Source organism: Oreochromis niloticus, linkage group LG19, assembly GCF_001858045.2.
Source record: "Oreochromis niloticus isolate F11D_XX linkage group LG19, O_niloticus_UMD_NMBU, whole genome shotgun sequence".
Lineage (NCBI taxonomy): Eukaryota > Metazoa > Chordata > Actinopteri > Cichliformes > Cichlidae > Oreochromis > Oreochromis niloticus.
Genome location: NC_031983.2, coordinates 16,733,889 through 16,977,681, shown reverse-complemented (window position 1 = coordinate 16,977,681; position 243,793 = coordinate 16,733,889). Strand labels below are relative to the sequence as shown.

Here is a 243,793-nt window from a genome sequence, read left to right as displayed (position 1 = left end):
ACTTATTCGAGAAGGACGCAGTGTCCTTGTGCCTTCCAGCAGCCGAATTGAAGGCTGTGAAAAGTACATGGCAGAGCTCTATCTGCTCTTCTCATTACTTCGCCGCAGCTGCTTGATGTGGCTGGCAAGCCTCATTGTAATAACCATTAGGAATTAGGTTAACAGCCTTCGAACTTGAGGTAGTGACGTCGCTTCACTCTTATATTCCTTGTGAGCCCCCCACTGTAAAATACACACATGCTTTCAGTTTCGTGTCACTTTGTACCCTTGATATGTGACATCAAATATTTTTTTTACTGAATTTAGAAAACAGAGAAAACAGCTAATTATGCACACGCCCAAAGTCACTGGGAGCAAGTGAAAGCTGAATCGCTCCTTGTTTTAAGATCGCACAGATTTTATGGCTGTTTTTCATGTAGTTTAGTGACAGCAGTCATTTAAGGAGTCATTTGAGGTACTTCTTGAGTATTTGCTTTTTTGGTACTTCACTATCCAATAATTATTGCAGCATTTATTTCACTATATTTATCTCACAACTCTTGTTAGTAACTTTGCAGTTTCAGATTATTAATGCAGTCATATGTCAATGCTTTTTTATTGCATAACACAGGGATTCATATACTTTTTTATTGCTGCTAGTGTCCAATCAGAAACTCTTATTTTGGAGCATAACTCATTGCAGATTCTTCATATGCCCCACAAAACAAACACGGGCTGAAATAAGGATAAAAAACAAGCATGGGAAGCCGTGACAGGGCAAAGTTTCTTGCCTGACCCTTCTGCAGAGGACATGAGCTGGCATTTTGAGGCCCTGCATGTTCTTCAGGTCTTCATCCGTATCTAACAACAGCCTGTGGATTTCACTAAAATCCCCAGAGAGTAGCTGGACAGCATTACTGGCAATGCTGGTGATGTTTGTGCCTGTACTCTGCAATGATAACAGTATTTGAGGGAAAGCTTTTCGCATTTTGTCTGTTTCTGTGCGCTCCACTGCCTAGGAATCGATGTTTTTGGTTTCTTCGAGATTCTGGCCGAGGCTCAACCCACACGCAGCAGAGGGACATAATTGGCGGTTGATGTAAGGGGGCCCGGGCTGAGCACGTGAGTTAAAGGCTAAAGATACACCATCACTGCTGGGATACAAATTTAATGTTTCAATAAACTCCACGGACCACTAAAAACTACTTTAAACTTTATGAATGGCAGCCTTGACAGGGGCCTATGTGAGTGATTGGTGGGGAAATTATAGGGTCCTGAAAACAAACAGGGACCCAAATGGTGCCGGATGCGTAAAAGTAACTGAAAAATGGCAGCGGTAGCTTTGGGGCGAGGGCTGGTGTCTGGGAGGTCACCAGTTTGAAATTCAGAAAGGCAGAAAAACTGGGGGGATGGATGAGAAAGCGCCAGTTGGGTGTTCCTCGATAGATCCCAGGTGTAAATGCATGTAGCTGCGTGTTAACATGAAAGCTTTCCCCAGCCAGACACCACATGGTAATCTAACGTAAATTTCTTTGACTTTAGGGTGTTTTACCCCCGTAAACACACTACATTTGCTGTGTAATTAAGCCGATAAGTTGGAAATAGTTTGAAATTTGTGCTCACTCCCTGCTTGTGAAGTTATCGCCGTTCTGGCTGTTGAAGCTGGTGCTAGACGCACTTCTGAAAATGAGGACTTGCTTGTTGCCAGTGAAGCGAGTCGAATGCCACTTGATTTGATTGCTTCTGTTTCCATAGTTCAGTATGCTGTATGTTTATTTATGGAAAGGTCTGACTCAGCTGTCATTTTCGGGCAGCTTTCTTTAGTTTAGCAGAGGAAATCAGGCCTTCAGAAGTGCAGCAGCCAGAAACTAATTGAATGAGAAGTACTCAGCCAGACAGTTTATGGGGTGCTACAGAGCACCCAATTTACTTCAAAGGTAAAAAGGTCATAAGAACATACAGATATTTTTCGCATGCTTGTTGTGTCCTCAAGCGAGGAAGCGATTTTTGCTCGTTATCGTTTTTATCATGAGGTTGGTTTTTTTGGGATCGAAACAAACAAACGGTGAAACAGAGGACAGACTGCTCAGAGTATCTGTTTACTGTGGGATCATTTAAAGATATCAAAGCGAAATAAAATGACCTTAATGGGATTTTCAGCGCTTAAGCATAGGTGGCAGAGTCCTGTATTTAAGGATAATGACTAATCTGCTACATTGTGCCTGTGAAAATTTAGGGTTTCACCGTCTATATCAGCGAATGCCAGAGAATCTGTTAGTGTGTGTGTGTGTGTGTGTGTGTGTGTGTGTGTGTGTGTGTGTAGGAAAGTGCTTGTGAAAGGCAGGAGGAGCAGAGGTGGATTTATATTTGTCTTGTCTTCTCATAATCACATCTGACTGGAGTCAGACGTGTGGTGGGGGAATGACACTTTGTGTGCCTCAAATCCAGAGTGACAACCAAGAACCATGTTTACACAACACAATGTCACCTCACTTGCTGGAGCAGATTGTTAGCACTGCACCATAATGACCGCTGGAGAGACAAGACAAGTGTTGTTTCTGTACACTATATTTGGGAAGAGCCATGTCTGTCTCAAAATAAGTGTTGGGGCTAACCTGTGAGTTAGCACCCACACAATTCACAAACCTTATATAAAGACAAGGCCACAGGAAGTTAGCTAGAGTTTAATGCACAGCGTGTCCAGAACAATGCTGGGGCCATGGCTCGATCGCTGTGGTTTTGAGGTTTGTTTTGCTGGCTGATGAACCCTGTGTGGGTTGATACTTTGACTGGGCCCAAAACAGTAACCCTAACTGTGTCTAAATGGGAATGAGTCCACATTATAAAACCCTAACAAACAATAGCATGCTGTCTACTTTCTATAAAATATCGTTGCAGTAAAAATTACAGTGCACACAGAGTTTTCTCCTTATAAGGTTTAAGTTTGTTATTTGGTTTGGTTGATTCGTGATGAAGTGTCGACCTGACACAGTGTCTGCTGGGATCGGTTTCAGCCTCATGGCGAACCTGAGTGATGTATGGATGGATTCCACTGTTCCCTTTAGAGGTCGCCACAGCAGATCATCTGCTTCCATCTCACCCTATCCCAGCATCCTCCTCTAAGCTTCTCCTGCTCTGTCAGGATCCTTCACTACATCCTTGAATGTTCTCTGTTCTTCCTCTTTTCCTTCTGCCTGGCAGCTCTATAGTCCCAACATTTAAAGTTTCTATTTTCACTAACATACTCCTACCTTTCCTTCCCTCATGCTGCCTTACAACATGCCTTCCCTTCTTCTCCTCCTCTGTATTCGGCCAACAGTAGCATAGTTTCCACCATCGCTGTCTTGGCCAGCAGCACCAGACGCAGCCTTTGGTAACCCGGGCCCTGACTGATCCAGTATGGAAATCAAATTTTTGATGATATGCCTGTTTGATTTGGCAAAGATTGTATTCCAGACTCCCTTCCTGACACGCCCTCCCCATTTATCCTTGCTTGAGACCAGGACTAGGGGCCCACTGGATTGTGGTTCCCCCCCATCGCTGGGTTGTGTTTTCTATATTCTTAAAGTTGGCATTTCCATTTTCCTCATGTTCTGCCACCTGTTGTTGGCATGGTCATTCATGTACATCTTTGTATGAAATAGCAACCCACATGAACCTGCTTGCCCCTTTAAAAAAGAGAAGAAAAAACATGGTGTTACTAGTGGTCATAAACCACAGAACTTAAGTCTGTTGTAAAGAAGTTTGCAAATGAGTTTTATATTGTCTTGTACTGTAGGCTCAAAATTGGTATTAAACTGGTTATTCCAGTTTTTTTATACACAGTCTTTTGTAACAGCTTCACCCCCTTAGTTGCCCTGAGTCAGTGCAACATTGGATCCGAGTTTCGTCGTTGTGCTTTGTTGAGTTTTATTGTTTGTAATTGGAAAAGAAAAAAATAAAGTCCAATCACCAAACGGAAACTGACACATCAGAAAAACCAGTAATGAAAGACACATACTAACCTCTGCAAAATATTATAAAAACGACAAATATGCAGCTGGTTTGTAAACTGAACTCAGATGTGACCAAAAAGTCTGAAGTGTTGCCATAAAAAACCAATGTGAAAGTATTCAGTTGGCTGGCTATTTGAAAAACAGTTATTCAGACGAATGGCTCGCTGCAGATGTTTTTTGGAGTTTGTTGTTGGTAATCCACAAACACAAGAACATCCCAGAATAAGTCAGGAGGAGAACACACAATCTGAAGTTTCATTACATATGGTGCGCATGCTGGCAGTTGGCGTCTCATTGTGTTTGTTTAAGGGGTTTTTGGGACCAGACTTCATATTTGCTGAATATTTTGAAGAGACGGGCCAAAGGTGGATCCAAAAACATTTGTGTTGAGTGAGTTTGTCCAGAGCTTTACATGGGCTGGGACTGTGGAAATGGAAAGCTGTCTGACACAGCATGGGTCCGAGGTATTTCTTGCCTTCAGTGCATCGTTTGATCGCCTACTATAAAGGAAAATATAGTGCATTAAACCTGCCTAACCACAGGTCATGTGAGACCGTCCCTGACATTTAGACAAAACAAATCTGTAGTGAAACTGTAAGAGAACTTGTAGCCTAAAATAGACAATTCTGACTAAATGTCCACATTTAGTTGGAATTGTATGATGTAGTGCCCGTGTTTGCAGTTCTGCATGATGCTGTGAAATTACAAGCAATTTAAACTTTTTTTCCTGACAAAAAACATGGTTTAGCACATCTTTAAAGGAGCTATTAGACCCGAATTTACATGAAATGAGCTGTTGAAACACCAAATGCTTTGCAGGTAACTTGGAGTTCAAGATGCTGTACAAGGATTGTGCACGCTTAGAACCTAGAGGCATATAACATTTTTTTGTGCACTTGTACATAAAATTCTTACTTGTTGCGTGACTAAAGCTTAGGTGTCTGCTGGGAGGACTTGTAGCCGAGCTTCTGTGACATCCAGTGGATTGAAGCTAAGGAAACAGGATTTTATAATCTTCTTGGAGGGTCTAGATGATTTATTTTTCCTACAGCCAGTAATACATCCAGCACTGCAAAGCAGAACAAGGAGTTTGTCATTTTGTTGAACCATCAGTTTCGCTTTGGAGAGCCGGGTTCACTGTGAGGGCTTGTCCCCTCGCGAGCAGAGCCAAGTGGTCTTAAACACAGAAAGAGTGTGAGTCATTGTGCTCTGTAATTTAGGCACACTGCAGCTGTCTTAAGTGACCACGACTGGAGACCTGTTAACCGGCCCGATCCACATGTAAAACTTTCCTTTCCTGTTAACGTAATAATTATAATGTCACTTCCCAGAGCTCTCTCCCTCAATTGCAGCATGTATAGCTTTAACTGCAATGACAGCTTGCTGCAGGATCTTTCTAGGACAGGCCTGATGACTATTTTGGGTCTCTGACCTTCTTTCCCGACAAAGAGCCTCTGTTAATCTCTTCTATAATTCCTGCACTGATTTTTTTTTTTCTGGATAATGCAGCTACTGTAAATACTATTTTCCAAGGTTATGGGCTTTTCTTTTAAACCCTGTAAATATATGTCTTCCTCTATGGCAGTGAGTTGGAGCTGGACAGTCGAGTGGCACAAGGTGAACTGCTAACTCGGCTGAATGGGACACATAAGACTTAAAAGACTTTCCAATTTGTCTTTTTCTCAGCTATTTACGGTTCTGTATTTCAAACAAACTCTCCAAATGTGGAAGTCTGAGGTCCTGTGGTAAAGGAAGAGAGAATTACAGTCCTAATACTGCTGCACTTTTTCTGCTACAGTGTTTACATTGGTCTAGTCACTTTCTGGTCAGATTGCAACAGCATGTGGTTGAGTAAAACTGTGGTTGTCGCTGCTGCTGCTGTTTGAAACCCATCTTATTCCAGACAGACAGGTGGACTCTGTCTGGAAACTCTTGCAGTCGCATTTAGATGGCAACAGCTTTCTCAAGTGGCTTTCTAATAAAGGGATAGAACATTTGATCAGACGTTTTCCCGTAAAAGGAAAACCTCCTCACTAGCAGATTGTGCTGCCGCATGCATGTCATTCAGTGTGCCAAAACTAGCCATTTTTAGGTGGTAAGTACTCTGGTCCTGGCAGTGAATATTTATTTTATTTTTAGCCATCTGACTGGTTTTTATAAGGTCAATTTGTGCATTTATATAAACACAGATTACTTTCTAATAACTTTGGAGTATATTGGTATATACTGTACTTAATTTCACCGTCGCAGGATCAACAAAGAAAGCTATTTGCAGTGTGCATCTGTGCTGTGCTCAAGCACAGACTTTAAACATATCCTAAATAAATTAATGCCAGTAATCATTTGTAAACGTTTGCATTTTTGCATAATATACAGTCTAATATTAGCATTTTATGCAGTGCAGTGTTTCTGGCCTTACTGCTAACTCCTGAAAAAAAATAACAGTATTTCTGCTCAATACTTCCCTGTGCTCAGGAGTTATTAGATGTCTTTCTCTGTCTGATGCAGAACAACAGTGTGCACAGGGGCAGGGATAGCTCAGTAGGTAGAGTGTCTGCCCCATGATCGGAAGGTCGAGGGTTCGACCCCACTGAACGGCTACCCTGAGGTACCCCTGATCAAGGTACCGCCCCTACACACTGCTCCCCGGGCGCTGCACTGGTGGCTGCCCACTGCTTCACTGGGTGAATGGGTTAAATGCAGAGGAGTAATTTCCCTTCGGGGACTAACACAACACACTTTACTTTACTTTTACAGAGTTTTTTCCAAGTTTTTTCAGCGTTTGTTGAAGCTGGAAACAAGTCGATAAGAGTGATGTCATCATAAAAGATGAACAAAGGCATCATGAGATCATCTGTTTGTTGGGGTTGTCGTTTTGAAGCCTTTAATTTGGCATTTTGGCCTTCACCGTTTTGATGTTTTACAACTTGATGCGATGAGTGGGTGGTGGGTTTGACTGACAACCTGAGGCCACTGCACGCTCATTTGGTAGTGATTTGTCAGTCATCGAGTAGCCACACCATAAAGCCTGTGCTGCTTTATTGTGTGCTTTGCTCTTAGTGGCACAATAATTTCTGTATGATGCTGTGTTGAAGGAGTCTTAAAACTAACAGCAGTGACTTTCTGTAGAGTTCTATACAATCAGAATTCTTTTTGACAACTGAGGTCAATCCCTGCTGGCCATTCGGGTCATGATGATAGTATCACACTGTTGTTGCAGATTTGTCAGCTACTCAAACATAATGAGAATGTCCCGTTCTACCACATCCCAAAGGTGCTCTATTGGACTGAGAACTTGTGACTGTGGAGGCCATTTAAACACACTGAGCTCATTGTTAAATTCAAGAACCCAGTCTGAGATGATTTGAGCTTTGTGACAGGTTCCAGGAGCCATCAGAAGATGCTACACTGGTCACAAAGGGATGGGCATGGTCAGCAGCAATGCTCAGGTAGACCATGGTGTTTAAATGCTTAGTTGGAACTAAGAAGTTACTGCCATCCTCCTTTCATCTCTCCCATCAACAAGGGATTTTTTGCCCAGAGAACTGCAGCTCACTGGATATTTTCCTTTCTGTGGACCATTCTCTGTAAACCCTTAAGATGGTTGCGTGGTCAAATCCCAGTAGATAAGTAGTTGCTAAAATATTCAGACTAGCCTGTCTGGCACCACCAACCATGCAGCATTCAAAGTCACTTAAATCACCTTTCCTCCCCGTCCTGATGCTCAGTTTGAACTTCAGTATGCCTAAATGCATTATATGTTTGACATAAAGGTGAGGGGTGATTTATGAGTGACTGAAAAATGTCTGTTATCGGTGATTACATTGCATTTCTCATGACTGGATTGGCCTCTTTTGTCGCCTTGTCACGCAAAAGTTGCATACATTTGCTCTTTTCCTTGCTGAAATGACAGATTAAAAGCCTAAATGAGATAAGTTTCATGTTTGTGTTCTTATTTCAAAGCTTCACTTTCACTTTATCACAGTGCGAAGCCCCTCTGTTGAGTTTGATCCCTTCTGTAACCTCACAGACAAGAGGTTTGCTTCATTGAAATTAGACTAATTATATTCCACACCTCTACACACGCATTTACTCTAAGCTGTACTTTTACTAGCCATTATCTCTTTAGTGTTTCATGACTGTGAAACACCCTCTTCCAAATTAAAGGTCGGAAATGTGCCAGAACCTTACATTATAAGCAGTTTTTTTGGGGGGGAATTAAAAGCTGCCCAGTCGCTCCAGTCTGTCAGTCTGCACCAGTTTGACATCAGCCGCCAACTGAGAGCTTAGCTTAAGCTGCAGACTATGAAAATCTGTCTTTTCCCTTCAGCCTGTGCAGAGAGAGCGGGAGAGCTGAAATGTGCTTCCACAGACATTTTGGGATTTCTGCCCTGTGATGAAATGCAGTGATAGACTGTAAATGTCAGTAATCACCTGGGGATAAAGAAAAGAGACTGTTATGTGTAGTCATACAGAGGTGCACAGACTTTTTGTCAAAAATATTTTCAAATCAGGTCCTAGCTGGAAGGTGTGCTCAGCTTTTTCAAATCACAGCCATTACAGAAAACTCAGTTTGTTCATCATTCACACAAAGTATTCTCTTTAAAAGTTGGCGGTTTCTGTTTTTATTCATGATTTGAGATTTAAAAAAACATGTATCTATTACTTTGTAATAATGTAAGCAGTGTCTTTAATTCATAATTCAACTATTAATCAGAGTTGGCACTCTGTGCATGTGCTCTATGTAATATAAGCCATAAGAAGGAAGCTTAGATGATACAACACAGACCAGTTTGTCTTTTTTCTCGTCTGATCTAACATTCACTAAAGTTTCAAGACAAAGGGTTGAAAATATATAAAGCAGTTTTTGCCACAGGTTTTAAACACAGCGTGCAAATGCACTACCCTAGATTTTATGGGCTTTAACAACAAGCCCGCTCTGGTTTACTCATACATATAATAGTGGCTGTTGTCATGGTTTTGTTGCTTCGTTAAGCAACATGTTAAGCATACACAATGTTATGTTATAGAGCTGAAAGTTGGTTTTGGTGTTTAGACAAAGGAAAGCTAGAGAGCTTTATTTAGGATGCTGTGATTCACTGTGCTTTTCCCGCAATGACGGCCGCTCTTTGATTTACATCTGGACCCACGGAGTTTGAGCAGATGCTGAAAGCTATAGTGGATACATCATTCACCAAATAATCCATCACTGACAGAGTTCATCGATGACCAGATGATAGACCAGAAAAAGCTGAAGGAAGTAATTAAGTAGTGTTATACTTAAGTAACTAAATGCTACAAACCTTTTAAAAAGTTCACCTAAAAATGTAGCGATGAAATAAGGCATCAGTTAAGGTATATTAGCTTCTGACCTTTGCTTCTTTGAGAAAATCAAATCCCTGATCTAAAAAAATGAGGGATAAATACATTTCTGGTATTCAAATTAATAGTTTTCCAGTTAGTTTTTGCATTTTGTGAAGTAATAGATAAAATCATGATGGAAAAAAAAAAAGGTTTTACTTGTCAGTACATAATTTTTTAAAAATCACCTGGTCTTTACTAAGTCCTAAAATTGGGCAAATAAGTTCATCTCAATTTCAGATCGTGTAAGGTGAAGTTATTATTTAGAAAAGTTGGCACTTCTGTAATATTTTTTTAAATTATCAGGCTGAAATATCTTTATTTAACACATTGGCTTTAGACTGAAATAAAACTGCTCAAGTGAAATTTGAAATTTATCTGATTTATACCACATTTTAAAAAACATATTGCTTTCCAAGACCAATAAGCAGACTTTCATAACACAATACAAGCTACTGTTCACAGAAAACGTCAAGTTAACAACTAAATGAAAAGGAAAATTGGACACTACAACCCAAATTAATGATTTAAAAAACACTTTTTACGTGTGCGTTTTGTGTTTTTTTTGTCTGAGTACATGTTGTACTCTTTGGGAATTCTTTGCGTTTTTTTAGATGCAAAGTGATGCTTGGTCACTCTTGAAATACTCTCAAGTATGGGTATGTGTTGGTGCATGCGACCACAAACTGCAGAGATTTTGTGCTGTTTCACATCAGCAGAGAATCGGGTCGTGAAAGACTTAATGAAAGCCTTGAAATAACCTTCTCTCGATGCCTGCGGAGATGTTCGATCTGTAGAAATAGAATTGTAATTCTATGCTTAAGTACAATATACCCCTAATTTGTCAGTGCTCTGATTGGAGCTTTGATTGCTAAATATAAGTTTATGATAGGTCACTGGATTTTCTTTCTGCTGTAGCGCTGTGGAGACTTCTCAGTAGATTAAATGAGGTCTTTTGGGGTGAGTATTGTATTTCATGCTCCCCTTGGGATTTTATTGTGTGGGTTACAGTAAGTTCAGTCCTTGATAGCACAGGCAGAGTGTTTCAGACTCCAAGAGACGATATTGGGGCTGTTGGGACAATTTTAACTCCTTGGCCTATCTGTTGTGGTGAAGGGAGTGTTTATATGTGGGGAAGATTGGTGCTAACTGTCTAATTATGTATGACCTTACGTTTCAGCGTTCCCAGGGTACAGTAACAGTAACTTGATGTAGCACATGCTCTGTAATCAGTTATGTCAAAGACCACATAAAGCACACTCTCACAGATAAATCTTCAATGTGGTGCAAAATGCACGTCCCCTCTTTTGTTGGAGCTTTAATTATGTTTCTTTCACACAGAAAAGGCCATTTTTGTGGGACTAAATTGATCACCTCCAGCTTGTTCAGCTTATTTGTGATAAAGTTTATTTATATGAATCAGGTTTTAACAATAAAGCAGTTTGCCCAAACTGCAGTTTCTCGCCAGCTTTTAGAGTACTCAGCAGATCCTTTTGCCTCTGTTCCCAGAGAGCCAAATGGGCCACACATGAAAGTTGATAGACCTGGATGTGAGACACAAGCTTCTAAATTCCACAAACCAGGTGGAAGGCCACAGCTCGACCCCATGAGCTGAGTACTTAACTCTCCACCTGAAGTTCTCTCATTAGAAAAGAGCAGTGTAAACACATGCAGCTGCCAAACAGCTTACACTTTCCAAAACCCAACTCTCATTCTTCATCCAAAATTGAGCCATTAGGCTCGCAAAGTACACATCATTAAGTTAATGCCAATTAAGTTGTTTCGGAATTTATCTATTTATGGCTGACTTCAGGTTACTGAAAGAAGTGGTTGAAAAGGGTTTCTGTTTATTTGAAAGTGGGGTGGGAAGGTGGATTGAAAGATATCTTTATGTTTTTATCTTGTCTTTGTTGATTTAGATTTATGTTATAGGGGCAAAGCAGTTTAAAGCAGACCATGAAACTGATTTGCTGAAGCGTTTTATTAAATGTTTTATTTATTTTATTTTTGTTTATTTATTTATTTATATATACAACCAAGGCTTCAAAGTATTATCAATAGTTTTGATGCATGTAGTGACAGTTTGCACCATGAGAGCCAGACGATTCCCTCAGCAGCTGGTGGAGACCAAATGAGAGCTTAAAGAAATTCTGGAGAATTATTTACTCTCCAAGCTCTTCTTTTGATCGTATCCGTTTTCTGTCAGGATAATCCCACAGTGCTCCCATATTATTGAGGTCCAGGCTTTGGGGAGGCCAGTCCTGATAATGTTCCACTGTGTGCTTTCTGTCCAAGTATGTTTTTACTGCATTGGCAGTGTGTTTGGGAGCATTGTCATGTGGAAAGTAGAAGCTGTTGCCAATCAGACGTTTTCCATACAGTATTACATGGTGGATGAAAACCTGATGCTCCTTTTCTGCATTAATTTTCCCATCGATTTTGTCGATGACAGAGTCATTAAACCATGACAGAGTCTCCACTGTGTTTTACAGATGGCTGTGACGCTCACCATTGCGGACCTCATCCATAGATATTGATGACAATTTGAAACAAAAATGTCAAATTTCAATTAGTAAGACCTGTTTCGCCCTGATCTTCAGTCCAGTTCTTATTTAATTTGTAATACCTCGGCCTTTTCACCCTCTTTCCATTCGTTAAAAATGGCTTCTTGACAGCCACTGTCCAGACCATTTCTGATGAAGCTTCAGCAGACAGTAGGTGGATCAATTGAAAAGCCAGATGTATCTCTCAGATCCCGTGTCAAGAAAAAGCCTATTTCTTAAGGAGATGAATTTCAGACACTGTTCATCTTCTTCTTTTGTCCTCCACTTGTCCAGTGTCCTGAGATTTTTTAAGGTCACACTGCATGCAATGCTGAGATAGGTTTTGGCTGATAGCTCTTTTGGAATCACCTTGTTGCTGCAAAAACAGTTTTATGTCTATCAAACTATATTATCATTGGGATTTTTCAGACTCAACTAAAGAAATGGGAGCAAATGTGTTCTTAAGAAACAAAAGCAAAAGAAACAAATAAAAAAAATAAAAACATTCATCTGAAAATGGTCAAGGGTCCAAGGGTTGGACTGAAAATGAGGCTTTGACAAACTTTGCTCATTGGAAACAAAATAAGAAGAAATGAGGGGTGGCTCAAGACATAGTACTGTATATTTGCTCTGTATCACCTGATTGTATAAAGAACTAAATATTTGTTTACATTATATATGGTGGTTTACTTTAGTTAATGGTGGGAGTATAAAAGTGAGTGAGCTTAAATTGCTTATGGACTCAAAAGTATGCATGCAGAGCGCAGGTTTTTGATATATAAAACACATTAAGTTCTTCCTCATTTCCCCTAAAATAATAATCATAATGATGACAATAAACTCACTGTTCCCTCTCAATTTTTGTACCCCTGCAAAATATTGGTGCGGTCCCTTTACCAGTTTCTTATATTTTTATTTACTTCTTAGGTAAACTAATTATCTTGAGTTTAGCAGCAAACATGATTATTATGAAAGTTATTAACAAAATTGAGATACATCATAGCTCCCTTATAAAAATACTTAAATGCTGAGTGAGGTAAAGAGAAACAGCATGGGCCTTGTAGACTCTCTATATGACACAGTATGATGCATATAACCCATGCCTTGGAGCAGCAGGGCAGGGTGGGTGCTTGTGGTCACTGTCTCTGCACTCAGTGTCTCCAGTGGGCCCCCCTGCACATTTAACCCAGTGGCTTTCTGCCAAACCCCAAGGTAGCAAGCAATGAAAATGAGAGTGTTGCCTTAGGAGTTAAAAAAAGTTATGCTTTGATCATCCTCTTTGGCTGTTTATTCCCATGCTTGTTCAGCTATATCTACAGAATTAGTATTGCTGGGTAAAATGGGATTTTAAGTGCAATCGTTTAGGTTTTCTGCTACCTTACCATTATTGCTACCAAAAAGGTTGCAAATTGAGATTCTCTTGTCTCTTGTCAACCACCAAGCCTGAAAAATGCGTCATAAGGGACATGATACAGTAATTTGTGGTTTTGGCTATAAATATGATGCATGATACATAGAGAAACACAGTATATTCATTTTCCCCAGAGGCTTTGTTAAGTGAGGTACCTGCTGCAATTTTCACAACTTTAAATATATAATGTTCCACAGAGTCTTTTTTTTAGAGGTGTTGCCAAAATGAGGAGTACACAGAGATATCGTCATAACTTTTAAGGTAATTAACAACTAATTTTCTTAAATACTGAAGTAATTAAGAAAATAGATAGATAGACAATTCACTTCACTTCAACTTTATTTATATAGCATGAAATTACAACAACAGTTGTTTCCATCAATCAATCTATTTTATTCCGCTTATCCTTATCATGTGGGGATTAACCTGTCCCAGCTGCCATTTCATCCATATATATTTAGTTGTGTTATTTCTTGTATTATTTAATTTAGTTTAGTTACTGTTCTTACTGTCTTGGAGCAACAGTGACCACATAATTTCCTCAGGGATTAATAAAGTATTCAGATTTTGATTCACAGGGTGCGATTCAGGGTGCACCCTAGAGAGGAGGCCAATCTGATGAAGGGCTCAGTTGCTTCAATGCGCTTTATAGTGTAAGGTAAATACCCTACAATAATACAGAGAAATCCCCAACAATCAGATGAACCCCCTATGAGCAAGCACTGGGCAACAGTGGGAAGGAAAAAACCCTTAAAAGGAAGAGACCCCCAGCAGAGCCAGGCTCAGAGTGGGAAAGCCAGCTGCCATAACTGGTTCGGGGTGAGGGCAGGACAAGTAACTAATTTAGTATTAAGACAACAGCTTAAACTTTTATTGTCATTTATTTAAGTCCCCACCGTGATCACTCAAAGAAATTATTACTCCTAGGAAGCAAATACAGAATTTATCAAATATATAGATCAGGATTTATCAAGACATACAGAGATAAATGCAGAAAACAATGCTCCTATGTTCCAATGCCATGCAATGCAGTTCAACATGATAAAAGGCTAAACTCTTTTCTAGTCATGTTAGCAGAGCTTAAAACTGATCATGTGTTTGGCTAGTTGAGTGTCTGGAGCATCAGCCTAGTGGATAATCAAAACGCCCCCCAAAAAGTACTTTATTCTGAAACTCATGGAAGAAATGGCAAAAATTGCCTCAGGACGATGGATTTCATACTCCTACAAGGTTACACAGCAGCAAAGTTTGGCTCCTACCAGAAAAGAACAAAGTGGGAGGCCCCGCTGCACAAATGAGACAGCGGGTAAGTAAATCAGTCTCTAGGTCGAGACAGAGATGCCTCACAGGTCCTTAACTGGCAGTTTCATTAAACGGTACCCATTATGGCACAATTGTGTTGGTGTGCAGAGTGGTTGATATTGTTGTGTGAAAACTTTTGGCAGTTTCCCCTTCTTTTGAGGTACATTGAGACTATGATTAAACTCACACAGGATGGTGCACCAGACGCTCCGCTAGCAGAATTTATTGCGTCTTTAATCAGCAGTTTTCGGCGCGACGACTTCTGAAAATGGGCCTGTGTATGTCTGCGGAAATTCATAAATGGCTTATGAAGAACGATCTCTTTAATTACTGTCAGTTTCAACATTTCTGATCAATATTTATGTCATATGCTACATTTTTTACGTGACCTCAAACTTCTTGTGTGATGACAGACATCTTTTAAAGGTTTTTTTTTGTCACCTTAATATAGGATTCTCATATAGCAAGAGGACAAAACAATGTCAAGTATATTTTTAATATGCTAAAAACAGTGTTGGAGAGAAAAAGTCCAAAACAATGTAAACAGCTACATGCAAAAATCCAGACATCAGACAGTTTTCCTCCTTAAGTTTAGTAAAGCAAAAGCAGAAAATGTTCCTGTTTTCGTCTCTCGTGCTGACTTTGTGGTGACATGGATATTTATAATGGGAGACCAACGTCTGGATACCTACCGCTCTTTCCTCCATAACTGCTGATGTTTGCATCCAATCCATTCCTCTTTTATGTAAAATGATCATCAGTGGCGTCCTGGATGATCCAGGCTTGCACCAAATATTACAATAATTTAACTCATTTTAATGCACAGAATGTTCTTTCTGCAGCCTTAGTTTATGTGGAAGAAGACGTATTCATACTTGTGCCTGCGTATTTTTACCTTGTGGTTACTTATGGCTATTGGTCAACACAATCAAAGTGAGAAAAACATTTTTTGAGGTACAGCATCACCACAAGTGCTCAAAACAGCATTAATGGTCCCTGAGGATATCCGTGAGAAGGAAAGAAGTGGACGTAATCACGGGCCCAGGTCCACCCAGTGGTTACTGGTCATCAGCACAACCCAAAGATCAGCCAATGACATGGAAGCAGCCCTCCCTGTCTGTCTATATAAGCTGAGAGGAACAAGTAAGAATCAAGGGGGGGGGGGCACTCATATCTTTCAGCTGTCCATCCAAGATTGCTTAAGATATAAAACTAAATGCCTAGATTGTTAAAATTATAAGGAACCGATATGAAGGAGGAGATGTGGCAATTTTCCTGCATCCACATGAAAGCAAGAAGTTAAAAATACAGTTTTTTGGGTCTTGTGAGTCACGTCATTTTTATAAGAGCCTGAAGTTAAATATATCCACCCAGGGTGACAATTTTCAAGTTAAAGCTTAAGTCAAGTGTATTATTCGTGTAGCCCTTAATCCTAGCTACGCTCTCAAAACGCTTCTTAAGACCAACATTGTGGAACATCAAATGAACTTTAAGACCTGCAGTGAGAACAACGAACCCCCCCAACTCCCCCTATTTATCTGCACTACAATTAGTCACTCAGCTCCAGCTGAAACCTTACGCAGTCCAACCACATGCCCGAGTTAACATTACTGCTGCTTTAGGCGTCTCCTGAGCTCTTATCTCAAAATGCATCAGAATAAAGAAATTGCTATGGTTAGCCTTAATGACAAAATTACAGCACAAACAGACAAATACCTTATGACTCTAATGATATATGTTTAAGTGTTCAGATGATTTTCATGGTGTACATGTGGACGCGCTGGAGTTTGTGTGTTAGTTTTTGGAAGCTCTGTAATGATACAGGAATGATGCTGGGGAAAAAATATTCTATAGATGGTGCAGACATGTCATTTGCTTGCTCGTAAAATTAGTTTATTAAATTAAAGTGACTCAAAACTTTGACCACAGTGTTTACGTTCCAGTTTTAAACCTGCAATTGTGATTTCTATTTCAGGGTGTAATAAACGTATATTAATGCTTGTGCTGAATAAAAAAAGTCTCTCACGTGCAGCCTCTCGGTTGTTGACTGTCTATTTCCAGCTCTGTGTAGACAAATATACACAGTGGAAACCATGATGGCAGGGATGTATATATACAGCAGTGGAGGACCGCCATATTCCTTTTGGTCATCAGGGTGACCACAGGTGGTTTCCATGTAAAATACCACTGTCTGATCAGTGAATATACACCCCTGAGGGTTTTTCTCAATTGACTTTATTGCTCTTGCTGTCTACAATCTGTCTAAAAATGGTTGCCTGCAAAAAAGTGCAGCGCTTGTTCTTTTCCAGTTTGAATCCCTTTATTTAAACATTTTTTAAAAATCTTAGTAGCAAAGTTGTCCATGACTCTGATTCTGGTAGAGTCTGGCTCTATGATCAGATCAATCATCGGGTTGGAAGCAGAAATGTAAAAAATGAATGAGATTCTTAAAAGTGCAGTAAGAAAAAAAAAAAAAGTCTGAGTCTGTTGTTATAATGCAGAGTAGCCCATGCAGCTTACGTGCACCACCTCACCTCGCAGGTTACGGGCAAAGTGTGGGTCTGTAAGGTCTCCCTGGCAAACTCTACATTTCTGCTCCTTGTCCACTCTGAACTTTGTTTTTGAGGCCTGCATCTGCAGACGAGAGAGTAAAAGTGCAACAGGGCTCATAAAGAAAAAGGAGAAATTCAGTGTTCACTGCAGTAAAAATGTGAACTGTATCATTAAACTCACCCAAGTGACCTTGTGCCTCAGGAGCTCCGCCTGGGCCAAAGCCTGTTGCAGTCTCACCATCTGCCTCTGGTGGAAGGTTTCCCTGAGGGATACGACTAAAAACTGAGAGACCAGTTGAACAGACCAGGACTCAGGAAGGAGCTGGAGTACCTTCTCCAGTGCAAAAACCTGAGGTTGGCTGTGAAGTAGATCCACAGCTGCACCTGTGAGATCCTTGGAGCTCAGGTAGATTTGGAGAAGAGTGAGCAGGAGGACCTGCCTGAATTGTGAGTCCTGGTCCTGGGCAGCCTTGCAGCAGTAGGCCTCTGCAGCCTGGAGATCTTTCTCCTCGTGTACAAGCATCTGCAGTGCTTGGTAGTGTTCACCAGACCTACCAAGGAGAATGGCCTTCTCTGGGTGTAGGGTTGTTGACTTTAATCTATCTGCAATGAGTTAAAAATCATGACGTTTACTTTAATTTGCTGCTAATTCTACAATGATTTATTTTAATACGCACTAATTCACACACCATACACTGTGGAGATGTTATAGAATTTGGACTCCCATAGCAGCTGCTGCAGCTTCCCTCTGGTCACCCTCACTCTTTCATCTTCCTTTTGCAGCATCTGAGTAACATATGCCAGGGCCAGACGGTTGTGATGGCTCTCTTCCTGGGGGCAGATTACATCAATCATGTCTGCGCATTTAATTTAGGTTATTAGATTAAGGAGCTGTTGGTGTACCCACCTCGCTATTTAAATCATGGATTAAGTACTCAAGATAGAAAATCAACGCCAGTGGAAATGTCTCCAAGAATGTGAGGACATCTTGTGTTTCAAATTGACCATCTGGTGGGCGCTTGATGAAAATCTGCACACCTGTCTTTATCAAATAAAGTAAAATGTATTTAATCACTACAAATTGGTTTATAAGGCAATTTCTACAAAAAAGGTGGTGCCATTTAGAGCTGTTGACGTACACAGTCGCAGATACATTTATATTCCAATCATCTTATGGGATTTATCGGCATTTAAAACAAGAATTTAAACATAAAAAAAAACTTCTGGCTCTGCTACTGACTTTATGTTTGACAAATTGCTGCCATATGAGCACACAGTGGCCCTTGGTTTTTCAGTCATATCTACCACACCCTCATCAACTTCAGTTTCATTAAAACAAGACGATGACAGCCAAAATTATCAGCTCAAGGCTTCAAAACAGGAATACTTAAATCAGATGAGGGTATCAACGTCCTGGAAGAAGCCATTCCACCAATCAGACAAAGCAATTCAGATTTTCCTTTAGTTTGTCACTTTTCTGTATCTGCAATACATAGTTATATTGTACAACTCTGCCCTCTGCAGTTTAGTAGTGAGCGTGAAAAATGAAAAAGGCACCTCTTGGTTTCTTTGTAAAGTCCAATCTGCAAATGCCCACACGGTGTCTTTGTCTCTGAGCTGACTGAGAGTCGCCACTATGTGTCCATATATGTCTGAGCAGGAAGAATCTTTACACAAGCCATCTGTAATCTTCACCCAAGTCTGGAAGAATACAACCAGTTAAAATACACTGCTTTCATACATCAAGTTTGTGTGAACATATGTGATGTTTTTTTTTGGGGGGGGGGTACCTTTACTGCATCAGTGTGCATCCCGTGGCTTTCGTAGAGGGAACCTAAAGCAAAAAATCTGTAAAACAAAGAAGTCAAAATGATTCTCAAAAAGTTAATGATCTGAAACTGTTCTTTTAAAACCAAACACATGCTTGTGTCCTAAGCAAAATATTCTGATTTATAGGTGTGATTTCAGATCATTTGTATAACTAATAATGATTCCTTTTCACCTGTGGTGTTGCTCCAGAACAGGGACACAGAGGTCCAGACTGCACTTATTGGGAAAAGCAACAAGCTGTTGGAGTTTTTCACCATCGTTCATTTCTACATACAGCCTCAGGAGGGTGCTGTCCACTTCCTTACTGCACTTCAGGTCTCGCTCTGTCCCCCTTACTGCTCTGAGAAAATCTCCCAGGAAGGCCAGGTAATGATGAAATTTGTTTCTGTCCTCCTTCTTGAGCACCTGGAGATCTCTGCCCTTGTTTATTTGATCAAGATGAGATTGAAAGTCCTCGCTGAGACACATATCTGGGTACAGGCGGATGATTTCTCTCGGGTCCAGCTCACCTTTACTGTTCAAGTGGGTAATAAGTATACATTTTTTCATATGGAAGAAGCAGAAAGTACACATCTTTAAAGCAGTGTTCTGACATTTCTTTATCATGTATTTTGGAGTGTTTTGTTAGGGGAGAGGGAGTTTTCTCTCACATGAATAGATCTTTGGCTTGGGAAAAACCCTCCTGGTAAAAATGAGCAAATCCAGCCAGGCAAGTGATGGCCTTCTGTAGCTCCTGCGAGGGGAAAATAGTCTTATTTTTAAACCAGGCACATATTGTATGAGCATATTTAACGCACCAATATGTGAACTGAAATAACTGAGGCAGAAGACACTGTGACTCTCTTGAGGCTAAAATGTTACAATTCAAGAAAAACAAGTAGCAGAAAAATGGGAAATGTCTATGATAAATGATTGTGTTAATTTGCCTCTTCATCTTAAACCTGTAAGCTGAGATGTGGCACAGATTACGCTAAAAGTCAAATGCCATCTGCTGTCCTCAGTTGCATTCATCGATATCGAATATACCTGCGTATACTCTCTGTAAGGTAACAAGTCTATGCTTTGACAGTCTGATAAATGGTAAATTCGAACCATATTATGCATTGCCAGTTGGGTTTGTAATGCATGAATCTGAAAGTCAATATGATTCTACAAAGCAGCCGGAGCTACAGCAGCACAAAAGCAGGCAGCAAAAGTAAAAGATTTGGAGGCTACCTGATAACGCCTTGGCTATATTTTTAAATCAGTGTGATGTTTGCATCCTTCAATGTGCCTATAAATTCTGTTTCACCTTGTATGAGTCAAGTGGATGACGGCTTTGAGCCCCTTCCAGCAGCAATAAGGCCTCCTCAACCCTTTGGTGCCTTACAAGTGCCTGGATCTGCTCTTCGAATGGCACCAGGCTCAGGCTGAAAATGTCTCTCTCTGTGAACACTAACACACCATCTGAGGGGACATTTGCTTTTGGTTTTTAGAAACTCGCAGAAGGTGCAAGAATGACTGACTGAATTAGAGCAAACTGAGACAAACATGACTACGTCTTTTAAAAACAAAAGCAGGCTCTCTGTGATTAATCTGACCTGGATCAGATGAGAAACTGATGTCGCCTGATTTACCTGAAATTGAAAGCAGACCCCTTGCTCCAGTGAGACTCACAGTCTGTTTGTGTTGCTGATCCAACATGCTGTAAACAGACAACAGTTCGGGCTGCAGGCTTAGGACGTAAGGGAAACATGCCCCGGCTGCCAGCACCTCCTGAGGCCACTGCAGGGGAGGGCGCTGGCATATCCCCGTCTTCATCACAAACATGCCTGAGGGATGAGAATGGAGAAATGATATCTTGGCAAAATAAATATCCTCTGGCTAGATGGATTAATGACTTATGAGTGATATGAATAATGGCACATGAATGTAAAGCCTGTTGGATATTTTGGCAGCTCTTACCCAAAAATTCGGGCCCATTCAGGAGGAATTCTCCTTCTCCCAGTGAAGTAACGATAACATGCTGCCTGCTGTGCTTATGAGGAAAGAGCTCCTCACAGCTCCCAGTCTGAATGTCACAGAGGAGGTACCTGTCACTGGTGGCAAGACACAGAGTTGCACCATCCACCGCCAAGGCCACAGGGTCTTGGAGCAAAGAGACTTCCTTTACAACCTCCCACCTGTCCACTCCCACCACATGGATCCGGAGCATTTTCCTGCGGCTGGAAGACGTCACCATCTGCACACATGTCCCCTGCGATGCGAGCAATGAGTCGCACACCTCAAACAAAGACACATGCTGGATCTTCTTCAGAGCAGGAACAGGCTCTAAGGAAAACATGTTGAGGGCAGTAACGCTCCGGTCCCACAGGACCAGCAGATGGTTGAAAAGTGGGACTGCCCTCAGTTGATTTACAGAGTTGCTTGAGCCTAGTTTTCTTGCCCTACCTTCTCTGATTTTGGTCGGGCCAGGGCTCTTGTCTCCATTTGTGCTGCTTGTCAGAATGAGGTGTTGGACTGTTGCATCTTTAGTCCCTATGTAAACATTTTGGTCATAGCACTCAAGGCACTGGATGCAGGATTTGTCCTCTTTCGAGACTGCTCGTTTTTCATATATGTGAGCTTGTCTGAAGGCACTAAAAGCCATTGCAAAAAAAGTATTGATGTTGAATAATGGGATGCAGTTCAAGCAGAAGAAAAAGGAGTTCTTTCAAAAGTCACTGATATATGCTTAAATCAAAGCTAAACACAGTAAAATGTTCCTACCTCTCTGTTGTCCAACCTTCCTCTAATTCCGCTACAAGTTTATGAAGTGTAAAAAAGTTACAACTCCCCCCATGTGACTATATCCTGACAGGAAATCTATGTCAGCATTTTGTGCCGCTCATCCTGCCATGTGAGGACACTTACACAACTCATCCAACAGCCTCACCAAGAAAACCAACTTTTACAAGTTCATGGTGAAGACGATGGATATTTCTGAGGTGGCCACAGTTACGGCTTCTTGTGTTCTTGGTATGCGCGCAAGGGCTAAAGCGGTCACTTTGGTCAGTGGATAATGGACAAGCAGAAGCGATCTGCTGATCAAACCGTATGTGGTTTCTTTGAGTTTGTTTACAACGTCCGTGAGATGGGTGTGATGAGGTCAGGAGGCAACAGAAACACAGCAAGGGGGATTGTTTTATAGCAATGATTGCCCCAAGGATGACTGAGAGAAGACACTGTGGTCATAAAAACAGAAAAAAAACCTACCACCGCAGCTATATCTGTTGCAGTGAACTTTGTGCCCTCTGTCCTCACTGTGGAATTTGAGTTAAATATACAAAAGGCCCAGAGCAGATTAAGTTATGATGAGATGAACAAAAGCAGTACTAAAAAAGATCTATATGGCAAGACATATTTCACCTGAGGCAAATCCAAAAATCATGCATCATTTATTGTTTCTTTAGTGGATACATTTTTATCTAGGCACAACAGATGTACAATAAACTGCATCAGACAGCTAATGATTGTTTTGTCATCAAGAAAAACATACATGCCAGAGTAACTTTAAAATCTGTGTGTGGGTGTGTGTGAGTGACATACAAGACATAATGTCTTCTTTTTTTTTTAAATGAAACACACCAAAATAATGACACTTTGGGGTTTTTTTGTGCAAGGCATTCTTGTGGGAGACTTTCATAGATCCACAGTATTTCTATCAGAAAGCAGGCGTTGTTGTCATTTGGGTAGAGCTGTGATCCTGGCGTGTAAAGGTCATTTGTCCCTCCCGCAGTCAGTGCACAAAATGTTGTCACGCTGGGTGAGGAAGCCACGTCCCACCAGTGACACAGAGCACTGCATGCAGGTGAAACACTCACTGTGCCACTGGCGTTCCTCAAAGGAGATGTACTTGGCTCCTGCCAGACCTGCACACATCAGAGAGCCATGCATTTATGTCAATGTGAAATCATTACATTGTGTTGCTAACACTCCCTAGACAACACAAACTTAAAGGCTTAAATGTGAGGAGCAGAGCACTTGCTTGGTATTAGATTAAATGGAAACTCACTAGTAATGGGCTTGGTGCAGCCCACACACTTCTTTGCGTATAGGTTGCTGAAGCACTCCAGGCAGTAGGGGTAATTTTCTCTGGTGGTGAAGCGCTGGCCTGACAGCTGCTTTCTGCATCCAATGCACAGAAAACACTCGCGGTGCCAGGGCTTCTCTTGGTAGGTCACCCCACCTGTTGTGATGGCCTAGAAGAAGCACAAGCAAGAGAAACAGAGCGCTCAACAAAAAGAGACATGCAGTGCTATTCCCATTTCTTCCCTTTACTTTGCTCCCTGCAGTGTGACTAACACAAAAATGCCAGAGTCAGGGGGATTTACTGTAGCACTCAATACACGTAATCCACTCAGCTGTAACCCTACCTTCTTACAAGCGGAGCACTGGTATGCAAACTGCTTCTCGAAGCAGGCCACACAGAAGTAACCGGTGTCTTTAGGGATGAAGGACTTGGTTCCTATTGGCTGCTGGCAGCGGTGACACAGGAAGCAGGTCTCATGCCAGCTGTTCCCCTTGTATTCCATTTTGCGGGAACCTGGCACACGGGACGAGAGCAGCTTAGTCAGCATATGGTCCCTCTATGACAGAAACACACCACGGCCCAAAGCTGGCCTGCTTTGTCTGCAGGGAGGGGATGATGCAACTGAAATAATCTTGGAAAGAATTTTAGGCAAAGGAAGAAATTCTAGTCTTTTGAACAATTTTTTTTTCAATAAGAAATAAATGTGTGTAATAAAAACCATGACTATTTGTTAAATTTACATTTTCCCAGGCGTATCTTTTTGCTCATTGTAGCTTCAAGGTGGATACTGTAAGAGGTTTCACCAAGTCGGTGCTGCCTTATCCTTAAATTTTAGCTATAACCTCTGAATATATATTTAACAGTATATTATGATCTAGCTTTCAGGTGACATTATCCTGTACTATCATCACTGCATGTACCTGGCATGATGGTTTTCTTGCAGGTGGTACACTTGGAGGAGTAATCCTGTGCATGGCACTCAGTGCAGAGCAACAAATCATCCTTGGCTGCAAAGGCCTTTTCCACTAGAGAGCGGCTGCAGTTGCCACACTTGAAGCACTGCTCGTGCCAGTGACGATCCTTATAGGAGAGATCCTGCGAATATTTTGCATGTGATTATTATTGATGTTCTGTAAAGCTAATGGTTCATTTAACAGCTCTAAAACTGAAATACATCCACATTTCTCATCTACAGGCTCAAACCGCTAACCTCACATTCTGATCTCACGCTACACTGTTCTCACTGTCTACACTGTTGCTTCCTTACCTTGCAGTTACAGCCAATTGGTAAGGAGCATGCCTCGCAGTTGTTAGCGAACAAGTTCTCGTAGCACTTAGTGCAGTACTGCGTGTCCTCTTTCATTATGTACTTCTTCCCCAGCAGGGAGTCTTTGCAGTAATGGCAGTCTAAACGCTCGCTGGTGGGCATCTTGTTTGCTTTTCTTAGCTGCAGGTCAAAGAGAGCAGAAGGAGAAAAATTGAACAATAAGGAAGAACAGAAGAGATGGGGAAAAGTAATAATAGTCCAAGCAATTTATCCTCTTTCTCATCAAGCAAGTAAAGAGGACAAGCAATTTCCCCTTCTTTCAAAAATAATTTCAAGAAAAAAACAACAGTGTTGTATAAAGAGTTCTCTACCTCAGTTGATTCAGGGTGAGGATGAGACCGAAGCCAGGGACTGCAGAGGCACAGGGATGGGGCAGGGATGAAAAGGGGTCAGGCAGGATTATGGGGTATCCACTAGGGGGGCTCTTCTATAAATACAGGCCCTCTTATTAGCAGTGATCTCTGGGGAGAATGGACATACTTCACTGCATCGTTCTGCACCTTTTAAGGGAGTTGATGGTGCGCTGATCTCTAAGGCTTTGGACTGATTTAATCTTTGTTGTCTCATCCCCCAAATGCAAAAAAGCAGAGAGATTTGCAACTTTAGCACAAGAAGATTACTGTTGGGAAACATGACTGACCACCATATAAATAATGTAAGGCTTCCAAATCAGTTTCACATGTATACAGACAATACATTAAAAGAGAAGATTTGAGCTTGAAAATGCTAAATCTTTTCGAAGCACTATTAGTGGTACCACAGCAGAGATAGATAGCCATTTGGATGCTGTAACATGTCTGGACACACTTGTGGCCTTTGTCAGTGCCTCCTACACACACAAGCAGTTGCAGATGGCTTATGAGAAGTAGGTGCCAGCAGCTTTGTGACTGCCAGGTACTGAACTATATTGCCAGGACCTCTCAGTGGCTATTGAGAGCACCTTGGCAGCACTTCAGAAGGGCGAAGCTGCGTGCTTGTGGGCCTTCAATCCAACCCCAGCAAAATAAGAGAGGAGGAGCAGTAATGACAGTTTAAATGGTGACCATCCTGCTAATAGCGATACTCTTGTTACTCCTCTCGTTCTTTCTTACCTGTTTAAACATTTAAATTCCCCTCCATCTTTGACTGACGGTCGACTACTTGCATTTGAATCATGGAACATATGCTCCGATCAGTTTTCCAAAGGATCAGGGGAGCAGACATCTTCATAAAAATAGCCTGGGAAGACCACCAGCCTGACCCACTGGTTTAATCCCTCACACATACACACAGAGAGGAAGGTCAGTGACAGTGATGAGGCTGACAGGAATGCAATTTTGTGTAGATGAACTCTATTCCCCTTTGTCTTCTCCCTACATTAACTCCAGTAGCACTCCTTGTGAAGAAATTCAGCTAGAATTACACTCTTGTACTAAATCCATTTTGGGATCAGCAGATGATGCTGGTACATGGTTTTGCAGTGTATGTAGGCGGTATCTACAAACCTCTGAGGGATAATGTAACACCATGCTATTTTTTTACCTACACTATATGTGTTATGTTAGGCTTTAAGCACAAAATAACAATTTCATATCAGTAATTCAAGCAGGTTTTTTGTAATATATGTATATGTCTGATTTCAAGTCATAGCATCCTTCAGGTTCTTCTTAATTCTAAGCAGATACACTGGATTACACCAAGTTATCTGGTGCTCTGGATTAAGTTATCACTATATTGAATCCTTGTCTCCCGCTGCTCTTCATAGCAGTGGCTGCAAATCAAAAAGCCACACAAAATGTAAACAAACCAAGCAACCCAACCGTAGGACCAGTGCGGCCACTGCCTTGCGAAAGCTTCTAATCTTTGTTGCATTGCTTCTCGGTATGTCTGTCGTCATGTGACACGCAGGCAGGGAGGAGGTGACCTATATTCTCCAGCAAACAAAAACTCTTACTCCTCTCCCTGAGTGTGTTGGCATAATATGAAAACCATGAGAAATAAATTGCATGTCAACCGCCAGTGTTATTCACTGGATATTAAAGCGGAGATTATTGTTTATTGCAGCTGTAGCTGATAATCTGTGCAGGCATGGTTGTGATTTTATTATCGTGGCTTTGATTTGTATCTGATGGGAAGCAGGTGCTGGTTGTTGTCTCTGGGATTATTAACTTCTAGAGCAGACAGCGCCAACTCTGCCAAGCAAAAAGCTTGCTGATCTTGCATATTCCTTTTTGCCTGCATAATCCTCTGAAGTCAGCTAGTGGGCAACTGCCAGCAGATTTCTTATGTGGCCTGTCAAGCCCCAATAAATAGGCCTTTATTTGACCTGGACTCAGGTGTCCTCTTATCTTAATGTATTCAGGCTTTACAATAATCAAATGATCGCGGAGAAGAAGAGAAGCATTTGCTTTGGTGGCTCCTTTGAGGTGGTGACTTGTTGTAGACTGAGACAGATCAACACGACACAGTTGCATCTCTCTGAAGCACAAAAGCCTCACTGCACCAAAGCTGACAGCTGGTTGGCATGGCGATGACAGCATAAGTGGGATCCATTAGATTGAGATGAGGAGCTGCCCCAGTAGTTAATAAGTGGACTCACAGAAAGCTGCCCTTTGAGCAGGCCTCTGTGCTTTTCTGCCATGTGGAGAGTCTGCTTTCAACACAATATTTCCAACTGAACAGGATAGCCACACTGGGGGGTCGCCAGGGGGGAGGAAGATACAATCTACTAAGTCTACAATCTCACAAAACATTACACCCCTTCAGGGAGGCCCTGTGAATGCCTGGGTAATGCCTTCACCAACTCTGCTCCTCAGTCCCCACTCTAGTTCTCACCAAAGTGAGTCATGGTATGAGCAAGTGACAAGATGTGTTACAGAGCCAGAAATCTGATCGCATTACTAAAGAGGAGACAGAATTGTCACCTCTTAGGCATGTACAGCCGGAGACTTTGTAGAAGAAGGACTTTGCTACAACCCATTGAAATGTTCTCTGATGGCTTGCCTCATTTTGTGGTATTTGGATCAGCTGTAGATAAAGTTAGTGTTTCACTTCGGATGACAGTGTAGCGCTGAACGTTAGAATTTTTGCATACATTTGGAAGTAAGTATTTAAATTCTAACATGCCTTCTAGAAAGCTTCTCTTCTTTCTTCTGTGTTCAGCAACACCGTCCTGTAATGGTAGCTTCATGCTTACTGAAAGACGAGCAGGGAAGCATAAATAAATTAGTGTAAGGTACACATGCTCCAGATTCTTAGACAAATATAAAAACCCCACACACTCATTAGTGTGGTAGGAATTTAAATGTTTAAAAAAATAGCTGTTGGAAAATTTCGGAACTAATTAGGTTAATTGGCAACACATCAGTGTTGGTATTGGGCATCTTAGAGAGGCAGAGTTTCTCAAAAGTGGGCAGAGGTTCACCAGTCTACAAAAAACTGCATCTACAAATACAAAATAGTTATCGTCTAGACTGCATAATATCATCAAAATATTCTGGGAGAATCTTATGGAGAAATTCTCAGGTTAAACATTTTCCATTTTCTGTGTTTTATACAGTGAAAATGTGGATTTGTGAGATTTCCTAATCACTATATTCTGTTTTTATTTACAGTTTACGCAGCTTCCTTTTTTGGAATTGGGGTTGTTAAAAAAAACTAGGATAGAGGCTAGAAGGAAGATGAAATGCAATGCAAAGTGCAAAGTGAGTGATAATTACCTCCAGGTTCATCGGTACAAGTAATCTCTGATATGACCATTGTGAAATGTTCTGTGTTGTGTGCAACAGAGCAAATGTGAAATCTACAGCTAAGGACAGTGACCCTTGTCTGTGGCACGGTCTTGAGTTCTTCAAACTGGAGTGACAATCTCCCCACCACCGTCTGAACTTTCACATTAATCCCCAATTGACACGAATGGATTATTTCTGCCACTGATCCCAGCAACACACACAAACTTATCCTACATGTTGACCTGTGGCGTTGAGTGGAGGTACTTGACAAAACTGTGTCATCTCTGCGTGGTGTATTGGATGACTGGAAATACCAAAGTGCCAGTGAGGATACGGGGTAACTAACAACAGCCGGAAGATTGATTTGTAACCACCACAACACTCTCTCGTCCCTCTCATCAATCAGTTATCAAGGCTTTTGGGTGGCTATTTATACCGCCGCCTGCATTACATGGCAATGTAGAACAGTGTGGGCATTGAGTGTGGAAATGACATTTGATATAGATGCAAGAGTGCACATTAGGTAGCATCCTGCAAAATATTTCAAGCCAATTCTCATTTTTAACCTGAAAAATGAGAATGTTGACACAATATTTATAAGAGAAATTTAAAGGAATAGTTAGGAAATAAGCTTATTTGCTTTCCTGCCAAGATGCAACTGATACAAATGTCATGTCTGCGTAAACGCTATGACACTATGGCAGCAGCTGTTTAGCCTAGCTTAGCTTAGCTTAGCATAGTTACAGGGGAAACAGCTGTATGGGGATTAAACAGGTATTTGTTTAACCCCATTTAAAATGGCTGTGCTGCTTTTATAGAGCTCAGCTTCGCTACAAGAGTTCTCTTGTTTTCAATTTTTATGCTAAGTTATGCTGGCTAGCCGGGTTTATAATAATAATAGTAATGATAATAATAATAATACTGTATACTTTATTAATCCCTTAGGGAAATTATTCCCCTGCATTTAACCCATTCACTCAGTGAAGCAGTGGGCAGCCACCAATCCAGCGCCCAGGGAGCAGTGTGTAGGGACAGTACCTTGCTCATAAAGAAGTGGATTTTCAAATGTGTAAAAGCAAGCATCATACAAGTTTTTTCCAGATAGTTTTAGCATTATCCAGCCATCCTTTGTCATGTAATACATTATGAGAGGCCATCTCTGGACAAAAGAAGAAAAAATCATTCGTTTGTCCAAATCTTTATTTTCTTTTTGACACTATCAGACATATACAGTAAAACACAGCAGCTGGCAAAATACAACGATGGCGAAAAAAAATGGACTACTAACGGATTATTTCAGTGAACTGGCCTCAAATGGTACCTTCTGGAGAAACAACATCCCACCTAACCCCTAACACTACAGCGTTTTCTTAGGGAAACCAGGTCATATAGCATCTAGAGAATTACTCTCCGGTGCAGCAGCGATCCACAAACAAATTTAAACAGGAGGACAGACAAGCCAAAGCTCCTTTTCTTTGTTTTTGTGGAATAAAAAAAGAAAAAGAAAAGCAAAGAGAGAGAACATGAAGGAGACAGAAGACACCCAAAAAACAGATAAAAAAAAAATTCCTGTTTCAGTTTACTACATTGTTTAAATGCAGGGTCCACTATGACATTTGGAACCGTACTCCATAAGAAAATAACTGGTTTTATCCTATTTTGCATCAGTGGACACATCAAGGATGAGGTGTAGCGCTATATTTAAAAAAATAAAATAAAATCGAGAATCACACTTTCCATATGCGACACTTACTCCCAAACAACACTGTGGTATGATGATTATACAAAAACTTAGATAACCTTGCAGCAAGCATGAAAACAGATCACATCTTTCACTTTTTTCTTCACATGGGAGCCAATTTCATTAGATCTTAGTTAATACTTACTTTACCCATATGTCAAAGTCTGCCCGAAACCATGAAACAATATCAGTCTATATATCTGAAGTCATAAAGTGGGATGAGAGTGCATCACTCAAATAAATAGCCTAATCAAATGGATATACTATGTGCTCATTAAGTGCTCTTTCTGCTTAATGCAGTCAGTCAGAAATGACAGATTTGTGTGGGAGTTTCATATTGCAGTACAATGGCTCTGTGCTGTGCTACCATCATCCACATGGTATCCAAAACACTGGGACAAAAATACAAGAGACGATAAACAATTCACAGCAATATTAATCAGCAACCTCCCTCTAACATAACAGTGACACCTTCTGTCGGATACCACCAGGGTAAAGATCTCCAATTCAAATCTACAAATACATAATGACCATCTGTCTGATGGTGCGTGCCTGGAGAAGTTGGAAATCCGAATTTCAGAGTTCCCAGTCGGAATTTGAATCTGGAGCATCTCTTCAAGTGGCATTTCCCTCTTAGAAAGTTGGAGCAGCCCATATAGACCAAAACTAAGGGTCCATGACGGCGGCATTAAATGTACACAGTAGTAAAATTGTAATCTGTCCTGCTACTATTGTGTATTTATAACTTACTAAATAAGCCATGAATGTGTTTTTAAGCACAAAAAGCAATTATTGTGGTGTATTGCCTGTGATACCTGAGTGACTCTACCTTGCTATGGACATAAACAAATGCTGTTTTTCGTACACACTAACTAGGGAGTGAAGTCACTCCTGATTTCGACATCTGAGTTCCGAGAAATCTGGAATGCAGCATTCTTGTAAGTGTGTGAAGATAAGTAACAGTTTGATTAGCATTGAAAACTACATAATTTCAAAAAGACACAATAAGTACATGACCCTGTTAAACTCCTTTCAGATTGGACTTTTGTAAACAATACATAGGAGAATTCATTACTCGTACACACTAGCACTGCTTTCAACAATATAACAAGAGCCACATAGACCTTCAAATCTCTAGTTGTCCCAGTACCACTTATCAAGGTTATTGAATGCCTTGTATTCCTTGTGCCTTCGCAAGTAATCACAAGCCAGGCATGTGTGCTCTGCCCAAAAATAGGCCTTCTTTACTTTAAAGTGTCGCCGCCACTCAAAGTACCTGAGGTACATTTCCTCATTTTTGTCCAGGAGCAGCAGGTAATCAGCCAATTCCTTGGGCGAGCTGAAGTCGTCAACATGAATGAAGGAGTCTCGTGGGATAAAGTTCTCGTAATTCTGCCTGGGTGGGCCGAGAACCACTGGCACTGTCCACACATTGAGCGGGTTGTACAGTTTCTCAGTAATGTAATCTTTGTGGATGGAGTTCTCAAACGCCAGATAGAACTTGCAGCTGGCGATGGTGGGGAAGTAGTCTTGGTCAGAGATGTATTTCCCGAAGGCCTGTCCATATGCATGAACCTCAATGTGTTTGTAGAGTTCATTGTAATATTTCACGCGCATGTGATCCTGGTTCCAGTTGCTCACCATCCAGCAGAGCAGCTTGTTTTTGCTGGGTGGTACAAAATCCTCTTCCCCTTCTGCTGCTACGATGGACCCATAAGGCACTTCAATGTCAGCATCCTGACGGTAATTGAGAGTCAGATTGAACAGGTTCTCTATCCCAGGCAGCTGGGACGAATGTGACGGCGACTCTAAGTTCATCCATATCCACTTCTGGAACGACGGTCGCTGCAGCGGCGGCAGATTGGACAGGTCAGTGCTGATGTCCTGGTGATGGATGATGACCCCATCAGACTTTATGTAGTGCTTCCTGTCTGCTGTGATGAAGCAGCCATCAATGTTAAAGAGAGAGCTGCAGACGCTTGGGTCGTACGTTTTTCCGAAGGGCCAGAGCCAGATCAGCACAGTGGTCACGTTTTTATCGCTCTTGGTGGAGAAGAGGTTCTTGACCCGGTCTGTGGATACTGTTGACTCTACAGGACCTGATAGCCAGCTTGTAGATGGTTTAAAATACATCAAAAACAGAGTCACAAAGCATCCCAGTATAAAAGTACCAAGCAGAAGGAATTGCAGGACTCTGTAAAAAGTTGCAGATGCCATATTATGTCCTAAAAAGAGCAAACCAAAGAGAAAGAGCTTAATATCATGGACAGCAGGATACAACATCGAGACTAACCATCATATCATATTAAGGTTTTACATATTACCAACATGTAATAATGTCTACTCAACCTCTGACTCTGAACAGAATCGATGGCTTTAAACACTTAGTGGTATGAATATCATAAATAAAAATGTGAAGCATTCTACGCATGATCACAATACAAACCTGGTGAACTGAATGTTGAAATCCAAGCAAGGGTAAAGGTTGTGGGAATGTGGAGTTTGGATCGACCACCTTGGTGATTTAGCCGTCATAGGAAAACAAATTAGAGGTTGGAGTTAGGTTGAATAATAATGATCCTGAGCAAAGTTTGATCTTGAATCTACAGGTCTTCTTAATGATCCCTCCTTTATATGAGCAAAGAAAAAGAATGAGAGAGAATAAGGACACGACACAAAGCGCTTTGATGACTCCTCCCACACTGCGTAATCTCGCTTTACTCAGCTACAGGTATGCTATCAAGCCCGCTTGACAGGTATGCTATCGAACTGGTTTCCCAGTTTCTTGGAGTCCTCCTTTTATTTCCTCTTAGGGTGTATCTAATTTCCACCACGCCCATTTCACTCGATTGTACTGTCTCTAAGAGATCGCGCTTCCTTCACACAAGGTTTGATTTCTCTAGCTTCCAAAAGTTTTGATAGCATTTCATGCTGAAATATTGTCAATAGTGGAAACCTGACTTATGACTTATGTAGTGACCTTCCACCCTGTTTTCACTGCAAATCCAAAACTAGTCCATTCTTTTCATTCATTCATTTCATTCAAATTCTTCAATAATATAGCTGATGGTTGATTCAAACTCAAAATAATTGCAATCACACTTTAACTTTTCCCCACTGAATTAATTATACATGATTTTTCTGATCTTTTTATGATTTCTGAACTGTAAGAATTAGTGTCAAGACAACTACTGTTTGTGATACTTTTTATGAATTGTATGAGTAATGTGTTTATTTATTAATTTATTTATTTTCAATCTTAGGAAAGCCGGGAAGGGCCTCAGCCAGTTGTTGCATTTTAAAATGCAATGTGTTAACTCTGTCTAAACTGTCAGAATGTGCTGTTTTTGCACCTATAAAGATATTTATATAATACATACAGTACATACATATAAACACCTTTATATATGCATAACTACTGTAGTATTAATTTAGTGACTGAAAGATTGGGCACTTTTTGTGGAGCAAATATCTGTTGTTGTATTTGGGGTATACCTTTTAAAGCATATAAGTATTAAAATGTATCACACTAAGGTGATACACTAATTTTAGTAGCAGACAACTGCATCGAATGTCTAAAGCAAGCATGTTGACTGTGACTGATGCTGCTAGGACTTTTAATATATTTGGAAAGCCAGCGTGTAATTGGCATGAGAGGATTGCCTTTAGTTGCAAGTGCAAAGCTCTGGTTCCCTCTACTATAATGCCTCACCTCACCTCGGATTTATTTTTAGACTTTAGAGGTTTTATTTGATTTAGTGCTTAGTTCTGATAAAATAATTATAGTGTGTGATTTTAACATCCGTTTAGATGCTGAAAATGAAAGCCTCAACTCTGCATTTAATCTGTTATTAGATGAATTGGCTTTATCTGATCATTTTTATTAACATTTAAATTTTACAATAATAGATTGCACTAAGGTGAGGAATAAGTTTCATTACAGTAGATGTCGTTCTGAAAGTGCTGTGACTAAGTTGAAGGATATCTTCTTAACTGCCATGTGCCAACACAGTGCAGAGCAGCTACCTAAACTCTCGAAAGTCACTGTACTCCCTGGTTTAACTCTCAAAGGTCCACCTTAAAGTAGATAAGCTGAAGACAAATTGGCATCTCAGTAGTTTAGAAGACCTCCAGCCTGGAAAAGAGCTTTTTGCTCTATTAAAAAAAAAGCCCTAGTTCTTTTCAGCACTGACAAAAAGTCAGAGCTCTATAAATTTATTCACAAATAAAAATTCAACCATTAGAGAAAGATTACTAGTAACCATCTCACAGACTCATCATTACATACAGCTGCTTTAAACACTATTAACATTTCTTGGACTCTTGCGCTCTGATTAATTCTTCTGAGTTAACTTGAATAACTACAAATGCTTTAATCCTAAATGTCATCTATCTCTAATAATAGGCTACATACATTAAGGTGCCAGTAATTAAACCATTACTTAAAAAGCCATCACTTAACCCACCTGCATAGACTGCTCTTTAAACTTCCCTTTTTCTCTAAAATTCCTGAAAGAATGTTGTAAAACAGCTAACTGATCATTTTCAGACACTATATGAACTGAAATCTCATTAAACTTTTAGAACAGACCCCCCTCAATTCAAGTTTAAATTTTGAGTATACTTTTTGTATAGAAACACGTGACAGTGAAGTTAAACAATCGTCTCATGCGTTATGGTTATTGCTGACTATTGTTTCTAGAGTGCAAGCATCACTTTGTGTGTCTGTGAAGGTTCTCAGTCATCCAGGTCCCGGTATGTTTAAAAGCAAGCATCATACAATAATACAATAATACAATACAATAATATAGCTGATGGTTGATTCAAACTCAAAATAATTACAATCACACTTTAACTTTTCCCCACTGAATTAATTATACACGAGTTTTCTGATCTTTTTATGATTTCTGAACTGTAAGAATTAGTGTCAAGACAACTACTGTTTGTGATCCTTTTTATGAATTGTATGAGTAATGTGTTTATTTATGGGGGGGGGGTTTCAGACAGTTTTAGCATAATCCAGCCTATGTCATGTAATACACATCAGGCATCTCTTTAAAAAAACAAACAAACAAAAAAATACTTCACTACACTTTACAAAGGTTTGCTCATTTGTCCATATCTTTATTTTCATTTTGACACTATCAGACATATACAGTAAAACACAACATTTGGCAAAATACAGTGATTTGGCAAAAAAAAAAGTATTGATTGATTGATTGACAGATTATTTCAGTGAACTGGCATCAAATGACATTTTTTAGGGATACCCGGTCATACAGCATCCAGAGAATCACTTCTGGGTGCATCAGTGAACCTCTCACAGATTCAAACTGGACAACAGAGAAGCCGCAGCTCCTTCTCTTTGTTTTTGTGCAAAAAAAAAAAAAAAAAAAAAGATAAAATAAAGAAGACTGATGCTGCCCAAAAAGATAAAATGAAGAAAACAAAACCTTTTTTTCTTAAAGTCACCAACCACATTGGACAAGAAAGCTTTGTTTTCATACATGAGATTGGACTGTACAATATGAAACCATGACTGGCAGTTTCATAGTTATCCTGTGGGACGTGCCAAGGTCTTGGAGGACAGTTTATAAACTCACAATAGCTTCATCTAAGACGACCACTGGCACAGTGAGTCACACTACTCGACATGAATAAAAGTGCTGTATTTCTGCTGCATTTTGGCACAACTTTTTCATTTAGGTCATGCCAACAGGATTGCCACCAAATACAAACAAAGAAAAAGAAAATCACTCCTCAAATGTAAAAGTGCCTCCCTTGATGAAAATGTCCACCTCAAAACCGTTAAAAGCATCATTTCAGATGCTCTTAATTCTTTTTCAAGTGTCTCTCCCTTTAACTTAATTCACAGCCACTCAAAGCACCGGGCATTACTTACAAATGTACAGCGCAGTCACAGTCACTTCCAGACAACAACTGCATGATATAAAGAGATTTACCATGAAAAATATATACAATGCTGCTGGAGTTCCCGCTGTCTGCTAGACATAAAGGAATGATCTGTGTTTTGGGCTGGTTTGATCCAATTCCTGCTTCAATTCACTACAGTGTTTATATACAGAGTCCACTATGGCATTTGGAACCGTAATCCATAAGAAAATAATTGGTTTCATCCTATTTTACATCACTGGTCCCTTTGAAATTGAAGAAATGTTAATCTGACAACCTCACTGTTTCGATACTTTGACACAGAAGCTCATCTTGCATAAAATGTTGACAAGAATTTGTACAGTACTTTCTGTAAAAAACATAAATCTCTGTTAATAGCTGCTGAGTGCTGTTGCAATGCATTGTTCAGTGAATTAGCTGTTGCGACGACATCTGAATGTGATGCAATATCTGCGATATATGCAGATACCGAGCTGTCTTTTTGTAGTGTGGTCTCAAGGGTGTGGTGCAGTGCTAAAAGAATCAGAATCACATGGAAACACTCGCTCCCAGACAGCACTGAGGTATGATGATTCATACAAAAATACGGGTAACCTTGCAGCAACCATGAAGATCACATCTTTCACTGTTTTCTTCACATGGAGCCAATTTCATTTTATCTTGGTTGACATTTTTTTATATATCTTAAGTCATAATGTGTGATGAGAGCACAGCACCTAAGTAAAGAGCTTAAGCAAATGCTTATACTACGTGCTCATTTTGTGCTCTTTCTGCGTAATGCAGTCAGTCAAAAATGACAGACTTTCCAAATTAAAATGCAATGTGAGGAGGTGTGCGTGGGAGTTTCATATTGCAGTACAATGGCTCTGTGCTGTGTTATCATCATCATCCACATGGTATCCAAAACACCGTGACAAAATTACAAAGGACAATGAACAATTCACAGCAATATTACTTAGCAACCTCCCTCTCACATAACAGTGATATCTTCTGTCGGATACCAAGGTAAAGATCGCTAAATCCAATCTACAAATACATATTGACCATCTGCCTTAGTGTAAGTATGTGAAAATAGCTAACAGTTTGATTAGCAGTGCAAATGCAAACTTATAAAAATATGGAAAAAAAATTACAGCTACATAATTCCAAAAATACACAATATGTACATGACCCTATTGAACCATTTTCACATTGGAGTTTAGTAAACAATGCATAGGTGAATTCATCACTAGCACAGATGAGATTGTTTTTTATCATATAATGCCTCATTTGAATAAATATTACATAAATATTTTCACTTTTATGTCAGCCCCTCTTCTCCAGCTAACACTTTCCCCAATGTCAGCTTTTGCCACTTCATGAGCAGGTCATAATAAAAAACAAAAAAAACAAAACTTGCATCATGAATGTTATCAGATGCACAGGAACCTTTATACAATCATGCAATCACACTAAAAAATAGGACAAAATCATTAAAAAAGTAGCAGCAGATGAGGTTATGTTAAGTAAAACATGGTCAGAAATAATTAAAAAAATGTGCATTTGTAAATCATAAAAAATAAATAAAAAATTATAAATTAATAACTCAAAAGGCAAAGTAAGGCTTAACTAAAATTCAAAGGACAAAACAAGAGCAAGCTAGATGTCTCACTGGGCCTCTGAACCAATAGAAAGACACCATTCAGCTGCTCGCGACAGAACAGCAGTGAACCTTTGTGTTAACCGAAGGACAAAAGTCTTAAAGTACTGCCTTCAACAACATAACAAGAATCACAGAGTGTGATGGCATCAGCCACACATGGGTAAATCAGTCCATTTGTTCACTTTATTAGTTTGTTTTGCAGTTTTCTTCATTAATATAATTCACTAATCATTTGGTTAAACCTAACACTGATATTATGAGGCGCACGCATAATAGCATTGTGTGGTTTTTCTAAAAATGTTTTCTGTTATATTAATTATGTTTCTCTTTCTTTGAGTTACCTGGGTTTGGGCGGTGGCTGTGGCTGAGGACTCTGAGAACAAAAGGCCTGCTCAGAATGACCAATCATGTGCTTATCAGGAACAGGAGTGTTTTATGTTTACTTAGGTTATTCTGTGCTTAGTTAATATTAGTGTGTGTTTTTGTTTCCCCCCTATTGTGTGTAAATGGTTTGGCCAAACCACTATAAATCATTCACAATCACGACCTTTGTAATTAGGTCAGTTTGTGAGTTGTGTCCACTTTGTTTGTTTAAGCTTTTGAAAATTACTTTTTGTAGAGTTATATTTAGTTGACCTCCTTTATGGGCCTGCTAGTTATGTTTTTGAATTTTGTCTCTTTTGTTTTTTTTAACTTTTTGAGGGTTAAAATAAAGAAAACCCTTCTTGAAGACATTTTTTTCCTGTGTCCTCTATGCCTTGGCTGCTTAGTCCCTCACACACAGCCCTTCAAATCTCTAACCGCCCCAGTACCACTTATCAAGGTTATTGAATGCCTTGTATTCCTTGTGCCTTCGCAAGTAATCACAAGCCAGGCATGTGTGCTCTGCCCAAAAATAGGCCTTCTTTACTTTAAAGTGTCGCCGCCACTCAAAGTACCTGAGGTACATTTCCTCATTTTTGTCCAGGAGCAGCAGGTAATCAGCCAATTCCTTGGGCGAGCTGAAGTCGTCAACATGAATGAAGGCGTCTCCCTGGATAAAGTTCTCGTAATTCTGCCTGGGTGGGCCGAGAACCACTGGCACTGTCCCCACTGAGAGCGGGTTGTACAGTTTCTCAGTAATGTAATCTTTGTGGATGGAGTTCTCAAACGCCAGATAGAACTTGCAGCTGGCGATGGTGGGGAAGTAGTCTTGGTCAGAGATGTACTCCCCAAAGGCCTGTCCATATGCATGAACCTCAATGTGTTTGTAGAGTTCATTGTAATATTTCACCCGCACGTGATCCTGGTTCCAGTTGCTTACAATCCAGCAGATCAGCTTGTTTTTGCTGGGTGGTACAAAATCCTCTTCCCCTTCTGCTGCTACGATGGACCCATAAGGCACTTCAATGTCAGCATCCTGACGGTAATTGAGAGTCAGATTGAACAGGTTCTCTATCCCAGGCAGCTGGGACGAATGTGACGGCGACTCAAAGTTCATCCATATCCACTTCTGGAACGACGGTCGCTGCAGCGGCGGCAGATTGGACAGGTCAGTGCTGATGTCCCGGTGATGGATGACGACCCCATCAGACTTATTGTAGAAGTTCCTGTCTGCTGTGATGAAGCAGCCATCAATGTTAAAGAGAGAGCTGCAGACGCTCAGGTCGTACGTTTGTCCGAAGGGCCAGAGCCAGATCAGCACAGTGGTCACGTTTTTATCGCTCTTGGTGGAGAAGAGGTTCTTGACCCGGTCTGTGGATACTGTTGACTCTACAGGACCTGATAGCCAGCTTGTAGATGGTTTAAAATACATCAAAAACAGAGTCACAAAGCATCCCAGTATAAAAGTACCAAGCAGAAGGGGTCGCAGAATTCTGTGAAAAGGTGCAGATGGCATACTCTGTCCTAAAAGGGGCAAACCAAAGAGAAAAATACCACATGGTCAGCAGGATACAACATCAGGACTGATCATCTTATCGGGGTAAGGCTTTACATACTACCAACATGTAATAATGTCTACTGGATCATTGACTCTGAACAGAATCTGTGGCTTTAAATACTTAGTGGTATACTGTGTGGTGCTTAAAGCAATAGTTTGCATCGGTGCTCATAAATAAAACTGTGATGCCTCCTACAAAAAATTGCAATACCAACCTGGCGGATTTTACTGAATGCTGAAATCCAAGCAAGAGTAGAGGTTGTGGGAATTTGAGGGAACAGCTCCTACATCGGATCGAAGCTTGGATTAACCTCCTCTGTGATTCGGTGCTCATAGGAAAACAAATTGCAGGTTGGAGCTAGAAGATGCTTCTTTGCTCTTAGGCTGAATAATAACGATCCTTAATGACTGAATGAAGTGTGTTTGATCTTGAATTTACAGGTCTTCTTAATGATGCCTCCTTTACACGAGCAAAGAAAGAGAATGAGAGAGAATCTATTAGGCCAGAAAAAGAGACAAAAACCAAGCACTTTGATGACCCCTCCCATTTTGCCTACTCTCTCCTTACTTGACCACAGGTATGCTATAACCAGTCTTGGCATAACAAATGGACTTTGGGAATCTCTTTTGGACTTTGCCGTATTTTTATCACTAGTGTAAAAAAATCTGTCTCAGAGATGCACACAGGTTTTAAGCTTGGACAGAGAGAGCTTCATCAGCCAATTCTTGTTAGCACATACACTTTGAGTTCATTAGTGCAGTGGTGGTTCTTGAATTCACTTACTAGATTTAAGACACTAGGTTATGTGTAGGGAATCCACTGTGTCAACTGTTACATTATCGTGGGTAGAGATATATGCTTGGGAACACCTCAGTGGTTTTGATGGGATCACTGGTGAGTCACTGAATCAGTGCCCAAAGGCTTTGGTCTTATAAACTGTTGAACACTTTGTTAGTAACTTGTGTGGGACCTTTATATTGCGACAACATATCACATTTGGTTAGGATTTTTTGTTGCTGCTTTTGGTTGTAACTTGGGTTGCGGCTGTTATGCTCTTTTGTATTAGATATCTTACTATCGTCTGTGTCCAGTGTAGAAACTTTATAATCCTTAAGCTGTGTACACACTGGAACTTAGTCTCCTGTTGCGTATCGCTTTAAAGCTGGCAGCTGGTGGCTTGTGGATGTTTCAAACTCTGGTTGCCATATTTACCACCAGGTCATATGTTAATTAGTGATATCCTACATTCTCATGATTAGTCACTTCAATCAGTTGCCAGGGATTTGAAAAAGGTTTACCTCAGGCTCTACTAACTTCATACAGTGATAATTTCACCTATAGTCGCTGAATGTCCTTGACTTTCTGTGGTCGCCATGTTGCACTTCCAGTTTGGAAATAGCTTTTTTCACATGTGGAACCATACGGAGGTTTGGGATATGACTGTCCAGTTAAGCTACCTGGCATGTCACTGTTTGCTTTCTAGTTATTCCTCCTCTCTCTTGGTCTGTTCTGTTCTCTTAAATATGCCCCTAGAAATATCAAGACTGTAGAAAGAATGACTGACAGTACTAGCAGAGTCGAGATAAAAGTTTTTAACAGCCTACAGTATCTGTCACTCTACAATCTTTAACATGATAAGTGCTAGAGCAATGGGTTTTTGTGAAAAGGAAGCATATCTGTCATCACTTGGTTAACTGTCAAATACCTGCATCCACACACTCACCATGACTGAACTAGGCATTGTACATTTCTTTATTCAATTGTGGTTCTTTCAAACTCCATTAGTTTGCGGGTCTCCCTGTGTTCTGTGCCCACTGAGCTACTTCATAGCGCCGCAGAGAAAGCTTAAATTTCCAGCCTGCATGCAGAGATGAGCTTAATCTCTACAAACAAGTGTGTTAGACAAAACAAAAGTTCTTACAAAAATAGTCAGCTAGTCCTAGATAGTCCTAGATATCTTTTAAAAGTTCCCAGTTAGGCATGGATGTAGGTTGTTAGTCTGTGTGTTGTAAGAGAATGCTGCCATCTTAAGGCTGAGAAGAATAGAAGGGCTCTCTGGGGCTCAGCACACCTGCATTTGGCACAAAGGCCACACAAGCCTGACATGCCAAGTGCAGAATCAAAGCTTGAGAGACGATTTTTCTTCCATGCATCCCTGAAACATATCTGAATCAGTAACATCAAAGGAAACGGTAACATGCACTGTATCATCTGTGGCATACAGGGAAGAGCACTGGGCTTTGCCTCCTTCATCCATGCTTCATCCAAGTCTTTGACTTTGGTACACAGATATGCACCCAGAGGACACACGAGCCAGAGATGGATTGAGATAAGAGCCAAATGAGTGTGACTCGTTTTAAAGGCTTATGGTATCAATACATTTTCATGTAGGGAAAATCCTCTTACAGCACTCAACCATACTTCCTGTCAGCTGCAGTGATAAGCTCTGTGGTTAACAGAGGATGCATCCCATGCTTGCCATCATGTGCTGGTGTCATTTATATAAAAACACCCCATAGGACGGAGGTTGACCTGTATTGCAGTGATCAGACCAGGCCTTTTAAGTTCCAGTGTCTCCAATGCGATTATTTAAAGAAGGTGCACAATGTTTTATTTATTTATTTAGATGTCTTTCTATCTCTAAACCACCAAAATGAGACTAAGGGGAGTCTCCTGCAGCTCATTCACATTTTAAAAAAAGCATAGCTGTGATTTTGTTAAATGCATTGTGATGTATTTGGGACACAGAAAGAGCACCGCATGGGTGAGTAGTCTGCAGCGAGGCCACGTTTGAAGTGGCTGGAGAGCAGTAAGGGGAGGGAAAAAAACGCAGTCACACATTTTCTGTGGCAATATCAGTCACAGAAATCCCAAACAGCGTTTTGTAACAGGTATGCAAAGGCTAAAGCTGCACATGTACACCAAAATTGTTGTCTTTAGATTTGCACCACAAATTTCTGGAAGGAGCCCCGCACTGGCTGAAAACGGACACTCCATCTCAGGTGAGAATTAATTTCCAGCCACCGAGCACTGAAGGTCATTTCAAAACGTGACGCTGTAGTGGAGCCACTCTTTAAAATGGTTGTCTTTTGGCGTGACACTGCATTGAAGTTGATGGGAATAATAAAGATACACTGGAATATTTTCCAGTGCTGACTAACAGAACCTAGATAATAGCGCGCGGGGGGTATAATATTTGCAGCTATGAGGGCAAGGTTTGAAATACAAGTCACATTCACGGGAGAAAAACATCCATGTCCCCTGCAGTGTGTGAACTGTCTAGTGCATTAAACATTTAAAAATGCAGTGTACAATCAAACACCCCGGGGAAAACGAGAAGCGGTGGATATTTGTGACATTTGTTTTGCGCATTTTCTTTTTTGCGTTTGCAATTAGCTACATATGATTTGCTTTTAAAATCAGGTAGAAGATCAGACATAGGATGCAAGGATGGGGGGGAGAAAGACACAGCCAAGCATTTTACTCACCATCGCGACAGGCGTGAGTCAAAATAAAGCTTTCTTCTCATTTCCCCCCTCCTCCCTTTCAAAGACACATAGGAACATACGGAAGATGTGGATGCGTTTGGAATAAAAAATCGAGCCCGCACGCTGTGTTTGCAGCAATAGATCCGGGGGAGCCCGCATCCATCGTCTTGATCCCGAAAAAATGATGATACCTACTGTAGCAATGTGCGCTGAATCTTCTCCGCTGCTGCACACCGACGCAGAGAATGATGGCTGCAAGAAAAAACGGGAGGAAGAAAGAAAGAAAGAAAGAAAGAAAGGGGAGGAAATCGCGACTACCTCGTTCGCTTGCACACTAAATTCATATCTCGGTGTGCGAGGGCGCCATGTATGCTCAGGGATGTGATGCGATGTGGAATAATTCCCTGCTGGCTGCCCATGCGCTACCTTGCTCTGTTTACCGTCGATGCAGCTGCAGGCTGTGGCGGAGCGCTAGTGTGAGTGGGATGCTGAGATTCCGCTTTAGTGCCATATTACACTTTAATCGTCTGCTTAAGGTTCTCATTTGAATAAACAGGTCAGTCATGTCTGCTGAGAGGAAGCACGGGATCAAAAGGATTCACTTCATTTGGTCTGTACAAATTAATCGGGATGTATCTTTCAGTGATGTAAAAGCTGAAGTCTGATTGCCAGTTAGTGAGGATAATGCACCACAGCCACCTTCAGAACCTCAAAAATACAATTATGTTAATTTTCAGCGAGTTTATTAAATATTTTTCGCATTCTTAAATCACATGCAAAAACAACTCACTAAATAAGTAGGTTCAATTATCTACACAGAGGCTCACAGATGCGGTTTGCCCCATTAAACCTTGAGCATGCCCCGTGATTTCTTTTAGCCAGTCAATTAATCATTTACTGGGTTGCTCTAGTGGTTTAATGTTGTAATTCAAAACAGTTGGAGGACTCATCACAGGGTTCATTTCAAAATTAATGATTAAATTCAAAAGTGCATCAACACGATTTTGCATGGGTCAAACTCCAAAAAACTTAGGACTTTTCTTACACAGCGTCGGATTAAAGGCAGCCTTGCACAACAGCAAGGCAAGTGGACATGAAGACATGAAATACACCCTACACCCACTAGGAGTACGAGATCTTTGAGTTTGACTTCAGTAGGCAAAGCCACACCTGGACGAGCCAGAGCCAACTGGAAAACAAGTGCTGTGTGCAAGTGAAGCTCATTTGGCTTTTTTGGCCACAATCACCAAAGGTACAGTTAAGAAAAATGAATAAGAAGCATTTAATTGAAAAATAAAGCAAACACACAACTTGCCAACTTTTAAGCATGAAAGCTGTTGCAGTAATATTCTGATTTGGGAGCGTCGGGAAAATTGCCCGGATCGAGGCAAGAATAAATTCCAATAAAAGTCAGCAAATTCTGGATGCAAATGTTCTGCAGCCAGCCAAGGATGTACAACTGAGAAGATGCTGTGTTGTACAATTAGACAGTGATCCATAGCAGTCCTTAAAACTTGCTGTGAACTACTCCAGGAAATCCAAGCTGAAGCTGAATGGCTTTCACAGCCATGCTTGCTTATAAACCTGTGGGTAAACATGCTGTATGGCTGCGGAAGCCGAAACACCACCAACAAAAATTCTCACAAGTTCAAGTGATCTGGAAGAAGGACTGGGCTGAAAATTAAGAGGCAAGAATAGAAAGATCACTGTATGTTTTCAGTGGAGAGATGGCTTCAGTTTAAATAACCCTTTGCTGCGGGGGCAGTTTTAACATAATGCGTGATTTGTGCAGATGCAGCCAAACAGCTGCGGCCACGCAGCTGTATGCACTGATAGCACGTCTAGTAAGAGAAGTATCTGTTAGACTTGTACTGTACCATGGCAACAGCTCATAAATAAGAAGGCAATCTACTGCACAGATAAAAACCAGTCTTGATTTTGCCCTCCATTCCCTCAGCTACAAATCTGTTTCAACAACTGAACTTCTATCCTTCCATCCCGCCGCTGTTTGCATCATTATGACTCATCTCAGATTTTAAACTGACACGTCTTTGAAATGTCAAAATGTATGTTGCGTGGGGTTTTTTCCCCTCTCCTTCTCTTCTTGTACTGTATTTTGGGCTGAAGCCGAGTTGAAAGCAGAATGAGGCAACAGCTTTATTCCACCAGACTGCTTTGTTTACTCGTATCTCTGCCTCGTTGCAGAGTGCACTTTATTTCTGTTCGGGTCTAATATAGTCACAGATCACAGAACTGCAAAACATGCCTATGCTGTTTCGGCTGGTGAAAATCCAGGAATAGCAAAAATGTACAGGGGTGTGCAAACAAGCGTTAATAAGACATCAGTTAAATTCACAATAATTCGTTCAAGTGCAACAAAACGACATACATCAGCGCAGCCAAAATTAAGATAATTAGGTGGTTCACTTGCCTACGGCTTTGCAAATCATTTGGCTTTTCTCATAAAGTTGGTCTTCATTTGCATTTTGCTCTGCGTTCAGCAAGCAGAACTCCATTTAGTTTTCATTTTGTTTATACCCCCATGAATAAACATCTGCTATGGCTCTTAGTCATTTTCATTCCTGCCACTTTCGTCTCTCACCACCAAATATCGCCGCCCATTTGCGAGTTATTTCCAGGTAGATTGATGGTTTGTTGGGCAGATAGTCCAGATACACCGTCTGGCTTGTTTTTGGAATTGCCATTTCAATCTGAGTCCCCTCGTGCCACTCGTTAAAGGATGTTATTGAGATAAAATCAGGCCTGGCTTCCAGTGCTGCACTCAGCGAGGTTTCGTAGTATTTGCCATTGATGCGGTTTCGAGTGTTTTGGAAATTCCAGGGTCGAATGCTCGTGTCGATATATCCCGGGCCTACACTTGGAATGAACATCAGGTTGTTATCTTCACAGAAAGCTTTTATAGAGGCCCAGTTACGCTGCGTGGACCCGTAGGAAAAACCATTAGTGGCAAAGTAGGTGTAAACGCCGTCAAACCCTGCTGTCAGGATATCTCTCTTGTCTTTCTCCTCCACCAGCAGGGCGATGAAGATGGCGTCATACGGGGTATCCCTGATGCTGTTGGTCTCCGTGTGCTTTAGCAGCTTGGCCCACTGCTCCGAGTTCAACAGATATGAGTCATACACATAGAAGAGCGGAAGAAGTTTGCCAGTGTTTGTCAAGTACTTGAAAAAGGCCGGGTGCTCTCCGTATCTGCGGAAGACGAGATCGGAAAAACAACCAGATGTCAAAGGAATAGAAAGATGAATCTAAACATGCAGATAACATTAATGATGACATCTGAATGACTCCATGGGAAAAATCACTACTCACTTCTCAATGATGTATTTAACATTAGTGAACATGTTGACTTCATCCCTTCCTTTGTATGGCTCAATGTGAAAAGCTACCTACAACACACAAATAATGACAAAGATAACACACACATGGGATCACAATATAAAAACCCTTTCATTAGGAAAATAATGAAAGACGTTTCATTCAAGCAACTGCTCCAATCTCCATAAACACACCTTAATGTGGTATTTATGAGCCACCTCAAGCAGCAAAGGCACAATGTCGTCTGTTGAGTCACCGTTGTCGTCCTTCATATTGGGAGGATACCAGGAAACAGCAATGACACCTTAAAATAAACAGTTACAGTATCAATTTGAAATCCAAAAGCTAAAAGAAAAAGACCTAGATGGACGTTCATAAAGATAACTGGATTCATTTAATGTAAATGTGTAATAAATGTGTATTAAATGTGTGCCTGGAGCAATATTATTAGGCTTTCCTTGTATCAGTGTGTCACTATTATCATAGCTGCTGACACAAAATCTTCTGAATTCAATTAGAAGAGTTTTTGTTTGATAGTTGGAAACAATATTTTTATTTTGTGTGAAAAACTAAACACTAACCTATAAATGTTTCTAGCTCACTACATAGATTCAGACTGATCCAAAGAAAAGGCAACATGTCATTCCTGTTTGAGCTTAACTGCATTGATTAATTTGGCCTCCAGGTCTCTGAGGTCATCCTCCATCAACTTATCTCAGCGCCACCTTTTCGCCTAAAAGCCAAAGGCAAACAGGCTTTTCCAGCTGTTACTGCCACCAAGGCAACAACGGCTGGAATTTTCTGTGAATCCACATAAGCACATGTCTAACTGACAATAAACCACTTCTAAAGATAAAGAGCGGTGAAAACGTTTTGCCCCCCACTTACATGCTTCAGAGTTCAAATACATTTCCACACCGGGATAAATGCAAAAATCAGTTTTTAAATGATGTTTTTTGAAATGATTTCATTTATTAAGAGGGTGAAATAAAAAAAGAGCTATCCAAACCTAACTGGCCCTGTGTGAAAAATGTTATTATCTCCTAATTCTAATAACTGGTTGTGCCAACCTTGGCAGCAACAACTGCAATCAAGCTTTTGCAATAACTGGGAATGAGTCTTTCACATCCCTGTGGAGGAATTTGGCCCACTCTTCTTTGCAGATTTTTTAAATTCAGCCATATTAGAGGGGTTTCCAGCATGGACGGCCTGTTTAAGGATTTGACTAGACCACTTCAAAACCTTCATTTTGTTTTTGTTTCATTCAGAGGTGGACTTGCTGATGTGTTTACGATCATTTTCCTGCTGCAAAACCCAAGTTTCTTTGAGCTTCAGGGGAAAAAATGATGGCCGAACATTTTGCTTTGGGGTTTTCTAATAGCGAGCAGAATTCATGGTTCTGACAATTACAGCAAGTCATCCAGCCGCCTGAGACCACCACACTACCACCGCCGTGTTTGACTGTTGGCATGATTTTTTTTAAATAAAATAATGTGTTAGTTTTACGCCAGATGTAACGGGACTCAAACCTTCCAAAAAGTTCAGTCCACAGAATATTTTCCTGAAGGTTTTGGGGATAAAGATGTTTTCTGGCAAATGTGTACAGGCCTTTGTTGTTGTTTTTTTGGTCAGCAGTCATGAAAAAATTAAGACATCAGGAAGGGAGCTATACTTTTTATACAGCACTGTATATTTTTTCATTAGCTTTTAGTCAAGTACATGTTGAAATTTTTCTTACTGCTCTTTTATTTCTAGTGTTATACTTTATTTATGTATTTATGACTCCTTTTTATTCATATTTTGCCATCATTGCATTGCCTGCCTGGAAAGCACTCTGGCTCAGCTCCTGTTGTTTTAAATGTGGTATATAAATAAAAGTGACTTGATGTCTTACCAATGGCTGCTGTACGCAGCTGCTGCATATGAGCCTCTATAACAGAGGGGTCTCTGGAACTGTAAACCCCTAAAGCGGGGTAAAAGTTGGCTCCAATGTCATCAGGTGGGGTGTGTCTCCCTTGTGGATATCCCTGAGCTACCTTAACGTCCCAGTGTGGCAGCTGCGGATGGTCCCAGTGTATGTATTTTCCATCAATCTTTGGGTTTCCATACCACGTGTAGTAGAAGGCATGGAGGTAGTAATTCGGAGGAGGGAACTTCCTCAGTGTCGCTTCCAGTTCTGCATCCTTGTCTGACTGAGCAACGCTGCTCATTTTGATCTCCTCTGGTTTTTTGTTGCGGTCTTCCCGGCTCTCTGGTTCGGGAAACCCCTTTATATGGGCTGGGCTGCTGAATGGAGAGTCCCGTGATGTTAGCTCCTTTAAGAACACAGTTATGGCGAGTATGAGCAACACCAGAGCAATTAATGTGATGCAAGATTTGCGCCTAAATCTTGCCATTCTTCAGTTAGTGCTTGAGGCTTTCCATAGTTCATTGTTGAGACACCGGTGAGTGACTGTGGTTGGATGGGGAGCCAGTAAAGCTCAGCCGGAGAGTGTTTACTCAGCCTATAAATTGAATGATATAAGAGATGTGAGTATGTCTGTTGATCTTCCCAGAAGTGCCCAGTCATTAAATAATAGACAAAACTGCAGCTTTAGTTATGTTTGCAACAATGTAAAGCTAAGTAATTTCCCATCTATTAATTAATAAAGCAAATAAAAAAGTGGAAACACCAAGTTTTATTTACACTATAAATACAATAGCTGGTTACAGTACGTCCATTACTGCAGCTTAGCATCACACAGTTAACAAGCTAGCAGCATTAGCCACATGAACTCTACCTGCACTGAACTTCAGACTTGTCAACACCACACAGGCACCACAGGGCTGACACGACATCCGTTTTATTCGTCTACAGTCTAACAGTTAGCTTCTTCTTGCACTAAAACTATAACATTGTCATATCTCACATGAAACACACCCAGTCCAATGGCTCGACCGAGTCCTCATAAATTATTTTCGCTGCTGGGATGCAGAGGACGAGACACAACCTGCACTTCTGGTTTATTGCCTGTCCTGGAAAACGTCACAGATCTGCAAACACACTGACCTGCGACTGCAACTGCACTGTGACCCATCCATGCGGTATAGGAAGCTGCCTCCTCTTTAGCTAACAACAGTCATAGAGGCGGTTTAACTGAATGACACTGACTAATAGCGCCCCCATCCCCTTGGAGGGTTCATTACAGAAAAGAATAAAATTAATACCACAGGAAGGAATGATGATTCATGATTTCATATTTACTCTACATTATTTATTTGCAAAGGAAACAGTACTGCAGCACAAGTACATAAACTACACATAGATCAAACATTAGCAGAGATAATTGCATGCATTGTCTTTTTTATATTATTATGTCCACTTCTTTTTTTTGTTGTTCTTCTTCTTGATCTTCTTCTTTTAACTGCTGCCTTTAGGGGCTGCTCTACATAACTTCCTTTCCTACATCTGTGCACCTTGTTTGAGGTCTTTCTCTTTTCCTCCTGCCTGGATGCTCCATTTTTTAATGCCCTATCCACTCCAATATCCACTACCCCTCCTCTTCACGTGTCTAAACCATCTCAACCTTTCTCTCTCTCTACTCAACCTGAGCTGTCCCTCTGACATACTTGTTTCTAATCTTGTCCAATCTGGCGACTCCCAATTAAAATCTTTGCGTCTTCAACTCTAACTCATCCAAATCCATCTCCTGTTTTTCTGTCATTGCTGCTGTCTACAAGCCAAACATCACAGCAGGTCTCACTATCATCTTATCTCCATCCACACCGCCCTGCCTGCACTCCCTTCTTTATTCCTCATGTGCACTGTCCATTGCTTTAGATGGTTGACAGGTTTAAACTCATCTCCCTTCACTGACTCCACTCCTTGCATATTCATTGTTAATTATATATCATATTGTAATGATGTGTATATCAAAGCATTTCTGTGAATGCAACATCAGTATTCAAATCAACAAACCTAATTTGAAACAGTGGTTTAACTTCAAAGATCATATTTGTTTCAGTGAACAATCTTAACATTTAATATGTACAATAATTTGTTTGGAGTGATTATTCAATCAGATATTATTCCACAATTATCTGGGTAGTTATATTTTGAATGGAAAAATAGTGACACAACCAAAGGAGAAGCAGAGGACTCCTCCTTATCCAACCTTCTCCCATGTGAAGTCTGTGGAGTGCAATAACCTGTGCTGTGTTTCCACAGGTTATGAAAGAAAAGGGAAATTATTTTGTGCACGTTTACAAAATAAATAAAAACCCCATTGCTATTTCTTTATTGTTTGTCCCTTAATCTCCCCGAGAAATAGAAATTCAGCTCACAGAGGATGATTTATTACAGTCTGCTCTCTCTGAAAGTGGTACTGTGGATCATTGTTGCTTGGCTCCCATCTCATCTCTACTTGGACCCTCCCTGTTTTCTCTGTCACTGACCTCATTGTGTTCAGGCCTTTTTTTTCAAAGGGCTCTGAAATGGGCTTAGAGTTTAGCATTTTTAGCTGCCTAAACTGCCACACTGGGTCACTTCTGCTGCATACAAAAGGATGGAGATGGAAATGTATGAATGAGTGAAGAGGGTGTGTTGAAAATATGAAAGGAGTAGAGCACTTTGAAGAGCTGTTGAAAATCAAATCAAATCAAATCAAATCACCTTTATTGTCACATCACATGTGCAGGTACACTGGTACAGTACATGCGAGTGAAATTCTTGTGTGCAAGCTTCACAAGCAACAGAGTTGTGCAAAATACTGAATGAGGAAAATGAGAGTGAGAGGAGGACAGATTAAGGAAAGTTAGTGCAGAGGATGAGTGAAGAGGAAGTTAGGCCAGCTATGAAGAGGAAGTAGAGTAGGAATGATGGTTGATTCAGATGACATACTTGTGGAGGTATGAAGATGTCTTGGAGAGACTTGGAGAGAAAGAGCACCACAGATGTGATGTTTGCTATGAGAGTGCTGATAGAGAAATACAGAGAAGCTCAGAAGGAGTTGCACTGTGTATTTTTGTAGATCTAGAGAAAGCATTTGATAGGGTGCCAATAGGAAATCGGGAGTGGCAGTGAAGTATCTGAGGGTGGTGGAGAAGATGTATGAGCACAGTGAGACAGGGGTGAGGTGTGTGGAAGGAGTGACCAATGAGTTCAAAGTAGGGTTGGGATGACATCTGGGATTGGCTCTGAAGGTTTTCTGGTTAGCAGCAGTGATGGACAAGCTGAAAGATGAGGTCAGGCAGGAGTGGACAAATATTAATGTTTGCAGACGACATTGTGATCTGTAGTGAGAGGAGAGAGTAGGTCTAAGAGAGACTAGAGAGGTGGAGGTATGCTCTGGAGAAGAGAAATGAAAGTCAGTAGAAACAAAACAGACTACGTGTGTGAATGACAAGGAGGCAGGTGTAACAATATAGATGCAAAGAGTAGAGGTAGTGAAGGTGGACGAGTTTAAATACTTGGGGTCAAATGTCCAAAGCAATAGATATTAGACAAGAGAGGTGAAAAACAGAGTGTGTGGGTAGAGATGAGTGCCAGGAGTGATTGGTGACAGAAGGTTAGCAGCAGGAGTAAGAGGAAAGGTTTGGAAACAGTGCCCTTGACAAAAAAAAATATATACTGCACAAAGGATGTTGAAGAAGGGCACAGACAAGATTCATGGATGTAGTGAAGGAGGGCATGAGAGTGTGACAGAGGATGCTAGATATAGGGTGATGGAGGAGACAAAATGACCACGCAAATGTGGACCTTTGCTTCTTTAAGCCACGAGAATATAAAACTTTAACTATATATTGTGACAAATAAGTGTACAGTGTGTAAAAACTGCCCGCACATTCCAGTCAATAATTTAAAAACAGCGTTTAGGTTCCATCCATTTTATTGAATTTATAGACTTTCAAACAAACTTGTACAAATTGCAAAACAGATTTTGGTAACACCTCATTTTATTCTTATTATCATTATTAGGAAATAAATTAAGTGAAATGAAAGTAAACAATGTGAACAGAGAACATAAAAATACAACAAAGAGCAAAACAAAGTAGAAAGAATGAAAGAAAAGAGGCAACTGTTTTTCACAAAATTTCAACTGCACCTCATGTGCAGCACACTAAAGCTGATTCACCAACCAAGCTTATTGCTGGCCAGTGTCTAAGTACCTTCTTGTAGCAAAGGACACCCCATGTGTGGACTGCTAATATGATGAAGCCCCATCCTGAAGTGCCTAATTTGAAATAATATAATTTTTTTTTTTAACTGTAGTACTGTATTTACACACCAGGTGGCAACACAATCATACAGTGATGCTGAAACTGCCTGCTCCGCCACCCACTCCCAACTCTATCAGTTTATCCTGGACGGCTGGCATTTTCCCACAAAGCTTCTAAAAAGCTTTGTGTTTGTTTTCACTGTCCTACATGCACGTTGAACTAAACACTTGTAATATTGTGGGGCATTTTGTCAAGCTTTTTTTTTTTTTTTAAACAATGTAAGAGCTTACTTAGAATCCTGTGAAATTGCAGCCAGTGGTTTAACATTTCTCATCTTTATTCTCTCCATACAAAGATCCAGCTTTGCAGAGCACAATCTCCTTATATTAGCTGCTCCCATTTAAAACCCACCACTGTCATAAATGCTTCTGCAAGAACTTAACCCACCACAGACGTTTGAACATTCAAAAAAAAGTCTCTCTCGCTCACCTTTCACTATAAATCAAGATTATTTTTTTTAATGAAGGCAAATTATCCTAATGAGAACAAATATTAAATACACCAAGGAAAAGGTTAATGCCAGCTTTCTGTAGAGAGCGGCATGTTTTTGTGTGGGAGTGGAGCTGTGGCGCAGGGAGGCATTAACAGAGTGGAGAAATCGATGCCCAGAGGGCGTTGTTTTCGGGTAGAGCGTGTCACTGCCAGCAGCATCTGATTTAGCCTCTATATTTCATTCAAGTCGGTCTGTTCACATTCTCTGCTACTCACTGGGAGTTGCGCTTTCTCATTGGTTAAATATATAAAATGTGCTTGTGCACAAAAACCACAAAGTGCACATGCTGTAACGAGTTTAAGATGTCAAACTGGATTAAAAGAAATGTTATTTGTGTCAGGGGAACTATCATTGCACAGAAACCGCAGTCTGAACTGAAACACACGGAAAAGATTCTCTCGGCTTTTTGAGAGGTCAAGGCAAAATAACGTTGAACCTTCATTTTGTTTTGAAAAAGATTTATGGTGACTTGGTCATGTTGCCGCTCTAAACAGAGAAGGCATTCCTTTACACAACACAGAAGCCCAGAAAACCAGAAAAAAAAAAGAAAACAAAAGAAAAAGCATTGGAAATAAAACCACCAAAAAAGATTATTTGTTAATAATATCAAAAATACCAACAAACAGGCAAAAAAAGAGAAAAAGATTGGTCACAGCAAATTTATGTACATGTACACATTAAGAAAAGAGCTGTCAGTGGACTTGACGAGGGGTTGGTTGAGTGGGGAAGGAGGAAGGAGGAGAAGAAAGATTCGGGCAATTAGATAAGCCCTGTATCTTCACTATACAGGGGAGTTACAGAGGGGCGCCATGATGGCAGACGGGGGTTGCATGAGGTGAGAAGGAGGAGGGAGAGCCACGGTTGTATGTTCACCTCTTCTTGGGGGCTTGGGTGGTGCGGGGTGGGGTGACGGGCCGGCCAGAATTTACACCACCATACTGATACTTGGCCTTCTTCTCTGAGGGCTTTAGGATCTTTAAAACACAAACACAGAGAAATGTGTCACTGTCAGTTCACACACACACAAACACCCGAAAAAGGCAAATAATACAAATGCACACATGGCCCTATGGTTTTCACACTACCTGGAAGGAGCACATGAGGGATTCATCAACACTCATCATGCCGCCTGCGTTATCGAACTCCCCGCAGTAGTTTGGAGCAGAGAAAAGTGTGACCAGTTGGCGTTTGGCAAAGAACTCGTATCCATCCTCCACAACCTGTTAAAAGAAAGATGACATTATTCCAGCGCCTACAAAAAATCAATACCAAGAAACAGGTCTTCAGCTAGTTTCACAATCCAAGTTTGCTATCAAGGTTGAGTGTATGTAACCACCTACATCTGAAATCAATAAGAAAAACCAAACGCAGAGCTGAAATAACCGTGGGTAACTTAGGAACCAGTCTCCTGATTGTTCAGTTGTATGATCAGTACTTTAAGAAAGTCTTATTTGTAACAATCAACAGGCAAATTAGTCTGATGGCAGTGTCATAAATGGATGACTCTTTATACTACAAGTGTTGCTCGAGTTTACTCTTCTCCATGCACTCCACTCCACTGGTAGGAGATCAAGTTAAGCAAGACACATCTATTCCCTATTCTAATCTATTCTAATTTCCTGGCCATAAATGCATAAAATGCCTTGTCATAGTTTGCGTAATAATATTTGAAACAAGAAAAAATATTATAAACTGAGTGCCTGTATGTACAATACATGGGAGGAATACAGAGAACGAATGGGAGCAGGAAATTAGAGGCTCCAGAGCTTCTATTAATAGATGTTTTCTGCTCTGTTTTCTATGTCCTCTCATCAACAACATTAATTAAAATGGAGAACAGACATAACTGAAGCAAATGGATAAACAATTTTAAATCACTAAAAAAAAAGGCTAATCAATATGCTAGCTTTGTGCCTACAGGGACTTTCATTCCACAATCAGACTCATACCCAATTCCACTCCCAATTACCTGGTGGGCTCTGCAGATGAGGTCCAGGTCATGCCGGTTTAGGAACTTACTGACCACATCTGCTCCGAAGGTGAAGGAGACCCCGCGGTCGTTCTCTCCCCAGCCTTGTACATCCTTGTCTGGATCTGACCACAACAGGTCACACAGCAGACCTGGGATACACACAGGTAGAAGATAGATGGACCCGAGGAACACAAAGCGGGGAAAAAGGGGGAAAGGAGAGAATAAACAGACAAATGGAAAAATCTGCTAAAAACTTGGCTGATGTAACAAAGATGATCTACTGATGAAACAGTCATACACTCAGGAAGAGAGAGGCTGTTTTTTTCCATTTAAAAATAAACTTAAATTCCTGGGAGGAATCCAGAGGAAGTGTACATGTTCAGTGTCAAGTACGAGCATACATCTAAGAACACGCAGGCACACACAGTACCTGTGTCGGGCACGTCTGTGGGCCTCATGATCCTGCGGATTTGCTCCATCGACTGCAAGTCAGGTGATAGCCCTGGAACAAAAAAGGCAAAAAGATTGCTTTTGATTAAAGATACTACAGAGATATTTCAAACACTGGCTAATAAAAAGCTGCAGTTCAAATTCAGGGCAGCGAATGTCGACGTTAGCTCCCTCACCTCCATGGCAGCAGAAGATTTTCTCATCAATAATAGCAGCAATGGGGAGGCAGTTAAAGCAATCAGTGAAAGTCTTCCACAACTTGATGTTGAACCTGCGCTTGCCTGGTGGAAGAAATCAAAGTATATTCTCAGAACTGAACTGTGCCTGTGTAAAGCCTCAGTTTATTTGTACTTACACTCATCGTAGAACCCATAGATGCGGTTGATGGAAGCACACTCATGGTTGCCCCTGAGCAGGAAAAAGTTCTCTGGGTATTTGATCTTGTAGGCAAGCAGAAGGCAAATGGTTTCCAGGGATTGTTTCCCTCTGTCCACATAATCACCCAGGAAAAGGTAATTTGCCTCTGGGGGGAAGCCACCATATTCAAACAGCCTCAATAGGTCTGTGTACTGCCCATGAATATCACCTGAAACAGAGGTAAAAGGGATGAGGGGACAGGCAAGTAAGGGTGTTAATTTGACAGTTTAAAGGCATGATGTTGTAGTCAAACAGAGACAGGCAGGAGGAGAATTCTGCATAGAGGAAAAAAAGTGTAGAAATATTTTTAATGCTTTGTTTTTCTACCTCCTGACTCCTACATGCACAACTCACTGAAGTTGTTTGGATTTTAAGATAAGATCTGCAAGACATGTAGTTTGGTTGGGACATAAGACTGAGCCTATATTAGGACTGCGTGAGCGAGCCAAACGACACACACACACACACAAAAACCATTAAAACTGTCACCAGAGCACGCAAAGTAAGCTACTGAGGCAAAGAATGCTCGCAATCCACATTAATCACAAAAAGGACATCCATCCAAAAATCCACACACACACATATCCACTCAAACTTGCTTTAATTTTAACCACTCTCTGAGGATTAACGCTCAATCTCCTCCCTCTTTGACATTTAGACAGGCAGTGATGAGCGGTAGTCGCTCTCACCAGAGCATAGGGTCTCTGCAGAGGAGACTCACTTCATCACCTAGCCAAGACCTGCTTCCTTTTATATCCTCTTGCACCAGCTAAAGAGATGCTCTAATTTGGGCTAAGTGCTCCAGACACAGATGACTACAGAGAGGCCTACCAGAAAAGCGTTGCAATAATAACAGGCTTTATTATGACCAAAACGGAAAGCCAATCCATGCACCACACTCATTGCAACATGGCACAAATTAAAATGAAATGACAGCCCTTGTTAAGCAGTCCAGCTGTCTGGCCTTAAAATAAAATGACCAATGAAAATGTAAATTTTATATTGAAGTCATATTGAGGTTGGCTGGCATGATTTTTTCCCCTATTTCATGGAGCCCATCAGGCATCCATGCACCAAAACCCAAACCAAGGCTGGCACCAAATCCTATACGGCTACAGGCCTACACTTATTTTTGTCTTAGGACAGCATGCAAAGGCACATTCTTCCATGCAAATAAATAATTTAAGGAATAGCTTTAAGTCTGCCTGTATGTTATTTTCTGTTCTTGGTGTTCTTAGCTGGTTGGCTTGTGTTTCACAGCCTCCTACTTTGTTTATTTATTTAAAGTTTTGCTCCAGACACTCAGCCCACAGGTCAAGATCTAAGTCATTTACACTGTAGTAACAACTTCACAATCCTTCACATTAATATTACAATATTGAAACTTGAGCGAATCACATAGTAATGCAGACATTAATGCACAAAATCCAGGTCACAAGCTGTCAGTATGAAATCAGCAAAGCTTCTTAAAAGTCCAAACTACCACTTTAATTGCTGTTTTTAAAGTGATATTTGGAGTTTAACCTGCTCATCAGAGAGAGATGAGGAGTTGGTGGGGGGGAAACAAGAGAGGGATCTGCTGTTTTTTGGTTTGTTATTTTCCCATTTTGAGTTGTGGAGGGTGACGTGGTTAGCACTGCCTTTCTGGATGGAAATTGCATGTTCTCCCTGTGCCTGCATGGTTTATAACTGAGTTTTCTGAAGTTCCCAAACACATGCATCCTAGGTTAACTGCTGATTCTAAATTGGCCATAGGCATGAACAGCTGTTTGTCTCTGTTGTGTCTGTTTAGTGTGTTACCTCTTTCTTGCCCTATGACAGCTGGGATAGGCTCATGACCTTGGATTGGATAAGAAGAAGAAAAATGGATGGATGTCAACTATAGCTACTATTGTGTTAACTTTAGCTGAGGTGTGATACTATGGCAACTTTTTATTTCTCCCTTCTGCACTGATGATGCCGAATATCCAGATTTTACCTGTACAAGTTTAATATATTTTAAATTACTATTAGTACAAGTCACAGCCAGTATTTGTTTTGCTCACAAAGGTCTGCCAGGTTCATTTTACACTCAGTATGATCAATTCCACACTAAGAGCTACTGTATGACTAACATACTGACATGAATGTGAATTTACAGGATCTTTTTTGGTTTGTCTGTTTTTTTGTTTTTTAAAAAAACAGGGCAGCCTCTGCCTGCCCTCTTACAAGAAACTGTAGGATGTCAGTGAGTGAATTATTTACTTGGCCTGTTTCTGTTCCGTCAAAACAAACAGACAGTAGAAGCACAGAGATTATGGGTTCAAAACCAGTGCAGAAAATGGAAAGCTAAAAACAAAACAAAACACAATGCGGAACCACAAATTAGCAGGATTTATCTTCCAAGAGAGCGCAATATAAAAGTTCATAAAACATTTTTAGAAAAACAACATTGCACAACAGCATGGGCTATGTTGTCCATTTGTGGTAGAAGCATTAGAGTACAGGTGTTTTAGGAATACTGAATAATACCGCTCAGAGCATATTTGTAAACACTAAGCTAACAGGGTTATTGTCCCGAATGATAGTATAGTGTGTTCAGGTGAGAATATCACCTTGGCACACACACGTCAAATTTAAAGAAAAACAACAAATGTAAATAAAACAGGTTCAGTACACAGATCAAGTTTTCTTTAAAAAAATATTACAGTAGCCTAATACAGCAATGTTACTCCTGCTTCTAGAAACATGCTTGCTTTACTGGCTGAGGCCAAACCCTGTCACGTGGTTTTTTTTTCCTTCTTCCTTAAGTTTGTCCTTTACCACTTCCCTTCAACAAAAACCAAATAAACAGCTGTCTGGTTAAAGACTGACCTTGCCGAATTCTGTGATTTAACGATAATGATGGTAAATGCAAGAAAAGAATCTATTTTAGCGTCGCAGACAGACTTGCAATCAACTTACTCCAGGGTCTTTAATCAAGAAAACTAGAGACGTCTTAATTAAAGGAAAAGTTTACAATTGAAACTGATTTGTGGTGCAATCTTGTGTTCTGTTCTAACTAGCTATCAACACACACCCACCTAATGTGCTCCCAACTGGGGACAAACACCACAGTCTCGTTAAGAGCAAAATTGCACCAAATTAAAGTTAAGTTTATATTGCACCTTAGCAGAATTTTTAAAATCTCAGTGATGTTTTGCAGTTCCAATAGCTTTAGGTCCTCTTTATGTTTCCATGGATAGTGTGTGAGTTTATTCTAGCTGCAGCAAAAGGATAATAAACTTACTCTCTAACTAACCTAAACAGGGCCTCAACTATCCTTTATCACACTCATTAAAAACACACACACAGGATAGCTTGTCTTTGGGCAACTATGGAAAAGAGAGATAATTACTGTAAGCAATTTCTGTTTCAAAGTTCATATCATTATAGTTTCATATCATTCTCTTCAATTTGTGAACCGTTTGTGCTGCTTCTCAATCACTCCTGGTAGTCAAGAAGTAATTAAAGGTATCTTATTTGCTAGGGGTATAATAATTCTGAAACTGAGGCTCATACCACGATATAAACCAATGTTTTGGATAATTGTTTCACATTTACGATTTATCTCAGGCCTGCTCATATACAGAGCACACAGCATTGATGTTTGTGGTCTTTCTTCAACTGATTCAACCGATTAACAAATCTAACCCTTTGGTTATTTTGCAGACAACTCTAATTACAAGATGGTGGGGGTTTTTTTAATCACAGATTATTTTTTGTAGCAAAAAAAATTCATAATGATGGTTATTAGAAGTCTGTGTTTAAGTTTACACAGTGGCAAAGCTGCAAGCTTGGGGAAACATTCACTAGTAGAATTACGATTAGCAGATGAGATCGAGTGCAAGTAAGTTCAGAACCTGATCCATGTGACCCAAGTAAATAATTGAAGACATTCACTGTTTGTTCTTTATAGTCAGTGCTTGCCTGCCATCACAGCTGTGGGTTAAAGGCAGCTAATTAGCCTGAGGTTATAGGTTCAAGAACTAAACATATAAAGTTACAATTACACACAGCACCATCTAGAACTCGTCAAAGTTAGACCTGTATGGAGAAAGGCAGACATGGCCTTTGTAAAGCTAGCTGCACTGATCACTGAGATGTTAGACATATAGATACCACCACTGTCAGCATTCAATTAAAATTACTTACTGCTTCATTTACAATATAAATAGTGCCATCTGAGGCTGAGTGTTTAGGTGGTATACAGTATACAGTATTACTTTCAAGGACTGACACATGTAATAGACAGTTCAGAGTTGTTTGAAGGTGCTGCAATACACTGGAGGAATGAGATAAAGCATGTGGGAGTGTGCAGAGATATGCAGGAGACAGACACAGCAGCAGTGATGACTATTTCAAATGCAGAGAAGAAGCTCACTTGTAAAAGTTTATTTCTCTGCTTGTCTGTCATTTATCTATAGTATGTGTGTAAGACATTATTCACAATCTATGCATATGTGTGAGTGTATTCTCTGTTACATACATGGAGCAGCTGAGTCAAGAGAGTAACAGTGACTTAGTATATGACCCAGGATAAGACAGTGTTATCCGGTCTGGTTACATAAGTCTGAGCTGCATCAAAGAAATAGATTGCTGCTGTGGGCTATGCAGAGTTTGTGGTCTGTGCTTTGCAGAGTGGGGGTTTGCCATCAGTGCACCCAACCCTTTGCAGTCAGACTATAGCATCAAAAATTCAGATTATGTTGTTGTTTGACATTTCAAAAGGCCATAGAAAAATAATCAAAACCTATAGAGTGCGTGTTAAACCAATTATTGGACCAAAGGGAAAACAAACAGAGAAAATATCAATGGTTCCCATGTTTTTAGGTTTTTTAACTTTCTGTGTTCGTAAACAATTTAATTGAGAGTTAGGTCGGGGCGGAAAACACTGACCACAGATCTTCAGGGGTGCTTCCAGCTCCAGCAGGATGGGTTGGCTGAGGAAGATCTCCCTGGATTTGATGCAAAGACCCCGCACCTCCGCCTCTGTCATCTGGACTATCTTCCCCGGGCGACATCCCCGCACTAAGGAAGAGACAAACTACACAGTCAGTGCTATTGACAAGTGAGTGAGTTATCAACAATCAGTATGTAAAAAAACCCCCAAAAACAAAACAACACCAGCAACACAAACTTCATCAAAATTAGGCCATGACAGAATAATGCTTCACCTAAGGGAAAAATACTTGTGGCAGTATCACAAAAGCCGATAAACTGAGGGCGTAATGATTTTTGTAGCCTATAGCTGCTTAGTCTCCGCCATACTTTAGAAACACGCTGCTTATTCTGTGAGAGCAGCTTGCATCTGAGCACTGGTGTGGGTTTATTGGCTGTGTAGCTGCAGTAGCTTAAGCCTACTTTCTGGCGTTCCGCCACAGCTCTGGGTGAAGATTTATCTTATAACGATAAAAAAAAGGGGAGTGAGAAATGCAAACGCTGGTTACAGTCAGCAGCTGAAACAGACAAAGATATGAAAAGTGAGATTATAACTTAAGAACGACTTGCTTGTCATGTTATCTGGAGGCTGGAGTAGACAAAAGTTAAGTTTTATATTGTTTGGAATAGTCTGTGCCTGATATATTTGACATTTTCAATTTCAGGTCTGGAAAACTTAGTGTAATATTTCTTAAAGATGGTCTATAAAGAGCACATTATAAGTCACACAGCATTACAGCTATGCAAAATCATACCAGTAATCAGAGTCATCCCTGGCTTAGAATCAGCCTTTGGGAGATGACTACGCACGACAGTAAGCGTGACTAGTCTATGTAAAGTAAAGGCAATGGGACTGTAATGTCCTATTTGACAGAAATCTATGCATTTTCCTATTATTACTGACAATATGATAAAAATGAAACTAAATTTAACAAAAGTAGTTAAAATTATTTAACAGTGGAAGAGAGCATAAGAATGAGTTTGAGGGAGGCAGCTATGGTTAAAATGAGAGTTGATGAAAGTCCGATACAAAGTATTTAAGTGTACGTTCTGCTTGTTAAATGGTAATTTGCTGAACTGCTATACAGCACATGCAAAGAGGGTTTAAACGGCTATTTTTATTCTCAGTTCTTATCATTCTGGCGCTAGTCATGTTCCTTTGGCATTGGCTAAAAACCCTGTAGGCGAGGCAAACATTTCTTTAGGCAGGAAAAACCACTTGTTATGGTAGTAACTGTGAACAAAAGCTGAAATGAATATAAATGGATAAGAGACTCAATAATGATCTCATAATACTCGCTTTTAAGTCTTAGGTTGACATTACAAAAAGCAAATCAAAGCAAGGCATGAAAATATTCTGTGCATGGAAACAAAAGTGATGAACAAATCCACAACTGAGGAATTATGCAATAACTAACCATTTTGTTATTGCCTTTAAGCTAGACGCCCACAAAAGAGCCCAATAAAGGGTTGCTGAGCCTAGTGAAGCGAATGCATGTTAGTCAGAGTGAGTTTCTATGCCCTTTTTCAATGTACCTTTTTCTGTTGTATTTAATGGATACCATTACAGAATGACCACACAAGGGAGCAGTTCAAATGGATGTGTATGTGTGGAATTCCTAAAGCTTAGTGCCTGATGTTTTTGTGCATATATAAACATCTATATGCATTCTGCTTACACAGCGTGTTCAAACTCCCTGACTCTCAGTGTCTCATTAATTAAGAAATCCAATCTGAGTTTAAGTGAGTAAATCACAGGAATATAAACCAGATCCACAGTGTCAAAAACTATTCAAGGGCTCCTCCATTAATATTTCTTATCCTCCATCTACTGAATCAGCACTGCTACATTTCCCTTCTGCTTCTCAGAGTGCGAAGCATGAAATCGCAGAAGTAGGGCTCTTTACTCAACAGCCCAGCCTCATCAGAGCAGAGCAAGTTAAGCTTGGATGTTTAGCCTGCTCAGCTTTAACAGTGAACCTTTTACTGTTCGCACTTGCACTCTGTAGGCTGGCACTTTTAAAAGAGATTATGTAGTTAAGACTACTGAGGGGGCAAAGGCCAAACTGAAGCAATGACAAGGATTTTGCAACAATCATAAACAGAATCATTGTTTGTTTGTCTTGCTAAACTGTGCGAGCGTTCACATGTTTTATAAGAATGAATAAGCAGTCTCACTGACACTTTTTCTCACACAGAAAAACAAACAGTAAGCTACTTTGTTATGCTGGAATGCAGAATGAAGGCATTTCAAAGGGCTTTCTTCAGAAACTTGACACAAGACCATTATGAGTCTCTTGATATATAACTGGGAATCTGTGGTAAACACTGGGAAAACAGAGTTTGTGTTTTGTATTACTCTAGTATTCTAATCAGCTCTGAGGCAAAACCTTTGAATAAAGAAGATGTGTCATGTATTTACTCCTTAATTAATACTCAGTTATAACTATTTATGATGCTCACATCAGTAAGTGAAAGGGTAGCCAAATACTTATCTATGAGACAATAACACAATAATAAAATAAAAAACTTTTGTAGACCGCAAAGATTATTACCAAACTAATCACTTACGAAAGACATCAAATGCCAAGTTCAACTGGCATTAAAAATATGAGCAATGTAATCAACAAGTCACAGTTGGAGCTGAGTGCCAAGGAAAAGTGCGTCAGCGGAGGACTTTTGAGCCGAGATAAATGGTTGGCCAAAAGTCACGCGCACAGCTGTCTCAAAGTTATCTTTCTGTATTCAAAACAACTCTTTAAATCTGAAATAGTAAGAAACCCAGGGAGATGCAGTTACCACCAAGAATTATCCTAGCATCCTTTACCAGAGTCAAAGATAGTAGTGGAAAGTATGCCAAGGACAGCTGAATTCGCTGTAGTGGTCTGCTATGACTCAAAGGATATCTCAGGGGAACAGAAAACTCATGGTCTTCTCTGAAGCAGCTGGTCAGCCATCATCCTTCTTTCTGCTTGGCCTAAATATCCTCATCCTCAGACATCACCAAAATTCCCCAAAGTATAAAAGCAAACAACGTCATTGTGAACACAGCGTGACTTAAACATCTCTGTGGATGAGCCAAAGAAACACATATTTCACTAATATTCTTTTATCACATGTGTTTCTTAATTCTGTTGTACCTTTAGTGCGAACAAAGATATATAAAGGCAATGTGTGAGCATGAGTGTCCTGAATCACAGCAACCTGCCCACTAAAAAAAGACACCTCCAAACCAAGTCACCTCCAAAAAAGATAAATTTACTTAAAAAGACAACCCAACAGTTAACCAGTTATGATTCATTCAGGATATAGTGATAAACGACACCCATTATAGTTATCTATTTTGTGTTTTTTTATTATCATTATTCTTTTCCACTTATTTATAGAGCAGACTTAATAACCAGGTCACTAATACACAAAAATTAGTGGCAGCAGCAAATAAAATAATGACAACCGTCAGCACCGCGGATGTGGGGCAAACGCGTTTAAACCAAAGGGAGCTGCAATACTACTGTGTAACAGTACAACGATTCAACCTACAACAGTAACAATGACTTTATACCAAGCACACAGGACGAGGAGGAAAAAAAACGTCCCCGCCCCTCCTTCTTGACATCAGCCCCACATAATTTGGCAAATGGGGTAAAACGAAAAATGCCGCAAACACAGCAGACTGAAAGTTTAATTACACGCTAAAGTAAAGGCCACGACACGATACATTATCTGCCAAACGTAACCGCAGATTATTGCTGCGCAAACACACGCTAGGCTTTCAGCGTTTGCAGTGTTTATAAACACGGCCAGCTAACGGTAACGTTAGCCGAAGCTAGCCGGGCATAGCGTTAAAATGGACTGACATTAGCCCTACCAGCTAACACTTTCCTGCATTTTGCGAGGCAACCGCGACAGTTACCGGATATTATTTAAACCCCATTTTTTAAACACCGAACCCTTCACCTGTTCCCCACAAAACACACAGTAAATATAACTCAAATTGTTCACCTTCCAAGAGCCGAGAGATGAGGCTATCCACGTTCAATTCACCCTCCGCCATCTTCACACTGCTGTTGTACTGTACAGTGTTGGCCGCTTCAGTTCCCTCAGCCGACACCAGGGGGGGTTGTTGCTCACAAACCGGTTGCCAAAGACCTTGACCAGGGAGCAGATTAGTGAATAATCCACTTTATTTTTATTTTTACCTCCTTTATATACATCCACCATCTACTATAGCTATACAAAAATATTAATGAAATTACAATTGTTTAAATAGGAATTGGGATGAAATCTAAAAACGTACAAAAGGTATGAAAGGTACAGTAGCATGTAAGCAGCCACCCCTGTATAGACCTGCTACATTATTACTGATTCAAAAAACAAACAAAGTGAAGGTTACGTCAGGTTTCATATAGTAAACTGATCTGGTTTGTAATTATGTCTGCAATGTGTCAAAATAAATATGTATGTAAGTGGCGTAAAGTATAGTATTTCAGCTTGAGCTGAATGAAGGGGGAAACCGCAGAAAATGTTTCTCAATGCTTGAGTAAATGTACTTTTCACCCTGTCACAAGTTTGTTACATAATCAACAGAAGCTGTCGGCATATTTCATCACTCTAAAGAGATCATAAACCATTCCTGTGTATATTTTATCAGCAGGCTCGGCCTTTGGAGGTAATAATCAACCTAACCAACGGGAGCATGAGTAGTTTGTGTATTTTGCAGTGCTTTTTCTGCACAAACAGGTGTATTAAGCTGGGTCAGGATTGAGCATTCACACTACAGTACACTGTTTCATGAATTATTGCCAATTAACCCTCCATCTCCCACCACCCACACCATACAATCCCACTTGTATTTGTATCAAAATGAAAACACATTACAAGTATACACAAAATTACCACAGAAACATAATTTAGTGTTTATTTTACTGCATATATTTATATATACATAGATAGATATATGTATTTAAGTTACAATATTAATTTATCAAAGCAAACAGGATCATATATAACACTGTATAGTTTTGAAAAACAGCCTCATTGTCAATGTTTGTGTAGCTGTTTATTTTTCCCCCTAAATAGTCCCATGAAAAAACATAACACATTTAAAATTCTGTGCCCTTCATCTGCCCCGAAGTCATCATCTTCTTCTTGTTCTTCCTGGCTTTGTAGGAGAAGAAGAGCCCGGTGACAGCCGAACCAATCAGAAGGCCAACAACAGCCAGCACAGCAGCGAGCCATGCTTGCACAGTGTTAGGGCACTTTGGATTGCCCGAGGGTTGTGGTGTGATGCCAGTTATGGGTGGTGTGGCTGTGACTGTAGGATCCACGCTGTTTATCTTTGTGAAGATGTAAGGATGTTCCTGGAACACATCAAGAGGATGTCAAAGTTCAATTCCACAAACCTGTAAGACAGCTCCAATAAGAAGTGCTTCTGCAGCTGATTCCTTACCTCAGTAGGACACTTGATTCTATCTCTGCCATTTGAAAAGGCGTTATACGTCTGTTTTTCCCCCACTGGTTCCATCTAGAGATAAAACCACAAATGCATCTCTGTTCAGCATAAATTGCAGGGAGATGTTGTAATTATAAAGGCAAATACAGTTATCCTTTTACTACCCGCATTAAAAGACTCACCATGTTATTCCACAGAGCTACAGCCATGTCAGCATGTCCCCGTTCACTGAAGTGGAAACAGTCCTGGGAGAAGTATGTGACATCAGGTTGGCCTTCCTGCAGGAGGGAAAACACACAATCATCCCTGTTTGTGGGTAAAATGCATCCTGAGGACTGACAGACATGTTACTGTCCGCAAACTAAATGTTTATATATAAATACATGTAGAGCGTAGTGGAGGGTGATGGGCACACGGAAGACTTACAGCACTGAAAGGTAAGATGGTGCTTTTAAAAAAAGGCTGGAGAACCACAGCAAAATCCTCTTTGTTGTCATAGCGACCTCCATGCAACAGTTTTTCGGTTTCAGTCTGGCAGAAACAGATGGCTGATGTTATTAAGGTAATGTAACAATCCTGATACATCAACACTTGTTCAGAATCAAACATTTTACTATCATGGCTCAAGTCTGCTAACCTGGTATTCCCGATTGATTCGTTTTGCTTCTGCCAGCTCTGGTGAATCCTCTCCTGGGTCCAAGAAGCATCGGCAGACAAACCTGGGGATACACAGGGAAAAATCACTGATTTGTTATTTGTTCTGGGATAAGGCAGTTGTTTCATACAATACAAATTATATCTGATATCCAAGTTTTTCTCAATAGACAGTGCAATGAAGAGGAGAGGATCTAGAGGAAAGGGCCTCAGGTCAGAGAACCTCGGCTGTTGTATTTAGCCTTACAGCATATAGTCGCTTGCTCAATCTATCACCTAGACCTGATGTCTTATGACAGATTCCCTAGATATAGACGAGAAGTGATTTAGACTGCCTTGTAATCAATGGTCTTATTCATGAAAAGCTGATTAGATTGATGAACATACTGTTGCACTAAAGTGCACCCTAGGGTGTTCTTATTGATCTTGCGAAGACCTTCAATTTCCAGGATCCCCAGCACGTTCACAATCGTCCTGGGAACCTACAATTAAAAAAAAAAACATAGAAGATTGGAGCTAAAAAACTGGATGAACCCAAATAATTTTTTTGTTCAGAATCTCTTAAAAGTTTTTTCACTTATGATCTTACTATATAATATTAGTCTTTTTACATCAATAAAAATAGTCTCACCTCATTGTATAGCATGTCCAAGCTTGTCATCATATGATAGCTGTAGTTCTTAGGTGAGTATGCGGCCTGTAGTTTGGACAGATACAATCAATAAGGCTACTTATTAACACATGAACTTAGTTCAGCCATGACTTTTTTTTTTTTAACTCTTTTTTGTAGCCAGCAGCATAATTAAGGCAGATACGAGGGGAATATGGCCAAGTTTGAATCCACCAAGAGAGAGCCATGCAACATGTAAGAGTGCACTAGCAACAACTAACCCTAAGCTGTCACTATAGTCTCAGAGCTCATCTTAAATTGATGCTGCACTTTGATATTCTGCTTCAAAGCACAAACATTAAAAGAGAGACTACCCTGACAGCGGAGCGTGAGGGGCGTAATGGGGAAGGGGGTAAATGAGAAAGGGAAAAAGAAAGCAGGAGCGAGCAAGACAGAGACAGGATGAAGACGGTTGACTTCTGTGTTGTTTATGCCTCTTAGAGAACAAGGCCTGTCACTGTGTTCTGTGTGCTTGTTCAATGCAGACATAGGCCGGGGTAGAGGAGGGAGGGGGTGATCTGTGTTGCAGGGCTAAAGTGACAGAATGTGCTTATTGAAAACAAACCATGTCTGCTCTCATCCCTCTCTGACACAATAAAACAATAAAGGGGGGGTTGCTCACAAGGCTTAATTATTCTGCTCCAGTGCTTAGTTCCATTTGGGGAGTAATGATATCTCGAGACAGCGCTCCACGACACCACTGAATGTTTAAGCACTACACTTGCAGAGGGAAATCATTTTTCCCCTTAAAAGTGTCCTTCAAACCAAATTTCTTAAAGCAACTTACCCGATCGTTGCAGTACTGACACAGGTCATTCCCTCCGATGAAGAGGGTCACAAGCTTCCAGTCGTTCTCAAAGTCCACGGCCTATTTTGATTGGTGGTGACAGATTCAGAGAGACAGATTTAATTACATGTGTTTTTCTCGCAGAAAACGTGGCAAGGCTTGAGACAAGGCTACATTAAAAATCACTTGGTAATGCATGTTAAACTCACTGGGTTCTTTTTCATGTCATCAATAAGGCGTCTGACCTGTGCCGGGATTTGTCTGCATGGAATTGCATATAATTAGCCCATGCAATGCTTCCAAGATAGCATAGTGATACACCTGTTTATATATCTGATAACACGTCAACGTCAGAACTCACGCTATTTTAGCGCCTGATACGGCCACATTGAAACCAGCCTCCTGTGTTCCTGTCCCCTTTGACATTCCTTTGACATCAGGATTAAACTTCTTAAGAATATCTAAAGTATAAATAAAAAAATAAAAAAAGTTAGGGTACAGAGTTTACTCAGTTAAAGACAAAATACAGTTTTTTGTCAGACTATTTCTGCCATCTAGTGGTGCTTATGTGCATTACAGTTCAAGGAGGTTTCTGACTTACTGGGTAATGTTGTGACAGTCTCAAGAGTATCATCACCTCCGATGCTATTAAAAAAAATAGGCAAACAAAGAATGTATGTTTACAATGCAACGTTTATAGTTTATAATGTCTTATAAAGTCTTGTTTTGGTCTCTCACCTCCACGACACTCCTCTGTACTCAGTACCTAGCTCCGCCAGACTTTGTGATTTAGCACCAAAGGCGGCCTACATTTGGGAAAAAGTCATTTTACAGCTGAATCATTAACAGACTTCCCCCCGTTTCAACCTCTGTCTCATTAAGTTGATATTACTATCTCTGTTTATACATTAACTGATTTATAGGTACCTAGAAATGGTGTGATGTGTAACACTATTATTACCATTATAAATTATTACTGATTAATCTACCCGCTGTGGGTCTCAGAGACCAAAAAATGTGCCAGTGAGTATTTTTCAGCACTAAAGAACTTGAAAACAAAGAAAATCCCTCCTTAAGACAGTAGCTCTGTCACATTTGTCTATTAGTGATGACATTTATGAAATATTATAGTATTAATGGGTTGTTCTGGTATTCAATTTTTATTGTACAAGCAAGTACATTTGATTTATTTAGAAACTTTGAAATAAATTAGATTTGCAATAACTGAGAACAAACAGATAAGAAAAAACAAGACACATAAACTCAGGCAGATAACTGCATAGCTGCCAAATAGTTGACTAAGGCTGTGAGAGGCAAATGAAGGATTTGGATGAAAAACAGTAAGCGGACAATTTTTGGAGTTATTTAGAGGATTTATTCAGTTATGACAAAATGCCAGTCACGCTCTTGAGCTTACCGTTAAAGAGTCTCCTAGAGCAGCCACTACCTTGATGTCTGCTGGTCGCACCTTGTGAGCTATTAAAAAAAGTCAACATGAGTATATTTGACATGTAATCATTGTATTTCAGAACTGAATTATAACACAGGATGAGCACCTGAAGTGGGCACAGAGTTGGACGGTGCTGTGTTTGAACAGGAGAAGTCACTCCCCCAGTTCTGTAATAAGATAAAGATATATTTCAAAAATAAGACTCAATCATTTTCCATTGTGCATAATGTAAATAATAACTGTTTGCCACAAGTTTTTGGGGAGTATGAAACACCTAAATAATAACCTACTGAGACTGGAGCAGAAGTGGGTGGAGGGCCTGGAAAGGTGTAGTTGCTATTAACAGCCGTCCTAATGAATGGGACTGTCTGTATTTGCAAAGAAAAATGGAAATTAAAAAAAGCTAATGAAAGCATAAAAGTAATAAAATAATAATGCAGAATGTCGAGATTGAGATTCATTTTTACCTCAGAGGGACAAATCAAATCAGCGACATCTGTGAAGTTTTGTGTAGAAGTCTTTTTGCCCACTGGCTCAAGCTAAAAGAGCATGAAAGTCAGTTATTTAGTATCAGAGAAGTTAAATAACAAAACAAAACAAAAAACCCCACATGGGGCAAAATATTGATGTCATAATGGCCGTAGAAAATCCTACCATATTGTTCCACAGACCACGGGCCATGTGTGTGTGAGCTTTCTGGCTGAGATGAAAACAGTCAGGTGCAAAGTAAGAGCGATCCGGCCGGCCGTCCTTTTATAAAGAAGCCAAAGAAAGGAAGGCATTTTTTTTTTTCAAGTTAAACAAATTCCTAAATGAAAACAAAAATATTGTAAAAGTGTGGTGTTTCACATTTGTAAGCCATTACCTCTAACTTGGGAAGAGAAAGCCCTCTAAGGAAGGGCTGCAGTATCACAGTGAAGTTATCATGCGTGTCATACCGCCCAGAGTCAACGAGCTGTTGCATGCCAACCTGAGAGGACAGACAGTCATAACATGACCTCACAAGAATAAAAAGCAAATAAAGTTTTTGACTTTGCAGTGACAATTATATTCAGTAGACAATGACATAATACACATGACTGTACTGCACAGCACAGCTCAAATCACATCATCAAGTTTGCAGATGACACAACAGTGGTGGGGTCTCATCACCAACAACGATGAGTCTGAATACAGAGAGGAAGTACAACACCTGGTGGACTGGTGCCAGAATAACAACCTGTCTCTATATGTTCAGAAGACTAAAGAGGTGGCTGTTAACTTCAGGAAGAGCTCAATGGCCCACACCCCACTGCACATCAACGGATCTGCTGTTGAGATGGTCAACAGTGTGAAGTTCCTGGGTGTGCACATATCAGCTGACCTCTCCTGGAACCTGAACACCACCACCATCATGAAGAAAGCCCAACAACGTTTTCACTTTCTTAGGAAACTGAAGAAGGCCAGTCTCCTCCTATCCTCACATCATTTTACCCGGGAACCATTAAGAGCGTCCTCTGCTGCTACATCACTATCTGGTACGGGAACTGCACCCTCGCTGAAAAGCAGTCTCTGCAGTGAGGACAGCAGAGAGGATCATTGGAGGCCCTCTCGCATCCATCTCCCAACTCTATGACAGACACATCATCCGACGTGCGAACAGCATAGCGAAGGACACTTTCCACCCCTCACATGCACTGTTCTCCCTCCTTCCACCTGGCAGACGGTTTCGCAGTATTAAAACCGTAACGACCAGACACTGCAAGAGCTTTTCCCCCAAGCAGTCAGAGCCCTCAACTCACTACCACAAAACGACTGACATACACATACACCTTTACAAACACCTTACAATACTCATCAAAAGACTCAAAAACAACAAAACTTCCACAAATCCACTACAAACTGGACCTGGGAACAACATGCTTATTTGCACACTCAGTCACATAATTCTGAACACACATCTAAATTATATTATATTTGCACATTTTGCATTTTGCACGTCTTTGTCATGTCTCGACAATAACTTGAAACTAGTATTCAATACCTACTGCACATTCCACTTTGTATTATCTCAGTCCTGTCTTTGTTTATCGTACAGTTAATATTGTATAGTTACCATTATAGTATTGTATAGAATTGTATGGCTAGTAATTAGTACCTTTTTATCCCTTAATTTTACCGAAACTTAGCATGTTATTTATTTGTAATTCCTAGTTTTATATCTCTTGGAGATACATCCTTTATATATTTATAAATGCATCATGGGGGGCTTAGGGTGAAACAGCATTTCGGTACACTGTATACTGTGTATACTACTCTATTGACAATAAAGCTCTTGAATCTTGAATCTGAATAATATCGCCATCTTTAGCCTTTAAAAAGTCCACTTATTTGGTGTAGCAAGCTTTTAAACCTCATGCTGCGTGCAGGATAAATTCATTATGACCTCATGAAATTGTTTAAAATACACAGGTGTCTTTAATCTTTAGTCATAATTATTCAGTTACTATTACAATACAGTTATGAAACCAAAGAAACAAAGAATCTGTTATTATAATTGAAATCTACTTTCATTCCTTAATAGACTGACTGTAGAATCAGTCTATTTATGCCCTTGAAAATGCTGCTGTCAGTTAAGTAAGCTTGAGAATTGTGTAATGCACATAAGAAAGCACAGGTTCATGAGAGAATTGTAATTATTTAGTTTATTTATTTTCTTTCTGTATTCATCTCTTATTTTATTACTTTACTCTTAGAGCCATTATTGTAAGCAGTTGAGGAGTAAATTTTGTTTTTTTTCTTCAATTTTTAAAAATTGTACCATGACAAATAAAGGAACCCTGAACCTTGACATGTGAAAATTATGGAAAATCATTCTTTTTAACTTCTCTCTCTTTCGCACCTGGTAGCCTTTGTTGTAGGTCTCAAGCATCTCGAGTTCAGCTGATCCGTCTTTAGGACTCAGGACACAGGAGCAAAACATACTGGAACATAAATGGACAGGGTGTCAATTAGTGGTTTACGATTTTTGGTCAAACTGTTTGTCCGACGCAACAAAATATTGCTTACTTTGCAAGCCAAGTTGGACACCCCACAGTCGGATCACTGTGCAGATCACGCAGCTGTTTGACGCTAAACAGCTCTACCAGATTGACAACAGCACGAGGCACCTGGAAAGATTTCGACATTGAAAACATGCAGGGATACTGAATGGCTGTGGCAGCAAGGTGCAAGAAGATGAGAACGTACTTCACTGTGGAGTATGTCTAGACCTTCACTGATCCGATGGACCACATTCCTGGGTGAGTAATAATTCTGTAGGGGGGAAACAAAATCTCTATTACAAAAGATCCCAAGCATGAATGTGAAAAACAGATATTTGGTAAATTATTGAATTAGTTATTACACTGAAACTAATTAAACTATCTTGATTATAATTTGAATGTTGAATATTTTCTTCTAGCTTCACAAATGCAGGAATTGGCTATGATTACTTGGCTTTAATGATTATTTTGGACTGTTACTCAAGTAAAGCAAGCAATTTTTGAGGTTTTTGTCTCTGAAAGATTCTTATGATAATGAGGATAATTTTAAGTTGTCATTAAAATAATAAAATATTTTGGATGACCAACATGAAAAATATCTCTAAATTTGATTTCCACCAAAAATGGACAGCTTTTGTTCTTCTAATTCAGCAGTTTATGGCAGTTCAATGGTATGAAACCGCCTGATTATAATGGCAAAGTAAGTAAGTACAATATATAAAACAACAAAGACAATATGTGGAGCGCTTACAGTGTTGGTGCAGTAGTCGCATATGTCATTTCCACCAATGAACATGGTGATAACTTTCCAGTCATTGTTGAAATCGATACGCTGGAGGACATAAGAGGTAAAGTTCTGTGTTTAATTTGTTCATTATTAACATAAGGCTGTGACAAAGTACACATGACACTGTGTCTGAATGTACACCCACCGGCCACTCTATTAGGTACACCTCTTCAACTACTTGTTGCCAGTTAGGCTGGTATGAGTATTTCAGAAGCTGCTGATCTACAGGGATTTTTACACACATCCACTACTAGAGTTAACAAAGAATGGTCCAATGAAGAGAAAATATGCCGTGGTGATGCCAGAGATCAGAGGATAATGGCCGGACTGCTTTGAGATGATAGAAAAGAAAGAGGAGCTATATCCACTTGTTACAACAAAGGTCTGCAGAAGAACATCTCTGAATATACAACAAATCAAATCTTGAAGCAAAAAGTTCTACAGCAACGTCAAAAGATCTCACAAAGTGCCACTCTTGTCAGCTAAGAACAGGAAACGAATGCTAATACTTTATGAAAACATGGATCCATTCTGCCTGGTATCGACAGTCTTGGCTTCTGGTGGTGTAATAGCTTGTGAGACATTTTCTTGGGTCGGTTTGTGCTCCAATCCAATAAACCATCTTTGTGATGTGGTCGAGCAAGAGATCATGGCTCATGGATGTAAACCAGACAACTCATGATGCTGTCAATATGGAGCAAAATCTCTGAGGAATGTTTCCAGCATCTTGTTGAATTTATGCCACAAAGAAATAAGGCAGCTCTGTCGGGAAAAGGAGGTCCAACCCTGTACTAGGAAGGTGTACCTAATAAAGTGTCCGGTATGCATATTTCTCCTGCAGTTATTGCTGACTTACCGAATCGCTTTTCATTATGTCCGCTAGGATGCGCGCCTGTCCTGCCATGTCACTAGAAATAGCAACAAATGTTATCTTTAAAACTTGCTGATTAATTTTTTTCATATAGCATGCTGCAAATCCCGCTAAGGTTAAAAGTAAGTACAAATGTGACTTACTCGCTCTTTGCTCCTGGAACAGCCTGATTGAGAAAGGCTTTAGCATTGTTCACTCCACCTATTCCTGTAGAGAATCCAGTCAGGGAGGGGTTAAACCCCCTCAGGATGTCTGAAAAAAAAATGATTAGAAGTAAAAAAAAACTCAAACTCTTATATTGTAATTTAGTCATTGTGACAGAATTTAGATTTCTTAAGTATACAAAAGTGCCCTTTCATTTTAGCAACCAAACTCATTTTGTTGATTCAGGTCATTAGATTGCATAAAAGATAGGCCTGTTCAAGCCTATATCCTTTAGTGATGGTGATGAGAACCACAATTTAGTTTAATAAATGAAATACAACTACCATTTTTTTAACTTCAAAAACATGCGTGAAAGAGAGAGACATACTGGCCAGAGTTGTCACAGTGGTTATGTTTTCGTCACCACCAATGCTGAAAGTTGCAGAAATTTAGTTAGTTTTATAAAGTAACTCTTCCAAAATGTAAACAAATTTGTATTTTAACTTGTCTTACCACCATGACAGTCCTCTGTACTCATTAAGCAGTGCCAACAAGTTATCTGATTTTGCACCTACACCATTGGCTGCCTGCAGGAAACATCAGATGCAAGACAATAAAAAGCCGAGCTAATAAAACCCAAAGGAATAAATTGGTTGGTCCTGCAAGCTACTATGCCATAGGTGTTAAACATATGGCTCCTGGGCCAGAACTGGCCTGCTTTGCATCCTGTTTCACCCACTAAATGTATAAAGATTGCAGAGAAGTCATTAATAACTGCAAGTTTTCAAGAAAACCCAAGGTGATTACAAAAAATTGTAAAACTATGACAGTAAAAAAGTTCAAAACATAAAATAATAAAATACTTTTATGATTGTTTACTTCTAAAATATTCTTTTTATGAAGGTTTTATGCCTTTGTAGATCTAGTGGGTCTGTATATTGAAGTGCAAATGAGAGATAGAGTTAATTATTTTTCTTAAGAATCGGACTGCTCATCACATACCTTTGAAATTATTTGTTTATTAAATTTCAACATTTTTGAAAATTCTTAGTATTATCATTATTATCGTTACCAGTAGTAGTAGCAGTAGTAGTATTGATTTTACTGTTTGGACCCTCATTAGATGAAATTGAGCTGTAGGAGAAGGGAAACACTCACTGTCAGAGAGTCACCAAGCGCTGCCACCACCTTGATGTCTCCAGGTTTGAGCTCATTAACTGTACAGTGGAAAGAACATTGTGACTGAGCATGGTTGGACTGAGAAACATTTCCCTCAGTGTATTAGTGGAATTTAAAAATCATTTCTCACCTGATGTGGGTACGGTATTAGACGGGCTACGGTCTGTGCAAGGTATCTCGGTACCCATCTCCTAAAAAAAATACACTCAGGTCAGTTTATCTACAGATTTAGATTCTTTTCTTTACTTTCTTTCTTTCTTTCTTTTTTTTTTTTTTTTTTTTACATATCTGACTCTTACTTGAACTGCTGCTTTGTTATAAACTTCCACCACTGTTTCAGGAGGGGAATTAATCTGCGTACGCAGGAAAGGATGCTCCTGGGATGAGAAGAGAAAATTCACAGTTTTAACAGTTTAACATTGAATTTTCTATCTTAAAAAGTCTGCTCTATGAGATGAAAGCATTAACACATTAACACTTCAAAGGCAATTTTTCAATAGACTGTAGTGGCTCACCTCGTTAGGGCAAGGAAAAGTTATGGCATTTCTGTCTGTAACCTTGGGCTCACTTGTCAGTGGCTGAAGCTGGAGAAGAAAAGATCAATGAGTGGTTAAGATTTGGGGTTATATGTGCAGCTATTTTGCATCCAGCAGCCTACAAAGTGCAATCTACTCATCTGTGCATTCAGAGTGAACAACTTTGAGGGGAATCATCCTGTAGATAATCCCATGAAGTAAATCTTTAAATCTCTTGTCAGGCATATTAACACTTTAATCAGTGCTTAATCTGATACCTGTTATTTCTGGCCTCATTTTAAATTGGAGGGATGGTTTTAATGTCAGAATAAAATGAATTTCTAGAAGTCTGCTGCTCTTTCACACTGCCTATTTTATATATATATATATGTACATTTTCCTTTTCGCATCTGTGTGGTTTAAGAACTTACCAGGTTTGTCCAGAGTTGAATAGTCAACTGGTCAAGGCTAGACTGTGTGGAAGCATATTACATATGCAAGGTACACATTAGTCAGCAATATTTCATGAGTTGTTAATAAAGGAAAGATTATGCAACGTAAGTGATAGGAACAATGTTACTTACGGAGTCTGATTGGGGCTCAAGGATAGCTGGGGCTGAATGCAACATAACAGTGAAGTCTGCACCGTTGTTGTTCCACTTTGGATTTTTGAAGACATGGCTCAGAGTATCCTGAAAACAAATCCCAAATAAAATGGTTAATTAGGCAGGAAAATATGTCAGAGAGACAAAAGGATGCACAGAAAAAGCATTTATTTACAAGTAGTTTACCTGCAGTGCTTTCAGGAGAGTTGCTTTATGTAGGCGTTTGGCGTTACACTCACACGTGCTACAAAATGAAAAACAATCCTATAACTGTACATTTATAACATAGAACAAACTTAAAACATGTTTTACATGAGTTTTTAACATGTTGCGTTTGGTAGATTTTTATGGGAAACACTCACTTATCTTGCTGATGATATCCACTCCAGGTGACCACATGAACTAAAGTACGATGCAGCTGTAAGCATACACCCAGAGTGTTATATTTAATTGCCATTCTATACGTTCATGGAAAAACTGAATCCAAAAAAAGGACCATACCCGTTTCTGCAGTATCTGCAGAGCTGCTTCCACTTCCTGCACCGCAGCCTTAATATCTTCTTCAACCTGAAGAACAAAGAAATGGCAACATTTTGTGTTTTTTCCTTTTCATCACATTCAGCACCAAAAATAAAGCCTTAAACAAGAGATCTTACATGTGACGAACAGGCACATATGAAATCTGCGGGCACAAACAGCAGCACAAGCTTCCAGTCTTCCACCTGAAAGGACATGCAGTATAATGTAAGAGTGTCTAAGTTATTTGTTTTTCATGCATACTTTGTTAGATTTGATTTTCTCGGATAACACAGTGTACCTCAGTTGAATGCTTGCGGTTTATGAACTTAACCTGTCATTGTTCACATGTCTACCCAGAGAAAACATAACAGTTTCCATCAATGTCACGTTGACTTTCTGTTTCTGTTTGATGCTTTTGTTCATTCCTCTCTGGTTGTGCTTCATAGGATTTTATATATGTATGATTGACTTTTACTTATGTGTTAAAATGTCTTAAATTAAAGTGGCCTCGTTTATCAATACGTTTTTATGCCTGTGAAGCTCTTTGAACCTCTGTATGTGATATTGGCTATAAAAATAAAATTTAAAATTAATTAACAACTGTGGCATTTCACCACCAGAGACATTCCTGAATAACCTTGACTCGGGTGATTTAAATTAATAAGTGACTATGGAAGTACCCAAGCACACCATGTTTCCTTGTTGAGATATCAATCTGAGATTGAGGTTTTAATGAAAGTATCCTGTCATCTATTTCATATGTATTTATGTGTATGCCATTGCATTTATAGTGGATAAGCTCATTCACTGTAAAGGTCACAGAAACATTCATATGTTTAAAATGCATAAATTAATATGATAGGGGTTAAATCTACCTGATGTGAAAGGGAGAGTGAAAGGTCCTCGGCTTCTTCCAGTAAACTCCTGCAAACACAGAAACTGTCATGTAAAGAACCCTGCAGCAGCCTTCTTAAACAGTATTTATATGTATAATGGACATAATGTGTTTTACCTGGACTGCGATGAGGTCTGAGCTGATTGTTGAGCAATCACCTTGGGGTTAAACATGGACAGCAACTCTATTCAAACCACAAAGACATTACAGTGAAGACTGTGGTAGGCGTTAAGAAACAATAATAATGTACAGACAGTGTGCATTATGACATAGATGATAAATGACGGTAAAAAGAAAGAAAGCTTTCATTTATGTTGCTAGGCCACTTTCATGTGAAATCAGGGTCACTAACCGATGTTTATGGCCCCTATCTTATCCTTACAGATAAAGAAAATGAAAAACAGAAAACTATATGTTTATTAACCCTGACCTTGAACTGAACTATTAACTGTAAATGGTTTTCAATACATAATCACAAAGGCCCTAATGATTTGATAAGCAGTTTTTAAAAAAAGCTTTAATCCACTTGAAGTTGGCAGTGAAAGCTGAAATGATAAAGCAGGTTTATAGTGGTTCACTAAAACAAGATTAATGTTCAAGTTCTATGCCTGATAACATAATAGGAGATTTTAATAATATAATAATAATTAGTTGGAAAATTATTAACTTTGAAAACATGAAACATAAGATCAATCATTAAGTAAAGAAGTATTTTGGGAAAATAGTTTTGTGATTACAAATACTACATGTAAAAGTAATTTCAAAGGTTAACAGTTGATAACCAATGTGATTATTTATATTAGATTGCATTGTACATTTTTAATTTTATGCATCCGTCTCTTAATATTTGAAAATAGTAAAACTGGCTGTAAATGAGACTTACCGGCTAGTCTACTGATAATGCTGGAGGCTTCATCCCTAAAGATGAAGACATACACATTGTATAAGACGGTGGTTGTGTTCAGTTAGGTTTACTTTTAAAGCAGCAGTACATGCTGACCCATTCAGTGTTCATTCTTCAGTATTACTTACATAGATTTGTGCATTGTTTTTTCTTTGTTTGTTTGTTTTGCAATATACCTGTTTGAATCTGGTATTCCCAAGGCATAAACAGTGGCGATATCAGTAGGTGTCAGAGCATGAACTGGTGTTGGAAAAGCAAGGAAATGAAATGTCAGCAATCTCATAATGCAACACTAGAAAATATATTTAAAAGCAGACCTATCATAGAAGGATGAAGGTAGTGACTAAGCGCCTTCAGGCAACTGTTGTTGTGATTTGATGCTATAGAAATAAAATTGAATTTTAACTCTCTGCAGTCACTGATTATGTCTGCAGGGAGCATTACCTGAAGAAGATGGAGACAAGTGCGGTGGTAATGGTGAGCAAAGTATGGACATGTACGTTTCCGTCTGAATCACACAAAAAAGAATATACATTAGTACATTACAAGAGCAATATACAGATGATAGTATAAAATATGAATGTGCAGACAAAAAGGTGTGATAACTGGCAAAAAGTACCTCTTCTGTTTTTACTTTTGTCTGGTCGCCACCTGCAACACCATCTAGATGGGACGTAAGTCAAAATTAACACTTTTGAATTTCTAAAATACAGAAATTAAACCAACCCCATGAAATTAATCAGTAGACGTTAGGCAGTTTATAAAAGTTGTAGGTTAAAATCTTACATTAAAAAGAGCTAATTAGGTTAAAAAATATTAGCAAGTAACAATAAAAAAGTTGCATTTTCCTTATTTTCATTTTGTAAAACTCTTGGAGATTTTTGTGAATAATCAACTGAATTAATGTTTGCGCACTCCAAATGTAAGCCAGGTGGAGAGATGACTGACTGGCAAAAGAAGAAATCATTATATATATATTTTTTTTATTTTATTTTACTGTCTTTAAAACAGAAAGATAAATTATTAGCTTTGCTGGGATATACTCTCTCTGAGTGCCCTCATAGATGCTTCTCAGATTTTAAACCTGCACCATAACAAGACTTCTGTGTAATTTATTACATTTGCATTTTCAGCCCAAAGTTATTTAACATTTATATCTAACATTTTATGCAACGTGTATAAAGGGCACATCAGCAAACATGAGATAATTCTAGTATAAAACACAGCTTAAATACAAGGCACTCTGGAAAAGAAAGAATGCTGTCAAACTGGTCAAATTAGGTAAATCATGCATCAGCCAGCAGTGACCACTCAGTCACAAGATCACTCTGATTTCAGCTCATGCTGTGCCTTCTTGCCCTTAAAATTTGTAATATCGAATAATTGAGTACAATAAACTAGTCCAACCTGTTCAGTATTTACCTGAAAATGTCATGCAGGATCCAACAAGGATAGCCACAATCAGGAGCGCAGATCGAGCCATGATGTGGTTAGAGTGTTTTCCACACTGGGGGGATTTGTGCAGTTCTTCCTCTTTTACCTTTGAGACTCAGAAAACGAAACTCTCACTCGCTGTAAAAGTGTAACATATTAATAAAGAGTCTGGGTAAGAGAGTAAAGTTTTAAAGGGCAAAGAAGGGAGCCAGAGAGGAAACCCTGTCAAACAGAAAAGAAAAGAGTCCTCCCTGCTATTTTTGTCCTTTACACATCTGCTTTTATTCTCTTTTATAACCCCTTCTTATCAGTTTATCAGAATAACAATCGATCATATCCCTTCTCTATCTCTACAGCTATAATTGTGCTGTGTCACCAATTTGGACACATAAATCAAAGGACCATGAAATGAGTATCAGTTTTTGGACTTCTAAGTCAAAGATTAAATACCTTTATGTAACAATGACTGTCATATTAGTCATATTAGTGAATCAAGTGAATGAATAAAATCCATATCTCATGATTTTAGGTAATTTGTGTGTGATTTGCTTATTTTAAACCAAATGGCTATTCTGATGATAAAATATGATCATTATCTTTTCCATTATGTTATGGAAGGGGTTTGTGGACACAATGGCACACCGTGATGATCACATTAGTGATTCACAGTAAAACTCACGTGGGTGTAAAGACACAAACAACTAAGAAAATTATTTGCAGGCTTATAGTTTTCTAGCTTTCAGGGATGATTTCTGTGTATTTTCAATATGCTGCCCTGCAATTTATAGTTGGACTAATGCTTCACTTTGTCGGAAGGCGGTCCTTAACCAATAATGATGAATGGGAGTTCCTGGTGTTGCATGTGTTTCACCCAGGTTATATAATTTTATGCTAACAACCAGCAAGTTCGCTTTTGGAGATGTTTTAGATATGATTAGATTGCTAAATACTTTATGAGTTGTGTCCTTTGAGATGGCTGTGCTGATAGACCCGACCCTTGGAATCAGTGCAGGATAATACATCAAGATATCTTGATGTTTTCGAGTTGTCAGGAGTTTTCCATCAAGCAAAACATTTTAGGTTTATAATGTTATGACATGTCGTATCAAAACAGGCATAAACAGACAGGTGATAAATAAGGACAAACTGAATAACTAAGCAGAAAAAGATAAGAAAACAGCTTCATTAGTGATCTGGACTTTTTTGATCTATGAAAAATGGAGCCAGTCCAGTTAACTGATACCTTACTTACACACACTACATATGTGTTACAACTGCTAATTTAAGGGTGTTGCATTTTGGAGAGCCTGAAGGTGTATTGGGAAGGAGCTGAAAGAGCTAAGGTCTACAACTTCAACACAACTGCCTTCTCTTTTCATGTTCACCCAGTTCCCTCGCTGCTGCAGCTTCTCATATTCCACATCAGTGACTACTATTGTTTGTTCATTGTTTCTTCAGTCAGTAAAACTTTCGTCACCTGTATTGAACATGTTCATGTACATGAAATTCACCATGGATATTTTTGAATGTTAAAAGCCACATCTGCTTTGTTACTAATACCAACAACAATGTTAGTTAAATGTTGCCATAACAGATGCTCTTGACTTTCTTCATTTATATATATATATATATATATATATATATATGTAGTGAAAACAGTCTGTCCATCCTCTCCCTGCTGTCCTGCGCTCTCCTCTCCATCGTTATCACCATCGTTATCAGAAAAAAATCACTCAATAAAGGACAGATGTTACCGATGTATATGCTAGCGGGATTTAGTTCTGGAATAATACAATTTCTACCTTTAGGAGCAGGCACCAATAACCTTCTCACCCCATCTGGTATTGCATCAAAAACTACAGCATATTCTCTTGGAGTGACAGGAAAATCATAAACAGACAAAAATTCCTTATAAGAAAATAATTGACCATTATCATTCAGTAATTGACTCACGAGTAAAATTTTCCTATCCACCCATTTCTGAATATATAATGATTTGTTCTTAAATTTAATATCCTGATTATTCCAAATGAGATATTTATGGGGAGAAAAGTTGTGAGAGTATATCATTAACCAAGATGATAGGAGTTGACTATGAAAGTTGGAGAGTTTAATCGGTAGTTTAGAGATATTGTAATTGCATCTTAGATAGCACTACCATGCTGACACCTGGCGGAAAACCCGTATGTCGCTGCTGCAGAGGGAGCTACGTCACAAACCGGATGTTGATACTAGTTTGGAGCTCAGCGCAGAGGACAGGAACAGCTGAAAAAGAAAAACAAAGCCACGACGACGACGACGGTATAAACAGCAGATGTGCGACTGAAATTTACTTTAAAAAGTCGGTGACACCATCGCTGTGCACGACATTTTGTGTCACTAGACCGAATTTGAAAAGGTAGGCAGCCGTCATTTGGAGTTTAGCAGAATTATCTGTTTTGTTGTCGCTTGTTGACTCTGTTAGCTGAGCGGCTAACCTGGCGTTAGCTTCCATTCACTCGCTGGCTCGGTGAATGTGTACGAAACCAGTCGGTTAAGTTGTCTAAAATCCCAATGAAAATCCTCTGAAGCATTCTCTTTAGGTAGCTGGGAAAATGTCTGCTTCGTTTGTTCCCCATTATTCATAATTGCATCGACATTCATCACCATTCAAAGCCCAGCTGCCATCTACAGTCAGTATTACTCATAACAAGACATCCAGGAACAAGAAGTACTTCTGTGGTTGTAACGACTAAAGTGTTGAAACAGGGAGAAACTGTGCCAAGGCGACTGGAGTGCTCTTTGTTAAGATGTTTTTGCACCTTAGTTTCCACATGTTCCTCTGACAAACAAACAAAAGAAACCAAATTTTATACAAAATAATGGGAATAAAGAAGGCAAATATTTTGACCTCTAAAATGTGTTTTTATTATATTTATAGGAATTTTTAAAAACATATATGGATGTTTGAAGCTTTTGTAGGCAGTTCTATAAAGGACCGTTTTTTTATGATGAATTAGAAAAATGGGCAAAGGCAGCTGTTTGTAATCGAAGTAACAATAAGGAAGTTTTAAAAAGCCATTTGATTCTATTTTTGTCTCTTTGCTCCTTTTTGTTTATCTCACTTATTATTAATTAGGATTATTTTTCTGTTTTAAGGGAAGTGAGAAAATAGTACTTAAGGAAAACATTCATCTTTTTACTGATAGTCTTTCAGTGATTGTGCCATCAGTTTTACCAAAGCATTGTATTATGTATACAATTGAACCATACTTAAGAATCTTAAGCCAGTGCATTCATCTTCCCCAGTTAATTTAGAGAGGACGCGTAATAGATTGAGGAGATAATAACAGAAACTGTTGTTTTTTTGTTTTTGTTTTTTTCTCCCATAATCATGCTTAAATTATGGTTATGCTTTAATATCTCTGAGAAAGATCCCCCTTTTTTATTGAGTACAATTATTTTGGGTATTTCAAGCATCTTTCTTTCTTTGTTAACTTGAGTTATACTGCTGAGTATCAATAGTATCAGTAGAGTATCAGTAGAAGCATAGTGTTAGGCGCAGCAGCTGCAGGTGCTTTCGGTTGCTCTTTTATTCACAAGAGGTCGCTAACGTGGGTAGCTCCACATGTTTGATTTGGCAGATCTGATGCAAGCCCGAAGAGATTTGTGTCTCCTCCAAGGATCAACTTTGACTTCTTTTTTTTTTTTTTTTTTTGCATGAATCTGTTAAACCACTATAATGAGTGAGTGACTGAGCTCAAAAAGTTTTCCACATTAACTTTTTGAGCTCAGTCACATATTAAGTTTCCACATATTAATGTATTTGTATTTGATGAACAGAGATGGAACGACTCCTTTATATATGTGTATTCAACTTGTATTGCTAATGATTGAGTAAAAAACAATTGTGTGTTGTGTATTATTGCTTTGGCCAGCTCTAGGGTATTATTTTATGATGTCTCACTATCTTCATACTGTTTACAATCAGTGCAGTTTTAAACTTTCCAAGAATACATAGCGTACTATTTATTTTTCTCATGTTTTAGGCTTAATTTAGTCAATCCCGGTGATCAGACAATGGGGCGCATCTTCTTGGACCACATCGGCGGAACACGTCTCTTCTCTTGTGCCAACTGTGACACAATCCTGACTAATAGGTCCGAGCTAATCTCTACACGATTCACAGGAGCCACAGGCAGAGCTTTCCTCTTCAATAAGGTACAGTGAAATTAGCCATGAACACACCATCTGTGACATGTTTCCCTTGTTTGTTTGCCAAACGGAATACAGGCATTCATTAGTTATATTTTAACTTAAACTTATAACTCCTTCCTACAGGTGGTGAACCTCCAGTACAGTGAGGTGCAGGACAGAGTGATGCTCACCGGCAGACACATGGTGAGGGATGTCAGCTGTAAGAACTGCAACAGCAAACTGGGCTGGATCTACGAGTTTGCTACTGAGGACAGTCAGCGGTACAAGGAGGGCCGCGTCATCCTGGAGAGGGCACTGGTTAGGGAGAGTGAGGGCTTTGAAGAGCATGTCCCCTCAGATAACTCCTGAGTCCGTGAGGTGGTATTAGGTTGAGTGGGAAGGCTCAGTCCCGTGCCCTCCTTTCCTTCTCCTTTGCCCCCTTTGCCTCTGCGCTGCACACCACCACCTGCAGACTTAGTGGTCAGTGAAGTTCTGGCTTCACCCTCCCACACCCCTTCTCTCTCTGGCCAATGATCTTAGATCTTTGCTGATTAAAAGATTGGTGTGCTGGATCTATTCTTGCTGAATAGACTTCCCCAAAATACTTTTTGATTTATATATCACAGAGCAGTCAATCGAAACAGCTGGAAATGCTGTTGGGGAGTTCGCTAAAGGGTTTAAGCACTGTCTCACACAGTTTTCATCACTGGCATGTGCCACACTTTCATGGTAATTAAAATACATGCATGATAATACGCAGGTCAGTCACATTTTAAAGAATATTTGCTAGCTGTTTTATTTGTCTGTGTAACAGGAGCCAGTGGAGCTTAGTATGATCATTATCCAAGCATGGGCAAAGCGACCAGCCAGTGCTCCGTACCGCTGTTAAATGAGCCAAACATACTGGTTTAGTGGTATTTGTGCTTCCGTATTGTGAATGTTGACCCAATGTATCTGTCACTGGTTGCACTGAATGCACTCAATATCATGATAGTTGATTATGTGTCAGTTACCTTTTCTTCGCTTGCAGTGTAGTGGATGTAATTGTGTTCTCATCCCACTGATACAGTGAGGACTGCACAGATTGATGTCATATTTAAGTATTCATTGTTGTGCCTGAACAGTAGTTTTCTTTAGATTAGGCTCATTATTTTAATGACGTGACGTATTTCAATTGAACAGAGTAGACAACCTGTTTACTTCAGTTCCACCTGTCTTTAGCTTACCATGGATTCTGTGCCTCTGCGTGTGAAGAGCAGCATGCCACTTTAGTGACTTGTCAGGAGCATGTTCCTTTCAGCCGTTCGTCTTCAGTGTGATACAGTGCGTCTGAAAGATGATGGAGACATTCTCTGACTGCGTGGCAGCTTAAAGGACAGGATTTTTAGAGGATGGGTCATATTTGAAATTTGCTCAGTGATTGATTGTGTGGGACAAGTGTATAGGTTTTGAAGGAATAACTAAAAACACAACGCAGTGGGCATTCATCAAACAGTATTTTCTTGAATCTAAAAATATGTTCAGTACTGTATTTGACCATCGTACATGTATTTAAACCCTTAAACACATCACTGCAAATGCTGCTGAGCTACTTTCAGGTTTGTGACACATCCTCTTTATAATCCTAGGCTTGGGGCATGTTTGGTCATAAGATGAATCGCTTCTTAGAACACAAAGCCAGGCAAGCTTTAATGGAGTATTTATCTTCAGAGTCAAGCCCTTGCTGTTGGAGTAGGCCACAGCCTGCGTTTTATATAGTCAAACTGTAAAATAAAAATAGATAATTTACTTGACATTTGAGGTTAATTTGGGACTGGGTTGGGGCACAGCCACACAACCCTGATGTTACCTTATTTATGCTTTGGGCGTTACCAAAATGGTCCAGCCTTCACTAGTGACACTGTTAATGTTTTGCTTGTTTTTTGCAAGGTCATGCTTGACGGTGCAAGTTTTAATTTCCAGAAGACAAAAGTTAAAAAAATCCAGGACACTGAAACCATTTATGTTCCAAAGTCAGTGCAGTGTACAGCTAGTGGCCACATAAGAATATCATCATTTTGTTGTTCACGTTAAGCATTTTATTGATAGCGATTGTTTTACTTTATATTATCTGATTATTGTTTTATTGTTCGTTTATGTTTATGTTTATGTTATGACATATTTTCTTGTTTGGGGGATTAATATGATACCTGTTTTCCTCTATGGCTATGGCAAGATTTTCTCTGATGTGATTTCTAAATAAAGATGTAGTAGCTGGGTTAAAGTCTTATGACAGTATTCACTGAATATTTTAATGTATTATTTTCTCTTAATAGATGGCAGGTATGGTTGTAGTTGCTATCAAGTGGCAAACCTTCTTATTTTAACATGTCTGAATATGTAAGACACATTGGGAATGAAAATACCAGGATTTGGTACATGCAATAATGAGTAAAACCTAAGCATTTGTCCGCTAGGTGGCAGCAGAATACAGAGAACCAGGTTAAAGATGTTTTCCTTGGTAGGGTGATGCTGAATCCCTTGCCTGCCTCTGACGTAAACCTGCTTGGCAAGATCTGTAGAGCTTCACTGCAGTCTGGCAAGACATATTAGAGATGTTATTCCCTGAAGCAGATAAAAACAAATAAGAGAACTCAGAAATGATATATATTTGATTAGATGTCCAACACTTGAAAATATTTAATTAACCGTTAGAGAAAATGTCATTTAAAAGGAAATCCAGAATGGACCACATCGAAACGAGTCCCATTTTAATCCCAGCTATTCACCACTCGGTATGAATCACCCACGATGTAAAATTTGACTGCATTTGCTTTATAAATAGGAAGTGACGACTAACTTCTGATCCACCCACTAATATTGCATCTCCGCTGTAGAGATATTTATAGCTCAGCTCCTGTAGGAGGGCTTCTTTGTTGGTGTGTCTGTAATGGTCTGTGTCACTGTGGTGGAATCAACAACAGGTCTGCTTTTCTGCAGTCACTCCTGCAGGCACAATGCACTAAACTCAGCTCACACAAATATTAATTAAGTTAGCTGAACACTATAAACTCTTCTGGTCACAGCTATTTCCGTACCCATCATTTTTGCTTGTTTTCCATTTTTTGATGGATGTGCGAGGCTTTAGTTTTCACAGCTATTTACACCCATTTAAAAGCTGGATATAACCAGAAGCAAAGAGGAGACTCCTAGCTCCAGAGAACTCACTGTGCTACTTTATAATTCAGTAGTCTCTGACTTCGGCTGTGTCTAACCTCTGGATTGTCTGCTGCAGTCTTTATTGAAAAAGCTATCTGGCTAGATAAGGATAATTACACTGTCTTGATCCTATTAGCCTGCATGCAACTAGATAGACAGTCTAAATGTGACAATCTTTATGTAAGATGGCTGTATTTCTATTTGCACAAGTGCTCTAGGGGAAACATTTGGGATACTGAGTTTCCTGAAAACTTTGACCCCAGGCGCCTCCTACATATCCATCAAAGTACTGTGCTAATAAAAGAGTCCGACTTTTGGAAGCTAATCTAATTGAGAGAAAAAAGGTAGATGATAGCCGATGCGGCTCATCCATCTTCCTTCCACCCACTGTCAAACCCATCGGGGCAATTTTGAAGTTATATTCAGATACAGCGGATGAAGAGGTAGAAGAGGGAGGGGTGAGGGGTGGGGCAAGAGAAAAAGTGGGTGGATAAATGCATCTGTAATTGGCCAATGATTCATCATCCGCAGACAGCTATTTTAGTATGTCCTCACTTTTTGTCTGTAATTCGACTGGATGTGTCCGCCCGCTCTCCCATGCCCACAGGAGAGCAGAGATGTATAATATAGAAATAAACTTTTCTTTCCAGCTCTCTCTTCACACACACACAAAAGGAGTGACATCATTCTGTCACTGGGAGAAAATGGCATGCTTTCCACTGACATCACTCCACATACTGTTGCCAGGAGACAGGGGAGTCAACATTAGTTACTATGGCGACTGCACTTCACCTTCAAAGCTCCTGACCTTTTTGGCTGTCTATGGTAGACTAGAATGTGTGTGTCATGTATGTGTATGTGCGCAAAACGCGCAAGGCAGGACGGTCTTCCATCCTCAGTGTTGTGCAATATGAGCATCCAAGGTCTTGTTGAGTCATCCACTGCAATACAGTAGTTGTTACAGGACATGCAAGATTAAAGGACTGCAGTGGAAAAAAATGCAATGAATGAAACTGCCGATCACATGACACTGGGGCACCAAAAGCTCCATTACTACTTAAGTTGGGAGTCAATATTTCCTAAACTTTAAAAAAAAAAAATGATAGGAGACATCAGTGGGTTGATACAGCATATTTATTTAGATATATATCTCTTCATTTAAAAGACTGACTCATAACAGTGTCCACTGCGTTTACCTGAGGACAGTGATTTTTAAAGAGGTCCAGCATCGACAAGGAAATGTAAAAATGGGCAACACAAAACAGCACAGGTGAAAGAGACAGATTTCCAGCTGGTTTGGGAATTTTAAATGGTTTGGATAGAACAAAAACAAAACACTTAGATAGTACCATGTTTGGTAAACTACTAACATGCTGATGATCGAGTTGTTAAAAAAAAAATATATCACAGTGACTAGAAACAGCCCCTTTTGACATAAACTCGAGGAGCTTTGGATTTGCACAAACCAAACAAAAAAAAAGACCCCATTGTCGACTTTGTTGTGCGCCAGACAGATTAGTACTACAAAAGTGGATTGAAGCCGTCAGCTAGATCACACATTTCACAGTGTTACAGAAACTGCTGTAAACCTTCAAAAATGCTTCGAAATGCTCCTTTACTCACTCAAGTAAAAATGTAATTGGGTTTGAACAGAGAGCAAAGGCAAGGAGAACAAGAGGTGAAACATGCGGCTGAAGAACTGCTTCAATCTTCTTTCAATTTCACTCCTTTTTTGGCACAACTGGAGTCGCTTTCTCAGCTGTCATTTGCTAATTGAGTTTAGCTGGCGCATCAATGCCAGTCCCCTGGAGAGGGATACCAGCAGAGGTGGGCATTACAGGGCTTTTTTGGATTAGGTTGAGTTCAGGGCCAGTTTTCCACTCCAAGTCTGGTTCTCTGTGCCACCCTGCACATTGAGGGGTAACGTTGTCCCAACAGGACATTCTTCCACCCCAGCACCACCCACATCCTGTCTCTACAAGGCGTCTCTTCATCCCCAGAAAGGGCACAAAGCCCATCTGCTTCTACAGTAAGCCAGACTTATCAGTAGGATCTTTAATTTTGATAATAATACAAGTGCTGCCTCAATATAGCTACAGGCAACCCTGCCACTGACATGGGGATCTACTGCTTCCTCACATGACAGACTATTTGCTTTTGATTGCTTTTTTGTTTTTAAAGTTGACGTTTGCTTTTCTCACTGCTGGGTTTACATGGAAAAGCTGCATTGTCATATTGACTTGAGCAATTGAGACATATACAGTGAAACCACCATATAGGCTAAGGATCAAGGGCTAAAAGGGTAATTATACCCACTAAAAGTAAACAGTTTTACTCATATGTGCCTTAATAACTCTCTGGGAATTACATCTGTCCTTTTCTTTCCTTGCTGAACACTTCTAACAGAAGCTGACTGATTTAAATAATCCATCTTATAGTGCTAATATGAATATTAGCAGAAGTCAAGTCATCATACATACACGTTCTGTACTATGGCTCTGCTCCATTCATGATTAAAAAGATTATTACAGCATACAATAAAATAAATTTCAAAAATATGAATATCTAACAAGTATGACAAATACCAACAGCAGTATTTTCTGACACAGGTTCATACCGAAGTCCCAAACAACAAACCATGATAAACACCAACTACATGAAACGGATAAAAACGGACAAACGGCAAGCTAAATAACAGTGACTATACAAGAAAACTCACAGAAAGGGCAAGTGATACATCATGTCTGATGAATTCCCTAAACCCAACACAGTTTAATATGGTTAACATTCCTTTTCCCCCCCAGAAAGCTAAGCTCTTTCCACTGAAGCCATGCATACCATCGTGGGTGCACTTATTTTTGTCTTTCTAAGGCATGGAGCACTAGGTTCCACAATGGGATCCTTTAGCTCACTGGACTGAACAAGTGTAGACAAATGAGTCCTCAGTCTTTGCTGAGTACAGGTGGTAACATGTCATTGTTCATCACAACTGTATTTCCTCACTTCATTTTTCCATCTAGCACTTTATTGTTCTCACTGACGTCAGCAGACATCGACTTCCAGTATCGATGGCAGGCCATCTCCAGCATCTCAAGGCCTCCAAAGCGCTTGTGCTGAGCTATGTACACTCCAACCATGATCAGGAAGTAAAGCCTGAAAGGAGCCCAGAGCCACAGGCCAGTGAAACACAGAGCAATGAAGCTGCTCCAATACAGCAGCGAGGCCGCTTTGATCAGAGTAACTCGCAGCTCTGACTTACAGGGTGGCACACGTGCAACGCCATCCCTGTCAAAGGCGCGGGGCTGCCCTGAGTAAAAGTCCCGCAACCGGACCTCCTTGTCGGCCCAGCGCTCCCGACACCAAGATTCTAAGTCAGAGGAAGAGGTGGGAAGTGCAGATACCGGATAGCGCCGGACATGGAAGTGGATCTCACGCGGGAAATGGCCGGATACGAGGTGGCGTTCTGTCTGTGGGATGTTCTTGGGGTAGGCGACTGTAATGTCATGGACGGCATCCAAATTGTCACCTGGGAAAAAAGTAAAAAATAAGCACAATTTAAAATGATCAATGGGAGAATAACACTACTTACTATTTTAAAAAAAGAAAACAGATGAAAGCAAATTCATTTAAAACCGTGAAAAACTCAACTTCCGATCCAGACCCACAAACGGTAAATCTTTTAGACATGAAGACAAGCCACTGCGGGGAGAATTATTATCTCTCCTACAAAACCACACTAGTTCACTGGCCCCGTTACTCAGTTATCCAATTATCCAGTAACTCGCTGTTTCAAAACTACCATCATCACTGATCTACAGTGCCCTTGTATACACGGGGGGAACGAAATAGATTACCAAAAGCACAGGATGACACCCGCAAGCGCCTGCTCTCACAGTAAAAATAGAGCTTAGAGGGGCACAGTGGATACGAACAGGGAGAACATGATCAGCATGAGTATGTCAGTCAGTGGCATAAAGAAAGGGAGATGAAAATTGGCTTAGTCTGATGATATCACAGTGTTTCACAACACCTGCTTGGAGAGTCTGTGTCACTGCTGAGCATGCAGGGTCAGTGGGGGTGGGGGGGGGTGAGACAGCAGGACCAGAGATGGTATTTAAGACCTCTGGAGGACTGCCAGGATGAGCTCAGACAGAAATATGAGAATATCGGGTAGCTGTAATGACTGGCAGTAGGATGAAGCATATGTCTGAGACTTTGAAGAATAACAGGTATAATCCCTCCTTGTATGAACAGCGTCAGTGGAATAAGTACAGTCATCGTAGCAGCATGTCATTTTCAGTTGGTTTTAGAGATAAAATATTTCCGTCCTCGTGACAGGCTTTGTGTCCTGGTTATTTTCATGTGAACACATTACACTGTCCGACTGCCAACTATCCTAAACGTGTCTATTACAAGTAAATCAGTCACGTGTTTAATGTAGATAATTTCAGAAGCTGTTAATGTCCTTCAAAGCTGACCTTTTCGTAGTCTGTCCACAATGAAGGTGAATCCTGTAGTGCGGGGATGAAGAACATACTCAAGCTTCGGCAGGCTGTTCTGTGCAGCAAACGCGTCGCTCTTTGCCCTTGTATTTTCTGCAGAAGACACACACCGTAAAACTCGAGTAAAAACTCTGTAAAAACATATCATGTTACTCATTCTCTCCAGGATAAATGTTTTTACTGGGATGCAATCAAGACTCTAAGTTTGTATCATATGACTGTTTTAAGAAGAGTGCATAAACCTTTATGTAGGCACAAAAAAAAAAAAAAAGGATCGTTTTAAGATGCTAGGAGTATTAGCTGTCTGTTTGTATTCATTTTGACTTTGTCCTTAAAAACTATTAAACTTAGAGTACCTTTGCAATGAAATTTATACCGTCAGACCAAAATATCATGGACAAGATCAACTGTTGCATATTAGATAGCCTTAATAATAACAACAGCCAAAATCATGGGGATACATAATCAAAAAATTCCAGTGTACTATTATAAAAATAGAAGTAACAATAACAACATGGGTTACGGGATATGATTAGATTCATTAATACACCCACTAAAGATAAACATTTATCCATTTATAAAAATCCATGGGGGGGTGAGGACATAAACACAGGAAAGGTGACTATTTATTAGCCAAACATTCCTCGGGAACTTGTTGCTGGAACATGTAAACTATATCATGACTCATAAGTTATATTATGCAACAAGAAGCAAATTCAGACAGAGTACTCAGACAACAGACAGCTCTGTTGATCACACCTGTTCTCTTAAACAAAGCTGTTTGTCATTCCTACACAGTCTCTTACGCATTTCAGTTTTAAAAGCTTTATTAAAAAGTTTGCTCTGACCTTGATCCTTTGGTCTGTATGCCTCTAGGATAAGCAGTGCAAGACTAATGAACTTCCACGTAAGAAGTCAACATACCGTATATATATCCCCTTGTTTCTTGCGTCAAATCAAACCTTGAAGTCTAAGAGGCTTACGTGCAAACACACTCACAAGGGTGCAAACATAACACCAACTGTAAAGTAATACTTAGACCCTACTGGCTAATTATGATGTAAGTACATTCAGCTCAATGTGACATCATGATATGTAAATGGAGTTAAGCTTCTCCCAGTAAAGCTACTCAGGACTTTGACTGGCTCAAATGGGATCTGAGGGGCCTTTAGGCACAAGTGTCACTCTTGCTTAGACCGAGAGATCAGAGCATTCTTGCAGAAATGACAGTGACAAGAGATTTAGATATGTCTTATCACTCTGAAATTGTGTTTGCATAACAGTGTCGAGTGCAAAGGCGTGCAAAAGGTGTAGCGCTACGCTGAACTCTGGAAGCTGACTGGCGGGTAACACATTTTGAGAGTAATAACTGAAATATAGACAGACCGCCCCATGAATGAATTAAGCGCTGCAAGGTTTACACTTCACCGGTAAGGTCGGTGCCTTCTGGGAAGAGCAGCAACTGCAAGGGCTCTCTGATGTCACAAAAGTAGTCCAGCATGTTCTCCAAATGCTTCTTGTCCTCCTCCCAACGACGCTGAATGAAGACGAAGCAGGCAACCTGCATTGCCCAACCTGCAAAGCAAATATTAAGTCGTCACATGTCTGCTTATCAAGGTAAACTGGCTAACATCTTAAAGTATGATCTGAACTTGTATAACACTTTGGTGCTCTAACTTTACATCATACTGTTCCTCTTATATTTACATTCAGCCAAGTCAGACTTAATGGTTTTATCTCCTCTTTCAGTAAAAGTAAACCTCTTTGCCCTGCAAAGCATATATTACATTATAGTTTGTGTAAGTGTACACGAGTGTCTTTGTGTGTAGGAAAGGGCAGGGCACCCACTGTATACCCACCAAAGCCAGGAACAGCCTTAAGCGCAGCCTTGAGGCAGATCTTTTCCAGACGAAGGTAGCTGTACCTGAGCAGACAACACCAAAGGAACATCCAGTCGAGGCGGGTACGGTGGTTCATGATAATCACACTCCGCTCTCCGGGAATGAAACCATCACCTGTTATCACCACCTTCACTCCAAATACTAGCTCCAGCAAGGACTGTAAAAGAGAGACAAGGATGGAGGGAGCATAAAAGAACCGAAAGGGAAGCGAGGGTGACAGATAAAGAGGAAACGAGAATCATGACAGAAAAATCATAGAAAGTAAGAAGGCGGAACTAGGAAGAGGTAAGGTAGAAAGAAAAGCAGAAAAGAGAGCCAAAAGAATAAGAAGATAATAAGACATGGTTCTGATTGGATATTATTGCCATTGTTCATGATCATATAACCAACCACAGGTGATTTTAGATGGCACCACCTTATGTTTCATCTGATAACGAGCAGGTATGTTCAAAATGTCACATTAATACATAGAAATTAGAGTTCTGCAGTGTGCAAATTGTTGATTCTTTTCTAAGAAAATAAGTACGATCATCAATTGTTGTAGTCATGATACACAAGACCTCTGCCGTGTTCTCAGGCATAATTGGAATAAATGAAGTGTAGTTTTGACAAATTAAGAGATAAGGCACATTTTCATCAGCCTAAGCACAGGTAACTTAAGACCATCTGTCGCACACAGAAGCAGGTTAAGTAAAGGGTAAGCTGGTGTACGCACCACAGGTAGGGTGAGCCAGGTAGCCACAATTCGATCAGTGAGCCAGCGGTACCAAGCAGGAGACAACAACATGAGGGGTAAAACTGGCCCCAGCATGAAGACGCTCCCGAAGAAACTACCCAAAAACAGGGTCACCACAAAGTACAGGCCCCGCACTGACACAGCCATCTGCAAGAGATGAACAAGACAAGATTAGCTGAGTACAAGTCCATCCAGAATAAACATAACAGTTTTAAAGAAACACTGTTTTATTAAGTGGGTGGATGATGACAGTCACTGTATTCCAGACTTGGATCTCTGCTATGGAAAGAAGCTAAGAAGGAGAACATCGATAATATGAAACAAATGTGGTTTTTAGCGGTCTCGCCAAAAGCAAAGATTGCAGTTCTGTTGCTCTTTTAATATATTTGCCCACAAACAGTGGAAAATCCAGGGCAGACATTCCTAGGGTGGAATGTAAATAGGGGAACCTTTTGTTCTGTGGGTGACAGATTGTGGGTGCACAGTCACTAAATCACGTTTTGTTGTGGTTTTGGAATTATTCACTGAATGTACTGGTGGAGAAACCTTTTGTTATTCTTAATAAAATGGCTTTGTTGAATGAAGATCTTAAACTATCACTCAAGTATAATCAGGAACAGAATAAGCTTCATTGCCATTTCCAAAATTAAAATATTGTAACAGGAACTTGGATGTAATCAATATGGCAATATATGGAGTGTTAAGCCACTGAAAGCAAAAAAGCCTGGAAAGTGATACTCTTACATTGAAAGTCTCAACTGATTAGGAATGCTAGGTATGTTTTTACTGCATCGGGTGTGTGCTTAGGCTCACTGTCATGCTTAATAATGAAGCTATTGCTAGTCAGATGTTTTCCAGATGGTGCTGTATAATGGACGATGGAAAACCTGACAGTCCTTTTCAGTGTTCATAATCCCATCAGTTTTGTCAAGATACCCAAACCATGACAGAGCCTCCACCATGTTTAACAGATGGCTGTAGCTGCTTGCTGTTGTACCTCTCTCCTTAACTTCCAAACTGATGACTATTTGAACAAAGGTGCCATAAGATCGATTGCCACTGATTTTTCCAGTGATTGCTAGTGATCTTTGGTTCAGTCCACTGAGACTATTTCTGATGAGGCAAACACTGGATGTTAAATGGACTGGTTCTTATATAGTACTTTTCTGCTCTTTTCTACTCTAGGACTCAAAGCACTTTAGACAACATGCCTTATTCAATTAATATAAGCACTTTTTTTACAGCTATGTGCCCTTCTATTTAACATAACTTGAACCTGGTATTCAATACCTATAGCACTTCGTATTGTCTCCATCCTGTCTTTGTTTATTGTACAGTTAGTATTGTATCAAAATTTAGCAAGTTATTTATTTGTAATTCCTAATTTTATATCTCTTGGAGATATATTTTATAGTCTTATAAATGCACCATGGAGGGCTTGGGGTGAAACAGCATTTCGGTATGCTGTATACTGTGTTGTATTGACAATAAAGTTCTTGAATCTTGAACATTCCTACTCTGATGAACGAATCTGGGGGCAATTTGGGGTTCCGCATCTTGCCCAAGCGTAATTAAGTCCCTTTCACATCTGAGGTCCCCATATGCATGTAAACCTGTGTCATAAAGTTCGTTGAACTTGGATATGCACAGAATGTACTTTTCTTCCATGTTTGAACCACCAATCTTCTGATTAGTAGATGATCTGCTCAATGAAATGAGTGAAAAAGTAGCCAATTTCCAAAGTAAAGAACCTAAAGACTGTTTTCAGAGGTGTGAAGTAATGAGTACAAATACTTCCTTACTTTACTTAGAATTTTTAGGTATCTGTACTTTATTTGAGCAGTTATTTTTCTGACAACTTTTTACTTTTACTCCTATATTTTTAAACAAATATCTTTACTTTCTACTCCCTACATTTCAGGACAGGCTCCTTGTTTTTGGTTTAAAATTTAAGGGGAGTTATTATTTCATGTCATTGCAGGTCTTCAAACAGCAAACTCATTTGAACCTAAACAGTAAAACATGAAAGCCAATCCTATTTGTGTATTAATCACCAGGGGACATTGCATAAAAAGGGATCAAAGAGGCAAAACTGGGTGCTATAGTCAGGGGGTTAAAGTGGGCCCGGAATGAGTGCAGATGTCCATAATTTTTTTTTGCAGTTGTGGTACGTCAGCATTTAGCTAGCCCCAAGAAAGAAGAATGAGTATAAAGGGAGTAACTTTTTTTTTTTTAACGGGGCAGGTAATTTCAGATGCAAAATTTCTATCAGCTTAACAAACATCGGCAAACACACAAACTGTTTCTGTGCAGTTTGTCACAGTATGCCTGCTACCTAAAAGCTACAGCTGCTATATTTCACAGGGGAGAGAATGAGAACTAAAACTACTCAGAGATGGAGAAAGACAGGACAGGAGAGGAAGAAGAGAGATTATATTTAAAGGTAATAACTGCTCATGATAGTTGATCAACTGGAAATTTAAAGCTTACATGCAAGTCCTGATGTTTTTTATGTCAGATGTTATCTGTACATGTGAAACAATGATTTTTCATATTGTGAAGCGTTCTACAAAACAAACTGAGGTATGCTAAGTTTGTGTTATTCAAAAGCTGCATGAAAATATTCTGCAGGTTAGTGCAGGATAAACAATTTAGATTTGCCGTACCGTGATGGATTTAGGCAAAGAACTGTGTGTGACTAGTGCACAGTGGCTGTGGTGCTCAAGTTTAGCACAGATGACCCTGAAGTTAAGATGATGATGCTTAGATTCATTCACTCAATTCCACCTTCATACCAACTTCATACAGTCTAGTATAAAAATAACATGCACAATATACGGTCATCACAGAGGATGCCAAGAGAACTCATGAGATATGTGCTTATATCTTGTTGAATTCAGTTGTGCAAATCCACAAAAAGTAGCAAACCTCAGAGCTGCAGTGGCCCAGATCACCTAATCACAGCCTGTACATTAAGAAAATCTGCTGGAGTTATTACTATTTTCCCCACATTGAGCCACTACAACTGATTTTAGGGTTCCCCCATGTGCCAAATCCCACTTTAACCCCTAACTGTACTCATTTTCCTGTTTAAAGGTAAAGTCACCCTCTAGAATGTAAACAGCAGAAAACAGAGAAATGTATTTATTTTCCTCCAATTGTTTGCTCATATTCTACATAACTGATTCAAACTGAGTGCATTCACTAGAATTAAAATTTAGACTGAAATAAAGTTTCATCTACCAATATTATTTTATTATTGCATTAATATAGCACAAGGTTCAGTTAGCTCTGCACAAAAATAGATGGTAGAATGTCCTCCAGAGAGCTAATTTTTACTTTCTTGCTTTGAGTACATTTCAGAACTTCTACCTTTTCACTTGTTGAATAAGTACTAATAAGTAAGCTTTTACTGGAGAATATTTTTAATACCAATATCTATACTTCCACCTAAGTACAGAATGTCTGTACTTTTGCCACATCTGACTACTTTAGAAATTACAAGGAGGACTGGTTACTTGGAAACAAAATATCAAGAAATGACAAGTGGCTGCAAATTCTCCACAATACTGTACATGTACTGGAAGACAGGGACACTTACTCATTTGTGTGTGTGAGCTGAAAAAAAAAGAAGCAAGACTAAAAACTTCACAATGGAAATTACAAAAACCACTAGCACTTTAAGCTTCGGCTGTTATTGAACCTTTGAGCCGCTGACCCTGCTACTCAGAGGCATTAAAAACGTCACATGGTGATAAACTCATGGAAAAATTGGTTGAACCACACTTAAACTTTATTGTATTGTAAAATTTTTCCTCCGCTTATCAGATTCAGGGTCTCAAGTGAGGGTGGGGTAACTAGGAACCTATCCTAGTTACCATAAGACAAGAGGTGGGGTACACCATAGATGGCTCTCCAGTCTGCTGCATGGCTTACAAAGAAAGACACACAATCATTCACCATTGTCTTTGGATTGTCAGGGGAAGTTGGAGTACCCGGTGAGAACCCATGTAGGCACGAGGAGAACATTTGTAGGCCACTAATGAACCTTTGACCCACTAACCCTGCTACCGGGAAGCATTAAAACATTACATGATAACGAACTAATGGAAAATTTGATAAACCACACTTACATTTTATTGTGTTAGGAAAATTATCCTTGGAAGTCATTATAAGCCCATGTACAAACTGTCATTCACATGGTTGCAAACAAAACTGAAACCTGATGGAGTATGTACTTTGTAATGGTGTCAAATCCCAACAAAACGCTCAAGAACAATCGCATCACTCTAACGAAAGGTAAAAGGGACTTAATTCAGCCCTTGTCTTTTCAGAGATATGAGAGGTATGTCAGCTTCCAATGGTAACTGAAAGTTGAATGTGCTTAGCAAACTTTCACACAGGTGTTTTCACTTAGTTTGCCTGATTACACCCCTTCTCAAGATCAGATGCTTGACTGCCATCTTCCTCCCTCTCCTGTTCATTTTGTTCCACCTGATTTGTTGCACCTTCTTATGCTGCATTAATGGCACATCGGAAGTGGAAATTTAGAAAATGTAATCAGGAATCTTGTTGGATTTACCTGATTTATGTAATTTCTTGGCTGCCTCCTGGTTTGCTTTTTTGCCATTTTATGAATAACAACCCCCATCACTTAACTGAAGAAACAGATGAGCTAATAAGGCTTGTTTGTTTGATTTTTTTCCCTGGGGAGAGATAACAGTGGATTCCCAGTGTCCACTGAATGCAGCATTAGTACCAAGACTGGAGACCTCCATGTATTTCTTAGTATGGTTCCTCCAAAGCCTGGGAAAAGGCTAAATAAGCCTGAAATTTTTTAAACACCTATTATTGCACAAGGCATTCACATAACAATTCAATATTTATTTAGGGGAAAAAAAAAACACCTTTCAAAAAGAAAAGACAAAATGTAGACCAGTGTCTTTTGATCAATCAAATACAAAATAGTTGGTTAATTTAAGATGAACTAAACCTGTCTTACAAAAGCTTCTAGGGTGATCTATTCACAAAGCCAGTGTGATAATGATGAAAGCAAGCATTATACCAGTTTGCTGCTAAAAATAAATGTCATGGCCAAACTGGATTGCTGGTACTATCCCTTCTGATACTACTTCAACTAATCTGAATAGATAAACACAAAACAACAGTTCATTATTGATCTGTCAGGCAGTCATAGTGAAGGAGCAACACTGTGTCATGTCAGTCCTTAAGTATACAGTTTACATATTGTTGTGACTTGTGAGGCTCATTCTCCTTATCTTGCAGCCAGAGATGCAGAGATTACATTTACAAAACAGCTGGCCTGAAAAGAAAATCTACACAGTGATCTGAGGTCTCTGCACATTTTTTTCAGGAGATAAACAACAAGATATCAAGCCTCAAAACAGTGTGCTTTCTATTTTTTTCAGAGTAGCTGGCACTAGCTTTATACCTATTGTTTTGTTGTAAACGGATCAAAAAATGTAAATAAAAAAAAAAGGAAGAACAGCAAAGTAGAAGCTATACAATCTTGTACACAGTCCATGCGTATCTTAACAGTAGGGCTGCGCAATTAATCACATTTTAATCTCAATCATGATGCTGGCTTCTCACAATTAAAGGAACATGATTGAGTGCCACTGAAAATGTGTGTCCCGCCAAAAGAAAGTAAAAGCAAATCAAGTGGTCGCTACATTAACATGCCTGCATGAGCCAATCACAGCTGTTCCCTGCACTGTGTAGCTTCAGGTTTCCTGGACTAGATGGGCTTAGTAAAAGTGCATTAAAAGAGAGATACATAAGAAAATTCAAATGTGTGGCACAGCAGGAGGCAAAGAGCTTTTCCCTCGAATTGAATCGTCATTTGCTGTTCGGAAATTTGCAGATTTAGGGCAAGTGATGTTAACCAGGAACAAATCATATGCAAAGAGTGCTGTAGAGTTGTGTCTGCACCGCAAAACCACACAAGTAACTTATTCACCCACCTGAAAACAAAGCACAAACTGCAGTATAATTAATGCAGGCAGGTCAAGAAAAATACTGCTCAACTCAAACTTCCATAAAAGTGAGCAATGATGCAGTGAAATCACCAACACAGTCGCATTTGGGCAAAGATACAAGGGTCAACCAAACACGGGGCGTAACGATGGCTTCAGGAAAAGGTTTAACATACTGGTCAAAAGATGCGGGCCATCTTTTGATTGAAAGTGCCTCGCGTAGCTGTGGCAAGACCATATTACACTCCATAGGAGGGTGCACATAATTATTTTTCTAAAGTGGAAATACCAGTGCCGTATCTAAAACACTACTGGGGAAATATAGAGGGATCTCACGGCTGTCAAGCACTTTGCTATTAGTTTTATTCAGATCAGGTACAATGAATGAAGGGAAAGACTATTTTATGCACTTCACTTGGTGCAATTTTTAAAAAGATATATTTTTTTCTTCTAACAAATGTGCTGAATTTAGGTATATAAGGAAAAGCTATTTTATTTTACTGAAAAAAGCTTTTGTGCCAATAAATATAAAAATAATTACATTTGTAATATTTATTTTGTAGACGAGAACTATCAGACTGCAAAGAAGATAACATAAACAAGTCTGACTAATTTAGCGAAAAGAGTTAGAAATGTTTTTGTATTGCTGATCAGACGGAGCCTGTCATTTTCCACCACACCCCGAGGTTTTGGTGGAAACCAATACAAGGTACAGTCACATAGATACTGTGAGATTATCTTTACTGATATTTGCATGATTTCAGACTGAGTCAGTGGACAGAAATCTAACCAGAAAACATTCCAAGGGATCGCTTGTGATCATCTCCACGCAAGCCTTGCTCATCTCAAACAAGCCTATTGAAGTTGGGCAAGTTGAGACATTACGCACTTTCCTGTATTAGTAGTTTTTACCTACTAAAACTGCACGTAAGCAAGTAACCTAAGAGTCAAATATTTTTGATGTGCTACACCTTTGCATGCTTGGCAGCAAACCTGATTTGATGCTCGATGAGAAAAAGCCATGCCACATGATTTGCGTATATTACAGAGAAGGGCGTGGAAACCCTTATAATCTGTAATACTTACTAGTTTTAAAGTTAAGCCCTAAAGCTGATCAATTACTATTAAGAAGATGAAGGTTTAAATGGAGAGGCACAGCAAGTCCCTTGCTGACGCTGGCATCTCTGAGCTCGTGCTACTGGGAGCAATTTTCTCCAGCAGGTGTTTTCCTCTCTTATGTGAACTTCAGCTCTCACCTTTACACCTCAATTACTGTTATGACTGTTATGACCGTACAGGCTTCTGGTTCAGACTACCTTCCCCAACACTTTCATCATCCTGCCCTTGTTGACACCTTCTGCGGCATCATGACAGAGCAGGTCTCATGGCATCAAACCAAAGTGGCAGAAGGTGCATTTAAGCAATCCAAGAGTGTTTGTGCATGATTATGTTGGCATTTAGGGTTTAAGGGTTGCTGGTTTTAACAACGGAAAATGTGAAGCATGAGAGGGCTGAGGACAACAAGCTTGCTCAGCACAATTGCCACAATTAGGCTACGTCCCTTTCCACTCACACACACGCACACACAAATAAAACACACACCCTTGGGTGGCTGCTGAAACAACTAGACAAGGCTATTCATACATGCAGTAAAAAGGCCTGACACACCTGGAGCCAGGGATGTGAAAACTGAGTGGAATTATGAAAATTAAATTGTTAAATAAACATGTTTTTCTTCCGCTTGGCCCCATATACACATGGGGCCTGGTAACACTATTTGTGCAAGGCATCCAGGGAAACTTGTTTTCATACTCCAGGGCCAGCAGGGCTAGTGAGTTTGATTTATTCCTGTCTACTTGGTTGGTTTAACATTTATTTAATCACCATAGTAATGATCCTGAAATAATTTCCCAAAACACACACACACAAAGCACAACATACTTTTCAAGTTTGAAATTTCTGGCACTCATTTTACATTCCTAGCATCGAGCTAAGACCAGACATCCCAACAGAGCAAATCACAGTGAACAGGTCAAGCATGTCGAGGCTAAACAATGAGCTTAAGTGGTGTGTGTTTGTGTTAAGAGACAGAGACAGAAAGAGGAGGAATGAAAGGGGTAATGGTAACGATTTAAGTGCAGGTACTGATTTAGAAAACTCAATGAGTAACTTGGCAAGATTAAACATGTCAAGAAGTTAGGAAACTGATTTAATTTCTTTACCTTGCAATTTCAGAAACCGGTTTCTGAACGTTTCACTGACTTCTACTGAAATTCATTTGCATCATTGTGAAATCTGGACCAAAATATTCACTCTAAGGGCAGAAAAAGAAAGTAGCAAGGGGAGATAATAAACATAAAATCAATACACAGGATACATGTGTTGTATCAGAAATGCGACAAAAGCTCCTGGAAAAACAAAATTGACTATAGAAGGCTTAATAGAGGAAGCTGGTGGCTGTTGTCAAAGAGGATGTGATGGAAAATCTGGTTTAAACTTTAGTGACAAAACCATTTTTTTGTCAATCAACTTCCACATTCTTTGCAAGCATACTTCCTGCACACAGGTGAGGAAGACATTAAGTAGTCCTGCTCGCCTCTCTTTTTTTGTGCCCACTTGGCTCCTGTCCTCCCCATCTTTCTTTGGCACCACATGTAAGAGGTGTGGCAAGCAGCTTGCAACATTATGCCACATTGTAAATTAACTGCACTATTTTGTACATGCAAAAAAACAAAACAAAAACAGAAATAAATTTAAAATACAAGGCTACAAAAGTGTTTTCCAAACAGGTAATCAAAGACAACAGAGTTGCTTCCACAAACACTAAACTATTCAGGCCGAAGTATAAATTTATTTAATCACAACTCTGGTCGAGCAGATTTGAGAGAAAGTTAGAAAGGAGAGGCTGAAATGGTTTGGGCTTGTGTAGAGAAGGGATAGTGGATATATTGGACAAAGGATGTTGAATAAGGAGCTGCCAGACAGAAGGAAAAGAGGAGGACCACAGAGAAGAATCTGAGAATATGCAATGAGATGGTTAGGTTGACAGGGAGGCAGATAATGAGGCAGATAATGAAGCAGGTGACCCCTAAAGGGAAGGGATTGACTGAGATGCAAGAACCAAAGGCAAGGAAAGGGAACAGGGATGGACAAAGTGATAATTTACCATTTTACTACTGGGATTCTTTCTCTTGTACTGTAACTAATTTTACTTGGTGATTTCAAATGTGAAAACCTGATGTTCTAAGCATTTAGGAAGTAAGTCTGGTCCTAAGAAGAATGTAGTCAGAATTAAGGAAGGTGTTTTTGTTGCTCCTGAAATTGGTGAAATGATGCTTGACAATGAGTTCAGAAGCCAAATGAATCAGCAGCATGGGAAGCCTTTGTGCTGGTTGTCCATAATTTTCTTGGCAATCACAGAGCAGAGAATTGTGCTCAGCTTATGGATAACATGCTAAAGGCATTTCAGCTAATGACTGCCGAACGTCACTTTAGATGCACTTCTTACGTTCTTATCTTGACTTTTTCCCCCACCAAATCAGCGATGAGCATGGATGAAAGATTTAATCGAGAAATAAACTGATATCAGGGAAAATTCAATCCTAGCATAATGGGCGACTACTGTTGGTTCTTGCTAAGTCAGAAATTTGCTTTAGCGTCTGTCTGGTGTTGTGTTCTGGTTTATTATCAGAGTACGCACATTAAAACTATTTTGTAGGGGAAATGTTTGAAATTTCAGATATTGTGTTGCTATATTGATATTCAAAAGTGTCAAAACATCAGTGATGTGTATCTCAAAAACCTGACGCAAGTTGGTTGTACTTCTGAAATCAGTGTAAAAAACAAGAACAAAAAAACAGATAAAAAGCAGGTGTGAGGTGCCCAATAGCAAACAAAAAAAAGTTTTTGTAGAGCAGTGTTATTAATAACTATAGCAACTATCTCATGTTAAGCAAGTCTTTGTTTTAGATAAGGAGAAAGCTCAATCGCCTCAGATTAAATCTACGTATATGCTGGTTTGTTTTGAAATGATAGAAATGTATTAACCCCTAAGGCTGCCTGAAAAGGAAACTGATATGCAGTTACTTTGGGTACCTGTGTTTCCAAACTACGATATCTCTTAACTAATATCATCCAAGAGCAACTCACAGCAATTCACGTCACCTTTGAAGCAACAATAAAAGTAGCTAATGTACCATCTATCGTACCATACTTTTTCCACTATTCCAGGGTGGGGCGAGTAAGGAAGGAGTAAGTAAGGAAGAAAGAAAGCCCTGATTAGCCTAGATTTAAGTTTCAGCTAAGAATTGTGCCATATTTTATCTGTAAATAATAATGTTGCTACGTAAATATTGACCTAGCAGCAGCCTTTAATGCAAATAATCCACGAGGAGATACTGTAGAATCAAATGGATTGGCTAATGGAGAAGCTAATGTTTACATTCTGACAGTGTGTGCTCTATTACGGTGAACACATTATTAGGTAGGGGTAACCATACAAGCATCATTTGCACCACTTTGCCTTAAGCTGATGTTTTCCACAAACTGCCTTTATAATCTCTTGGCTACAGAACAGCTGATCTCCCAACGTACACGCTAACTGCTACATTTATTAAACGAGAAGCTACCTTGAGGTAAACTACTAGACTTTTAATGTTGATGGCTAATGCATCGAGTTTTGTGAAAAACATACAATTTTAACAAACCCACCTTTCGTGCTTATCCTTCACAATCAACGACCGATGCGGGTGTGCTAGTCACGTTAGCTCCGGTAATTCCAAAGGCTGGGTTGCGACATACTAGCAGCTAGCTAACTAGCAAACATTAGCAAGAGGAGCTCCGCCAGAACACGAGAGCTGGCGCCGGTAAAACACCGACTGAAACTGCCTCGCACACGCTTTGTTTTGTGAAGTATTTGCTGCTCTAACCACGGAACCGAGGCAGCTTCGCTTTACACGAAAGCATTTACTCACTATTAAAACACAAACTTGCAGCATCAGCCTTAACGTTTAGCAAGCTGAAGCCGACCTCTCAACTTGTTACCTCTCACCTGTCTTTACAGACAGGAGTCGACAGGGGGTGCTGTTTGCACAGGATAGCTTCATTGAGAAAATGACGGTCTCAAAACCTCAGACCTGTGCCATGTGGAGCAGGTTTTGCCAAGGAGAGCCCTCATAGAGAACGCAGCGTAGATTTCGCAAGCTGATAGTGACTTTCACTGACACATTTCTTATATTTTTAGCAGCAGTCGAACTAGTTTGCACCTTTGAAGTCGTAGGATGTGCAAAAAGAAAGTAGTTGACAATAGAGAAAAATCCAGCTAACAGGTACTTAAGTACTTTTTGTGCACAGTATGGTTTTATGCATTTTTACGCTTATGCATCATATAATTTCAGCACTATTATGGTTTAATTAATGAAAATGTCTGAAAGGCTTTTTTTTGCTACTTGCATAGGGTGAGCTGCTTCAGCTATTTTATAGAAAAGCATTCAATGCATATTTAAAACATTTTGTTCATTGTCTGTTATACAGGTCCTCATCATAATGCACTGAGAGGTCAGTGCATCATTAACAAAGCAGCAGTCACAGGCAACAAAGGGTAAGAACAGATCATTTGAAAAGTAAACAGTTGGAGCAGAAATAACCAACGGAAAACATAAAAAAACCCCTGTGTTTTGATTTCACTAATCAAAACACAATTCCTTTAAACATTAAAACTGGTTAGCAATAAACAGGGAAAGTACAGAGTACACTCAGAAGTTCAATCATTTCAGGCTCTTGGTTGAAGTTGGACTAGACTTTCTTTCAGGATGTGCAACCTTTGCAGTGGCCTAAATTTCTTTAAATTGAAACAATGTTCGTTGAACAGATATGTTTCCATAGGTAACTGCCTTTGTGCTCATTAAATCTCTCTCTCGTCAGAGCTTAAAATCTTTTTACTCATGTTAAATTGTTCTTCAGCAGGATTCCTGTTAGTCATATATCAGACGTCATTCAGGTATTGATGATATACATCTCAAGTCCTCCAACGCAGCCTTTTAAAGTAGTGTAAATCTTTGCATATGTCATTTGTTTCTTTTACCCACAGTTATGGGCTGTTCTACTAATACAAATTACCTCAGCATTGAGGGATGTGTGTGCACAGAGCGGTCGATGCGTCTTAGTGTGTCAGAGCATGCACACGGCAGCCTACTCTGTGTGCTCGCTCGCGAGTGCACGCATGGGGAGTGAGGTAGAGATGGACTGACAGACAGCGTAAAAGAGAGAGTGCACTTAGTTAAACTCAAGACTTTTCCATGACTTGCTCCCTGTGGCATGCACTCTATCTGAGAGACTAATTGAACTGCATGGCTTTATCAGTATAAACTTTTCAAGGGTCAGCTCCATCACTTCAGAAGACGATGGAAAAACGTTGTGTTTTTTCAGACTGGTGGCAGCTCACCTTCGAATAAAAAGCGGCAGCTCCACAAGATTGATGACGGTTGTTTAAGAAAATTTAGCAAAAGAATTTTGCTCATTTTCTCCCAATCATATTCCCTAAGAGAATTCCTCTTATCGGAGAGCTCGAGTATTTTTAATCCATGGAAAAGTTAAAACACAAACACTTGTTTGCTGATAAAAGACAACTTGGGAGGTAAGTGTAGTTAGTGTAAATCACCTTCTTTTTTTCTTTTTACAGTGAAAGTTATGACCAAACTGACTGATAGCGCTCGACATGAGCAACAACACTGATTTAAGTTAAACATGCCTTTCCCCTTACATAAGTCCATGTGGGAGAGAGAGAGAGAGTGACTTTTTAGGCATAGTACGCTGTGTTTTGGTTTATTTTAAATAGAATCTATTGATAGCCCTTTAATGAGGTTTTACTGGAAAGAAAAAAAACCCCATTTGGTTTGTTTTTTTATATAACATTCTTGCCTCTGATGACCTATTGCGTTTTTTTGTTTTTTCAAAGAGGGGATGGTTAGATCTTCCCTTTCGCTTCTCTTCCTCTACAAACCGACATGTCTCAGCTTTACATCTGTAACAAGGCACACACAACGCTGTCACTCCATTTTTATTTTCTGTCTGTTTAACTCCATGTCCCCGTCTCTCTGTCCTCACTTTTTCCACTCTGATCTCTACGGAATAGCAGCAGCCTGTGGCTTAGCACATTAACGCACAAAACTCCGACACAAAGTGGACGCCAGCGGTCTTGTATTGATCAAAGCTTTAAAAGCTTTAAACTGAGATGCACCTTGCATCACTGTTAAACAGAGAGCTCAGTCCCGGGGTGCTCTGACTCATCAGTCCTCTGGGCTTTTAGCTGTGTATCCAACTGTTGCATTATGTCTTGTCTGATGACTTTCATAGAGCGGATTTGTAGAGTTGCGCATGCTTGAGTCCGGTTATCTTTGCAGGGATGCAGGATTTGTTTCAAATAGCAATTTATGGTGTTTTGTTCCCGATTGGTTTATCACATGTATCAGCGGTGTAGTGTCATTTGGAAAGTACATTGGTTACATTTTATTGGGCAATAATGGCGCTGAACAAAATCACAGGTGTCACTTTTACTATGGTTGCATTTTACCTTATCTCACTGAGCCTTATTTAGATTGGCCACCAAGAGAGATGAAAGGTCTTTGACCTATGATTTAGCAATGTCAAGGCGCAGGTGTCATTATGCTCTCCCTCCTCATCATCCTTCATTTTACCCCCCTGACTCCTTCACCTTTTAATCCCCCCTTCTTGTTCGCATCCCTCTCCATGTATCTTATTCTAACTCTTCCCTTGCTAACAGTGCCAGATATGTGTCTACGCTTGGTAGGCCGACTCCAGACAGGTTATAAATAACTATCTGAGTTTTTGCTTCATGTCCTGAGAGCTCTACTTTCTTCTCACACTTGAGGAACCATGGGAAAAGAATCTTTCCCTTACGCACATGGCGCTCATAATAACAGACACAGTTGTACATAAAACCGTCAAGCCCCTGCACCCCTTTGCAAGCTTAGCACAAACACAGAGGCACAGTTATGCATGAACACAAAGAATAAAACTCAGTGGCTTACAGAGTAAGGTTGCAGCGCTAAAATAGCAAGGGAACTGTTTATAATGAAACAAAACCTGAAGTGTGGGAATGCAGAGAGCATTTCTACTGTTGTGTAAGTATGGGGATGTTGTTGGAACAACAGAATGGAATAAAAGTACGGGATAGCGAAAGAACAAGAAAACAATCAAAGTGGAGCAGAAAGGGAAAAATCTAAAGGGGCGCTAGGGCGTAAAGGGTAAGCATTTTGTTTAATGGTATGTTTTAGGAAATAAAAAGGGGTTCTTGTGAGTTTATGCGCAGAGGAGTGATAGTGAAGCAGTGTTAATGTGGACTATAGCTGGGAGTCGAGGCGAATTCAGGGGTTGGCAGGTCAGACTCTGCTGACACACCGGGATCAGCGATGGGATTGTTTCCATTGGAAAGAATTCCAAGAATGAGCTAGAAGAGCTATCAGTGACTTCACTCGGAGGACTCTGACAGCAGTTTTAATACACAGCCAGGCGCACACGCTCTCACACACTTTTAAAGATACTGCATCTCATGCCAACAATGGTGTGCGAGACACACTCCCTCCCGTGTCACAGAGTTCTCAGTGACTCTGACCGAGCAGTCATCTTACCAGTTGCAAAATGAATGCTGTCACCTCTGACCACAAACACTACAGTTAGCAAAAAAGATTTACAGTGTGAAGAAACTTTGACTGAATATAAGATGAATTTAGTTCAATTCCTACAGGCCACAGTTAAATTTAATAGAAAAGTATGCTTAGAAATGATGCACATTTTGGGAAACATTTCTTTTAATTTACCTAAAAACAACATAACTGAGTAAGTTAGAGCTGAGTTAGCTCACTGTTTTTTCAGGAAGCAAAATGTTGGTGTGCCGTAGAAGTCCTTAGTGATAGGTTTAATTCACAGTGGCTTTGCAACACAACAAAACAATCTGATGCAAATGGTGTTAAGTCCTGTGTTTTCACTTTCTTACCTTTCAGCATTATTGAAAAAAAAAAAAAAACGCGAATGAGGAAACAGCTTGAACTTGTTTCAAGGAACATTTTAAGGTGTTACAAGTAAACATTCCTGCAGTCAGATCTTAACTTGTCCTGATGAGGGTATTATAACTTTATTGTTCTGTCATTTGCTTCTCTCAGATTTGTTAGGTTTGAAGGGGGAAAAACAAATACAGTTTACAGGGTTGCAAAAAGTCTAACTTCAAAGGTTCTTTACTGAGTTAATCAGCTACAAAGTGACTGAAGAAAAAGAGCTGAAAATAAGAACTGCTCAAAATGTCAAAGTTCCATGGAAAGATGCTGGAGGGCCCGCTTTTATATCTCCCTTAACCTCGGAAACACAGGACCTTTCTTTATTAAACCTGAAGTATATTGCTTTCTTCAGCAATATTTGACAGACGCCGTGGAGTTCAGAGGTCTCTGGCTGACGTCATATGATTGCGTAGCTGGATGCAAGTTCAGTCAGCCTCTCAAAGGGCTGTAGTTATCCTTTTCTAACTTCTTGTGATTTCTTCTTTCCATGATCTCATGACTTTTTCCACTGAGATCAAGAAACAGCTATTAAGAATGTCACAAAGGACATTCATTTTCTAGTCTATTCAAAACCAGACGCGGCGGCTTCCTGGGCCAGACACACACATTCTGCAGCCGACCACCATTATCAGCTGGGGGGTATTAATAACTCTTTATGTTCCATTTTTTTCCAGGAAGAAGGAAGCGGGACAGAATGACCTTTCTTTGTTCCATTTCCAGGAAGTGACCCTAAGGCCCCAAGAGTACCACCTTGGCCAGTATATGAGGCCCTTGGCCCCCAAAGGGCCTACTGCAGCAACTCTGATGAACTATTCCCAGTACCAGGCAATCAAAGCTGACCTCGAGGGTCACAAATAGAGCACATGGCAGCAAATCACCTGAGAAGTTTCCATTGTAACAGTGATCAGAAAGCTTTTTGTTTAGTCCCTTAACCCCCCCCCAGTTCCCGGTTACAGCTTTTCCACTCAACCACATTTTATTAGTCTCGTTTCATTGTGGGGAGTGTTTATGAGTAGTGCTTGAGGAGCTGCTTCCTCAGGTTAAGACAGCGTTCTATCCTTAATTTTGCAGAAAATGGTAAAGTCTTTCAAAAAACTGGCAGGGAAACCCATCATTCTTTATACTGCCGGATAACACCACCTTATTCTAAACGTAGCAGTTAAAAAATAAATACATTTTTAAAGAACTTAAAATGAAATCGGTTCAGTGTTCAGGAATGAGGTTTTGCTTTTACTAGGTGTAACACTGTGTGCAAGCTGTAGACAGGAAGTAACATGTGGCCTGCTCTCGCTTCTATATATACACACACATATATTTGATACATGCATCTGTTTTCGTAGAGAGAGAGAAAGATTCTGTATGCGAAAGATGCGAAGCAGGAAGTAATACTGCTTTTCTCTAACCATTGCAGGTGAAGTGAGTGGAGAGAAAGGGGGGTAGGGGTTAAGATAGAGAATGTAAGTAAACACTGAAGTAAAGTCTCTTGGAAGATACTTCAAATGTGCTGGAGGACTACCCCTCTAAAAACAGCCATTTACTTGTACTGTAAACATGGAAGTCAGACTCACACAGCTGGATAGCAAATTCAAATGTTTATTTACAGCCTTTGTAATAGTCACTGAGAAGAGTGGTCTAAATACAAAAATAACAGGAAAAAAAACCAAGAGAAAGATGGCGGCTTATCTCCCTGAGCTTTACAAAAAACAATGTGGGACCTGCAGGTGACAGGAGAGAGAGATGTTCTGTACACAGCCCTAATGCCACAAAAATGAGAAAATACAAAGACAATATCTCAGACATGCTTCTACAACAGTTAGAAACGGACCCCACAAACAGCAAGTCATGATGACCGAGTGGAGAAGAACACAGAAACACTATAGGCAAATAAACGGACACATTACTACCAGAGAACCAGTAACAATATTAACAGCTTTTGGCAAACATCAGGAGTTCCAAGAACGACGTGAACAAAGATTACGTCTGCAAACTGTGTCCCACAGTGTGAATTCTCTACAACCTGTACTTCATGGTGTTGCTTCAAAAGTATGGCTGTTTAAAAAAAACAAAACAAAAGAGGAAGACTGGGAAAGACAATCCAATGTGTACAGCTCAGAGTGAATCTCAGACTTTGTCTTTCTAAAAAGTTACAAAGAAATCAAGAAAAAAGACGATCAGTGCACTACAAGGCCTCGGGGGTTGGCTCACTAGGAACAAGTATTTACATATCCTTCATTGGGTCTGTACATTGCTTTATTAAGTGCTTTTCAAAATTTAACATTTCCCATCCTTATTCAGCTTTTCGCTTTGAACAGCAGCCTGTCTGTGACACTTTTTGTTCTCAGTCATACCGTTTTGCTGCATCATCAAAATACTGTCCATCATAAGGCTTTCAGGAGGCCAGTGTCACGAGGGGGATCATAGCATAACTTGACTTTGGTACATAACGGGTAAAAATGAACTCGTTCCACATATATTTATCATGCATACCATTTTTCACCTCTTTGATTTTCACAACACTTCTATTTTTTTCCCCTTTATTTATTTTTTTAAATGCGAGTGGCTGACAGTGAAGGACAAAAAACCCCTAAAACATTCCCAACAACATTTTGCACAAAACCCATTCAACAGACAAGTCACAAAGTTTCAGCTTCTCCAGAACAGACAAGTCTACAGCAGTGGCAATTACAATAATAACATAGCAAACCAGATTCTGAACACAAACATGGACAGTGTACTGTACAATAATTCCCACGGGTACCACAATAGTTCTGCATACAAGTAGGAAGCCTCTAGGGTCATGACGCCAGCCATTTTGAAGTTAGGTACAGAGCAGTAGTAGCCTCCTGCAGTGCGAGACCTGTCCATGGAGCACTGAGCTGCCGCTGTCCAACAGGACATCCGGTCTGGGCCGAGACACACACGGTGGTAAGAAGTAGGTGAAGGTTAGAGGTGTGCATTGTCTGATCTCTTCCAAGTCTGTTTTCGATGGATTTGCAGTCCAGGAGGATAAGTTACGATGTCATAAAAGTGTGTTTATGTGTGCATATTGCTTCTCTCGTGGAGTGATTTTTTTCTTCTTTTTTGGTGTCATGGGAAACGAGACGGCGTCTGTCAGTTGAGTGAACTGGAGTGCTGATGTGAAGTATAACCAGTGTATGAAACGGGAGAGTCCATCAGAAAGAAGAAAGAGTGTATGGGTGCTAGAACACAGCCTCTAGTGCTGCAAGTTCTGTGCTGGCTGTCCATTTTGAATGTTGCTATTCTGTTCCTCTTCTTCCTCCTCTTCATCCTCCTCCTCCTCCTCACTGACCAAAAACTCCTCTGGAGGCCAGCGGAGCTCCCCGCTCTCGACTTCTCCTTCTGTCGGCTCAACCACAATGGATGGGAGGCGATCTTTGAGCTTACAGCAGCGGTCAAAATCCGAGGGGTCTGGGAATATCTGTAGAGAAAATACACAAATGGTTATTAATCTGTCATTAGCTGAACGGGGATACTACTTGGGCTCTGAAATGTAGAGGAGAGTCAGGTATCCCCCCAAAAAAGTTATTTGCAAGCAAGGCTTTTGGATTCCTACAACTTAACTTGAATCTTGTACAAGTGTTGCAGGCAACATTATAGGGCTGCAACGAAGGAGGAAGTGATGCGAAGACTAAACATCTGTGATAGGAACGGGGTTGATTAAAATCCCAGTGGCATACCTGCGTTTGCCCAACCCACAGTCCTTCAGTTATAGCAGCTTTCTGCATAGATGCTGCACAAGGGTCTGTATGGGTAAATGAGGCATCTCTAGCAGGACTTAGGATAAATGCTGCCTCATGTTTAATCTCAATGTCTTGGAAGGAATTGTGCCAAGCAGCTCATAGCTGCTTATGAACGTCACCCGCAACTCGGAGGATTATACAATAGCATAATCATAACATTTTAAACCAAGAGTTAAAAAAAGTAAAATTTCACTGCAACATGATTTGTGCATAATTAGGAAACCTATCCCTGTAACAGTCAGCTTCTGAATATTGTACACTTCTGTGGATGTCAAGTCAAACATCTCCTCGGAAAGAACACGAAATCTGTTGCGTTATCTGCAAATCCATGTATGCTGATAAATGTGGAGTGCCACACTAAAATATTTGGATCTGAACTGAAGGGCATGAGAGACAGACTGACAACAGAGATTACACGCATTCCCTGTCCTGGCAAGATTTGACATCAACCTCCGACTTTCTCTGTTCTCAGGAACAGGAGGAATGGCCCAGGGGAAAAAAGCCTGCCACTCCTGGTCCAAGAACAGCAGTTTTTTTTCCCCCCTCTTTTTTGCTGTTGTTTGGATAAAGTGGATGAATATTTTTAGACCTGCATATTTCATTCCTAGACATTATGGGGGTGGGGTAAAGGGGGCGATGTCGCTGTCTGGGCATAGAGCCGAGTGGAAAGAAAGCATTAGATGGGGCAGGAGAGAAAGTGAGACAAAAGATAGAGGAGATCCAGCTGTGTCCAAGTCTCCATGAATTCCATAGGAGACAGATGAGAAGGGAGGAAAAAGAGAAAAAAGCAAACAAGGAAAATCTCCCAGGTTATAAAAGGTTGTACGTGTCCATTAGTCCTTTTTTTTTTACATTCTTCAAACCCAGGTGCATAACGGACCGTGCCAAGTAAATGCCATGTAATTATGTGTGCACGCAGATCCGTATTTATGTGTAATGCTTGAGTCGATCTGCATTTCTGGCCAGCATCGCTAATCCTCACTGTGCGTCAGCACCAAGGGGAGTTGGGCAGTGAGTGACCTTGCCTTCGGACCCCTAGCTAACACATGTAATCACTTTTGCTTCCAATGACAGGAAGTGAAGACACATCACCCAGGCACAATGTAGGCTATTTTAAGCTCTTCTAGCGTGGTTAGTTGTGGAGGTGGGGGGGGCACTGTATGCCTGAATCATGACATTGCCTTGTGATAATTCAGAAAGTCAACATCTACTCAGTTTTCACCATCTACTATTATAGCTCGTATTTATTTTAGTAGCTTTTGTAATAGCATCTGGGATTTCATGGCCGTGGTTACTAGAGTCAAAGTCCTAGGAACTTATAATAGAGGAAGCTACTGGTGGAGCATCACCGGTTCATACAGGGCTGCTCTAAGGAGATCCTGGGACATTGGGCAGGATAAGGATAGAAAGAGTGAGGGAGTGACACACTGGCACCCTCCTTTTCTCTTGGCCCCTCTCAGACAGACTCACAGCTGTGGTGTGAATTGAGTGGAAAGGAAGCAGGCCTCTTCCTCTAGGTCAGTCTACATCCTCTCTGAGTCTTAGTCTTCACACACAGCTCTATAAGGTTTATAAATGCACTGACACTATAATGAAGTTGTAAATGGTCAAAATGAGCTTAACAGGAGACGACCTCTTCGATAAGTATTCCATCTTCCTGTTAATTTTCCACTATAGAATGAGTATTGACAGAAAGCCTTTTAATTCTTTGACGGTAAAATAATGAAGCAGCTGCATGTTCAAATAATTTCGTTTCCAAGATGACCCTGCTCAGCTGACAGCAAAACAAAGCCTTTGGCTACAACTTGTCAAGACCACCTGATAACTGCTTTTAAAAGCACTAATCTGTTGAGGGTTTATTTTTGTGACAGACCTCGGAAAATTGTAATTCGCAGACCTCAGATAAGTCCGTCGGATAGACAGACTTTGAAGTTGTAACAACAATAATCTGCAATGTCCTTTCCATAACATTTTAGAATTTAAAAAAAAAAAGAAAGAAAGAAAGAAACAGCACAAGGGCTGTGCAATTTAGCGGTAATGCTTTCTTATCATTGTAATTGTAAATATTTGCTTAGCTCGTAATGGTGGAAGAAAAAAAAAAAATCACTATATCATTAGATGATACTCAGATTCAAGATAATAAATTGACAAAAACGGGTATGAAATGACAATGCCGTGTAAAAATGCACAGGCTGGGAATTTGGAAGGAGGTGCTGTTTATCTGTCATGCATGCACGTGTGTCCTACCTGGAAGGAGAGTCTGTCCTTGCTGGGGCTGAGCCTCATGTCCTCCATGGGGGTGCTGTTGATCATCACCTCAGTCATATCTCGGCTGGGCACAAACACTGGGCTGTAGGGTTGAAAGAAGAAGACAGGCAATGTGATTAGACACAGTGACGATCATAGCACAGTTGCCCGGCATCTGCAGAGAAAATAAAAACACTAAGAAGATTTATAGTGTTGAATTATCCAAATGTTTCTAATCAATAATAATGTAATCCCCATGTATTTAGTATGGCATACTACTGTGCAGACTGTATACAGTGAAGATAAATGGATAAAAGTTCAAAGGCTATAATAACTAACACAAGCATGCCATAGAGAGAGAGAGAGAAACACTTATCAAACCATCTATTTGCAGCCCAGGTCTGAAAGTTATGGTTGATCTATTTCCCTGCTGATGTTTGACAGTTTTGTTTATACTCTGCGCATCTCCACCACAACACAACAAGCATCCAGTCCGTCTGCTTTGCTAATGCACTGCAAAGCTGCAGAGCTCATGATGCGGCTTGCATAAGGTGGCCGTTTCTCAATACAGAGTGATGTGCTCTTGCGCTAGCAACCAGAGAACAGTCATTGTGAGAGTGTGCTGGGGGCGTGCTGTGGTATTTGACTGGGGAGGAACTTGATGCACTCAGTTCCATCAAAGCTTGGCCAAACTTTCCATTTTAGATGAAAGTAGCAAGAGGTTGTTTATCCAAGCTCAGTGCATTCACTATCCAGCATTGTCGCAGTAACGCTTAAAGCAGGTCCCAAGACTCGCATAGATGCCGTCTTGAGACAAGATGCTGAGCGGCCTTCTCACGCTCTCTATTTAAAGCCTGGTGCCTAGTGGTCAGTGGCCACAGGCTTGTGGTTTGTGTGGTCACTGGCTAAAAAGGACAAAGAAAATAGAGCATGCCAAGAAGCTCACTCACATGCTCACATTATCCAGTTTGATGGGCTTGCTTATTTATTTTTTGGGACAAGATGTGTGGGCTTCACTTAACCTACTTTGAATCAGAAATTCAGAAGGAGGGTTTATTTTTAGGTGCATTAGAAGCATGAAAATGATTTTTTTTTTTTTTTAAAAAAAGGTAGGCTTTGGTGAAAATGGTATTATGGTATAATTTTTCTATTTTTTTTAAAGATTGTCAGAGAATTCAGCAGATAGTGCAGAGATATTTCTTTCTTTAATAAAATATGTATCTTGATAAGGGAAAAAAGTCTCTCTGAAAATAAATCTGTCAAACCCTCACTTTCACTTCATCTGCCATTACATGGAATATATTATGTGGAATTTCTGTGTAAAGTACAGTTCTGGCTTATTATCTCCATGCATGACTCATTCAAAGCGCAGCGTCCTGACAATCCCCTCTGCATTGCTTCAACCTCCATGTTTGAATGGAAGATTTTTATTGTTGACATCTGGGTTTTTTTTGGGAAATTGTCAAGATGACACCAACCCACAAAACCTTTATTACACTTTGTACTGAGAACACCTAACATTAACAACGTAAGAGAGCCACAGGCTAGAACAGCCACAGGCTCATTCACTGTTCCCTGGTACAACCCAGGATTTCTAGGTCTCCGCTTTGTGCATCTGAACCTTTAATCAGTACCATCAACTTTTGAATACAACACATGTGCCTATACACACACACTACAGTTTTTATGTAACCTAAATTAAGATGGGGTTATTAACAAGGAGGACTGAATCATGAGATATGAGACACTCAGTCGGAGATCTTTAACCCCTGGGGCATAGAAATAATCAATTTTTCCATCCCTAAATATACACAACTTCTTGTTGTTTCAGAAGGAAAGGCTGCCATCATAGCCGGGTGTACAATGACTCTGAAAATGTTAAAATTAAAAAGCTTCCGTCTGAATCACTGTTAAGTAACCTTTTCTGCGCTAGTCAGACGACTGGCTGAAACAATAGCCGGATATCCAGAAATAAAACCAGGAGGCTTGAGGGATATGCAAGGTTTAGGATGGAAAAAAAAGTCAGCTCAGGTTATTCTTTAACTAATATCATCGCTGAGTGGGGTTCAGAGGAGCGTGAGGCAGACATGCAAAAACAGCAGAGGTGGAGACAGAAGGATGACAGTGAAGACCTGAGCAGGAGGAGGAGAGGGGAAAGGGAGGGAGAGAAGGAAAAGAAAGATAAACACTTAGGACTTGCCAGTCATATTTCTGTTCGGGGATCTATAAACATCCTGCTCAGCTAAGAATAACAGAACATCAGCCTAATAAAACACAAAGGGGCACAATGAGGAGGAAGTAGGGGTGCACGAGTAACAAGTCAACCTGGGGGGAAACAAACATGCGCCAATTGTCCTGGAATTACTGCTTCAAGTGTCAGGGAGGGATCGACGACATGCCCCTCTCAAAGAGGACGCAGGAGTTATCCAAGCAACCAAGTGGTATAGATTAGATGCATTCAGCATGACCGCAACTCGCATGCTTACATGTGAAGATGACCTTAACAGAGTTAAGGAACAGACCGCCTAGTTCTGTAAGCAAGAAACGAATTAAAGATACATGACCTCAATGATTAATCGGTGAGGCTGGTGGTGCAGATGGCAGTTAATCTCCTACCTCTTGACCCAGTCAGCCTAATGCATACCTGGTCCTGCCAGCTTCCGAATGCCTCAGCCAGCCAGGCCACAGATAGCCAGTACCATCACGAGGCCACTACGGTCCAATATGTTCTTGACCATGTGTCCAAAGTTTAGAGCAATTCAGTTAATTAGTTGATTGCTGGGTTCAAGTGTAGCTCTTTAAAGCGCTTGATGTATCAAATCTGCTCTATTTTTATTCCTTACAACGCTGGCCTTACACTGGCGCCTTTCCGATACAATATGCAGCAATGACATACAAACGAACTTCTTTGGGTTTCTAAAGGAAAGCCCTTCCAATTGCTGTCAAAAATCTTCCTTTTCAAAACATGAACAAAAACTGTCTCTTTGTTAAATAAATGTGATGGTAGTTTCATTCACCTGTCCCTGGACTACAAGGAGGCTAGCTCCATGCTAGTTCCTTGCTTCTCTGTGGACGCTGACTGGAGCCCAAATGGTCTTTGCAACAATCTCACGCCACAAGAGGAATCTGAAACTTGCATTATTAACATTGTTTCCCCTCTGAACACCCCCGCTAGTCCTTACTACTACTACTACTACTACTACGACGACGATCATAAATCTAAGGCAATGTGGCAAACACAGGGCGAAGCTGATGACGTTCGGTGCCAAGTGCTGTGCTTTCCACCACCCAAGTCACACAGCTCTGCAGGTATGCGGGGCTCAATGAGTAGGACCCTCAGAAGTGAGCAGGAACAAATGAGTTGAATCCAGATTCCTGTGGGCTGACCATCACTGAAAACACATATACCAGTGTCCTCTGCGATGTATGTGGAAAATTATCTCTTTACACTGTTGCCAAGTGCTTACTCATATTGAATAGTTTGAGAAACTCAACCAGTGGAAGACATTTCTCTTTATATGTGATGAAGTATTTTACACAAGATGATGGCATTTTGGGAGATAAATGTCTTCTTGCTGGCACAGAGAAAGGCAAAGACTTCAGTGCAGCATAACAATCTTGTGTCGCACTCTGAAACAGTTACGCCACTCTGATAAAACTAAAGAAGTGAAGGTTTCTGACAGCAGTAACATACAAACGACAGAAGCGCAAGCCTACTGTAAGTAAGCTCAGGCGAGAAAGCAACGTGTGGTTAAAACAAAGAGGTCGATTTTGAACTTCCTGGTAGAGACAAACAGAGGCCTACTGAGGTTTTAACAGTACTTGCAAAACCATTTTTTCAAAGCAACTTGCATATCCTCTGTACAGAAAGGAAAACATTTGACAGAAGAGAATTAAAAATGCCTGAACAAACAAAGACACACGCCTTATTCTTCTATCAAAGAGTGAATTATTGAGTCATGGTAGGCTACTGATTGCCGGCTATGGAAAATGTAACACTGATAACAGATATTAGTAATAGATAGGGCGCACTTCTCTTTTTGCACGTGCAGTATTTAAGACCAAAGACTGAAAGCAAAGGTCCTATTACATTCACATACAGCAAAGTAAGCCTATATGTTCCGAGCTTCCAAAAATGGCTTGAAAGTGTGAAGAGATCAACTTACATTTATTGTCAAATGGACTGAAATAAGCTGAAAATGATGATAGCACAATGAGACTAATGCACCTTTCTAAACTGGCGCATGGAGCAGTGCCTAAACCCTACCGAATATCCTGGTAACTGTTTGGCTTTTATTTTTTCAAGACAGACCTAGAATATTCTCGTTTTCCAATCTGAGTGCTGTGACATTTCCAATTTCAGGGGCAACACCCCACAGAAAATCTCAAAGGAAACATGAGTGGGTGTAGCAACAAAAAAAAGGGTGGCTGATTTTAAGGGAAATCACCAATCTAAATGAAACAACTAAACCCTTCATTGTTCTTGTCTGTCAGGTGCAATGCCGAGAAATCCAGCGCATGACATATAATTAGTTACGATTTTGAAAATGCATAAACAAAGAGCACACACATAAACAGGTACGAACGGAAAACAGAGTACTCACCAGTATATCTGCGGTGAAAATACAGACATGAATTCACACCTGCTGTCACTTCTGCTGGGAGATCTAATTGCTGCCGCTTACTTCTCTTTACTTTTATTTATTTATGTATTTATTATTTTCTTTCTCTTTGTCTTCACAAAAGCAAAACGGGATGCTCACGCAAAGCGAAAGTCACTGTTCAGCGAAGTCTCGAAAGCCTGCCCTTCAAATTGGTGCGTCTGATCAGATCCACAGCTGTGGCGGAGCATTTATGCGAGAGGCGTGTACTCGAGCAGCCAGAGACACACCTCTCCTCAGCACGAGCCAAAAATCCTCAATGGCAGCTCATTAACGGCAAGAGCCAATCAGAGCACAGGCTGACTGGAGCTCATCCAGCCTCCAGCCCTGATGACGGCAAACGCGGCTGAACCCGCTCATTGGGGACGGGCGAAGAGATGCTGCGCGATGATTTGCAGTCTCTAAGGCAACTAAATGACAGCCTTACCTCCCCTTGAATGACAAAAGCACTCCGATTCGCCCGCTAGTTTATTCGTGACATTTATCCAAATGAGGAGGAAAGAAAGGCTCATTCACAAATATATTCCAAGGGCAAGTCAATGTCTGTAGATTTCGGCAACAACGCAGGATGGTATCTATTTATTTATTTTGCAGCCTTTACTGTGTTATATCATAGAATGCAAGCACAAGATGACCACAGATTGTTATCAAATTATTGTCAGCGGATTTTGTTTTCCATGACCTCACCATGCTTATTCTGTGTTTTTGGTCAATATCACATAGTCGACCTTCACACCTCATAGAATGCCTATTTGCGTTTTCCGAGCACGCTATGTACTGTACATTTATTTCAGAAAGAGCAGGTGCACTCTTCAGGGGCTGATGATATAATGCAGGTAGGACTCCACTGCCCCCTTGTGACCAACTAAAAACAAGTTTGATTTGTTGCCCCACTCATTCAAAACGCTTTGAAATAAACGGCTTTATGATACAGCAATTAGTATCTACAATATTTCTTATATGGTTCTCCCATTTAAAACATCTTCAGTATGCCATTGACACAACATCTTGTTTGAGGCAAATTCATGTCAAACAGGCATGGCTTAGTTACTAGAAAAGAATTTGGATTGCAAAGTATATATGCTATATTTTCCACCTGCCAGCTCATGCTTTTTGAGACCTGGGTAAAAGGGAATGCCTCAGCAACAGACAGAAAGCTGAGCATTACAATATAGCTCCTCTGGGTATGAACTCCTGTGGTGCATGCAGAAAGCTGTTCAACAATATGTCCATATAGTTTTAAGCCCCTGCACTGTGGGCACTGTGTGTGTTGAAAGGGCTGCATATCTCACCGCAGTTATATTTTATTTAAAGCCCCTGCATGGTACTTAAAGCTGGTCTCAACTGTATATGTTAAAATCAAAAAGAATCTATCTATCTATCTATCTATCTATCTATCTATCTATCTATCTAGCTATAGGACTTTAACATTCACAACCTTGAATAAACCGGAGCTAAAGTTAGCAGCATTTGCCACTGATGTCAGTGCAGCATATTGTTATAAATATAAACAGGTATTTTCACTTGGTACTTTGCCATCCTATATTTTTATTCAGTGTCAGTACACCTCATTAGCAGCTACCTTGGGTTTGAGTGACTCACCCAGTTACATCATCACATCACTGTCACATGATGTCATGGGCAGCACTGCAAGAGTTTGGCGTCCCCTAACAAGACATCAAGAAACAACATATGCAAGATTTAAGATTCACTAACGCCAAATGCCCACATGATGTCACCAGTGTCAAAGAAGTTTCCGAGAAGGGACTGAATGAGATGGGTGGCAGCCAACAGGAAATGCTGTTAGCCAGGTTAAACTCATATTTAGTAATTGCATGAACTAATTTAAACTAAAGTGATTTGTTTTACAGCCCTCTCAATAACTGCATGAAACTATAACTGTAAGATGTTACCACATTGACAAGTAAAACTTGATGCTGTGCTGTAAAACAAACAGTCATAATCAGTTTATAATTACTTTTCACTTTTTTAGGATAACACATTTAATTTGAGTTAATAAAATAGAAATATAAAAAATATTATTTATGTTAATTGTCCTCAAAGTTTAGCACACAATATTTCTTTTTTTCCTTTATTACTGTCCTTATGCCTCTGTAAAAAATAAAAATTGATTTCTAAATATAGAAATAAAAAAACCTGACCTATCAAAGTAACTGTAACAAAAAAGGTCAAGGAAAATATTTACGATGCTGCAAATGAATAGTTTAGAAATGATGTGTCTGTGAAGTGAGCGTTGCACTGTTTGTCAGCATAAAGCACAGTGTTTTAATACATGATTTATTTTTGCAACCACACTGCATGAAACAAAAAGACTTGCTTCTGTTTCTGCATAAATGCCTCTCCTAGCCCTGATACTGGTTAATTGTAATTGGCGACTAGTTAATTGTAAATGATTTTAGGATTAATTACATTAACTTATCTCACAACCATGTAAAGTTAAATCTGATAATGTGAACAGTCTAAATACACAGTAGAATGGATAATATGTCTATAGCAATCCGTTCCCTCACTTAAAAAGCATGGAATCAAGAGAATGGCGACCCCCACTGTTCATTTTGCAGATGTGCTCACCAGCTGCTTTTTTTTTCATGGCTTTACAAAAACAGCTGCACATCTGGGCAGGCATGGATGTCTCGGTGGAGCAGAGGGGAGGCCGAGGACCGACTGCACAATGTGTAAATGAACGAGGCCCTGAAGGGGACGGCAGTCAACAAGCACCCGTTGTCTTCCTGGCTGCTTTTCAAAGTAGGCTTAGGTTTCTTCTTGGACTATGATCATACCAAGTAATGCTGCATCTGTCATGGTCTTCTTTTATTTATTTTCGTTCTCTTTTTCATCATCACGGTTCTCTGCTTTTGCTGACATTGAGCACAGCTTTGAACAGAAACCTACTGGAGAAGCGCCGTAAAGACATATTTCTCAGTCTCAAGAATGCGCAGCAATTCTGTGTGTTACAGCCAGGAAACATGTTTTTGCAGAATAAATCTCTCCTCCATACATCAGCCTGAGAGTTTCCATTTTCACATTGCTTTTTTTCCCCTTTCTTTTTTTAAAATATGTGTTTACATCCATTATTGTAAGCATGTGCATTCCTGTAGGTTGTACCCTGTTTGGGAATATGAGTGCTTGTAATTTTTTCTTATTCATTCATGTGTGTTTGTGCATGTGTGTTGCTTAGGGACATCTGATCACCGGGCTTGCCGCACGCCACACCGCTTGCAGGTGGTCTGTCTGCACTTAGGGGCCGAGAACATTTAATATTTCATAGGAGCAGAGTACACCCCTGGACGCCATCATTGAGTCCACATGTCCTGCAAAAAGAAAGCTGGTCTGTGAACACTCGGCTGAAATATGCGGCCTGCCGGCCCCCTCTCCACCATGCTGCTCGCTCACTTGCTGGGCCTCACAATTAAAAGCTAACCACAGCTACAGATGTTGGCAGCTGTCTTTAACCCTTGATGTGCCACTCTGTTATTGCAATCTGCTATTTTATCCTGTGTGAAATGTAGATAAAGGTCAGGTAACTTACCAGAACTTGTGTTGGTTTACAGAAAAGAAGAGGTCGTGCGCTGGAGAAAGAAAAGCAGAAGCCAAGAAAAAGCCAGACAAAGAAAAAAAAGAGAGAGAGAGAAGAGAAAACAGCAAGAGTTTCCCAAAGCATTTCATTTTGAGAGGTTCCAGACTGAGTGTGCGAGCATGCAAGCTAAACCCTCAGCTCCAACAGTTTTAGTGCCCCCTCCAACCTCTATTCACCATATAAACAGGAAACCAAAACCAAAAGTGTTTATAACCACCTTGCAAAATCCAGTGTTAGGAATTTCAAGCTCAGGTCAGAATTTCTTTCACCATTCGTCACATTCCAGCGAGGCCAAACCTTGTTCTGTATTTGCCGTCATGTACGCTGTGGAGTTGGACTTCGGCCAAAGAGAACAGAAGGAACTTCACCGGCACCATTATTCAGCAAGGTCAAACCCGATTTAGGTTTGAAACCAAAGCCAAAACAGGGCATCTTGAAACTGTTAGGAAACTATTCCAGATCTTAAACAGACCAGGGGGACTGTGTACATCTCCCTAATTGCACATGTCAATTTATGTACAAGCACTTGGTTTAGTCAAGCTCCATTACCCCCCCCCACCCTCCATCCCATCCCACCTCACTTCTCTTTTCCATCTTATTCACAAACTGAGCTCCGTGGATTGGATATGAAAATTATAACACATGATTATGTGTGTCGCTCGCACCATTAAGGTGTGTATTCTTTAATGGGGCAAACGGTGAGGTAAAGAAACACACACACACACACACACACACACACACACACACATGTGCGCTCAAAACAAGTCGCTGAGACAAACCATTTCAATTCACAGCTTGACAGCTTGTTAATGTTGTGTGACTTGTCTGGGAACAAAAGATGCATTGCAGAAACTCAAGATTGCATGTAATTAATCCAATCCCAGCAATAACTCTCTCAGATGTTTACTGTATTCCGCTATCAGTGCTTAGGGAGACAAATGAAGACCTCACACATCCATGGGAGTGTGCTGCTTCCAGATAGAGCGGATAGCAGGGCAGGTGAAAGAGCTGTTGCTCGCTTCTTAAGCCGTCGAGGACTATATAATGTTTTAACACACTTATTATAACCCTTTAGGGATCTAACTACCATAACGCTGTCATCACCTGGTCTCAGAGCTGTGGCGCGTTTGTGTGACACAATCGTCCGTGAGAGAGAACCATGGGAGAGCGACCAAAGCAAACACAAAGCAGAGATTATGTAGGCTTTCCCCCATGAGATTTGGTCTTTAATAGATCTTTAATTCACATTGATTGCTGACATAAAGATATATATATTTTACCCGATTTCATCTTTACATGGCAGGGTTGGAGCACATTTTATTTCAGACACTAGTACTAAGCGATACTAAGTAAATACAGGGCCAGTATTCACAATACCAATATCGATGCTGATACTTTTAAGCTTTAAATACAGCTTTTGTAGGGGAGAGCAGTGTGTCATGATTTATGACATCAATTTATGACATCAATTTGCAAATTCTGAATCCAATAACCACTAAATCACTGTGATTTTACTTTCTACAATAATAAGGAAGTTAACACAAGAAAAAACACCTTTCAGCTTGTCATATATTTTGAAACTGTTTTATTTTTAGACCTTAAATGTGCCTGGCTCTAAAGCACTTTGGGTTAACTTCTGTTGTTCAAATGTGCTATATCCCATAAAAATGCATGTGACAGTAAAAACAAAAAGGTTCTGATATTTTTTAACAGTCCTTTAAGATATATTTTTAAGGTCAATTTGATATCAGTCTGATACCAATACCAGCGTTGGTATCAATACTGTCGATATTTAGATAGATCTGCTCACCTCTAGCAATGGTTCATTATATGGTGCCCCTGCAGGTGGTGGATTACTAGTGGGAAAATTGAGGAGCTTTTTTTCAAATACAGTTTACCGATGTGATCATGCAGACCGTTTCTCCAGAAAAGTTCAACCTGGACTCTTTTTAAAAAAATTCCTAATGAATGTAAAGAAAAAAAAATATTAAAATTGTGGCGTATGGCTCGTGAAATTGTTTCTGCTTCCGAGGTGGAGCATGCCAGGAAAAGTTCAAGAACTGCTGCATTTGGGGAACGGGAAAAAAAAAAATCAGTCAATTAAAAAGAAATCTTTTCACAACAACTTGACAGTGTCTGTACCCTGGCTATTTTGGATTTTCGAGTAAATAGCCATGTTTGCAAAGCAATCTTCTGGTGGACACTTTTAAATCTAGATGTAGGATGAAAGTGAGGCAAGGCTCCGGCACGGTGACCTCAAAAACAAAAACAACAAAGCTGTAAAAGTCAAATCATCTTTCTCTGCATCTGGATCTGTAGGACATTAAGACAAAAAAACTAAAGTAAACTTTAAAACTGTAAAAGTTGTATCCTTATTATGCAGGAGAGAACAACCATCCAGAAGCATAGCGTTGTTACAGTCCTATCTGTGATTCAGCTTTGGTCTGGTTCTTGCTTTGTGGCACTACATGATTAATCTTGGTTGGTGTGGAGGACGGTGACTTTCATTACCCTGTTGCGAGCCATAATGACTTCAAACACTAGGGTAGCCTATTCAAACAGGATTAGCTGTTTTCCCACTTCACACAGACAAAATTACCCTACCCCACCAAATATTTCAATAGTGGGTACATTGGGTTGTTAAAATACCTTTAAAAGGTCACCCAAAGCCACCATCAAGGTTTGTTCTCTCACAAGTTCTGAGTTACACTGAGAGGCGGTCAGGATGTCTTCTGGGCTTTGCAAAGAGGGGAGTCACTCTCCCGGTTCACAGGAAAGATGGCCAAACATGTTTGCTCATGCCATGGGACATAGTGTTTTCAGGGGAACAGCAGGAGCAGCACAGGGTGGGGAGGAGTGAAAGAAAGAGCGAAGGAGTCTGGTGGCCACATGTCGCTGGTGCTGCTCAGTGCTTGGATATTGCAGTCTTTCGTGTTAAACATCGACACATAGGCTGAAAATAAACCAAATACAGGGTTAGGGTGGTGGACTGACGTAGACGGGCCTCAGCTAGGATTTCTTCACAGTTCAGGGCTGAAAACCAACCCTGATCTTCAAACTTTCAACTCAGAACACTCTGAATGACTTAAATGCTTCAATATTTCTATTCATCTCCAGATTTCACTATAATACCTATGACTTAGTTCAGGTGATGTTGCAGCCTGATATTTACGAATTCGGATATAAATACTTACATGACAGTAATGCTGCTTCAGATCTAAACATCTAAACTCTCTTAAAGTGCTGCAAAACACAGTTATTGATTCCACTATAGCTGAAAAATTATATGCTGATTCGGTACAATGCCAGCCCTGTTGCCATATTAAGAGCAGACGTGCCTATATTAGTGTCAGCGGCACAGAGAGGTACGTCTCATTACCACACAGTAAAACCGGTAAAAGAAGACTTTAATTGCTTGGTTGCTGTCCTTTGAAAAGCCAAGTTTTCCTTGGAAAAAAAACAGCTTCCAAAAGCAGACAAACAGAGGTTAAAGCAGGAGGAGAGAGCCACATCAAACGAGGGGAGTACATGAATCTGTCAACAATGAAGGGCTATTACTGTAGTAGCAGCACCCAGCCTTTGGGAATATGCTGTCAGCTTTGTCATTAAAGGACTGACCTGCACAGGAGAATCCTCAGGCTACCTCGCATTTTTAAGTACTGCTGCTGATTTGCTGTTACTTAGCAAAATTTTGTGATCGCAGTCATGCGAAGAAGGTTTCAAAATTTTTTTTCAAGGTCTAGAAGAATGTGTGCGTGGTAAAGGGAGAGAGAACAACAGCGCGATTAACAGCATATGTGTGTTTGCATCCTGTCTGTGAAATTAGAAACACAAACACATCTGATCTTAAACAAGCTTACACCATCCAACTTCTGTGAGCAATTACAAAAGTATCGACAACATTACACACCGACTTTGACATGCTAGGCTTAAACCCTTCACCTTTCCCAATGAGTAAACACACAGATCGGTGATAAAGCTAATGGGGCTCCTGCAAACGAGCCACACGAGGAGCAAAGAGAGAGGGAGTGATCCATCTCCATTGTAGGTAACCTTCTCCTCAGTCCAGCCCGGGGACAGGGGAACCACCGCAGAGCTTGTGCGGTAGTTCATGAACCTGTCTGTCTGCTGTCAGACTGCTGTCACACACACATCGGGGCAAGCATCAATACACACTGGCCTTTCCCCTCATTTTTCCAGGTCTATATGTGCGTGTTTTGATTGCTGACGGCCATGTCAGGAGTCAAGTAGAGCCTCTTAAAATGTGGCCTAGGGGCAAGGGTCATCCGCTAATGAGTAAAAGCTTTTTTTCCCCTTTGTTGGCAGGGAGGGAGTAAGGAAATGTGCTCACTAGGTGGTAGCGAGGTGAGGAGGGGGAGAGAGGGGAGGAGAGAATGTGTGAAGAGATGGGTAGTGGCAGGGGAGAGAAAGGGTGAAAGGGCCCAAAGGGGTGGACGGTGGTGGGGGGTGTCAGGAAGTAGAGCGAAATGGGGAGAGAAGAGGTGAGGCCTCAGGTGAGAGGGGGTGATAATGATAAACTGTGCTTTTCTGCCGTGTCTGACAGACAGATGGAAAAAATGGGACCAAAGAATAAGATGATTAGAGTGAGTTTAGGTTTAGAAAGCACTTGATCGAATTACTTTTAAAAGTTCAATTCTGCAGCACAGGCAGCAACCACGTGGCTGTCATGGTTAAAGTGAAAGCTTGAGTCTGTTTGTCTGGTTCTCAATCCCTATGACAAGTCAGGCTTTAAATGACCAAAATAACTACACTTAAATAGCTCACTAGCAGCTCAAGTTTTACTGGATCAATGGGAAATTTTAGCAATAGTCCACAAGATGAGCATTTTTAGAACTTTAAGCCGCAGACATTTACAGAAACTGTTTAAATGTCTAGTGTCACACTGAACATGCTTCCTTTTTACTCATTGTTTGTCTGTTTTTTACATTTTCATCCTCTGTGTTTGGCGAGCTGAAGAAAAATTTCCAGAGTAAACGGACAGTAAACGTATATTGTAATCTACTCCATGCTGTATGTGGATGTGTGATAAACAGCTACTATTATCAGGGATCCACATGCAGCACAACGGTTATTCCTCCCCGCTACACACGAGGTGTCATATAGGAGCTTGTCAGAGGCCAGACAGACTGACCCTGACATACTCATAGTGTTTCACAAGAAGCTCCTCATAGCTCACGGTTTTGTCTGTATCCTATTGGGTCTGAGACCCTGACAGAGAAGCATGTATGAGGATATGTATATGGGACCCTGGTGGAGAAGAAAGCCAGCCCTTGTGCTTGGAGAGTTAACCTAAAGTGCTGCAATATCACAGAGTGCAAAGAGATGCTTTTTGTTCCCTTGGTTCATCTGATATGACCTTTACCTCGGCAGCCAAGAGGTGTATGTGTGTGTAGCTTTGTGAGCGTGTTTGTGTTAGCAGCGGCGGGCCGTTTGAAGACCCCTTGATGGTTCTTTTGGTGCTCTCCAGGAAACGTTTGTCTGTGCATTGGATGAGCTCCTCCAGATGTTCCCATAACTCCCCCGGTTGTGTGTGCGCGCATGGCGCAGCGTACCGGTATATCGGTACCGTTGCGCATGCATTCACTAGATGAGTGAATGCATGCGCACGTGTGCCTGTTCGTGTACATGTCTATGTGTTTAGATAGAAAGAAGAGGAAGGCGGGCCATGTTCCAATTAGAGATGGGTAAATTGTTGATGTAAAAGAAACTAAAGCTAACATTTACAGGCCGTGACTCTGTGATGTCTCCCATTGTGCCTTCGCTCTGCACTGTGGCATTGAGACTAAAGTACTGTTCAGATGAGAGACGGGCCTGAAGGACTGTTTTTAAATTCCACATTATAGTTTCCAAAGTGCACTTCAGTGCTCTAAACACATTTTAACATACAATCACCACAGAAAACACTTAAGAGTACTCTTTTTTTCTTCTCTGAACTTTAAATGCCCTGCTGAAGTGTCAATGAGCAAGACACAAACTCCTATTCAGCTCCAGGCAAGCTGAACTGTGGCTGATCTGGGACTTTGACCCCTCTGTGGACAAGGGAGCAAGTTAATATATGATTTTCCTTTGTGAAAACAGAGAACTACAGAAGAGCCATAAAATCACTCACAACTTAATGGCCAGTAAGAGACAAACCTGAATGCACCAAAGGTGCATATACGCTGCCACAGTGTGACGGTGAGAAAAAAAACACACAGTCTTTTTGGAGCAGTGAAGTAGTTTAACCAGGAAAAGGTGGAAACATTTCTCGCAGATGCCACTTTTGTGCAACACTAAACTATTAACAAAGTAAACATGTTGCCTGTGACCTTGCCAGTTCATTGTAGACCATTAAAACAACAGCAAAACAATCTCCCCTTAAGACCCATTTATCATATGGTCTTCGTCAGCAGTTTGAATTACCTCGTTATTCTGAACATATTTAGGACTTGAGTAGTTCATTTTGGCTTTGGACTTATCAATTAATAATGCAATAATTCATTCTGGAAAGTTCCAAAGCAATTGAGCCACATTCATCTGCTGATCAAAACCATGTGATGCAGCTGAAAGCTTCAGACAAAAACGAAGTCACTTCCCTTTTCTCCCTTTTGCTTGCCCTTCTGTTTTAATCACTTATATTTAGGAGACTACCTATCTTAGCGGGTTCCCCACCAAAACTTCCCGCATTTGAATGCAATTAGAAATCGAGTGGTTAAAATGTTCATTCACTTCACTGTATGCAGTCATGCTCGCTAGCAATGGCCATATGGTGTCACACCACAGACAGTCCTCCATTTTCAAACACGTGAATGACTTATAAAGTCATACAGAAATAAGTTCTCAGTGGCAAAGGATATTTTATAAGCTATTGAATCATGGAATGTACTTAGTTTTTCTTCTTGTACTTGATTACATATAGGAAATGTCTGTTTGCTTCATTTCACTGAAGTACAGCAGTGTGTCTCAGAAATTATGACAGATACAGGATTTCTAAAGACAAATCCTAGCAGAAGCATATAATAAAAATAAAAGAGGGCATTGGACTGAGGCATGGGGTGCACCACTGTAATGACTAATCTTGAGTGTTTACCACATCCTTGAGATTCTTTCAAAAGCAGGCCAAGTGAAATTAAAATGGCGTGGTTTCTGGCACTAAGAAACATCCAAAGCCATTTGGCTTCTTAAGAAAAAACATTTTCTTGACTTTTAAACTGATTTAAACTGGAGATATAACATTAAAAAGAGCTATGATAGTTTTTTTTCCCCCAACACTCATTGTAGTGGTGCAGGAAACATGAAGAAAATACCTGCATGTGATCATCAAAGGTACTGAACAATGACATCGAACAAGCAAAAACACAATGCAATGATTTACGAATCTCATAAACCCATATTTTATTTACAAGACAACTGTCACGGTATGGTACGGCTGTGTGGCAGGCAGGATGTGGGACCCGAACGCAAAACATTCAACGGAGGAATAAACTTAGAGAGGCTGCTCTATTGCAGTAGCATGTTTTACAAAACAAAAACTTGCAAAATCAACACCGAAACTGGAAACTAGGGGGCGCTCTCACAGCAGCACAGAAGGAGAGCAGAGCATGGAGAGGGGACGACACGACAGTGACTGAGAGAAACACAGGGCTAAAATACACGGAGGGATAACGAGGGAATGGGACACAGGAGGTGAGCACACCTGGGAGTAATCAAACACAATAAGAACAGGGGAAGCCAAACTAGACACGCTGACATGAGACACAGACTTACAAAGTAAAACAGGAAACATAACACATAGACGTGGACTTGACAAGGGGATACAGAGCAACCATGGAACGCAGAGACAAAAACCAGAATACTAAGAACGCTAACATTGAAACCAAAAGACTAGAAATGATAAATACTGACAAAATCAAAGTTCAATCAGAATGCGCAACTCAAAACACTCGGTCACCGACCCAGGACCGCGACAAGAACGGTCCTGTTCTTGTCACGTTTAAACATTTGATGTTTAAACGTGACAAGAATGGTCCTGTTCTTGTCACGTTTAAACATCAAATGTTTAAACTCAGAACATGATTGCAGGAACACATCTCTAAAAAGTTGAGACAGGCTCATGTTTACAACTGTGTAGCACTCCATCTTCGTGTCTGCGTGTCTTGTGTTGTCAAGTTCATGTTGTCATATCTGTGTCTCATTATGTTTCCTGTTTTATTTTGAAGAGGTCTTGTGTTCATTGTGTTTAGTTTTACTCTTCCACTGTGACATCGTTATGTTCATTTGTGTCAGCTGTTTCCCCTTGTGTTTCCACTTCCCCTGATCACCTCCTGTGTGCTTTTAGTCTGTGTGTGTTCATTCATTTCTTGTCAGAGCATCTGTTATGCTACCTTGTCTCCATGATTATGAATTTATGCCAGGTGTCCATGTCCATGTCCATGTCCATATTTCAGGGTTCTGTTATGTTTAGTTCACCCAGTTTAGGTTATGATTTATTTTTGCCTTTGCCTTTGTTTTGCATCTCTTAGTCCAGCCTCTAATAAACGGCTCGTTTTCAGTTAATATTAAGTTTTGTCATTTTGCGTGTCTGCACTTGGGTCCACCTTCTTCACTTCTTACAGTCTGCCTCACCCAGACTATGACAAGTAGTTGCAGGAGGTTTTAAAGAATGGGAACGTTGTTCTGTTCTCGGCTGATATAGGTAAAGGTACAGGATATATTGCTAAAATATGCAGGACATTCCATGACTTCACCAATGAAGGTACCTTTCTAAAAAAAAAAAAGCTGCCAATTCCATAGGCACAGATGGACCCCTATACCATCAGCGATGCAGGCTTTTGAACTGAGCCCTGATAACAAGTTGGATAGATCTTCCCCTCTTTAGTTCAGAGGATACAGCATCCATGTTTACCCCAAAGAATTTCAATTCCCTATTTCTCTGACCATAGAAGAGTCTCCACATTTCCTTAGTCCATTATCAACAAGCTTAGGCCAAAGAAGACAGCAGGGTTTCTGGACCATGTTCTTTGCATGACTTTGCCTTTGCATGTCAGTTTTAACCTGCAAAGAACTGGAAGTGTTCCTGAGCCCATGCAGTAAAGTGCATGACAGGATCAGGCCTGTTTTTAAAGCAGCAACACCCATAGTTCTGATGATCACGGGCATCCAATTTTGATTTTAGGGCTTGTCTCTTGTACACAAAAAATGTCTCCAGATTTGAGGAATCTCTTGATGATTGTATGTACTGTAGAAGATGAAATATTCAGTCTTTACAATTTTACATTAATGAACATTATTCTGAAAATGTTCCACAATTTCTAGAGTCATATTTTTGCTAATGCGTGAACCTCTAAAAACCTCTAAAAAACTGTCTAAGATGCTCTTTTGTTGCAATGAACCTAATTAGTTGTAAAATGTTCCTCCAGGTGTTTCCTTTTAGTACTACTTACTTTTTCAGCCTTGTGGGAAGTAAGTAGAACTAAACTGCTTTCAGACGTGTTGCTGCCATCAAATTCAAAATGAGCTAATATTTTTCATAAGTTGTACAATTTCTCTAATGAAACAATGTTTCATGTGATATACTGTAAATAAAATATGTACTTATGAGATTTGCAAATCATTGCTTTTGGTTTTTATTCACAATTTACTCGGCATCCTAACATTTTTGGTATAAATATGAGCGCTAGCCTGTAGCCCAAGCACCACATCACTGACTTATTTAAAGCACATACTGTAAATTGATTCTATGATAAGTTAACTCAGCGTTACATTTTCCTCTATGTTAGGCTGTCTTCTTAACCCACTAAAAACATCTCCTACCTGCCAGCTTTTAGCCAAAAATTTGAATCCTTCCATACTACTGAAAAGCCACATTTGAGTGTGGACCACGAGCATCTGTGGAGTACAAACAATTAATCTATTAGTATTAAGAACTGCTCTTGCTCACCTAAAGTAGCCCTTATCCTTGCCCACACCTTCTGTACTACCTTCCGCTCCCCAGCACACACACACACACACACACACACACACACACACACACACACACACACACACACACACACACACACACACACAAAACACCTCCATCCTCCAGACAATCTTGGGTTTTGCATGCTCCCACATCTGAGGCTGCATGGGAGTATCTTGGTATCTTGGAGGTGTGGTAGTCCTCTGCAGGGGAGGGGGTCATGGGGATCAATGGTCTTCTCCTGCTTGACAAAGCGCAGACAAAAAGGGCCTTCTCTGGCTGAGACAGGCGGGCCAGCCCACACACACCTGGATGGCCAGGAGAATCATAAGAAGGCTCACAGTGCTTCAAAGCCACTCTGCCACCTGGCTGTGTGTGTGTGAGGATATGACACACACCCACACCAAAGAGGTTTAAATGTTAAGTCTCAGCGAGTGAAGGCCTACTTATCTCAAAGTGGTAGATACACACAGCCACCAACACAAGCAGCTATACATCTACATGTACAGACCAAACAAACACTTAACCACCAACGCACACACGCTCAGGCACATAACCATCCGCACACACACACAGATACAAATGCGGCTGGGAACCTGGGTGCAGGGCTGCTGTAGGAGCTGTTTGAAGCCAGCTGTCACAACCTGACAGCCTGTTGTTTTAGAGGCCTTTGGTATGGCCGAGGGGCCGAGGGGAGAAAAACAACACCAGGAATGTGTACAAGTCAGGACCCAACAGTAAATCCTTCGTCCGTTTCCTTTCTCGCAGCGCAGACAGAGGTGAGCAGGGTCGTCCGAGGGAGAGACCAGAGGGACGTGGGAGCACCTCAAGTCTCCCAGATGCGCCACCAAAGTAATTTTCTCACACCTTTTACTCTTTTTTTCTTGTTTTGATTTCTTTTTTGTATCTCATATTTTCCCTCCAGCCTCTTGCTATCTGTGTTATACTTCACATAAAGTATTTGCTTACGTATAGAACTCTTTCATTATGTGACTGTATCCATTTAGACTAGACACACAAGCAAGTGCCTAGAGGGAAAAAGAAACAAAAGTACGGGGGAGATAAGAGACATTCAACACATGCACTTTCTCCGATGATGCAAACGTGCTGCACTAATCCAGCTAACGTAACACAAATGCACAAACAAACATTAATATACACGTTCCTCTGACATGAGCACGTACAAGAGCTCACAGATGTGAACTCTGGCTCTTGTGGGAAAACAGGTCCTGCTGTAACAATATGCAAATAGGTCAAGAATATGCATGGTCACAGAATATGAGAACATGCAGACACAAGACTCTAAACAGGAAGGTGGAGACCACAGTCTCATGAAAGCACCCCGGGAATTGGGTGTGATGTTGCATTGAGTGGTCACTTCAGTGCTGAGGTTTTGTAACATTGTCAAAGAAAATAGACAGATTAAAACAACTAATGTCAATATTTATGTAAATAGAGGGTGGCATAGTGGGACAGTTTGCCTGTTACTGATGCCTCACAGTGAACAGGTCCTGACTTCAAATCCATCAACAGTCTGGGGCCTGTCTGTGTGGAGTTTGCATATTCTGTGCCTGTGTGGGTTTGCTCCACAGTCCGAAGACATGCTTGTTTGGTTAACTGGGGATTCTAAATTGCCAGTAGTTGTGAGTGCGAGCATGAATGACTGTCTGGTTCTCTATGATAGACTGGCACCCCTTCCTGGGTGTACTCTATTCACCCTATGAGAGCCGGGATAGGCTCCAGCACTCTCATGACCCTAAAATGAATAAGCGATTAAGAAAATGGATGGATGGAAGCTTTTGGTTTGCTCACTTACGAAGAAATAAACCATTTCTAATATTTTAGTCAGTTAGTCATTGAGTAAATGAAGTATTTGATCCCCAAGTGATACATGAATTTGTACTTGGTGGAGAAGCTCTTGCTGTGTCTTGCTTGTTACTCCATAGTAAAGCATTCCTGTCCCTCAAGTTACTCATCTCATTGTTTTTCTCTCAGTTTGTTCCAGTTTCCATTTTTTTTTCCAGTACATCACTGTTTCCTTTTAAACCTTATGGGTGTATATTCCAAGTAAAGGAACAAAACAAGCCACAGTGAGTATACATAAAGTATTACATCACATTAAACTACATTTTCCTAAGTGGGGAAACACCACAAGAACACAGGAAATTCAGTTTACTAAATATGAAAACAACAAAACTGCCCCTAGTTCCAGCTCAGCCTGATATATAATGATGTTCAAATGATTTTATACAGTATATGAGATCATCTTTATTTTTTATATGTCTGACAGCATCCTAACATTTAATTCAGAGAATTAAAAAGTCTGATGGCTGCAGGTGTGAATGATTTTCTGTATCTCTGTTTTACAACGAAGAGAGAGGAGTACTGGTGTGTGTTTGGTTCATAAAGATGTTATAAAGTAGTGTCTTCTAACATTGCTAGTATACATCTTTCCATCCACTCCAACCCAATTATATAAAAAAATGCATTTAATGATAGTCTCAGATGTTCATCCAATACAGTTGAACACATTCTGCAACAGGTTCCTGGGTATGTTTAGTGTTTATATAAACAACATAATGTAACTCTCCGCCCTAAATTGGATTCTGTTTAGCTGCCTCTAATCTTCGCTAGATTATAAAATTTCTTGAATGACAATTAAAGTATAAAAATGCCACTGCAATAATGAGCAGGTTGTTATAGAGGCTAATTCATCCTCTACAGTGGATGTTTAAGCCAGAGTATTAATTATTATTGTAAGTGTGTTTGCATGTGTGTGTCATGGGAGAACGTGTATTCACATACACACACACACACACACACAAGTTCACAGGCACAGAAGGGTTACACTAAAGCAATAGGCCTGGTGGTCCACTTTGCAATACATCATTTTCCTCTACACTCCTCAAGCTCCTCTCTGTGCTTTGAACTGAGCACAGTTCACTGAGCAAGCTGCCGCCTCCCTATTGGGATACATAGAAAAAGCCGGAAAAATCACCACAACACTCAGTGGTGAAATTTTATGGGGCTCTCAAAGGAAAGCTGGACAGATGTTTAAGGCAGGCCTTAACTTTCTCTAGTGTATATGCAGCCCCACAGTAAAATATGAAACAGCTTTTACTTCTACAAATTATTGTTGTTGTTGTGACTGGCATTCATCATATAACAAAGGAAATGATTCAAGTTTAGACTCATGAAATGGTAAATCCCATTTCCAAGCTGTGCCTGCTCCACGTCTCTCAATGACTAATTAAGTTCCTTGGTAATTACATCATGGTCATGAGAGAAAGCAGAGAGGAGGTGGCGCGGAAGGTCTGAGAATAATATTGCCGTATGCACAATTACAGTGACAAATCTTGGTTAAGTGTGAGTATGCTGTGCCGTGGCTGCGTGTGTGGTCAGTGAACATTTGTTTCCACCTTACCCTCCACATAAATACAGCGTAAGTGAGAGCTCTGACAATCAAGCACCTGAGCTAACATGACTCCCTTTTCCCTTCATTCGCCGACGGGATGGAATGAGATATTCAGGCAGAGACAGAGGGAGGGTGCAAAGATGGAAAAGGGAACATAAAAACTGATATAGAGAAACAGAGGACGAAGAGGCAGTAGGAGAATTTCTTTTTTCTTACAGAAGGTCCCATATGTGGAAGAAAAATCTGCCAAGAAAAGAGCTTTTAGCCTCCCCTGGTTATAGCAGAATCAATACCATCCACCATAAGTTTTTAAAGACCCTGTTTTTGAACATAAATCCATGACTTTGTCTTCAGGCATCAATTTAAAATGTGGTAGAACGCAAATGTCTGACATAGCTGATTAAACCATTGAGCTCAGACTTATCTCTGTATTGTACAGCTGAGCCTATGGCATGGCTTATTGTCCTGTGACTCTGACTGGAACTGTGTGTCCTACCTCCTGCACAGAATACCCTCACCCCAATTAATTAGATGAGTAGGGTTATTTGGGGGCTTAACAAATAAAATTTGGATAAAAATGTATATATTTGCATTATTTGAGAATCTTAAGCTAGTGGTATGCTAGAGATATATACAAGTACATTGTTTCCATTGCTATATTTAAGTCTAAAATTACCTCGAACACACAAAACACAATATTTCCCATTGTGAAAATGTATCTGAAGCAGAAGCATCTCCTGCTGCGTGCTATTCTGTGTATGTAAGTCTGGACTGCTTCAGCTTGATTCTTCTGACACTGTCTGGAGTTCATTTGTGAAAATATTTTTGACTCTCTTGAAATTTGACTTGGTAAACCATAGGCCAGGAAATAACATCGTAAAATCAATTTACAGCATGCTAGTAGTGTGTATTAATGAAGTCGTTTTTGTTCCAGGGCATAATCACATACCATTGGTTTGGGTGGCATACCAATCATAGGTTCGATCTTTGTCTCCTCCTATCTACATGTCAAAGATATTACACCACAAGCCAATGGTCAATTAACATAACTCTGCTTTATACTACAAATGTTGCTGGAGCTTTTTCACATTCTTGTTCCTCTCTGTGTGCCTTGGAAGTAGGCGAAAATGTGCAAGAAACTTCTCTTCTGTTTTCAAAGATACTAAACCCCAAATTTCCCCAGTGCATCTATCGCGGTATACAAGGTACCCCACAAAAAAAGGAGCTAGATTGACATATAAGCATTTCAATTTCCCTTTAATCCCTTGAAAGTTGGCACTAAACAATGTGCATGCAAAAGTCCACTAAGCTTAGCAAAACACTGAACTTTATGCAAAAGTGTCATGCCAATGCACTTCCTTCATGACAGAATACAGTCACTAATGATAAATCAATAACTGATGATTAATTAAATGACATGATATTGTTGTATAAATTCATTTATGACTGAGCCCTTGAGCAAAATGGAAATAATGGATCCCACAGGAACTAATACAGAGCGCTTACTGGTTAATATTTGTGAATATATGTAATGCAGAGCCTTCCGTTAGAACTCTAATGACCTGTCTACAATCTGACCTACATACAAATATATTTATTTAGAAAGTAACACTAGCCAACTGTTTCACAGCCACATTCTTAATCATGATGTGAAGCCCTCTATAGGGACACTGACAATAAACACGTACCATGAGGATACTGCACATTCTCGCGACAGCTGCTCTCAGTTGTTCGTATGCAGCTTGTACATAAATGCTAACATGGCGGTCTACAGATTTTCCAGTCTCATATCGAAGCCTGACACTAAGACTAAACCTTCTTTCCAGACTGCTGCACTGGTCTCAGTCCTGGGGGATGATTGCTGGCCTCGACTGCTGCGCCGCGGCCCACCCCTCTGCAGGCTCATGTATTGCCTCGAGTAGCCTCAGTCCTTGGGGAGCCATGTTAAGCAACCCCCCTTGTCTGTGGCTCTCTCACCACCAGGAAACAGGGGCCTTCTTGCACACCTCTTGGCTGCAACATTTGACAGCTAATATTTTTCTGCCAAATCTGCGTCTGTAATCCGCACTTCCATGTAGGGATCCCGTTACGACCTGTCTTGAGGAGGCCAGCTGTTCAAACAGGGTGATTAATTAAAGGAATTCTGTTTGTAAAACAATCCCCGACCTCTCTCTCTTGCCATCCCATACTCTCCCTTCCTGCACTCCCTCTCTCTCTTCATCAACACTCATTTTCTCTCTCTCCTCTCTCTTGGTCTCTCCCCTCGGACTCCCTGTCCAGTTCTGGCCAAGCTCGGCGAGTGGTTAGTCTTTATTAAGACCACAGAGCGCAGAGTTTGTGGTCTCCTTGCATTAACTCTGATTCTCCCAGAGGTACTGCACATTAGCAAGACAAACATCTCAAATAAAGCGGGTTGAGCTGGAGTGTGTTTGTCTGTGTGTGTGTGTGTGTGTGTATGAGCATGTGTTTCGTCCATCTGTGCGCATGATAGCGAGGGTGGACCCGAGCTCTCAGGGAGGCAGGAGGGGAGGTTTGCAGGGAGGCTGTTTTTTATTGCTCCATGCCTTATAGCAGGTGAGGTCTCTTGTTGCCAATTTCAGAGCTGAACATTTGCTTTCTTCCCTCCCTTCATCTCCATCTCTCAGTCTTTCTGCTTTCCGTGAGTAGTGCAGGTGCTTGCTATTCATCACTGCAGACAGATGCCTCAATTCCCATCAGCCTGTAGCGCACGGTGACCTTGCTCGTTCACACCGCAATTCTGTGTCAGAGCAAAGGGTCACATGGACGATGAGCAGGACCAGGGCGGCGTGCTCACACGATCACATTTTTTATAAATGTCGCACACTCCATTGCACAGCTGTCTCATCACAGGATCTCTGAAGCGCACAAACCCCTGCCTGAAGTGCTTAGAGAAACTAGACGCTGGAGTGCTCACAGTACATGTACCACTCTGGGGAGAACACAGTACAGATCCAAGATGTAAACAGCTTTGGCCACACCTAACACACACGAGACATGCATACACCCGGTGCTCTCAGCTGTAGTCTGTCCACAAATCGGCACAGATGTTTCATCACAAGACACAAAAGAGGTCATAAAACCAATTGGACCAAAACCCATAGCACACACGACCTTACACATGCCTCGCAGTCGGTTCTCTCCCTAAAAAGCCAACGGGGAGTTTTTGAAACTATTTCTATTAGGAGTCTGGGTTTTGTCTCTGTAACAACATCTGTTGTGAAAACAGACTTGGTGAAAGAATTAAGGCAAGGCCCCGGATGAGGGGCCTCGCTACCAGGGTTACTGAACAATGCTGCTTATGAGCAGCGACTACACCACCTGGTCAGCTCAGGGCTCACACACATCAAACACATCACGTCACCTGGGTTGTGGCTGAGACTGTGCACCTGACCTCGTTCACACCAGTGTAATTAGGGAGATTGTGCCAAGTGCCTGTCATGGAGTTTATTAGAAAAATGCCCAGACTTGTTACAAATAAGAATCGAGCCTTGAGAAAAGCACAAATTTTTTAAAAAAAGAAGCTCGGAAGTCATACGCTTTGTGCTTTTGTTCATTTATAAAAATAGAGAATTTGCTTTATCTTTGTATTCTTGTCAGTGAAATCCACTGTTATTTTCTTCATCTGAGTTAAGCTGCCAAACAGGGAGATGTTGAGCCTGATGCTAAGCCTAGTTTAATGCGGAAAGGAGAAACTTAAAAGTGGAATTATATTGCTGCTTTGTGGCTTACAGCAGTTCGGCTCTTCCACAACTCTGGATTCCTAACCTCTGAGATTCCAGGGAGGTATTAGGTGACTCTAACCGGAAATCCCCTTTCTGTGACCGCTGGCGTTTGTTTTCCTTTGCTGAGCTCCGAGATGGGTGGCATTGTGGGTCTAGGCCTCACTCGTTCTCTCTCTCCCACTTCCAGATGCCTAGGAGGGAATCGTTAGAGCTGCCTTCATGCCCGGTTGGCATCGTGTGGATCAGGTCCAGCTTCTTACATGCTGGGCTGCTTGGTTACATTTTGCACCCCTCCCTCCCTCACTCCCTCCCTTCTTCCTTTTCTCCTTCCCTCCCTTTTCCATCTGGCCTTGTAGCCAAGGCTATACCACCAAAAAGGAGGCTCGCTATTCTCAGTGTCTCAGAAGCTGTAAGACCTTCCTGGATAATTACAAACACGCACATATTCATGATTTTGGCAAATTGGTGATATTACGCCTCTGCTCTGTTGGCTGCCTGACTGTTCCTGAGGAGTTAGCCAAGGGGCACGCACTGATGACTGGTGCAGGAGTTCATTCCTGACCGGACAGGGTAGTTGGAGGGGACAGAATCCTTTTTTAATCAGGGTAAATAAAGGCAAACATTGAGGGTTTAAAACAAACAAACAAACAAACAAACAAAAAAGCAAAAAAAGAAGCAAACCCCCACTATGCTTGGAAAGAGAACAAGATAGAGATATGTATTAGGAGGCAATGGGCCAGTTTGGGCAATCCTTTATTTGTGAAAAGTCACAACAAACATGAATAATAGAAAAAAACCGCAGGATACCAGAAATGAGAAAACAAGAAAGGGAAGGGAAGGAGCTGGTTGAGGAAAAAAGAAAAAGAGGGGGAAAAACATCTTGAGCTGGAAACATTCCTTTATCCTGGCCAATCTCGGCTGCACCTGTGATGACAACCCCTTGTGTGCAGTGCAATGATTGTGTAACCTGGAATAAAAGGAAGGGGGACTGTGGATGGTGTAAGGGGCTACAGAGAAGGAGAAAATGACATAAAGCGTTCCCCTGACTTGTAAATCCGTGACAAGACCCAGACAGTCACCCTGAAACACCCACCCAGTGTCCCCCTGAAGGGCATAGATGGGAGAAAGAAGGGAGGGTGTCCAGGCACACATCCAATGCATTCCTTCTCTATTCTTGTTACCCATATTTCTCCCCTTGCAGACCCTCTCTTACCCGCCAACTCACTCACTCACTCACACACACACACACACACACACACACACACACACACACACACACACACACACACACTCTATGGGGCAGTGCGTTTCTTCCATTCCACACAAGCTGTTGTTTTAAATCATAATAGTAACCAGACTGTAATCACATTATTGCACACATGGTGATTTTGACAAGTGGTGGGAGTCATGTGCTGAGGCTTTGGCAAGGTTAGCACACCATTCTCCCAGCTGTGATCTCAGCCCCAACCCACCCCCCTACACACACACACACACACTACCTCCATCACTCTCCACCCCCCTCCCAGGCAATATGTTGCTCCACTGTGTTCCACTGCAACCTGCATGCATTAGTGCAGCCTAATCTAAATCAGATTTCTGTAAATTGTACTTACACATGTGCCTTGAGACTGTCCTCTCCTGAAAACAAAAGCGTCAGTTGTTTTGCTCAAACACTTAAAGCAAGATGTTTTACGTATTACTGTGACGCGTCCTCTTGTGCTCAGGCAAATAATGATGGAGGAAAGACAGAAATGTTATAACATTTCTACAAAAACACAAAACCTTACAAAAACATCTGATTTATTAGAACTCTGGCTTTTTTTTCATAGCTGATTCCCTTAGCACTTATTGATACATTATATCATGAGAGATTTCATTTACTGGTCACCTTAAAAATCCAATTACAGCTAAACTGTTTAAGCTGTTTTCCCATACAATAGTCTTGTGTTTCTTATTCAATTCAATGTATTTTTAGCAGTGTCATTTGGACTGTCAGCAGTTACTTCTTTGACTACAATATTATCATAACCAATAAGGCTGATGGCCCAAACTATGAAAATTAAACCCCTGCAATAGAGAAATTTTGTGCAAAGTACACAAGTGTTATGCTGGAAGAGTGTCGTTGCATGTGACACACAGATAAGAAGAACTCAGTACATGGGCTGTACGGGCATGTTTAGACATGTTGCAAAGAGTTGCAAAGATTTGTAAAGATGCGACTGGTGCGTAGGCTTGCATAGAAGGTGCTGTGTTTTGACAAGCATGAAGCCAGTGTATTGCCATGTAGAGCACAAAGTATTATTACTGATGATGCCAGAGTGCATCATCTTGTATTAACTGTGAAAGACAGTTAATACTGATGATGCCAGAGTGCATCATCTTGTATTAACTGTGAAAGACAGTGTCTTCTAGTTGTGATTACCATCTTCCTCTAACGTCATCCAAGCAGTTTAATACAATTAATTAAACCTAAAATGCATGAGTCATCTTTCAGACACTGCCAGTGGCACAGAACTCGTCTCCAGTAATGGTGAAACTAAACTGTTTTTTAATGAAGCGGTTGTGTTAGTGACTTTCTTGATTTGTGGGAACGAGTTCAGAGCACTTAAGGTAAATCTTTGGCAGTTCTCTGTTTTCTTCTCTCATTATAGCCTCTTATTTTCATTTACAGAGCTGTTAAAATTAAAATTGTATATAATCAAAGAAAATGCTGAATGAAATCTAGAATGTAATTTATTACTTTGACATGGATAATGTGCTGTTGTAACAATAAGTCAGTTAAACACACTTGTATACCATTTTTTCTGGCATTTGATGAGATGTTTGGTTACTATGGTAATCCAGGTTCTCCGAAAACTGAGCATGTATCTAACTTTGGGGCCCTTTCTAACATAATGAATAATTAAAGTCTACTACCGTCACATCTGCCAATCAGTCCAAGAACATGGGGTTCCCTTAACCCGTTAATAATAGCCGCTGGTCCCATCCCAGGCATCCGTGTATTTTTTCCACATTTACATGCAAGTGGAGCAGTGCAGCGAGACACCAAATTCAGTTTTCAGAGAACTGGAGTTATCCCGGTAACCAAACATCCTCTCTCTCTCTCTCTCTCTCTCTCTCTCTCTCACTCAAATCTCACTTGGTATCTCATTATGGGTGAGACAGCCCACTCCGGCCTTATGCTTCCAGGCCTGTAACACCTTGACACAGGCAGGTCAACGCCTCACAAACAACCCAAAGGTCAGGATACAGCTAAGAGCTCACACTGTGGACTGAGTGTGCCAAATGAAGGCACAGTCACAGGGAGGCACTAAGACCTGGGTGGGGATGCCCAGATAGCAGCTGCACAGATTTCCCCCACCAAAACACCTTTAAAAAGGCCCCTGGGGTTAGCTGTTCCTTTGTTGGAATGTGCACAGGAGGACACACTCCCTGTAACGCTATTACAATAACTTCTGATCGGACATAGGCGTCACTGTATGGGAAAGAGCCCAGGCAGCAGAGAGCAGGTTGCATTTCCTAATCTGCCTTGACTTGTATAAGTAAATGCATAATGCTCAAACAGGGCAAAGTGAAGCCTTTTCTGGCTCTCATCTACAAATTACACAGGGTCAAAAGCTAACAGCTCCCGTACTTGGCAGCTATTTGGGGTTTTGCAGATACATGACCATTAACCATGTGACATTAACTTGTCTTTACTTCAGATGTGACAATCACAGTGACAATGTAGAATCAAGTGAAAAATATTCCAGTCACACAGGCCTATCTGGCAGTCACCAGTCACTAAAAAATTAGTGTTCACTGACTAATTGTAAGCGATTGTCAGATGTTGATGGCAGGCGCTGTGAAAATTATTGCTAATGCCTCAATGTCCTGGTAACCACATGTCGATAGGAAAGCATTTCTATTTCTCAACCAATTGGTAAAAACCTTCTTGTGTTTGTTTTGTATTATTAATAATTAAATTGCTTTAGTCACTAGCCTATGCTATGCTCATAGTTTGAATGGACAGCTGGACAGACTTGTCTGCAAACACCGTCGAGCTACTCTCAAAGCCGTAGTGAAAGTGTAAAAAGTGTGACACAAACAGGAAGCTTGTTTACCTTCAAAGTCAAATTTGCAACTTTTGAAATGTTGTCTGAATCATTGAACTACTTTTGCTTTAAAAGCAAAACTCCAAAACTCCATTTGCACTTTCTCAAGTTTTACTGCTGCAACGATTTTCAGAAGAATGGGAAAAACTGAAAAACTGCAGGCTACTGTCACTATCTGCTAGCAACCAAAGCAATCACCAATAGACTTTTGGTGCATCACCCTCTTTGCAACTGATTACACCCACTGATAGCAGCAACCTCCATGAACTGCTGGCCAGTTGTGGAAAACACATTTTTTCCCTAGCAACCAATTGTTGTGCCTTGTCTAATATGCGAGGCAACTCTTGAGCAATGTGCCCACGATCTCATGTGAGAAAGCTCAATTGCCTAAACTTAGGTATGAAGGCAAAGTTTGGGGGAAAAAAAATCACATTTCCAAAGTTATTTCTTAGCGAATAAAACAGAAGACATTGTGCATTTTTGCACAGTGCAAACAGATCTATTGATGCTCCACCGAATATGTCCCATAAAGTGGACTCCCTCTGGAGAACACAACTGCTTTCATTTTCAACATACCAGGAACTTGCATCACGTGTAATGACAGTGCTTGTTGCACCACATTATCAGACTGTGAGCAAGCATGTGTAACATAAAGAAGCGAGTGCCTCCATGACACTTTATATACTTTTGTTGTACTGTGTCCTGATGAAAACATGACAATTTTTCAGCACAGCAAGAAGTGCCTCAAAGTCAGAAACACTGCCATGAACTCCAAGTAATTTTAATATGTGCTCCAGAGCCTTTGGCGAGGGAAGGTAGATGTGAAAAGTCTCATCGTGTCTTCCTCAGGTCACTAGTCTGCAGCCTCCCCACTCAACCACCTGCCCGTGATAGCTCATATTGAGAATGAATAATGATCTAATTATCTTGGCCAGGACATTTGGAGAGACTGAACCAAATCAATCTTTACCCTGCCATCGCCAGGCCCATGACACAGCCACAGTCATGCACTGCAACCCTAGAGAACCAAAGAATAAGATAGATATCTCCTCTCAAATCATAGCAGGTGGCAAGAGCCAGGTAAACTGGGATTATGTGGTTATGGTAACCAGTGGTAGCCATTAGCTTTGACAGCTAGCAAATAGCTAACCAAACAGAAGCTTAGTTGGTGTGCTAGCTTGATAAGATGCAGCTCTCCAATAATACAACAACAACTTATCAGAAAAATATATTCTTGTAATGAAACTATAATTACAGTGTAATAAAAATTAATCCTGAAACCAGAAAAACCCACATTAAAGAACTACATTAACGGCTGCGTGTCTGTTAACAATTAAACTGATAATTGTGGTCCAGACCTCCTGAGGAGCTTTCATAGGGTAGAAAACGAAAAAGCAAGACTATCTGGTGTCGAGCCAGCGGCTATTATAATAAAGGGGGTCGAGGAAAGCCGTGTCCTTGAACTCACTGTTCTGTCTTGGGCTTCTGTGATTGGTCACATCAGAATCCCAAAATAAGATACGGAGTGAGGTTTGAAAGAGAACAACAATAACACAATACTGTCACCATGAGGTCAAACTGAAAATTAAATTATTGGTTCACATTATTTTCTTTTCCAAAAGATACACTTACTGAGATAACTTGTGTATTTTAGGTTGCAGTAGCCATTCAGTTTGATCACTACCACATGTATTGGTGTACATTTGCGCAGTAAAGAGCTCACAAGAAATACAGAAAATTAGCAGTCATTTTGACTAATGAACACATTCATCTAATGTTGGCCTAAATCTAAATCTCAGTGGATTCATCCAATACCAGAATGAATAACAGGGGGATATTCTGAGCACAACAATCCAACTGAGAAACAACCGCACAGTCTCAGTTCACACATCGGGATAGTCTGAGAACGCCAAGGGCTCGAACCCGCCGCACCGCTTTCTCTCTGCCCCATCTTTTCTCTTATTTCTTCAGTGGTGTGGTTGTGCTCACCACTGCACCGCTAAAAAATCAGACTGTGGAGTTGGCCTCATCCAGCTGGCTCTTTATATGTGTGTGTTTGGAACAGACTTGGATATTGAAAATAGTTGTAAGAGAAATTATACTGAAAACAGCTTTGTGCTAGCGAGACAAAGAGGGGGGAAGAGAATAACTACCAAAACAATGGCTTACCAGATCTTTCCACAAGCTTAATGCCAATCAGACAGTGGGCATACAGTTCAAAGTCAGAAAGGAAGAATGACGGAGGGCAAATTGATGATATCCGCCACAATTTCCCTAAAACATTTAGTTAACAAGGAGAATGAATTTAATCATCTAAACTAACAAAGGCATGCCAGTCCACTTCACCCCACTGCAGTGTTTACTTCCTGAAACAAGCATGCCAAATGTTTTGAAAATGAAGATATTTTAAATGATGGATAGACGAGGCCGACAGACAGACAAGGAGTCAGCGCAAACAAATGTATGAAAGCATAAACAGACTTTGCTTTTGCGAGTGAGATGTACAACAGAGCTGTGCTGTCCCTGACTTTTATTCACTGCGCCATTGTGGTCTCTGATTTATAGCGGAAGAAAGAGATGAGAGAGAACATTTCCGTCTAAACAAAGAAAGCAGATGTACTTTATAAACTCACCGCACTAAAAAACATACAGTCCCCCTGGTTGTTAAAGGTTTGCGCTTGACACGTCAAAAACATTTTGTGCAACTCCAAATGCTTAGATGTTCATCTTTAAAAGGTTGCCTCCTTTTTTGCACTCTTGCTCCAAACAGCAGATAATACTCAGAGCCCAGGAATCCTTGGAATGGTTTTGTTAAACTTTGTCTGCAGGGAGAAATATATTGTGACGATCCCTGGAAATATGATGCCTATATTTGCCTTCTATCTGAGAAGATTCAAAGTGAGACCATCAGTCTATCAGATTTGAAGAACCGTAACGAGATAGTAACGGTTTTTAGCACGCTAAGAGTGTAGTTGTTAACATTTTGAACCCTCACAGGCTGTTATCTGGTCTCCAGCATGCAGGATTGGCACTGTGCATGCCACTAATCTCAAGCAGTAAAGCAAAGGGAAAAAAGGTGTCAAGATAACTCAACACATGTGGGTATCCTAGCATTAATCGAGAGAAACATTAATGTGTAGCAATGAAATGTCTGGAAAAATTTTTGCCACAGATTGTGTTTGCTACTATCACACCAAGAAATCACCTGAAATAAAATAAAATAAAAAGGCCCATATCCTTTTGAAATGAAAGGAAAAACAATGTCTTTGGGCTGCAAGAAAAAAAAACAACAAAAAAAACCATGTGTTTCACTGGTTTTGTATTTGCCTGTTTTATATTTGTGGGTGTATTTATTTCAGATGAAGGAAAGCCAAGGAGAAAGCCAAGGAGAGTATGCCAGGCCCCAGTTAGTATGCAGGCTATAATTTCTGTTTCCTTTGAAGTCTCTGTATGTGTGTGTTGAGCGTGTATGTGTGCCAGTCCATTGTGGTGTTGGGTTATGTGGTGTGGTTTTTCTGAAATACACTTTCCTTACATTAGAGTAAAGGTATTCGGTGAGGATATCCTTAAGATCGCTCGTGTGTAGGAAACTGTGTGCACTTAAGTTGTAGCAAGAGCCGATCGAGTAAAGCGCACATACGATACAGTGCTTTACGACATAATAAGTGAATTACAAAAGTTTCCATGGAGACAGAATATCAACATTATAACCTTTACAAAGAGGGCTGTAGCGGAGTCTTTTATAAGATTGCACAGGTGGTTATGATTTTGTGTACACCTTGTACATGCATATTGTGTATTTTATCGTGTCGAAGCAAACACTGGACAGAACTGAACTGAAACCTAGTCTGTTGTTAATGTTAAATAAGAAAAACAACAAGAAAAAAACAGTTAGCAGCAACAGCGCAACTACTTCAGCAGATGGGCCGATTCTTCCTGTCTGCAGCCACTCAGCCTGTGATGATAGAGCCAGAATCTCTCCTCTCAGCACCCCAGAGATAGAGGTGCATAAAGGGGGTGAAGTGTGCGAGGGTGCAAATATGGGTGACTTGGGTCATGTCCTTGGAAAGCTGACTAAATTTATAACTCATGTTTTCCTCTCTGTTTTGGCTTTCCATCCACATTGGGCAACCATTATTCACACCCAATAAATTGGTTAGTAGATGTTTATATGGATGCAGTCGGATCGAATTACTGTTGTGTACTCATTTAGGTTAAAAAAAAGGTTTTTGGAAACAGGCACATACCAAGAAGAGATAATCAGATGGTTTGCATGATCACACTTGAGTCTGCATAGAAAATGATATTTTACATAAGCTAATGGTTGTCTCAGCAGCCTTAATTGTTTCTGGTATAAAGATGAGAGCAACAGCAGTTTGAGATATATTCTGTAAATGCGTCCAGCTGTTTGTCTTATGAGTTGAAAATGGCTGAACTCTTTTCAGTTTGCAGCTTAGACTCACCATGTGACAACGGCAGCTGCAGAAACATCAAGGAGCCTGATCAAAGTCAGATACACGGAAACATTTCAATCAAATAAATATCTGAGCAGTTTACAAGACAGAAGTTTAGTTCAGCAGGTGAAGTAGTGTCCTATCTATTCCACATCATAAATATAGTAATGATAGTAAGATAATGATATTTGGTGTATTAACCATTCTTTATGATTTATGCAAAACAATGTTTTTTTCATGTATACATGTGCTTTAAGGTTCACAGTGACTTGAGGCATATTTTTTTTTCCTTTGGTAACATTTAACCACACTGTGTTCATTAATGAGAAGATATAGAGGTCACCAAAGTGCAATCTTAGACTAGCACTGCCATTTGGCTCTTGTTTCAGCTTTTAAATTTGGGTAGAAAACTCAGAAAACAACTTGAAATTCTGTTTCCATTAAAAGCAATATTCTCTGACAAATAAGGTTTCCAGATGTATCCACCTTAGTGTGGATGTGGCTTCAGTGACTGTTTACTTAGTCACTTGGCTTACTAACTTACAATAACCCATGGAGTATTCATCTAATTAATGTTGCAGTTTTGTGGCTGTGGCTTTAGGGTCTCCTAAGAAAATACTTTAAAAATACCCCCACCGCACCGTACCATTCAGAAGTGAGAGGGAGAGACTGTCATTAGTTCATGTTGCCTGCTGAGTGACACAACACAGACAAAGCCTTTAACTGGGAACATCAAAGGCGAGTCAATTAAGGCAGCTATTGTGTCCCGACTGTGGGTACCTGAAAGGAACAAGAAAGTCTTTTTGTGTTGCGGGAACAGCTATGGCTTGTTTAGGTGACTCAAAGAAAATGGACCCCAAAGTGAGTCACAAACACTAATTGACACTTAGAATAGAAACTGACTCACCTTCTAAAGGAACTCTGCGTGACCCTGAGAGGGAAACTACTGCTTCATGCCAATGCGGTAACTCATGTCAGTAGAAAGGTGTTATTGAATAAAGACGGGAGATTAGAAATATATTGTAACCATGACACACATGTTTGTGTAGCTTAAGCATAATTACTTCCCAGGAAAACTGACTGATCAACATCTCTCCCATTTTAATTAAAACAAAATCTCTTTTTAACGGGCCCATTTTTAAAAACATTACAGCAGCCTCCAGTAGCATGGAAGATGGAATTATGATACTCTACTGCAAATATGTGGAACAACAAAAATGTGGATTAGTGTAACACATCTGTGTTTGTGCGATTTTTGCTTTGTAAATGCTTCTTTTTAGGTATCCACAGTGATCGATACTAAAAAGATAAAAACATGCATTATAAAATATATACATTTTCCACCGGAGCAATTGCCTGTGCATAAAGTTGCCTCAATATTGTTGGAATACCCATAATCTATCTCTCTGTATAAAGGGAGAGCTAGATAAACAAACACCAACATAGTGATTATGATTTTAAAAAAGTATAAACAATAATTGGAAACTTACATACAATGACAGATCCTATTTTAATTATATACGCACACTCTCAGACAGATTTAATGATCAACTTCGACTTTGCTTATTAAGTACATTTCTATAATTAGCTCGGTATATTTGAATGATTTTATCTGGCCATGTTTGGTCTTCGTGGGATTTTTTAAATTCCAGCTTTGGAACTTTAATCGGAGCATTAAGCAAAACGATCTTTTCTCAGTTACTCAGAAAAAAAACAAGGTGTCAGATAACCCAAATAATGTTCGACTTCACAACCTAACATGTCGTTATTATTTTGGAACCCTTGCCTATCTCAGAGTAACACCAACCTGCCTCATCACATGCTTGATATCGTGAATCTGCTTATCTGTGAGGTTTGCAACATCGCCTTAGAGGAGGCATATCAGGGCACGGCTTAGTTCTGTGTCTGATCTTGTGAGCTGTGGATATGTCCGCCCTCGGGCCCACATGTGAACACAGTTGTTTAGCACGAGTCCAGATAGTGGCCCCTGAGCTGTGAAACCCCACGCTTGGCAGGATGCAGGACTGCAGCGATAACTCACCTGTGTACTGATGGAAGGGGAGACAATGTCCCAAACAGATTAAACGCAAACTGATTGCAAAACAAGATGCATAGTTTTACTAAAGGGATAAACACGAGATGGAAAAATTATAAAAGAAACCAGATGAAAGACGCTGTTGGATGTTTTTATCTTACTGCCTTTGATTCATTTCTGTATGTGACCATGAGTACATGCGCATGCCTGTCATTTATATAGAATATCAGGGTCTATTCAGGTTTCGACATCCTAAACAGCCGATAAAACGCGAGACACATTCAAATCTATTTTCCACAGCTAAACCTCAGAACCACAGTGTCAGTGGCATATTTTCAACAACCACATTCTGACATGATATAAAACACTCTAAAATGTCAACACTGATGGAAGATGGGAGCGGAGAGTCTGATCTCAATCTTCTCTTTCTCTCCTCACCTCCTCTGGAACCTTCAGGAGATGCTCTGTTGTCACGTAAAAGTCTTTACAGTCTGCTGGCAAAAATGCCATTTTCAAAGACATATCTCTTGAATCCTGTCAGAGCAGGCAAGAGATAGCCCGACTAATCTCTAACAACAAGGGGTGTATGATGTGTTTAGGAGTTTTGCGCAGAATGATGTGTGAATATTTGTGTTTATCTCGGCAGTAGATAAACTGCAGGTGATATGATACAGATGGTGTCCCTGAACTTCTCTGACATTCCTCTGTCACGATCAAGTCCAAGTTAATGTCTACAGCTGTCAGGGTGATGTTTCACATGAAAGATTTCATCTGCTCATACAAAAATAGTTTGACAATTTAGGGAAAACAATTTAGTTTCCTTGCCAACAGTTTGATAAAAAAAGTATACTACTTTCATGACTGTCAAATATAAAGCTTCTTCCCATCAGCTTAATGTAACATAAAGATTTAAAACAGTGGGGACAGCTGCCTTCCATTGCTATTCAACTCATTAAAATCCATTTATTTAATAGTTTTATATTTAACATGTGTACAAGGATCTTTATTTTTTATTTTTTTGTCAGGGCGAGTGCCCTCCTGGAATCTCTGCACTTTGGCTTGGTCCAGAACAGTTAATGAATTCATTTACTGTGAAATAACAGCAGCATCAGTTCACTTCCCCTCAAGGTCTGGTCCTTGTGCACCTCTGGTTCTCTTTTTACCACTAGTTCTAGACCTGCATCCGTGATTTCATCATAAACCTAATATTTTCAGAGTTTTCAAACATTAACTGTTTCAAGCTGACCTGGCTTGCATGTCATGGATGATCACTAGCGATGAGATCATGGGCTATTCACTCAAAAGAAATGATTATTTCCCCTCATAAACATGAAGCTCTAATTTTAGGTGAAGTGCAACTGGAATATATAAAATGTAAAAAAAAATGTAAAATGGTTTTATTTAAATAATTTAGTTGAATTAGTTGAATTTATTCACATAATAAATCGTTATGGTGAATATGATTGAATATATACCAATCAAGTACATTTCATTTGACCTGATTCCATAAACTTTCACATTACACATTTTAACTATGTAACAAAATTATCTGGAATTTGCATGTAATCAAACTACTGTTCTAACTGGCAGGTTCATGGAACTATGATAACAACTCTAGTGGTGGCGATAGAACTTAAGACTTACAATGTACTTAAAGCAACAGATCTCTGTTTTAATTTTGCAAATAAAACGTTATAAGCCCATTTAATAGTTTAGTACTGGATGAGGGAAGAAATCCATCAATTGTAAATTACATCCAAACAACAGCTATTGCCTATGATGTCATTAAAGGATGTCATTAAGGATCTGGAAGTACGAATATTCAACAGTCTTAAGTTACAGACACAACGATACCTCTTCATAAGTTTCACCTCACCCTGAAATAGACTGGTGACCTGTTAAGTGCATACCCTGCCTCTCACCCTATGACAGCTGGAATAAGCTCCAGCCCCAAGCAGTTAAGAAAATGGATGGGTGCACATTGCCAGTTTTGGGTTGCACACCCTTTTAGCTTCAGAACTGCCTTAATTCTTCATGGCATGGATTCAACAAAGTGCTGGAAACATTCCTCAGAGATTCTGGTCCACACTGACATTATAGCTTAACACAGTCGCTGCAAATTTATCAATGATGTGAATTTCCCCATCCACCACATCCCACAGGTGCTCTATTGGATTTAGACCTGGTGACTTCGGAGTCCTTTTGAGTACAGAAACCACTTTTAGGTGATTTGAGTGTGGTCATAAAGGGTTTGACATGGTCAGCAGCAATAGGCTATGTCACTGAAATTATACTCATTTGGTACTAAGGAGTTCAAAATGTGCCAAGAAAATACCCTCCATACCGTAACACCACCGCCAGCTCCCTGAACCATCGATACAAAGCAGGATGGACGCCAGTTTATGAAGATACCATCTAAATGTTGCAGCAGAAGTTGGGTCAGACCAGACAACAATTTTCTTCTGTTGTTCCATTTTGGTGAGCCTGTTCAAATCATAGCACCAGTTTCCTGTCATTACTGACAAGGAGACACCTGCTGTGGTCTTCGGCTCATGTAGCCCATCTGCTTCAGGTTTCGGTGTGCTCTGCATTCACAGATATTCTTCTGCATACCTTGGTCTTAACAAGTGGTTGTTTGGGTTACTGTTACCTTCTTGTCAGTTTGAAGTAGTCTACCCATTTTTCTCTGATGACATCAACAGGATTTTTTACCAAGAGAACTACTGCTCACTGGGTATTTCCTCTTTTTTGAACCATTCTCATTAACCCCTTGACATGGTTGTATTGAGAAAATCTGCGTTTTCTGAAATACCTAGACCACCGTTCTTCCCAACTCTGATGCTCAGCTTGAACTTCAGCATGTCGTCTTGCTGCCATGCGACTGGCTGATTTGCATTAAAGAGAAGGTGTAATGAACGATTGCAACTAATGAAGTTGATACTAATCAAATAATTCATTTGCATAGGGCATATCTGAATATAAGCTATGGATAACATGCATTACGGCTGAAGTAGAGGATAAATGTTGATCACATCATCGCATAACTGTCAGACTGTTTTTATCATTTTCTTACTTATGCATCACTTTGTTGCTTTCTTGGATTAAAAGTGACATCCATGGGAACACAAACAAATAACAGGAACAAAAACTGACATTTGAAATCACACATCATCCTCTTCGCTGTGGTGCTAAACCAATCATGGCACTGCATTGCAGTTAAAATGGTTTGAGGTCATTCAGTGAGTTAAAGGAATATGTCAGACCGCACCCTTGCAGTGTACATGAATTTTATGGCATTTAACATAATGCAAAACTAAATTACACAACGTGGCGTGACATCATTGCACATAGGCGTGGACTGCAGCTTTGGGGATTGTACAAAGTCATGAAGCCATGCTGAAGACCAAAAATTCGTGGAGGTAGCTTCACCGCAGGTTTAACCACTGCCGGAAAACTCAACGGGTTACAGTAAAAACCCTTAAGTTTAATATGTGAATGCTGCCACACACACACACACACACACACACACACACACACACACACACACACACACACACACACACACACACACACACACACACGAGGTTAGGACAGCTCTTAGGGTGGCTCAAAAGACATTTGGTAAATCTCATAAAACAGGCAGCCAAATAAACAGCACTGAACCAATACACACACAAACAAACAAACAGATTCCTATTAAGAAAGGAATTAAGGAAACTAAGTGACTGCAGCCTCTGCGGAGGAGAACATCACGCTGCGGGCCTGCCTGAGTCCTCAGAGTGTGTCTCTGTGCATCTGAGAGTGTTTATGGACTGGCTCTAAGTGGAAGTCATTATGGGATGTTTGAGTACGCTTGCGCTGATAGCAATGGTTCTGGGTCCACCCAAGGCTCAGAGCGTAGGTGGTCTGAGCTGGGGAGGAAGATGAGCGACAGAGCGAGGGGGCGGGGGGGTTCAGTTAGAACGAATGCAGAGACAGAAACAGAGAGAAGAGAAAGACAGAGGAGAGCTAAAAAGTTTGGCCTCCACCCTTTTCTACTATTTGCCTCTGCTGCAGATGTGGTTGTAAGAAAGGGAGGGGAAAAAAATCAACATAAAGTTATAATTATCCACATGAATGCAGACTGAATTTTGGGAAACTGCAAACACACACACAAACACATACACACTCTTTTACTTGTGCCAAGAGTGGCTGTACCTTTGCGCATACTTTAAACACACAAACAGAGCTCTTATTTCCATAAGACATATATAATACGACATTGTGAACCACAAAGAGTAAAAGCTCCGATCCCAGGCTGATGATGCATCATGAGAAAAAATCTGCTATTTTTGATGTTGGAAGGTTTGAAGCAGACAATGTGCAGCACGCTATTCCAGTGCAGGCAGCAACCATTTCATGAGCGGTTACAGTCTGTTAACTATTGCATGCCTACAACTGGTTTGTATCAGCTAAGTTTACTTAACAGTATATTTCACCTCAGGACATTTGGAGAGATAACCAAATAAACCTTTCAAAGCAGGAATGTTCCCTGGAGCTGCCAGGTTCAAAGTGAAGCCCTTGAAGGCCCCTGAGCAGCTCAGGGTAGGTGCCTATACTCAAGGTGGACACGTTTTACTGAGGTCTCACTGATCACTAAGACATGGCAGTGTAATGGGGAACAGGAAGTACAGTTAGCATTGAAAAGAAGAGTGTAGCGGCACTGAGGGTGATTTGGCTTGAGGGAATTGTGGTGGTGATGCTGGATTGTCGGGGAGGGGATGGGGGGGGGGGGGGACATTACCAGCAGCAACCACCCCAGCTTTGACACTTTGCCCAGAAGAGCGCACTGAGAATTCAAACATAGTCTCTCAGATGTTCCACTTCCTCTTGTAAATTTCAGGAATTCTTTCATGTTACAAGTGCTTTTGTTTTATGGCCACAGCACTGGAGAAGTGGCTGTGCAGAGCCCCACAGCTCGCAAATTTCTCCTTTCTCCCCAGGTTTCAAGACGGGTGTGTTTATGTATGTGTGTGCGTGTGCGTGGATTAATTGTGGGCGTAAAGGGGAAGAGAAAGAGGGAGGAGGTGAGTTTGTGGGCATATCCCTTCCTCACTAGCCACTCTATTCATCACTTTGTTGTCGCAGCTGCAGAAGAAACCGCAATGTGGTGCATCCCTTTTGAAAAGTCAACATGATAAGAATTCCTGGATTGAAGTGGCACAGCCCACACTTCCTTGGCATATGGGCTATTTCCTCCTAACACTGGTCTGCACGGTGGACTGGACTGTGACAGGACTCTGTGGTCGGCTTTGTCACTCCCTAAACACATCATGTCCTGCGTGATCACACCAATGATAGGGTGTCCTGCATCAGACTATGATGTCATCTTGCACAGAGGAAAGGGAAGAACCCCGTCTGGCCTTGGCAAACAGTCGTCTGGGTCCCCCAACCATCTAATTAGGAAAATGTATACATGCGTCAGCATGACGACAGCCACCAACCACCAGAAAGGGCGGAGCTGATACTAGCCAGTCAAACTGCAATCAGAAAATAGAGAATACATAAACCTCTTGAAAAACAAAAAGATGTTGTACTTCTGGTTTAACATAAAATAGCAGCTCTCAAACCATCCAAATCCACATGAGGAGAACATTTAAACAACTAAGATCTACAGTCGTCTCCCACTTTTGGGATTTCCTCAACTTACTGACCTCAGCCGTTCTGTGTTTTGGCCTTTTTTCCAGATAGAATCCATCATTTTTCCCACAGACAGTTAAGGCCAGACAACGGCCAGATGGCGTATCTATTTGCTCCTCTTTAACTCTAGTCTGTACACCAGCAAGATAGACGCAGGTCAGCCGAAAGAAGAACTCTGGCACAGCACCAAAAAAGCCTGTGCAGTACAGTTTAGAGAAAAGGGGGCTTAATTCAGGTCCATGCTGACAGGTGGGACTGTGTCAAAGGTAATCTCAGGGCAGACTGACGTATTGTCCGCTCTCTTTGACTACTCTCTTCTTTGTTGGACCGTGCTGTTCTCTCCCTCCCGTTCTTGCTCTCTTGTTTCTTCTTCTGTGTGCCAGTGCACCTGTGCTCAGCGGGGGGACGTTCAGAAACGAAAGGCATTAACAGAGACTTCCAGAAAGTCTGCTCTCATGATTGATCTTTCACCCAAGTCATTTGTAAAACTTGTACGGAGTATGGTGTGCAAGAGTGTGTGTGTCTATCGGGGTGTACAAATATGTACTCTTGATGTTTATTTGATGTGTGTGTATGTGTGCGCGGGTGAATTTGTTCTTTTGTGTAAGAGATCGAGCATAGCTGAGTTGTGGATGTGTGTGTGTTCTTGGCCGTCCATGTGCAAGAAGCCGGGTGCTGGACTCTATCCACTGCCAACTACCCAAACACAATAAATCAAAACAGGTGTTTCAATATGTCGACTGCTGTAACATGAAGGCCAGATGCTTGCCAGGCAATTCTTTTCCTCTCCTGCTGCTAAATCATAAAAACAGAGTCTCAGGATGAAGACAAGATGTCAAAGATCATGTCTTAAATGGCAAACACCAGGTTTGTTTGCCTCATAGGTTCTAACCACAAAGCAGAAATTCTAAAATTACCTTAATAAATCAACAATCAACTACTCTTTGCTACAATTAAATCTGACAGTTTGCTGCTGTTCTTCAAATTTTCGACTGTCTGGATATCGGCACACCGCCTCCTTGGTGAACTTACCAAAATCTGTTTGAATTTTTGCGGCTGAATGATGAACAGCAATGACTCATATGCATTTTTTTCCAACCCAAAAGCAATACTATTTTAAACGTGGAGACTAAAGGGCACACATGTTTACCAGAAAAAAAAAGCTTTTGTCTGGTGAAATGGCCATTGTTGTAAACAGCAGCATCCCAGCTGTGGATTTTACGGCTGGTGCTAGATGAATAAGTATATTTGTGGAGACATCCTGCAGTTTTTTCGGCTTGAGACGACTTGGCGCAGCACGAATCAGCTCGACTCGTTTTCCATTACAATTGAGTACCACCTAATGTGCGTGGGGTCATTATAGCAATGCGGCTAAACGTCATTTGTATGCGACGCAAAACGCCACATCATCGGTGGACCTACAGGCAATGATATACCTGCTGCTCGGTCTGTGACTTTTCGTCAGACTCGTGCACCACAGTGTTGGTTTTTGTGCCTCCATTTCCCTCGTTGCTGGGTTTCAAAAATTGTGTTTTTGTTTTTCGTGCAAGAAATGCTCTCATAATTCATTGTGTGACGCCATTGAGTGGGCAATCGGTGGCATGCAATCTGTTGACTTTACATTTTCAGATCGCCTTGATGGCTTGGAACCCCAGCCAAGTAGTACCTCTACCTTAATCCATGTTGCACCAACCCAAGCAGGTAAAAATGGAAAAGGGATATTTGAGATGTCATATTATTGTTACTGAAGTACATTATTACAATGAATACCTAACCCTGTTTGGCAGCGGTGGCGAGTGCAGACGTCAAGGCACCAAACAAATGATGCTAATAGCTACACACTTCCAACTGTTGAAGACTATAACCAAGATTATTGCAACCATGTGAAATGAACCTGTGTTATTGTTGCCTATGAAGTGGTTACTTCACAGATAGGGACCAGGTCTGCGAACACTCACAGTCTGTTGCTGTCTTCAAAGTGGTTTCAGTCATCAAGACAGTAATAAAATGGCAATAAGACGGAGTCAGGCTGCTATCAGGTCATCACTGAATTGGTAGGCAATTACATGCAATTTGTCTGTAATAATATGGTAATTAACAGTGAAATCTGTTGCTATATTTAAAATGTAGGTGTGAGTGTAAGTCCAACTACAACCTCACAGGTTTGAAAAAAAAGATCAGAAAAACGATCACAAAGTTGCTGTAAGATGGTGATTTTACTGCAATCTGTTAACTCCTTGGTTGTAGCTCAGGTGGTAGAACAAGTCACCTACTAATCGCAAATGTTGGTGGTTCGATCCCCCGTCTGTTCAAGGAGGAAACCACTGCTGACCAAAACCAGAACACAAGGCTCGTTTCACGTTCCCCCCAAAATCTAGATGATCCCCAAGATTTTTGTGAAAATATTCTGTGGACTGATGGAACAAAAGTTGTACTTTTTGGAAGGTTTGAGTCCCGTTACATCTTGAATAAAACTAAGACAGCATTTCGTAAAAAGAACCTCATTCTAACACTCAGACTGCATGCAATCAGTCAAAGAATGTCCTACTTTTACTCTAGAGTCACTGAGACGCCAACATTAACAAGCATCCATATCTGACAAGTTAGGTGTGAAACCTGTTGCACAGACTACTTACAGCAATTTATTTGTTCATTAATTATCTCATAGATATGCATCACTTCAAGAAAGTTGTGGCTCAGGAGGTCGAGTAGGTCGTCTACCAACCCAAACACTAGTGGTTCAATCTCTGGCTAGTGATGTGAGCATTACTGGGTAAATGAGGCTTGTATGATTTAGAAAGTTCCACCAATCAGCTATTTCACTTACGGCAAACGCACCATAGGCTGCTGACTTTGTATCATGATCATGCACTGTGCGTATCTACCCACAACCTTGGGGAAAGAATGCACTGCTAAAAGATAATCCAGTTTAGATCTGTGCAGATGTTTGCTGCTCGTCTTATGGAGTGCTGTATTAAAGTCTAAAAGGTGAACAACAAAGCACAGGAACCAGCTGTTCCAGCGTTACATAAGGCTTTCTGTTAGAACTCATTTGGAGGTACTCACCAAATACCATTCATATTTTTTTCCCCCATGTCCACTGAACACTCTCTCTCTTTTCTTTTTGTTCATCCTAAAGTCTTTTGCCTCTGTGCTACACTGCACATCTTTTTCCTTTTCTCTCAGTTTGAGTTTCTACGTATGTTCTGGGCTGAATCATGTCCATTTGATGTTATGTCCAAACCTAAACAGAGGTAATGTAAACACTTATTTGACACGGAGGACCAAAACATGTCAAATTGTTGAGAGCTGCAGTCAAAACGTCCGTTGCGGTTTGCATTGCAGCACTGATTCAGCTGGGGCTTTACCCCGCTGTGTGTCTATAAGCAGCATTGCATCATATAGCCACACACTTGCCCTTCCATCAAAGCTTATGCGAGTGTTTTTCGTCACTACCTGAAAAACACTGTTGTGTTCTTAAAGCACTCCCACTACCTTTTCACGCATTCAGCTCTGTGCATTCCTTATTCTCAGGTGTTAAAATCTATTTATCCCGATTTATTTGATTTTTTTTGTTTGTTTTCAATTTCACACTTTTTACCAGTAAATGTTTTCGATAGGTATGCTGAAAGATACCTGTAAAGTTCTCTAAATCACAGATATCTGACACAGATATGATATTTTTTTCTCTTCATCCTCTTTCTTGTTCTCATCATCCTGATTTGAGAGCATCCTCTGCTTGTAAGAGTTACTGTACCCAAGCTATAATGCACACCAGACAGCCTGACTTCCTAATGACTGGTTGTGCTCCAAGCCTTTCCGGGCACAGCTATGGCCGGGAGCCTCACACAAACTCCCACAGAGAAAGAAATACAGCCACACACACACACATCACAGTTACATGTTGCTAAATAGCTTTAAGTTATGTGTCATCTTACCATACCACTGTATTGACTCCCATAATTTGTGCTTTTCCCTTTAAGAGCAAATTCTTTATACCATTTCAAAAACCTCGATCGTTCATCTCTGAGTTGTTTCATCTATTATTAGATGTTGGATCACAGGTAGCACAAGGTTAGCATGTGCCAGGAGCACATGTGAATACCAGGTAACGTGAGTAGTGTGTACATCCTTTCCCAAACGTAAAGGACAAATAACTGGAAGTATTTTGTAAATCCCCTCGCTGTGTCCAATAGAACAGACCATCCACTGTGATAGCCTGGACTTAATTAGTACGGTATTCTTCTCTACCTTCCCTCAGATTTTTGCAGGACCCCAGAACCACAAGAAAAATTTCGTTTCTCTCTCTCATTCCACGTCTGCCAGCCATTACAACTCCTTCCTGTAGTGATCTTTTACTTTTTAGATATAGCTCATTTTGATGGCACACGTGCACCACCTCAGCAGGGGCTTTGCTCATTACCAAGGCAACATGTCTGTTTGTTTGGTGTGACTGTTCCTCTGCCTTTTTATTACTGGCTCAAATGTTTAATTGTATGTTTTCAGTGTTTTCCTCTTTTCCACGTCTTCACAGTCAGTCAATCCTGGGGAAACAAAATCCTGCAAGAAAGGTAATTTTGTGAAGACTTCAAAGGGCAAATGTTCAGTTTCATAACATTCATCTTAGACAGGGGTTAAAGTGGGATCTGGCAGGTGGGGGAAACCAAAGATTGGGTGTAGCAGTGCACCACAGGGAAAAGAATTACTTAGAAATAAGTCATATAATAACTTGTTTTGTGAGCTCCAGTGCATTTTTCTTTCTGTAGGCTGTGATCAGAGGACATGTGAAGCTACTCCAGTATTCACGGCTCTTTGTGGATTTAGTCAGCTGAATTCAACAAAATATAAGCAGATGTCTCACAAGCTGTATGGCTGTTTTCCAACCCCTAGACACTATAAAGCTGCTATAAAAGTGTAAAATTCAGTGAGTGACTCTAATCAGCGTCATCAGCTTAAACATGACTTGATGTCTGCTACCAGTTGTGACCACATGCTGCATGGCTGCGGAGCAGTGGCCCAGATTTGAGTCTGACCTGTGGTCCATCGCTGCGTGTCTTTCCCATCTCCTTCCTTTGACTGTCTAAATAATTATGTATATTTTTTTAGAATTTTTTAAACTATATTTTTTGATCCAGCTATTCACACCAATCACATAATTTCATTGAACAAATTTGCATTTTTGGATTAAGTTTGATTTTTCTGATTTTAGCATGCAAATAAAAAGGTCCAACCAATCAGATCCCTGCATTTGGCAACAAGTGCACTCATAACTCGAGGCCTTGAAGAAAAAAGACATGTCATTATAGTGTAAGAAAGCCACGGGATGTCACGATTTTCTTATTAAGCCCCTTTCGCATAGGACGTGGCACGTGTTGCGCTGACTGCTTGCCCAAAATTTGTGTTGTGCTACCTGTTGTGCTCTGCTGTACGTAATTTTGTTTGTGTGTGTGCCTGCTCATTGTCTGTAGTAGATGCACCCTTTACCTAAACTACACATATTGCATACCTAAATACAACAAGCTACTTTATTGGCCAATTTAGTGGGAATATTGACAATTGAGCGATCCCCAATTCAAAACTGACAGGAAACCTAAAAAGTTGCATCAGGCAGGATGTGATATAAAAACCTGCAGCAATGCAGATCCATGTCCTGTGGTGAACTCTTGTGAATAAGGGAGCAACTGAAAGAAGTTTATAGCTGTTATGAGGAGATATATTAGCTTGAGAACAAAACCATTTTACACAAGGCCGTAAACATGTTTATTTCTGTTGTAAGGTTGGGCATTTTAATGTGGGATTCTATGGGACTGACTCATATTTGGAGCCAGGAACTGTAGTTTTTGGTTTTCTGACGTCATTTTTCAGCTATGGAGGTTGAGACTTGGTGGCACATTATTGTAGGAACCTATTCAAACTTTTACAAATCACTGCTGGAAAAATGAAAATCAATTTTATCACATGACATTTCTTTTTGTCGTGCAAACTGACATGGTTGAGCTTCAACATTTTCTTGTTTAGGTTTGCTGTCATAAGATGTGGAGACTTCACCTTAAGCTTATCAAGTTTGTCCATCATTTGTAAGGATGTTAATGGGTTTTGTCTCTTTAATATGAACATATGTTTCAGTAGCACAGTGTCACTAGTTAGAAAGAATGATAATTATTTGAGCAGGAAAGAAGTACTGGTCATTCACATAAAGCCTGAAGCCTTTCTATTTTCCCAAGAAAAATAATAATCATAATAATCCAAATGCATGTTGGATATCCTTGTTTGTCTCTCACTAGCTCGGTCGTAGGTTTAAGAACTTAGTGAGCACGATTTTTCCACAAATGTCAGGGGAATAATATCTGAGGCATATGATCAGTGTTCACTTACAAAGCCATGGTGTCCCTCAGGGCTCACGCTTTTACTGCATAGACCATATGTTCATGATCTCACTTATACATGCCCCAAAATCCACGCTTAAACACATACAGTTGTGTAAATTCATGCCAAGATCAACAAACAGCCTTGCGACGGTCACTTGCAATGAAGGGAGCTTAGAAATGCTGGCTTATGTTCTCTTTATACTTGTATGGATGTGCAAACACTCGTATATTGTTGGTCGTTTTGTAGAAATCCATCCATGATTTGGCTACAATATATTATAAGTTGTTAAATAATGTGATGACATTTTCTCCCTGACCCTATTGAACTCTCCAGGTGGCTCTGGACCCAGTGAAGGCCGTGCTCTTTCACTAAAATGAATCATGTTTTTGGCTGAAGCAAAAACCTCTAATTGTAAGCCAGGTCTCCTATCTTTGTCAGGATATGCAACTTATGCTGGGTGGCCTCCCCACACAAACACAGAGTATTGTGCTGTCATCTGAGGAAGCAAGTTCTTCTGCTGTCTCCAGATTAACACGCAGACGAACAAACACCCTTTCAGAGCGTGCGCACACAAAGGGCAGGTTGTGCTGTTGCATCCTGCCACCAGAGGGTGCAGACAATGTGCCCCCATCACCCCTGGCTTCAACCCAAGATTCCTTTAGGACCAAAGAATGAAGCTCCGGATGTCGGATGGGCAAAATGAGCCCACCAGACAACAATGAGCTATGATAGGATACACACATACATTTTTTCACCCATACACAATCAAATGTTCAAAGACGTGCCTACATATTTGAAGATGTGTTCGATGATACAAGCCTTTTCAAACAAGCTGTCCTCTCTCTGTCTCTGTCTCTTTTTCTCACATGTTCCAATACAATGAAAATTATTTGATAACCCTGATGCAATCCCCCATATGAAGTCCCAAAAAATCTGGCTGTTCTCTCTTTGCCTGATGTTTTCTGTTTCATTCCAAAGCATTTTTACATTAACGGCACAAAGGAACGTTGCTGATGACAGTGAAATAACAGAAAATGTGTATGATGTTAGTATAAAACCCTAAATGAAGAAAAGAGATTAAAAAGGATAAAAAAGCACTGAGAGTTCTGCAGATATTTGACGTTAAAAGTTGTTTCTTTTGTCAGATGACTGAGCTGTTGCATACGTCTTTTATTACAGGCCTTACTTTGTTCTGTTTATCAGTGTTTTCCTTTTCCTCCTCCTTTCTACAACACCCCTGAGAGGTTAAATGGACTGCAACCTAAGGAAGCAAATAGGAAAACGCTGGTAAAACACACAAAACACAGCGGAAGTAGTAAAGAACCAAAAGCTCACAAACAGAACAGAACAACAGAAGTGATTTAGGGGAGACAACAATCTGATGGAACAACTGGGGAAGATACAGAAACCAAAACATGCAAAGAATTGCACTGAGACATACTGAAATGAAGCGTTTTGAGCTTTGCTTTTTCTACATCTATTATATTTTGTTCAACTTCACTTCCATTGTATTTTGCGAACTTTTTTTTTTCAGCTTCTGTTGTGTTTTCTATGCTTTTGCAGTGTTTTTCTGTTTGCTGGTGTTTTCTTAGGTTGGAGTACATTTGACCTCACAGAGCCACCGTAGCCCCTCTTTCACACATCTTTCTTTTGTTTTATTCAGTATAAGAAAAAGGTGCATGAACTGCCATTCAAGGACAATTATGTCCCGCTGAAGCAAGATGTGGCAAAAGTACAAACATTCCTCATGTAATTAGAAGTACAGATACTTTGACAGTTAAAAAGTATTCTGGTAAATTTTGAAGTACCGATTCAACTTAAGTAAAAGTGAAAAGCACAGGCTCTGAGTATTAAAGTACTTTTCTACCCGTTAGTTTTGTGCAAAGCTAACCGTGCCTTGTGTTTTATTAATGTATTATAACAATAAAATATTATTTGGGATCCTATATACTCTTTCTTATGTCTTTCTCCATCTCTCTCCATCTACCCTTTATTTTCTCCTTGTGGTAAATACAGCAACTGCATCTTTACCTTGCTGGCACATTGTATGACAAACTGCACGGAAACAGTTAATTTGTTTGCTAATAACTGATGAGCTGTTAGAAATGTTGTATTTGAAATTATCTTTGAAATGACCCCCCACTTAAAAATGTTACTCCGTGTACGTTTGCTTCTCTTCTGTAGTATCGGGCCACAACCTTGAACGCTGTTCTTTAACCTCCTAAAATATTGCATTAAATAATGAATAAATTATATGTTTTTTCATCTTTACGTCTTATACGTCACACCAATAGGATTTTCTTTCTAATAGTGTCTCCACCAACTGGGTTAGAATCAGTTTGATCATAACAGTGACAAGAAAATAAAAATCAATAACTCTCCTCAAATGCCTTAAACCTAAAATTCTACTTATGAACAGAAACCAAGCAAAATTAACACTAAAATGATCATTTGAGCTTGTTTCGAATGTAATTCTTTAGATAAAAACTTAATATAAAAACGTTTTTTCAACTTTTTCAACTAGGAAAACTGAACAAGAGATCTATTTTGTCACATCGGTGTCTAGATTAAAATGGTAATGTGTAAATATAAAGTGAAAAAACAATTAAGAGGTTAGACCAGGCCCACACCTCCGTTACTGCAGCATGAAAAAGTGTGCCAAGCATCACCCAGCAGCTGAGGCTGTAGACTTCTTATGCACTGCAGAGCTTTGAGTTCAAACAAAATATCAGCATGATAACATGCTAAGATATAAAATGTATGGGTTTATAAGCACGCTAACGTCTGTGAAATTAATGCTAAGCACCTGTAAATCAGCACAGTTGGGGCAGCATTTGTTGCTGCTCTCAAGAAAAAAAAAAGAAAAAAGGTGCTGGTGGCTCAAGATGAAAATTAGGATTTGTCATCTGAGGACCATGACCACCATTCAGTTCAGTCCAGAGTGGCAGACACGCATACCAACAGACCGCTCTTAGTGCTAAAAATGGTTCAAATAACTGGTTAGAGATATACCACTTGTGCTCATTTTAGTTCCAAGATGTAAATAATCTATGATAGTAACATCACAACTTTCCCAGACTAAATTGTTAAAACTAGCGTATAGTAAAAGGGTTTTGGTATTGGCTCTATCAGCGTAGTGTGTGTGTGTGTGTTTTTATTTATTTATTCATTTTATTATTCTTTATTCACTCGGGCTGTGGTGTTACCAACATTTGTTTCACATTTGACTGTCTGTGACCCATACAGCACAAACATCTGCTTGTAGCCCTGGAGAAAGTTTTGGGGCTCATGTGTCATCAGATTAGCATTTCACCCTGTGTGGAGTCATACAGACGCACATGTGCACTCAGACATACTCACACACATCACTGTTACACATTACTCTTGCCCTACAGCACACGCAAATATTCTGAACATCCATATGTATGCAGGCTAGCACACACATGCCATCTTTTTGCATTTAGCTGCAGCAGCAGCAACGCAGCACAGCAGCAGCCATCTCTAGTGGTCTCCTTCCCCACAGAATCTTGATAACCTCTGGGGCTTTTGTTAGCTTAGAGCAGAACCAGACCGCCACTTTAAAACACACACGCATGCACACACCACAAATATCCCACCCCCAGCGTCCCTAACTGTGGCTGACACATCAAAGGCCAGAGTTTGAGGAGGCAAGTTAGGGAGGGTCTGAGGAATCATGGGAGACAAAGGAAGCGATTAAGAGATAAGGATCAGTCTAAGATATGACATTTCATCCTGGGCAGATCCGGTAGACACACTCCATTCAAGGAAGGGTATATAGCAACTAAAAGGGAGGAGGGAGAGAGGGCGGAGGGAAGGAGCTGCAGGGTCTCTTGCTTCTCTCCCTCATTGCACCTTTCTCAACACCAAAGTCAGTTTCTGAACAGCTTATGTGCACGCTTCAAAAAAGTGCAGGACAACAAGGTAGGGCAACAACTTCAAAGGTGAGCTCTATGGATTTTCCTCACTTGTGTACAACAAGCAGCCATTGCTCAGGAACAAAAACTGTTGCTGATTTACCACCTGGTTGTACATTTTCCTCAGTCTCACTGCCAAAGCACCCAAGGTTCCTCATTTTATTTCCTCTTAAATACTATTTAGCAACACAAAAGGAGCGAATGCGAAAAAAACGTCCTCATTGTGGGCCTAATTGCCTCGGGGTCATGTTACATCTCCAGTTTCACGTTGTTGCTTTCAAACTGTAGCCCGCAAGCCCGAGGCACAATCCACCTGCCTCCCAGAGTGCCACACAAAAGGGTCAGCGTATGAACACAGAGGGAGTCTGTTAGCAAATAAACACTGAGATCGAACTCCAGCCGTGCCTCACTCAAACACCGGTTCTCTTTTCAGATATATATTAACCTGAAAGGGAGACATTGCCTGTGGCCAAAATAAGGCTTCTGTAACTAACCTGAGCAAAACAATGAGAAGTCATCAGATGACGCCATACTGTATATCAACTATTGTCGTTGTGAAAGCCAATTTGGTGTTTCATAGAGACGGGAATGAGAGAATGAGATGGAGCAGTTGTGCATAAACAGCTTTATCTAATTACAGGCGGCTTTTAACAATTTCTGAGCTCGCCTCGCTTTCAGAGTGGTGGAGATCCATACATGAACTATGCTTCCGTTTAACTCACAGTCGTTAATTTACTACCTTATATGCTTAGGAAGATAGAGCTAACACTTAATGTAATATAATGCAAAGAGAACAAAGTTGTTTTAAGGCAATATCTGAATGAAAGAAGTCCTAAAATTCACTCAGGCACCGAATCTATGAAGATGCACCTATATAGTAATTTAAATGAATCTATGAAAAATGACAAAAATAACGTTTGAATGACATAAAATAGCATTTCATCTGACGCAGGACCGGAAAGATGTTTCAGTGGAAGAGGGGCTGTTAAGAAGCAAAAGAGGGAAGAGAATATTAATGGATAACAAATTACAAATAACAAAAATACATTTTTATTTTATACTCTTGGTTTGGCCCTCTTGGCGCCGTGAAGAGAAAGTAAGTATCTTTGCTCTGACAGAAAACAAAGGGAGGCCTCTTTCTTGTGTGTTTGGAAAAGGGAAGAAAATCTTGAACAAGTTGCTTTAAATTAAAATAATGTTGTGAAATGAGCTTGTGAAAATAACTCTCCAAAGCCTCGAGCAGATGAGGATGAAACGTGTTTTCGGCGCATTGGTGTAGCGCTGCAGGGCCAGCCAGCACACCTGTTCAGTTGGAGATGCAAGGCAGGAGCTCTAAATACAGGCCAGAAGAGTGTCGGGGGGCCAGGCTGCGGGGCCAGCCATCTTTTCATTAGCCGTATCTAATGAAACTGCACAGGGCCAGAGGAAGAAAGACCTACTGCGGGGACACCCTGCCCTGCCCGAAATTACACCAGAGACTCGCCCACAAAAGAAGCATTCCGTCCGCACAGCGACACTGGCACTTGACACCAAATTTTAAACCTGCGCGTTGTTTCTTCGACAAATGGAAATTTCCACTGTGGGCCCTTCCCAGGCCGAGAGGCTGGTGAGAGAAACGACTGCTGAGGGGGTTTAATCACGGAGTCAGTGTGTAACTCAGAGAACCCACGCTCCATGCCCCCCCGGCCCACAATTCCTGTGTGCTTTGTTTGGCAACAGTTGTCAAGATGCAAAAATCCAACTCTCTTTCTAATCACACAGTCAGCAGATAGTATTAAGCTTTCTTTGAGAAGGCTCCATTGTTTTCTTTCTTCTCATAACACAACTGACAGACACCAAGGGCATTAACAGCCTCAATGGAGTGATCACATGAAAATCGGAGTTGCCAAATCTGCAAACGAAGGTGTGCTTACATGTATGTATTTACTTTACATCTTTTCATAGCAAAAGCTGTCTTTTCTTTATCCTAAATGTTCTTACTCACCTGAGTCTGATCCCTAACAAGTAAAATATCCCTCTGCTGTTACCTGTTAGTACCTCCAGCGTACTCATCATGCATCTGTGCATGCATGCGTTCGCGCCAGTGACCCCGAGGTCAAACTGTTCCACCGATGACAGCCTTATCCCCTTTAATGCACCATGGAGTGTCCCAGCTGCCATGTGCCAGCGCAGAGGTGTGCGTGATGAGTGGAGATGAGTCACAGACAGGGTGAGAGGAGGTGTCACACAGATAACCCCTACAGATGGACAGCGGGAAGGGTCTAAAGTTTCAAACCTGAATGCGTGTTTGTGTGACCTTTTGTGTAAAAATGATATATCCTGAAGAGAGTATAAAGAATATGTGTGCATTTCCATGCACGTGTGTGGAAGTATGAGTGAGAGGGTGTAACAAGAGGCCCTGACCTCGAGCAGCACTGACATGAGCTGTCACCATGATAGCCCCTCTTGATTCAGGACAACAGAATAAGAGAGCACACACAGTAAATGAGTCCCTTAATATGTGGACTCATTTAGTATTTCCAGTCCAACATTTCATTTTATAGAGCACCCAAGCTGTTTTTTTTTCTTTATATACAAAGCCTTCTTGTGCAGTACTTTCCATAAAAATATTTTCATAAGTGTATATTGTGTCTCTAGTGTTAGTAGTCTGGCTCGCCCTGCAGATAGTTGTGGTTTTAGATGCTGTTTGGAGATCTCCTCAGTTCAAACTTGTGCCAATGCATCAATAAAACAGAGGTGAGCAAGTCTTCTTTGTGGTGTTCGAGGCTTTTACGTGATATTTGAAAAATGCTAAATCAGCACGAATTTTCAAAGATATGCAGAAGCAACAGTGTTTATTCAGCTAATCTCAGAAAGGTTTTGCTCTGAAAAGTTCTCTTTTGAACTTGACACATACAAAACTTGCCAACTATGCATCGCAACCATTATGCATGGCTCTGTAGTGAATGGATAGATTAACAAGGTATTCAAAACAGTTTAACTGGAGTCAAAAGATTAAACCTCTGTTCTCTCTCATCTATTTTGAGTTATTTTAGTTTTAATTTACCTTAACAGACAACAGGCATTTTAGGTATCTTTTATTTATTTTTTTGTTGGACAAGTTTACTACCAATCAAGTAACTACTTTCATGCTTGAGTTGGATAATTTTATAAAGTCTCTTAACTGGAAAAAGATAAAGGATGCCAGCGATAACAGTATTAGCTATGGTTGGCTGTACAAAATGAAGGGTAAACGGAGCTAAACGGACTTCTTGAAATCTTGGTTTCTTAGTTTATTCTGCAACATGAGCCAGTGTAGTGCAAATTGATCTTAGCTGTGGTGCGAAGAAAATAAATCTTTTGGGGGTTTTTTATCGTATTTTCTTCACGGTGGTTAAATTTCTGCCACACTGGCTTATAGCTTTAGTGTGAATGGAAGATTTTTAATTGAATCTGAAACAGTAAATTTTAATCGGTTTTGTAGAGTATTTGTAGCTCTTAAATACATGTTTTATGTAATTTGACAATGAATATTGAATTTTTGAGCACTACTTGTATCACAGCTACTTTGGTGTCACATACAATTGATATTAATCACCTTAATGAAGGCTCAGCCTAAATATAGCATTTACTACTGCTGCTGCTACCCACTATAAATCAGTATGGCCACAGTAAACTAGGCCTACTGGAAAGTAGTAAAATAGACTGCGGCACTCAAACATTTGATAAAAAGAAAGGTAATATAAACTTATTATTGTATGAGACTGCAAGTCAAACAGGCCAGACTAGATTCTGAGTTAGAACTCTGTGGGGTAGTTTGGATTTTTTTGACATGACATGTTATTTAGCATCAATTTCCCAGCCAGCATGGGGCCCGGTCCACGAAAATGACTCAGGCCTAAGACAAATATAAACTGTAAAATACTTCTAGCTTTCTGTCTCTCCACCAATGGACAGTTAAAAGCTAATGTTCTAGTAACTTTATGTTCTTTACTAGTCCTCTCAAAGGGAGGTGATTGTTAGAAGCAGAGTCACATGACTTGTCTAAAAGACGCAGTCAAACACACTGAAGTCTCTAAAATCTCGTAACTGGGGGGGAATTTTAGAGATAGAGATATGGAGTGCTCCCACTACAGCAAGGCAATGTAAGCAAGGATCATCTTGCTTTGTTCCTGCGGGAGGGCTCGCTGTCTGTAAACACACGGCTCACTTTACGGTGGAATGTCCAAATAAAAAGCTTTTTGAAGACTTCACCCAGTCAATTAGTCGCGCAGTGTCAATAGACCTCCTGCATAATGACTCACCTGTAATTGCGTGAGAATGAGTACTTACAGGAAGCAGCGGGGCACGTCACATAGGAATGACAAAAGCCTCAATGTTTTTAAGGACTTGTTCTTTAATTGACCCCCACACCCTTTACCTCCATTCATGCTAACACACACTCATGAAGTCCTCACTGCTATGTGGCTGACTGCACTCAGGGAAGCTTCTTGGACTTGATGCTGCAGAAGGTTCTGTAAAGGTTGATTCACCTCCATCAAATATACAATATAATGCTAGCCTCACTAAGTTTGTTGAGCTTACATGAATGCAACTCGCTCTGGGCTTTTTAATACACACGCATGCTCTTTGTGTAGGGTAGGGAGATAATGAACAGGCAAGACGATTACCGTAACTAGCTGATGTTATCTTAACTTTAAGGGGGAGATCAGTTGAAATGTTGTAATTGTACTGTCAAGCTGCTAAAAACAAGCCCAGCCCCCTTCTTTGCGAACACACACACATGCACACATACATACCTCCCGTCCTCCTGCAGCTCTTCTTCTGTGCCTTCAGCCACTTCAAAATTAAATTCTTCAACGTCCTCCACTCCTTTAGGAGTCACCCCTTTTTGAGGCAGATATGCAAGCATCAAAGAGACGTCCAGCAATTGGAGTGCCTCAGGGCTTGCACGTGCTCCAGTAGTAAAAACTAACAAACTTGTCTTTTATCATTAAATAAAACTGAATTAACGTCATACCTAATTTAGTTGATTCATCCTAACAGTTATGGGGTTTTTGTGTTTTCTGTCCATCGTTTTACTGACTTAAGATGCTTTTAAAGGTTACTTAAAAGAACCCATCACATTAAAAACCCTTTAAATGTAATTATACTGTTCTTTAGGCATTTAAATAAAGCGCAGTGGTTTGCCGGAGACGAATATGTACAGGACGCTGTCTAGGTAACAATGCACAGCCAACGTCCCCCCAGCAGTTCAAAGGAGACGCTCTCCCTAAACATTATCACATAATTTGGGACAGCTGTCAGCTTGTAAATAAGTGATGTAGAAGCCTTTTGTGTGATGGGGCACAGGTTGGAGACAGGCGTCTTTGCTCTGCCGGCATGAGCCGCTGAAGACAAAGGCAGGAGACAGAGTGTCTAACCTTTGATTCTTCTGAGGACTCAGCCGCCTTGTATGAGGGCAGGACGCATCAGCCACAATCATGCCCCCAATGTGGGGATGTCAGGAACAATAGAATCACTCTCACACAGTTGGTCTGAACAACCCATCTCGACTGCAATTGGATTAGCAAGTATCCAACCACCACATGTTAGCCTAATTGACATTAAAGTGAAATTTGAGAACAATAAGGCCCTAACCCTAATCCCCTATGTGCTGTGAAATGGCATACTGCTTCTCAGAAAAACAAAACAACAAAACAAACTTACTATATTGTTTAAAAAAAAAGCAGAGGCACAGTTTAAAAGATTTCTGCTCTTCCTTTGATGAGCTGCAATCCATTAAAAGCTGGCGAGATAGCAGATAACAAGCCAAACATTCTTTTATTTGGCAAAGACAAAACAGAGAGATTTCTGTGCTCGTCTCTTTTGTTTTAGTAAAAAGTGATTACACCGCAATTAACGTGCCACGGGGAGAAATTTCAGCCTCATGTTTAAATCCAGATTACAAAAGTAATGGGAGATTTAAGGTCAGATTGTAATTTTTATTAACTCCTTTTTGTTTCTATTACATATACTTTACAATGACGTTTTTACCTTTCTGATTTTGTTTTAAGGGCCTTTTCAAAATAATCAGATTGATGTCGAACTTCTTAATTAAAGCCAATACAATTCACCATTGTAACAAATTCACTCAGTGCTCTAATTTATGCAAATACACAAAGGATGCATCATTTGATATTACTGAATGTGTTACTGGAAGCAATTCATGTTTTTATTTTTTTTTTCTGTATATAATATGAAAGCAATAAATATTACCAGTAAATAAACTTTACTTTTTAGAGTTTTTACTATTTTTCAACAAAACAAAACAAAAACAAAAAAAACCTTATACAATCTAATTTACATTATGAAAAGTTGTACAGCTTTTTTATGTTTAAAATAAGGATTTATTTTTATTTATTTATTTTTAATATGTAGATATAAATATATATTTTGTCAAAATATAGGATATAGTCAAAGAAAAAAAGTGAGACAAACATACACCTCATAAAAGTTATAAATAAGGGTCCAAGTGAACATTTTTGGGAGTAAAGACCTTCCGATTCGTTAGCGCCCGTGTTGCTTTTTTTCAGTGCCGCAGTCCAAGCCCACGTTTTAGTACGTCTGTGCGTTAGCGGCAGCCGCAGCCCTCCACTACCATTTCCTGGTAGTTTTTTAGGACCACCTTGTCGTGTTCATCTAGGTAGAGCATGGAGATGGCGCTGAGCTCTGTTGGCACACAGCAGGCCTTGGGAATATTGTTGTTCACAGAGTTCACCAGTGTCTGAACAATGGCGTGGTTGGTTGAATTCAGATGATCTGCCAGAGGAAAGGGGCATTCCCCGTGGCAGTAATAGGCCTGGTAACCAGGAGGCGCCACTATCCAGTCATTCCAGCCTACATCGCTGAAGTCCACGTACAGCGCATGGCGCCGGCAGTTGCGGTTGCGTTTACGGCCCCGCTGTCTCGGGCTGCGCTTGGTCCGGCGAGTCAGCGGGTGACCCTTTCCGTCGTGACCAAAGGTTACCAGGAGGGGGCGTAGCTGCTCCCAGTCTTCACCGGGCTCTTGGTGCAGCGAGCGGCTTATGCGAACGTGTCGGCCCTGGTGACGTGGAGTCTGGTTGAGGTGCAGAACCTCCACAGCCAGCCCGTAATTGGGAAGGCGCTCACGAGTCCAGCGCAGCACGGCGGGGCTGACGTCGAAGCTCTCCCAGCGCGATGCGTTGTGGCGCACTAGCCGCGTATCCAGAAGCTGCGTGATAAGCTGCCCAGGTCGGGGGGCTTTGAGCACCTCGTACACGTTTATTCGGTGAAGCCCCTGGTCGTGTGAGATGGCGTCAGCGATGGCCTCATCAATCTGATGACGGTAGAGCCTCAGTTCTGCGGAAGACAGAAGCTCGTCCTCTGGGATGCTGCTGAGGTTAAACATAAAACGAATGGGCATGGGTCCTCCGTCATCCAGCTCATGTAGCCGCTCCATGTGCTCTGAAATACAGCAAGAAAAAAAATATTTACCGCAAGCTTAACTAAGAAATTCAATAATTTTGAGAGTATGTAAAATAGACTTATGCATCCTCAGAAGAAAACTAGCAAGGTTATGGAATATGTGCAACATCTTTTAAGTGTCCTGAATCAAAATTGCACAGGTTTACAGTCATTTCCTCGGTTAAACAGCAGAATGTTTGCTCTTATATGTTATCAAAAATCACTACATACTTGACTACCAAGATTTACATTTTATACTTATACTTCTTCTTCAACAAAATGTGAAGTTGTAAAGTTAAAGAGTGAAGCACCTTGACAGCTCTTTGAAAAGCGCATGTGGCATCAAAGTGTCACTTTAGGGTGCAAAGATTTCCACCACATCAGTCTTTTAATGTTTTTGGTGATTTTGTTTGGTGGATTTTTGTTATTTTGTGTCACTACTAAATCTACGAGGAATCCCTGAGAGTCAAAGGATGTGATAGCAGAGTTTGGCGAATAACTGGATCTTTCAGACCTGTTCAGGTAAGGTAACGTTGTATGAAGACAGCAGTGATAACAGTGGTAGTATGTCGGGGATGAATGGGTTAGAAAAGGCTTTCACGTTTAACAAAAGGGTTTGAGGTGTCAGTTAAATATTACTCAGCGGAAAGTGCTGTGCTTATCTGTTGGGAACGCACTTAGGATGGAGAGTGAGGCCTGCAGGATAGCAGTGTATTGTAGTTTTTCGTCTTTGCTTTTTCAGGGTTATGCCGACTGCAGTTTAAATGACTGATCAATATTAGTATGCCTTAAGTATGTGCTGTTCTTTTAATGGCACTCTGTGCAGCAAACTCAGAGAAAGCTAAACATGAAGAACTCTGGTGAATATCTTTGTGGCTGCCATGGCTCAGGTGGTAAGGTAAGATTGTCCACTAACCACAGGGTTGAACGGTTTGTTCTGATCCCAGCCTGTTGCTGGATGTGTGTGGAGAAACCTTCAGCAATTACAATGCAATTTCTCCAGGAATTGTTTATCCTGGATTTATCTAACCAAATAATATGCTCCCAAAATCATCATTGCAATGTGCACCAAGTTCAGTCTTGCAGATCTGTGCTGGAGAACAAGCAAGGTTGTTGTTTTTTTTCTTTTTTTGTTTTTTACTGGCATGCATCATTTCTCTGGACAAGTCTGATGCTAGATTGTGCAAGCAGATCTCTGTCCCTGGTGTCATTTTAGGAGGAGGGTACTGTGGCTCTAGCAGTGGTTTATAGCCCCTAATTACGAACGTTTAAGTGTGTTTGTGAAGTCTCACAATCATATTTTTTCAATTCTTCTGGCAATTCTTTTTTCATATAGAAGCTCAAACAGACAGTAAATGCATGCAGCCTAATTGGAAATCACAAGTATACTCATTTTTTGTTTTCCAACTTATCAGTGATCACAGGTGTGTACTGAACTTCAGCTGTGTTATTTAGGATTTTTTGGATTTATTTTGACTCACATCACATTTAAAGGATTTTGCACAGGGGTGCACTCAGTTTTTTTGGTATACTGCACAAGCATTGTAAGCTTTCTTAAAAATGATTAGATATAAAATTGTTTCTTTGTGTAAAGGTATCATTTTGTACACTGGGAATATGTTTACTTTGAAAGGCCTCCAGGGTATTCAAGAATATAAATGTATATCGCCCGTGTTTTCTTATCTATCTTTAAGGATTATCCTGCCCTTCTTTCAACGCCTTTCTCTGAGCACTTTGCTGAAACATGCATTACAAGGAGGGTGGTGATTAACGTACCACAGCTACAGTATAAACACAGTGGAGGCTCCCTATTCCACGCACAGTCTGCAGATTTCTGGCAAGATCATCATTGTTGGGGAAAGGAATGTTGTGTCTACTATTTTCCTGCTCAATCCACCCCTGTTATTTCACACCCAGGCCCTAATCTTACCCAGGTGGTTCTCATTATTAAAACCTGCTGTGTTTTTGATTAGCTCTGCAGTTTATTCACTTAAGACATTTATCATTTTCATCACGAATAATCATTAAGGAGTCAGACAGTACAGGAGAATCTCATTTATCTGAAGCCGGTGGGAAAGGAGGTGTTGCGAGAAGACGCGGTGCGTATTCAAATCCTCAACCAAATCAGATTTGAAGTGGGCACTAACACACTTCGAAACTTATGTAAAACAAAGAGATGCCATAAATTAGACCCAGTCAATAAACGCGCCATTTTACTTCTGAAATCAAGGTTACAGGTTACACAGTTTAACTTGCCTATAAACATGTCTCTTCACATAATCATCCATCTGCTGCAGACTGTGTCTCCCTATGTTTTGGACAGATCATTTAACTGAGTCATACCATCACACAATGGCGCTGCCATGAAAGCGAGAACTGCCACTCACAAGGCTTCAGAGCATATTATTAACATAGTTTAGCAAAGCAGAAGAAGGGTAAATGCTTGTAAAGGAGTAGAACCCGATGCACAAGCACACATGTGCACGCGTTCACATTGCATCACATGCAGAAGTTCCTGTACTAGCGGCGGTGCGCTTCTTTTCTTTGCTAACCTTGCTACGCTACTGTTTGAGTTTATGTGGCCGTGCGCTAGCAATAGCAACAAGTCTGGCAGGGCTGACTCATCCCTCCTTCCTCACTCCCCTCTCTATCCATAAATTATTCCCAGTTTTCTCAGTTGTCCATGCTACAATTGAATTCCTTGCTGACTAACGGTGATACATAATTTTCGTTCTTTTCCAAACACATTATCTTTTCAAACTCAGCTTACGTTTCACAGATCACTCAAACTGGACTTTCTCCAAGCCCAGAGAAACCTCTGCATTTGATGCTAAAACGGATCAGTCACAATAAACAGAAACCCTTCTAATGTTCCACTCTGTCTATCACACCAGCTTTTTGAGGCCATTTTTCCATCTCGCCAAAGAGCTGCAAGCATCTGCTCTCAGCACCCACATTGTTGGCAGTAGGGGCTTTATTTAGAAGTCTGCAGAGTAGCATTAAAGATAATTGTACGTTGAAGAAGGTCCTTCTAAAAGAGCCCTCCATATAAACTGGAGACATGAGAGAGGAGCACACTACAATTCCCGTCCAAGAACGGGCTTTTTAAAGCCATGTTCTCCTGGGTGGGGTGAGAAGTGTAAGTCAGTAATATGGAGGTATGCTTTTACTTCAGCTGCTAACCAAACACACAGAGCTTTGTCAAATTAGGCTCTTGAGAGCTTGTCTAGCAGATTTTTTTTTTGCCCCTCTGTAGACAGTGTTTGGTGACCACATCCTTAGATTCCTTGGTTATGGTGAGATGGGTGGAGCACTCTTACAATCATGTTTCAAGGGATGTCGGAAATGTGCTTTTTTTTAAACCCCGAATACTAAGCAAGCCTCACCCATGCCAGCGCACTGCATTACCACCAAAACTATTGGAATGCCTGGCAACAGCGACCTTGCTGTAAGAGTGGTGTAATGTTTTGTGTGCTGACACTTGTATTTATCATCTCTCCTCCTACTAATGACATTCCTTCTTTCAGTTTTGTGCTCTTTAAAATTGTTTTTCTGCAGTTCATGTGATGTGAAAACCCCCTATTTTTTTGCTTACCTTCATGGTGGAAGCCCCTCACAGTGTTGGCCCGACTGGCTGACCTCTCTGGGTACTCAAAAGCAATGTCGTGCGCTCCGGCCTCCTCAGCCTCGCCCGACTGTAGCCGATAAAGGTCCAGCAGGTAGCGGGGCACAGTGGCTGAACGACTGGGCCGCGGCCGCCTTTTGAGGCCGAACATATGCAGCAGCGTGGCCTCAAAGTCCCGCAACAGTTCATGGCTTTGAGCGGCCGAACGACCCTGCAGGCCAGGTACTTTCTTTTTTCCTTCTTCAGGTATCAGACTAGCATGGTTGCTCTCTCCCAGCAGGACTTGGCATATTAAAATGACCATCAGCATTCGATTACCAGGAATCATGATGTCTCTGGTGAGAGCAGCAGATGGAACAGGGAGATAAATGATTAAGAAAGGGCTCAATAGAGCAGATAGGAAGTAAACAGAAAAGAAAGGAAGAGAAAGGCAGCTATAAGATTTGTCTTACCCTCCATCCAAAACACCATTATTTTCTCTTGTATAAATGTTCCCACTAAAGGCAGACTAATTAGTTTCAATAGTCCAGTCTGCCTTGTTTACAGTAAAGTAGTCTCCGATCAGATAGACCATTTAGAGTTTATCTCTATCCTCCAAAGGTAAACAGCTAGCTCAAGAACCCATCTTTTTTTTTTTTTTGAATGGAATCTCAGGGCCATTCCTCCCCACTATCTCCCTTCCTCCTTGTCTCCTCCACTATAATTAGACAAATAAAAGAGGCTGCCCTGGGGTCTAAGCAAATTCTTAACTTGATAAGAAGTCTCGGTCTTACACATTCTGCTCAAACAAACCATGGCTCAAACCTGGGACTTTGTGCCACACACTTATAAGAAAAAGCTCTTCCTCTGGATAGATGCCACATAAACGAGTGAGTCAGCGGACAGAGAGAAGGGAGATGCAAGATGTAGCGGCGTGTCACATGCCGCAAATTGAAATGGCATGGCCCACTTACTTACCGACAGAAAATAAAGCATGGGGAAACAGTCCATGTTTGTTGGGAGCAGGCAATGGACCCGTTCTTCTAGGAAATGTCAGGTGGCGTTGGGCGGCTGCAGGAGAACTTTGAAGTGACCCTGTTCCTGAAAGATGAAGGCAAAAAACACAGGGATATTGTGAACTGACACTTGCAAACACTTGAGGTTGTTACATAGCATTTCTTCAAAGAGTAGCACAGGAGCTTGTGTGTCTATCTGTGTCAGCTTGTGTATGTGTGTGTTTATGGGTAAGAGAGAGACCCAGTGTCTCTTTAAGGCTTATCATTTTGGCTAGTGGGTAAGCTAGCTATTTGCTGTAAGTGGAATGTAAGTAGGCATGTGCTACAACACAGACAGCAGATACCTAACGCTTGACACCCACCTTGGTAAGAAAATACAACTTAATCAACACTTACATCTATTTCAGAGACACCCATTTGAAAAGCAGCTTCCTACTTTACATTAATGACAAGCTCAAAATCTGATTAGCGCCAGGTTCAACAGAAAAACGTCAGAACCCACAGAGCACAAAACAAGTCTGATCACAATTAGTAAACTCTTTATTCAAGATAAGAGGGCTGTTGGTTTACTAAAACTGAAAATCTACTCAGCCTTTACCCCTCCAAGCAACTGAGATGACCTATTTTAGACAAGGAACTAAACAGATTCTTCTTAGAAGAGCTTCTCTTCCATTTTAGAGCTCACATGGGTTGTGACGCTGATGGCAGGCCTTCTCTACTTTGACAACACTGTACATACAGTAGTACATTCACCACTGATGTATGCATGATATACTGAGCAGAATGTGCTTCCAGAACCCTAATTTTAAAAAAAAAACAAAAAAACACTTCTACACACAAAAAAGAACCACTTTCCAAAAAGGAAAAGTCAGAGCTTTAACAGGCAGGTTTAACAAGAACAATATGGATCAAATGATTCAGTTTGTACACCTCATTTGAAGTGTTAAATGCTGCTGAATCGCACTAACAAGGTTACTGAATTTTAAGTGACCACAACAACAGCATCATGGAACAAACACTCCAAAGTGACACAAGGCTTCGGTCATCATTTGGATCTTGTTCCACTGGAGCACAACCAAGAATTACTACACAGTGAGGATGCATATTAGCACACACTCTATCTGCATGTGTGTGTGTGTCACATACAGTTTGTGTTTTTCAGCTTGCTAGCATGCCTGGCTTCATATCTATGTGATTAACTTGCCTCCTTCATGCCTCACTATACATGCAATCTAGGATCTATTTCCCTAACGGTATTAGACTTTGACCTCCGATTGACCCTCCTTTTCTCGGTCATGACACTAGATCCACTGTGCAAGAAGAGAGGGTGACATGCAGTGTGCGCGCGCACGACTGCAAAACGGAGCGCATGCATTGACGTGCGTGTCCGCATAAGTGTGTGCCACCATTTGCATGTTCGTGAGAACTGCAGCAAAAAGAGTGAGGAGGATTCAGAACATGATCAGCTCTATTACCCATGGGGTGAGGGGATAAATGTGTGTGTGTGAGTGTGTGTGTGAGAGAGTCTGTGTGTGTACATCTCTGACAACAAACGTTCATTGTACAGAGAGGGCCTCTCCCATGATTACAGGGATTCATAGCACTCAAAAACACTGACCATACAGAACATCTTGTAACTGTAACCAGCCACTGACAAAGCTGCAGGCTAAAACAGACAGACACTCAAAATGGTGTGATGATGATGAAAGAAGATGTAAGGCAGACAGGGAGTAACTCTCAGCTCTGTGTCTCTCAAGCCAGTGTGCTCGTGTTTACTGGCCTGTTTTCACCAAGAGTGATAAGAAATAATTTTACACCAAATTCTTAAAAAACAACAACAACAACAACAGCAACAAAATCGCCCCCCACACCTCTGCACGCATCAAAAACGTGCAGTCATTTATTGCCCTCTCAGTCAAACCAATGAAAACAACATGAGATTATAAAACAAAGCTGGACACACAGAAAAGCTTTCCACTAAGTGACAGAAATACATTTTGCAGCAACGGTTGCAGACCAGGGTGCAATTAGGCTGCAGCAGTCAAACTGCCCTTGGCTTTGCTTGATCCCCCTTGGCCTCTCTCGTTCTCTCTCTCTCTCTCTCTCTGTCTCTCTCTGACCAGAGATAATGTGATCAGACTATGCACATGGCTCTTCAGATGTGTTTCCTGAGGAATTTGACAGTGATGGTGGGAGGGAGGATGGGAATGAGGGAGGGAGAGAGGGAGGAGAGCAACAGGTCACTGTGGAACAAATCTGAGGCCTGATTTTATCATTTTAGTCACGGGGATTATACTTATTGATCAGCAGCAATGTCTATGCTTGGTTCTGGTTACTGCCTGTATAATTAGAAGACATTTATGTCTTTGAATGGTAGTCCCCAAATAATGCCCTGCTCTTGCAATGAGCAATAGGTAAAGAAACACACACACACACACACACACACACACACACACACACACACACACACACAAAACCCCAAATGTCAAACACTTTCTTTTTTTTCCTGTCTTTTTTTTTTTTTGCTTTATAGTAACCAAATTAACAAAGCTAAATAATAAAATTTAACCAGTCAGCCTAACAAAATTCATTATTTTATGTGCAGGTTTGGATATTTTTTTAATTTCTCAAGCTCGAAGTTACAACATACAACGATGTATCTCTGGCATTATAAACGAAAGGCAAAACGTCTGAGGGAAAAGATGAGGTGTGTGGGATTTTTTAATGTATCCTGTCGGTTTTTTTTCTTTTATTAAAAGATAAAGGGGGAAATGTCAATGGCACGTGTTTTCTTTCAAATAAAAAAAAAATATTGTGTTGTTAATTGTGCGTTAATAACGGAAAACCCAGAACAATCAGACGGAGGCTGACAAGGAAAACGACCGAAAAAAATTAAAGCCATCACCAGAAGTGACATGTGACTTCTTTAATATACTTCTTTAAAATATATATGTGTGTGTGTGTGTGTGTGTGTGTGTGTCTGCTCCTTTGCAGTTCACGAGATGAATTTGAGTTGCAAACTAAACTGAGTACCAAGGAGACCGGGCGTCCGCAGGCCGCAATTTTCCCTGCTGCAGTTTTACCGGATTAAATGACAGGACTTATCTTTACAACGACTTGTTACAAACAGGTGAAAAACACGTGAGTGGACTACAAACCGGACTCACATCTGCAAGACTCTGCAGCTGTAATGTATTAGTATTTCATGTTTTTGCAAGCATTATGTCATTACTGGACGCCAGCTCAGTCAACTGGCGCAATTACGCGTCAATTATTGTTCAAAACTCGTGCGGTAAAATGAAATGAACTTCATCTTTTGCGAGAACCCCCCCCCCAACTTATTTTCATTATCGCTCATCTCTGATCTGTCAACCTCCATCGTTCGTGCAAGCCTTCATACTTGGATGACAAGAAGCAGTTACAGGTGTTTAATCAGTGTTAAACTGAATTATAAAATGCATACACGTGCGCAACGCTGGCGATTTCAGTGAAAGACATAAAAAAACAAAACAGCAAAATCTGACGCTGTGTTTGGACATGACCTCATCTTGATTTGTCATCGGCTCAAGTCTCGGGCACAATAGGCTTTAACCTGTTACTTGTTTGGCCATTATCACAGCGCCATTCGTTCCAAAATGCACTTTTATATCGGTTTTTGAATGAGTTCCGCACGCTGTGAGGTGTTTTTTATGCCCGTTTATTCTCGCACATTTATCCCGGAACGGTGTTAAAACTCAGCGGAGTCGCTTAAATGCGCACAAAGGAGAGACCCAAACTTAAAGTAACAACACTTCAGCGAGAGCCTCTCTTGCTCAAAGATGTGTGTGTGTCTGTGTTGTTGTTTTTTTTAAAGTTTCGCTGTTGACTCTTTGATGTGTGTCGTTTGGTGAGCGCTTACCATCAGTAGAGGTACAGGTATCCTCGAATGAAGTGAATATGAAAGGGGAGGTGTAAGGCAGTCCAGGCGTAACGCCGAAAAAATGCCGAAATGAGCCTTAAAGGAGAAATTATGCGCCTTTTTGGCTCATTAATCCTTTAGCGACACCTCAGAACGGACAAGAGTTGTGAAGGCCGGCGCTCGGGCTCTGCAGCGGGGCTTCTTATTCGTCTCCAGTGCAGCTCACTAGGGCGATCGGCGCGCAGGACGGCTTTCAAATGATCCAGCATCTATGGCCCCTTGCAGTTTTTATGTGTCCGCCCAATTTACCCTCTCTGCCTCCTCCTTCCTCCACGACCCCCACCTCCCTCATCTGTCTCAAACACCTTGGATAACCCCCCCCCTTTTCTCCTCCTCCTCCTCCACTTTAAATAAAGACAACTCACTGCGCTTTTTTTCCCCTTTTCACTATGTGAAACTTTGCATTTTGACTTTAAATAACGCCCAGCGGGTCAAACGCCCGGTAAGTCTCCATATGCAACATGTTAGTGACCTTACCTAAAAAAAATAAATAAATAAACGCCTTGCGTACCTGCAGATGTAAACAACTGGTCTACCGAAGTAAACTTTAAAAATGCTATGCATATTTAATTACTAAAAAATATATATTCGTGGCCACGTGCGTACATTTTTATTGGTCAAAGTTTTTTTTCTATAATCCTTCATCAAAATGTATGAAATGTATTCAAAGTGATTGGCTTCCCCGATATAAGTGATGTGTCCCCACTAATGTACAACTTTACAAAATAGTTTTTCTGTCTCTTGCACTTCTTATTGTTATCGTCATCTGAAATTATTCCACGATCGCATGCCGTGGATCCATGTTTCGATAGTGCTTTTGATGAGGGGTTCCACCGAACTTTAAACTTAGTAGAGGGTTCATTTAACATATAGACATTTTATATGACTGGTATCACCGTGTTATGTACTTGTGTAACATACAGGTTAAAGCGGGCCGTTTCAATCTGCCTAACCCCACAGTGGGCCATCTGTGCCATGATTTTAAAATGACTGTCATTTTAGAACTACGGATGTGGAACGGTGATAAAGAAAACGATATTAATAAAGCAGATAATCACAATTATTACCACGTACTAAAAAAGATGTAAATTCAGCCATCATGTTCTTTTCAATCGTGCTTTTCAAAAGTATGACTGAAATTATTCCTTGAATGATTCCGTTTGGCGAGAACCGCTGCTTAAAAAGATAAAAATCCGTTTCCCCGTGTTATGACTAAAACGTTTCTGCTCCTGTATATGTTTAAAAAGCATTTAAAATGTGCCAGAAACATTACAGATTTGTTTTAGTTTGTTTGCAGTCTTAATAAATATTATTTCCACTTGTTCTTTCCCAGATTTTAGTCTTCCCGCATTATGCACTGTATACATGTGCATTTTGTCTTTTTGATAAGACCTTGCTCATTTATTTGTGGTCAGACTTAGAGCTTTTTTTCCTTTCCTGTCTTTTTTTCTTTTTCTTTTTTTGAGGATCCATATTTAATCAATTTTAACTGAAGATTTGACAGCTTGAATAATCACACCAGTGCCCAAAGAGTCTTATTTAATATTACAGGCTTGTAGGGTTGGCAAGAGTTAGAATGCATAGATGAGTGTCAGGTCGTGCAGTTTCAGTTTTACTACAGTACTACAGTTACTGTATTATTCTTTGTATAATGTAACTTAAACTTCCTGTTGTCAAAAAAACAACAACAACAAAAAAATGATGCACCTGCATTCATTTGGTTGTGGTTCCCCACTGAGTTGCAGTATTGTTAAAATTCCATCTGATGTACTGTGTATTGGTGCAGGATGAGTTTTAGACTGTAAATTGCTTTGTAAAGCTGTGCATGGTAGAATCAAGCAGGGGTTGTTGTATTGTTTTACAAAAAAATCCACGGCGGTCACTCTGGATATTTAGGAGTGCTATTCTGCCTCCTTATTTTTGATTTCTTTGATTTCTAAGGTGCACGGAGAGCATCCAGTCTTCTATCAATAAGTACTACTACAGCATAGAAATCAGAATTATGTGAGCAAGCTTGTGTGCAGTAAGTGGTGCTAGGCTAAAGCAGACTTTATAGCTCGATGGCTTTCACAATAATCCAGTTTTCTGATTGTTACTTGCTAATATCTCCACTTCCTGTCTTGCATCATGATTGACAGCATGTCAGAATAATACACACTAGTAATTCCCTCTCTCATGATAGACTGAGTAAATACTGGATGGTACATTATATCACATCTTGAGTTAAAAGTTGCATTGTGGAATAATATGAGTCAGTGCTGATACAATGTCTGTAATACAATACAAACATCTTTTCCATATTGTTATAGCTTTGAATTCTTTACTTTTTTGATTAGTTTTTAAACTAATAATCTTATAGATTGCCCTTTTAGAGACGTTTTTGCTGTTAAACTGGTTCCTCTCAAGTCCTTAAACCCTCTTCATTATGTTGATTGCCATTCAGAGATTCAGTCCTATTTGACTTTAGGTTTTATGATTAATTAAAGCAAAAAAAAAAAAAAAAAAAAAAAAGACAAACCAACAAAAAGAGTCTGTTTCCTCTTCGACAGTTTATTTAATGTGCGGGTGGAAATTCCAACATAATAATCCTCTCGGTGTTTTTAGGTGAATTAACAATGGACAGGATGTTTCTGTGAGGTCACAAAGATACAAAGATGTATAAGACTGCATCAGGGTGATGTACGTAACCTGTGGTTGTCTCATCCATCAAAACAAGATTACACCAGCATGACTTTGTATTGCAAGTTTTAAACTGAAGATAAGCTTCAAACTAGTGAAGTAAACACAAACAAGCAGAAAAAAAATAAAAACAAAACCCTGAATTATGGCGCAATTTATTTTGGACAGATAAGATAAAACTCAATCCATCCTGTACCAGTGAAAAAAGAAAAGTTAAACAGTTCAAGCACACGTCACCTGTCAGATATGATAGATGTAAAGTATGTGATTTGCCTGCATGAGAGTGGATTTCATTTTTTTAGATGATTAAAAAACAGTTGTCTCAGTAAAGCTCTAAGATCTTTATTATCATTATTACGTGGAATATTTTTTACTCATACTCATCGTATGGTTATGAACACACATATATTCACACTTTAAAAATATTCTACTATATTCTTAGTAAAAGTTGTGATCCTTTTAGATTAAAGGTGGGATTTTTTAAAATCCGAAATACACCACAAGTCACCCTAAAGTGGACTGAAAGGTTAACTTTCAAAACTGTCTTGAGTGCAAGTAATGTGGTGGATTCCCATTCCAAGCTGTTGACTGGGTTTAGCCTCTTTGAGCTCCTCAGTTACGAAGGAGATTATCAAATGCGGGCGGCTTAGAACCACAGGTAGTCAGTGAGGAGCTTTCCCACTGCTTGCAACATGAACCTCTGAGTCCAAAGTTTTCTATAGATGGCAAAAAATTCCCGAAATGTCTAATTCAGGCATGTAAAAACATCAGAATTCTGGTAGCGCAAACATCTATTGAGGAAGGTAGAAGTTGCATGGAAAGTTCATCCTGTTTTTCTTTTCTTTGACTAAACTGAGCAGGTCAAAGAGCTCACTTATCTTCTGACATTTGCCTGCAGCTATTTGCGGGGAAAGGTCAGCAGCTTTGCTGTTTTAACGTAAGCTGGGAGAGTGGAGTGATTTCACCTACCTGTGTCACTAAATCCTGCTCGGAGCTGCTCACCTGTGAACACCAGCCCTTAATCAGCAGCAACTCAAAGGTGACCCGAGCACCTAGACCTCCAGCCTGATGTCATAACACACCTTAATTTTCTCTTTTTTTCTACCTCAGAGGCTCTGCAAAGTGCTCACTAGTGCAGACACGCGCCACAGCCATTGATCAAACCTCAGCTTTCACTGCTAATGCTTGGATTTCTCACTGGAACATTCTTCAGCACAGCTGCCTCGTGTTTCTTTGGGTTCTCGGGCTGAGGGTTGCTTGTCCTGTAATCCCCTAACCCAGCCTTGAGACCTAAAAGTCTGTAAGTGGTGTGGGGGGTTCAGGGAGGGAGACAGACAAGGGAAGCAAAGTCTGAGGATAGATTGGACAAACTATTTTAATCCCTGTAATGGAATTGGCATGTAAACTCATGAACCTAGAAGTAAACAAAAAGAAAATGGAGAAGGATGGATGTTGAACTGGTCTGAGCCTCTCTGGGATAACTGTGTTGAAACTCTTCTTTCCCCCACCAAACTGCTTCCAGTCTCTTTCACGAGAACAAAGGTGGCCCAGCATCTTTTCCAGCCCACCCCGTTCAACAGATGTCATGCTTAAATAAACCCTATAACTCCCCTTTTACAAAGAATGTTTAAGCAAAAAGTTGCCGACCTACTTGGGGTTTTGTTCTTCTGTAGTCAAAGAAACACACAAAAACTTTAGCAAAGACAGTATCAGTGGCCTTTTGAGTTCACAATAAAAAGAAGCCATGCCAAGTCACCATCTTATTGGCACTCTTGCTGGAAAATATCATCAGGCCCGTTACAAAGAGAGATCATCAGTGACACTCGGGCATGTGAGATTGAGGCTCTGTGTGTCAAATGATGTGGAGCTGTGAGTGAGCGGACTTTAATGTCTGTCCATCTCATGCTGTCACTGGTGCAATCCTGGCCCTGCCAGATGTTATCAAAGAGACCTGGTCAAGTGAGCTGCAGAGGGGGGCTTTTTGAGCCTTTCCCTCTCTCTGTCAGGGTGCAGGAAGACACACTTGGGCTTCAACACTGTCCAGACACAGCCTGAGTGCAGCAACGCCTGATGCCGGGACTCTGGGGGGTTACGCTGGGAAACTTTCTCAATGGATTAAAAAGCTTTTTTATCACCATTTGGATTGGCACTTGAAGATACTCCTTTAATCTGAGAGGGGGAATTGACTTTGGCCACACCACAGACCCTAAGAGGCCAAGCTAAGAGGTAGCAGAATAAATTCTCCAGTGGTGAGAACTTCACAAGTGTTATGCTCTGGAGCTCGAGAGAAAAATAGATTAGACTTGAATAGATGGAAATCAACCAGGAATAGAACATAATTAAATAACATGCATGCAGAAGGCTGATACAGTGCCCTGAGAGATCCTGTGACCAGTGTTTCAAAATTGAATATCTAGGATTCTTTTTGGATAAGAACGACTGTGTAATATTCTCCAAATCAAGTTATGAGGTCACCGCACAAAGTTGCCATTCAGCAAGAAAACTGCTGCCATATTTTACTTTCTCAAGCCATAATAAAAAGAAAGGCAGATCTTTCCAAAACTTTACTAATCCATTTTTCAGAAAGTTACATACCACCTTCAGTGACCCCGACTGAAAGCAGAAAGCTGTATCGAAATGAGTGACACAAATCAGACTGCCTATCTACTCTTTAATTCTATCAGTGACAAAGAGCCTAACCTCATAAATCATAAATGGGCCACAGAAGAGCCGCAGCTCCCCCAAATGAACCAACACAAAATTCAAAACTTACCAGAAGTGAAGTGCATTCAAAGCTTCTGCTCCAATTCCAAATGTTTCCACTTTGTTACCTTTTCGCTCCAAAAACACACGAGTGTTAACAGTATCTTTTCGACACTTGACATTTAATGTAGCGCGTAAATCACTCCGGCGACCTGTTATGCTTTTAAGAATGTAATTACATACTTTCAAATAAAACTTAAAAGGATCTGACAAGTTTTAAAATGCAGTGTGTGCTCTCAAGACGGAGGGAAGGAATTCCAAGCAGTTGGGATATGCTAACATCCCTGTGTGGGCGAAGAAGACATGATAGTGTTGAAATGAAAGAAGAAAAAAAATGAAAGAAATATAAAATTAAAGGTAATCAATGCTGCATTCACCAATGTTATCATGAATCTGGGTTCTATTTTTTATCATAGATGTCAAATACTACTATTTAGGGTTTACTATAGTTGTGAAGTAGTGAAGATCACAGTGGTAGGAGATACTCTCAGACATCAATCCCACCACCTCATTTAATTAATTATAATGTAGGAATGACACAGTAATGTGCAAAAGTCTTAAGTTATAGTCATTTCTTTATCTTTTAATAGGCAAATGGTTAATAGAAATTTATTGAAACATGTGTAAACATAACACGCTTGTAATTATTTCTAACAATTGGCGTGGCCACCTTTACTCATCAGGCCGAGACATGTCAAAGCTTCCCTTTGTTGGTTGCCTTTTCTTCCATTCTCTGTCAAGATGCTCTCATATTGCTTTAATAATGTTGAGGTCCGAGCTCTGGAGAGGCCAATCCATGACTGATAGTGTTTCGTTGTGTGTTTTTCCACCAAGCTATGCTTTTACTGCATTGGCAGTGTATTTGAGATCACTGTCATGCTGAAAAAAGAAGCATTTCAGATGATTTTGCACGGTGGATGAAAATCTGGCCATAATTTTCTGTGTTCACAATTCCATCAGTCTTGATAAGATCTCCATTATCGCTGGCTGAAATGAAGCCCTGAACCATGACAGAGCCTTCACCATGTTTTACAGATGGCTGTAGACATTCACTGTGCTTATTGATGATTGACAACGTTGTGATGATGTGATGTGACAATAAAAGTGATTTGATTTTAATTATTTGAACCAAAATTTCACATTTGGATTCATCTCTCCATGAGAACTGGTACTACTGATTTGTGTAATTTCTCACACCCCAGCTTTTCCTGTCTGTTTGTCTTTGTCTTGTCTTCTTGAGGATAACTTCTTGACAGGCACTGAGACCGTTTTGTATGAGGCTTTTTCAAACAGTAGATGGATCAACTAAAGGGCCAGATGCATCTCGCAGGTCCTGTGCCAAATCTTTGCTGGGTATCTATTTCACAAGTACATGATTTTCAGATGCTTTTCATCTGCTGTAGATAGTTTTTAGGCCCAACGCTTTTTCTGTTGTCCTCCACTTGTCCAGTTTCCTCAGCTGAAGAAATTGAACAAATGTCCTATCTCTAAGCTGCATTCTCTTTCAAAAGTTTTAGGAAAGATAGTTTATACTCCGTTGAAGACTTTTGTTTTTTGGAAAAGCATGATATCCTGAGGTTTAAAATCCTTCCTAGCACAGAGTTACACTGTTACAGGTCTTTGATGATATTTTCCTGGTATCTGGTTCTGGTGAATACGTGATTTTTCTTCTGCTTGACCTAACTGTGATACATGGACCTGGTATTTCGTTTACAGCATCTTGAGAGTATCCGTGGGCGTGCTTTGGAAGGATTTCTGTCAGCCTTGCTGGCTCTGATTCCTCCTCCACTCCCCTGCTACACGGGGTTCCACAGGGCTCAATTTTAGGGCCACTGCTTTTTGTACTTTATCTACTTCCACTTGTGTCATTAAAGCAGAGGGATGTTTCTGTCTCTTAAATAACTGCATTTTAAGCCCATAGTAACAAATTTGAGCTTTAAAATAGACGGTGATTTTAAACAGAACAGACAAATTGGTGCAGTAGTGAAGTCTAGCTTCTTTCATTTAAAGCTATTGGCAAAGAAAAAAAAGTCTTTCTAGGCAGCATTTTCAGAAAGTAATATATGCCTTTATTAGGGCTCAGCTATATTACTGCAACACAAAACAAATTTGTACTCTTTAGTCTTCAACTCAGGAAGAGCCACTTTGCTTTTATCGCATTGCTTTTATTGGTGTTGTTTTTACTTTTCAGTGTATTTATTTATTCATTCTTGTGCACAGCACTTTTTTTTTTTTTTAACTTAAAGAGCTTTATAAATGAAGCTGGTATGGTAAGATGTGTTTCTGCAACAGGCTGCTCATAAAAAAGTGCCTAAAGATACAGAATAAATTGGTTGTTTGCTAATTGTCTGTTATGTGTAGACACAACACTGGTTTATCCCTTGAGTTAGGTGCCTTTTTAATGTTTAGATGATTCATAGGTCAATTTTAAGTGACTTACCAAAAACAAAAAAAAGGGAGGGCGAAGAAAAGAAACTATTGCTCAAGACCACTTTAAAAAATACTTTTAAAGTGTGGCTCCTTTAATCCAGAGTGTAAAGAAATGAGGAGTGGTTTATGAATTTTGCACAGCATTGTATGTTTCTTAACACTAGGGTAAAGACCTTCTACTAATGTAGGCTGCTGCTGTAAGTTAAATAGCTAGACTTACTCATTATTACAGCTTACTTTGGGCAAATAAACACACTGTCCAAGTCATTTCCTGAACTGTTTCTGGTTTGTTTTGGTTAAAAAAGAGACTAACCCCCCAAAATATTTAAATGTCAACTTTTGTTCTTACTAGAGATCAGTATTCACCTCTTTGTCTGTCAGGAAATCTAAATCTTAACAGTTTGGGGCATTTTTGCCAATTATTAAGCTATGATTAATGTTCTTAGTTTAGCAAATAGTCATTTCTGATCCATGTCAATATTAACAGACTATTGGACTCACAAAATAGCCAAATCTTTCTTTTAAATGTGGACAAAATATTTAAAGCTTCTTTTCGGTTTGCCCTACAGGCCTGTTCATGCCATCAGTTAAGAAATTCTTTTGTAATATTTTGTCTGTTTACATGATTTTTATCTGTGTATTTTAGTGTCTTGTGTCAAAAAAATAGGGCCTGATTATATGTTTCACAGGTCAAAGTGTTTAGTGGACTACTGGTTGCTAGCCACGGCTTTACTTTCCAAGTAATCTGCAGATGTTGGGTAGTCAGCTCACTGACTGATTATGTGCTTGACTGATATGTCAAAACACTAATAAAAGCACCATCAATTGATTTATTAGGAGAGACCGATCTGTTTATCAAACTTGGGGTCTCCAGCTTGGATATTTGTCAAAGTGAATTTGTTTGCAATGTCAACAGTGCACAAAAGCTGGATGCTGAATCATAGTGCAGCATGTCAAAGAAATGTATTTGCGATCGGCTTATTCACTCCATATAACGTGACACTGGATGTTTACACCGCTTATTTTAGTAACAAGTTCATAGAGGGGTTTTTTTGGGGGGGGGCAGCACTTAATAGCATCTGTTAAATGGACTAGATAAAGTCCATTTGGACCTTATCTGAAAAGTGTGGAAGCTACAAATGGCAGATTTTCTTTCAGTGATACAGTATGTTCACCAGTTTAATCTAGTCTGAGCAAAGCCCCTGTGTTTGTGAGTTTATAAGGCTGAGTGAGGCTCAGTCTCCAATGACTCACTCCTGACGTAATATTTCATGGTGCAGTCGGATGTTACTCTCAGGGGTGTCTGGCTTGCTGCTTGGGATTTGGAAGTAGGTGGTGAGGCGATTAGGTCACCGCACTGCTTAGAGATCCAGGAATGCTGTAACCCAGGTTTTGGGATCCGCTCCACTTATGATCGCTCTGTGAGAACCAGTATGTTGCATGCTTGTGCCATACGCTTGTGTTAGAGCAGAGTAGCCTCCAGGTTCCACCCAGCACCATATTTCTAAACCAAAAGGGATTTTTACACACTTTAAAGAGAGAACCTTTCAACTTTACTTTGGGGGCAGCAGCATGTAATTGCTTTTGCTGGAATTGCTGACGTTTTAGGAGCGGTCGGAATATCTTGGCGAAGCCAGTGGCAACAAAGCTCTGATGCTTAGAAGCATCAGCCTGTTGTGGTTGCTTTGGGAGGAAATTCTACAAATATCACCATAAAGTGACATAAACATTCTCAAACATCATGTCAGTGAAATGAAGCTATATAAACCCTTTTGCAAATACACAGAAACATAAAAAGCACGTTATTTAAGCAGTCATAGGATATGGAATTTTAGGAAAAAAGGTACAAGGAGAAGGGGAGGACTACTGAAGAATTCTCTTTTGTAGGATATCCTATGATCTTTTTCTGGATGGCTGACTGAAAACTTAATTTCTAGCTGGGCCTGTAATTGTAGGTCATTTTGCTCTATGAGTGCAATTGCAGATTTGATAAACAAGATCCCCTGGCAGTGCAGTGTTTACTTTCAGGGCCTTGATTTGAGAGCTGAAGTTCAGGGGTGGGATACAGTTTACCCCACATACACTCACACAGACGGGCTAACATAGCGTACTGCACAGTATGAATGCAAAGACACATGATCCTGTGGCAGGGCTCATTCCACTTTCTAGCCTGCTGTAGCGCTCACTCCCAGCACATTTTTCTACTGTAAAGATTCAAATCTTTAAATGCAGACTACATATTTAAAAAGTAAATAACACTGTATGTTTTAGCAAACATTACCCAATCATGAGTAAATAGTAAATCTGCAGGGGAACTATTTTCAGACACAAATTAGTTGTGCTACTGACTATTTATGGCAACAGGACGATTCACTCACAGGAAAATAACTGTACCCATACTCATGATGCTGAATTAGCATCAAGCCTTCTGAATTGGAATGCCAGATCTGTGATGATGATGAACTGAATCCCAGCTGGGAATTAAGCATAAGGTGATGTTTGAATTTCCTGATTTAAATTTACGGTTTGCACTTCTAGCATCCTTTTGTGTAGCGCAAGTCAGAAATTTATGAGGCCGGATGTAAGCTGAGTTGTTGAGTGCTGGGAAGCTCTTAAATACATGCTTAGTCATATTACTTGTTTTCACGTCAAATCAAGCTTTAGGGTGAAAGCATGCTTCAGAGGAGCCTGTAACGCAAGCGCGATGGAACATGAGAGGGAGTTTGGTTGTGTTGTAAAGAGATGCTCCAATCTCTGCAAACAAACATAACTGAAACAAAAATAAAGCTAAAGAGAGGAGGACAAAGCGGGCAGATTTATTCGCTGGAGTTTCGGAGACATCTTAATGGATCCAGTTAACTGAAGCCACATTTTTCTCCTCTCTGTGCTTAACCCCTGGGGCTGGTTGACATGACACAAATTTTCCGTGGACAGTAAAATAAATAAATAAATAAACAATGGGTCGGTGATTCTAAAATGAGTCAGGAGCATTAAGAGTAGTAGTACGTTTTTGTGTACTCCATCTGCTTTGGGGCTGCCGCTGATGATCTCAAAAATACAGAGACTTAGGCAGAGATGGTCCATCCTCTCACCTAAACTCAATCCAGTTATGTTCATATTATACCAGGTACAGTTGCTATATAATGTAAGGTAAAGAGCCTACAATATTAGAGCCTATAATATTAGTGAGAATCCCCACAATTAGACCACCGGATCCAGCTGTAAACATAAGTTTTATTAAAATGAAAGTTTAATCTTCAAATTAGGATCAGTGTCTGTCTCTCAAACCCAAACTGGAAGCTTTGTGAAAATGTTCTAGTCAAAAATGAATCCAAGATTTTCCAGGTTAATGGAATTTGTATTCATTCAATTCAGTTGTATTCATGTAGCACCAAATCACAACAACAGTCACCTCAATGGACTCTATATTGTAAGATAAAGACTACAATAACCCCCAACACTGAGATGACCCCCAACGAGGAAGCACTTGGCAATAGTGGGAAGGAAAAACTCACTTTATGTGTACGAAACTAGCTCCCCCAGAGTGTAATTCTTTCAAATGAAAGCCTTACTTTTATAAGGAATAACGTCGATTTGTGAATCGGATGTTCTTTTCCAGGATCTCAAAGAAAAGAAAACTTCTGCAAAGTCCCTTTTCTTGGAAAATCTAACTTATAAAGATTGTGTGTTTGTGCGCACATCAATAACCCTTTATCATCCAGGAAACACAAATATGCCACTTCTGTACTGACGCATGCAAACATCGTATTCTTTTAACAAAAGGCCAAATGTGCTCACATCCAAGCCACAAAATAAAAGCTTGCTGGAAAAAAGTTAAATAAAAACACCACAGTTTTAGTGATATTAGCCAGAGTAATGATACATGTGTCCGTGTTATTCCATGTGTTGTTGTCTTTAGTGGTTTGGCTCACTTTAATTGTACATGAGGGCTCATTTGAAATGTTTTGTTTATTTATGTGTGTGTGGATATCCGGGAGCAGGATCTAAAAAAGATATGTATAAACATCTTCTCCAAAATTTGATCTTAACCAGAACACAACTAAAAATCTGAAAAACAGTGAAACTTCCTCTCTCCCTTCCACATTGTTGTGCAACCGACACCTTTTAAACCAAGCTGCTTTTACTCTTGTGGAGCTGTAGGTGCAAAAAAAAAAAAAAAAAAAATCTATTGTGGGATAACACTGGTTACCATGACAGCTACCTAAACATGCCAGTGGTTGGTTCGGGGTTTGCTGCCAAATTTGTTGCCTTACTCCTCCAGTTTCCTCTCCAGGAACCTGGATCATACCATGGGGCGGGGGGATTGTGTGCTAAGAACCATCTTCTGCTGCAGGGCTATCAACACAAACTGCAGCAGAAAATTAGCAGAAATGTGGTGCGTTTCATCATCTCATCAACATGCACGCTTACACTATGCTGAAAATGCAGGATTTTCTTTTCTTTTTTCTTTTTTTTTGTCCACACCAGAACAATCTTCATTCATCCCCTGCCTTGCTAGTTAGATTTGGCCTCATCCTCTTACCTAAATGAAATTCAGCTTAAAAGGAAGGAGTTGTAGACACACAAGTTCAGGTAATCTGAATTTGACTTCAATAAAGCTAAATAAAAACAGAATAAGTGGTGGAAGTGGTGCACTGAAGGTGATGACCCATAAGAGGAAATTTAAATAAGGTATGATTTTTTTAATTGTCCAATCACACTTTGTACTTCTCTGCTGGATTATGTGTCTTTATCGCTGTTCCTTTACCGGCCTTTGTGATGTTTTAGTCAAAAATTTAGCAAAACCCCAATTCCAAATCAAAAACCCACACTGTGTGAAATTTAAATAACAATGGAATGATCTGCAAATTGGAAAAATATATTTATTTTATATTTTATTCACAATAGAACACAGAAAACATATAAAAAAAAATTTAACGGAGGAATTTTTCAATTTTAAGAAAAATATTAGCTCATTTTGAATCTGATGGCAGGAATATCACTAAAAATAAAGTTGGGACAGAGACAACAAAAGGCTGGAAAACAGAAAACATCTTGTAACTAATTAGGTTCACTGGCAGCAGGTAACATGACTGGGTATAAAAGGGCATCCTAGAGAGCCAGATGGCAAAGGTTCATGAATCTGTAAAAAATAAAACAAAACCTACATCTACAAATTGTTTAACAACTGTAGAATAATGTTTCACAACAAAGACTTTGAGTATCTCATCATCTACAGTACATAACATTATCAAAAGATCAGACATTAGGGACGAAGCCAAAAATCAATATTGGATGCTTGTGATCTTTGGGCCCCCTCAGGTGGCACTGCATTAAAAACAGTCCTGATTCTGTCATGGAAATCACTGCATGGGCTGAGGAACACTTTCAGAAATTGTCTGTAAACATGGTTCAATCTGCCAAGAAACAAGACCTAAACATGATCCAGAAACATAATTATCTACAAAACTTTGGGCAAAGTTGTCCCAGTACATTGGATAACATTGGATAACATGGACCCCCCCATCTTATAGATGGAGGGACTTAGTTCAGCACTTAGTTCAAAAGCCTGCATCTCTGATGGTAAGGTGGTGCATTAGCACCTATGAAATTGGAAGCTTGCACATGTGGAAATGCACGATCAGTGCTTAAAGATATATTCAGATTCTAGAGCATCAAATACTCCCATCCAGATAGCATCTTTTTCAGGGAATGCATTCCATATTTCAGCACTGCACACTGCATGCATTACAACAGCATAGCTTCATAGTAGAAGAGTCTGGATGCTGAACTGGCCTGCATACAGTTCAGAACTTTTACAATCTGAAAGCATTTGGTGCATCGCAAAACGAAAACTACAACAAACAAGATCCAGGACTGCTGAGCATTTGCTAGAATCCTCTGTCAGACAAGAATGGGACAAACTTTCCTCTGCCAGCAATGGTACATTTTCGCACTTATAAATTGATATTTTTTATTGTGAATACTATATTATTTGCTTTTTAGTAAGCATCCTATCTTTTTTGATTGAGGCTGTAAAGTGTTTAGAATATCAGATTTTTTCTTTTAATTGTTTGCCCCTGCAGGCTCAAAGACACTTCGGCAGGGTTGCTAAAGGATGGGAGAGAAGAACAAAATTGTCATTTTTTCCACTGTGTAATCAGTATTACATACACTTGGCTGACACTTGCTTAGATTTAGTTCATCCACCTTCGTGTCATTTCGGCACGATACCAAATTAGCAAACATATTTGAATGCGAGGTCCTCAAGAGGGGTTGTTGACAAAAGAACAACAAACATTTACAGAAGCTGCTGCACCCTCCTTGGCAAGAAGAGCAGGAGATGACATCAGAGGGAAAAAAAAACACAGAAATTCACTGTTTACGTGGTGTATTTTTGGGGCTTGATTATGTGGGACTCCACAACGTTTTAGAGGCTTTAAGAAAACTTTAACCATTGGAGCCTCGGCAGATCTTATTATTGCCTGCATCTGTTGAAAACCAAATAATGGCGGGTGGTCACCTTTCATCATGGAATGATGAGAATGGGTTCTGTAAGGTAAAACCACACAACGCAGGCATGGCTGTGACATCACTGCTTTTAAATGTGTTTTGTGTCCACTGGCTAGTAGAGACAGGAACCATCTGGGCTAGTTAGAGAAGTCTGGATGATAAATGGAGTAGCACTGTGACCGTGTGCATGTGTTTGTGCCTCTGCACTTGTGATAATGCATGGAGAGCAACATGGAATGTTTGAGGCTCACTTTTTCTCAACGCTTTTGTTGCGTTTTTATTCCTTTCTAACCCATATTTAACTACGAGCTTTAAAGGTGCAATACGTACGTTTCTTAACAGTGCATGAAGAAGCAACAGCTGAGACTTTATCTTAATGACATGTATGTACTGTATTGCAGAAATAGCTGCTGAGTTTAGGGCTACATGGTTGTGGCCAAAAGGATTATAACGATTATTTTGGCCTGTATTGCGATCACAGCTCTTGTAATGATTATTCATTGGTTTTAGTGACAAAAAAAGTTTTTACTTTACCTTCACATAAACACAACATTGCACTCACATCCGTGTTGTGCTGCATTTGTGCTAATGTAAAAATCTTTGCAATAAAATAAAACTGGTCCACCGTAAACATCTAAAATCACTGTATCTGTTAGAAAAAAATATAAATACATTTTTTTTAAAACTAGTAGTAAGTACTACTGTACCATTAAGTACTTAGTAAATTACTTGACAGCTGTGAGATCCCTCTTTGTTTCCTATGTAGTATTTTGCATTCAGTGCATGTACTGACACGATCAAAGTTTTTGAACAGGTTCGCTTTTATGGACCAGTTGTGTTGTTTTGATTGGCTTTAATACATTATTATACTGCAGTCTGCAGCATTTTCAGGCAGCTAAATAAGTCTTGGTTAAATTTCCCTTTTGCTAATTCCAAAATATTTCCAAACAGCGGATTAATGATCTGTTTCAAGTGATAAGTTGGTTCAAGATACTGTGCCAGATATTGATTGAGATCCAAATTGGATTACTTATGCAGCTCTAACTGAGGTTAGCATGCTTACCAGCACACAGGGCTGCACCCAATTGTTATATTTTTTTAATTTTAGGCATTCTGTAGCTGGTCCCATACATGAACTCTGGAAAATGTTCTAGGGAAATATATTCTAGGGAGTAGGCATTCTGAAGACCAAGGTTAATGGTTGCTCACACACGTACCCCAAAAACTCATTGCTACAGTGCATGTGTTAAAAAAAAACACTCAGTATTCAAATATGCTAATGGATAGGCAACAAATGAAATGGTAAATATAGCTAATAATCGTGACGTGAAGTTAATAGAAACACTGATCAGTTAGGGTTAGATTTGGGTAAAGGTCCAGTTAGTTCACTTATCCTTCATCACACCTCTTGCAATTGTCAAGAACACAGAGGACTCAATGGCAGGACTCAGAGAGGTCAAGTTTAATGCATTTATTTACAGTGAAACACCAGGGAGATATATACAGGTTGTGATTCAGGAAGCAGGGGATCCAGGGATCCGGGGAAAGGGACGCCTAAACAATCCAAACTCTCCTCACTCTGCTCAGGCGGTTTCTCCAAGCACTCCAGGGCGAAATCTGTACACGAAGGAAAGAACAATGAGATTAGTCACAAGGGAAAAAAGGCAGGGAAACCACACTAGACTAAAGAGCTGAGGCTTTACTAACAGCACCGCTCAATGCTCCAACAAAGAATGAATCTCAACCGCCCTCTTAAGTAGTACCTCCTGACGAGATCATCGGCAACAGGTGATTGATTATTGCAGGTGTGTTCAGCCAGAGGCGTGAACCTGCGATGAGTCCCGCCCATGAATCCAGATACAGACACACAAGCACAGAGAGAGGAGAGCGAGACACAGAGAGAAAATAAAGGTCAGGAGGACTGAGGGACCATGACAGCAATGGCTTCTCACTAGCTACCAGCATCAAGAGATGAGTGCTGGTAGCCTGGAAGCCTGTGAGCACGAACATGCTGTTGAACTGGTGCCCATGTGAGACAAAAATAGAATTAAAGAGTTCTATTACAAAACAATAGCAATCTCTTCTTGAAATAATGTATTCTACACATTGCACCTTTAATGTATTTGCAGGACTATGATTTGTAGGGCTGTCAGGGATGTCAGGTTTTGGGTGAATTTCAAGTTCACCCGAAAACACTGGTGCTTGTGATAACACATGTCTGGAATCGCTGAGAGATGATCCACCTTAAAACTCTCTGACACTCTTCCGGCCTCTTCAACTAGGCTCATGCTATTTATGCAACCCTGCCTACATTAAATACACATATAACTGCACACACACAACCACAGAGACACACTCACTAGCACACACATAGCTACCCACTACCGCCACCCTGCCCACACTCTATTTCAGTCTGGACTTTACCGTTCCAGAGACCACAGGCCCCGCCACATAGAGAGGACTGTGTTGGGCTCTCTAACCCCAGTCAGACCAGGCGAGCTGCTGGGGTGGGGTGGGGTGGGGCGGTGGTGGTGATGGGGTGAAGGTGGTGGTGTAGGTGGGTGGTGGTTGTGGGGGCGTAGTGCTATCTCGCAGCTGTTTCGCTAAGGACGGCGAGGTCTCTCAGCATAAATTTCACTGATATCACCTCCATCAGAGGGCCATAAAGCTGATTTATTATAAATACAGCTCTCATGTGTTTACTGCGCGCATTCTTGAGCCTGCAACATCTTTCAAAGTGAGCACTTGCAGGTGCTCTGGCTCGGTCTCCGTGGGGCAGACTGGAGGAAATCAAGAAAAAAACAACAACTGAGAGACACACCGTGAGGGGGGCCGATAGACAGGAGGGAGAGAAAGAGAGGGATGAAGCCGGTGAACTGGGAAAACATGGCAGCCATTATGGCAGTGATTTAAGTGTCTCTGTGATGATACATATGTGTGCTAAAGGATTGAGTTACTTTGCATCACCTTGCATTACGCTCTGAGAAAATAAATCTGGAGGTGAGATTACAGCTAATCAGCCTCTGCTGCAGCTCATACATTCCTCCAGTTGAGAAAGAACTAACAACTTTGGCAGATGATGGATCTTGGCATAGTTTATGCCAAGTAGGCTTTAATTGTTTTTAGAGATAAATGAGAATTAGGCACTGTGCTTGAATTTTACATTTGTATGTGCCTTATTAGCCTTGGGCTGTTTGATAAAATGGTAATGAGTTGTGCTAGAGTTGTGCTTTTTGTTGTTGTTGTTTAACACTGATATTAAAACTTAGCAGATGTAAACAGTACGGCGATGGATCCCTGCACTCTAACCACATTACTGTTGGTATCATAAGCTTTTACGTCTCAATTAACAAACTGCTTCTCTTCTCAAACGAGCAGCATTTTAGGATAAAATCTCATGTATCTGTTTCTTGTGTACGGGCAGTGCTGACAAGGAGCATGGGAAAAAAGAAAACATGTTTCAGTGATGACATGAAGTGGCATTTAATCTTGTTTATGAAATAAAGATTTGGCGCTGCGTTTTAGTGTTGAGAAAATGAGCACTTCTCATCTTACAACCCCTGTTTATTTTAAGCTGTTTAATCCACTCACATAACAGGGTTTCTCTCCCTTAATCTTGTCACTTTATTGTTTGATTGCAAAGCAGCATGACGGGAGGATAACATCTAAAGGAAACAAAATGGAGTCCAGATGACCAAGAAGGGAGTATCCTTCACCGCAGCTTGGTGGATTTGCTTTCTCTTGATCTCACCTCAGTTTCCGACAGTGACACGACGGTGAAAGGACAAGTCAGAAGGGAGAAAGGAAAGAAGGAGGGAGGGCGGGGGGGATCTCCAAAACATCTTGGCTCTATTTTGGAGATCGGCAATAATGAAAAAGATGACAGAGGGGGAGAGAAGAAATGTGAGCCATTCCAGAAATGCGAGGGAGCTGCTTGCTTTGTGGATACAACAGGAGACTGAGTAAACCTAACACCAGGAACTGTGAACACACCGCTGCACCACTGAACTGCATCATTGTGTCTGTCTGACCTCACACTCATGTATTTTCTTTTCCAAAACATATGTGATGCAAAGATGATGCCAACAGTGGAAAGACAAAAAAAGATTTGGACATAGGAAACACTGAAGGGCCGAGATTAGTCTGAGGATCTGCAGTCAATAGACAAAAAAGTAAAAGAGCAGTGGGAGCACTGGATTTTTTGGCATGCGAAGAGACAGAGAAGATTATGAAGAAATCCTTCACTTTGATGGAAGCCTTTTAGCAAACCTGTCAGCGATGAATGTGTTCAATTCAGACTCAAACAATCCGCTGCAGCTCTTCACTTCTGGCCTTCGTCCCTCGTCTCTTTTATTTGCCCAACACTTCAGAGTAAAAGCAGGGGAAGCGGCTTTGGTAAACAGTAACATTAGGTTACAATTGTTTCAGAAGCACCTGCTATGCCAATTTAGGGTGGTTAGACTTGGTATTTATGCATACACACACACACACACAGGCAGACACACATGCACACAGAGAGACATGTAAACAAATACCCACAATCGTCCTACCACTAGTCCACAATCTGGCTTGTGTTTGCTTTCCGGCATTTTTTTTACAGGGTGGAAATATTTAGCCCTGATGAAACGTGCATTTATCTAGTGTTTTTTTTTTTCCTTCCCAACCACAGGCCCTAAAATCAAATAAACGAAGGAACTCTATTCTTTTTTTCCTCCATAAAACCCCATCAAGAGGAATGCTGGTAATCCATGTCTACTCCTCCATCGTGCCCTGTTCCTCTCATTACCAGCCATGTTGTTCCTATTACGCCTCAACATCCTCTGCTCTTATCAAGATAAATGTGCTGAGATATCATTTCATGTTCCCTCATTTTGCTTATTGCCTGCCCAAACAGAGAACGCAGGTTCACTGCACTGAACCAATTTACTGCATGGCTGTGGTGTAGGATATTTTTTTTCTTCTATTCTTCTCTTTCTTTTTCCTTGGAAAAGCATTTCCACTGACTTTGTGGGCTGTACCGTTTGCATTTTTTTTTCTAACTTTAACATGAGGAGTTGTTTACTTGGATCCCATTAAACAGGGAACACAAGCCTCCGAGACTTGAGTTAGTTAAAGTGATGCAGGGGGAAAAAATGGTATAAACATGTACATGGAAGCCGTCCACACAGAGGAAGGGCAGTGAGCAGAAAAAGGGACTAAGCTGACATAAGATGTATCGTGTCTTTTCCCAAACCATATTTTGAAATTCTTCGTCATTTACACAGGAGAAAACAGCTCAAGACCCCGAGGTATTACGTCCACGTTGGGCGATTCCACATCTCAAAGTGTAAGTCCCGTGCCAACATCCTTTGCCAGTGAAGGGAGAAATGTATCCATGTTAAGTTTTCATTCATATATCTGCATTTTTAACAACTGCCACCACCATTGCACAGTGTTTTTGCCTCCTGGGTTCAAATATGCGATCTGGCTGGGGCCTTTCCGTGTGGAGTTTGTTCTCCCCATGTGTGCATGGATCTCTGAGCACTCTGGCTTCCTCCCACCGTCCAAGGACATGCAGTTAAGGGAGTTAGGTTAACTGGTGATTCTAAATTGAATGATTCTTAAAGACTGCTATTATACCAATAAATGATTATATTAACAAGCAAATCAATTGAATGCGAGTGTCTGTCTCCCTGTACTAGCCCTGTGACAGACTGGTGCCCTGTCCATGGTGTACCCTACCTTTCACCCTATGGCAGCTGGGATTGTCTACAGTCCTGGACTGGACCATTTGAGCACCTTGATTCTTTTCTTTTTCAGCCATTCTGTTGCAGATTTCCTGCTTCGCTCAGCAACATTGTCCTGTTTCAGCCAAGTTTTAGCTGTTAGGTTAGACAGATGGCTCACATTTGACTCTGGCCTTGTAAAGCCAAGTGTATCATATTTGATACTTGAGGTTTTGTGAGACTTCCACATGATCAGTGTGATGCCCCCCCCCCCCAAAAAAAACCCCTAAATTAATTCAGCAATACACGTGTAAGCAAGTATTTCATCAGAAGGTCCAACATATACTCCATTTTAAAAAAAAAAAGATTTTTTCGGTAATTATTTCATGGTTCAGGCTTTAAAGGGCTAAAATACTTTGGTATACTTAGTTTTTCACATGACTACATCTTGACCAAAGTCAGATTAAGCAACTAAAACAGTTCCCAAAATGAAACATAGCAGGTGTATGATATGACCCAAATGTATTACATGGCTTCCCACAACTTGCGACTAAAATGACCTGTTGCTGTGAATGGCATCAGACAGCTGCTTCCTTTCTGGGAACACTAGAATATTGACTAAAACCAAAGCCAGGAACTGTGACCACACCATAGGTCATCACTGTCTGCCTTGTTCGTTCTAGTTCACACGTACAACCTCCAACACTTTTAGCCCCATTTGAAAACCTTATGACGACGATAAAGATGATGATGCAAAAGTGACACTGAAAATTACAGTAAAAGAGCAGCACAAAAGCTGCAGTCAGTACTGTGGTGTTTAACCTGTAACAGTCTGGGACTTGTGGGAAACAGTGCTTCTTAAAGACTGCTATTATGCATATAAAAATAAATGATAATATCATTACTAAGCAAATCAAGTGAACCATGTTCAGGAAATTATAGCACAGGTGTATAATTTTAAATGGGGTTTTCCTACATCTGGGATAAAAGCTCAAAAACCCAGTTTTATATCACGTCCTTCACTTATTTCTTGTCTGTCCTCTTAGCACACGCTGGAAATTTGGAAAGGGACCATGGCAAAGAGAGAGAGCGAGAGAGCGAGAGAGGAAGGACAAGAATGAGTACAATTAGCCAGTGTGTGAACAAGCTCTTGTTTATTGACTTTCAGGGGGAAACTTTATTAACCTGCCCAGCCTTGAATGGAAGACACCTGCTGTTGGCACTTAGGCCGTTATTACTGAAATAGCCACAGGGAGGGTCCTTACTATGCCCAGCACTGCCTGCTGTTCCATTGTCCAGCGCTCCATCGTCCAGCAATTGAGTGCTACAACGTTTATAATGAGATTGCCCTTTGTTAGATATCGTCACTAGGCTGACAGACCTTTTTCCCCTCACTTGTCAGCAATCAAATTATAGTGGGCAAACCCACCGACTTCGGTTTTGTTCCTATTGTCCGTCAGTAAAAATAGACTCTGCCCGTGATTGACTTTTTTTGTTGAGGTTGCCATTGGTGAAGTGAATGAGTGCAAAAGAATTAAATTCACGACAATGCAAACACAAAACAGCAAGTTTGGAAGGATAAAGAGCAAAAAAGAGAGATACTGAGTCACTGTAGGCTACAAGTGAACCAATGTGGACACCATAGATATGGCTGGTCTTTCTGATTTGACACAGTTCCATGTCAGCCAGGAATTCAACTGTCTGATATTTGCTTAAAAACCAGGTTTATGGTAATTTACTACAGTTTGGGTCTCATTTTTCTTGTTGATCACCGTAACATTATAGGGAATGAAGATATTTGAGAACACATCATCATCAAAAAGGACACACTCAGAGATTCAGGTGGGCTGTAAAACAAAGTTTGTGATCACACTGATTACTGATAGAATGTAAAAACAAGGTGTATTTTCTCAGTAAAGCCTCAGTCTGCAGCAAAAATTCTTGTAATTTCTTTGGTTACTACCAGTTTGTCACAGCTATTCGCAGTTTGCATGGAAAACACCAACTTGTCTGCAAAGACTTGTCCATTACCTTCCGGACTATAATGACACTTAGAAAAAAATGCAGTGCAAGCTGAAAAACAAAGAATGTTTGCCTGCAAAGTGACTGGAGCCTAACCGCTGCAACTAACACGCTTCAACTATTACTTTGAAGCGAATGGGCTCGATGTCCAGTTTGCATCGCACATAGTCTCACTACTGTTTGGTGAGCAGTTTTCAAGTGTTTGCAGACAGGTTAGCTTCTTCTATGCAAATTACAGAAAACCATGCTAGCACCTGCTAGCATCCAAAGCAAATGCAAGGAGACATTTGCACAGATTCACATGCTATTATGTGAATCTTTGTGATGAATTTCAACTAGCAAATACCAGGAATCTTCCCTAACCAGTCAAAGAATATACACTTAGTGACTTGTGACTAGCTTTAGCGATCAATTTCACAGTAACTGGCAGCAACCACTCACAACTGGTTAGAGAATACTCATTTCTCCTTTGCTGACTGGTGGTTGCCAGATGGTCCCTGACAGATCTCCAGACCTGTGTGACTATGGCCTTATGAGCCTCATTGATAGATGGAAAAATAAGGAAACCTTTGTATAATTGCATGAAGAAATTTTACAGGTAAATTTCAGGGTAGTGCTCGATGACTGAAACCTCACGAGTAAGTTAAGAACAAAGAGGCTGAAAACTAAGAAATTTCATGTTTGGGTATTACAAAGATCCAAGTGATCCCAAGTAGACTCCTGGGCTAGTGTGCAGGAGTCTACTTATCTTCATTCTGTACTCCATTCTGTAAAAAAAGTGTAAATTACATGAAGTGTCAGACAAGACTTTATAACCAATAAATGTATAAATCATCTATGTGATCATAGAATAAACATGCTAAGTTAATTCTGATCTATCCCCAGAAAGGGGACGTGTCACTGAGGAGATGAGAGGATTGATGGGTCTTCCTACTGAGTGATACTTCCTCTAAAGTGCATAGTGTCAATGGCTGACTTTCAGCAGAACCGATAAAACGCAGCTACTCTGGCTTTTATCGTCCTTCCTGAGCTCAGGGAGCGCTGATACCGCCCATTACAAGGACAGCACTGAAGGCGAGCCTGGATGCGTGGGCTTCAGCATGTCTGCAGCTAAAAGTAGTATCTCTGTGTAGACTTGTGTGAGTTCTTGTCTGCTCATTGATGATATTCTACTTAAAAAGATGGAAGGGGAAGGAAAATTATGGCCATAAAACCAGAGTATACTTAACCGTCTAAAGTCTCTTTATGTAAGTGTGTATTTATTTATTTGTTCTTATTCAGGAAATTAGGTAACTGGAAACCAAAAGCAGTTTAGAACCAAATATCCACAAATATACAAGCTGTGCACATCCAACTTTTAACCTTACTGGGGCCAACATGTACTCTGTAGACCCCTCAGGCAAACACAATGTTGTGGATCACAGCTCAACAAAAATAATGTTGCAAAGTCAGCAACTGGCTTGTCCTTCCGTCCTCCCGGTGCCCAGCAACAAACTATTCATTTGTTTATACACTCTTGGAAATTATTTGATAGCAGACACTTAATTTCCTGCTTTTGCTTCTTTGTGTGTAACTTTTGTTCTCATTCCTATCAGATGGACCCACAGTTCTGAGCATGTATAAGAGCTGAAATGATTAGCTGTAGCAAATTCCCAAGGATTACCAGTCAACTAACAGTTACAGGTCAGCTATGCCTGTAACTTCAGAAATGCCAAACTATAAACAAGTCAAAGAATGAGATAAGTGTGCATTTTAGTCCAGTTTTTCTGCAGAGCTGGGTTCTAGTAGACCCTCAAACATGCTGCTGTATGATTGCATTTAAAGAAAATGACTATAGTGCAAATGAGCCATGAGTCTCTGTGCCTGCATATGCTGTGTGAGGAGTGTTAATTAGGTGTGGAATGATGACCTTTGCCTGGCCTAAAGGGACCCTTATGCATAGCAGCCATGGAGAGATTAATAGCTATTGCTAAGCAACATGAATGTGGGGTCTGAAAATTCTGCCTCAAGTCATTACAAACACTTAATTTGGCCATGCAAACACCAAAAAACTGCACAGAGGGTTTAGATGTGGATCTTAAAGCTATGATTTAATCCATATAAATTATCGGCATGAATTCTGTTAATTCTAGGTTATCCAAAATAAGTGACATGTAAGGCTCCAATAGTTTGTGCTTGTGGCTTCTTTTTGCCTACAAAAAGTAACTGCATGTTAAACAAGATAACAGAGTGTATTTGGGCAAATGAGGAATGAAAGGTATTGTTAGAGCCTTAGCTCATTGTTGTCTCTCATAGCCTCATCCTAACAATAACATGTATCTTCCAGCAGAAGCCACGTTAGACGGATTGATGTCTGTATAAATATAAATGCATTGTTACCTTCTAAAGGCATTCATTTGGTGCCTCTTAAAACCTCCCTTCCACCACTTGTCTGCTGCTTGCTGGCCAGACACTGCTAACCAGCCCTCTCAAGAGAAAAGGCAGAGGAGCTAGGGTACTGAATATGCCTGTATAAATAGATATTATAACATAAAGGCACCGCCACTCTCTCTCTCTTTCTCGCTGTAGCTTCCTGTCTTTCTGGAGTCTTTCGATCTTCTGCATTACGTGTTCGAGCGGCGCTGAAGCCACTTCTGTGGTGCTTTTCAAGAGGAACCCCTTTGAGAGGCAGCTCCTCAGGGACTGGGGACAGGCAGTCGGCCAGCTTCCAGAGTAAACATATAATCATCCCTCGGACAGCTATAATTATATCTGGGACGTGAAGGAACAGAAGCAAGCAAGAGCCAGGCAGATACACAGTAGCAGAGGTAATGCAGAAAGCCATGCACTTAATATTTGTTTTCTGCTGGAATATAAAGCTCGGGTTGTGTTCGTGCAAACAGTGAGGGAAGAGCGGTTGATGGAAAAGCAAGTCAGCGCTCAGCCTGTTGTGGCGGGTTTGGGGCAGTGGCAGTGTTTTGCGCTCGTGTGCGCTCACCGACTTTGAATGTTAGGACACGTCTGCGTCGATATGAGCGCTGAAAAACACACAGGCGCACACACACAAACACACACACCTTGCATGCACATCTCCACCCTCATGCAGTTGAACCACACATGAAACAGTGGGTGGTTTCAGGGGCAGTATGGAGAGTTCCCCTTAGGCCTGTTCTTTAATCCAGCATCTCTCAACAGTGCGACTTTAATGCGGTTAACTAACTAGCAGGCTTTGTGGTCAACTACCATTCCAACAGTCCATGCTGAAGAGCAATTGATTATAGTGCCTGGCTGGAAAAAATCTAATGACTTCCAGGATGGTTTTTTTTTCTATAATTAAAAATGAATTTGTCACTACTGAGCAGCAAAAAAATGGACCCAGCCTTTGAATGCCTGTTTTCCTTTACATCACCTGACTCTCTTCTAAACTGGCCAAGCCTTCGTCTTTTATGTGAAAGTTCCCCTCTAATTTTCCTTGTCTGCGGTGCCCTCGAGCCAGGTTGGATGGGGGTGGGCGGGGTGGGGGGAAGGGTGACATCACAGCATTTAGGCAAATTCCATATGTAAGAAAAAAAGAAGCTATTCTCTATAAAGCAGTGGAAATACTATAAAGTTATAGGAAGCGATTAGCTGATAATTAAGCAGCCTAAACAAACCCCCACCGTTCTCACACATCATTACTGCCTCCCAAACAGACAAAGCAGCACACATGTGCACACAAACACATGTTGCGGAGGCTGAGAAAGGGCTGTCTCTAGGGCTGCAGGTTGAGGCATCGGGAGCAGCGGGGACCAGGGAGGGAGGGCTGAGGGACCAGGCTGCAGCTGGGGTCAGGAGAAGGCACGTTAATCACTGCTATCCTGTCAACAACAAAGAGTGGGCCTCACCCAAATGCTCTGCTCAGTAGCCATAATAACGCCATGTTAGTCAGGCAGAGGTGTCACTAGAGAACCAAGAAGAAGGAAGAGGAGACATGGTGTGATGATGCAATTACAGGAGTAAACCTGGACAGGGGAAACAGAGTAAGATGGGAAAAATTCTCAAGTGGTTCCTTCTCTTGCTTAACTATCACTTGTTAAAACCGCAGGGTTTTTTAGAAAGAACCCCCCCCTCCCAGAAAAAAAAAAAGACCAACACACACATACACACCCCAATGAAAATGCTATAAATTATCGTCATTGGCTGGTATCTGACATGACTTATTGTCTGCATGCCCCACCCATCCCAGTAATCACAGCTAGTCGTTTCATCTGCACCAGACATGCAGACACGCTGGAACTGAATGTCGGACGCAGAACTTGGACACATGCACTGATCCGTTGTCTTATTTCTTTTCTGATAGCTTTATGGCTTTGCTTCAAATGATTTAAAAGGACATCTACATGCTGAAGATGCTTCCTTACCTTTTATTTTTCTTTATGTTTCCCCAAGAAAAATGTGTTGTTTCAAGCTCCGGTAAGTGAAATGCAAACCCTTTCCTGCAGTGACCAAACCGTGACCCCACATCAGGTCACATTACTGAGCAATGGACATGTTTAGATGTTTTACTCCAAAAGAAAACATCATTAGGATCTGGGAGCGTATTTCACTTTTCCCTCATGTCCGCAGCTCAGAGGTAATGGTCACCCAACCCCCATCCCTCGCAGGAAGTTCGGCCTTAGACCTGACCTTCAGCCCGCCAGCCTTCCGCAATACACACATATACACGCACACAGACACACACACACATGCAGCACAGAATATACATTTCGTCATTTGAATTTTGAAAATGCATTTACACGAGTGCAAACTATTTTGAAATGGTCTTTCTTTCCTCACTGTTCCATCTGGACTGTCTCTGCTTCAGCAGTTGTCTGATCTGACACAGCCTGATAATAGGGTCGGGCCCAAGTGAAACCAGAAACAATTTGTTTTGGTCTGAGCTATCATTCCATTTCCCATAAGCCATGCCTCTCCCTTCTCTCCTCTCAGCCCCTCTTTGTATCTCTTGCCAAGAATTAAAAGGCATGACTTTAGACACAGTTACAAAAAGCAGCTGCTGAGTAACTTTCCTCTCAGAAACATACTAAAAGACCATTCCAGATTTACATATCTTATTCCAAATCACAAACTGCATGCCTTTTAGAGAGCCCCAAGGCCCGCTGCTCGCTCAAATGGAGCAGCATTTCATAGCCCACCTCTGGAATGAATAAGGGAGGAAGTGGAGAGGCCACACTCACCCTAAGGCAGGAAGTGACATACTCATGATGCTAAGCAGCAGTTGTTTTGAATCTTGTAAGACAAAAAGAAAGTTCTTAAAAGGAATAGCAGATTGAAGGAGAGGGGATCAGGAAAGGAATAAAGTAATCTGATTAAAGTCGTTGCCTACAGCAGCATTTCCAATTCTAAACATGTCCATCCTAAACCTGCTGATGTAAACACGGCATGCTCTTTGACCTTAGTGGTAAACATCTGTTCAAGGATAGGCTTTCACTCTTGTTCGAGCACTGCCTGAGTTGACATTGATGAACTTACTTTTAATCACCCAAAGTTACACATAAAATATGTTTTTATGTTAAAAAAGAGAACTGCTGTATTACGATATCCACTGCAAAGAACTGTTTTCAGCTTGTGATTTTTTATGTTACTTCTAATCTGTAAAGTCAATATCTCAGAAAGATCACTTTTATACTTTTTAATTATGAATTTTTTTTTTTTTCAGACACATGAACTATGTTTTTATGTTATATATCTGTTTAACAGTGCACGCTCAGGTTAATGTGCATTCTTGGCTTTGTTTAATAGGAACTGAGGTCTTGATGTTCTGCTTATCACATCAAAATACTAAAAAGTAGAAAGAATGGAGACTCTTGTGCTATTTTGGATTTTGTGTCAAAAAACGATACTTTTCCCACATTCCGCCACTGAGGGATTTGTCTGACTGTGCGAACACAGCCTGCCCTCTTTTATTCCTTCAACTGCCTTCTTGAAAAGGACAGTGTTGCAATATTTGCATGTATCCAAAACCTGTTGCTATCCAGGTCTTTCATGATGTTTAAAAATAGATCACTCTCCTTTTAATCTGAAATGTGGGTTATTCTTGTAGGCATGCATCTCTACCACAGCTTTGGAAAGTGTTGGTTTTGTGTATGCTCAGAGCTGACTGTAAACAAGAATCCATGAGCTGAAAGCTGCGGTAAAAACCCCAATTGAGACGCATATCCAAAATGTGCTAAATACATCCAAGAAAGCCTCCTAAAAGTTCTAAAAACAGAATGAAAAAAAAGATAAATCAAACATCCAAATGGAATATGCTGTTTACTTGACACATATCAAATTCAGACTATTGTCATATTTAGTCATATTTATTTATTCATTCATAGCTATGTATCATTTGAAAATGAAGACATGCTTTAGGAGACATGCCTTGGGGGAGAAGGAAGACCCTTGAAAGGGTGAGCAGCAGCCGGTGGGTCCGGGGCCCTGGGGCTCATAAAATTGCCGCCGCCAGTGAGGAAGGAGGGGGAGGAAGGAGGCAATTAAAAGAACTGCAAACGGCCTGAGCGCTGCGCACCAGCTGACTTTCTTTCTGCTGTGATATGAGTAGATGCAGAGGTGGAGGAAAACGAAGTGAGAGAAAGAAATGGGGAATGGCGGTACAGTTGATAAGTGCTGTGACTCCGCTCTGGATTGAGGCTAGACCTGGCCAGACCACCACTGAGAAAGGGGCAGACTATCAAGACAGATGACTTCCTACTACCACTGCAGTCTGATTATCCCCTCGAGGCCCAGAGAGAGAGGCCTATAAAAGCCTCCTCATTAAGACTAGACCATTTATAGATGGCTTAATGAGTCTAGGTCTCTAAAAGAATAGAGGGAATGAGGGACTGATAGAGTGTCCACTTACTACTTTGAGGTTCCCGTCTCCGCACCTCCCTGCCCTCGGAGGTCTCGTCAAAGGAATCACAAACATGAGTGAAAATCAGACACAGCAAAGGTTAGTTTTCCTGTAATCTTTGTCTATCTCAGTTAGGATCGTTACCTCAGAATGGAGGTAGGCTGTTTTTTGTTATGTTCAGTAAGACACCCTTACCCAAATCGAACCCTGTCAGAGGTTCTCATCAAAGTGTGTGAGCCTAACCCCTCTCAGAAATGCACCGAGCATGTGCATTATATGCTTGAATGAGCACCCGTTCTATAAAAGTTGTGGTAGCGGTCTTACTAGGTTGGACTTAACATTTCTGTATCACTTTTAATGCTGCATAAGTCAAAACTGGATTTAGTCAGAGTAGCAGATAGGCACCTGCAGGATTACACATAGCTGTATCTCATGTCTGCTCAACTGTGTCTTGTAAAAAAAATAATAAAACATTCCTCTATGATGCATTTTCAGCGCTGTCTCTCTGAGCCTGTGTGAGAGCAACGTGTAACTACTTAGAACGGACATGATCCGAATGACAGAATAGCATAACTTTATGAGGTGGAGAGAACTGCTACATATGCCATATTTAAAAAAGGATGAACATGGCCACAGCACTAGTCGTTATTTAATGGCTTATAACACAATGTACTAAAAGGATGAATAGACCGTAAAAACTTGTTATGTGGGTGACAAACTGTTCTTGATGACAAATCAAAACCACTAATTGCTCTGCTAAGTTATCCAACAGGTAATCTTCACAGGTTCAGTCATCAAAACTCGCTGGAAGCCATCAGACATTACTTTTAATTGATCATTCTTGGAAAACTCTACACAACAATTTACATTTTTTCCCTCAGAGACACGAAGAAAAAAAAAGAATCTCAACCAAGCGACTGGATTGGTTCTCAACATCTGATAAGTTCAACAGTACAAACACAGCGATAAGCTCCTGTAGGTCATTCATCATACCACTCCCCCCTAAGCTCCATGCATCCTGGTCACCGCCCTCCACGACTGATAACCCACACTGATTCTATCTGTCCCCCCGAGAACAACAAAAGCTACATATTGATACCATGTCCCATCATGTTACTCCATGTGCGTGGGCATGCGTACACACCTGTTGTAAGCACGCACAAGTACTTAGATGCTTAAACGCATGCAATTACAAAGCACGTACAGCTATAATCTTTATGAGAACGAAATGCTGCTTAGCGAGATGTTTTAAGAATAGCTTTAATTTGTTCAATAAGCGAAGAAAGCGAGAAAAACGAACAAAGTCGTCCTCTTTTAAACTTAATCCAGCACTATTGTTGAGACCACATTGTAAAATCCCTGTCAGACTAATCAAGCAATACTTATAATAATGTAATGCCCATAAATGGTGCAATAAAACTGCTGGCAGTAGTCCTGGAATCCTTTCACAGAACACTTGTAATGAGCGCAGATGGATAGGTCTCTGCCTCCTCACTTTCTTGGTGGCACGGTGGGTGTTATTCTCTTCCCCACAAAATAACGAGGTGTTTTGTTCTGTGAGAGAATGGATTAGGGATGGTATCAGTGCGCCACTTTGTGCCAAAGCAGAGAAAAAGAAAGTGAAAGCAAGAGAGACAGGCTGAAGAAGAGCCTGAGAGGAGTTAAGGATTAATGATTGTCCTGCAAGCAGAGACCTGTCAGGTGGGGATGAGCTGCCAAAATAACACAGGGTGATTAAACTCTTACACATTTAATTAGATAGTTCCCCTCCTGCAGATCTCTTTAGCATATGAATCCAGGTTTCAGCGTAATGCTGCGGAACCCCAACGTGACAGGAATATCATAAAGAAAAGTAGTGTCTGACAATCGAATAATAGCTGGACCTAGGAGAACTTTTTTTTTCTTTCAACCAAAATGGGAAGCACCTTGGAGCATGAAATGTGGCTCCAATTGTTTCTCTGTGTGTGTATCCACCCATAGCGCTGGAGAAGGGTTATTGGCAGGCAGGAGGAGGGGAGTTTCGGGAGGGGATGCTGAGCTGAGAATGCCAGGAATGTCCAACCCTGTTTACAGCTCGGGCCGGTTCACACCTGCAGGTCAGGGTGCTATCACCAGCCCCGGCCCCTCCTCTCCCTTTTGCCCCCCCTCATTACAAGGGGGTCAAACTCAGAGGTGACCTAATTAGAAGCTCATTACATCACAGACAATCTCCATTAGCATGCCAAGCCGGCCTGTTAATCCATTAGCACCACAGAGGCCCCCAGTGCAGTCTTTACATTCCTACCCCTGTGGCCCTCACTCAGGGCCCCTGCCACACACAAACACACGCTCCTATTGCTCCTATGGGAGATGCTGTAATAGCCCAAACATTCTTATCAAGGACACAAACAATAACAAGAACATTAATAAACTGATACCTATCCTCATAAGCAAAAATTAACACCATACATTCCTTCAAGTGAAAATCTAGTTTGTTGGTTGCATCTGTCACCTTTGCTGTCCTATTAAAAAAAATCATATTCTATCCTTTCGTCGTCCCTGAACTAAGTGTGTATCTTTTTACAAAACACATTAGTTAAAATCGAAGCCGCTCATTGAGCAAATTTGTTTCAGGGTTTTGTGAAATCACACATACATCACTTTTTATTTATTCAAAACACAGGAGATTCATTCTGAACGTCAAGGTGTTATAGGCACACTGGGACAGGTAGGAGAGGACGACTGAACTTTTATACCACAGTGGTCTCTGAGCGGGGCTACACCTGCTGGTTTTGGCTGCCGAAATAAGCTGTTAGATCCAGTGTGTCTTTCTACATCTGCTGATGCTGCTGCTCCAAGATAAATCCTTTCTTCTCCCATTTTGACCATTAGAGAGAAATGAGAAAAAATGAAAGTCATATTTCAGTGAGCTGCTTTTGGCACTGAGCTCTCAGCGTTACAACCCTCTAAATACTTTTGTCCTAGGTCTGCTTGTCATTATTGTACAAAGTTTTTTAAAAGTTTTTAAAAATTACAACTCGTCTCACAGTGAGAAGCTGAGCTGCAGTCAAGCATGTGTCAACAAATTTCCCTGCTTCTCTTTTCAACTGTTCAACCCCATAAATGAACTTCCCTCACTGAGTCTTTGTTGGATGAGGCCTCTAAAGTGCTGGATGCAGCTGTGGGGTTGTGGCCCAATACAGGAGACTGAATGAATCAGTTTCTATCTCGTCACTGGGGACCTGGGAGACACTGAGCCCCACTACCTTCCCTTTGAAACCTCTCCCCTCTGGTGACTGGCAGACTATACAACGCACAGGGCTTTGTAAGTGACTCCATTGTTAGGGGCAGATTGAGAGGAAAAAAGGGGACTAGCCCTAGGGATAGAAAAGCAAGGTGAAATAAAAAGGTCTGGCTCTGCGGTCTGAAGAGGGCAGGAATGGATCAAAGGACTGGGTACTGACCTGCGGCCTTTGTCCATCAGACAGCCATGGCTTCATTTAACCTCTCTCTGGAGGTCGACAAAGTCCATTGGGATATCGAGCTTCACAGGAGCTGTGCCCTATGGGCACATCTCAGTGCCTCCTCTCCAACCCCTCCACCTGGGACAATATCACAGGTGAAAGTGGATGGGAGGGGTTGGCCTGTGCATCGCCCCAACCTGTCAGGGATCCACCACAAAGGGAGCTGAGCCCTCTCCCCGGATGCCCGGCGGCCAAGTCTTACCTTACTATACGGTATTCACATGGTCTTGCTGCCTCCCTGCCCTGGCTCCACTGGGAAAGCCACAGCATGGAGGGAATCAGAACAGAGAGGAGCTCTCAGCTGCTCACCTGGGGATGGTAAACCTCAGCTATGTGGCAAACAAAGGTGAACTTAGAGGCTCTCTGCTGCATTGTTTAGTTGTGGAAACTTAAATCTTCTAGCCTTAATGAACTGTTGAATAGAGAGGATTTTCCATGGTTCAAGGGGCCATGTGTGACTTTCAAAAGCCCGTCTGTCATGCTTTCTACAGAGCCAGACCTAACAAACAGGCTGTGTGCAATACATACAGGATATATTCTGAAACAGCCAAATTATTATTTTTTTTAGCAATTACACAAAATGTTCACAGTTTTCTATGATACTGTAAAGATCGTTGCTAGACAAGCTGATGCTGAGTAAAATATTCACATGCAAAAATAAAGAATTTGTTAAATCTCCATGTTGCTTTTTATTACATTCACAAGTTACTGTTTTATAGGAAATGCTTAACTGTTGCAATATGGCAACTGTTAAGCATTTCCAAAACATTTGCCCAATTTGTGGGATTACCAGGTCACTGTGCCCCAAAAGGAGAGGGAACCAGAATACAAGATGTGGAGCAGATGAACGGGAAAAAGCAACGCTGCGGATGGGAGGCAAATAGAAGCAGGAGTACCTGCACTCAAATGAGGATGGGGGTCTAACTATGTTGGGAACGAAAGCGGCCAAATTGTCCTGCTTTCATTAGTGCGCTGAGTGAAGCCTCTGCCGAGGCCTCGATTCCCAAGACTCTCAGATAACAAGTGGCTTCCCACACTGAGGCTTTCTGTTTTCTGTTTCCTCTCCAATAAAACCAGCCACAGAAAGAGAGCGAGCGAGACGGGGAGCAAGAGTGATAGACGGGTGGGGAAAGGGGAGAGGGGACCCCCGTGGTCTACGGTTATCTGGGGCAGGTTGGTTTATTTTCCCCAACCCCAATGAATGGCTGCCGACAAGGCATTTCTGATGGCCACGATAAGATATCCCACCCCCGGTGTCCTACCTCTGTAGCCTTGACCAGACCTCCAGCTCCATCCTTTCAAGTAAACAGGTTAAGCATCCCATCAGGAGGTGGAGGTACTGAAAGACAAAGTAAGGTGGTCTTGTGCTGAAATGCACAAATGTAACAGACTGAGTGAAAGCGGAAGGCAACGAGTGGAGGTCACTAATATGACCTCCCACACACTGTAATGCACAGACTACGACAAAAGCATTCCATAGGCATCCTGTTAGTGATAGGTCTAGATAGGAACCACTGAGCACTCCAGTGTATGCAGCTGGCTAGTGGATGGAAAAAAGGTTATGTTTCTCTGAGGCCCAACAACAATCAAATTGATGCAAGCGATTTAAATGTCTGGAAGCCGACGCTGCTGTATGCTAAAATCAATAGCCATGTCTCGAATCATCTACTGCCATACTTATCCATTTGCTGTTTTGAGTGAATAAGAGTGAATGTTTTTCAGGTAGGCTACAGCTTTATGAAGTGTACCCAGAAGGTATACGCAAAACAGTCAAACACTTCAGTATGAAACACTGTAAACTTTTCACAGTCAGTAGCTGCCATCTTGGCCACACAGTGGAAAGGGAGGGTCCACCAAAAAATATGTATCCATCAGAAGTAGAACATACTGTCAGCATGAATGATGTCAACAGGTAGCGAGCTAACAATGGCAGATTTTATATCACATTAAATGGGCTGTGACATATTTTAGTATTTATGTGTGTTAAACTGTCATCTAAATTTTAGGAAAAAATTGTATTATGTGTGATCTGAGGCATGTTTTTTGATAAGTTCACAACTTGTACATAAGTATAGTACACAACATGAACATATAGCAACAGAACTATCTTAACTGAGGTAGTAAATATGACTTCTATACAGTCATTAGTCACTTTGTTAGGTACACTTGTTCATCTTCTGGTTAATGCAAATATTTAATCAGCCAATCACATTGTAGCAACTCAAAAGAGAATAGCCAGGCTGCATCGAGCTGATATAGAAGAGCAACAAGAAGCTCAAATTGCCAGTCGTCACAACCAAGGTATGCAAAAGAGCATCTCCAGAACACAGACGTGCTACAGAAGCAGAAGGCCATGTTGGGTAACACTCCTGCCGAGTAAGAACAGGAAACTGAGGCTCAATTTGCCCAACAAAATTGGACAATACAAGAAAATGTTTCCTGGTCTAATGAGTTTTGACTTTTGTTAAACACAAAGTCAAAAGTTATAGTTATATAAAATCTGTATATAAGCATTAATCATTATAACATTAGTGTAATCTTTGTGAGAACATGAATGGACAGTTTCCTCCAGTCTTTAAAAATGACTTGTTTAATACCGCATAAAAAGAAGTAAGAAGGAGGGCATTTAGGGAAGGCAGAGATAAAATCCACCTCGGGTTACCTTATTACTTCCTGTCACAACAGCTGTCCCTCCGTCCTCTCAGACACATATTTGTGTATTGCCATAAATGTGAACTAAAATGTAAGTAACTGCACATCACATCGCAAAACACCATACATAAACATCCAACGTAACTGGATGAATGTAAGCTTTATAGTACTTTTTTGTCCACACTGAGAATATAGCAAAAGGGATTGTGAGCGTTCATGGTTGTAGAAGTTAAACACAAGTACACAGCCACAGCATACTGATGCAACTGGATTCAAATTTAAAGGTTTCACTCTCACATCTGCACCAAATGGTCTTCACCAAACCTTCCTGCTCTCCCCTCACCTCTGCTGATAGCAACTCAAGGACTCTCAGCCAGCAGGCGGATCCGATGGTGAAGGTGGAGGAAGAGACGGAGAAAATACCAAGAGGGTGTCTGTGTTGGAGAGGTAGGGTGGCAGGAATGATAAACTGTGACCTTCTCCTCATACTTGCAACATGCCTAATGGCTGTTCTGAGTGCCTCAGCTCAAGGTGTCTGAGCCTCTAAATGGAGGGGTATTTTTATCCTCATCACACACTCACTCACATATTAACAAACACTGTGAATTGTGTGCATATCCATGGCTGATGTCCGGGTGCACCACAGGGTGAACGAGGACTGGCGAGTTGGCACGCAGTGCTGGCAGTACTCAAGTTCCTGATAGCTTTTAGGGGCCTTTGATGTTCTTTGCATCCCCCGGCCCCTTAACCGCTCCATCCCCCGGGCCTCCCCCTTGCAGGAAATTGCATTCTGTCCACTGCCATAGCAGATAAATGAGGCAGGAGAGGGTGCTGCACACTGTCACCAGCCGACCTGGCCTGTCTCACACCGCACCGCAACGTGCGGTGTGTTAGCCGCGTGTGCTCTTATTCAGCACCCATGGCAATCCTCGGGGAAAGAGAATGTATTGAGACGCATAAATGCAGTCCTGCACCTACACGCTGAAACATACAAACTGCAGGCAAGCATGGAGTTGTATACGATACAAAACGTTGTGAGTTAAAAGTTTATGCTAGCAAGTGGATCTCTGCAGGCTTAAAACATACACTATATTATTATTTTTACAGTACAAGGTCCCAATCACACCACAAGCACATGCTCACTTTGACTCTGTAAGATTAGCTTTAGCATCCAACAAGGATAACAATGCATTTCACACTTCAATCAAAAATCTGTTATATGTGATTACATCATTGTTAGAGTCCTGTAATCCCCCCATTGACATTGTCTGGGAATGTCAAGAAATAATACAGCTAAAAAGGAGTGCTCACGCAATGGGGACCCCAGTGGTACTTAGAGAGATGGAGGCGGCTAGAAATTTATGACAGGTTGAACGTACTTGGATGTGTGAGATCATGCTTTTTGTTGTATGCAATGACGTGTAAGTGTGCACTTGTGAATATAGGTGCATGTCATGGGCGTATGTGCAAATATGTTTGATTAGTGTTTCACTACATGCAGCACAGTTAGTGGTAACAGAATGAGTTAGAGCTATAAAATGATGTCAGTCCTATTGGCACCCAATGGTACAACCCCACCCTAAATCCTATAGGTTTAGATTCCCTACACTTAACAACCACTATGTCAGAACGGAAAAAAAACCAAACTGCTGCACTAACATACCTAAGCTGAACATGTACAGTGTTCGTAGATGTGCATAGATTTCGCAACAGCTTTAGCCACCAAAATGATGTAAGAATCCTTTCAGAAATGATGCCACTTCCCTTTTTATTTTTTGCACAGAGAACAGGACATAAAAAGGGAAAAATGGTATGACCATAATTTGCTGTGACACAGCACCAGTTATTTGAGGTGAACTTGAGTACAATTGGCCAGTTATATGAGCACTTTGCTGAGTTTCTTCTGTGGATTTAGCCTGTCTCAGTTGTCCCTTGAATTATCTACAACCAAGTTAGGGCCCAGGACATCTGCGTTTTGGACTTCTTTGTATGTTGTTTCAGGAGACAATTCTTTATATTTCCTGGTGTACAGTTTGTGATTTTGACATGGTTGCTGTGAAACCAATCAGATGCCTTCTGAATGGTGCTGTATATCCATCAGATACTTAATTGAAATTCAATTTTTAGGCCAGTTTTTAATGACTCTTATCTTCCTGAGGTTTTATCACAGGGTGATTCAGGGTGAGTCATTGTTATTACACTCTCCCACATCACATGTTGTGCACATCAGTATTTACAGAATTATTTATCATATATTGTAGTTCATTTGTAACTTATAAAAAGTGAAGATCTCAAATAAGTTTGGCTTATGTTCCCAAACATGTGCGGCCTGAAGCAAAACAGGAGGCTCCAGAGTTTTCACTCATTCTATTCTCTGTGTTGTTTTCCTTTGATTGATCTCTGCCCACCATGTCAGCATTAAATAAATAGGAATGCCAAGTAGACCTCTGTTCAAAGGCAGATTTTTGCTTTCATTCTAAAACCCTATGCTGTACCCCACCCTGTTGTGTTTCTTTTCCATTTAACATGACAGTAAAAGCAACACCAAAATGTATTATACTACATGTTGGTTACAGTAAGAGTTACAATAAGCCTTACAGTAAGTCTTTTTTCTTCCCTACCTGTAGCTATTGGTGTTTCTCAGGTTTTATGTTTGTAAGAAAGCAGGTGTCCGAATGACAACCTAAAAGAGCTGTCAGTAAGACAATGTAGGTTTCATTGCTAATTTTTCAATGATTTGTGATCTTGTCAATCCAGGCTAATTTGACATTTTATTTTAAAAGCTGAAATAGAACGAAAAAGTCAAGATAGGTTAAGTCTATTCAACCAACATCTTTCCCTTTTTCCACGCCAGCAGCACACTCCTGTTGATGTGAGCAATCCTGCGTGTGGTGAGTGAGGAGAGCAAGGACACCATGTGGTTCTCTGCTGTGTAACACGCATACCACATGCACACACACACATTTATGTACACACCAACCCCATTACCCACCACCATCTCCACAACTGCCCCATGTGACCCTTCATCCTATCCTGAGCTGTAGCAGAGCCCCCCTACACATCAGGAGGCTTCTGATTGACAGGCCGTGAAGATACACCAACATGGTCTCCATTTAGCTCAAGTACCACACCACCATCACCTCAGACACCCCCCACCCCGTCCTCCTCTTCGAGTCCCAGGAGAAAACACACTTGAGCCAAAGTGTTTCAGAGCAGGATGTTTCCTGGGGAGAAAAGGTTTCGTCTCGGGTCAGCGTGCACTGCTGTGATGGAGGGTGCTTTTTCACGAGGGTGTGGGGGAGCGGGAGAGGCGGTGCGTTGGGGGGAGGCGGTCAGCTTACGATGAGAGGGAAACGAAGAAGAGGAGGCGCGGTGAGAATTAGAGACAAAACTTGTGGATGTTTGAAGAAGCAAACTGCAGCACAGGCAGGGTGGCAGACGTTTGTGTGTGTTTGGAAAGGGCCAGAAGTGGAAGTTGGGTGAGTGTGTGATGAAGTAGTGGGGTGTATGGAGGGCGGGTTACAGAGTTTGGAGAGGCGAGGTGGTGGCGAGGGGTGCTGAGGGTGTTTAGTCCTGAGAGGAAACATTAGCAAAGCGTAGAGGAAAAGCTGCCAAATTAACTTCTCACCCTTTCAATCACACCCCTGAGAATTCTTGCCCCACTTTACCTCTGCTGATCTGGCTCCACTTTTTGGATGAAGGAGTTTCTTTTTTACTCTTTTCCTTTTTCCTTTTTCTTTTTCCCCCCCAGCTGCACACTGTGGAGAAACATCACACCCTCACACCAACCCAAGCGCAAACCTACCCCTCCCCATGCATCTTGTCTTGTTCCCTCAGTTGCAACCCTGTTTCATCCATTGGCCAAAACTACAAACATGAATACCGCAGCCAATGAGTTCGCAGGACCTCCCTCTGCCTCCGTTCCCAATTCGGCAGCAGCAGAAGGGCTTCAAACATGTCCCCCCAGAATAAGAGTAATGTATTAAGAATCAAACCCGTACCTTGTTAAGTATGTCCACTCCCAAACACCGGCCAATAGAATGAATCAAGCCCCAGAGAAAATTCTAAAAAATCACTCAGTGTATTGCATCATTCTGTGAAGAAAGAAAAAAAACTGCATTTATGTGGGTTTAAAAGATCACCAGAGAAGTGGAGCAGATGGTCTGTCATGACTGGTGCTTTTGTAAAGCTATCCATGTACATTCAGCTCAACTAGCTCCAGCCTGTAGAGCAAGGTCTGGAGTGCGGTAATAAAGTTCAGACCTCGGTCCTCCTCTCTGTCATTCCCTCCCACCCTCCCTGGCATTCCTACATAGAGCCATTCTGCTCTAATTTGTTTGTATTTGTGCATTTTTCCCCCCAATCATCTCCACTTTCTGTTTTGCCTCTTTCCTTTTCTCTCTCCCCCTCTATCATTTTGCAGATTATGTGGTTGGTTCCTCCTCTTCAGGTCCTTTCAATCTAAAATAGATGATTAGAGTCATTCTGCAAGACAAATGTAACTTTTCTGGACGCTCTAAATCTGTTTAGGCACATTTAATAGTGTCAATTATTGTGGGGCCAGACAGGGGACTTGGGCCTTTCTGTAGTCAGGGCCCTTAATAACATTGGCTACAATGAGAAGCAGATGCTGACCCTCTTGGTCCCTTTGAAAAAAGACATTTGAGTAGCTCTGCTTCTAATTTATGAGCCCCCCTCCACATCTGGAATTCTTTATAATTAAAACATAAACCCCAAAGTTCTACTTCCACCTGTCAAATGTTGAGAAGATGAACATAGTAATAGGCTTCTCCTGCACTGGTGGAGAGATGGAAAGGCTGGTTTTGCTCGTTCTTTCTTAAGGGAGGGGATTGGGCTGCTAAGGTGGTGCAAAGAGAGGCCTTCTTATGTGATTGTTTTGCTTTAAGCCCAGGTCTGGTGTGCCGCATGACTTTTAGCTCTACGAGTTTAACCCAAGCAGCTACACATGCATCCAAAAGTGAGCTAGCAGTTAGCATATTAAATTACACTCTGGTTGTGGGAGTGTATAAAATCATATTAATCAAATAATTTCCAGGTCAATAACGGGCAAAAAGAAACAAGAACAGATGTTGAGCCATTTTTGCTTCTACAGTCTTTTCCTCTACAAGTCTGGTTCAAAGTGATGTGGGACAGAAGGATTACAGCCAGACGGAAACACAGATTTCCGATCTCACACCCAAAGTGAACAGGAAGCATCACGTTCAAGCTTAATAGAGTTCCTTTCCATGTATTAGCAAGTAATGAAAGCAAAGGAATGGATTTGCCACGGCTGGTGAATAACATAATTGCCCATAATAGGTTTGTTCCAACAGATCAATAAGACCTACATGAGTGAGCGCTGAGTGTGTGTGTGTGTGCATGCGTACGTGTCCGTGGAAGTGTGTGAGCGTAAAGCCTCTCAGACTTCAAGCCCCCTTCATTAAATCGAATTAAGATCCTGCACCCAGCAGATTAATTTTCTTTGTCTTTTTCTTCTTTCCTCTCCTCCCACCTCCTCACACCCTCCTTCTTTTGAGAGCAAGACAAAAGCAGCTGTGAGAGGGGCCGTCAAGCTTGTGGAGGTTGGAGAGTGCAGCTCGTGCAGTTAATCCTGCTGTGGGTACAGCCATGAGGACAGCATTCTTTCTGTTTTCTCCTCTATTGCCAGATCACCGTAATAAGGTTTTTGGTGTTAAAGGTGGAACAAGCCCTGAAAACACAGCTGATCCACACCAGCCTCTTGTGCCTGCACACCTGTAACACCTACAGTTGATATAAACGGCTGCATAGATAACACTTTCAATTCCGAAAGAGGGGTTTAGCATACTGCCGATTTTGTGCTCTTACAAGGGGTCCCTACAAATCTTCTTCAACACTCACTGGAATACAACTACTCTCTGTTTCTATAGGTAACTCATGCCGTCAGCTGTGATGAAGAGAGTCAACGTTATCTGCAGGTGTAAGGCAGTTAAAGTACTTCCCAACAACAAGCATAAAACGGAGAAGGAGGCGGGTGTTTTTAAAAAAGAAGGAGGTTACGCTGCTGTCCTGAGGAAATGAAATGAGCACAGTGTGTGACAGGTTTGGGAAAACAGCAGGGCAGCAGGGAGGGGAAAATGAGCTAAACAAGGCAAACTTAGAGGAGAGGGTAGACTGCACCAGAAAAAAAAGGGGGGGTAAGTGGCAGAAAAATAGGGTGAGAGGAGAGCATGAGAGGGCAAGCTACTACACAGGGAGGAAGAGGGAGAGGGAGTAAGTGAGAGGAGGGCCTCTTTGTGGATCATTGGCAGATAATGGGCTCATTAGGCCAAACGTAGCTTTAAAAGGCTCTGGCTCTCTAAACAAACAGAGCAGGCGCTGAGGAGACGGACTTAAGGGCCCGACATGGAGAGAGATATAATGAGGCCCTCCGCCCCCATCCTGCAGAGCTTACCAACTGGCTGCCTGCTCAAATTCTCCAATGATCAGGCAACCTGCATCAACCCAAGTGGTCTTTACCTTCCACCTTCAGAAATTACCCTCTCCTGATTTAAGCTTGTCTGTACTTATTTCTTTCTCTGTTTCGGGTTTTAAAATGAGCATATTTTTCCTCTTCTTTTGCTTTTGGCATTCTGTCTACACTAAACTTTCCGTAATTAAGAAGTCTGGTGCATGTTTCCTGTAACATTGCTCTTTCTGGCTATGTTAGTCTATTGAAAAGGTTATGACTGAGCGCTGCAGAGATAACTGGTTTAGATTAAGGGTAGGCTGGATTGAGTACATGCATTACAGTAAATGACTGGTTTTGGTTAGGAAATAATTTGGGCTCAGGTTGAAGTAGAGGAAAACAGAAGTCTATGTCGGAGCAGATTCCAACACAACAAAAACTGTGCTTTATTGGGCATGGGAGAGCTTTGGAAAACTATGGCATCAGACCACTTAGTCACCACCAGCAGCCATGTGGCATTACACAAAAGTTGGTTAAGGGTTTTGTTTTGTTTTTTCACTTTTACATCCACCTCTGATCCTCTGTGTGATCACTTATTGTAAGCTAATGATCTCCTAATCTCACTAACAGTCGACATAGTCTAACGGTTTAGCTGATATGCTTTGACACATCCTATTAGAGAATGTCATCTAGTGTGGACTCCGAAAGGCCCTTTGCGACCCGTCTCTTCCTTTTTCCACTATGTCTGACTTAGTTGTTAGTTGTAATTTCTGTCATCACCAATGCCTGTCCTTTTCTCAGACTTTCCATTATAAAAATGGAAGGGGGAAGAGTTCTCAAACCAGAGCCCTACCTCCAAATATAAATTGCTGCAGATGGAAATAACAGTTTTCTTTTGACCATGCTGGTCCTTACTGAAATAAACACTTTTCATCTCCTTTCGCACCACTTAGTGGTTTGGCCCATGCACCATCCCCCCACTTGGTCTTACTCACCGTAAGCAGTTCGGTTTGTTGACGAGTGAGAACTACTCATATTGACTCATTGGTACTCAATTGCAAAACACATAGTTTCAGTCACCTTATAAAATGCAACAAACACCCCATGCTGTATTTTTCCCTCATTTAGCTTAGCAGTCCAGCACTATCCCCAAGCCCTCCCCGAGGAACAATGCTGCAAAGAAAAAAAAAAGAAACCTCAAGCGATACAAATAAAAAGTTACTGAGAAGTCACAAGAAATGTGAGCGGGAGTGTTTAATGCTTGTGGTAAAAGAGTGCTGTTCCAACAAAGAGGTCTGTGGGAAAGTTGAATTCCTATTAAGCAATTGGGATGTGAGCTCCATTGCCAGGAGGGGATGGCCTTTAGTTGAGCTCATTTGGATGCCACTCATAGCAAAAAAAAAACAAAAAAAAAACAACCTCTCTTCAGGAGTAGCTTTGGTGAATAACATATTCCCGTAGAGGTCCAAATTGATATTGTATGAGAGTGCATGCGATTGAAGTGCTTCACTGTAGCATATTATTAGGTACCGTGGCTGTAAGCAATAACAGAGCAGTTTGCCTTGAACTCCTTTGTAATCAACTGAGGGAAACAGTGCATGGCTATCCAACCATTGAAACTGCCACAAGATTTATAGTGAGAAAAACTGAAGAGACTGCCGTCTGGTTCTCCAGGAAACCAAAATATCTTCCTCTCCCATTACAGAATGTTTGCCTTTGTTTGCCTTTATTAATGCCAATATATTACAGTGTGAAAAGCAGGAGAACATTACTTGGAAGGACTGAAGTAGGGATTAAAAATGGAGGTATTGTTGGGGGCGAGAGGCGGTTTCTGTTCATCTCCAGCTGCTTCCCTGCTCATCATGCTGAGAACTAACATGAAACACACTCACGCTATGGCCTCCTCTCACACACATCTGACATCCATTAAAAATACTGTGATGGAGGACCAAGCCTCTGAGGGGACTTGCGGTCCCATCTCTCAGCTCTTCTCATAGAAAAGTAAAGAAAGGAAGGGGGAAGACGAAGGAGATTGAAAGAAGGGGGTATTTCTGACAACTGGAAACCAATCCAAACTTGGACTGTGTATGGGTTTTTTTTCTGTCTCTCTCTCTTCTGAACAGGAATCCAACCAATTCAACATGTGCATATGTTTTTAAACCATGCTTAGATACCAAGATATGTACAATTCACATTCTTTGTATTGAAAACACCATTACTTACCATTAACATAAACACTTTATCATATCATCATAAGCACAGACCATGAGACTAGGGAAACGAATATTGTTTTGGCATGTCTTTTCTGCTTTATCCATCACGCCAAGATTTGGTGGTCTGACTCTACTTGAGATTATCAGGTTAAATATTTAAATTGACAATTTAAAAAAAATACCTAAGAACAGAGAAAACGTGTGTAACACTTAACAAACGTCTTCTGGACAACACAACTCTTGCCCTGATTGTGATCCCCGTGCCATAGTAAAAACATTCCAAACCTTTCCATGGGATATGTCTATTCCCTGGTTCTTTTTCCCGACTCAGATAAGTTAACCCTGACAGTGTGAAACATCATTTAAAAACACAGAGGTTGGTTAAACACATGTAGGTCTCTGTGTAGGTCCACAGAGGTCCTAAGGGCAAAGTACTCACCTTGTAAATGACAGCCAGAGAAATTTTACTCATGGACTGTGTAACAAGTATCATTTTCTGCACTCATAGAGTCATAATCAGGGCTGGAGAAGAAAACAACAGGCATTTTCTTGGAAGTAACAAACCCTAAACTTTAATGCAGGTACAGACAGTAACAAAGAAAAAAAAATGTGTTTGTGCTTGTAGCAATACACCCTGTAGTGTGTATCAGGGTGTTTCGCTACAAGCACAAGTGAATTTGCAATAAATATTCAATATATTCAATAAAGTATCATAGAAAAATATGAAATAATCACAAAAAAGCAGTGTCATGAAGAGGGCTTCAAAACGTTTTTTTTCTCTAAACCTAACACAGTAGTTTTATTGCCTAATCCTTACCAGATTATTTCTAATTCTCAAACTAGAAATGTATTTGTGATTAATAATGTATTCAAAATGAATACATATGTAATATGAAGATCTGTTACATGTATGAATTGAATTGCCTGGTGTGAGTGATTAAACCACCACTTCTTCACCCTCCAAATGTGACTTTTTTCACTCCATGTAAGTGGAAAATATCAATTTTGTGTGCACAGAGACAAATTGGTGCGTATGAGACTGAAAAGATGAGAAATCACAAAAGAACACAAAAATAATAGACTAGAGGTGGAGTATTTCATGATCTGCCACGATATTCTGTTGCTGCAGATTAATTAGTGTGCTTTATTAAATGTACTTTATACAAAAAAGAGAAAAAACACACATTGAAGTTGTAAATATATCAATATTTCACTGTTTCTATTGGACTGGCTGCTTGCTGTGCTATTTTGATTAACAGACATGTGCTACACCTATTAGCAAGAGTGAAAATTAGCCCATTTTTGTCATGGTCCTTGGTCTTCGACCCAGTTTTTGAGTTTGTTCTGGACTCCTACTCACTTCTTTGGATTTATGAAATGTATACAATCATGTTTTGTATTACCTAGTCTTGAGTTTTGTATTCTCTAGTGCATCTGAGTTTTGTTATCTGTAGTCCCTGGTTCCTTTTTATTACATTAGTTCGCCTTTGTGTCCAGTCTGTTCCTTGTCTCGTCTCCGTATCTTGTCATCTGTGTCTCCTGTTGTAGTCTGTCTGTTCTCCGTGTTTTGTTATCCTTTCTGTCTCCCTGGTCAGTCCCCTGTGTCTGTCTGATCTCTCCCTGTCCTGTCTCCGTGGTTGTCTGGTTTGCCTGTCTTGTCATGTTTATAGATCTGTAGTCCTGGTCCCTTTCTTTCTCCCTTCCTGTTACTGTAATCATCTATGTTCCTTTTCTCACTTGTGTCTTCATGTCTGTTTATCTCCGACCGCCATATAAAGTTCACGCGTCTTAGTCCGGTCTCAGTGTGTGTTATTTCCTGTTTTATTTTGATAGTCTGTCTCCTGCATGTACTGTTCAGTTTTTGCTTCCCCTGTCTTATCAGTCAGATTCTGTTTAGCTGTCTTCCACAGGTGTGTCCACTCTGCCCTAATCACCTCTTGTACATATATTGTGTGTGTGTGTGTTCTTTTGTTGTATCCTTCCTCATGGTCTGAGAGTCTTAGTCTGGCAGTCATTTTATCTCTTAGTCTATTTGGCTTTTTTTTTTTTTTTAGTCTGTTACAATCCTTCTCAGTTACGGTTACTGTTTGTTTTCTCTGCCTTTTTGCCAGCATAAATAAAGCTGTGATTTTAAGTACACTTCCATCTGTTGAGTCCTGCCTGCCACACACCCAACTCAAGACAATTTTCCAAAATATTAAATTATTAATGTGCCTCTTTTGGCAAGTAAATTATTGAATTTGGGGAATAAATTTATTTGTCTGGTGAATACTAAACAGTGTTGTTATTGTTACTCCAATAAATTAATGCATTACATCACTTACATTCCTACCCAACATTTTAATGACGTCAACTTTCTCCGTTTAGATCTTCTAAGTGTGTAATAAGGTAGAATAGCAAGGGTGCAGATTGAAGATGCTACCACTTGGAAAAAATAAGCTAGAAAAGATGTCTAAACAAGGCAACACAAGCTTCTTGTTTGATGTGCATAGAGCTAAGTGAGAGAAACATCACCCTGCTGTGTTCGCTGCCTGTTTACTTCAGCACGTTACCCCTTACGGCCACCCTACATGGACCCCCACACACATCGACCCATGGCCTGCGCACTTAAACAGAGCGAATGAGCGAAAGGCACACCTCATTAATCTTCCTGGCACTTTCCTCTCTAAGGCTGTCTGTTTTACCAGTAAGTTTACTTTTACATGGAGGTGAAAGTGACAGATACTCAAACGGCGGCCTTAAAACGCGAAATGTCCAACGTCACCCACAAGTAATAACTTACATGGTTTGTAATTTACCCAGCGTTCTTTTTTTCTGAATGCTTCCATTTCCTCTGCATTGTGCTTGTATCTTAAAATGGAATATGGAATTCCAATATGTTTGGACACATAATCTATATTCTCTTGGCTTGGTAAGGAGTGAGGCTAGTCTCATGACATGCTTAAGAGAGTATATCCAAACTTTTCTTGATAAGTTTCATCGTCTAAAGACAGCCTCAGTGAAGTATGCTGACTCACCCACACCAAAAGGGTTCTGTCTGCAGACACAAACCAGGCAGGCTTGGGCCTTCAAATATGTAAAAAGGTGCTTTCTGTAAAAGGAAAATGTTTAAGGAAGTGGTGGTCATCGACATTTAAGGTAATATGTTCACTCTGTTTCTAACCAATAGAATCCCTGCCCTTTATACATTCTAAGAGCCAGATTTCTTAACCTTTGTGTAGAACCAGGGTAGCTGTTTCCTCTCTTTCCTGCCTTTATAGAGGGCTAAGTTTTCCCTCTTTTTAAGCCACTTTGTTTCGGTTCCAACATAAATAATTTTGACTAGAGAGGAAGAAAGTATTTCTCAAATTTTCACACTGTTTCTTTAACATTACTTGCATTAAACTTACTTAAAGTTGTGCTTTGAACTAAGTTTTCCAAGTCAGATAACAAAAGTGACACCAGCACTGACACAACAACAGACAAGAGACCTGAATATTAAAAGGTGTCACTGCTCTGTCATTGTAATTAAAATCACACATGATGTAAAGACGTCTTATTCTCGACAAGCTCACTTTCACTCACACAAGCAAACACAGTGACAGAAGTCAGGTAACAGTGAACTGAGGCATCAGACTTTGAATGACAGTGGACCCTAAAGAGCCCCAGAGGAGAGAGATGAGCCTGCCGTGTGCTGGAGTCAACAAGCCCAATCCTGAAACCTTGAGCCCAGACAACTGGGGGAAGGTGGAGCCGCTGGCCTGACCTCATCTACAGGCTGCTTGGATGGAGAATCCCTGCCCAGAGAAAGCAGCCTGTAGTGTAATATGCAGCATCTCTGGCACAGATCTATTCCCAATAAATCATATTAGCACTAAGACAGACCTCGAAGTTCTTTACCCATGAAAAGAATGATAAATGTAATGAAAAACAATAACATATTTGTTCAAAAAAATACCTAAAAGAGGCTAACTACTCATTCCACGACTGTAATTGTTGCAGCACAGCATTAGCCTAACCGCAACTGCAACCCTATTCAAATGTTAACTATGGTTCATGCTGTTAATGGAGGAGGAACGTCATGCCAGAGAAAAACTCTTTTGTTTCAGGGTGTGGAAAGCAATTACCTGACCTGTGAACTCCCTTTGCATATGCAGTGTAAAAGACCATCACCTCACCCATTCCCAGCTCATGATCCCAAATCTATATGAATATGCATTTTTAGAAGAAATTCCAATTCACAGCAGAGCAAATTAATGTGTTTGAACTTTAACAGAACCACCTGTCATTTTATTTTTCTAATGCAAAAACTTAAGATACTGCTTAAATAACATTCTAGTTGAACTTGGGCTGAATTCCAAGAAGCATTTCGCTAAGACTGCTTGCATTTGTTTAAATTGACAGCAGTGCAGCACCCAGTGTCACAGGTGTCGTTATGAGCTGACATTCTTGGTAATGCACTACTTACTTTGACTCCGGCAATATGCCCGCCAGGTACGAAGTGGATCGAATGAATAGTTCTTAAGACAAGCATCAGAGGATGCCAACTTTCCCAGAATTTCTGAAAATACTCTCAAACTGAGCCCTGCACTGTTGGTGACCTGCATGAGCCCACCCTTTCCATTATATTTACCCCAAATCAGCCCAGTTAAATTCCCTTCCATTTTGCTCATCTACTGCCAGCTCCTCCTCTTCAGAACTCTGTTGGCTGCACCCACCAATCTCCACCTCAAACTGCTGGGCTCCAGTTTAATCACCTCTGTATGTGTGTGTGGAGGATGGTGGGGGTGGAGGCGAAAACCACACATTACATCATGTATTTACTTATCCAGGGTAGCTAGCGAGTGACATGGAGAGTGGAGCTGGGGGTGAAAGGTGAAGGATTCAAGAGTAAATGAGTCATGACCAAAACCAAAGGGTTGGATTCTGGGGACAAGGTTGCTTAAACACCAAAAGGCGCACAACAACGGCACAAAGACTCTGGCGTATCTGCGGTTTGAGCGTAAGAGTGCTAAAACTTTTCACCTGAGCTTCATGTGATTGTTGCAGACAAATTTCTAAACTAATCCTCTGAGACTTCCCAGATGTACACATTTTAAACATAACCCCATAATGTTTCCCAGAATACAGAGTAAGCACTTTGAGATTATTTGCTATTAATGACAACAATTAGGGGCTCAGGCTTTTGGTAGGCTGCCAACTACTGTTTCAACATTTTTTCCTTCCTTGCAAGTGGAATTTGAGCTCTCCAAATTGCTTCCCTTTAGTAACAATGCAGTAAACACCCTCCAATCCTCTCTCAACCATCTGTGCATGGTCAACATCACCTCAGTAACTGCTCATGACATGTGCTGAAGATTGGCCTTGTAGTGCATCCAACTGCTCCACCTTAGCGAGGTGGTGCAACTCAGTGAGACCGAGCAGATCCGGGGAGGGCAATCTGCAGAACGTTCCATTTAGTGTGAGTGTGGGATTTCTTCATTTCAGTGGGGGGGAACCATCATTATGATGCAGTTGGTGGCTAACAGTGTGAAACAGAGTTTAAAAGAAAGAGTGACGGGATGAAAAACGTAAAAGAAAAAATTAGGTCAAAAGTAGAGATCGGTGGATGAGCTTCCATTCATTTGTCTGCTATGTCCCAGAAACCTTTCCCTGTCTGTTGGAGTGGCAGTGTCCCCGCGCGGGAAACATCAAGCACATTCCAAGAGTAGGCCCAATTACGGGCAGATGAGGGGCAGTTCTCTTTGTTTAAGAACAAAGCCAGAAGTGACACAACTGATCTTTAAAGGGAGCTCTCGCAGCCATGGCTGGAGGGTTGTTGGGGGTGTGTGGGGGGGGGACATCAGTGGGTAGAGGAGGTGACCAGGTGGTTATAAATATCTATTTGGTCAGTTACTGGAAGGAAAAATGTGCAGTTTGTTTGTCATCCACTCATCCAGGTGGTGGGCCTGGTGGTTGCAAAACATCAAGACAGGGAGAGAGAGAGCAGGAGAGAGAGAGAGAGAAAGAGCAACCTGTTTAGACTAATTCTTATATGAAAGCCACATGTCATCCTCTAGTGTAAACCTGCAGTAAGAGAAAGCTCTTGGCAAGATCGGGTTGCATATTTAACCTGGTAATTATTCTGGTCATACACATTACCACAAAGTGAATTATCCTTGCACTTATGATTACGCAATGGTGGAGCAATTTTTAATGATTATTACCAGGGAAATACGAATATGAGAATGCTGACTGGAATTTGAGGGGGAAATTTTCCATAATGCAATGTATAAGTAAGCAACAAAAATGACAGAAAGAAGTAAAACACATTTATCATTTTATAAGACAATGTGTCGTGGCTCAAATAGTCTTCATATGCTGCTTTTATATGTCTCTATTGCACTCAGGAAATCCACAGTTCCTCCGGAAGCTGATTCTGTGCGGATGCCCCCCCCACCCCACCCTTTTACAACCACCTCTCAAGCCTATAGGGGTTGTTAATTTGATACTAAAAAGACAGAATTTGGGTGGAGTAACACTTTAATAACTCACATTGTGCAAGTAGTTGTTGATGGCCAGAAGAAAAGAGTGCAGAGGGGCGGGACGAGCTTAAAGTTTAATTCCCACTCTGCAGTAAATTAGAACACAGCAGGGTAATGTCTGTTTATTCCAAATACAGCTGCCTGGGCCTCTCTCCTATCTCTCTCTGTCTCTCTCTCTCTTGCTTGCTCGCTTCTCTCCCCACAAACCGCACCACGGCCCCAGGATCACCTGGACCAGCAGTATACACACACAAGTATTGCTAAACAAAACACACATTGTGCAAACACGCGCACTCTGCCTAAATAAACAGGCACATGCATACATGCACGCATAGGCAGATACAAACTCACACTGCACTGATGCACTCTCATACAAACACACCAGTTAGCACTATAACAGATATATTATAATCCATGCTGGGAAGTAGCCAGCAGTCTAAATAGTTCAACTACTTTTTTTTTTTTGTTGCTATTTTCATGTAGTTAACCACTGAAACGAAAAGCTATTATGGGCCATAAAATTATTATTTTTTTTTTGTTTGCTTTAGCATTAATTCTCTGATGTAATCTAAATCTCTTTGACAACCCCCGCCCTCTCTGCCTGTTATGATACTGACCATAAAGGCATGAAGACATGCCCAGGCAGTGCATCTTGGCAGACACCACCACACTATGTAGAACATGTGCAAAAGGGCAGGCACTAAGCGTTCACATAGTGAAGATGTGGATGAATGGGTAAACTGCTCAAAAGTATTGGTTACTGCTGGGCTATTCATTAGCAAATGTTTAGAGAAGCTTCTGAGTTCTACCGTAGAAGTTACCTGGCTAGAAGGACATGCTTGCCTGATGGGCAAAGTACAGAAAACTAAAACTAGGATTCCTTACATGTTCCTAGAAATAAATAGGTGTTTGATTTTATTTATTTTGCATTTATTTCCCTGCAACGTGGCCAGGGTGTGCTCCATCCCTTGCCTGGTGAAAGCAGGGATCCACCCCACCACTACCCCGGAATTGCATAAGCATTTTAGAAAATGGATGAATTTATTTCAGGTTGTAATTTTGTTTGCCTCCACTCTGGTAACAGATGTGGCCAGAGGCTTTGTGCATTCATCTCATTCTCATCAGTGTGATGTCTTGGGGGGGGGGGTTAAAAAGAAAAAGAAAAAAAATGCAGCTAAACTAAAAAAAAAAAACCTAAACTAACAGCATGGTACCAAAATTTCTGATTAGATACATTTAGCTTTAAGACTGCCTTGAACTCAGGGATGAAGTGATTAGAATTGATGGTCAAAGGTCAAGATCACTGATACTTTATATTATTAAAAAGAGATATGAACACCATACCTCTAAAAGATATTCTCACATGTATTATTTTGAAGATGGTGGTAGAGATAGCTGTGGACACATTGATGCGAAAAAAAAAATCATATATAGTTGTTCAAATGACTTGAGATCTGGTGACTGAAAGGCAGTCAGCAGGCACCATTTTTGTTATAATTACTTTATTAACCTATATTTTGCTATAATTTTGCACAGACAACAAATAAGGCAATATCTGAACTCAGAGTCAGTGTAAATTAGCATACACTTGTTCAGAGTGATGACCTGATGGTCCTCTTTCAGGATAACAATGGCCCCATCCACAAGGCACGAGGGGGGTACAGAATAGTCTTATGGATCTTAAAATTAGGTGACCCGCTATGTCTTTTTCAGTCACCAGATCTCAAGTCATTTGAACACCTATATATGATTTTTTTTTTTTTTTTGCATCCACAACTGCACATTGTCCACAGCTATCTCTACCACCATCTTCAAAATAATACACGTGGGAATATCTTTAGAGGTATGGTGTTTCATCCCTCCATCAATGTACAAGAAAACCGAGAATCAGTGTCAAAGTGGAATAAGCTGTTCTGTTGGCTTGTGGTTGCCCAACACTTTTTCCTTTAATCTGTCAGCTGTCTGTAATTGTCAATTTTAAAAAAGTAGTATGAGTTACTTTAAAAAAAACTAAACTAAATGTGTAACTGTAGTTTAACATATTTAAGTGTGAAGTAGCTCGTTTGCAAACATATGCTTTTAAAGGGCCTTCAACACAGTGTCAACTGTATCTATTAATATGTCCCTATAATAGTTAATTGTATATAGAGATGTGTTTTGAAAGGGTAAACTTACTACAGTTCCTAAAGCGGTGATATTAGGAACCTCTTTAAAATGAACAAGTCTTTGCTGTCATCTAGTGGGAATTAGAGCATTGTCATGATCATTGCAACAGACTCGTGCCCAACGGCTATTATAGGTTTCTATCTCCATCTAGTGCACGATAAGAACAATGCAGTTTTTAAACAGAGGGCGGAGTGACGTAATGTTCTCACAGTTTCTACGTGCGCGTTCATGAATCCCGTGACCTGCTGTCAAGCACACGCATGCTAGCGCACTGTGTCTATGAGAGATTTGTTTGTCAACGAATGAATCGGAAATTCCATAGTGACCCGGAACACTCAAAGTATAGTGACGGTCATATTTGCTCTTGTCAAGCAGCGTTACAGCAAGTCGATAACAGGAAAGTGGTTTGACATATTTTTATTTCACTTAAAGGACAAGAAAACTCGTTTCTCGTTTTATCGCTGCAGATTCGCTAATACGCAATTCTCCGAGTTCTACAGCCGGTATTAGCTTAGCCAGCTAGCAAGCTGGGCTAACAAGGTGATGTAGCGACAGCTGTGGTGCGCTCAGGAAATATGATGGAAGTTGGTCTAGGCGTGTTTCATTATGAAAGTTTCATTTTTGGACTAATATGAAGCCTGACGATAGCTGCCGCGGAGCAGTAACCGCTTTCTGAAGGTGCAGTGAGCACAGCGCTGAGGTCGGGTTTCTTGGATAGTTATGAGCAGCATCAACATTACAACCAAAAGCCCTCCATTAAGCTCTTTTTATACTAAAAGGTCAGCGCTGACACTACCGGCAACAAAGAGTGGGTTTTGAGAAGCGATGTGTTTTCGTGCTGTCACGAGATGAGTCTCGCCGATGAAACACTGCAGGCTGGGATGTCCTCAGTCCAGTCGGGACTGGAAGGGCAGCTGCCGCTTTTACACGCCAGACATCACAGCGCTCAAGGCGGTCTGGTGTTGGACCTGAACTCCCAGGAAGACTACCTCAGCAGCAGCTCTCCTGAGTATGACAGCTATGGGAATAACACCGGTCCTCTGTTCGAGAGGAGAAAGAGATCTAGATCCAACAGCTCCAGACATAGATTCAACGAGGTGGTCACGGAGCTCGGTCCGGAGGAAGTGCGGTGGTTTTACAAAGAGGACAAGAAAACTTGGAAGCCCTTTTTGGGCCATGATTCACTTAATATTGAGCTAATGTTTCGGAAGTACTGCGAGCTAAACCCCGGTGCAGCATGCCCCCAGGCCAGTGGAGGAGAGGATGAGAGCGGGTCTAGAGATCTGGAGAGCAGAGGGATGAACGGTGCGGTGCCAGCAGAAACGAGGACCAGCAGTGTGCACGGAGGCCGCGGGTCCTTGGACACATCCACCGTGTCCTCTGATGAGAGGGACGCTGAAAGCATTGAACTCAATGTAGAGTCAGTGTGTGTGCGAGGAGGACTCTATCAGGTTGATATAATACAGAGACAATGCTATCCTGTCTACTGGAAACGTAAGTATAATCACCCCAATGCAACCCAAATTAAATCACCTCTGCATCAGTCACATGTAAAGTAGCTCCTGGTAGAGAATAAGAAACACAACTTCTATTAGTCAAACCTCACGTAGAGGGTATGAAAACTACAGAGATCTGCAATATATTAGCTGCCGAAGCACCTGACACTGTTCTGTAAAAGGTTCTAGTTTAAATGTCAAACTTGTAGCTGAGTATGCATTTTCTGTAGTCACTTACTGTAGACTGCATTGTTTTCTTTTTTTTTGTTTTCCTGCAAGCTAAGTACTTCATCTGGCCTTTTTTTCTGGATGTCAGTCTATTGAGCTCAGCTGATCTGCATTAACTAATTCATGGATATTTCCAGGAAAAGGCAGGGAACAAAGGAAGGCAGTTGCTATAGAGCTTCGGAAAACCTGACCTGAATGAATAGAGTTCATGGCTAGCTGGGTCTTTTGAAGCTTAATTTCAAATGACATTTACAGAAGAGGTTATTTTCACAGTTGTTGATGCTGTGGATGTATTGAGACCCTCTCTGTACTCTTTCAGCGTGGTCTGCAGGCTACGTTAACAGTTAAGAATGTGAAATAGATACTAAAGGAGGACGTTTGAATAGTCATCCAAAGCATATCAGTTCACAAGTGAGAGACTGGTTTACACAATGGAACATGTATAAAGGTCATTGATATACTATAAGATAGAAAACATCAGAATATTTTGAAAGTTAAAAAATAAAAATCAAGGTTGTGTTAAATAGTTCTTAGCTTTAGTTTGGCATATTGCCGATAAGCCTAGCAAACTTACTTGACTGAACTGTACCTACTGTCAGTCTGTGTGTCTACATTAGCTTTAGAACACTCTGTCTTTAAATAGAAATAGACAGACTTTGAACAGGCTCACTCTGTAGAGAGAGAGAAGTTCTCTTTCTAAGGCAGCCTAATTTAAGATCCTACACTCTTATTCACCACCAGAGAATTACTTAATGATGTCACTCAAGACTGTAATCAAACATGGCCTCTCTGCATTAACCACTGAGACTTTGCCCCCCAGGATTTGTCAGACTTGTTGAGTTACAATGAAAGGATTCAGTCTCCAGAAAACAACTTACTTTCATTTCTAGTTGCTAAATAAAGCAATATATTTGTTCCTTACCAAAAAATTGAAATTTCATGATTCCCATCCATGCAAGGAGCTATTTGTTTTGTTTTGGATCTGATCTAATGGCTGTTGTCCTACAGAACAAGACCATATCCCAGTGATGAGAGGCCAGTGGTTTATCGATGGTACTTGGCTGCCATTAGATGAAGACGAAAGCGACCTCATCGAACGGGAGCACCTTAACCATTTCCGTGGGCAACACGTCCAGGATACCTTTGAGATGGATTTGGTTCCCAGGACCATTGATAGTAAAGATGGTGAGCTCTGGGGAAGGGCAAGGGCAGTAAATTCTGTAATATAAAGCGTTTAAAGACAAAAATGCTTTAAAGAACACAGCACTGAAGCATCCATTCTTATAACTAACACAGTAAATGAACTTATTAACTAGATCATAGCTTAATCTGATGCTGAATGTTGCAATAGCCAGAATGTCGTTGAGTAATAACCTTCCAATGCATCTACTGATGACTGCTAATGCAAGTGAGAAGATTAAATGCTCTCATAGCCATTGCAGGTTATAAATTCCTTTAAAAAGTAAGTCAGTGAAAAACGCACCAAATCTTTACAGTGAAACTAGAATAAAAGTAACCAGAGTCATAAATGAGCAATTTTGAGACAGTTCTGCCTGCTTTAGTGTAGATGCACACTCAGTTGAAGTGAGTGAGGCAGGTGTGTCCATTCATGTGGGTGTAGGTTTTGTCATTTTCTAGTATATAGCAGGTGCAACTCGTACATTCTGGCTGGTCCTCCTCTGAGGGCTGGCTCAAGCGAAATGTAGCAGCATTTAGCTGTGAAAGGCAATAAGAAAGGGGTTCTTTGATTCAGCAGTCTCCTTTACGCAGCCAGATCTACAGGACCTTCACTGGTGATAAGTGTGTGGGTGTGTGATAAATAGAGCAAAAGCAGAGAGAAAAGCATGCAGCAGCTGATAAAGATGGTGGGAAAAGTTTAGTCTTTATTGTAAAAACAAGACTCACAATATCACCAAGGTAATCTGGGACTTGTGTACTACATTTCATACCTTGCTTCAATCTTAGTGACATTACATATCACAGTCTTTTTTCAATTTTTATTTAATCTCAATACATATAAGAGAAAATGATGTAAAGTCGCTCATGTTTGACATGAATTTTGTACACGGACGCTAAGAGATTTAGAAGTATATGGATGCAAGTGTATAAAGTCACAGTGGATAGAGGGCTCAAAGTCCAGTTATTTGCAAGGTGAGAGAAATAATGTACAGGGCCACACAAATTGGTTTTGTGACACTTGGCAGACTCTCCATTACTCATCATCATCATTAGACCTTAACTTGTCTAATATACTACTGCAAGGGAGAATAACCTACTCACCCTTTGAAAGCCATACGTAAGAAATATATGTTAATAAAACCTAAAGAACCATCATTTGTATGCGCATTCATGTAGTGTGTATCTCGGCAACATTCAAGTATTTTCCTCTTATATTTGTAAAAGCATTAAAGCAAAGTGAATGGTAGCTCCTGATAATTCATCTTATTTGAGTTCCTCCTTCAGGCAGCTTTTAAAGAAAGATGTTTTATCTTGAAACTAGTCATTTGAAGCCCTGACAACATTAAGGACTACGATCTATAAATGCGTCATAAAATAAGCCAGCAATCCCTGACAGTACTGTCGTAAATACATTCCTCAAGATATCTCTGTCTCCTCTACCTATTGCTACTATTTTTATTGTGTTCCCTAGCCTAGACTAAATGTTAGGGCAGCAGAAGACATGGTAGACATACCAGTATGCTCTGCAGGTACGTCATCATAAGTGTGGTGCAAGTGCAAAATATGGGCTGATATACTGCTTCTGCTGGTTATTCATAAATAATAAACAAAGAAAGGTTAAATTTGATGTGTCACCCATGCGCGATATGGTGTATTTTATGAAGTGAAGATTCATTGTGATTTTTACTGTTATAGAAAATTAAACAGTGGCGTCACCCCCTATTATTTTTTTTATTGTTACCGTTTGACGCTTTCTTCAAATAGTGCCTGCTGCCATTTGAGTCTTAAGCTGACAGGAATCGCAGACGGTGATCACTGGTGTAAGCCAGTAGTAAAAACTATAGGGCGTGTCCAGTATGTCAGCCTTAAAAGACGTCAGGGAAAAAACAAAGCCTGCAGGCTGGACACTGTGTCATCTTTGAGCAATGCAGTTTGTGTAGTTTGACGTAGGCAAGCCCCGTAAGTTAATTGGTGTGCTGCATATTCTGCTACATTTTATTAAACACCAGAGTCTAGGAACACCATGGGACGATTGATGACTGACACATACTTAAAAGAAACAGAAAATACACACCTTATAACTTAGCGCACATTTGACAGATGTATGGTACTGACTTGTGCTTAGGATACAAACAAGTCTTGAAGTCATCTGGCAGGAAGAGTCACTTTTACAATGTTTACATTCACAGCCTACTGTAACAAAGAGTTGGTAAAGGGATTTGTTTTATCTTATCCGCAAAGATAGTTTTATATTATATGATGCAGAACAGATGAAGGTTATCGGTTCACTGTGACCTGTTTGGACTGCTTCCTCTCATAGTCGGTATCTCAATCATAAGGAACCACTTAGTTATGAATGGATCCATCAGTGCTGTAATTCCCAAATGCACATTACTGGTAGCTTTTATAACAACACCCTCCCATACACTCAGCAGTTCTGTCCTCCACAGCTTTTCACCTCCACCAGTATTTGCAAGTCTGATGTCTGTGTTGTCTTTGATTGAATGTTTTAGTGAGACATGTCTCGTGGACTTGCTGATTTGATTAACAAATTTAAGAAAGCCTACATATTTGTGGAACTAATTTTGTCACGTAGCATTTTTCTTACTAATTAAAATATTAGCATAAATTTAGTAATAAAATCAATAGAAAAAAAAATTACCCAGTCATGATAAAATATTATGAATAACCAAGTTTTAGTTTCTATCCAACAGTTGACATATGTGTGTGGTTTTATATGGCTATTTTCACAAGCTGACACTCATTTATTGAAGGAGAAAATGAAATTAGATCAGTCGTCCAATAAGATATGGCAGTAAATTATCCTCATTCTCACCACTTCTAAGCGCTTGCAATCAAACTAAAACACCTACTTATGTCTAACTAATTAAATCATATACAAAGCAATTAGATTATTCACAGTGGAAAGAAATACGTCTTCTAATCTGTGCTGCTCCAGGTAAGAGGCATTGGAGATAATCTCCCAGATACTTATTCAGAGCTCTTTGTAAAAATGTAGTCAGTAGGTTGGTTTCAGCATCACCTCCTCAAAATAGTTATAAATAGGAACGTATGAATTATTCATTAAGTGAAATGGAAAAATAAGTGCTGCTAATGCTGTTAGACGTGAACTTATGTAGTAAACGTAAACAAAAAGAAATAATGGGGATTTGTAGCCTGTATAGTCAGAGTCATGACATGTGTAGATATTCTCTGTACTTCTTTGATAGGTGTAAAAATGTCATCTATAGCACTTGTCAAACAGTGCTGCAATTTCGGCCTGAAGGCTCACAATAAGTTCGCGTTTTATCAGGACATTTCCTATAGCCACCAGGTCGCTGCGGTAACCAGCGCAGACTCTTTGTCTGTCCTGGTTAAAGTGTTAACCTGACTGCAGCACTACTTAATAGAGCTACTTGTTCAAGAATGATGACAGCAGTAGTCTGTGTGACACCGGGGTAATGGCCATTACTCACTCACTGTTGGTTGTTAGTTCTCTCCCATCTGCCCCCTTTCTACCTCCCTTTTCTGTTCAAATGGAGTGGATATCAGACGAGTACTAAACCTACATGTCACAAGCGCAAACGCTGCCAAGGTACTGTAAAATACAATTTTATTTTTTCTTCCCCCTAAAAAATCTGGTGTATTAGATCTAGCTTGTATCCCCTTCTTATAGCAGCTTGGTCTCTTTGGAACTTGAGTTTTCTTTCTTGTGTGGTTCAAACCTTTGAAATAATTTGACTATTTAAAAGCTAGACCTAGGCTCAGTTAGCAGTTGTTTTAAAGGGAATTTAGGCTGCTTTCTTGTGTTGCAGCCTTAACTGGGCCTAGTTGCTAGAACGTCTTCCTTTGTGCATATACTTAGAGTTTTGTGCTATAGTTGTTAGTATTGCTGCTTTTTGGGGAATCCTGCATATGTGTCTTTCATCTCCTTGCTGGAATAGACAACAGGGTTCACTCAACTACCAGAGCAAGATCCCTAATGCCAGTAGACATGGAATAAATAAGCTAGTCTTCAAAAGACCCTTTTGAAGGCTTTTTGCTGTCTTAAAAAAACAAAAACAAAAAAACTCCTTTCCTCTCTGTTTCTTACTTACTCTTTCTTTGCTCTCTTTATCTCAGTCCTCTGGCAGTATGACTGTACCATTAATGAACCACCATCACAAGCTCCCACTTTAAGGGCCATGAACAAAGCTCTTTGTTGAGAGCCAAGCACAATTGATGAGCCAAACAGAGAAGCCATTTATGGACAGTTACTATTATAACCCTTAACATATTGTGCATAGCCAGCTTCTTTCAAGTCCATCACTGTCCTAGTTCTGGATTTATTGAATAGAGAAGTCCTGGGGTCTGTGTCCTCATCT

General features: G+C 40.7%; 12 protein-coding genes and 1 long non-coding RNA gene across 18 annotated transcripts in view; 3 read left to right on the top strand and 10 right to left on the bottom strand.

Annotated features, from left to right (window-relative positions):
* Positions 1-13,610: 13,610 nt before the first annotated feature.
* Positions 13,611-22,249, bottom strand: si:ch211-266g18.9 (transforming growth factor-beta receptor-associated protein 1). Its single transcript, XM_005477191.4, has 11 exons — positions 20,918-22,249; positions 20,590-20,784; positions 20,265-20,419; positions 19,624-19,706; positions 19,146-19,487; positions 18,934-18,991; positions 18,701-18,844; positions 18,051-18,185; positions 17,833-17,974; positions 17,325-17,746; positions 13,611-17,225 (listed from the first exon to the last, which is right to left on the bottom strand). Exons 1-11 carry the CDS (start codon positions 21,600-21,602, stop codon positions 17,082-17,084), a joined length of 2,505 nt encoding a protein of 834 aa, XP_005477248.1. The 5' UTR covers positions 21,603-22,249; the 3' UTR covers positions 13,611-17,081.
* Positions 22,250-22,372: 123 nt separating this feature from the next.
* On the bottom strand, positions 22,373-24,774 carry fhl5 (four and a half LIM domains 5). Its single transcript, XM_003442933.5, has 6 exons — positions 24,663-24,774; positions 24,292-24,471; positions 23,945-24,119; positions 23,368-23,537; positions 23,007-23,193; positions 22,373-22,863 (listed from the first exon to the last, which is right to left on the bottom strand). Exons 2-6 carry the CDS (start codon positions 24,451-24,453, stop codon positions 22,712-22,714), a joined length of 846 nt encoding a protein of 281 aa, XP_003442981.1. The 5' UTR covers positions 24,454-24,471; positions 24,663-24,774; the 3' UTR covers positions 22,373-22,711.
* Positions 24,775-29,070: 4,296 nt separating this feature from the next.
* Positions 29,071-34,800, bottom strand: LOC106098049 (alpha-(1,3)-fucosyltransferase 9). Its single transcript, XM_013270029.3, has 2 exons — positions 32,249-34,800; positions 29,071-32,027 (listed from the first exon to the last, which is right to left on the bottom strand). Exon 2 carries the CDS (start codon positions 32,017-32,019, stop codon positions 30,937-30,939), a length of 1,083 nt encoding a protein of 360 aa, XP_013125483.2. The 5' UTR covers positions 32,020-32,027; positions 32,249-34,800; the 3' UTR covers positions 29,071-30,936.
* A 95-nt stretch (positions 34,801-34,895) lies between these two features.
* On the bottom strand, positions 34,896-43,504 carry fut9a (fucosyltransferase 9a). The gene is made up of 3 exons (XM_019349046.2): positions 42,768-43,504; positions 39,494-39,738; positions 34,896-39,244 (listed from the first exon to the last, which is right to left on the bottom strand). Exon 3 carries the CDS (start codon positions 39,234-39,236, stop codon positions 38,154-38,156), a length of 1,083 nt encoding a protein of 360 aa, XP_019204591.1. The 5' UTR covers positions 39,237-39,244; positions 39,494-39,738; positions 42,768-43,504; the 3' UTR covers positions 34,896-38,153.
* A 1,334-nt stretch (positions 43,505-44,838) lies between these two features.
* manea (mannosidase, endo-alpha) lies at positions 44,839-49,240 on the bottom strand. 4 transcript variants are annotated; one of them, XM_003442834.5, is made up of 5 exons: positions 49,153-49,240; positions 47,998-48,607; positions 46,298-46,407; positions 46,098-46,174; positions 44,839-45,977 (listed from the first exon to the last, which is right to left on the bottom strand). In XM_003442834.5, the coding sequence occupies exons 2-5, from the start codon at positions 48,497-48,499 to the stop codon at positions 45,344-45,346; spliced, it is 1,323 nt and encodes a 440-aa protein (XP_003442882.1). In that variant the 5' UTR covers positions 48,500-48,607; positions 49,153-49,240; the 3' UTR covers positions 44,839-45,343. The 4 variants fall into 4 exon arrangements, with proteins under 4 accessions (XP_003442882.1, XP_005477246.1, XP_005477245.1 ...); XM_005477189.4 differs by having other exon boundaries at positions 49,024-49,159; XM_005477188.4 differs by lacking the exon at positions 49,153-49,240 and adding an exon at positions 48,884-49,146.
* A 2,718-nt stretch (positions 49,241-51,958) lies between these two features.
* On the bottom strand, positions 51,959-64,797 carry LOC100692155 (serine/threonine-protein phosphatase PP1-beta catalytic subunit). The gene is made up of 8 exons (XM_003442934.5): positions 64,655-64,797; positions 60,611-60,742; positions 55,632-55,862; positions 55,453-55,557; positions 55,257-55,328; positions 54,824-54,975; positions 53,940-54,074; positions 51,959-53,828 (listed from the first exon to the last, which is right to left on the bottom strand). The coding sequence occupies exons 1-8, from the start codon at positions 64,704-64,706 to the stop codon at positions 53,724-53,726; spliced, it is 984 nt and encodes a 327-aa protein (XP_003442982.1). The 5' UTR covers positions 64,707-64,797; the 3' UTR covers positions 51,959-53,723.
* Positions 64,798-65,172: 375 nt separating this feature from the next.
* plb1 (phospholipase B1) lies at positions 65,173-80,808 on the bottom strand. Its single transcript, XM_003442936.5, has 43 exons — positions 80,530-80,808; positions 79,727-79,770; positions 79,552-79,615; positions 79,284-79,347; positions 79,087-79,121; positions 78,321-78,387; positions 78,184-78,232; positions 77,446-77,511; positions 77,291-77,356; positions 77,152-77,207; positions 76,976-77,033; positions 76,769-76,876; positions 76,616-76,657; positions 76,185-76,253; positions 75,969-76,046; positions 75,800-75,860; positions 75,649-75,707; positions 75,004-75,077; positions 74,879-74,922; positions 74,490-74,598; positions 74,332-74,383; positions 73,440-73,520; positions 72,894-72,959; positions 72,714-72,814; positions 72,547-72,628; positions 70,531-70,635; positions 70,320-70,415; positions 70,133-70,204; positions 69,956-70,033; positions 69,772-69,832; positions 69,633-69,691; positions 68,954-69,021; positions 68,817-68,860; positions 68,577-68,676; positions 68,425-68,476; positions 68,216-68,296; positions 67,390-67,455; positions 67,146-67,240; positions 66,742-66,823; positions 66,531-66,635; positions 66,287-66,382; positions 66,102-66,176; positions 65,173-66,012 (listed from the first exon to the last, which is right to left on the bottom strand). The coding sequence occupies exons 1-43, from the start codon at positions 80,588-80,590 to the stop codon at positions 65,755-65,757; spliced, it is 3,249 nt and encodes a 1,082-aa protein (XP_003442984.2). The 5' UTR covers positions 80,591-80,808; the 3' UTR covers positions 65,173-65,754.
* A 1,958-nt stretch (positions 80,809-82,766) lies between these two features.
* LOC100692876 (protein yippee-like 5) lies at positions 82,767-86,980 on the top strand. Its single transcript, XM_003442937.4, has 3 exons — positions 82,767-82,939; positions 84,570-84,741; positions 84,862-86,980. The coding sequence occupies exons 2-3, from the start codon at positions 84,601-84,603 to the stop codon at positions 85,084-85,086; spliced, it is 366 nt and encodes a 121-aa protein (XP_003442985.3). The 5' UTR covers positions 82,767-82,939; positions 84,570-84,600; the 3' UTR covers positions 85,087-86,980.
* A 2,051-nt stretch (positions 86,981-89,031) lies between these two features.
* lclat1 (lysocardiolipin acyltransferase 1) lies at positions 89,032-106,098 on the bottom strand. 2 transcript variants are annotated; one of them, XM_005477186.4, is made up of 7 exons: positions 105,761-106,098; positions 103,273-103,364; positions 95,034-95,201; positions 94,277-94,475; positions 93,846-93,992; positions 92,394-92,510; positions 89,032-91,441 (listed from the first exon to the last, which is right to left on the bottom strand). In XM_005477186.4, exons 3-7 carry the CDS (start codon positions 95,199-95,201, stop codon positions 90,915-90,917), a joined length of 1,158 nt encoding a protein of 385 aa, XP_005477243.1. In that variant the 5' UTR covers positions 103,273-103,364; positions 105,761-106,098; the 3' UTR covers positions 89,032-90,914. The 2 variants fall into 2 exon arrangements, with proteins under 2 accessions (XP_005477243.1, XP_005477242.1); XM_005477185.4 differs by lacking the exon at positions 103,273-103,364.
* A 158-nt stretch (positions 106,099-106,256) lies between these two features.
* On the top strand, positions 106,257-112,848 carry LOC106098062 (uncharacterized). The gene is made up of 3 exons (XR_001224151.3): positions 106,257-106,377; positions 106,583-106,649; positions 110,796-112,848. It is a non-coding gene; the product is annotated as an uncharacterized LOC106098062 (long non-coding RNA).
* Positions 111,701-120,976, bottom strand: lbh (LBH regulator of WNT signaling pathway). Its single transcript, XM_003442938.5, has 3 exons — positions 120,734-120,976; positions 116,130-116,232; positions 111,701-113,560 (listed from the first exon to the last, which is right to left on the bottom strand). The coding sequence occupies exons 1-3, from the start codon at positions 120,760-120,762 to the stop codon at positions 113,336-113,338; spliced, it is 357 nt and encodes a 118-aa protein (XP_003442986.1). The 5' UTR covers positions 120,763-120,976; the 3' UTR covers positions 111,701-113,335.
* A 53,046-nt stretch (positions 120,977-174,022) lies between these two features.
* On the bottom strand, positions 174,023-184,325 carry bmp4 (bone morphogenetic protein 4). Its single transcript, XM_003442939.5, has 4 exons — positions 184,038-184,325; positions 180,102-180,224; positions 179,115-179,479; positions 174,023-175,519 (listed from the first exon to the last, which is right to left on the bottom strand). The coding sequence occupies exons 3-4, from the start codon at positions 179,470-179,472 to the stop codon at positions 174,666-174,668; spliced, it is 1,212 nt and encodes a 403-aa protein (XP_003442987.1). The 5' UTR covers positions 179,473-179,479; positions 180,102-180,224; positions 184,038-184,325; the 3' UTR covers positions 174,023-174,665.
* A 52,430-nt stretch (positions 184,326-236,755) lies between these two features.
* ddhd1a (DDHD domain containing 1a) overlaps positions 236,756-243,793 on the top strand; it is a 21,261-nt gene continuing 14,223 nt past the window's right edge. The window contains exons 1-3 of one of the 2 annotated variants that reach the window (XM_019349026.2): positions 236,756-238,020; positions 239,259-239,435; positions 242,923-243,024. In XM_019349026.2, coding sequence (XP_019204571.1) covers positions 237,375-238,020; positions 239,259-239,435; positions 242,923-243,024 — 925 coding nt within the window. In that variant the 5' untranslated portion in view covers positions 236,756-237,374. The remainder of the gene's footprint in view (positions 238,021-239,258; positions 239,436-242,922; positions 243,025-243,793) is intronic. The other variant, XM_003442836.5, reaches the window with a different exon arrangement.

Excerpts from the sequence above, each read along its gene's own strand:
- si:ch211-266g18.9 (XM_005477191.4), bottom strand. The coding sequence starts at position 21,602 with ATGGCTTTTAGTGCCTTCAGACAAGCTCACATATATGAAAAACGAGCA. Across the intron at positions 18,186-18,700 it reads CTTTACAAAGAAACCAAGAG|ACAGGTGTGCAGATTTTCAT; the intron begins GTGCCTTTTTCA and ends TATTTGATAAAG. Across the intron at positions 17,975-18,050 it reads TCCATGATTTAAATAGCGAG|GAAGAGAGCCATCACAACCG; the intron begins GTGGGTACACCA and ends ATCTGCCCCCAG.
- fhl5 (XM_003442933.5), bottom strand. The coding sequence starts at position 24,453 with ATGCCCACCAGCGAGCGTTTAGACTGCCATTACTGCAAAGACTCCCTG. Across the intron at positions 23,538-23,944 it reads CAAGAAAACCATCATGCCAG|GTTCCCGCAAAATGGAATAC; the intron begins GTACATGCAGTG and ends CCCGTGTGCCAG. Across the intron at positions 23,194-23,367 it reads AGTGCTCCGCTTGTAAGAAG|GCCATCACAACAGGTGGGGT; the intron begins GTAGGGTTACAG and ends TGCTTCTTCTAG.
- LOC106098049 (XM_013270029.3), bottom strand. The coding sequence starts at position 32,019 with ATGGCATCTGCAACTTTTTACAGAGTCCTGCAATTCCTTCTGCTTGGT.
- fut9a (XM_019349046.2), bottom strand. The coding sequence starts at position 39,236 with ATGCCATCTGCACCTTTTCACAGAATTCTGCGACCCCTTCTGCTTGGT.
- manea (XM_003442834.5), bottom strand. The coding sequence starts at position 48,499 with ATGGCAAGATTTAGGCGCAAATCTTGCATCACATTAATTGCTCTGGTG. Across the intron at positions 46,408-47,997 it reads GCTGCGTACAGCAGCCATTG|GTGTCATTGCTGTTTCCTGG; the intron begins GTAAGACATCAA and ends GTTTATTTTAAG. Across the intron at positions 45,978-46,097 it reads GTTAAATACATCATTGAGAA|ATACGGAGAGCACCCGGCCT; the intron begins GTGAGTAGTGAT and ends CGTCTTCCGCAG.
- LOC100692155 (XM_003442934.5), bottom strand. The coding sequence starts at position 64,706 with ATGGCGGAGGGTGAATTGAACGTGGATAGCCTCATCTCTCGGCTCTTG. Across the intron at positions 55,329-55,452 it reads AATCTTCTGCTGCCATGGAG|GGCTATCACCTGACTTGCAG; the intron begins GTGAGGGAGCTA and ends TTTTTGTTCCAG. Across the intron at positions 53,829-53,939 it reads CCCTCATGTGCTCCTTCCAG|ATCCTAAAGCCCTCAGAGAA; the intron begins GTAGTGTGAAAA and ends TGTGTTTTAAAG.
- plb1 (XM_003442936.5), bottom strand. The coding sequence starts at position 80,590 with ATGGCTCGATCTGCGCTCCTGATTGTGGCTATCCTTGTTGGATCCTGC. Across the intron at positions 77,357-77,445 it reads TATGTGCCTGTTCGTCACAT|GTTGAAGAAGATATTAAGGC; the intron begins GTAAGATCTCTT and ends TTTGTTCTTCAG. Across the intron at positions 74,923-75,003 it reads TACAGAGGACTGTCATGGTG|CATTGGTGGTGACGAAAACA; the intron begins GTAAGACAAGTT and ends TGCAACTTTCAG.
- LOC100692876 (XM_003442937.4), top strand. The coding sequence starts at position 84,601 with ATGGGGCGCATCTTCTTGGACCACATCGGCGGAACACGTCTCTTCTCT. Across the intron at positions 84,742-84,861 it reads GAGCTTTCCTCTTCAATAAG|GTGGTGAACCTCCAGTACAG; the intron begins GTACAGTGAAAT and ends TCCTTCCTACAG.
- lclat1 (XM_005477186.4), bottom strand. The coding sequence starts at position 95,201 with ATGGCTGTGTCAGTGCGGGGCCTGTACTTTGTGGTGACCCTGTTTTTG. Across the intron at positions 93,993-94,276 it reads TAAGGCTGTTCCTGGCTTTG|GTTGGGCAATGCAGGTTGCC; the intron begins GTGGGTATACAG and ends TTTGCTTTGCAG. Across the intron at positions 91,442-92,393 it reads TGTGGACAGACTACGAAAAG|GTGACAATTTGGATGCCGTC; the intron begins GTCAGCTTTGAA and ends CTTTTTTCCCAG.
- lbh (XM_003442938.5), bottom strand. The coding sequence starts at position 120,762 with ATGTCTGTATTTTCACCGCAGATATACTG. Across the intron at positions 116,233-120,733 it reads TTTTCACCGCAGATATACTG|CCCAGTGTTTGTGCCCAGCC; the intron begins GTGAGTACTCTG and ends TCAACCCTACAG. Across the intron at positions 113,561-116,129 it reads AGGACAGACTCTCCTTCCAG|ATATTCCCAGACCCCTCGGA; the intron begins GTAGGACACACG and ends TTTTCTCTACAG.
- bmp4 (XM_003442939.5), bottom strand. The coding sequence starts at position 179,472 with ATGATTCCTGGTAATCGAATGCTGATGGTCATTTTAATATGCCAAGTC. Across the intron at positions 175,520-179,114 it reads GAGGGGCTTCCACCATGAAG|AGCACATGGAGCGGCTACAT; the intron begins GTAAGCAAAAAA and ends GCTGTATTTCAG.